Below are 230300 nucleotides of genomic sequence, written 5' to 3'. Positions count from 1 at the left end.
CACTACTTCTCTTCCTCCTGTGTTTGGGGGATTGGAGTGGCATAAGGCAAAATGATTGACCAATACATCTTAGTTAGTTTTCCTGCATTTTGAATTTCCCTCCTATTCACAAACCAGGTATCTATATTTGCTAGCCAGCAGCCTCACCTTACAAGCAGACTATTTCTAGCCAAGTACATGTTTGCTTTAGTCTGCCCCAACAATGTCATAAATAGGCCATTTCCAGAAAACAACACTTTGTTTAAGGTTGAAAAAAATAAGGGACATTTGACAAAATATGCAGGATCATGGTTCTTTTTCCTATTAATTTTTTGCTATTCATTCCAAACCCATTAGTGTATTCCATTATGGGTTATCTACAATGGAATTTTCTCAGAGTCGTCTTGGGTGTATGGAAGTTTCATTAATGTTAAAGCAGATTTCCTAAGCATTTCAAAATGTGCTAATTCCTTTTGCATAGATGTCTCGCTTCATAAATAGGAGCTGTTGAGATAATAAGCCTGATGAGCTGTAATGTAAATATTTTAATATTATTGCTGGTAGCTTTTAGTGAAATGATGTGATCACTGCTAGCAAAATGTGTTAGAATTGTTGTGAATCAATATGAATAATCTTCATAGGCAAATTCGTTCTTTTAGATAGTTGAAATTTTAGTTTTCATAGTCTTATCTGTAAAAGAACTAGTAGCTATAATATCAAACGTTATGAATTATCATTCTTTTCCTCCCTAATTTTTAACTTATCTTTTCTCCCCAGTAAAAAAAAACAAGTTATAATCAGTTTAATGTTCTCTGGATCTTCTGAAAAAATCATGTACACAAAAAAAAGACTTTATTATTTACTTCTCCTTTTGATTTTGTTACATTATTGAATCCTCTCCCCAACCCAGTAGTAGTCCATTGTATTTTTTAAGCACTGTTACGTTCTGCTACCACTTAATTTCAGTTTTAAAATCTGAAGAATATTTTGTTTGAAATGGGACTGTAACCTGAAGGTGCTATAAAAGCAACTTGACTAAAAGGCAAATTACAATATCTGAATTTTGTGTTGTCACACTTTTAATAACACTGGGAATGAAAAGTAAATTACTTGAAACACTAAACAAAACATTCCATGTCTGTCATAGAGTTGTAATAGCTGTGATGGTCTAAGGAAAATGGAAACAAAACAAGATTGGTATTTATTACGTTGAGGATATAGCTGGGGAACACACTAACAAGCTTTTAGTTGTATAAGCCTGGATCCTTCCTGTCAATTAGAGATTCAATGGAAACTGAAGATCTTTAAAAAAATGCGTGCTGTTTCTCCTGCTTCAACTGGTGATCAAAACCAAGCAAAACTTCAGAATGCCTGTCTCTAGTATGTGGGAACACACACAAACTAGACAATTGTTTAGAAATTCTGATATGCGAGCAACTCTCCCAATGCCCATGTTTATATTTAACGCTTCTATTTATAGAACAGCCAGTAGTTTTACTTTTGCCCAAATTCGACTTCCGAATTGGAATTTCTGAAGACTAACAGGTGCTAGATCAAGAGGAGTGCAATGCATGCAAAAGCAAATCTGCACTATGACCCAAGGATGTGGAGTGAGACACTTGAATCCTTTGAATTTATGCTGCATATAGGTAGCTAGACCATATCTCTGCGAAACCTGTTCCTTCTGTCAATGGGCTGTATCTTTACTTTGTGAAAATAAGTGGCAATTTGTGAGATTTTTTTTCCCCCAGTTAGGTCTTTCTGCTACTTTTTCAGTAAAAATCAGTCATGGCTGCAGCTTTCCAAGGTGTCTATAAGTTTGTGGAGTTGGTATGTCACATATGTGTGATGTAGTGCTTGATTAAGATACACAGTATCATTGGAATTGTTTCAGCCAGTGTTTTTATTCTTGCCAAATGTTGGAAATGCATTTATTTTCTCAAAACATAGGGCGTAATCTCTGTCCCTTTCTCTGCCTCTGTTTTTTGACGAAGGCACGAGGGTGTGCTGCGTCTGGAGCACGGTGTACAAGCTCTGCCGGCTACTGAGAACCCTGTGTGAGCACGGAAAACGGGAAAGCGCCATTGGATAGACTAAAACCCCTCGGGTGACCGCGGGTGAATGGTTTCAAGGTGGGCGAAGAGGTGACCAGAGACGGGCAGGAACTGATTTTGCGGAAGGGGGGAGTGTAGCAGGGTGGGCGGTGTGTGGCCAAGGCGCCCCTGAGGAGGAACAGAACCGGCCGAACGCGCCCGCCCCGCCGCACGCTTGAGGGGCTGAGGGGCAGCTCCGCCGGAGCCCGCGCCAGCGGCCCGCTACCGGCGGCACTTCAGCGGCGCGGCGGCCGCAATAGGAACTCGTTGTCTCCCTGTCCCCGCTGCTGTCGCTCCCCTCCCGCGGCTCCCGGCCGCGCTGTCCGGCCCCGGGAGCGCCCCTCAGCCCGGGCCGCGCTCCCGCCAGGCCCGGCCGCTGGCCCCGCCCCGCCCGCGCCGCCGCCAGGGGGCGCTGCTCCCGGCGCTCCGGGGCCGCCAGCGCGGCGCGGCCGCGGCTCTCGAGTTCCGCCGCTCCCGGGGCCGCCGCCGCCCGTCCCCGCCTCCCCCTGCCCGCCGCCCCGGCCCCTTCCCGCGCCGGGGCCCCTCGGCCCGACCATGGCCACCAGGAAGGCGGGCTCGCGGCTGGAGACGGAGATCGAGCGGTGCCGCTCGGAGTGCCAGTGGGAGCGGATTCCCGAGCTCGTCAAGCAGCTCTCGGCCAAGCTCATCGCGAACGGTGCGGCGCGGGGCGGGCGGCGGCGGGGGCCCGGCAGGTGCGGCCGGGCGGGCCGGCGAGAGGGGCCTGCGGAGCCCGGGGAGGCGGCGGGGCCGCAGCGGGAGCGGCGCGGAGGGAGGCGGGAGCCGCCGCGGGCCCGGCCCGGCCGGGGGCGCCGCGCTCATCGCCCGCGGGGCCGGGGCCGGGGCCGGGGCCGGGGCCGGGGCGCTGCCCGCCCGCCGAGCCCCGCGGAGCCGGGGCCGCGCTCTGTCCGGCCGGCGCAGCGCGGCCCTGCGCGGTGGCGCCCCGGAGCGCCGAGCCGCCCGGTGTTTATCACGAGCGCACATGCTGACAGTGAGCATAAAGCCCGAAATGTCCTTCTGTGACTGCCGGGGGGTCTGTGCACAGCGTGTCGTATGAACGCTTCCGTCCTTTCTCTTAATAGCACACCTCAGCAATATAGTGCAGCTTCATTCATTTTGTTGTAAAAACGATAAATATTTTGCTTGTTCTCTTAATTCGTATGTCACAAACTTCTATGTGTTTAACTGAGGGAGGTGAAAAGCAGTGCCTTCATTCTGAGGCATGAACGTATGTAATGAGCGAGATAACTGGGAAATTCTCTTTGCCATGGATGCCTTAATTCTGTGTGAGAAAAAATATGTAGATAGTGTGTGCCTTGCTGGGCTCATTCATCTGCTTGAGGAGGACCTGGAGGTATTTTCAGAGAGCAGTCAAGTCTGTGAAGACAGAATTTGGGGTGAATTCAGAGGTGATAAGTTAACAGAGAGGATGAGGCATAACATTGACATCACTGGAAGTTTGTTGTGAAACCAGTGATAGCTTTGCATGTTCAGATGGGGAAGAAAACTGCATGATTCAGCTCTACAGAAATACAAATAGAAGGGGAAAAACCTGGCTCAAAGAGGAGAAAAGAATTTAAGAGTAAGTGGGTATTAGGTAACATTTATATGTGTTTGCCTTAAGAACAACTGAGTGATGTTCCTGACACTGGTATTATGCTAACTAAAAATAAGCATGAATGAAAAGATAGAAGGTATGTTTAGTTTCAGGACATGCATCACTGAGTGATAGACTATAAGCTAGTTAGAGATCACTTCAAGCAAAGGCAAATATGTTTTTGCTATCCCGTTGGGAAGCACAATCTTCATAGTTTTAAGATGTACTTAGGTATTTCAGACAGGCAGGGAGAACTATGCAGGAGATGTTATTGACAGCTCCTGTCAATTTCTCTAACCTGTGTACATTTTACCTAGCTGAAACATATCAGAGAAGATTATGCAATCTGCATAACTTTACACTTCAGTGGTTTTCCTATGAAGGCATCTTCTAGATTGTGTACCAGTCAAAATACAAATTATTGAAGCATTTCCTGATCTTTAAAACATGGAAAAGTATCATATGCAGATTTTATCTCTTTATGACAGCACATGAAGTATTAAGTCAATGTGCATGGCTTCTAAGTCTGGCTGAGAACATAAATAGGAAATTAGGTGATCATATGGGTCTCTTCTTCTGTATTAGAGTAACACAGGAGACGAGTAATTTATTTAATGCCTTCACCTGCTGTTGAGAGTAGAAAACTGGAAGTTTGTCTTCCAGATCCAGGGGTACTTAACAAGTTGCAGGCCATGGATATCAGCTAGTGAGACTGCCAAGGAGAGGCAGTGCCTCTGTTCCACCCATGAAGAGAGATGTGAACTGAAAGGCACTCTGGTGCATATCCCTGTTTTTACTTATCTGAAGCAGCTAACTTAAAAGTTCAGTACCCTAAACTTTACTACATCCTTCTGTACTGATTGATGTTCAGTTTTGACTAGGGAATGGTTAGCAAAAATCTGGAAATCTGGTTTTTGGCTTAATGTGTAACAATATGTCATAGGAATGATTTAAAAGCATGGAGAAGAGGGAAGGGGAAGAGCATCTTCATTCTGACTGTGTATTGGTATGTAGGGAACTGACTTCAACTCTTGAATGTTGGAGCACTTTAACAGAGGATATCAACATTGCTAGGAATAGTGTTTATTGCTTTTTGAGCACAGATGGGAATGAATCCTTTGGGGAAGTTCTCTTGTAATTTCTTCAATCTTGCATTATTGCAAAATAATAGAGTTATTTTACTAGGACACAGTTACAGCTCTTTTTTGGAATTAGGGATTAGATAACTTGATTAAAAGTTTAATGGTCCAAGTTATTATTTGGGCTGGTTTGCATTAGCAAATTCTCATCTCTTGAAGCCTGAAACCTAAACAAAATGAACGAAGAAACAGCAATGACAGCTCCCAGGACAAAGGTCTGTGTGGATACACAAGGCACTAGTATGTACTTCTGATGAAATGCAGCACTTGAGAAGTGTATTGTATTGTTTATTCTGTTTAGTTCTGCTGATGAATCCTGTCTACTCCCTAACAGAAGTCTGTGTATAAAACCTGGCAGTGGTTCAAATATTAATTACAGTTTAGGTAGGATTTTGGATACATAGAAATGACCCTGGAACAAATTTTTGTGCCTTATGGATTGCATTTGAAAGGCTTTCTGAGCTTTAAGAAAAAGAGAGAGGGAAATATGAATTAGTAACTATTTTTGCTATTCTGTATGTAAATGTCACAGTTTGGATCACAAAATTGTATTTTCTATGTCAAGCCTGTGATTTACATTGCTTTTTGAAATGGATAAATAGATAGATAGATGAAAAAAGGGTCTTTAATCTGACTCAGATTTTGTTAGCCACTTATCCTGTTTGTATTGTATTTCTCTCCTTCAGAGCCAGGACTCAGCAGCAGTAATGAGATTCGTGCCATGTAACACAAATCTTGGTTTGAGCTCTTGCTTCATCTGCATTCTGCTCAAAGATTGGGTTAAAACTGTTATGTTCAGGGTGCTGAGTTAGCCTTGGCTAACACCACGTGCCCACCCAGCTGCTCAGTCTCTCCCCTTCCTTACAGGGGCTGGAGCAAAAGGTAGGATAAGATTGTAGCTTCAAATAAAGACAGGGATATCACTTATGAGTTACTGTGCTGGGTGAGATAGGCTTCATTTGGAATAACTGAATTTAATTTGTTGCCAGTTAAAATATAGTGAGATACTAAGACAGAAAAACAGACATGAAAGTAACATTTTTTCTCTCACCTTTCCCAGGCTGAACTTCACTCCTGTGCCCCTGCCTATGTGGTGAGGAGGGGGCAAAGGGGTCATGGTGCAAGATAGTTTCTTTCTGCTGCTCCTTCCATCCCCCGTTTTTCCTCTGCTCTGGCATAAGCTCCCCACTGACAGCAGTCCTGCTTTGGAACAGGCTCTCCATGTGGTACAATTCCTTCAGGGCATATCCACCTGGCTTGGATCCTCCCTTGAGTCCCTTTTCTGGCACCGTGGAGCACCTCTGTCCCTCTCCTCCTCTGATCTTGATGTTGTGGGTTTTTTGCTGCTTCTCTTTTATTTTTGTTCTGTGGCATTTTCTACCCTTAAATACACTTTCCCAGAGGTGGTGTCAGCTGTGCTGAGAGGCTCAGCTGTGTCTGGCTTGTACTGTTGGAACCAGCTGGGCCTGGAGCAGGGCAACCCCTGACTGGCCCTTTCCCACCAGAGCTACTCCTGCAGCCCCTCTGCTGCCAGCACCTTGCAGGTTATAACCAGTACAGCAGGATTTTCAACAGCTGTAGCAGCTGGCAAAGAAGTCATGTGCTGCTCTAAAGGTCACAAAGATGCAGTCCTTGGATAGTCTGTAGCCTGGTCCAAGTGGTCAGTGTTCACATCTTGAGTATCACCTCTTGAATGGAACTGAGGAAAACCCCAAGTTGTTAGAAATAAAATTTTAGAGCAGTTTTCACTAATGAAACTTTGTGAGGATTCCCAGTTGGTTTAACTAACTTTAAAAAGTTCCTTCTAAGAAAGTGAACTGAAGAGATTTTCATGGCTGGTTGAATTTTATCTAACATTGCAAATGAACAGCATGATGGTGAAGCATGGTCATGACAGTTAGTGGATACTTTGAGTACATAATTGCTTGCTCACATAATATTGGAAGATGTTAAAATACTAAATGCTGAATATCTGAAACTAATCTGAATGGATTTTAAAGCGCTCCTAAAACTGAGAAACACAATTGGAAACTCACATTGCAAACCTGGTGGCAAGGCCATTATGTATTTTTGATGAAAGAGAAGAGTCTCATAGGACGTGTCTACGATGAACTTCAGTATGAAGGTTGTATCTGCTTAGGGCATTTTCAGGACATCAGTATTCTCATGTTTTCTTTCCTCCTTTGGAAACAAAATGAGGAAGCCTTAGGTTTGTTCAGTAGCCAGCTGTATGGATAGAATAAAGGATCCATGAATTTCCGTGGGTGTTTCCGGCCATTCATTGTTGCTGTAATTGGAATGTGACCTTGCTCAAGTTCAGTGAGATGTATGGCTCTGTCTGGAAAACCACTGAGGAAGCGAATTTTTATAGTTTAAATGAGGTAGAATGATGTAGTTCTGTAGAAACCATAGGCAGTGTGAAGTATTGCATTGCTGTGGAGAGAGAATGCATGCCCAGGAAGTTCATGAATCTATATGCTACCAAGAGCATTGTGACATTGCCATGAAAATAGAACATTACCTATAGGTATCAAGTTTGCTGGTGGAAATACACCAACATTGTAACACAATGGTTTTTTTACCTAGTGAATTGCTTGCTACTTTTGTTATCCAATTTCTGTTTGATTTGTCTTGTCTGGGATCTCTTCTCTGACTGCCTTTCCTCTCAACACCTTGTTTCTATTGTCTCCTATTAGACCTATCCTCACATTTAGCCTGGCAGAGTAATGGAACAGAGAGGAGTTAGGAGCAGAGTGGCAAATGCAAAGGGTTGTGAATTATTTTACATGTCTAATTTTGTTGTCACCTTTTATGCTGCTCCCTTATCTTGATATAAGTAGAACCTAAAAATAGAAACACCTTATCAGTTTTCATCTGTTTTTCAGCCTTGTGAAATACAAGACCTCAAATGTATGGTTAAAGCTTATCCTCAGAGTAAACAAGAGATTTCTAAATCTCTTAGGACTCATGCCCTACTTAGAAGGTGTTTACCAAATTTATTTGTTTTTATACATACAGTTGGTAGTGTGGTTTGTATATGCAAAGCTTTCCTGAGAGATTGACATCTCTACCAGAAAAGTTTGCAGACCATGTGATATGCCTTTTTGCATGTCTGCAGAAGTAGACGTGGAGGACTCACTTCATTTGTTATCTTGTTTTCCTCCTATTGCATTCATTGTCACATTTACAGAACAAGCTTACTAAGTACAGACATTTTTCTGAATGAAGAGCAAAGGTGGTGACAGTACTTAGATGTGTTGTCTTATTTTTGACTGACAGCTTTGTTTCTTCAGATAGCCAGGGGTGTCTCAGCAGTGTAAGTGATGATGTGGATCATCTGCTTGTACTCACACTGTGTGTTCATCTGGAATAAAAAAGGCTAGGGTGTGATTTCACAAGTAACCAAGCTGGTCTAGTGCCTCACTGCTATTATGCAGAGTAGTGTTTTCTTCCTGCTTTTAATCTAGCTGCTAATTCTCTGCTCAGCTTCTTCTGGTTATGTGTTCCTTGCTTCTTCCTTGTGTTGATGAACACCAGAGGTGGGAATTACTGTGCTTGGCCAGCAAAAAGCTCTGTGCTTCTTGTTCTGGGGCCTGCTGAGTCTGCTGGCTTGCCAAGTTCATTTGCCTCCCATATGGGTCTGAGTAGTTTAACAGCTGGTGAAAAATGAACAGTAGCAGCAGCCAGTGGAGGGCAAAGGTGAGGGGAACTCTGAGGAAGCATGTAGTTGTCTTTGTGGAATGAACTAAGTATTTTGGATATTTGAGGCTTATAAGTGTTTAAATTTATAAGGATATTTCTATATATTATTAATTTAGAAATTGGATGTCTCATGTAGTAATGTTGGGTTGATTGCACTTTTGCCTTGTTTAAAAGTTACAAGAAATGATAGCCAGATTTATCCATGAATGGATGCTGGTATATATCTGTATTATATCTGCTGTCAGTTCCTTTAAACTACCTTTAAGGGTTAAAGGTTAGGATTAACTTTTCTATAGGGAAATAAATGAATTAGCATAAACTCAGGATTGTTGATACCACTTCTGTTTGGGTTTGATTTGCATGGTGGTAAAGAAGGGGGCAGAAGGTCCTTAGCTGTACCAAGTATGAGCCCTTCTCCTTCCCTGCCAAATCTGGGCCATTCTTCCTCCCCACAAATCAGTCTGTTTGAGAATAAAATATTAGAATTTAATGGTTCAATTCTTTACAGTTTTCTCTGCACTGAATGCTGTTTAATTTGAGCTGGTAAGGTGTGACTGAAGATAACTTTGTAAAAAGTAAAGTAGCAGAATGCTGAGATAAATTGGAGGAAGGAGGTCTGGCTGATAGTGTGAGGTGGGTAGCCAGACCTTTAATAATTGGAGAGCATTTGATCTCTACTCCAGGCTGTGGAGGGAGATGCTGAATCTGCTGTTAGCAAAATCTGGAGGGAGATGCTGAATCTCTGGTGTTAGCAAATGTGTGGCAGAATGCATGGTGGCAGTTTTTAGTAGTTGCTCTAATCAGCAATGTTATCAGTTGCTCAGGAGTTACTTCAGGAAGTGTTGCATGAGTTTCTGCAAGTTCCCACCCCATTGATGACTTATGTGTGAGATTGGTATGATATATATAAGGTGAAATCCTTTACTCTAGTCTCATATTATCTAGAGTTATAAACTGTGCTGATTAAAAAAAAGTGGGTGGGAAATCCCTTTTATTTCTAAATAAAAGCTCACCTGAGACCAATAACTTGGTTTATCTCCATAAAACTTTTGCAAAGGCAGCAAAGATATGAGAACACCAAGAGCTTACAGGCCCTCCCATATTTTTCTTCAGTTAATTATATGAGCAAGTTGTAGCTCATCTTTTAAGTGTGCCTTATCTCAAAGTCAGATTTGTGTGGGCTTAGCTTGCAGCTACACTTCTGTTTTTCTTTTTACTATCTAATTGCAGTCTATCTACCTTAATGGGAAGAAAATGGTGTGCATTAATCAAGGCTTTAATGGGGACTGCATTAGAGCTGGGCTTAAGGAGAGGCAGAATAGGGACCTGTTGTTTTTAGAACTGCTGGTAGAATAAAAGCAAAACAAAACAAACAAAAACCCACAAAAAATGAACCCCACCAAAATACCAATCAAGCAAGTTGCCAAAAGATACTTTCTGTCTTTACACTGGTAGTTATGTACCTATAGATGTAGGGTACTATCTTTCAGCAATTTACTTGAGGCTCCCCAAGTGGCCCTGAAAAGCTGGGAGAAGATTGGAAATGATAAAGAACTGCAAGATTTTGCCTTCTGGGGAGCAGAGGCTCATCTAGTGCTTTCATCTGAGCTTTGGGTCACCCAAAGATGACAAATGTCCCTCCTCTGACCTTGCAATTAATTAGTGATTTCATTTTCTGTCAGTCGTTTTCTTTATCTTTTTGTGACAACAAAAGTTGGATTCCATTGTTATAATCTCTCAAATTTGCACTGTGCTGCAGTATAGGTGTTTGGTAGAGAATGGATGAGAGCCCCTGTCCTTATGGCATGGCTTGGTTTTTGCCTTACATCTAATAGTCTCTACTATTTTGTTGTTGTTTGTAGCAACAGGACAACTGTTTTGTCCTTTGAGAAATAAATCATAGCAAGAAGCAAGATTGGAACGAATTCCTAGCTATCAGAGCATGTGCTTTTCCTGTTCTCCCAGACACTCTTTGATCTTTGTAACCTAAACAAAACATAGATGGGAAGAAGCTAAATTTTGATCATTCTTCCTCAGTGTGGTTGATAGAACTGTTTCCAGTTAAGCACTCAAAGATGATGGTGATCCTGTTTCCCACAGTTGTGTTTCCCAGTCTTGGGTATGACACACATTCTTGTTTCTTGGTTTTACATGGCATTTGACTGCATGAGGCAAGTTTTATTAGATTGTAAGCCTATCAATATTCTAGATGATACATTGTGACTGCCCTGGCTTGATTATTTACTGTTCTGATGGCCTTAACATTTCACAAAATTTGGTGAGCTTGAATATAAAAAATTAGCTGGAAACAGTTTTCTATTATTAGTATGTGTCATCATAAAATAAATTTCAGTAGTAGTGATACTTAGAGAGTAAATTTGCCTATGCATAAATAGGTTGGAAAGCCTATAATATTTTCCTTCAAAGCAAGTTTTGGCTGTCATGCAGGAAAATTGTGTAGATACTATATAGCTGCACAGTAAAAAGTAGCCATGCCCACTGTGTACTTAAGAGGCAGAGAAATGAATGACTGTAGATAATTAAAGTTGTTAGTGACTAAAATTAAATTTCTTTGAACAGCTGACTCTGTATTTTCTGCTTCTGGTTTTACATGTGTGACATCTGCATCAGTGTGCAACCTTTCTACCAGTAGTGCTTGTTGGGCTGCACTTAATCTCTGGATACTTTTCTGCTGTCTCCAGAGACCTGGCTGGACAAGATGCTGGGCAACCTGCTCTAGTTGGTCTTGCTTGGATAGGGGTGTTGGACTAGATGATCTCCAGAGGTCCCTTCCAACCTCAACCATCCTCTGATGCTGTGAATTCTTGCTACTAAGTAGACAGTGATGGAATCATAAGTGACATCTGTATATATGTGTATTATTTTTCTTGTTTTTAATGTCAACCTTGTTGTAGAAATCTAAGAATAGTTTTAGCATTCATTTTAATTTACATAGCTCCTGCTCCAGATTTGCTCAATGCTGAGCACAAAGTTGTATGAGTTCTTGGAGACTTGTTCTGATGTTCCTCTTCAAGGCAATGCTCTTACTGATAGATTGTGAACAAAGCAAATGTCTGCTTTAAGTGCACAGTCAACTTGTTCCTATGTAAAAAACACGTGTTTCGTGCTTTTTCTGCCAGGTGAATATGAAATCAGTTCTAGATCCAGGATTTCCAGATCTTCCTCTGGAAGAGATCTCAATTTTTAAATGGCCTTCTTAATAAATGTTCTGTGGGAGGCTGCAAGATTTTTCTTGTTTTCAGCTGTTTTACATAAACCTCATTCTGAAATCTTTGTCTAGTTACTATATAGAGTAATTGACCCCTTTAGGATGCTTCTTGATGCATGCATACCACTCCTAGATAAAATTCCTTAGGTGTTTTTTTTTGTTTGTTTGTTTGTTTGTTAGTTTTCTGTGTATGTGTGGTTTGGCTGTTATTTTTTTTTTAACTTGGGCACCATGATATTCCAAAATGTTATTGGATGTCTGAGGGAAAAATCACCATAAAATACTGCAACATGCAGCCCTTCAGGTACTGTGAGCCTTCAGTTTTACCTTTAGAGAGAGTAGGAGTTTTAGGGATTGAGTAGGAATAGTTTCTTTTCTCAGTCCCAAGCTAGTTTCCCTCTGGGAAGGCTTGAAGCACCACAAGGGAGTTTACAAAGCAAATCTCAACTTCCTGGAATTTTGCACATCAATGTATGGTCCCTTTGGGATCCTGAAAATCTCATACTTGTCCTCTTTACCTCTTGCCCCTTTCCTACAATGATTTTTGATTTTTTATTTTTTATATTAGTCCCAAGTTAAGACTTAAGTTTTTTATTTTTTTTTTCTTTCTGGACTCTAGGACAGAGCAGTTGAAGCAGCAGTATCATATTTTTTTACAGCTCCATGCTTCATCTAACTAATCTTGCCTCATGCAGTGTCTTCATTTGAGACTAATGATAACCATGATCTTTAGACTTCAATGCATTTGGACTGTTGGGCTTTTTAAGAGTCTGAGTTACCTGAAATATTTAAGACTTTGGTGAAAAGTGGGTGAAACAATACATCAGGTAATATAACATGCTTCTAAATTTATCTGGTTGTTTACAATTTGTTTGACTAATCAGATTCTGTAGATTTTTCTCTTTATTTCCTATTCCCAAATATATCCTATTTAAATTCAGATCCCCAGGGCTGAGTCTGAGGTTGAGCCTCTTTGCTTATATCATTGTGGTAGGAGATTTTATCCTAATTATGCACTATTTTTCTTGCAGTTGTGTAATTCAGAGGAAAGGGAAGTGAAATACTAAAAATGTTTCTTTTAATCTATGCCATGTGGCATATAAGGAATAAAGAGTGCTTTTCTCCATGCTCTTTCTTGCTGTAGGTGTTGAGCTGTTGAGGGAGGCTCCATAAATAACCTATAACTATTGTTATTAGCACAGGATCATGTGTATTCTTGCCAGTGTGCCACAGCAGCATGATATGGATGTTTAATTGCAGAGAAACATCTGGTGCATGGAGACTTGATAACTGGAGCAGGGTTGTTGATAGTTGTTGCCATAGTTGTGATAGCTGTTGTTATCCAAGAGGTGTGTTTCCCATATGCCTTCCAAGTATTTCCTTCTGAAAAAAGGAATTATCTGACTCTTAAAAATTTTTCTGCATCAATATTAGGAACACTTGAGAAACCACATATATAGTAGTCATGATCTAGACAAACTTCAGTGTTTTGCTTTGGTTTTTATCTGAACCACCACAGGAAAGGTAGTACCTTACCAAAATATGTAGTTGGTGCTCCACAGAACAACAGGTAGCAAGCAGGTTCCTTAATTCTGTTAAGACTACGTCATCATTCACTGTGGACTTATCTTGGTGTACTCTGGAATTGAATAAACTTTAAAAGCACTTCTTGGAATGAATTCTGAAGTCAAGAGAGAGCTCCTAATCTGTATTCAGCTATGCTTTTTTAAATAGCTCTATGCAATGTTGCCATTCTTTTTTTTTTTCTCCCTCTCCTTACTCTTAATTTTAGAAAGGAATTTAGAGCTAGATATTCCTCTCACCTAGCCTGCTAACAACCTTGGGTTCTTTAACAAGTGCCTGGAGGTTGTGGTACCATTCATCAGAGAGATGACTATTTTCCATTTTAGCATGTGAATCTGTGGATAATTCAAGATAGACAGTGGCTTTAACCCAAGTAAGTGTTAGTGTTATAAGTAATCTTCATCATTCTTGACCAAGGATAAAAAAGAGTAATTCTCTAATTTTTTTCTGTTTTTCTGTGAGTAGCTGCTTCAGATTCTGATACTGTGGTAAAGAATTTGCTTTAAAAAGCAGATATTAAAAATAAAGTAGCAAAGCAGCTTTCATTATGATATTTTTAGAAACTGTTTTACAAAGGCACGTCATTGTGTGCTTTTTCCTATCCTCTATTTATGCTAGCCTGTATTCTATTTTGAAGATGATTCATATTGATCCATATTGCAAAGAGGGATAGCTGTGTCTACACAAGGCACTTCCCAAGCCGTTTTCTACAGATGTCTAAGCTTTCTCTAAGCTGAAAGAAACAGCTTACATGAAGTGTCTGTGTTTCTTGATTTTGCTTTGAATGCTAAGAGAAATGTGCCTTTCACCTGAAGCATCCTTGAGTTTGTCTTGAGGTTCCAAGGTGCTCAGAGCTGTCTTTGATTATAGGCAGAGAACATCCTATTAGCCAGGTGGATTGTTTCAGTGATAGTGTGATGTTGCAGAAACAGATGGGCAAGTTAGGCTGTTTTTGTCTAAAATGGTTCTGCAATGCAGTTGTGATGTAATTCATCAAATACCCCCTAAATCTGCTAAGTAATTGTTGTTGATGAATTCTTCAGTAGGGAAATAGATGAATAAGAGGGAATCTTTCTTTAAATCAAGAATTTTATTCTGAACCAAAATTGTATCAATTTTCTAAAAGTGGGATACTGGTTTTCATGGTACTGAAACTGTTTTTGAACAGTTGTTTTTGTTTTTGTTTTTTCCTGAAATGTCTATTTAGACTGGCTGAAGGAACACTAAACTTCCTATTATCAACTTTACACAGTTTAATTCTGTCTCTGTAAAGCGTCTAATAAAAGAATATAATCTAGATCATGCATTCTGTGCTGGAAGAAAGAGAAAAGCAATTTCTTCTCAAACAGTTCTTACAATTTTTCAGGATGTCTTAAGGGATAGCTATAACTAAAGGAAAACTGAGCTAGAGTTATGGCTTCATAAATGGTTTCCTTCAGAAATGTCCATGTAATTGGAATTTTGTTACAAGCACCATTGAATGTTGTTTCTACTGGCACAGAATGGTTGATATGCATAAAGCCAATGTTAATAAAGTGCTTGCTCAGTAATAATTTGATTTAAAATTTGTTGCAGTATCTGGCCCTGATGGACTGACTTAGCAGACGAGTGGCTCAGTAAATAAGAAAATTCTGCTTTGCAGTGGCTTTTATGGTTTGCAGTCTGTGACCTGTTGTTTCCAAGTGTAGTCATCAGCAGTTGCACCAGTGCAGCACTTCTGTGATGAAAGCCAGTCTGACAGTAACTCTTTCTCTCTCGTGGTGCTGTGTCTCATGGACTACAGCAGTGGCACAGGGAAAGGGTGAGCTGTGCTGTATATGAATGACCTAGAAGAGCTTTTCTTTTGCTGCTCAGTCAGATCTGTATGTAAGTTGCAGCCACTGTTTTCTCCTCTCCCACCTTTACTTTGAAGGAAAGTATAGCAGTACATGTTGCTGCACTGTGACTGTCTCTAGCTGCTGTGTGGGTCATTAGCTTCTCTGACTTGCATCAAGGGTGGGAACAAAATACCTGGGTCCTATAGACTACTTCTACTCTAAAGGTGCCTGGGTAGTTTCAGAGTATATGCCAGCTTAAACTTAAGGCTTTGTTCTTTCTTGTGTCCTCTCTTTAGAAACATCAAATTTCTAAAGTTTTCAAGTCATTATCAGAGAGGTGAAACTTATCTTAGGGTGAAAGGTGGAGGATGAGAGAGGGAAGGGCGAGAGAGGATTAACTAAATTTTCCAGAGGTGGTTTCGTGTTTCTCTCCTTTTCCTTCCCCCAATGCGAGAAATTCTCCTGTGTATAAGAGAGAAATAATCTTACAAGCTTTCTTCAGAGTGCTAGGTCTGTGTCTGTCCTTGTCTTGTTCTGTTGTGGCCCCACAAATGGGTGAGAATTTGGTCTTCTAAACCTGGTCTTCCTCTTTCTGTGGTGCAGCTGATATGGCTACACTTTGTTCTAGGTGTGCCAGTGCTGTTGTTTGGTTACTTTTCCCCATTAGTAATAGAAATTATTTCAGCACTTTGTTTTGCAAATCCTCATGCCTCAAGGTACGTATTTTCGTACCAGGCAGTGAGAGGTTTATTTTCCTTTTATTTGATGCCTGACCTGTTCTTTGTCTCATATGTTGTAAGAATCCAAAAGTTGTTTCACATACTTCCTTGACAATTTTGCAGTTTATATAAACAAAACACATGTGGCAACTGGTGCTGTTGTATAGCTGTTCTTACCTCAACAGTACAGTTGTTCTTACCTCTTTCTCCACAGAGATTGATTTACTGTATTAAACTTAATTAAGGAAGTGCTTGTTACTACAGTGTGGACCAGAACAATTTTTAGGACCTACTTGAAGGGTTGCATATCAGAGGGAAAGACACGTGATACTTTGTTCTTTGGCACTTCTGAAGTTCTGCTATTTGAAGTGTTAAAAAACACTGTTGTCAGTGATAGATATCACTCTTTTCTTTGTAAACAGCCTTGGTGGTATTTCAGCTCCTGAACCAAAGCTGTTGTTTTAGAGTGTCATTTAGTTTCCTGCTATGTTTGACAATCTTGTTTCCTCAACCTTCTTTGGAAATGGAGCTTGCTCAGTGAAACATTGAACTGAATAAAAGGAAAGAAATGTTACTAGATAAATGAAATAATTTGGTTTCAATGAGTAGAGATTAGAGAGAAAGTATCAACTTGTAAATCCATTAAAACATAAAGTAACCAGTTTGACATATTTTCACCCTTTTTTAAAGTTGCCACTTAGCTTTAAAAATACAATTAACAAAATTAATCTTCATTGTTCTTCTCCCAAGTGGGACATTACCATGCTGACCTAAAACATTATTTTCAAGGTCTACTCCTGTTTGTTAATCCCCTTTTTAAAGAGGCTCATAAACAAAAATTGTTTACTCAGAACAGATTCAGGACTTCTCTGAATATTATAAGTAAAATACCTGTTCTGAAAGGACCCCCCAGTGATCAAGTCTTTGAAAGGCAATTAACTACATACAGTGAACTGAAGTTCAGTTTTGTAAGGCTCTGATCTCTGAGAGCCTTTCACACACTGTTAAACTCCTTGAACCAAGATAGCCTGCCTTGAATTGGTGTACAAAATCAGATGTCTTTTCTGTGCATGCAGTTAAAACTCTTTGATTTCCAGAGAAATGGAATAATTACAGAAAGTGCAGTCCTCCAGAGTGTTATGCTAAAGCTGTCTTTTAGCAGGGTAATGTTGGTCATAATATCTGATTTTACTATTTGTTTGTAATAATACTGTGGCTGTGGTAATGAAATGTGGGACTTGGAGTAAGTCTGTTACAAAGGAGATTTGGGCTGAAATACCATGTTTAGATTTGGTCACTTTAATTTCTTGTTTAGTTTGCAGTTTGAAGCTAAAGCTATAGAGGCTGTTGATTTTTATCAATTATGCTATGATTTCTGTTTGAAGGAAAAGAAAGAACATGCAAAAACAGACTGCAACAAAATAATACTGAGTGTCTTTAAAAAAAACATTGTAGCATATTGGGGTTTTTTTGGAGAATTTACTTATCATACAATTGTCTGTACCATTTTTGCTTTTTAATATATGTATCACAGCTTGCATAAAATGTGTTGATATTGATGGAAATAACTCTGTTTGATGGAAAAGTCTCATAAAATGGAGCATTATGCCCTACTGTGTTGTGCAGAGGGGAATGCAAGCCTCTGATAGCCTGATGGGTTGTGTCAGAGTGTGAAAGAGCTGGCCCATTGCATGGGCACTCATCTATTTGAAGGTCCTTGTGATGGCAGGTAGTTCTTGGTGACTGGAAAAAGGTACATGTGGCCGCTTGCAAGAAGGGTCTGGGGACTGGAGTTGATCAGCCTAACCTCAAGCCCTGAGAAGATTAGGAAGTATGCCCTGGTAGAATAAGGAGGTGATTGGGATCAGTTGACATGGGTTTATCAAGGACAAACCAACCAGACAGCTCTTGATGAGAAGTGACTGACTATATGGATGGAGACATGGTCAGATTCAATGGTCAAAAATTGCAAGGGAAATGAGTAGATAACAAGCTCAAAATTTCTACCAGAAGAACAGTCCAATGTTGTGCAATGCCATCTGGAGGGGCTTTGTAATCTGTGGAAATGCTCAAAACTGTGTATAATCCTGTGCCTTCCCTAATGTTGAAGTATGTGTTTTATTTATTTTTCTTCATTTAATACATTGGAATATATTTTAGTTTTCATTTTGTCTGAACAGACTTCAATGAAAAAATGGCAAAACTAGTATAAATTGCTTCAAACAATCCTGTGTGTCTGGGGTGGGGAGCAGTTTGGGATTTCTGGCTTGGGCCCTTTGCTAGGGGATGCAGGTGGCAGTGACTGTTGTGGCTGTTGCTGCCACAAGGCGCTGGAGCAATGGAGGGATGTGGGTGAGGGATTTCAAAGCCTGATGCTGGTCCCTCCAGGTGCTTATGCTGGCAACATCTACTGCCCCTTTCCCTGCTTTTTGCTGTACTCTGATATCATGTGTTGTCCTTGTTTGTTTTCTAAACACAGAAAAGACTCTATGCCATGTTAAGTCATAAATGTTCTCAGTTCTCACAGGCTCACTTGTTCCCTGCTGCAGCAAACAATGTGTTTCTCATGCATTACCAAAATGTTTCTTATTTACTATAGAACCTTCTTATTCTGGTTCTGTTCAGACATTGTTTGCAAGACATGACTTGGTCTTTTCAAGTCCCAGAAGGATGATGACTTTTACAACACTCTTCCATCTAGAGGAAAAACTCAACACATTTCAGTAAAAGAAGTTTAGTGATCCTGGCTAAGGGTGAGGTAGCACATTACCAGTTTTTTAAATTTCAGAAGCATGCTGGGTGCAGAGTTTCTGGGCAGCCTGGTGTTACATTGTACTTTCAGGTCTGAGAAGTGGTGGTAAGCTGTAAAAAATGGGGATAGAGATGAGAAATGGACAATCATACTGAAGACTTGGGATGGCTGGAGCCTTGAAAAGGTCTAAGGGAGATCTACAGAGAATGGTGATCCCAGTCATAATGAGGGTCATGTAACTTCAAATAAATAAATTAATCCAGTATCAGTATTCATATTTGAATCCAGTTTTTTTGGTGAAGTGAGTATCAGAAGTATATCTTGTCCTGTTCAGAGAGCCACATAAAGCTTTGGAATCAAGTGCTACTTTTTTAGGAGGAAGGACAAAATACTGACTTGAGGTTAATGTTTTAATTATTTTTGTCTTAGAACACAGGAGACTTGATTCTACAGTGAATCAGGCAGTGAAAAGATAAATTGAAAAGTAAAACAAATTATCACATGACACATGATAAATCCGAGTACTTAATGTTGTGTTTGCTTTGATTAGTTTGTGTTAAAAATTCAGGCAATGTTAGTGAAATAAAATTATTTTTAATACTTCCTGCATTTTGTTATTTTTACAGATGACATGGCAGAGCTTCTTCTTGGGGAGTCCAAACTAGAACAATTTTTGAAGGATAAGACTCTTAAACACACTGGTAGTCCCCGGGGCCCACAGCCAAAGCTGACTGAGATCAGGAAACATCTCACAGCAGCACTTGATAGAGGAAATCTCAAGGTATGTAAGTTGAAATTGACTGAGGAAAGATTCCTTAAATTATATTTGCAGGTTATGAAAGGGAGATAAATACAAGAGAGCATTTTCTATCAGTACCTTCTAATTTTCATAACCATTCTGGTCCTTTTACTTAACTATTGCTGTAGCTTCTATATCAGCTTACTTCTTCTGTACTCAACGTCCATCTTTTCAGAGATCAAAATAAGCTTATTTTACAGTCATCTGTAACATTTTCCAGTGGCTTTGGGGAGTATTAATTTCTCTATTTTTTTCACTCTTCATTTCTCCATTAGTTTTTTTTTTTTTTTAAGACATTTATTCTGCCCTGATACTTTGAAATGGTGTAAATTAAATATGTAGGCTGTGGAACATAGATCATTAAGTTTTGATGCTATGTTAGTTTCAACTGTGCTTGTGGTGTTAGAAAAAGAAGTCATTGGAGGAGTTGTAATGATAGTCTGCCTTTAAATATTTTTATCACCTGGCAAAGCTGGTTTCCAACTGCATTTCTGTTACACATGTAAGTACGCATGTAAATATCTAAAATGACTGGTAATGCTTTTCAGTAGCTTGCTGAATGAGCTTCTCAAATATTACTACTTCAAGCTTCTCAAATATTACACAAGACAGGATTTTGTTCATTTGTTAGAAGAAATATTCTGGGGGTGACAGGAAACATACCTAATAATTATCAGAAAGAATTAGGTGTATTTTCTCAGGGAAAACCCTTTCTTATTTCTCTTCCTTCTAGCCAGAATTCCTACAGGAAGCTAACCTAATAATGGCCAAATTAAACTATGTGGAAGGTGATTACAAAGAAGCTCTGAACACATATGCCAGAGTTGGTGTTGATGACTTGCAGCTGACTGCAGTGCCACCGTATCGGCTACGGATGATTGCTGAAGCATATTCTACAAAAGGTGAGATTGCTCTTTCTAGTATCAAAATGTGGATTCTACAAAAGGTGAGATTGCTCTTTCCAGTATCAAAATGTGGAAATAGTTTTTTAAAAGTTAATTTACATCTTGTCCGAAGATGAAGAATTTTTTAGTTTGAATGTCATCTACACAGTAGTGAAGTGCAATATTTGTAGATAAAATAAAAAGATAGTTTGGGTCCTTCAAATTGTTCCTAGTTTATGATAGGTTGACAAGAGTTTTGCCTCAATTAATATTCTAACTGTGCTGTCACCTGATAAAATTTTTTGAGTATGTCTATTTGAAAGTCCTTTCTTATATAAATGTCACAGTAACTATGGCTAGTTACTAAAAGTATTGTCACTGTTGCTGAAAGTTAAGAGTTACAAAATGCGGTGCAGTTTTGTGTGGCTGTGGGCAGAATGGAGAACTTTGATTCACAGTGATGCCTTTTACTGAATGTTAAAATGCTCAGCCTAAGCTAGGTTGCATAGCTAAATTACCACTCAATTGAGAAGAGTATTAATAACATGATAACTGACTTAAAGCAATATATCACTTGTGCACTTTTATTTTTAAACTTTTCTAATACAAATATAGTTTTTTTAATTCAGAAAGTGAAGGTGAAAACTATTTTCTTTACGACTCTAGTATAGTGAAAATTGCAATGCTGGCCTTGTGTCTTAAGGTGGCAGTGCCACTTCAGTTTAGAAAACTGTAATAGACTTAGGGCTGGTCAGTCTGTTGGGGAAAATGGTAGTTTGTATGCCAGGGGTTTGTTAGAATTTGCTGAGTGAAGTGTTTGCTTTGGTCTGCTGTGTTTAAGCATGGGTTTGGTTGCATATGTACTTTTTGTTATGACAAGAGGTGTATCAAAGGCAGCAAAAAAATAGTGAGAGACTTCTATAGCTTTAACTGACAATTGATCACGTATTGTTTCTAATATTAGTCTTGAAAGAGTGTGATTGTTTTCTATCAACACAGTCCTCCAGTAAACATTAGACAAGCATGAATCATGTCCTGTAGAGATGTCAAGGAAATAAGGGAGCTAACTAGTACCAGTGACAGAAGGGTGCTTCATAAGTCTGGTCACTCTTTAGATTTAAGTGGGAAGTGGGAGTATAGGGGGAATTCTTGTATATGATGTATATCTGCTCAGTTTTCTCAAACAACATCTCTGTGGGCTTTGGAGCAGTGTCTGCTTTGGGTACACTTCCACTCAGGTTTGTGGATTTTGGCTGTTCTTTTTGTTTTGTTTTTTAAATCTATGAGGATGTCTGTTGAATTTGTCATGTTCTTTCCACAGACTTGATCGACTGTAAGAACCTAAGTTTGCTTTTATCTCCAAGGAATTTAATTGAATCTTTTCCCAGAGCTCAACATTTCTGGCTCTGTTTCATTTGGCCTCATAAGGATATAAAACAGTTGAAACCATAGTGGCATAGATTTTGCACATAAAATTAGTATTATGGATTTTACTTTCTTCAGGCATAATGTATTAGAAAATAGAAAACCAGATACCTTTTCTACTCTAGAATGTAAGCTTAGAATTTAAAAAAAAACCAACCTGAGAACAGAAATCTAGCATATTTTCTGTGTAGATGTGTGGGTTTTTTCTTCTGATTTCAAATTTTATTCTTAAAACACTGAAATCTGTCATGAGGCTGATTTGTCTTGATGGGACTTCATTACTTTTGTCAAGTCTATTGGGTAACTGGCTACCAGTTTACCTGAGCAAACTATTGGTTTTACTGTTGTTTTGTTCATGTTCAGGAGCATCTTTTTTTGCTATTGTGTTTCCAGTTTGAATGACATTTTAAGATGGTTTGGATTGGAAAGGACCTTAAAGATCATCTCATTCTAGTGCCTGCTATGGGCAGAGACACCTTCTTTCCACTACACCAGGTTGCTCAAAGCTCCATCCAACATGGCTGTGAATGCTCCCAGGGATGAGGCATCCACAGCTTCTCTGGACAGCCTGTTTCAGTGCCTCACCATCCTCACAGTAGACAATTTCTTCCTGATAGCTAATATAAACCTGCCCCTTTTCTATTTAAAACCTTTATCCCTTGACCTATCTCTACATGCTCTTGTAAAATGTCCCTTTTCAACTTTCTTGCAGGCCCATTTAGGTACTGAAAGATGATTTAAGGTCTGCCTGGAGCCTTCTCTTCTCCAGCTGAGCTGCCCCAACCCTCTCAGAAGATTAAAAAAAAAAATTGTCTTTCTTCTCATGGTAGAAGATTGCAAGAATATAGTGTTTTGTCTGTTCTAGAATGAGACGGTAATCACTGTGAACTCTTAAATTTAATATTCAAATTCTGGACAGGTTTAGAATAGTTGACAACTAAATAGCATATGTTTCTACCCAATAGTGTGCATTTAATTCTCACTCTCCTCCCTGTTTCTGGTTGATGCTTTTCTTTGTCCTTTTAAGAGTGACTGTAAACTTTGCAGTCTGAATTCAGAATCTCTTCAGAGATGACTGAGGCTTGTAAGTATTATCCAACTAAACACAATTTATTCTTACAGAGATTTTGTGCTTCACTGGAATTAATATTTCTGCTTGTATGTTTTACAAAGATAAAACTTTTCAGAGTATTTAGATTTTTTTTTTGGCAGTTATAGCACCATGTTATTAAGCAGTGAGGGACTGTCCATGCCTGTTTGCAAGCATTGGCCTGGCTGCACCATTTAATGCTGCTCCATGCAGAAGTAGTGAAAGATTCCTGCTGAAATTTCCCCATTTTAGTCCAGCTCCACAGGGTTTGCAGTCTTGTATAGTATTGTGTAGTGGTCAAATATTGATGTTCTTACCACTGAGAAAGGCAGAGACCAGATAACAAGCAGTTTTTTATTCCCTTAATATTTTTTCCATTACTTAAGGTGGGACCACCTCCATGTACTTAGCTTTTCACTGGGAGACTTCATTCTGTAATCTCAGAGGTGACAGATTGAGAGGGATGCATCAGTTGACATGTTTCTTCTTCTACAGTTGTTACAGGATACATAAATGAGCATGTTGCACTGTAACCATAGACAGTTCCACAGCTTACAGCAAACCCTTGGAAATGACCTGCTTTCCAGATGGCTCATCTTACTACTGCACATGGAACATACAAAGTATGTGTCTCTGTTCTTCACAGCAAAGGAAGGGTCTGTGTGTGTGTATGGATGCAACAAAGTATGAAATGGATTCAGGGTCAGCCTCAAGCTGAATTTTGCTGGCGTTTTATCTACTGCCAGCTGAAAAGAAGGGAAGGAGGAACAGCAGTACTGACAGTGGTGGAGAGAAAAAATAGTATTGGAACATGGATGGGAAAACCAGAGAACTAAGCCATCTACTGCCTGTGGTGCACTTATGAAGGGGGTCCTCATATTTTTATTACAGAAATTAGTTAAATGCTTATATACATATCTTTAAAAGAATTCTTTTAATTCTTTATGCTTACAGATTTAGTTGAGGATAGCACATTTAGGAGACTATATATGAGAGACATAATATGGAATGATAGTAAGTCAAGCCCAGGATTCAAAGACTCTCAAACCCAGCAAGGAAGATTAAATTATTGTTATTATTTTCTTGGAAATTTCTAGTTAGTGGAAACTTGCTTCAGCTCTTTCAAAGAAAGTTTTTCGCTAGATTTATCAAAATGCAACATTATAAAATTTCAACAAAATTTTAGGAAAATCCTATCAACTTACCTTTTTAAATGCTTTCTATTTCCATTACATGTGGCTCTTTGCCAGCCTCTGGTGTGCTGGGAATCACAGGCTCTCAGTGCCCAAGAAATGCTAGAAAATGGTTCCTTTCTGTTGCTCCACCTAGAGAAAGTATGCAAAATTGTTAGTGTGGTGGTAATGGCATGGCTGTATTTTATCAGACTGAATAGCTCTGGACAAGTTTTTGGTTTTAAGGGTAGGATCATCTGATGAAAAGGTATCTGCTGCTGTGCCCATTAAAACAAAGAAGAGCAGACTAACCTGTGAATCCATGAGGCAAAGCCTCAGAAACTTGGTAATAATTCCAATATTTTTCTGCCTTTCTTTACTTTTCCTCAAATTCACATGTTAAAAATAGAGTTGTGGAAGAAGATGATTTTTCTTTTATGTGGTTAACTTCATGGACTAGCATATCTTTTTGACCTTATGCACTGATGTTCATGCCCATAGCATGCAGTTCTGATTGCACCAAGTGTTTTCTTTAGGAAAGAGCTAATTTTGATGCTGTGGCTTCTGAGTAATGATTTTGTATGGGTATGTGGAAGGTGTTGTGTGGGATAGAGTGTTAATAAAATTATAGTTTTTGTATTATATGCATTATTTTTTAAAATACAAAGTCTTACTTGAAGACATACAGTGGGATATTTGTAAAATATAGTGTAAAACATAAATTGAAAAGATGGAGGTTTTCGAATCAATAGACCACTTAGTATTTGCAAAAACATGAGAATGCTTACTTGGATCTGTTGGTTAGTTTTTCCCCCATCTGCTTGTAAATTCAATTGACGTACAAGCAGAGAAGAAGCATCCAATAAAATGATTTTCTGCAGCAAAATGCCTATGGTTGGAGTTGCCAGCTTGTTTCAAGAGGGTGTGATGAGGAAGAGAAAAAATAGGCATAAAAGAATGACATTGCTGAGGAGATGGGCAGGTTTGTATGACTGTAGTGGCAGTGTGTTAGCCTGAGAGCAGATGTATGAAATTGCTGGAGCTGGCTCCCTGAAGCTGTTGTCTCTTGGTCAAAGGAGCATGTCATACCTTTAATATGAAATTTTAAAGAGCAGTACAGAAAAAAGCAGATTTTTTTTTTTTTATTCCACCACAAATATAACTTGGAAATCAGTATCAGTTATTAGAGATGTCTTATGTGGATTGAGCAAAGCTAAGAAATGAGGCTGGGCAGGGGGAGGAGGAAGGAAAGACAGACTTGAGATTGTGATGACAAGTCTTGGCTCAGAGTAAAATGTAGAGGTGTTTTGCACATTTCTGGATGTATTAAATACTTTGTATTAAAGTATTCTCATAGGAAAGACTACTTTCTGATAGGTAGAGGAGGTTCCCATGTTCAAAAGGTTAAGTTTGTCTTTTTAGGGTCTATTTGTTTGCTTTCTTCGCTAGATGAATTTAATTGGCCGTGTTTAGTTCTGAGACTGAGGAGTATCTGTAACTCATGAGGAATTGAAATAAGACAAGTTATGAATCCATGAAGAAGTAAAGATTATGTATGTCTCTTTTTTTTCATGTTAAGCTTGTGTAACTCCAACTTTTCCTACTTCCTCCTCTTACAAGGCCAATCAGAAAAAAAAAAGCACTGTTGCCATACAGAAGCATGTACTTATAATCCATTTTAATATTGGCTGAAGCTAATAATCCCCTTGGGTTGTGGCCTCTGGGAGCAGAACAATTAAGTTTCTGCAAGTTTTCAGCAGTATATGAATGAGGTAATATACGGGAAAGCATGCATAGGCATTATTCAAATACTGTGCAGGCAGTATCTCCTATGTTTCTAAGCAATTTTACTTGCTTATGGAAGCAGAGCTGAAATGCATGCACAGTGGGATATTGAGGTCTTATTTTGGGGGGAGCAGCTTCTCAGGAACTCTGAAATGCTAAGTATTTATTTAACTAGGAAATAAGCTTATTGAAATTTTACGTAACAGAATTCTGATACTGCTGCCTAAGTCAAAAGACATAATTGAAAAAACAAATTTATAATATTTGGCATTACAAATTAGTGACCCTTTCTAAAAATGCTGATAGAGGAACATAACGATTTACGGGTCTGACTTTTTTAAAGTCTGTAACTTGGTAAACTTGATTTTAACACAATATATATAGATAGATTCATAGACTACTTCAGGTATCTGTCAAGATGACTGTGTTACAATACAGTAATGAATTCTTGTTAAGTGTGTGAGTGATGTTGTTTTATGAGTTAGATTGTGACATTACAGAATTTTAGCCTTATTGTTGCAGGTCACTTTGCATCTTTATTGCCTACATCTTTATTTGAATAACTGTGCTTGCATTTAGATTATGTATGTTGGGAAAGATGAGGCTGTGTTTAGTGCTGCTGACCCATATTCAAATTTAATGTTGCATTTACCAAGTTAAATGATTGGCTATTAATTAGTTCTGTTTACAGAAACATGGAAATACTCATTAGGTTCAGTGGCAGTGTCAGGTGCATGTGGATTGCTACTTTGCAGTTAGGAAAAGATGCTGCACTTAACTTTAATCATATGCAATTGTAATGGGATCTTGTGCACTGCTAGCCTGTGTCAACAGACACCAAGCAGCTCTTCATGGAAGAATGCTAAATGAAAGCTGGCTTAGTAATTATGCTGGGGATCTCCAGACTCATTAGGCAATGGGTCAAGAACTCAGTTCTCCCTCCCTCCCTCCCTCCCTCCCTCCCTCCCTCCCTCCCTCCCTCCCTCCCTCCCTCCCTCCCTCCCTCCCTCCCTCCCTCCCTCCCTCCCTCCCTCCCCTCCCTCCCTCCCTCCCTCCCTCCCTCCCTCCCTCCCTCCCTCCCTCCCTCCCTCCCTCCCTCCCTCCTTCCCCCCTTCTCTGACTTGCTGTGCAAATGTTGCAGACTGTCAGTGAGCATTTTGCAGACCATGGCTAGGAAGCCATTAAAACTTTCCCCAGACTACATTTATGACATCTGTCCTGCTGGAGCAGGGACTGGGAGGAACCCAGATATTGTCCTACTTTTCTCAGTACTGATTTTAGCTCTCTTATTTGAAAGCTAAACTCTGAGAATACGATGTTTCTAACTAAAATAGAACTCTTTAGGACTTGAGCAGTTTGGTGGTATCTTATTTTCTTCCAAGTCTTTAGAATTTCTTCAGAATCCTTCCTTTGACAGAGTTATATATACTGGTGTGCAGCATTTCTACTTTGGGGGAGTGTTCATCAGAGATATGTTCACTCACCCAAGGATGTGCAACAATAACCAGTCCTTCTTCCAGCTTTTGTCTTTAGTTTGAACTTTTTCGGCCCTGTCACAAGATGCTGGCCTGTTACAGGGCTGTACTGTAATACTGTAGCAAGAATTGGGTGGCACATGGTTATTAAGAAACAAATGCCTGTGCAGGAAAATACCAATCTCTTCTATTTAAAAAATATTGTAAAAGTCTTTCTTAAGAAAATGCAAAGATTGGAATGTATAACATTTACGGGAAAAGTGTGACCAATTGTTTCTCAACAGTTGTCTCAGATGATGTTTAAAGAAATCCCAAAATATTGTTCTGTATTTATTGACTGCTGGGTATTAAATTCAGAAAAAGAAGAGAGTATTTCTGGTTTTTCACCCTTTTGGCCTTTTTCCTGGTGCCTTTTCTGGAAAGCACGTGTATGAAACTAGCCATAAAATAGAAGAACTTGGATTCTGACAGTTGTTGGAGACTTCTTCCCTTGAGTCTTGGCATAATGGGATGGCACTACAAGCTACTTTAAAAATCAGAGAAATTATTTTGTTTCCCTAAATTGTCTAAACCAATAGACAATCCCTACAGTGTATCTGGAGGAACTGTAAAAGATAGTTTATTATAAATGTATCTTCTTAGTCTTTATTCTTTATTTCTCTTTCTCTTTTTAATAATTACTTTGCAAATATCACTAGGGAATTGAAGACAAAAACACCCCCATGCTTTGCTTTCTAAAAAAATTCTCTGCAAGCAAGAAAAATCTTTGATTGAGGCCTTAATTAGTCCTTCCTTTCAGTGGGATTAGCAGTGTGTGTTCTAAGTTCAGAAATAAACTGTGGGAGTTTCTTGATAGCAGTAACAATATGCTAAATATGAATTTTCTTTAGAAGGAGGTGAAAGGGGGCTTTTTGTGTACAGCATTTGGAACACTTACCATGTCATATATCAACACTTTGATATCATGTAGGGAAGACAAAGTGCTGTATACTCAAATACACTTGGGTTTTACATGTCTATGTAAGGAAAACAGGAAGCAAACCCAGAAATCTTTATATCTCTCTCTTGAAAAGCATGTTTATTAACTTAAATATAAAACAGTAGTTTGTAGCTTTTCCTCTGTCGGGTAGTGGTCAGTTTCTGCAAATCTGGTGGTAAGGCTGGGCTGGTCTTCTGTTTGTATAAAATGTTTACTTGGGGTAACCTTGGCTGCTGATTTGAGACTATAGACCATCACTTATTGTAAGTGATAAAACTGTTTCTTATTTGCTTTCTGAATATTTTACAAAATATGGGTAACTTTTTGAAAATTTAAGGAAAACCTTTGCAAGTTATCATATAATTTAAATATCAGGAATATTATTTTGTTGTCCAAATGCTGTTTGTTGCTCTTCTGCTCTTTTGGCAAGCAATTTTAGAGTTACCTTGCAAAACATGTAAACTTAATGGACTCGTATTTGTTTCACTGCTTCTCACTTTCTTTTCCCTCAGGAGTCATCTTGCTTGATATCAGGACTAGATATGTATAAGTGTCTTCAGAAATGAAAACTGACCCAGTTTGTTGGAAGCTTTTATCTGAAGATGATTTTAACTGGAAGGGCTTAAACTTAAAAGCCTTGAATATCAAATTCAGCTTGTCATACCAGTTGTCATTATACTCTTCAATGCAGAATAAAACAAAATAATCAAAAGTTAAATAAGGTGATAGCTATGGCCTTTACAACAAATACAGTGACATTTTGTAGCAATAACCTGTACTTTATTTCCAAATATCTCTAAGCAGTTAAAGAAATGCCTGCCCTTTTGTGGGGAGAGCTGCAGATTCCTGCCTGACAGGTGTGGGAGAAGAATCACAAGGGGGAGAACTGACTTGTCTGATTCTATGAGAAGCCTTCAGCTGATAATTTAGTGTGATATTGTTTTCTTGGACTTCATGTGTTTCTGTATTCTATGTGTTACCATTTGCTTGTTCTTGTTTTGGGGTCCTGATATAATGATCCCTATTTTAATTAACTTCTTATCATCTCTCAGTATTCTTATGAGAAAGTGGGCAGTATACCATATAAGTGTTTTCACTGTGTTGCTGTATATATCTATTTAAAATTAAATAATATTTTTATATACTTTAATACATTATTATTACATTTCATCTGTATTTAAGAAAAAATTAAATAAGTAGTCTGAAGTGACTTGTTTTAATGAAATTATAATTATGAAAAGCATAATTTATTAAAGGTTTCTCCTCTAGTTGATATGTTTTCATTAAATTGCAGTTTTTACTTGTGTCATCAAAACAGATACAGCATGCAAACCATTCTTTTTAGTGGTCATTTCAGAACAGATCTCCAAATAAACTTCCTTCTCCAAAGCATCACATGCTTAAAATGTATTTCCTGGGTTTAATAAACATACCAGAAAAAAAAAAAAAGATGAATACTAGTTATATAGTAGTGTTTCTCTAAGAAGTAATATTCTGTACTTCTTCAAAGAACACTAAAAATTTAGTACGTCCCAACTGCATTGCTTAAAATTTTTGGCTGAACACAGGTCTTTTCATATAATAATGAAAATTCTCAGCTGAAATAAGAAAATGTCCTTATAGTGAGTTTTTCAGATTTAAATATTATAGTTTTGGCCATAAAATGTAAAAATAGAATGAATCTGAGTCAGATCTATAAATAGTCAGTTGAGTAATATGCTTCATGTAGGAAATGGTTACTCAGGGGCATTGGCTGTTCATAGTATGGGAGAGTAGGAATGGGGAGGAGTGATGCACACACAAATTACCTGGTGCTTTCAGTCACTTGATGTGTGTGTTGCACAGCATTTGTTGTATTCTTTAGTCACTTCTGAATGTGACAGTGTTTGTGTAGGACACTGCAAACTTTCTATCCAGTATCAACCTTATATTTAGACCTTTTCATAGGATCTCTTCAAACCTACTGTAGTACAAGGAGACATGACTTTTTTCTGTAGTTAAGTCTTGCTGCTTTGGGGTCTATTACTTATTGGCACTAAAATGTTTCTTGGATGTTTGTAATTTGATTGAAAAAATGAAAAAAAAGCAGGTTAGTTGGTTACTCTAGACTATTTGCAAATATAGTTAACTTATAGAGGTATGCTAGGTGAAAAGTATGACATGTCAGAAACACCCAGGGTCTATTGTACTCAGGTATAGCAGGTTTTTAAGAGACAAACAATTTGTGTGTTTGCTGTGCTTTAGGAATGCATAGTTTTTTTGAAAAGCGTATTGGATATTATTTTGTCTTTAGCAGGGGTCTTTATACTGGATTAAGGATTTTGTGTTAACAGGATATATAGCATATAAAGCTGTAAGATACCTTTTGTTTTTACTGGTAAAAGGGTGGATTGGAGGGTAAAGGTGACCAACAAACTGTGATACAGACTTAAGGCATCTTCTCAAGCCAAAAATCTGGCTAGATTTTTTAAATACATATAAACTACACTTTTACAGAGATTGAAGTTTAATAGATGTTCTGAAATAATGTGGAGGCCACAGATATTTCACAATTCTGAGTTTATCAATAAATAAACTCCAGGTTATGTAGCTGTGTCTTCCCAAGTTGTTTTTTGTAATTGTAATGAAACATACTGTATTGATTGACAGAAATCCTTTGATAAACTGTTCTCCAAACTGGATTTGTACTACTTAGCATTCTATGAACATGTGCCCAATATATAACTAAGTGTTTTGTTGTGTTTTGGCTTTAGTTTCTCCAGCAATGGATTCTCAAAACTTTCAGTGATGAATGGAGAATACAGTAATTTAAATTGTGGATTGTATTAATGTGGGAGCAGTTGAAGTCACTTTAGGACTAGCATTTACTTCTGACAAGCAAGAAGAATGACCCGAAGTAAATCTCTTAACATGTGGAAAGTGTTACCTCAAATGCAATTAATTATTCAAGTAAATATAAGATGAAATAGTTGGCTTGATGGATATGAGCTGATGGTCTGTTGTGGATCATAAATGAAGATATTTTTTACTAATATGTAAGGGAAGGCACCAAAGTTAGCTAATTTTTATTACTTTTTTTAAAGTGTCCCTTATGAAAACCAAGAAGTCTTTAATTTTCTCTGCTCAGTGCTGTTGAGGCCTCCAAGTGAAGTCATGTACCCCATTTTGGCACAGTGACTCAAGGCACAGGTAACCAGTTGGAGATAAAAATTATTAGTTGTCAAGGAAGCATAGGGAGAGAAGTTGATGAGATTTGACTTTTTTGTTGCATGTCTCTCTCTCTAGATGAATCAAAGAATATTTTGAGTTGGAAGGGATCAAGATCCTCCAGAAGTATCATGGAGTCCAGCTTGTACATGAATGGCCCATAGGAGGGTTGAACCCATGACCTTGGCATTATTGGCACCATGCTCTAACTTGCAGAGTTTTGTGAAGAACAGATTAACATCTCTGTGAGGATGAATCAAAGTAATTAATCTAGAGAGGGAGATTTAGCATCTAGGAGAAAATATTATTTGTGAGAATAGTTGAGCTTTATGGTAATTTGCATGTGAAGGCCAGAGCATCCCTATTGTCAGGAGCTTTTAAGAATAGGTTAGACAAGTGTCAGGGGTTGGTTGATTCCTGTATCAGATAAATGGATTTATATTCTCGAGGTCCTTTCCAGCACTTTAATTATCTTGAAAATAACTGTAATAGAAGTGCCTTGTGTAGGAGTTAGTGTTGATTAGTAAGAGTTGTTAGATTTTTATTTGAGACAAGTGAAGGTTTTTCTTTTTTTTTTTTTTTTTTTTTCTTTTTCTTTAAAGCACCACTTAATGTATTTATTGGAAAAGACTTACATGGCCTTGATGAGAGTGAACTACCTCTTCTAAGTTTAAATACAAAAATTGTACTTCCTAACACATTATTTATTTTAAGTGTATTTGTTTCTATAGATGCTTTTGTCTTGCACAGTGACTAGGTTAACATTACCTTGAGTGTCTTTCATCACTGTACTTTGGTTTCTATGATCATTCTGGAAAAGTGAAGACATAGTAATGTAAAACTGGTATAGAAGGACACTATATATTTTTATGATAGGTTCTCATAATGTATTTTACATCCAAATTGCTTTAAGAAATTACTGCTTCTGGACTTATAATTATTAAGGAGGAGTAATTTTTATTTATATATTTATTAGTGTCTGTTTTAGGGGACCATACCTTCATTTCCTTTGTTTCTTCTCCTGGCTAAAGGGGCTTAAACTAGACTATGTCTTAACTCTTAATATTATATGACATTAGTTTTTAATGCTTCGTTTGAATTTTTTTTTGCCTCCCAAGGTCTCTGTCTTGAGAAGCTGCCAATATCTTCCTCAGTGAGCAGTCTCCATGTGGACCGTGAGCAGGAGATTGTTACATGCTATGAGAAGGCTGGGGATATTGCTCTCTTGTACCTTCAGGAGATAGAAAGGGTAAGCTGGGCTGATTTTTTAAATTGAAGATTTAAAGGTTGATATAAATGCCTTTTTAAAAGAAATTTGTGTTACTGTTTATTTCTAGGAGTTATACACTATTGCCTTTTATTTAGATTCTGAGGTGCATTTATATTGCTAAATGCAGTGCACTGGGGGCTCTGTTCTTTGATGAGTGAAGTGAGCTGCAATATCCATCTGATCTGTTTTTCAGACCCATTGCCTGCAAGCCTCAGGCCTGTGCTTGACAGCTGTCTTTGAAGGGATTCTGAGACAGCTGGGTCATGAAAAACAGAAGAAAGGGGAAAGAAAACCAGTGTGATGGGGGAAAAAAGTAATTCAAACTTGTTAAAATACATGCAGGTTTTTATTTTCTGAGGGGTTTTGCTGTTTTATTATTGTCTTGTAGTGGCTGGTAGACTATGTGCACTGCAAGCTGATTACATTTCGGCAGCAGTTTTAATGCTGATGTAATACAATTATTTCTAAATTGTTTTTGGTAATCACTCTGGAGATAGCTTTTAATCTTCTTACTGCTCTCTTCAGTAGCCTTTTCTAACCAAATAGGAGAGTTTTAGGTTTTTGAATATCATCATCTCCTGCTACTGAATAAGGTTGCAAATATGCTTTTTCATATTCTTCTGTTTTGTATACCATTCTTCACAAAAATTCTGAAAAAGTATTATAACATTTTACTTAGCAGTATTTCTACTTGGTAAATAAATTATCTCTAAGGGTATAGCCAAGAGCAAAAAAGTTTGTATTTGGGTGGCAGTGGAGGTAAAGCTAGAAATGGTCTATTAGCCGCCACCTACAAATGGCAAAGATTTTTCCAACATTATATATTAGCTTCCAGGTAAAAGTACACAAACCTTGATTTTAAGTTTTGTTTTTGTTTTTGTTTTTTTTTTTTTTTCCTAAATGTACTTTTCCCCCCCCTTTTATTTTGATCTCTTAGGTAATTAATGCCAACATACAAAACAGAAGCCCTAAGCCAGGGCCCACTGCACATGAACAAGAGCTTGGTTTTTTCCTGGAAACAGGACTTCAAAGAGCACATGTCTTATATTTCAAGAATGGGTGAGATTTGAGTCTTCTTTTATTGTGTTTGCTTTTTTGTTTAGGTTTTGTATTCGTGATTTAACTGGGCATCATTTTTAGCAATTGTGGATTCTGTAATTGTGAGGTCTCCTATTAATAAAGTAGTAACATTTTGATTAAAATAGTAAGGCTGCCCATATTGTATTTTTTTTACATATTGGAAAACTGTTTAGTCAAAATCTAGTAATCAGAAAGCATTTTATAGTTTTGCTTACTAAATGTATAAACTTAAAGTACCTTAGGCTTTAACAATTTGAAATTTACTTTATTATTGAACACTGTTAAAAAGTGATTGTCAACATATTGAAACTCTTGATTTTTATAATTTTGATTTTGTAATTTTTTTCCAAATCTCTTCAGTTATCACTTATTTTAACATTATGCTGCAGGATAAATGTGCATGAAGATCAACAGTATGTATACAAGTATACAATCTTTATTGTACCTGCTCTGTAGATCCCTTTAGATTCTGCATGGGACTTCCTTTATAATTTATTTTAATAAGGCTTTGCTTTAAAGCCTAAAAATAAATTCAGTTACCACACAGAGTGAGAAAAAGAATACAATTCTCCATTTTTAAAAATAAAACTCTGTACAAATGGGTTTTAAGTACATTTCTGACATTTGTTGAAATCACATAGTTTAAAAACTTGTTTCTGGGGCTTCTTATTTCATTAGGAAAACATGATTTTATTGAAATATGGAACTTGATAGGACTACTGTTTCATACCAAAAATATTTCTTGTTTTTTCAAATACATAAACTGGAGATGAATCATGCAGTGTCTGTAATGAGTTCGAGATTTTAAAGTGCTGAAGGTAGGGTAATCCAAGTTTTAAGTTGTTCAGGAATTTCAACATAGAAATGATCACTGCACTTTTGAAATCTCTTAAAGTATTGAAGTAGTGTTGCAATAACATGATCTGAGAGTTACACTTTAGTTATGTTTTCATAATTTAATTGCAGAAGGAATGGAATGTTCTGAAAGCTAACTTTTTTCATTTACCAGAGCTAAAAATAAGTTCTCTGTTTTCATGTCTGCACAAAAAAAAAAAATAAAATACAGTTACTGAAAAAATCCCAATGGCCGTCATGGTTAGGAATAAGGTAAGAAGTCCACATTTGATTGAAGGCCAGGGATGGAAATGGTGCATTTAATCTGACATGTTTTGTGTAAAAGCAACCAGCAGTAGACATAACAGATTGCAATTAATGAAGAAAACAAAAAGCAACTGCATGAAAGAAGTCATGCAGTGGATTGTTAAGGAATATCCAGACAGGAGTGTTTTTCCTAGACCATATCAGCTGGTCTGGTGTGAGCTTTGAAAGGTGATTTTATTGCATGTACATTTTAATTCTTCACAGTGAAGTTGTTGATGATCTTGTTAACTCCTACACAAACTGTTTTTTTTTGTTTATTTGTTTGGTTTTTGTTTTTTTTTTTTTTTTTAGTTTTTAGTACGATGATAAACTCTTGCAGATTACGAGCTAATTACACATTATATATAGAATTTTGAATTTCTTCTTCTAGTTCCATTGGCCGATAGTACCTTTTTTCTCGTATGATACGAGGCAAGGTATTAGGAAAAATAGCTCTGTGACAATTATTATTTTACATATTCCTGCTGTTGCATCCTTTAGTTTCCTTCCTTAATTCGGAGTCAGAATTCTTTCAGTATTTCCTAATATGGTAATTGTTCCAGGCTACTTGTTATGTGGCTGCTTTTAGGATTTGGTTTTTTTTAACTTGGCTTTACCAGAACTGAAGAGAACTTCAACTATATACTTTTTCTAATAGGGATAAATTATAGCTTGCTTTTTAATAAATCTATTTTAAGGATGTTTTGTTCATTTTTAAATGTGTCATCCCTCCCGATGTTAGGTTTATAGAAAGTAGCTTTGAGATCTTTCTAATAAGCTTTGCAACATACTTCAGTTTGAATGTAATCTAAAATCATTTTTGTACATATGTGTCAGGCTCAAACCAGAAAAGAGAGTAAGATAACTTTTATATGAGCTGGAAGACCATAATTTCAACAGTAAGATAGGGACTATTTGCTGCCTACCCATAAAGTTGGTTGATCTACTTCAAATTTCTGTTTCATTTATTAACTGTACAGAGATTTTCTTTTAAGTCAAGTAATCAAGATTTTGTAGAGGATTAAGTGATTATCTTTCAGGTATGCATTATCTTGTATAAAAAACTAAGAAGTTCTTGAAATTTAACTTAGCCTTTCTGCTAAGTGGTGGTATTTTGAAAATACATGGAAATGCAATTAGCAAAAAAAACGTTGAAGTGGAAATAGTCTGAACCAGAAAAGTGCTAATAAGACTCAAAAACTGAAATTAATGGTTTCTTCTGAAGCGTATGGAATTTTATTAAAGAAACAAACTACATATTCTTTTTTCACTTGGGAGATGAGGAACACTTCAGCTTGGAAATGTGTAACAAAGAAGTTGAGGAAGTTATTCTAAAACTTAAAGTAGAGTTTGTGGTTTTTTAAAATCGTTCTGAAACCTGTAACTTTACATGCCTTCAGGCTGATTATGTAACTTGTATAATAGTTGCTTTGTAATTTCTCAGGGAAGGAGTTCAAAGTCTTGATATTTTTCCAAGGAAAGCTGTGAGCACAGGAACTTTGACATTGGTATTTAACATAGCTATTTTGAAAGAATACCCCCGAGAAAGGACAGCTGTTTAGGTACCCAGTGTTTCTTCTATCCTAGTATTTGCTGTGTTGTGAGATTTACAAGTTAATTTTGTCTGATTTATGGTTTTTATTTTTGATGTAGTAATGTTCACAAATATACTGGAAATGTATGATCTTGAAGCAAAATGGCATTCTGGTTGAAGTCTAAAGTCAGGAGGCCATCATGTGAAAAACAGACTTACCTAGCTCTCAGAGCTATTTTTTGGCTTCTCCTTTATTTTACACCCCTTCCAAGGATATTGCTCAGGATCCAGACTGCAGTTTGGTCTAGTCTCCATCATGGTTCACATACTCAGTCAAAACCTAAGGATCCCAGAGATAATCTGTACTCCTTATGGGGCCATTACCTGTGCTGGCACAGTCATAGGGAAGCAAGACATTCCTAGTCTCTTCCAGCAAGTTGTTTCTTATAGAGTGGCTTTTTCTCCATACAAAATTAGCCCTGAAAAAAAGGAATAAAAAAATAAACAAATTTTTTCCAATTTTTTCATACAATTGAGGTAATTGGTTTATATTGACTTTAAATAACCACAATAAAAGCTCTCCTTAGAGTATGGGACTTATCTATGTAGCATTTCTTTTATCTGTTTTTCTCTTTTCACTCTTTCATATAACAGAAATAGCATAAGAATATTGCTCTCTTTCTGGAAAGAGAGGAACAGTGGATAGGATGGGGGGCAGTCTGTAGGTGCTTCTGTTCCACATGTATGTCCATACAGTGGTCAGAGCTAGGAATTTTACAGTAATGAAATTCATGAGAGAAGGAATTATGTAAATGATTGACATAAATGCACATGAAGATCCTGTAAGATCAGCTCTCTGCTGTATTAGAATATAGTGCTAGATGCCCATCACTCTGCATCTCTTGACATCCCGTTGCACATCCTACATCAATCTCAAAACAAGTTGGTTTTTAAGTAAAGAATAGAAAGTAAGATGAGAACATTGAAATCCTACAAAGTATCATGTTTCTTATATGTAAAATATCACTGCTGTGTATTGGAAAGCAAACAAAATCACTTCTCTTGCAGTTTTCAAAACAGCTTTGTTCTCTGTATACCTGCTTTCATATTTGTATGGTAAGGAAGCTAAGGAAAGGGTATAGTAAAGATAGGAACAAAAATAATTTGTCTGTGATTTCTAGCAAAAATAAGTTTTCAAAGGATACTTTATTGTCTGTCATATCAGATGTTTTCCTCATCCTTGTTTCCAATACTGTTCTTACTTGTTAGTTTTCATTGAAAAAACTTTATTTGAACATGAAAGGAAGTTATTATTCCCTCAGATATTCAAGATAAAATCATCCATAATGGATGTTTTTTCTTCCAAACCTTACTGTATGTGTATTGCTCAGAATTGTGTCATAACTTCAAGAGTTTAAAATAAGATTTCATTTTGAAGTTACAGATAGGATACCTGACAGTGCTACATGGGAGACTAAGGTGGATATAAAAATGAAGGGATCACAGATTCAAAACTTAATCAACTTTTGTAATAATTAGTTGTACAAAGAATAGTGAGAGAGTAATTTTAGAATCTGATGTTCAAGACTGATACTCTTAATAATATGTAGTTGGACTTCTGACTCCAGCTCACTTTTTCCAAGACGATACTTAGCATTTTTTAGCCCATGTACTACATGTCTTGCTGACAGTGGCTGTTGATTGTCTTTGCAAGCATCAGATTGAAGGTTTTGGTTTTATGTTCAGTTGTGATGGCTGGCAAACTAAGTGGTCTTGGATTCTCAAACAGGGGAGTTAATATTTCATACACTTGCCCTGCTCCCCTCAAAATGCTCGCTTTACTGTTTTACGTAATACTCTTGCTTTTTTCACTGACAGAGGAGTTACTATTGTCATTTTCCCCAGACCTACTCTCCTCCTTACCCTTCTAGTGTGTGTTTTCCTTGTTTGCCTTTTGCTGGTTCAGGTGCTTTTTTGGTTCTTCTGTGGAGTTGTTTTGTTGTCAAAGAAATCATAGCTCTCTGTCATTCTGAGGAGAAGAATTGATTCACTGGAAGGTGTGATCATGGCTGGTTTGGCTGTCAGAAAAGAGAGGAGCAAGCAAGTGAGAGTAGGAAGATACCAGGAAGGAAGAATGGTGGGAAAAGGGAACAAGCACTAAGAGATGAAAATGGGGAGGATGAAATCTTCAGGTCATGAACCATTAGATGGACTAACTACCAGTGGAACTGCAGTCTAGGCAGCAAGTGTTTTCATTTTAAATGCATGAATGCCAGAATTGCTGCTTGATTGGGCTCTTTCGAATACTTAGGCTTGTGTAGCTCTAATGGCACACTGAAGATATTTTATTTATAAGCTCAAATGTCTGTTAAGAACTTTCAAGCATCAAGCAAACATGATCTTCTGTAGCAAATTTGAGATATCTGGGATTTTTCTTTCTGCATGAGTTAATAATGGATAAAATGAGAGGTATTCCATGATAACTTTTTTAAGTAGACTTTAAAAAAAAAAAGAAAAAATATTCTGGCAGCAAATTAGGGATTTTCTACATTTTATTTGAAAAATAATGCCCAGTTTCAATTAATGTTTTGTGAAAATTATATAGTATTGTGGGTGTGCCGAATGTGTAAGCATGAAAGGAAGAGAGGGAAAACAGATCTGTCTGAAGTTGCAACTATGTTGCCTCCATAGGTAGATATCCAAACGCTTACCAGCATGTTTTTTCTAATTGTGGATTAAGTTATACTTCTCCACTCTCTTAAACCTGATGGAAAACAGACACAGATATTAGTCACAACCACCCAAAGCACCATCCATTGTGCAGAGTGTGTAGTCTTGTCCATTTGGTCATACCTTTAATAAAGTTATGGAAGTGAGCCATAGAATTGCAGTCCTTTTAAATTTTTTTTGTATTTTCATCTTTGTAGGGTTATATAAAGCAGTATGGTAAATGGCATACCTCGGTATTAGGATGTTCTTCTACTGCTGAAGAATTAATCTCTTGATATCTCACATTTCTTCTTTTTGTTTATGAAGTAACTTCTTTTAATGTGATGTTGTTTTGGGCCTTAATGCTGTATAAATGACTCTTAATTGGCTAAAAGTAATTACTTAGAGTGTGTGGATTTTAATAGTTATATTTTTTTGTAATCATGTCAGCTATACTGAAGTTATTGAAATGTTACTGTTCTGATTGGCACGCATGTTAAGTTTCACTTTTATCTTTAAATGATTCCTTTCTTTCCTATCATATTTGAATTTTTGAGAGTAAAAAAACAAACTTTAAAACTTGCAGTGTACCTATGACAACAGACGTTGCATTTCTTTTTCTGTTTATAAATATAGACAGAGAGAGGAAGCACAAGAGAAGATGGAAGTAGCTCAGTTCCAAAAACAACTTCAGTTTCATCACTTTGGTCAAGCTCTGTAGATTTCATTGTTATTGATTTCTCTCCTTTTAAAAGATGAGTATTTTTAAAATTGTTACAGTAAGTCTCAGCAGTGAAGTAATAGGGTAGTGTAAGTAGCTCAGCCCATTCACCAACATGGTTCTAGATATGCATTTCTCTCTTAAATGGGAGAAATATTGAAAATTTAGCCACCAAATTGCAGAGCAGATGAGGTTTGTTATAGCTCAGTATGCAAAAATTTATTTTATTTAAATTTTAATCATTAAAAGGCAGTGGTGGATTAAATATTTGGGGTTTTTGATTGAGAAACATAAAAGAAATCCCTGACAAACAAAGCTCTTCTCACTAATGAAGAAGATATCACCAAAACATGCTGTAACTACAGAATAAATTAATCTTATCAACCTTTCTAAGGTTAATTTTAAAACATTTATTTTTTAGTCTGTTTTGAGTATATAATTACTAGATCTCACTAATTTTGTTATAAGGAATAGTGTTTGGGGTTTTTTATCCTAATATCACTCAGACTGCTTCTTGTTGAGCAGTTTCTTTCGTTCTTTTCTGCTTTTTGTGTGTGTTTAAAAATGAGGAAGATACAATTCAAAGAAGTTGATATGAGCATGTTGTAGCAGGAGGCAGTCGTATAAACACACATATATGTAACTATTAGTGTCCATCTGTGGGCTGTCTTTGTCTTGTCTGAAATCGCTGAAAACGTGTCAGTTCCAAGTGAGTGTTAATGCACCTTAAAATTCCTTGTCCTGTGAGAGGAAGGGATCTCAAAGTCGTTTACAGACACTGTGGGACATTGCTGTCCGAGTTAAAGTGCCTGTTTGCTCTGGCATTCAATGAGCACAGTGTGAACTGCTGACATGAAAGCACACCATAGTGGAAAGCAGGTAAAAGCTGTGTGTGTCCCAGTCTGGTGCCAGAATAGCCACCACTCTTCTCAATGTTACAAACTGTTAACAAATACAGGAAATGTACTTTGCTAAAAGCAGTGTGGTGTGGAGATCTACCATGTTATTCATGGTATATTTTGCTTCATTTCTTGTCTCTAAAAGCATTTAACTGAATTTTAGAGTGATTTAGATTGTAGTTAGAGGTCTGGTTTTAGTAAATTCCATGTAGAAAATGCTTTACAAATCTGTTTTGTGTTTGTGTTGACGTGTGCAGTGGATCACTGTTAAATGCTTTATGAAGCAAAAGCTAATTCAGTATTTTAACTGCTTTGTTTCTTACTGCTTTTTCAATGATACAGTAGAACTTCAGTCACAAGCTTCAATCTCTTGCAGATGCTTAAGAAGTGTAATGGGTAACTAAAAACAACCTGTCATGAAGTGTTCAAGGGCTTGTGAAAATTGCTTGTGTTTTCATTAGGTGTTTTGTTATTGTTCTTGTAACGCATCAAAAGAAAAACTTCATATGGAAAAAATGCCAATTCCTAAAATATAACGGAGTTATTGTGATTTGAAGTTCTACTACATGGTATGTGTTTCATCTGCACTGGCAAATTCAGGTTTCAAACTGACAAGTTCTTGCTCATAACTCTTTTTGAACAGTTTTGCAGGGAGCATTTCATTTTTTTGGCAAGTCTGCTTTGTTTGGTTTGGTTTGGTTTTGTTTGTTTGTTTTTTGTTTTCCTTTGAAAAATCTCTTTATAAGGACACATGTGTGACTTTGCAATACAGTCTTTGAGGGAGAACTCCATTAATGAGAAATACCCACTTAGACCAGAAGACTTAAAGCTGGGATTCCAGTGGACTGGTTTTGGTTCTCTAAAATATTTGGAATGTGCTATTGCTAAATGATATGTATTTTGGTTTTCCAAAGGTTCTGAATGTATCCAGCTTCAAATGAGTTTGGAGGTTTTCTTGAAATCTGGCCTAATGATTTTTGTCTTTCCTTAGTGTATGAAGTTGTTGTAATAGTCATCAGCTATTGAGGCTGCCTGTTTTTTCACACAGTTGTTTCCATGCAGATTTTTGCACAAGATGAATTTTCTTTAGTATGTACTAGCTGGTCACTCTATGATCAAACTCTGCTGTAGCACGTGGGCTTTTTACAAGCAATTTTTATTTTATGTCTGACTGGTGATTGTTTCTTTTTAGCCAACTGATGGCATTCTTTGGCATAACTTTTGGCCATTCAGATGGCTTTTGTTAAATGCTACTTCTTTTTAAATGAGCTTTTAAATAAAAGCTTATATATATTTTAGAAGGTGAACTTGTGCTGATGAAAGATGATGTCTATGCTAGTGAAAGATGTGTGGAAACTAAAGTTTCTGAAGTATCCTGATAATCCTTTATTATGTGAAACAGAACAGAGATGAGTGCTGTCATGTAATCTGAAGAGTAAAATAAATGAGTAGGTCTCTAGGTAAAGTGATAGGAGTTCGACAGTCCTATAGCAAGATATCTTGCATCAAACACTAGTTTCAGGTGCTCTGCAACTGAATTTAAAGAAAGTATCTGAATAAAAATGCTGGCTTTTTTTTTTTTTTTTAATTTGTACAAAGCTGCAGTTCAAAAGTCAATATTTTAAAATATTTTTAAATAAAGACAGCAGACTAAGGAAGGTGGTTTTAACATCTTATTTGTAGTGCAGTGCCACAGTGCTTTTACTTACAGAGAGTTTACACAATATGGAATATTTCTTGTCTCTTTTGCCTCTGTCTTAGGTAAATGTTATGCAACTTATACATAACATCACACCTTAAGGCAACATATGATGTAACAGCAATGATTTGATACAAAATATACTTTTGATCAAATAATTTTGTTTTGTAACTAAAGTTGAAGTAATGAAATGGTTTTCCTATCGATTTTGTTCACGTTGCAGATTTCAGTTGTTAAAAAAGCTAGTGCAGTCCTTCACCAGTTCACCTTGACTCTCTGCAAAAGATGCTTAGGCAGCAGATGTGGAAGAAGTGTAGATGGAGAAAGTTGGGTTGCAGAAGCCACATGAAAAGCCAGTCAGAGTCAAGAACAGAATGCTGATCCCCCAGTCCTGTTCTGGCCACATAGTGGGCCTTAATCTGTTTGTGCTGTTTCCCTTCTGAAAAGGAGTTCAAAATTTTATGGTTTGTATTGCTTTCAGGGTTACAAGATTTACTCATTTTTAATCTCCCTGTTTCAAGGTGTCAAGAGGCAGCTAAAATGGAATTTTTTTTTAAAGTTTATCCTTGTAGCCTAGTATAATTGAAACTGAAATTACTGTAGCAATGAGAACAACTTCATTTTGTCTTTTTTCTTTTTGAGGTGGTTGCTTCTTACCTTTTTTCCTTGCTTTCCCTTGAATTATCTACTGATCAGGAAAGCGTTTATTTTTTCAATAAACTGCCAGGGAATGTTGTTACAGTAACCAGTGGTAAGGTTCCCAAATGAATATATATCTCTATCTGTCTATCTCACAGAAAGGCAGTGAGGCTATGAAAGGGAAAAAAAAGTAACGTGGATTTTAACAATTTCATTGAATAATATTTTAAGGTGTTATTTCATCCAAGTTGGAATGCTGTCAAATTCTATGTTTATATACAGGAACTTGACAAGAGGAGTTGGTCGATTTAGAGAGTTACTAAGAGCTGTTGAAACAAGAACTACACAAAACCTGCGTATGGTAAGTTAAATTAAATCACTTTTTCTATTGTAGCATCTGAATTTTAGTAGGCAGGGAAAGCATAAATATAATGGATGAGTTAGAGACAAATAGCTGAATACATAACATATTGATAAGGACCTGTTATCCAACACTTTGTAAGTGTTACTTTTCCTGACTTAAGGGAATTATTAAAGTAAGGGGGTTTGATACCCAGTCTCCCTCCATTTGTTTTTCTTGTTTGTGGTTACAAATAGAATCTGAATGATCTCCAATTGACCATACTTTCAACTTTAATTGTAATTGCCCTATTTATGAGTCAATGTAGTTTCATGTTTTTGTAAGGTAGTGGGGGTGAGAACAGAGTGCACAGTTCTTGTGTGGTTTCTATTAAGTTGAAGGCTATGAAGTTATAAAGCCTCTTAAACGAAAACCATAAAAGCAGAATCATGAAGATTTGTTACTTATGTTGTCAGAAGCTTGAATCTTTTATATAATAAAAAATAGAAGCTTACATCTTTTACTGTCATGTTATTATTTTCAAAAATATCCTAGATTAATTTCCTAATACTGGGTTTTTAAAACTTCCAAACTGATAGTAAGGAGGATAAGTGATTTCTTAATTAATTCAATAACTGGTTCCTAGTAAATACATTAAAATTATTTAATAACAGACTTTCAATGGAGATAGATAATATTGCAAATTTTAATAGAAAAGATGAAGGGCTTCTTATGATATAGGAGTTAAGGAGGAAGATGCAGATAATGTGGTGCTGTCTGTGACTTAAACATTGCATATCTGGTTTTGGGAAAAATTACTGGAAAATGCTGCCAATTCTGATGCACATTTAGATCTTGCTTTTTTTCTAGTGCCCTGGGAGAAAATCTTTGGTTTTTTTCATCATCGTGATACGTAGTCATGCAGGGTCTATGCTGTGTGTGAAACATTAATGAGGAGATTAACCTGATAGTTATGGATTATAGGATGACTTAAAAGCTTTAAATTAGTATTATTTAGTTAAATAATATTTATGTAAGTATTTCTAGAGTTAAATATATGGTGACAATAATAGTTGGTCAAAATACACTTTTTCATGCTGATTTTCAACCTTGTTTCACTCTTGCTGTGCTTTAGCAGTAGCTAACACCAGCACCTGAGAAGCCCCATTTAGCCCACAGACCATAACTGTCTGTGGTGGGTTGACCTTGTCTGGCTGCCAGATCCTCACCCAGCTGCCCACAAACTCCCCTTCCTTAACACATGGGAAGGAAATAAGCTGCAAAAGGTCTGAGACAGGTCTGAGATAAAGGCAGGGAGTTTGCTTACCACTTACTGTCACAGGCAAAACAGGCTTTTCTTGGAGGAAATTAATTTATTGTCACTTACAAAAGAGTGGGATGGTGAGAAACAAAGACAAACTGAAACACCTTCCTTCCACCCCATTTTCTCAGGTTTAGCTTCAATCTTCTGACTCTTCTACCTCCTCTCCCTCCCCTCCCATTCCCTAAGTGGTGCATGAGAGGTGGAGGGTTGTGGTGTGTTCCTCTCTGCTGCTCCTTACTTCTCACACTTTTCCCCTGCTCCAGCATGGAGTCCCTCCATTGGGCTGCAGTTCCTTCAGGGAATATCACCCTGTTTTTCACCATGGTTTTCTTTGCAGGCTACAGTTTGGACTGCTGCACCACTGTGGTATCTCCCATGCAAATAGCTGCTCTAGGTCTGGAGTGGCAGTAGAGGATATTGAGCATCTTAGGTTATAGATTATCTTAGGAGCAGCAGCTGAAGTCAGAAGTATCTGGACTTAACTGATAAAATTGAAAAATTGTTTGCTATTGCTGTTATTTTTCTTTGTGTTTAGAGAATTGTACTTTTACCTTTAAAACAGCATCATGCCTGCTCTTTGGATGTTGTAGAATAAAAAAATGCATTCTATATAAGTAGTCTTCATTAGAAAAAGTCTGAGCATTTTTTAAGAGTTTGTATCCAGCATTTCTAGGGAAAAAAATTATCTTTTGCTTTTACAGACAATAGCAAGACAACTTGCAGAAATTTTGTTACGGGGTATGTGTGAACAGAGTTACTGGAATCCACTGGAAGATCCTCCTCACCAATCACCCCTTGATGATCCACTTCGGAAAGGTTCAAATACTAAGAACTATGCGCTCAGTAGAAGACCACGGGTATACACTGGAGAAAAGTATGGCTGAGTTTGTATTTCTATTATGACAATTGTTACCCAGCATGCTGGGTAATTTAGCTTACATTTTTGAAAATATAGAAGGAATTTTGGCAGCAGATAGATAGATAGATAGATAGATAGATAGATAGATAGATAGATAGATAGATAGATAGATAGATAGATAGATAGAATTCCTAAAGAACTAAGGAAGAGACATGCTTCTCCAAGTGAATGTCTGCATGATAGACCTTTTGTTCTCAATTGTAGAAATATTTTTTTTTCCCCCTGGTGTATGTGATAGTCTTGATATCTCGTATTATATGTGGGATACAAAAGAAAACATGAACTGGGTAGTAAATCAGATATCATGGATTTTAAAAGTTGTGTGCTGTTTCTAGGCATATATTCTGCTTTACCATAGAAAGGAAAGATTCAACAATATAGAGATTCAAGTTGGTCCAGGAAGCATTATGAAAAAAGAAAACCTATCTAGAAATTTATCTAGCAGTTTCAAAGGTAGTTTATTTCCCAAGACAGCTTTAACTAATCATCTTAGATTAGTTTTGGCATTTCTTTATGATGTCACATTTCTGTACAGTTTTAATCTTTCAATCAGGTAAGTGATACTTTTTGGTTTGATTTTGTCTGGTATATCTCATGGTGAATTCCAGAGTAGCTATGGTATGTTTCTTGCTTCTTGAAGCTGGAACTCTTTTTTTCCAAACTAATTACCATTAGAGTTAGTATTAAATATAGTTAGGTATTTCCTTGAATTTGAATTTTTTCTTAGAAGTTAATATCTTAATTATTGAGGTTGCCTTACGTAATAGAGGGATGTTTTGTTTTAGTGTTCACAGTATCATTATATTGTAACATAAATGCCTGCAATATGACACCTTGGAGTTGTTTAGCTCTATTTGTTGCAGAGTTCAATTAATGAATCTTTTACACTGCAGCAAGCCCACATAATTGTGGTGTCTTTACTATTATTAAGTAGAATGGCTACTTTATCTTCAAAGACTTCTAGCAATTCTCCTTCCTGGATCCAGAATAGTTGCAGCAAATTTCTCAGGCTCCATCTTTCAAACTTAGGTTCTCCATTCTCAACTCATCCTTCACAGCAACATGCTTCCTGCACAAGTGGGACTTTGTTGTTTAGTTCTCTTGTTCTCAGCACATGCAGGTGAGGAGTTCCACTATTTCAGCAGAGCATATAATTGAGTCCTTTCATCATGTCAGGCTGGTTAGTACCACACCACATAAAATATGTCCAGCCAAGTGTCTCATCTCTAGCAGTGACTGAAAGCAAGTGTCAAAGACAATGATATCTAGGAAATTTCTTCCTAGGTGTTCTTATGACCACCAGCTCTGAGTTTGCAATGCACTGTTTTTTTATTAAGTATGTTGCCTGACATTAGATAACTGCATTATGTTCTTATGAGCATTATGGGTGTAATTTGGCTAATAGCATTTATGATTTTTAGATCTCTGTGTTATTGCCTGTTCAGTTTTCTGAAACCAGTTCTTCAACTCAGCATAACTTTCATAGTTTGCCTTTGGTTGATAGCCATTTCATTATTTTGGTTGCCTGTTTTGCTGTGTTACACTGAAATTACTTTATTCATGTGCCTGCATCTACCAGGAGAAACAGAAAATGTCTGAGTTCAGTCAACTTAACTGAGCTTTTTGCTTAGAGAGGTCAAAGAAATTTCTCAGTAATTTCTGCACAGAGATCTTGTTTAAGACAAACATCAGCCTATCTATAAAATATGTTTGAAATTGCAAGAGAAAATAATGTGCTTTTATTTTGATAAGTGACATTTTAGTATTTCTCCTGGGGGCAGCATCCCTTCTTTCTCTGAGAGAGTAATTTCTCCAGCAGCTCTTTCCAGTCATTATTCTGCTTTCTGGGTGCCATTGTCAGTTGGTCAGGTTAAATCTTCTTCCAGGTTGTTAAATTCTGCATAAAGGAGTGGATTGTTAAATAAGGAGCACTCTGATGCTTCCTCATTACTCCTCATTCATTATCGTGGGTGGTTCTTATTCATGACTAACTGTGTTTTGAAATTTCTTTGTTATGTAATAATCAAAATGTGTTCTAAGGTTTTGAATACTCTTAAAAATTTGGTGAGCAGTTGTATTGATTAATAAATAAAAATACAATGACAGAACAGCTGCCCTGGGGTCTTAGCTGTTGTATATTACCGCAATACGTTCACAATGTTGTTTTCAAACTGCCAGGAATTCAGATGTCTTTTAGTTTCTATTTTCTTTCAGGCATTTAATTACTGCTTATATTTCTAGGGCTTTGAATTGACCTGAAAAGGTGTTTTAATGTCAGACAAGTTTTGTTTCCTGTCTATAATATATTGTACTTTAAACACTCTTGTGACCATAGGAATAGATTTTTAACAACAGATTATTTTCTGCATTTAAATAGGTAATTGTGGAAGTAATTGGATTAACAGGAAATAGTACTTGTGCTAATTCAGAAATAGTTTAGATGAAAAAATCTGGAGATTAAACATAGTCACAGATTTGGGGGATTTTTTTGTGTGTATGAGAATGGATGAATGAATTCCTGCCAGTACACAATGCAGATTACTGTTGTCTGTCCACCTGCATAGAAACGTTCAGCTAGCATCCAGTATTCAGAGAAAGCAGTAAAGTCTGGAAACTAGTCCTATGCAACCCTTCAGCATTGTTAGAAGGAAGTGTAGTTCATTACAAGCAAATAATTCTACTACTTGCAACTAAGAGTGGTTATGGCAAACTGGTGGAGATTGTCATGGATCTGTTTAAAAATACTCATGACTATTGAATGCATAATGAAAAAATTCTTAAGCATATCTCATGGAAGGCTGATAGAAGTATATCTCCATATATTGCCTAAAATATAAATGTTCTGTTCTTGTGTGAGAGTTTCCTCTTGCCAGCTCTTGAATCAGTGATGTAGATTCAGCTCAGACAGCCAAAGAGGCTAATTAAATATGGGTTTAGTGTTTACAGTTGTCAAATTATGTTCAATTTTGGGATATTTGAGTTCACTCTGACAGCTGTGGTAGTTTTGTTCTTTTATTGTGTTCAGCCAACTTTTCTGAAATGCAAATATAGAGCATTGCAAAGAAATGCGTTTTAACCAATTGATTTTTCTATGCAGGTTACTTTCTATTTTCTTTTTGGGACATTTTCCAGTTTTTACAATGCTTTTAATATATAACTGTGTGAACTATTCATAAAAGTAATATGTTCTGCGCAAATAATTAAATTCTCATTTTGAACAGCATCTTCTGTCCTCAAGAAAATACAGAAGAAGCCTTACTGTTGCTGCTTATTAGTGAATCTATGGTAGGTAAAATAGAGTGAATGTGCACTTGCTGTATGTGTGTGTTTTCATTGTTTTGTTTTTTCCCCCTTTTTTCTTTCTTTTTTTTTTTAATTCTAAATTAAAACAGGGCTTTTTTTCCCCCATACCTTTGCCTTGTCCTTTGTTTTCTGTTAGGAAAGCAGACAGTCATTTCTGAAACTCAAATTTTTGTTCCTCTGAGCCAGCAAGATGAAGTCTACAAGTGTTAACAGTTTTTCTCCTTTGGACTGGCTGTACCTAGCCTTCTTCCAGCCATAGGCAGGTTAACAAGTCAGGTCCTTCATTTGGCATCACTTACCAGTGTGAACTACCAGTTGGTTGCTATTCAGACAGACAAAAAAGTTATTTTAGTTGTAAAAAACAAATAAAGAACTCTACTAGAAGAGCATGATCAACATGGCCAAAAAGTACTTTCCATTGTGCATTAAACTTCAGTCACTCAAATTTGTAAATGATTTTTGATGATACTGACATCCTGTCTTTTGCTACTGGATTATTTTTTTTAAATGTCTCCATTTCCTCAATAAAATTTTCCTTTCAATGGTCTACTTGTGCCCTTTATCAACCTTCCATATTTTCTGCTAGTCATCAATCAACTGCCGTGTACTGACATTCTCATACCATGTCAGTTTTATGTTCTCAGATAAAATGAAATGCTGGAGCTTTTGCTGTTTTTTTAACTGGAGGGTTGAAACTTCTACAGTGTCAGGCATCATGCAGTTTGTCTCACTGCACATCAATGAGATTTAGTCTTTTAAGTTCTACAGGTGATTCAAGTGCTTGCATGTTTTGGCATAATTTCTGTTTTGTTACAGTTAAATAGGATCAGAACATTTAGTGAACATTGTCTTAGTTTAACTGTTTTAAAATGGCTGATATTTACATTGTAGTGCTACTTTCTTCATTCCTAGTGTTCTGTCTTGCAATATTTATGACAGAATCTAGAAATTCTGTCTAGATTCTGATTCTCATAATACAGAAAATTGAGTGAGCAAACATTTCCACATATCATATGGTGGTTTTGCTGCAGTATATACTTTCCACTGTGTGGTGCTGCCTGTGTCTCTGTAATGTGCCTGAGCAGCAGTGAAGATGTAGAGAATTCTGAAGTGAACTATGATCTTGGTGTAAAATGAAATAGTCTTAGTTCTGCAAGATCTGACTACTGATTGCTGTGTTTGCATGTTCCTTAATATCATCATTAAGAAACCAGAAACCAAATTAAAAGTACTGCCTTGTTAAGTGTCATTTCAGGTTACTTACAGCTTTTCCTTTGTGAATTAGCTCTGCCTAATTATATCAAATGCTGTCACTGTAGAGCTTATACCTTTAACAAACTTTCTTTTTTTTTTTTTTTACAGTAATTATTGCATATTATTTCAGGCAAAAGAGTTTGTTTCGGGGGTGTATAAAATCTTTGACATGATTGACTTACTTTGGCTAAGTCAATTGTTCAAATTAATTTTGGAGGGGGGGGAAAGGGGAAGATTGAGCATAAAAATATTCATCATTACAAACTTACCTTTCTGAGAGTTGAGACTTGCTATTTCAGCTTCAATGCATGTTAACTTTCTAACTGTAGTAGTTGTGAAGTTGTGTGTGATTTGTGATTCTGAAACCCATATTTGGGAAAGAAATAACACTTAGAGAAGACTGAGTAACGGTGTTTTAATATGGTATTGTGTTATTAAAGTACTATGATCCCTTGCTTTCATTGTCTGTGAATTAGAAGAAAACACTTCAATCAAGGCCAGATTGGACAGGGCTCTGAGCAATCTGGTCCAGTGAAAAGTGTCCCCACCCATGATGGGATGATCTTTAGAAGGTCCCTTCCAACCTAAACCATCCTGTGGTTCTATGATCTGACATTTTCATGTTACACTGCATGTATGTGTTGCTGCATATCAGCTGAGTTGTGGTATCAGAATCACAGAATGATTGTTTGGAAGGGACTTCTGGAGGTCGCTTTGTCCGGCACTCTGGCTCATGCAGGGCCATCTGGAGTAGGCCACATCTCTTTCCAGACAACTTTTGAGTACTTCAAAGGAGAGAGATTCCACAGCCTCCCTGAGCAGCTTGTCCCACTGCTCATTAACTCTTACAGCAAAAAACAAGATTCCTGATCCTTAGAAGGGACCTTCAGTGTTTTTAGTTCATGCCCATTGTCTCTAGTCCTGTTACTGGACACCCCTGGAAAGAGCCTGGCTCCCTCTTCCTTGTATCCTCCCTTCAGATATTTCTAACATGCTCCCTTCCTGAGCATTGTCTTTTCCAGGTGAGGAGTCAGCTCTCTCAGCCTTTACTCATGAAAGAGATACTCTGGTGTCTAATATGTTCTGGTGGGCATTTGTTGGACTCTCTCCAGTAGCTCCATGTCTCTTGTACTGGGGACTCCAGAACTGGACCCACTACTGCAGGTGTGGTCTCACCAGTGCTGAACAGAGGGGAAGGATCATTGTCCTTGACCTGCTGACAACTCTCCTGCTGATGCAGCCTGGGCTATCAATAGCCTTTTTTCCAGCTGAGGCACTTTGCTGGCTTCTGCTCACCTTGGGTGTTCACCAGGACCCCCAGATGCTTTCCTGTCAAGCTGCCTTTGAATTGGGGGGTCCCCAGCATGTGTGGTGACTGGATTTGTTCCCTCCCAGGCACACAACTTTGCTGGAGGCTTTGCTGAATTTCCTGCCAGCTCATTCCTCCAGCCTGTTGAGGTCCCTCTGGATGGCAGCACAGCCCTTTGGCATATCAGTTCAGCAAACATGCTTGGGGTACATCCAGATCATGAACGGGATCAGGCCTAGTATCAGTCTCTGGGACACACCGCTAGTTACTGGCCTCCTGCTAGACTTTGTGTCACAGGTCACCCCCTCCTGGGCTCAGCTTTGTGTGACATCCTTAACCAGTGGAAAAGTGGCTGAGCATGTCCTTCTTTCTGCTGAGGCTGCACTGAGTTACACTGCTCAAGTGTGTTACAGGCTTAAAGTGAGTGCGTGTGGCCAGATGACACATTGCAGTTTAACTGTCGCCTTAAAGTGTCTGAGACCATGGCAGTTCTGAAATCCTGAGCACTTAAGTTCCTATGTACTTTCTTTTTTATAATTATCAAGAAAATGATTGTTCAAATACACAAGATATCTGTTATAATTATGAGACATCCTTGTGCTTTGGTGTGGTCAACCACTGTTTCATAAGAAGTGCTGGTTCTCAGCTTGTTCAAAACTTGCAAGGAGCTGTGTCAAATAGTGATTAGAAGTAGAGTTAAAAAGAAGTTCTTGAAGTTGACTAAATATGCAGTGTAAAAAGAAAAAGCCAAAGACTTCTTGAACAAAAGAAAGCAAAATATCAGTTTGGGGGTGTATGTGTGCATGTGTGGGGTTGTTTCAAACCAAGGTGTGGATAATTCAGTAATAATTCCTGAGATGTCTGTGCATTTCACACTCCATGTATATATTTGAAAAATTTTCAATATTTAATTATTCTGATTTTAAAGATGTATTGAGTTTGTTCAGAGCTTAAAATGTTACCCTGTTAAAGTGGAGAAAAAATTTATTATTCCTTATCATGTGTCATTTTTTGCATCTGAAAGAGGGGGAAATAAACTGCCTAGTATTTTTAAGTAAATGTACTTAAGGGGGCCATGCCCTGTGAAATTAAAATTAAAGAGGGGGATGAGGAGAGAGAAGTATCTTTGGCTTCTGATTGCAGACTACCAGATACACTAGCATTTGTACCAATGGGAATATTAAACACCAAGAAAACTAGAAATAGATAGGATAGCAAGATAATGTATTTTCAGAAGCTTGATGGTAAAGTGGGAGAAGCGCCGGGTAGTTCAGTGAGGTAGTAACTACTCTGAGACTTGAATTTCATTCTTTGCTCTTGAACATGATTTCTCTGTGAACATGGTCAATTAATTTAAATCCATTTCTAGCTCAGCTTTTTTCCTTCCCAAAAGGAATACGTTACTTAAGGAATTAGGTTTGCAATGTGCCTTTCAGAAAATAGGTTTGAAAGTACAAATCCTTACTGCAAACATGGCTTGATTCCAAAGCTGTGCCCAGAAATAGGATCAGTTTTCACTTCTCAGTAGTAACTCCTGAAGGTGATTGTGGGTTATCCTGGGCATGTTACCATTCAGAAGTGAGCTGATATTGTCATAATGTTGTGAAGAGAAAAGAAGTTGATTACCTCATTTTATGAATGCTGGAATAGAGGATTTGAAGGTTCTTTTAACATGTTTTACTTGCACACAAAAATTAAAAAGAAATTTTAGTTAATGAATATCCATTGTATTGAAAATATACCTTCTTTTCTTCTGAGAACTCTTCAATAATTTTAGATACATTAGTTAGATTATGGAATTAGAATTAAGTAATTAAACATAGGTCTATGTAGAAACATCAACCTTGCCACTAATATATAAAATTGGTAATTCTTTCTATCTACAAATTAGTATCAAATCTCTTTGTATCCCTTATAACAACTACTGACTGAGGTTGAGTAGAGTGGTAGTTACTTGAGTGAAAATATGTCTTGAATGATAGGATTATAATGGTTGACTTGGTTTCTTTCTGTGTGGTGTGTTTCAGGCTAACCGTGATGCTGTACTGAGCAGGATACCAGAACACAAGAACGATCGCATCATCAGTTTGCAAAGTGCATCTGTAGTCTATGATTTACTTACAATAGCCTTGGGAAGGAGAGGCCAATATGAAATGCTTTCAGAGGTTTGTTGTTTGTAGTGAATATTCATCTATGTCATATACTTCATACAGATATGGAGTATCTCTTCTGAATATGAAAAAAATCATTTTTTGGAGACATGTTACAATAAATACTACTTATTTTAGAATACAGATATTCTAGATACAGAGCTGCAGCAGAATCTTAGCAGGAAATTATTGCAACATCTCATTTAATCTTATCCAAACCACAGTGGAAAACATAGACTTTAAGAAGCTCTTACAGTTTAGTGAGCAGAAGATATCTGCCCTCAAATCCTGCTACTCATAGTCTGTAAATTTTATAATTTGAAATATTATATCAAATACATATTCAGAAATGTTAAAACATTCTGTTCAGTTATATAATAGGCATTTAATTTTTTAGGGCTTCATTGTCTTTGAGCTGATTTTGATTGCTCTAGTGGAGCTGTTGTAGATTAAATCAGAAATTGGGAAATTATTCTAACTGTGGAAATTATGTTCACCCACCAATATCTTAATACTGCCTTCTGGTTTTGCTATAGCTGATAACTTACAGAAGTAGTTGGTTGTTATATAAGAATACTAAATTATCAAAAGTCTGTCTCATTCTTGTTAAACTGTTCTAGTGCCAAGTCACGTTTCTAACTGAAAAGGGCTCGTGTTTTTATTGAATTTATATATAGTGGGCTTTCAATTCCTTAGGGTAGCTTCATCTAGGTGAAGGAATTTATATCATCAATTCTATCCTACACAAAAGCACTCTGGTTGTAATCAAGTTAGTTTTTAAGCTTTGTAGGATGCATGATATTGAGCTTGTAAGTGTTCTACTAAAAGAGATGTCTTCCAGACCAGAAATTTTCCTACATTTTCATAATGTCATCTTTCAGCTCTCTAACTTCAAGCATATACTTTTCAGGAGACCATAGTGATAAACAACCAAATTCAGCAATGTGTTCATGTAGTGATTTGTGGTTATTTACAAGGCAATATCAACAATGGGATTTTCCATAGGAGAGGGATTGTGCTGAATGTGTAGTTAAGTCAGTTGCCAGTATTCTGAACCCTGTCTTAACTTCCAGCCTGCCTGGTGACTGTTGCTTGTTAGATATTTCTTGTTAGAGCCTGTAGGTCTTTGAAATTCCTAGTTGTGACTTTGTTCAGAAGAACAAAGTTTAAGAGATGTTTGTGTTGTTGCAAAGGGCACAAACACATCTATCCATTCATCCCTTACCCTCACAGGTGCTAATGGCCAGTTCTGTCATCTTACAAAGGAAAGAAAAATCATGTAACTTGTCACTCTTCTTACTGAGCAGGACCAATTAAATAGAACTTGAAGTCAAGCAAAAGGAAGGATAGATATATTATTAGTATGTTGAAACTCAAGCCTTTTAGGTTAATCTACTGTTGTGTCCTGTGCCCTTATAATTGCAAAATTATAAAGCCCTGAAGTCTTAATTTCTTAAACCTAATTTTCTGCAGTTAGAATTGGTAATTAATTTTTAATTGAGCAAAACCTAGAAAAGAAATACATTTTTTACAGTACAATGAGCCTTACATATGTACCTCTGTGAAGTATCTAAAATAATAGAAGCAATCACACATAACTTACTTGTTTTTTTCTGTGCTCTTTTTGTTTCCACTTATGAAAACTCCAATGGGAAAATAAATTCTGTCTTGTTTTTTGTAGCAGACATTTAATTAACTTCAATTAATACAATCTGATGATGAACCTTTAACAGCAATATTAGAAAGTATTTCTAAAATCATGTAATACCACAAAGAAAATAATTTCTTTACGGTAATATAATAAAAATTATATTAGGTAGTAGTCCTAAATTGGTCCTATATTGGAAACCTCTTGATACTGGACATTGTGTAGTAGGTTAAATTCTAACATACATTAGTTACATGTAGCAGATAATGCATTTCTGTTCTGTTTCCTCTTCAGTGTTCTTTGCTTTAGATTCTGGTGTAGTGTGGAAACACACTGCACACCTGGTCGTGCTTCCTCTCATGTTAAGGCTGAGTTTGTGTGGGAAAAATAATTCATGTTTTTATGATTTAGCATGATTTCTGCTCTGACACTGTAGCTGTCAGAGCAGAAAGCTGCTTCATGTAATTGGACTCTGCAGACTAGAAATTTAATTCCAAAATCAGTTTATTCCAGATGAGTGTTTCACCTTTCTTCTATATAAAACTGGCCTGATCAGTTAAAATTAACATAGCAAAATGATATAACTCTTATGGACAACAGCAGATATGAAACATTTAAAATTAGCATATAATGCTAATTTCATTATTTAATCAGTGTATTAATAATTAATTTTTTTTTGGCATTCAGTTAGTTCACTTAAATTCTTAGCAGAATATGGAATGTGAAGTTAAAATTGTTACAAATAGAGATAATACTTCAAGGTGAATCTTTATATACCACCCCTCCTTTTAAATGGTACTTCGAAGTGCTTGTGGTACCACTGCTTATTAAGTATTTACAACTTAGGAAGACAGTGTGTGCAATTTTCCTTTTCACTTAAGACTTATCTCCTACTTTTTACAGGTGATGTCTTCACTAAGCTCATATTCATCATTCCTTCTTTCAGACAACCTAATAGAATAAATAGCAGGAGTATTTAAGCAGACATAGTAAATATGAAATCACTTTTCTGTTAAATTATTTTCCATATAGAATCTGGCAGCTATTTTCATGTATTTGAATAATATAATTTTTTTGTTACATGCATGTTGGATAAGTGTCTTTAAAAAAAATCTTTATACTAGTGTGTCTTCTCAATAATTGAAGAACGTGACCTTAAATAATTTCACCCCCATATTTAGTGTTTAGAAAGAGCCATGAAGTTTGCATTTGAAGAGTTTCATCTCTGGTATCAGTTTGCTTTGTCCTTGATGGCAGCAGGAAAAGTAAGTCTAAATTTTTTTCATATAATTCTTGTATTGATGCATTTGAGAACAATGTTTAGCACTTCCATAATTTTCATCAGTAGTGTTTTTGAAAATAATTCTAATCCGCAAATAACCAAGTATGCTGTAGTCCTGAGTTTATTCCCAGTGCTGTACAAAGAATGTTGTTATTTGAATAGTTTCTAACTTAGGTGATGATAACAACTATCTTGCCAATAATCTTAAAATAAACTGATTGAATACAAGCAGTGAATTATACCAGATCTTATTATCCTGTTAAACTTGTTTGAGTGTGCTTTTGATGACTTAATTTATTTTATACTTAGGTACAAATTAATGCTGATTCGTGATGCTGTTCCTTTTTTTCCTTTGGAAATTTCTGACTTTATTTTCTTTATTATTTCTGCCTTTGAGACTGTGTGTTCTGTGCAACTAATGGATTGTTGAAAAAAAATATATAAACTGGGAACTTAAGATTTTATATGCAATTCTCTGTTTTCAGTTCTTTTTGCTTTTTGCTGTCTTGTTAGAGAAAATGCATTCAGTATGTAATACAAGCAACTAATTTTCTAAAAGATCATTCTCAATGGGGATATTTTGCTTATTTTCAGAATGGGGGAAAGGAATATATTTTCCTTAGAAAATATTTTAGTAGCACTTGGGTTCTGAAGAGACATGATTCTTCTTCCAGCCCTATTTACTTTGAGTTATCTTCCAAACTGTGATTGGATGGAGGCAAATTAGTTAAAAAAAAAAAGGAGGAACAGTGCCATTCTATCTTGTATTATCAAACTTATTCTGGTGTTCCACAGAACACCAAAACACTAATTGCTCAAATGCTGTGAGTTTACAGACCTACCAAAGTTTTAAATGCATCTCAGAACTGTTTTCTGAATCTTGTACCACTGGAATTATGTTCTTAGCAGATGTTTCTCTGGAGATGCTTAATTAAACTTCATAGGAGTTAAATAACAATAGCAATGACTAAAGTCTTGTCTTTCACTGGCTTGAGGAGCTTTGATCAATTGTAAACAAAATGTGTAGTAAATTTTCACAAAGGAAAAATAAAGTAAATGGTGGAAATTGGAATCTTCTGTCTGTGAAACATGTTTATGTTTTTAGTAATTTAAATGGAAAATGTTTTAAACAGTCTGCTCGAGCTGTTAAAGTCTTGAAGGAATGCATACGCTTGAAACCAGATGATGCAACTATTCCACTCCTTGCTGCAAAGCTCTGCATGGGATCTCTGCACTGGGTAAGCTTTGCCCTCTATCTTCTCAGCAGTAGCTGTACTAAAATCTTGATTTAGAAATATAGCAAATGCTTTTCCACAGTGACTGCATGCACTTGGGCATATCTAAAAGCACAGCACAGATATGTATATGCACAGGTACAATCCTGTTTGAATGGCTAATTTGAAATACTTGGCATTGGTTATGTTTATCAAGGTATCATATTCTGATACTGGTCTAAGACATAGCTTAAAATATTTGGAAATTGAAACACTGGAAGACAGATCATAAATGCAACTTAGACTTCTGTTATTTTCTGTAAGAGGAAAATAACTTTATGGAAGATAATGAAGAAAATATAATCAAGAGACTCTTCTGGTGGTACCATGTTTGCAGGCAGCTGTTGTTTATGAATTTGTAACAGGGACAGTTGAGTATTTGAGATAAACTTGAAATGGGTATATCTGTACAAAAACATTTTGTTTTCAAGATACTTGTATTTTTTAGAAGAATGAGTATATTTAAAAAAGAAGGAATAGAGAAGGGAAAGGTCACATATAGAAATTGAGAAAGTGGTATAGTAGCACAAACATGACTTGTTGAGGCTGACAAAATACAGCTTTAATTAAGGTAAATGGTAGTTCTGTAAATTGTTCCCTATGGTTTGAGTCCATATGGAGTAGCTTGCTGTACTTAGCATTTACAGTTACTGGAATGGATTCAAATGGGCTTTTTTGCTTTCTAGATTATTAAATAGTGTGCTAGCATGGCAACTAAACCTTGATTCTTTATGTCTTTCTCTGTTTCTGAGTTTGCATCCATTCAGTAATGCAGCATTCAAAGCAGAGTTCTGCATGGATATATTGGTTAATTTTACAGGGTTAGAGCCATAGTTCTTGATTATATCAATAGTGATTGATTTTCCTAAATAAGTGGTTCATGGGTCAAGAACTCTATTTATAATGTACAAAAATGGTAGATGGCATATATGGACCAGAAATACCTTTTCTATTAAAAAAAAAAGAAAAAAAGAAAAAAGAAGAAAACAAAAGCTCAGTAAGTATGCTTTGTGCCAGATTTCTCTCAATCATAAGACTAGGTATTTCAGCTTAAGATCTGTGGTTTTCACTCTGTATTTAGCAAAAAAACTAAGTCTAATGAAAAATGGAATAGTCTTTCAAAGCAGTCATGGCTGAGATTTTAACAGATTCAGTGTGCATAATATACAATCTGAGCATTCTTATCATTATAATGGAAGATTTAGCTTTAGACTTACATGGACATTTTGTAATATTTTCAGTTGGAAGAAGCTGAAAGATTTGCCAAAGCAGTTGTTGATCTCGGGGACAAAACATCAGAGTTCAAAGCAAAAGGCTACTTGGCACTGGGATTGACATACAGTCTGCAGGCTACTGATGGTAAGATAGGAATAAACATTCACATTTGGAAATTCCTATGCTGCCTAAAAAAGGGTACCTGGCAGAATGGTAGACATTAAAGCTTCTGAGTGCAGCCATTTTTTCAGTCAATGTATTAAAGTTTCTTCAATTAGATTGTGGAATAAAATCACATCATCATTTGTATCACTGATTAAATATATCCTTTTTAGCATCTTTGCGAGGGATGCAAGAGGTCTTGCAGAGAAAGGCTCTTCTTGCATTTCAGAGGTGAGTGGGTGTTGATCTTTTCATTTTGTTCTGCTATATGTAGTGCAAAGCTTTTGTTATGTGCTAAAAGGAGAGACTTGTAAAAGATAGTGTAATGACAACTTCACCTCTGGGAATCTCCTGTCATGAGAACAGAATGTATTTCTCCAGCATTTATTGCAATCATTTTCTGCCAGAACTACCTAAATTGATTTCTAAGGATTTCCCTCTATTTAGAGATATTAGTGTTGCTCTCTGGTATAAAATATTTGCTCAAATACTCTGGCCTAGAAGGAAAAACTACACAATGATAAGATTTCAAGTTGTGGTTCAGTGAGAGTGTTTCTAAGAGCTGTCCACTGATCAGATTGTATGGGAGGCCTGTGCAATTATCTCTGCAGAAGCACAGCAATAATTGAGGTTGTGCTGCTGGGGCTGAGGAGTGAAGTGCAGATTCTGAGGTAGTAAGCTAGGGGAAAATGAAAATTTCTGGGAATGTACATTACTGGATGTAACAGTGTAGGCAATGACAGTGCAAATGTCATCATCCAAGTGCATTGGAAGCAGTGGCTTCCAATTCTCATTGACTCTGCAAATAAAAGGACAATAAAATGGCAAATGAGAAAATCTCTACCCTCATTATAGAAGAAACAAATCTTGATGACAAAGCTGACAAAAGTGCTGCAGCATCTAAATATATTTTTTTTGTTTGCATACCCTTGAAAACCCCTCTTTGGTGAGATAAGTCTAAATGTAGGCATACAAATTTGTGCATTAATGTGAAAATGAAGTCCTGGCTTTTTGGTGGTGATTTTGTATCTGAGGGGATAGGGTTGAAAAAGTAGGTGACTTTATTGTGGGTAACTTTAGAGTGAGTCTGGTATGTGTTGGTCCTTCTTTTTTCTATGTTGTCTTAGTAATTCCTCTGTATGTAAATATATTTTAACATATCTTTGCTCTTCTGTTCCTTAGTGGTTTTAATTTGTTTTTTTACTACTTTAGCATTTTTTCTATGTTGAAACTGAACACTGTACCTCCTGGTTTATACCTCAGTTTTTCACCCATCCCTCTTACCACTATTGACTTAATCATCACTGTTGCTAACCAGTTTTCACTGATTCTGTGCATTCACTACTTTTGAGACCCTAATAGTGAATTGATTTCTTTTGAGGGTTCTTTGAAACAGCAAGGGATGAAATGGACCATAGTGCAAAGCTGACCCATTCCAGTTCAGTGTCTGCTGACCCCATTCTCCAGTTCAGAATAGTGGTTCTCAAAATTCTGGAGTGAAATTTTTGGATGCCTCAAAGCCCCCTTCATCCTAACCTCAAACACTGCTGGGGATGGGGCATCCACAACTCTGGACATGTTCCAGTGCCTCACCACCCTCACAGTGAAGGACTTCTAATCTCAAATCTAACCTTTTTCTGTCCATACATACCTTTGTAGAATCCTCCTCTACCCCTTTAGGTACTGGAAGGTGCTGTAACATCTTCCCCAGCCTTCTGTTCTCCAGGCTGAACAATCCCAACTCTCTCAGCTTTTCTCTTTAGCCCTCTGGTCATTTTTGTGGCCCTCCTCTGGACTTATTCCAACAGGTCCACATCCTCCCTGTGCTGGGGACTTTATACCTGGACATAACACTCCAGGTGGGGGTCTCATGAGTGTGGAGTGGAAGGGGAAAATCATCTCCCTTGTCCTGTGGTCAGACTTCTTTTGATGCAGCCCAGCACATGGTTGACTTTCTGGCAGTAAAAGCACATTACCAGGTCAGGTCAACATTCAGCTTTTTACCACTGTGAGATTACTCTTTCTCAATCTCTGTTCAATTTTGTTGCTGGGTTGCATATTAAGTTGTCTTTCACACAGCATAGTCATGCCTACTTTCTCTTACCACATCTGAAAAATAAAAGTTTTCCAGGAGGTGGGAGTTCCCTGTCTTCTACCAGTTTATACAGCAAGCAGCCTCTACTGGACATGGTATTTTAATGTGCCTTTTTTGTTTTTTTAATAATTTTTTGTTGTTGTTTTTTTAAAATCACCTACCTAAAGGGCTAATTCCTGAAGAAATAGAGGTCCTGAAGAAATACAGTTACATTTTGGACTCTTGCCTCAGCCAGATTTCAAGGCTTACCTATTTGTGATGGTGGCCATTCAAGAAAGTTTCTCTCTTCACGCACTACTGAGGGGGTGTTTGTTTCACTAACTACTTTTTTTTTTTTTTTTTTTTTAAATTTTGGAAGACTTTCAGTGCTTGTCCTATGATTGGTGTGAATTGAAGTTTCACAGAATGCACCAAATGGTAGATTGAGGGTAACAGCTTTATTCTTTCACTATCTGAAGCTTGGGTGACTGAAGAAGTACTGTCCGAGTGAAAATCTCTTGTTCTTGTTTAGTATTGTTTAATTTGTGAACTTAAATTTTAAAAAGGACTGATCCTGGACCCTGTTAGGTTTTACCTGTGCATCTCCAATTTACAGGTGAATTTAACAAAATATGAAACTGATCCTTAGAACTTAGAACTTATTTGAAGCATGTTGGGTGTAGTTACTAAACTAATGGACCTGTACAGCTGTTTGGACTTGAGAAGACAGAATTGCACAGGTCAGAAACAGAAGGTTCTCTGAGTTTTTAGTGGTTTAAAGGTCAGTTTTGATGCTTCCTCCCAATGGAAGCAGCTCACTTAGATGGTCCACAGCTGATTATTGCACATTATAGTTATGAATCAAACTTCATTAGAAGAATGCAACAAATGTAAATAAAAAAATAGCTCCAAGTTTGCTGCCCAATACTTACTACACATAATTTTGAGGTATGGCCATAATTTTTTTTGTTCTTATGCTCAAGCATCTCCCGGCTAAAAAGCTCTTATTTTGCAGAAGAAAGATGTTATTACAGGGAGAAATAGTAGAGTGTATTACAAGAACAATTTCCATAGAATAGTAAAATGACTAAGATTCAGAGGGTGCATTTGACCAAAATATTGAAAAGAGAAGAACAAACATAAATTTTTTAAAAGGTGGAAAAAAAGATGATGTAATTATTCTATTCAAAGGCATGGTGTTTTGGGGAATTAATGTTTGGATTTTTTCCCCTTTCTTCTGTTAAGAAACTTCATTTAAGGATTTTTTCTTACAAATATTCTAAGTAATGACATCTAGTGTTTGTTTAGGTGTATAATTTATTTGAAGAATCATTTTGTATTAGAGATTTCTTTTTTAAGATTTAAGTGGAAATAACGTAATTATTTTCTATTAAAAATGGCTTTTCATTTCCCAAGGTGCTTCCTTTAAATCAAGGGTGATTGAGAAGCATAAGAAAAGTTGCTGAATATATCAAAATATGAGTATATATGTACTGAAGAGATCTGAATATGAATAAATATATGAATATTTTATTAATATATTTATTAATATATTATTAATATATATTAATATATATGCATTTATGGATATGTCTAACCTGTCTGAATGGGGGGAAATTAACTTTTTTTTTTGTTTCTTTGTTTTTAAGGGCTCATGGTTTGTCTCCAACAGATCACTTGGCAGCATTTTACTTGGCACTGCAGCTTGCCATATCCAGACAGGTTAGTTATGCTTTGAAAGTAGAACATCATGCTGTCATCCAAAGATTGCAATCTGTAGCTGTTGATGAATAGAGATGAAGATTTCTTCAATAAAAACCTGATTTTCCTTGTGCATATATTCATATATATGGAAAAAACCCTGAAGTGCTCTCTCCAAATACCTTCAATCCTATGCAGTTCTCCTGAGTTCTGCCAATATTTCCTGCTCTGTGATGAGAAATAAGACAGAAGCAATTCCACTTACTTCAGCATTTATGTTGCTAGATGGAGAGAAAAAAATTCAGTTTTTAAGGTGTTTTTAGCTATTATGTGTAATCTCTGCTCGGATCCTAGAGAGGAGTGCTCTTGAATCTAGTCTTTAATGATCTTTACTGTGCTTAAATCTCAAGTACCTGCTAATATCTATGCCCATCCTGAATACCTGTGTGAGGCTTGGTCATTGTGTACAAAATTGCAAAAAAGTGTTTAAGAAAACTGGAAAATATTTTCTCGCTATATGAGAGATCAGAGCTTCAGTTGTAACAGCTTGTACAGCTGTTGCATTTAAGACATTCTACCATACATCACATAAATTTGGATAATGTGGAACTGCTTCCTGTATATCATGGTAATCCTCTTCCTATGTCATGTTTATTTCACAAAGTAGCCCTGAGCACAGTTGTTTACATTTTCTAGTGACTACTTTTCATTGCTAATGAGTAGCACAGAACTTGGACTGTGTCATGTTATACTGGAAGGGATTGTCACTTTACTAGCACAAAATATTTTTGATGAGGAGGCTATGACTCTATGTTCTGAATTCCAAAATTCCTGTGTTGCCTAATTAAATTTCTTGGTTTTAATACTTCCTGTTCTTACTTTGAACAAAAACACAGGCAACTGAAGAGATAATAAAATTCTTCATAAAGAAAAGTTACTGTTGCTTTATGTACCTTTCAGTTAGGCATTACAATTAAAATATTTTCAAATTAATATAGAAATACAGCTAGGACTAGAAAGAGATTATTTCAAGGGGCTGAAGGTAACTGTTTTAAAAACATGCATCTTACTTTCAGGGTTAATATATTACTTAATTTTCAGTGTTCACTGTAATGCAGCAGGTCCATTTTAAAATTCTGACCAGTGTCTTACAGGAATGTACAGAATTCTACATGTTACCTGGGTGAGCATTTTGAAAAATTTATGGGTGGCAATCAAGTAAAAGGCAGTGCTTCTAATAGTGGTGCTTTCTTTTTCTGCCTTTTTTTTTTTTTTAATGTTTTTCAAATCAGATACCAGAAGCTTTGGGTTATGTTCGTCAGGCTCTACAACTACAAGGAGATGATGCCAACTCTCTTCATCTCCTTGCACTCTTGCTATCAGCCCAGAAACACTATCATGATGCTTTGAATATCATTGATATGGCCTTGAGTGAATATCCAGAAAATTTTATGTGAGTGAATGTCATGTTTCATTTCTATGCTTTCTCTTGTATTTATTTTTCCTAGATTCTTATCTCAGTCATTTCAAGATGGGATGGATTTGAAGATAGGTCTATTTTTTTTTCCCAGCAGTCTCCTTTCCTGCCCATTTATTGCAAGTCTGCTTATTAAAGGCTTGTTAAACAGTGATAAAGGATTTCTTTTGGAGAGGAGTTTAAAACTGGATAGTTGATCTTACTTTGTTTCTTTCTACACCATCCATGTGGATAAATTCTCCCTGTTGCCTGCTTTGTAGTATGGTGGTATTTTCTATTTTTATGCATTACTACAAGAAGGATAAATTAGGTAGGATAGATTCATCCCATCCTATAGATAACTCTATGGATATTGCATGGAATCTATTTTTTAAAATATGCCATAAAACAGGGGATCTCCTCATTTGTTTACGTAATAACACTTACCTGAATTTGGCTGATGGACAATTAAATAAGTGAACAGGAAAGAAACATGCTTGCTAAATGTTCTCTTGTTTAAGAAAGATACTGTTCTTTCTGCTTATTTTTCATGTTAAGTACATCTTAACATATATTTGGATTTTGTACTTTTGTAAGGGGTTTTGTTTTGTTGGGGTTTTTTGTTTTTTGTTCATTTTGTTTTGGTGGTTTTTGTGGTTTTTTTTTTATTTTTTGTTTTGTTTTGGGTTTCTTTGTGTTTTTTCTTTTTTCTGTTGGTTGGTTGGTTTTTTTAAAATTCATTTTCTTATGAAAATCTAATAAAATTCTTTATAGGGCAATATCTCAGGGACAGCTTCCATTAACTTCCAGTCTTGCACTTTCATGTTTACCAGCTGCCACTAAGGTTGCAATCCATAATTTACACATATTCTACATGCTTATTTGGACAATTTTTAGAATTGCCTCATTCTTAATTTTTAAATGACTGACCTATATCATAAATTGTTTTTATATCAGCCTACCAAATAAACATGATTTCTTTAAGTATTATTCATTTGAAAATAGTAACTATAGTGGTTTGCCTTCCTGTTCCTTGACATTTCATGTCTTCATTTGACTGTCTCTATAAGGTACTGTTGCCTTTTTCCTCACAAATCTGACCACGACTTCTGTTGATATCACCTCTGGTCAGAGCTTCTGTGGCTTGCAGCCAGTTCTGTGGACTGGCTTTTGTTGCCCTTTGCTGTATCTCACTTCCTGGTTTATCTACACACCTATGACTTGTTTCGATTCTTATCACATGTTTCACAATTTCAGAACTATATATCTGTTTCCCTTTTAAATCTGTGTCTCCTTTCCTCAGGACAGAGGGATTTGTCAGTAAGTGAAGGTTTGAGAGGCAATTGAAACATCAGCTTCTAATTGTGTACCCTATTATTGTTAAAGACAAATCTGTTCAAAGGACTTTGACTGTCATCTTCTGTCCATTCTCATTTCATCTTCTGCCACTTAGTGGCAATATAAATAACATAGCTGCAAGTGCTATGTGTCTCAGAGTTATAATAGTTCAGAAGTTTTTCAGAAACTGTAGTTTCAGAACTCCCTATTGTTGTAACTGAACTCTCTATTATATTAATCCCTGTTTTAATGAGAGAACAAGGGTTCATTCAGTAAAATGTTTTAAAATACTCTTGTGAGCATTCAAAAGGTATTTATGGGCTTTTCAAATGTGCTTCGTGGCTTTTCCAGAGTAGTTTATACTGTAACTTTGGTTAAACATGTTGTCTGAATTGTTCCTTACAGTACTGATCTTTGCATTAATGTTTGTACATATATTAATAATACAGGTCATAATAGTGGTTCTAAATTGTTGGTCCTGTTGTATAATACAGACTCTGTGTACTGTGTATAGTGTACTGGTACAAATCAGGGAATTTCAGAGATATATCTTGGCAGTAGGAATCACCATCAGATGCAGCAACAACTGCTGAAGAATCCAAGGTGAAAGAGTTAAATGTATCTGTAGAAAGTCTTTCAAGTCTCATTTTTAGTACTGTCAATTTTCCAGAGAAGTTGAAAATATGATTGAGATTTCTTGTTTGCTCTCTGCAATTGATACTGACAGCCAGACAGGCACATCTGGTCAATAATATAAATTTGGATTGATTCTATCATATAACTGGGTTATTTTTGCAAGGATTTATCAGCTTTTGAAAACTCTATGTGGTGCTCTTGAGGTGGTTGACAATGTGTACGTGCATATGTATAAAGTACAAAGCACAGCTGCTCAGTATATTGCTGAATCCATGTTCTTATTTTGCAACTTCTATAAACAAGATAATCTCATGGTATTTCCTAATAGATTGGAAACAGATCCTCTTGTGTTCCTCTACAGCTTGCTAATTTTTAGATGCACTGAAACATTTCATTATTCACCTGTGGTACTTTATTGGATTTTGTAAACACTTCAGATGTCTTAATGCTTTGTCTTTCACTTATGTCTGCAGTCTAGTAAGCTAAATGCTACAAGAGTTCTCTTGGTATTCTCTGTGTTTCTGTCAGAATCCTTTACTCCAGCCTTATGCAAGTTGATACTGTGATGGTTTTGCAGAGTAATAAATCTCTATACTTGGAAATATTAAAGCATAGTGCTTTTGATTTATGTTATTCCTTATTTCTTTAATTTCTCTATATGCTGTAATTGCATTGCTGTACTGAGTGCTATTCTTACTCTCTTCGCAGCTGTATGTTCTTTTTGTTTTGCATTTCTTTAAAAAGAATCTACATTTTCACAAGTTTAATACTGCATCTTTGTATAATGCCAGACGTTGCAAGGAACTCAGAGGATACACCATGAATCATGCAGAGAAGTGGCTACTTTTCATTACTCTTCTGTTGTAATCAATTAGTAAATATGTTGTCTGTCAATTTTTGACATTTGAAAGCTTGGGGCATTCCTGGAGTTTGCGTTCAATATTTGAAGTGTATAGCAAGCATACCTTTGGATCTGCAATTAATATTAGCCTTCCTGCAGTAGAAAGCTAGAGAGTTGGCCATTCAGATCATGATTTTGCTCTGGGCATCTTAGGTCAATAAGTAGAAAGAAATTCCTCAGAGCCAAAGAATTCAGTCCCATCATTATCTAAAGGAATGGAAGGAATGAGCAAACCCCCATGGCTGTTAGCAGCAAGGTATAGCTTTTTCTTTGAATAGAGTTGATTGTTCCTCCTGTATTCATTATATTGGCAGCATAAATGTACAGTTTGCTCTGAGATCTGAATAGGTATTGGGAAAACTGTTGGCAAAAATCTGAGAAATATGTGAAAGTGAATTTTTTTTCAAAGATAATAAAAAGAAAGTTATTTGCTGAATATTTATAGCACTATTTTTTTAAACTTTTTGTTAAACTGCTTAAATTGTTAGATTGTAGCTACTCTACTTATAAAAAAATCAGCTGTGTGAATACAATCAATCTCCTTTTAAGTGCTGGTTTATCTTTGAAGCCTCCTGCAATCTGAGCATTCTTTAATCTAGGCACAAAAAGATCTCTAGACAAAAGACTACTGAACAGGTTAAGATTCTGAAAAGATCATGAACTGTACTCAGTATCAATACTGAGGTGGGTTGGAATAAGGTGCCAGCACTAATAAACCTGAATAGGTAATCCCAATCAGGTGCTGCTGTGTTTGAATTCATTGAAAGTTAAGGGTTTTCTCCTTTCATTAAAGAGCTTATCCCAGTAGTAGAAAGGTGAAGTTCAGTTCTTCTCCAGCTTGGCAGGATTTTAACCCACAAATGATGCAACTCAGAGTCTTAACCATCAAACTATGTGGGAAGCTGAGTGAGATGATCCCTTTCTCCTCCTGAAATAGAAGCAAAGATGTGCTGCCCTGAATGTGAGACTAGGCAGGAAGGAGCCACAATATATTGCTAAAGTACTTAGCCATGAGTGGGGCTTCAGGTCTGAGTTGCTTGGGTTTTCCTTGAATTTTATTTCTATTAATCCAGTGATTTCCCACTCTGAATGTGTAAGCAGTCCCAGAGATGTGCATTACAATCTGAGAGTGTCTTCAGGGTGATGCTAGATAGTGGTGGTTGTATTGCATTTGTTCATACCAGCCTTGTGTTTCTTGTATGATATATATAATACATGTGCAATTACCTGAGCAGCTTTGTTTACAATATTCCCTGGTTTTTAATTTTCTTGTTACAAGGAATTTATATCTTAGTGGTGTATGGAATGATATGAAATCTTGAAACAACACTTCTGTCTGTTTTTAATTCATAATTAGTCAAAAGTAGATTCTCAGTCAAGGGAGATACAGTCAAGTTTCTTAGTGAAGTACTTAAGGTATTATTTTCTTAATCTTAACTGTTTGGAGTTCCCTTATTATTTCAAATGCTGGGGCACTTAATGACGAATATAATGCCTACAATTAGTATAATCAGGCAAAATAAATAGTAAATTGCTAATTTTGTACTGAAAATTGGAACTGAAATGGATAGCAGCTGACAAGCTTTTAAAGTAGTAGAAGTAGGGAACAGCAGATGGGTTATTTGAGGAGTGCAAGCATGTTATTTTAATGTTAAGTACACTCAAAAAGGAAAGGCATATGGTAACAGGTTTGAAGACAGTTTGAAGACTTAGTTCACAGATTAAACATTTACATTTCTTGAAGTGTGATGGAATTTTTTTTTTCTTCCAAGAATATTTCACAGAAGCATCAGGCCAATATGTCATTTCTCTGAAAACCATTAAATCTTTTCCTTCCTGACTCTCAAGGCCTCTTTTGAGCTACATTAGATTTCCCAGAATCACAGGGCCTTTTAACATTCCTCTCAGTTCAGTGAGTGACAAACTTGTTTCCTTCTTGGAGATGTCCAGGTGGGCATAAAAAGACAACTGGTTGGTACAGGCACTGTAGGATTATAGATATACACTAGTGTTTTGTGGGATAGGAAGATATTTATCAACTGAAGGAAAAAGACTACCCTATTCTGCTTTCCCAAGGTCAGTTGTAGTTGCACTGCAATGTGTGTTGCTGGTAAAACTTACTTGAGCTTTTGTGGAGTTTTTTCCTTGATAGAAGAGCACTAGGAATTATTTGAGGAAAGGATGATAATATAAGATTGGACAAGAAGAATTGATGTGTTGTGCTTGCCATAATCATATCTTTCAGGTTTGTGTATGCATTCTTGTCAATATTTGACAACATGAATTTTCAAATCGATTCCATTTTGATTGTGTTTATATTGGGAGTTAAATGAATTAGTTCTCAGGAATTATTTTTCTCTAAGTCACGAGACACAGTATCATGTGCTTGTGTTTTTTCTTTTTATTCTTCTACCCCATTCCCCCATCTCTCTTCCCCTTTGGTTGTTGTTATATGCTTTTACTGAATGGTCCATTAAAAAGCATTGTTGATCAGTAGATATTGCTTTATATAACAAATTGGTCATTGGCCTCAGGGTCTTACCTCTGAATTATGTTTTCTAGGCTGTAGATTCTTTGAAACTTGATTGAAAGAGTCCCAGTTTGGGTCATGAACTGGCTGCTGCAGGGAATTCAAGGCAGGGAAACAAAAAGTTTTCAAGTATAACTAATTTGTTCTGGCTTTAGTCAGAAGCTATCTTCATTATAGTTTAGAGATCTACATTTTCTTAAGGACATTGAGTTCATAATATGGAATACGGTATACACAGACTGCACCAAAAATCACAGGTCTGACTGTTTTGAGAGCAAATATATGGGGAATAATAGGGTGCAAGGAAGGCTATCCAATGAATACCAGATATACCTATTAATGATTTCCACAAAATTGTTTTATTTTTGGGGCTTGAGAGCTGGTTTTATTGCTTCTTTTGCTTTATTGAGAGTCATGCTTCAAATAGCAATCTGAATAGCCTTTTTTTAGTTCATCTGTGTTTCTGTGTGTATATGGGCTTCCCAGTACTTGGGATCTGTGTGGTTAATGCTGAAGGTTTGGTGATTGATTGAGAAACAGTTTAGGGCATTTGTTTTTTATTAAGTTAAATGCTTTTCTGAAATTATTACAAAAACTTTGGTTGCTTGCCCTCCTGTTGCCAGTGTTGGGCATTTAGTGATTTCAAGGTACCTACAAATGATGGTTTTTCATGTTTTATAATGAACTCTTTATATTTATGTCTTTCCTGAGTACAGAACTGTCCTTGAATACTCAAAATGGAGTAGACTGACTGTGCAGCAATTCACTTTGCAATTGCAGCAGACACCTCTTTAAGTTTCTTTATGTACTTTGATTATTATGGTTGCATCTAAGATCACTGAATGTGTAAATACATCCTTTATAAAACGATATGTCTTTCATAGTCTGTCCAGTTTCATGTTGTCATTCTGCCTGTAGGTTAAATTTTTTTAATTGTGTCATTTTATATTTTGGTGATGAACCAGGTATTTGGGAGTTGGGTAATGTGAAGTTAGCTGTAAGCTTTCTAGAGCAAGTGTGAAAGAGACAATTGTCAAAATTGGATGCTTGAATTAGTAGTTTGAAGCTGGGGTGATCAAATCTTAAACCCCCTGCCTGTCTATATGTTAGAAGTTCCTAAATTCACTTTACTTTTTATATTAATATACGTTTAACTGAAGTATACCTTCTAGAGAATTTCAGTCTTGATAAGAACACATGAGAACTTGGAGAAACCATTGTAGCATGTGATAGCTTGTTTCAGTATTGGAATTGCGCTATTCTGGAGTTGCATTTTTGTTTTTAATCTGAAACCCTTACTGGTTTCTTTCCAGCCATTGATTTTTCTATCATGGTTTGCTAAGCCCTCTGCAATCCTGGTGGCTTCATTCTCTTGATGGTAGCTTCTGTAATAAGGCCACATCCTAATGTCCTTTCTGATAAGAATGTGGTACTTGCTGTCAGTAAGGGCATGTTCTCCAGCCTTTCAGTTATTCCTTGCACTGTAGCCAGTTTTCATCACATATGAGCCAGAACTGCACAAAATATTTCAATAACACTAATGACATCATTAAACAGACAAGTACCTGCATCACATCTCTTGGAAAGGATTGTGTTAATTATTTTGAGCATAATTGTTTCACTGGGGACTTTTATTCAACTACCTGTTTGCTGGCATTCTTATTTGCCTCTTGGTTAGTTATTTTTATGATGTGTTCCCACATACAGATTGTAAAGGCTGTGTTTGTTCCAATAGCCATATATTTCATTTTTAAAAAGAAATTTGGCCTGACACCTTTTAAGCTGTGCTGCTGCACAGTTTCTAAGTGAAGTTTCCCACTGTGTTTTATAAGGATCTTTTCACTAGGGGGATATATTACATGTAAATTAGAGTCCTGTTGGATTCAATTGAAATTCTGAAGTCAAGGATTTTAAGGCAGTCAGCCCTACCTTCTTCTAAAAGAAGCTGTCAACTTGCAGACAGTAAAATATTGTTAAAATCTGGATTGTGAATGAGATAAACACTGGCAACTTCAGGATTTTCTTCTAATATTAGCTTTTTTCTTCTAAACTATTTATTTATGAATAAGTACAAGATTTTTAGAAGAGTGCTTACAGTACATACTAACATAGAGAAAACTGACCATGCCAAGGTTTGGCTTCCTGCCTACTTCCTCACTTCTTATGTTTCCTGTCCATCATCAGAAGTTTTCCTATGTACGTAATTGTTGAGTGCAAGGAGCCACTTCCTAACACTTTATCTGGAAAGGTCAATAAGTTTAGATTCTTGCAAATAATCAATTTTGAATGATATTTGTTCCATCTTAATTTTGTGCATTCTGTGTAATGCTTTCCCACTTCAGTTATTCTGTGGGGTCTCATAGTTAACCTGATTTAATTTGCACAAGCAGTTGACACTATCACAGTTTGTTACAGAAATGACAGCAAACTGTATGAAGTATGCATGTGAATGTAAGCTCTACATCACCACATTTATTTTTCCCCTTAAATTCAGATCATCTGAAATGAGTCCACATTGTCTGTTAAAAAAGAGTTTATTTTCAGAGTCCAATATCTTTATTGTTACATTCTACATATTCCTTTTTGTGATTTTTTTTTTTTTTTTAGTGCAGAATTATTGTCAAAAGCATCACAAGTTAATCTAAGATTTTGCAAGTCTTATGATTAGACTTGGTGAGGGGTTTTTTGGGGGTGGGTGTGTTGTTTTGTGGGGGTTGGTTTTTTAATATAGTGCTTGGTTTTAAAACCAGAACAACTTATTTTGAATTTTTCTGGTATTTGAGGATTTGAAGTTGTGGGATATATCAAATAAGCATTTAAAATTGAAAAATGAAATATTATATAACTTCACACAGAACTGGTATTTGTCACCTTTTTTTATGCTCTCAAAATTAACAGGCTATATATCAGAATAGATTATATATAAAGTTTATTATTCTATTAAGCTATTGTAGAAAATTATATGGTTTTCTGGAAGATCAGGCTGTTGTCTGATACTTTGTGTGGCTTATTTGCTGCTTGTACTTATGCTGTATTTATGGGACTCCCAGTATATTAATTATTTCCTAACATTTTTAATAATTGATTGTCATGTAAAAAATACTGTTAGCTGAAGTTACTCTTAGCAAAGTCTTAAATTATTTTAAAAGGTTCTCTTAAAACTTAGTAAGTTTACCCCAAGTACTTTAAACATAAATCAAAGTAGTAGCATTTTTATTCCCAGATTCTAAGCAAGCAGATTTGATGCATCCTTTTAAATTTTGTTTTCCCAGGGTGGTTCTTAGCTTTCTCAGCAAGGCTTTTTGGTGCTTTACACTATAATTTTCAATGCACATACTTTTAAATGTTTTATATGTAGCTCTTCCTTATTTTCTTCAAGCCCTGAACAATATAGATTATTTGTATAATAAGAGATTAATAATGAAGTTGCTTCCAACACTAACTGAATATAGAGCATTCTGATCAGTTTTGGTCAGGACCCTTCAGAAGAAGTCTAGTGGAACTATGAGTTTCCTGTAGGATGTTGCTTAGTCTGAGGGACTTTAGGGAGATTCCTAATTACTGCTGCATGGAGTGGCAGTGCTGTAGCAGACAGGTCTGAGGGAAGTGTGTCATGTAGCTAGATTTGAAGAAAGGATCACAGGATGTAAGGCAGGTCTCAGTGTATGAAATACAGATATCCAGCTATGGCTGATCCAAGCCACTGTGCTCGCACAGTGCACAGTGGAAATTGCTGACTTGCTCCCAATAGCAAAACAGCTGGTTTTAAAGTGATGCTTGAGGTGAGCAATACCTGTTCACTGTAAGAACTAAGAGTTCTCAGTATTAGTAGTGTTTCTTGTCACATAGCAGAGCTCAGGCTTCCATGCTTCAAATTTTTGCTTCATACAACAGGTTAGAAATACCTTCAATATCTTAAGCCAGTATTATCTCCTGACATTATAAGAGAGTTGCTATGGAAAAAAATTGGTGGTTGAAGCATCTTAAAAAAGTGAAACAGGCTGAATGAGAATTAGAATAACAATTGTATTTTGCAGATTCCTAAATTCTTTGCTACAAATTACAGTGGCTGGTAGAGAAAGCTTCAGATCGTGGATTAATAGATTAGTTTGCACTGATTAGGAAATAAAGCAGGAGAAGAACCTTGGATGGCACAAGGGCCCATTATTATACTTGTCCTATCTGTAATACTTCTCATAAATTTATCAGTTGTATTTTAAGAAGTTAGAGTATTGACTCCACCTCTTCTGTGATCTATCCAAAACAAACTGTGAAAAAGCAATCTTTTTTACTACCTAATTATAATTAGGAGACCTAATTCACACTCTTAGTGTTTTAATAGTAGAAATACTCTTGTTTTTGGGGAAACAATTTCCTCTAGATAAATTGTTCTTTCCCTTCCTGCTGCTTGTCTCATCTGTATTTATAGAAAGAATTTGTACCTCTTCTTGGCTTTTTTTTTTTTTTTTTTTTTTTTGTAGACTGACTAAATTAAGTATTTTTTTGTACTCTGTAGTTTCCAATCAATGGATCACCCTTAGAGCCTTTCTCTACAGCAGCTCCAATGTGAAATTCCTGAAATGTGGGGGTTTTTTAGCTTTTACAGTGAGAATTACATATAGCATTCCAGATGTGGTCTCACTGGGATAATGTACTGTGTCTTTCTCCTCTTCCAGTGAGTAGTCCCTGAATTGCATCTGGCCTCTTCACAGTCTTACCTTGATGAGCCCAGCTGTTAGGCAGGTCTGGTTTGGAATAATGGTTACACAGATTGTTTGATACAATTTTTTTATTAAACTTGAACAATGACCCTTTTATTCATTAATGGTGTTATCTAATGCTCCTTCCCTCCTGACAAAAACATTGGCAGTATAGATGCTGTTCCCCAGTCATTCCACAAGTGATATTTTCTTTCAAGTTTTTACTTTAGAAAGGACAATCCTATGTGTCACTGTTTCCATAATTCTGAGAAATTGATTGTTTTTGACTGCCTTAACTTTAGTCATTCTTAAAGTATTCCTATTCTCCATTTGTCATAGTCTCCATATCTCAGACAACATAGGTATAGATTATGGTGAAGGTCAGGGGTTCATTCTTGAATATTCTTGCTTTTCATCCCTCTTTGGTAAACACATTTTCTCTTCTTTCCTACTTTGATACAAAAAAGCCTTAAAATCTATAATTTTAGTGTATAATAATCTGTTCAGATGTAGTTTAGCTTTGCTTTTTACTAATGTACATATGATGCAGCTTTTTGTGTTATTCTTTTGTCCCCTGCCTGTCCCCTGCTGTTCTTGATAGGATCTCTGCACATTTTTTGATGTCTTACTTGCCCAGTCTAATCAATGTTTGGCTTGTCCCACGTTGAGTTTTACCCATTCAACTTGAGTCACAGATTATTAAATGTTTGAGCATTCTTGTGTTAAACACCAGGCTTCTGCTGCAACTTGGCTGTCTTTGCTAACATTCTCTATCAAGTTATTTGTCACTCACATTCAAAGACCTAGTTATAAACCTGTTTTTGGAATCTTTCATTCTTTATTTAAATAAAAATCCAGTAATAGATGGATTAGGTTATGAGCAGCTGTTTTATAATGTCCTCATTAGTTAGTGAGAACAGTCTCAAATAATGGAGTCATTTGCTGCTTCAGTAGCTATTTCATAAATTTATCAGCTATTAGCTCCAAGAATAACTAAGTCTTTCCACCTAAGAGTTTAATTTGTTCTTCATTTTGTGCCTGGGTGATTAGTCTCCTAAAATGATACAATTTATTTTTAGCAATGTTAAAGATCTGCATCCATAGAAAACACTGATGCTGAAACAAATGCCCTGTTAGTCTGTCTTTGAAAGAACCAGTGTTCCCTCCTCCTCTTCCCCAAAGGATTTGACCCAAACAGATTTCTGTTCTTACCTTGTATTTATTCCACATCTCTGACATACATTGTTCTACTCTTAATTTCTTTTTTGAATATTGTCTTTTCCTCAGTACTTCTATTCCTAATAGAATGCTGTTCTACCATGTTAAGGTTACTCTGGCACCATGTGCCAGTAATTTAAACTTCTGACTGTCAAACAGACACAAACAAATAATTAATTATGTTTATAAAATATACAGCTTAATTTTCATCATTTTATTACTTGGTAGTTTTTATCTATTATTCATAATTTTAGTAGTGTATCAAAACTTCTTGTAAGGTTTAAAATTCTCAGTGTCTGTATTGCAAGCTGCACTCCAGAAGAGTTGTTTTCTCAGATGCTTGAAGTTGACCTTTCAGAAAATCTTTTTTCAGATAACCTACCTCTTGGTTTCAAAAACCTTCCTGGTAATACTTGTCCTTGAGCTGCTTATACCTCCTGCCATTTTTCAAGGAAACTTGATAAAATAAAGTTAATATGAGAGACCTATTTGTCACATGGTTTTCCTCCTTTCTGTTGCCTCCTTCCTCTTCTCTTTGTCTCCCATTTATCAGGTATGTGTAGTTGGCAGGTTTTCATTTATTATTAACATCACATTTCAGTTCTCTGAGGTGTCTTAGTTCTTTTAAGACTTATAGCCCAAATATTTCTTAGAACCAGGGAAACTGCTCTATGTAGCTTTATAAATGCAACCTTTTCTACTCATAAGATTATTTTTGCTTTAGTGTGAATAATCCCACACCAGTGTACTTCATTTATTAGATATAATTTACTAGCCTTTCTTTATTAGAATTGTGAATATTTTTCCATCATGTATCTTGTTTTGGAAAATGTGTGAACACCCAGTCCTGTTGGCTGCCATAATGCACAAGAAGCAGGAATGATGTTGCAACATGTACTAAGTGCATCCAAAAGCACCAAACTGATGTGTTGCTTTCATTCTTACATTCTTCTTCTGCTGTCTTGACTTTGAATCCTACACTTTTCTTGCACTGACTCCAGTTATATTGTACATGTGGTTTTAAGTAATTTCTTAATAACCAAATCCCCTCCCTTTCTTTTCCCTGCTCCATTTTTCCTTTTAAATTTTGCTTGCTGAATCTTAGCATTTTTCTGACCCTGTGCCTTCCCTCTCCTACAAAATCCCTAAAACTCTTAAATGTTTGAATACTGTTAATGGAAATTCAATCTATCTGTAAACTGTACATAATAAGGTATATCCTATGATTATTGACTCTAGAATGACTTGCAAATTCAGTGCTTCAGAATTGATTATGTTCTGTAACTTATGTAAAATGCTTTATGATCACAAATTTTAAGACATTGAACTTCTAAGGACTCTTCAAATATATTATCTTACATACAGAGAAGCAGAAAAGGGATTGTATGAGATAGATTCCTGTGATTTTGGTTTCAAGTTTTGATGCCTATGTCTTGCTTTTTGGGTGAGGCCTGTGTTAAGGGTAGACTAGATGAGGGGAGTTTGAAGGAAGGAGGATGTTATTTGTCATATTTCCTTCTCTCTTCAGTAAGATTATGAACAGACCTGGATATGTTTTTCTTGCAGTGATAGTCACTATTACATGAGTATCTAGAGAGGACATCTCTGTCAAATGAAATACAACTTTAAATTATCCATATAGTTCCCTGTATACTCAAACCCAATTTACTGATAGGAAGAAAGCTAAACTAGTATAACTGCTCTGCATTACAAAGTGATTACTCTGCTCTACATTCTGACAAGATATCAAGTGAGACTTCATATGACCTTATGTACCTGCCAGGTGCACAGTTTCTTAAACTAATGCAGCAAACTGCCTTTTGTTTCTTCCTCAGTCCCAGGATGCACACGTTGTACACTTAAGGTTGTGTGATTCATTTTTAGATTTACATGCTGTGTAGTTTCTGCTGAGGGTGTTCAGTGCAATGCTGAAAATTTAACTACTGTCACTTGATGTGATTTCTTATTCTTGAGAAAACTCTGCACTTTTCAGTTACTATTAGCAGCCTCCAAGTTTGTCTTTGGGATAAGAACTTCTGAGCTTTCACACATACCCCCCCTTTACAGCCTTCTCAGTCTTCCCACGCAAACCATATGAGCAATCATATAAATTTTTCACTTAGTATGATGGAGGTTGCAGTGGAATAAAATGCCAAGGTGCACCTGGGTTTTAAAAAAGGAAGTAGGCTAATAGTTTTATATGCATGCTCTCCTCCTTTGTGCTCTTTAATCTGTGATTTTACCAAAAAATTACTTTTAAATTAGTATTTTTCTAGTGTATTATCTGTTCCTAGGTGCTGTGATTCCTATAAATGTACTTACCAATGGACTAACTCCTTTATTGTCACATTGTATTTATATTCTTTAAATTTCTGTGGAATACTGTGGTGTGCTAATTTCAATAAGCTACATTGTCTTATAACTTTTTTTTTTTTTTTAATTCTATTAACTGTTGCTTCTGTGCAGTTGGAAAAGACATCTTGTAAAAAGTCCTGTTACTTTAATGGCATTAGGTATTTATTTGAATTACATAATTAAACTTAAATTATTACTGTATTTGAAGTTATGTTTTCTCCAGTTTGGTGTGATGCTGTCTTTAAAAATGTTTTTCTTGAATCTCTTTTAACTTCTCTTTCCTTTTCACTAGATTACTGTTTACAAAAGTGAAATTAGAGTCCTTGTGCAGAGGCCCAGATGAAGCACTCCTTACCTGTAAACACATGCTCCAGATTTGGAAATCCTGCTACAACCTAACTAACCCAAGGTAAGATGCTGTGGAGTGCTGGGCTGCTCACTACCTTGCTCAATAGCTTTTCAGGGCAACATTATGTCAGCAGTCCTGCACTTGTTTTGGTATTTCATGTAAACAAACTAATCCTCTGGAAATCTGGAGACTGATGTTCAAAGACACCAGTTGATGGTCATGGGGAACTAGCCAGGATTCTATGGAGTAAGGAATGCCAAAGCTACTAAATTTTGCAATGATAAAGACTGGTTACACAGATTGGGTGACTCAAATGACTTACCTGGCTCTCAGTGTACTGGTATGGTCTTGTTTTGTTTCCTGATCAGGGTTTAAATCTTTTATGTTGGCTAGTGGAGAGGTTGCTGTAGTAGGAATTTAGTTCAAGGGCTTTCACTAAATAATATGAAAGAGGACAAGACATTTATTAGAGCCATAGAAGCATCAGGGATCACATGGATAGAAATTATGTACTTGCATAGTCAGCATGGCTGTTTTTTTAAGGGGAGGTTTTGCTTATGAACCTATTTAGGTTCTTCAAAGGCATTAACAAACATATACATTTGTTATAGTCATTTGGGTTTCCAAAATGCTTTTGTGAAGGTCCTTTGCCATATATATTTAGATAAGCTGTGAAACAAATGAGAAGACTACTTAGCAGAAATCTATGCTGCTAGTATTCAACATGTTTATCAAATACCTGGAGAAGGAGACTAGCAGAATTTCCTGCTCTCTGGTTGTGTGAAGCATTGGCAGCTTCTGGAAAAGGGATGATACAGCAGAAGAGCTTTGTGCCAAGTGGCATCAGATACCTGTGTAGCAGTATGGTGGGCATTCAATTTTTGCTATACTTTGATTCCAGCCACATAAACCCATGCATCTCTAAGAAGATTGAAAGAGTTGACCTAATGACAGGAGAGGGAGAACTGCTTCTCTGCTTAGGCAGCTAGTGAGCATTCAGAGCAGCAAAGTTTGGAGGTTGTGGCAGGAAAAGCCTGGGGGGCACCTGAGTCAGTCACAGCATATTGAGAGACCCTGGAACTGCATTGTGGAGCAGGAAGCATCACTCAGGTTACAGAAACCAAGTGTGTTGGCAACCAGAATGGTTTAAACTGAATCTTTTCAATTCAAAGTCACTGAATGAGGAGTAGGGGTCAGGGAGAAAATTTCTCTTCTAACACAGTGGGTGGTGTTTTATTTTAGTTAGCTGGTTGTGTGTGTGGGCAGGCAGGGTTAAGAGTTCAGTATCAGAATGCTGCATTTTGCAGAATAGCTACAGTTTCTGTGCAAGCCTAATTTCAGACTGGCTTTGCATGTACTCCAACACAACTTTTCACCTTCTGTCTCTGCTGTTATATCCTTTACAAGTATCAGGGCTCTAATCATAACTTGTCATTACTAAGTTGTTGTTTTTGTGCTAAGAGCTGCTGTGCCATGTTAAACACACATTAATGCCTCCTTCAGACATCAGCAAGGACTGTGAGAAGTTACTCTTGGCTGTGTCAGCTTCAAACAGCAGTGGTTGATAACTCTCCTTGGCACCATTCTCCTTCAAGAGCATCTAAGTGGAAAAATTAGGGAGGACTACTTTTCATCTGATTTTTTTTTTAGTACTGGTTTTTTAAATCTTGACATCTAAGTCTTTTATTGAAGTTGTGGTGGTGCATTAAGATCAAATCCAGAATGAAATACACAGGAACTGTGGCTAAGTGTCATGAGGGAAGGATGCAGGTTTCCCAAATCACATTCAGAGCTACATCAAGCAATGAATAAGGAGTTAGAGTCTTTCTTAGGCTGGTCTGTGTGAAATATAAGGACTGAGAGCTATATATTGTATCATGGTAGTCCAGATCCATCCAACTCTTATCCAGGAATACCTGTTATCACTGAGACCTGAAATGTGACTGGAAGTTCTATTCACCCAGCTGCACTCCTCTTGTACCAAAGAATGATGATGTAACATTTTGTGAAAACTTTAATTTTTAAGCCTTTGTAGTTATAACATGCTTCATTTTGTTGCAAAGCACCATTTGAAAATTATGTCTCCCACTAGAAATATTTGAAGCTTTTTAAAAATTATTTCTTTACTCCAGTAATAAAAGGTCTTTTAATGATTTTAAACTTTTTTATAATGTTATTTTTCAAAAATTTAAATATCTTTTATACTAAAATATATTTTTCTATTATGATTTAGACTGAAAATTAATTTGGTGTATTTTTTTCACAATAAGATAAGAATTTACTTTTTTGATGAGCTGTGGTTTATATTAAATATTTCTTCTGCAATTAATCAGATTTTGTGGGAACGTGGGTTCAGTGTCCTCAATAATATTTTAATAATAAAAATAAATCACAAATACCCAGTGATAACTTAGGGCCAAATGCAGTACTGTGAATTACCTTTGTTCAGCCAATATGGAACTTTTGTCTTGACGTACAAACTTTTTTCTCATGAGATGGTTAATATGAATTTTAAAATTATTTTGTGGTGCAAGGCTTGGAAGGTTTAAATGTTTGCCTACTGCTTAAAATGCATTAGAAAATAGTTGAATTCTTTTCTACTTCATGGTTTGCAATTGGAAAAGGAACAAACCACAGTGCCAGTGCTGTGCTTAGAAGATACTGAGGGTAGGTCCGGCTCTACTTGTCAGTAACATTTGGCATGTGGTTGCATGTGGATTGAGGAAGTGATTACCACAGAAAATTTACACCAAGTGATGTAACAAGTATGGCTGATGGTGCATAGCCCAGAAAGTTCCCTTCTGTTTCCTATGGATTTCTAGATTGGTGTAGTTTTATAAGGAAATAATGCAGTAATGTCAGGGTAATGCAAAATTTTAATTCTACCGTTTTAGTAACAGCTCTAAAAAGAGGAAATGTTGTTTTGCTGACTTTTGCAACTATTAAGAACTGTTGGGAGACTTTTTGCCCTTTGTTCAATCTAAATTCAGAAGGAGGCAGTTGTAAAAATAAGGCAAATGGAGAGATGAGCTGAATTCCAGGCTTCTAGTTTAGATTAAAGTTTCTCAGGCTTTGCTTAAAAGTGGAATTTTCCTACAGTTATTCTCTTCAGGGAGAATCAGACAAAAGATTGCACTCTCCTAAGTTGGGCTAACACTTCAACTGTTTTAAAGCTTAATTACTTTTAAGTTTGTGGAGTGGTTTTCTTTTTTAATGAGGTTTTAAAGAAAATATTTATTGGTAATGAATAGTACTAGACTTAACAATCCTAAAAATGAAATCACTGTATTAACCATAAAATGTTAAAGAAGGAATGCCCATATGTGCTTCCTTACACTTTGCTGACAAGGTGTCTCAATGCTTGCCTCATCTTAGGAGAAAAACCACTTAGTTCTTCAGTCCCTGTTCTTCTGCAGAATCTTTAATATTAGTGCAAGGAGCGCATTAGTTTTCCAACAAGCATTTAAGAAGCAGCCTGAGGGGCAGATACTGATTTACTGCTGAAGTAGAAGTTAAGTGCATTTGCCCACAGGTGCAATTAGTAAAAATCACTGCTACTGCTTAGGCTCCTGAGATGCTAGAAGTGTTCAAAATGTTTCTGCTATGCTGTTAGAATCAAATTGAACATTAGGCAGTTAATATGTATATGTGCATATATTTAAAAAAAAAAAAAAAAAAAGCAAAACACAAAACCAATATAGCCGTTTATAATATCTTTAACTAAAATTAGCTGTCCTGGCTTTAGTGTTTCTAAAGAGTCTGGAGAAAGTGTGGATTTTCAAATTTACACTTGCCTTCTCAGCTTTCTGTGAAACCTGCACCCGATATCATATAAATATTCAAGGTACAATAGATTCTTTCTGTAGAGGTGTTAGTTATGAATTGAATTAAAGGCCACTATTCCCTTTTTGGTTGTATTAATTATGAAAACAGGATTGCTGAAGTAAATAAGGATTTAATTTTGTTCAGCTTAATTCTGTTTTAATGCAACTCGCTTAATGCACTGTGAGTGGTTAGTGGTGCTTGGTACTAAATTTGGTCATAGCAGTAATTTTTATAGCAAGAACCTTTGTGGGAGTAGGGCAGCATGGAACTTGTGTATCAGTATATAATTTTGTATTTTAATAGCTTACAATTTCTGTACTTCATTACAGTGATTCTGGACGTGGGAGCAGCTTGTTAGACAGAGCTATTGCTGATAGACGACAGCTTAATACAATTACTTTACCAGATTTCAGTGATCCTGAAACAGGTAAGAATTGCATGTGAACAACAAAACAGGTTAAATGATCTGGCCATAGCTAGATTTTGAATTAGTTGTTTTTTTTGATTTTGCAAAATGATGTTATATTTTCATTGTTGTCATGTAAATAGAAATAGAGATTGTGATATAAGATTTCTTTTTCTTCTTTTTAATTTATGAAGTACTTGCTGACCATGTTCTCTGTAAATTTAAATATTTATCATATGGATCTTGATGAGTTTAGTGGTATTTCCTTATGCAAGGGCTAAAAATTAGTGTGCTGAATTAGCCTACTTGCCAAAGTTCTGTGCTTTTTCGTTTGTTTGGTTGCACATTTTTGTTTAAAAATAAATTTTAAAAATTCAGAGAAATTTTAAACTCAAAAAAATAGAAGACTTTAGTTTTAGTTAATTAAAATCTCAAATATATGTTAAAATATAATTACATGAGTGGCTAGGCTTACTGTGGACATACTTTGATGTTAAGCAAAATTTATTTGTTGTAAATCATACATACTGTGACATTTTTATATACATGTAAAAAATTGTGGTGCACAGGTATGCTGCATAAAAGCTAAAATTGTTACATGTCAGTAAATACTGACAATATATAATTTGCCTGTGTTAATATATTCAGTTATCCCAATGCAAACTAATATACCTTAAAAGCTATGCAATCTAAAGGACATGAGCTATGCATTCTGCAGACATTGTAGAAGGCATTAAAATGATGCTGCTAATTAAAAAAACTTTTACTGTATCTTACTTGTGTTCTAAGTATTGAGAGTTTTCTTTTTTCTGGGTTTTAAAATGACAGAATGTTTTTTCCTGGGACTTTTCGAGGGTGTATTTCTGCTCAATCACTGTTTGACACAAACAGCTTATGGGAAAATTTGCCAGCCTATGAATTTGAGTACACTTGACCCATAAATTAAGACACATTGAAGTGTGTACTATATGTCTAATATCAGAATATTGCAGTAGAGAAAAATCTAATTTAGCTATTTAACTTCTGTGTATCGAATTCACTCAATTTTGAATTTAAAGTAGTGTTCTATGCTTGCTATAGTGCAAGCAGCTTTGATTGCAAAGATCAGGTCACTTGATTTCAAAGAATAACAATATGATATGGCATAATTAACATGGAATCTTCTGTCTTTTTGTATTTCTATAATTAAAAGGGATAAGATAGCATTATATCATGCTGTAGTGATCATTCTATATTCTAGTCTAGCTGATTGTTTCATTTTTAAGAACATAACTACTTTTTATAGGTTTCCTATGCCTATGGATAGACATGGCTATAGATAAAATTTTACGCCTTCAAAAAAGTTCTTGTTGGGGATGGGTGTTGTGAAAGGTTTTTTGTGGTTAGTGATGGTTTTTTGTTTGTTTCTTTTCCAGTGGGTTCATACAGCTCTTGATTTACAGCTTCAGGGTGTCCTATTTTATATCTGCCATACTTGAGAGCACAGTGAATGGTGCACTTTAAAGACTGCATATTCCTCAATGCTTTTAAGTAGTGATGAACCCTCATTCAAAACAGTGAGCTTTTCAAGAAGCTTGCCCCAGATTCAAATCCTGCAGCCAATATCCTGATCCAAATAGAATCTCTGCATACATTCTGATTTTTCTAGCAGGTCCAAATTGTATTTTTTTCTGAATCTCAGCTATATTGACAGAATTTATTGTCAAGGAGAACAAGATGGAAAATTAAAAATATGGGATCCATTTTTGATTATTTATCCTGTAAAAGGTAATTGTGGAGGATCAGTGGGTAGATGTCCCTTATGTTTTCTTTTTTTTTAATTGGGAGTTGGAGTTGATTTTGTTTGTTGATGGGGGTTTTTTAATTGTTAATTGATAATTTTAGCAGAAGAAACCTTGTTGCAATACCTCTACTCAGTTTCTGGCAAGGAGTAGAACTTTGTTATCTACTGAATTTATGTAATTGTGTATATAAAAAAGCTCCACATTCACTATTTGTCCAGAATTCTTCATCAGAATATTATGTAAACATTTTGCAGGATTTAAAAGATTATGGTACTACAAGAATGAAAGCAGTCAAGCTTATCATAGTGTTTGAGAAAGCTTAAGCAGACTGTTAATGAAATATTATTCACAACAGGTAGATGATAGAAACAATAGATGGTCAAGATGCCTGACCTTTGTAGGGCTGAAAGGGCTCACCTGAAATCCACAGTGTTTAGAAATGCAGAAGAAATTTGGCAAATAAGTAAACAAATTTTAAAATTCAAGAAAGTTTTGAAAATGCCAAAAAGCTGAAAATCCTCTCAGGATAGAAAGTTGATCCCCTCCTCTTTAAACTACCTCATGTAATGCTACTTTGTGAATACATTTTTGTGTCTGGATACATGTGAACATTTGGAAACCTTCCCCTTCATAACTTTACTTGCCATCTATGATAATGATCCACTTTGCCTGTCTAGTCTGAATTCAGTCATCTGGGTACCAAGAAATGAGAGCTAAATTTCAATTTGAAGTTTATGTAAAATCCTTAAAAAAAATCAGGTGCAATGGGTGTAATTCTTCTTCTTTTTAAATGTATCCATTAAGCAGAAGCTGACCTTTAAAAAAAAAAAAAAGGTTGAAAACTTGCTTTAGGTGGAGCTGTTACCAATCCTACAATAATTAAGTGATTCAAATTTAAATTTGTGTAACCTTTAAAGTATCAAATGAGTGTATTGAGGATTTCTTACAAGGCAAGACTGTTGATACTAATGTCCTGATCAATAAGTATGTCAAATTTACTTTAAGGTTGTCTCTGTTTCAGTTGCCTTGACATGACTGACATGCAGTCATATTTGTATATATTGATGAAGGAAATAAATGTAGAGGGGGGAAAAAATAAGCTTTAATGAATCAGTGAATCTCACAGGGAGATGGATACATTTCATATCCAAAGACAGACAAAAATATGCAAATCTCTACAGACTCATTGACTATTTGCTTAAGAAAAATTGTGATCAATCTTTTTTAAAACTTTTCTGTTCAGTTTGGTTGCTGTCCACTAAGTTTTTCATAGGAAGAAACAATATGACCTGAAACAATATGATTTTGGCCTTTATTTTCCCTTAAATATATTTTCTTAATTTACACATTGGAACATTGGGAAAAAAATTATTTGCTTTTTAAATCTAATTTAGTGTGATAGGAGAGCAGATAAAGGGGTATTTTTTTTGTTGCTTTCAGAAGTGATATTTATTTTATGTAGGAGCCATTTTGATCTTACTGAATAGTGAAACAAATGCTTTGCATTTTGGGCATCCATGAGTCCATTAAACCCTGTTGGATCTTTTTTCTCTCCTGTCCCCCCCCCACACCCCCTTACCATTCTCTTTGTTTCGCTTTTTAGCCTCTGATACTTCCTCATCTTCTCTCTCAAGAACAGAGTCTCCTCTCCAACTGTTTGTATCTTCTCATCTTCCTCATCCTCATCCTAAACCAGATACCTTTGTCTGGCCCCATGCAGCCTCTCCATACTGTGACCAAGTTCCTGAGCCCTGTTCACCTACTCACTGTAAATTGGCTTTCTATTCCTGATGAGCGTGTTTGTGCTGTATTTTTCTGATAATCTTCATAGCTGATAAACCATGGTTGAGTAGATTATGTTTCAACAGTGTCAGTGAAATCTGGCCTTTCAGCTGCTTTTCATTAAACACTGCAAGGATTTGAAGAGTTTCATCAGAGAAGACTGTTTTATTCATCCCAAAAGATGTAAAGCTACAGACATATTTAATACTCTGTTCTCATGAGTGTTACAGAGAATTATAGGTGTTCAGTGAAGGCTGCTTTGATGCATTTACTGATGTAAATTATTTCCAGTGCTGGCATCTTTTGCCTAACAAGGCTATCCCTGCCCCAGAATATCCTTTTATCTGGACAGTTTTTAATAACTTAATTTCAGAAAGCCTTTAACTTACTACATTGAAAACATTTCCTGAAAATTCACATGAAGGAAACCATTGCCTGCATATCAGTGTGTATCATGATGGAGCTAGGGCATATTGAAATGGTTTGGAGGAGGCATAAGAGCAGTGAAAATCAGCATTCTGCTGCTTCTAGAGCCTTTCTGTTAACTGAAATGATGCTACTTTAAATCAGCTGTAAAATCAGTCTCCATGCTGTTTGAATGCAAAATGTGCACTGATGCTGTCAGAGTAGTTCAGGTAACAGGATAAAATCAAAAAAGTTTTTCAGACATTTCCTTTTAACTCTTTTTAATTTCTCTTTAATTGTCCTTCACTTGCACTTTATATATAGCACTGGTTTTGTCACTGAATTTACTATAATCTTAATAAATTAATTTTGACACCTAGTCTTTAGACTGATTTCATGTTAAACATATTTATTCCAAGCAAAACTTAGAAAATAAATCCATGTGTATTAGTGAAATTCACCTGTTAAATAGCTGACATAAGACCAGGGTATTGAAAACACTAGCTCATATGTAACTGGAAGTGTCAGAAAACCTGTGTCCAACCAGGTGATGAAGTCTGACTTTATTGAAGTGTTTGAATAGGGTGTCACAGAATTGAACTTCTTCAGACCTATTCTGTGAACATCCCAGTTAACATTAAACTACTTGTTCTTTGCAAAGCTGTAATTCAGTAAGAACCTACTCAAGAATGGAGGCAAACTGAAAGAATGATGAAGCCAAAGCACAGATTCCATTATGGGAAGCCCAAGTTTTCCATTTCCAAGCTACTGTATCCTCAGGGAAAGGAGCTTCTACCATGTGCATGGGAAGAAGCAGAACCATAAAAGAATAAAAAAGATATTGGAGTCCTTTGTATGGTGTCAATAATTAATGAAAGTTAAAGCTGTTTGAGTAAGGAGCAGTTTCCCTAGATGCCTGTAGTATGTTAATATAATTTCAGGGGCTGAAAAATCTCATATTCTGTATCTTTCTCAATTCAATTTTTTTTCTAGTGGAAGAAGCCAAGGACATTTTGTGTTATTGACTTGACTTCCAATGTCTGTGGAACAGGAATGTGATTTTAGAGGTGTAGCATCTTATTTAATTTTTTTATCTTTTGAAATCCAGTACACCTGATTTACAGTTTGAAGGTTATCAGAAATCCTTTGGCTTTCTTAGAATTTTTGGCTTTTATATATCTCTATAACATTCTTTTTCTTCTTACTTCGGATTTTAATTTGTGGTTTGATCTGTCCAAAGGCAATCCATCAGATGCTTACTTTCATGGGGTTTACTCCCTTTTTTCAGTTTGTAAGTAGTATTCACTATGCAGTTCTGTTAATTCCTGAAGGACTAAAATCACCTTTCCTTTCCCACAAGAAGCTTGATAGTATGTAAAGCAAGGCTGATGCTCTTTGCCCATTCAGTCACCCTAAGGGCTGTAATCTTACGAGACCTGAATGCACTCAACTAACACTTGCATTTAATAATTAAAGAGGCAGTATTCATTTCTAGAGGACTGCAAATAAAGATATATTAGGCAGGTCTTGTGTAACACACTGGCCATCTGCCAGTACACTGTATTATACCACTGCTGTTCCTAAGGATGTACCCTGATCCAGAGTAAAATATTGCAACTACTGGCATGACTCATAATTAGCTATTGCTTTCTTTTGTGGTACAAGTTTTGCTTGTAAAATAAATGAAGAATACACTTTGAAATAATGAAATTATGAAAGCAAGCTAAATAAGAAAGAATGAAGAACATATATCAATAAAAAGAAATACTTTTTTAATCTGGGCATTAAATAATATTCTATTTCTCTAACCAGTTACCTTATAAGGCTCATAGAATTTAATTGTATTTTTTTCCCATTGATTACCTTTCTATAGATTTTTTGGGGGCAGTGCAGGAGATCAATTTGGTGAAGGAAAGAAAAGTAAGAAGATACATAAGCCAACACATTTGACAGTGACTAAGCACAGAAAATCTTTGAAAAAGAGCTAAGAGGATGCTTCATGAATGATGCTATCCTTACCTGACTACTATCATCTCCATGCACAGCTTTGTAGTAAAAGATAAGATAGCTTGGTAATTTGTGATTGTGAAAGGTTATCTCAGACTCTTAATGAAATTTAAATGAGAAAAATTGTGAATTTTGGCTAAATCTGCCAATCTGCCAATCTGTTTTATCAGATGCATCACTTCAGGGACATATTAGTCCTGCAGAAGGTGCTGCCTCTTTGTATTATGTAATTGCTTTTCTAAGAGTTTTCTGTGTGTGAAACCACTAATGTTCTTACTTCCAGCTCTTTGTGTGCATGTAAAGTTGAGTCATGGAGGTTTTCCTCTTCTCCTGCATGACCATTGCAGTTAAAGCATTTTTTTCTTTATGTAAATATTGAAATGTTTAAAATGGGATAACATTCTCTTTTATGGTATAAAAAGAAATCCTGTCATAGTGGTTTTGTGAGTTGATATGACCATGTTCCATGAAGGGTGACAGTCCATTCTATTACTCATTTGCAGAAGGGAATTCAATGTACATAGCAAAGTGATTTTGTTTTTCTCCAAGATGTCATACCATCTAGGTCCTGATAAACTAATATGTGGAGTCTATGTCCATTACACTGCATTGTGAAGTATTTATGTGGAAATGACCAAGGAAAAAACTGAAGAAGACATAACACACTCTTTTACATAGGGTGTATGATATTTATAAATGGTATTAATGGATGAGTTCATGTCTACTCTTCTGTAACATTTAAGAAAAGCCTGAAGAGAATAAACTGAATTCTTTATTCACAAAAGTTTAATTGTAGGTGTGACTTGGAAAAGAAAGGTTTCTGTGAGATGAACTTCTTAGGCAAATTGTCTTTGTTCAAGGCTCTTGGCAGGTTTTCTATTTGTGATTTAATTGAAACATTCAATCTACAACATGGTTGTTGCAGATAGGATGCTAGTATGATAAGTAGAAACTAGATTCTGGGCAAGTGCCAATAGGAAACTTGAGTGGGTTATACCTTTTTGCTTTAGGAACATTTTGTCATGGTTAAGACCTTCTGTCACACTTTGCAATGTGATTGTAATTCCAGATGTTAATCAATTTAAGTAGTGACTTCTAGGTTCTTGCAAAGACAGTCCCTGTTTCACACTTGACCTTTTTAGTATAAACAAACTTTAGAACAAAGCTAAACAAATGAGAGTAAGTAGCCAGGGTCTGAATTGGTGATATATTCATTTTCCAGGCCTCATGATTTGCATTTCAAAATAAATACACTTTGCTGCTTGTGGTATTTGGAGGGAATTTTTTCTTGAGTTGTAAGTGTCATGCTATAACAGCAGGTAAAGAACAAAGGTATTTTTGTGTGTGAAAGATACAGTAATATTTTAAATGAGAAATTGCTGCAACTCTATTTGAGCCTATGAAGGAAGCTACAACACAGTAAGTTGTAAGTGAAAGTGAGGATGTGTTTGTGTTTGTCTGTGGGTCCTAACCTCAGACCAAAGAAAGGCAAATGCAAATAAGACCAAGATGAGAGAGCAGAGCTGGTAACAAAACCAACAGGGAACCTCCAAATAAACTGGCTACATAGGATCTGTAAAACCTCAAGGAGACACTAAGACCTACTTGTTACCCTCAGTTTCTCACAAGCCACTTTGTATCTTTACCAGTTGTAGTTGAAATTACTGCATGTTTCAGAATTGTGTTGTGAATAATAAAGATCTGAACCTGTTAGGACAAAGGTACAGATAAGTTAATTCTAATATGAAAATACTTGATTAAAATTTGAAGGAAGGTAAGAAAAACTTTTTAGTATGCAAGATATTAAGTGATTTTTAGTTTATGAAATGAAAAGTTTACTAAATGTGTTTTAACAGAAAGAGGCAGAAATTAGCAAGATAACAGCTAATGGTGGCAGTAGTAAAGAAGTATTTAGGGGTTTTTAGATTAGAATATGGGTTAGTAGCATGAGTGCAATGTCCCTGAGAGATGGCTGAGTGACCATTGCTTTGTATATGTCTGTGTGTTCTGCAGTGAATTGCTGCAATATGGTAAGGGATACCTTTTTGCTAAAGAGGAAATGTAAACAATTTGAATAATATAATTTCAAAGAAAAATTTTAGAAATGCTTTAATTTTTTTTCTTTTTATGCTGCTCTTTACCTCTCCAGGGTAAGAAGCACTCAGTATTCACTCTGTTTAATTTTAATACAGATGGAACAGAAATTTGTAAGAATCTTATTGCAGTATACTTTTTTTATAAATAAATTTATTTTTTAAAAGTTTTAATAATATATTATCATATGTGCTTTATGGTTAGGTACTGAGGCTTAAAATCTAACAGTACATTTTCTATATGAAATTACTTTTGGCCTGGCTAGGAGCTAGAATTCTTGCTTTAAAAAATAGAAATATAGGCCCTGTTTAATACTAAATTGCATACTTGTTTTTCTGAAGGAAGGGGTTATATGATCTCCTTTGTGGCAGTGAATTGCACCTTTTCTTTACAAATTATTCTGGAGAGAAGGTGATTTCACTGTTAGTCCCTGGAAGGCTAAAAAGTGCCAGGCTGCAGTGATGTGCTTTAAGAAAAGTCTGTCAGACAAGAAGAGGGTTACTCATGACTAGTGGTTTTTTTGGTACACTTGCTAGTATTTTTCTTATAATACCCACCACATGCTTCTTGCTTAGACTTCCCTTTTAAATTTCTTCAGAATTTAAGCTTTAAAATAAGAAAGACATAAACTATAGTGAATGTTCAGCTGTGCAGGCTGGACTTTGGGTTGTTTCATCAGCCAGTAAAAAGGAAGCCAAACCCTACTTCCAGCCACTTTTCAGATCTTCAGGGCAATTCCTTGTTTCTAATGACATGAAATGCTGTTTATGTCCTGTGCTGCTTTTCCTTTGTTTCTTTCAATTAAGGGAACTATGATGGATACTTCAGTCTAATTTCCTCTTCCTACTGATCTGTATACTAGGAATTTCTGGTGCTTTCTGGTTTGCTGATTAATCTTGTCACACTTAAAAATGTGTTATTTCATGTGACAGATCTCTTCTCGTTAAAATTCTTAGAAAACCTGCAATATTGAGAGTGAAGGTTTTGTTTATTTCTTAACTTGTAATGATGAGGACGAGCTTTTGGGGTGCAGTTCAACTTGTCCAGGTTTCAATACTTTCTTTTGTAATATCTGCCATTGTTGATCATTATGGATGTGGTGATGGAATTAGACAATTTTTCATCTTATCCATTATGGAATATTTTACTGCCTTTATTTTTTAATCAGGCCTAATCAGTATATGATTTTGTAATTTGTAATTATAAAACAACTAGAGATCCGCTGAGGCTTAGATGACAAGAAGGAGTGTAGTTTAAAATATTCATGGTCTTGATTTAAAAAAAAAATCATGACTAAATATGCTGGCAGTAATTGACTATCCAAAGTACAGTTGCCATTAGGTATTCTCTAGTCATAGAAGCTTTTTTGATTCCAGTACGTTGAAAAGAGTATCATTTGCCAATGAGATTCTTATCTGACTTGGAAATTATACATTTTGTGAGAATTATCCTTAGTATGCTCTGGGAACTTTTTTTATGCAAAAAAACTTTGTGGACTTTTTTTGCCACAAGCCTTCATGATTAGGCAAGTTTTGCATTCAGTGCATTTTAACAGTGTATTTGTGATAGTGTATGTCATGATTGCTGTGTGTATTTCAGCTCTCTTTTTGTGTTCTGTTATTAGTTGTAAAATAACCCTCTAATTGCACTCTGTGGAAAAACATAGCTAATACTAACATTGAAGTGAATGCAGCAACCTGAAGGTATATAATACCATCACAAATCTTTTTTGGATTGCACATTGCCAGAAAAGAGGTGTCAAGTTTAATAGAGAGTATTCATAGCAGCAGCCCAAAAAAATGTCAGGCACAATTACCAAAGTTTAGTGTGTGTTTTATATAGGCTTTCAACCAATATGGAAGCTTTCATAAAAAAATGTATCTGGCATAAAAAAAAAAATTATCCAAAATGGTAAATGTAAATTAAATATTAGGTTTGGGATAAAGCCTCTTATGAAACGGGTTGCAATTAAATGTTTTATGCAATATAGCCTTCATTATTTCTGTGCTGGTAAATTCTTTTTATTACTTCTACAGGTTCAGTCCATGCCACATCAATAGCAGCTTCCAGAGTGGAGCAAGCATTGTCTGAGGTTGCTTCTTCTCTGCAAAGCAGTGCCCCTAAACAAGGTCCCCTGCATCCTTGGATGACTCTGGCTCAAATATGGCTTCATGCAGGTATTGTGATAGTAAAATTTATTTTTCTGTGCCCTCTCCTTTATTGCTTACCAAAATCTGCTTGTTTCATTCAGAATCTGTTGCCACTTTTCAGATATTTTATGCATGTGTGTGGCATTGAAACAAGCCAAGAAATAAAAAGCACACTGGAGTTGCTGTGTAAGATCATTTATGAAAGAAAAGGCAGTAGTTTTAGAATGTAGCTGTTACCAGTGGAGTCATGTCTTCTTTAGAACAAATGCAGCACACTCTCCCATATCCCTGAAGAATTTAGTTTCTGAAGTATCTGGAGTATCTTCCTACTTAGAAATCTAGGTGTCCTTGCAGAGTCACAGAAGATTCTGATTTGGAAGGCACTCACAAGGTTCATGAAAGCCAACTCTTACGTGAATAATCCATGAGGAGATGGAACCTGTGACCTTGGCATTACTAGCACCAAGCTCCAACCAACTGTGCTAATCCCAGGTCACTGATTCCATTGAATGGAAAAAGATGTTTGTAAGATTTGTATAGAGTTCCTGTAACTACAGAATGTTGTAATAGAAAATAAATAGCTCTGCATATGCAGAGAAAGAAACAGTAGTACTGTCGAGCAACCTGTCCCTTGCAGCTGTGATAACGAGCCTGAATTCTGATCTTTTCCTTCTGGTTTCATTAATGTAAAAGACTCAGGGTTGTTTATATACATGTGGAGTCATCTTTAGTAGATTTAGTATTGTTATGATGTTTCAAGCCTCAAGCTAACTGCAATATCAAAAGTGACCGTTACATAAAATTTTAACCAGAAAATGACAATCCAGTGTATTTTTGTACAGTTAAAAATGTAAAACATGCAATTGTTTTTATTGATAGCTGGATCAGAAAGATGTAATTTAGAAATCAGCCAGCAATTGTTATGATTTGTTCTGCTTTTAGAGCATTTTTCAGTGACATAATTTTTATTTCATTCAAGTTTTCAACAAGACAATGCTTTATTTAGCATTTATATAGCATTTTAATTTACCTATTTACATCTACATCTTTATGGTGTAAGAGTCATTGCAGGGTGATGACAGTTGTAAATGTTTTGGTGGTTTAGAGGAAAAGATTGGAAAGAAAGCAATTACAGTGATTAATAATAGTGATCTCATTTGAGCTATTCAAAAGCAACATAGATTAGAATAGGGCAAGGTCCAACAGGGTGTAGTGCAGTTACCTGCTCTGCATTGTGGCATCATTGACTTCAAATACTTATAAACTGTCACAGATGACCATCTATAGTAACTTTTAGCATCTACAATGCTGATAATTTCTCAGCCTTCTGTGGCAGCTTGTTCCACTACTTATTTTCTATTTGGTGGGGTTCTTTTTGATTTTTTTAAAAAATTTTTTGGGTCATTTGCTGCTGCTGGTTATTCAGTTCATGCAAGTGACTGCTACTATTTTGTCCACAAAGGAGGAATCTGGACACACTTTACTGATCCCTTATTAGTTCACAATTTAGTCAGATTTCCATGCACACTGGTGGTCTGCTGCTATAATCTGCTACTCAGGCCACTTTCTGCTCTTAAAAATATCTTTAAAATATTCTGACATGGGAAGAACACAGAGATAAAGCTGTTGAATGCCATTTTTCATAAGCAACTCCTTTAAAGGCACTCAAATATCAGTTTGATTCAGAGTTTTAGGCATAATCCCAAATCCACTGGGATAGTGGGACTTGCTGATCTGAGAGCCTTTAATTCCAAAGATGGGTGGCCTGTATAACACACTGAGAAGCATCTCTTGAGCAGTGGCAGATCACTTTGCTATTTTGATGCAGTTTGATTTAAACCTTAATCTATAAACCTCTTTTACAGGGTCACACAAGAAAATGCAGTCATACAATTACTTAGAGTCTCTTTTTATTTGGTCTATACCAACACAAAGGAAAAGATCACCCAATCCAGAACCTTAACAGCTTTTTCCTGCATTTAGTATCTCTTTATTCCTCTCTTTTTCCATCTTTCAGCAAGAGATTAGGATGAACCAGCATGGTGGTGAAATAGCATAGTTGAAGAATGTAAGAGTGTTATAAGAGCTCCCTAAGCCAAATACTTCTATTGTTAGTTGTTAATTACCCACTGAATGAAAATTTTGCCTGCTGTAGTCAATCAGATATATGTAAGTGTGTGTCAAGCTACTCAAGTGATTTAAAGAGTCCTGCAATACTCACATGCTCACATCTTAGAAATAAAATGAAAATGAAAAAATCCAAGACTTAAGAAAAAATAGCAAACTAGAAAGAGTATTCTGAAGTTTCAAATAGCCTTTTATAAGTTGTAACTCCTGATACACTTAGAAAAGCAATTTTCCTGAAAGAGTAATTAATTTAAAATAATTTAGGCAATAATTTTCTCTTTTAAGATGCAAAATATTTTTAGAAAATAGTCTTTATCTAAAATAAAACTATTTCCAAATACAGCACATGGGACAACATCTAGTCATGGTATAATGAAGAAAAAATCATTAATTGGTCCTAACATTCCTTCCACAGCTGAAGTCTACATAGGAATTGGGAAGCCTGCTGAGGCCACAGCATGTACCCAGGAAGCAGCTAATCTCTTTCCCATGTCACATTATGTTCTCTACATGAGGGGTCAGGTGGCTGAACTCCGTGGAAATCTTGATGAAGCCAAACGCTGGTATGAAGAGGCCTTATCCATTAGTCCTACCCACGTGAAAAGCATGCAGAGGCTGGTAAGTCTTGAGCCCATGTTCATAAGCAGTGTCCTCTCAACTGGTGATACTGTACTGTGAAGTCTTGACTTGGTGTGGGTAACCTGTAACTTGTGAGTTTGGGGTTTATATTCTTATTATGAAATGCATTGGAAACAGTCTTTCCTGGCATTTATTTTGTCTTTTGTGTGTTGGGATATGAAAGGGATTTGCAGGCCATAAGACTACTTAAATCCTAATAGAAACTATAAAAGAAGAAGCAATTTGCATCAGCCTAATATTCGTGCCATTGGGTAATACAGGTGTCCAAGAGAAGAGTTGGAGACTGTAGTTGGATACAGTACAGGAAAGAACAGTCATTTTGGTATTCTGAAGTAAAAGTTAACTTCATAAAATCATAGAATATTCTAAATTGGAAGAGATGTACAAGGATCATCAAGTTCAACTCCTGGCTCTGCACAGGACACCCCAACAGTCACACCATGTGCCTGAGAGCATTGTCCAAACACTTCTTGAACACTTTCAGGCTGGTGCTGTGACCACTTCCCTGGGGAAGCTATCCCAGTGGCCAGCCACCTCTGGGTTTTCCTAATATCCAACCCAAACCTCTCCTGACACATCTTCAGTCCATTCCCTGAGTCCTGTCACTGGTCACAAGAGAGAGATCAGTGTACCCTGTACCCTCACAGGAAGCTGTAACTGCAGTGAGGTCTCCCCTCAGTCTCCTTCAGGCTGAACAGACCAAGTGACCTCAGCTGCTCTTCCCATGGCTTCCCCTCAAGGTCCTTCACCATCCTCATGGCTCTCCTTTGGATGCCTTCCAGTATCTTTATATCCTTCTTACATTGTGGTGCCCAAAACTGTACTGACTTGAGGCCACACCAGAGCAGAGTACAGCTGCTTTCTGCATTCTGCATGTTCATTGATTACCTTTGTGCTATGTGATTTGTTGGGTTTTTGAAAGGTAGAGAATCAGTCCTGCCCTCAAATGAATGTGTATCTTTAAGCACCTTCCTCAGTATACAAGTATGTTTGTTTATGTACTTCATAGATACATGCATGTATATATTGTGTGCTTACTATGTTAGGAACATTATTTTCTTTTAATCCAGTTTTCTTCCAGATAGAGCAGAATAGAACAGCTGAAATCAGCTTCCTATCCAATCTTTTTGTTCAGAAGTAGAAGCTGGTTTCTGCCTGGGTACTTATGAATTATTCAGAGAAATTTCGTGTGCATCCCTGAGGGAAACATATGAGACAAAAGATCAGATAGGAAGGCAGCACAGGGAAAGTTTTTTGTTTCACCTTTTCAGCATTTCAGGATATTTGAGCCTGCTGACAAATGCCAAAAGGTTCTCTTTCCTGAAGAAGCAGGCAGTCAATCTAAAGCAGTGCAACTCAGTGAAAATGAAAGCTCATGTTTGCTGGGTGTCTTTTTGCCCCTCCTCTGAGTGCTCCTTGAATAAATAGTCTGTAAGTACACAGTGCTCTTCAGAATGACTGAGAAATTAGCTGTGTAAGAGGCACGTGAGATGAAAATTACTGGGTTTCCAATCCAGGTTTCCTTTTTATGAGATTTTCTGTTTGAGTCCTAGCTTGAAGGTAACTGTTCATTTCATTGGATTGGATTGAACAGTCCTTTTTAAGGATTCTTATAATTTAAAATAATATTTCTAAGGGATTTTTCTACTTTTCTGCACTAGGATGTTGTTTTGAGTAGATTTTGAGAGATTTATGCTGCATAAATACAAATATTCAAGACATATGCTATAAAAATACTTGTCTATGTAATTATAGAAGAAAGTACAAGACTCTTTACCCTTCTTGACCTTTTGACTATTGTGGAAAGTATTTTAATGAGGAAGCTTGCAATGTTTACTCTTGTGTATGTGTATAGATGAATATCTGTACATCCCAACACTTTGTGTATATTTTCCTATTCATTATAAAGAGATATGATCTCAGTGGCAGGGCAGCTATAGCAACAGAATGTGGAGGTACCAGCCTCTATGACAACAGCTGAAACATTAACTTCTAATATTTGAATTCACAATTGTAATCTGATAGTTGGTTTATGAATGAAAGTTCTGTCCAAAAAGCCCTTATTTTCTGTGATTATTTTGATATTTAAAAAATATTTGATATGGTTTTCTAGCAATACTTAGAAAGTAATATCAAAGGCAACTGTTACCTAATAAAAGTTACATTAGAGCCTATATTCTTTTAATAAGTTTTGGTGAATTTCCTTCTGAGGACAAATACTGAGTATAGATCATAGTAACTTTATGTAAAAAATGCAACAGGAATCAACTAAGATTTAAGGATGGCATGACTTCTGGCATGTAGCATCTGTATCCAGGCCTGTTTCTCCAAGTGAAATTACTTCTAATAGTTGAAGCTGAAATCAGTTTGGAAGGACTTTTGGTTTGTTTTATTAAAATTTTAGAATGAGTGACATCTGACACTCAGTAAAATTTCCTGATGCTTATAGTTTGGAGATTTGTATCTTTGATTTGTGAGAGTCTTTGTAGTTGTCCATAAAATAAAAAAAAGCTAAACAAAAAGTTGGCCTCAATTTGTATGAACAACAATAGCATATTGGAAATAGGAGTTTTCTCCTTTTATAATCCATCCTCTTAATGGTGTTACATCACTCTGGTAAGAAGGATGAAAAGCTAAACTTTAAAAAATTTACTATTTTTCATATAAAACTTCATACAATAATTTTGCCGTAAGTCTCTGTAAGTACCTATTCTTGGTTATGATCTACTGTTTAGCCTTGTTAATTTAAATTACTGGGGAAATGTGTGAGTAAAGACCTAAGAGGTTAGGTTTGTGAAAGTGTTTGTAGGTTTGTAAGTGTTGTACTTCTTCTTGAGTCACAGCATGTTGGAGTTTCTGCAAAAAGACTTTTGCATTTGTCTCTCATGCAGGCTCCACATTCTGTTAGCATGACCATGAAGACTCTGCAGAAGTCTAGTGTATTATCTGAATGAAATTAATTTTTATTGGCTGGCATCATAATTTTGGCAAAATTGCCATTTTTTAGGAAACAATTTCTTACTCATTTTGCTGCTTTCTCTAAGGTCTGCACAGATTTACTCCTGTTGCAATAGATTTACTAAAATGAAAACTGGGAGGTCTTGATGCTGGGAGGTCTTGAAAATTGGAGCAGTTAAGAGTAATGGAAGAGATCTGTTTGCCAAAAAAATTATAATCATAAATGTGAGGATTTGACAGGGAAGGTTTTTACCTTACTAATGAAATGCCTAAGACAACATAACACCAAATTTTGGGGACTTGATCTGTGAATAAATGAAAAATGGTTTATCTGTATTCTGCTCAACTCAACTTGGGAAATGGAACTGCTTGGGTCACACTGTTGCATTGCCTAAGATGGGAGCTATTTCCCCAGAGAGCTGGCTGCAGGGGCAGCATGTTTTTGTGTTCCTGCTCACTGCTATTTTTGCCCCTTCTAAGATTAATTAAATCAGCCAAACAACAAAACTATTTTTTTTCAAAGAGAAATGCTGTTTAAATTCTCTGCAGTTTCTTGTGGAGCTAAGTTATTATTCCCTGCGCAGTTAATGTTTTAATCCATAAATTCGTTCACTTTATTTTGTTGAGCAATGCTCATTTTAAGCTCTGCCTTGTTTTCAGGTGCTATTTTTTACTGTTTGTCACTAACTGAAATTTTCTTCAAGCCAGAGGTTATACCAGCTTGCTATTTGGCTAGCTCTGACTGTTCAAGATGTCAAGAGGGAAGCAATAACATGTCAGTGTTAATTAGGTGTACTTTACAGAATGCAGCAGCAATTCTTTTGAACAAATGCAGTATCCTTCTTTTTAAGGTTTGTATGGTTCACTCAGAAAAAACAATGTGAACTTGTGTTCTAAAGGTTTGAAATGCTTTGGTTTCTTTTCTGTATTTAAAATAATTTTTTCTCACACCTAATGAAATTTAAAATTTTCTTTAATTACTTAATTTTGAAAAGATGATTTACGCTTCAGTGTCGTATACCTATGGTTATCACCTGCCTGATTTTGGCCAGAATGGATTTATTTATACAACTTTCTCCTTCTCCCTACCCTTTATCACCACTTCCAGATTTCTGCATTACTGCTGCCTTCCTGCTTTTGTCATTGTTTTCCTCCCCTGTGAAAAAAAAGAATAAACATTATTTTATCTTCTGCAGTCAGAGTGCTGTTGTGGAAAGTAGCCCTTACTGCTGACGTCTGAAAAGTCCTGAAACAGGCCATCATTCAGTAATGCCTGAAATGGCAATGAGTATTTCAATCCATTGTCCAGGAAACAAATCTGTGTATTCTCTCTGAGAGAGAAAATTTCCTACTTAAATGTAGCTTTGAGAGGAAATAGGTATGCAGCATTTGAATGCTGTTATCATCCCAGAAGAGTGTAGTATTTTCTGAATATCATTTAATTTATCATAACACTTGCCAGTTAATGCTATTAGTAACTTCGGTTCTAAGGACAGAAAACTAAAACAGAAAAGGAGAAATTACTTAAGCAATTTACTCATGTAGAAATTAGTTTTTAAAAAGTAATATTTTAGGGAGTTACATTCCCTACTTCCCACTGTTAGATACCTGCTAGTTTCTTATAATTATGCATAACTAAACCAAATCTCTAATGGATTAGATTAACTGTGTATGCTTTATCTCTCAGTTATAGATATACTGGGTTTTATTTTTTACTGTACTATATTGACTTCTTATATTTTTTTTCAACCCAAAGACACTGCCAGAACAAAGTCTGGCAGTATTTATGGTCCCTGTGTACTTATGAGCCTGTCACTGATGTTGATTTCACTGAAAGAAAGGAAAAACGGAGAAGACTTTAAAACATTAATTCAGGCCCTGTTTGAAGGGGTCATAGGAGTTAAGGATGAGAAACTCTAAACACAGTCACCCAACCAGCTTTTTTCTTTCAATAATTCAGTGTTCTCGTCTGGAGAACATTCAGTAATTCATTTGATTTCATCCTCAGGCCCCTGCATGGTAAAATTGTTGGTTTAGGCCACATAGGTTTGTCCTAAGCAATTGTGCTGGTTCTCATGGGTGGTTTGGGTTGTAGCTGCTTACCAGAGAGCTAAATGCTGGTGCCAAATCTCAGTGCTCATTTGACTCACTCCCTAAGTGCATCCTTCCGCACAGGGTGGTTGAAGAAGAATGGAAAAATAAAGGTCATTGGTTTTGTTAGATTTGTTAGTAAAATGTTGTAGATTTGCCCTTCAGAAACTTCAAGATCATTTCACAAAAAATAGAGAAAGCAAAATACATGTTTGACTGAAAACTCACTGCTCTTTACAGAAGGCATTTGACCACATCTAAACATCTAAATATTTCAAGTGATTGCATTCTGTACCCTGAAAAAACAGTAACCATTCTGCTTGCATTTAAACCTGGTAACCATTGAGTTCAAGTGACTCAAGGACCATTTCAATACATATTAAATACTTCATCTTCTGTGAGGCACTCAAAGGCTATATTCTTTTCTGTCATGAAAATATTATTTCCCCTTTCAGCCTTACAAGAGAAAACCATCAGTGCTTGGTGCAGTAAAAGATTGCATAAAATCAACTTGCATGGTCATTAACACTTGAAGTATAATACAGTGGAAATCAAAAGTGAAAAATTAGGGAAGTTTTTTTCCCTCTTTGATTCAAAGTTACCTTATTTTATTTTTAATGTTTTTGAGATCAAATACAGCAGTTAACCACTTCATACTGACTTGGAGAAAGATTAGTAGAATTTCTTAATTCCTAAATGCGTTATTTGAATTTCACAGTACTCTTTTAAAGCAGATCTATATATGTTCAGTATTTGACAATAAATGCTACAAATTTGAGTTTAAACTAGAACCTAGTTGCCCTTTTGGAAACAGAAAATTATTGTAGGAATTTGCAGCACTAGTTTTGTTTACAGCTTGGAGCAGTGAGCTCCCATTTACTCAGGCAAGATTGTGTTGATTCCCTGTTGTTCTGTAAGTGGAATTATGGGGCTGATGGGTATTACAGGTCCTGCTTCATAACAAACTTTCTTTTCACATTACTCTGTATTTACTCCAAATGGCTTAAAGCAGCTGTGACAGGAGCAGGCCTTTCAAACAAGAAAATGCCTCCATTCTTGGATGCTTTTCACCCTTCAACTCATTGGTGCTGTCCTCAGCTGTCAGCCATTACAAGAGGAATTCTGCAGCTTGCTTAAATGGTGGTTTGGTTTGGACACTCTTGAGTTGCTGAAGATGCAAAAGGCAATCTGATTTTGTGCAGCATGCACAGTGGCTGCATTGAATGCAACTGCACTCATATGGAGAAAGCTTTTGAGGTGTACTGTTTATTGAGACTCTAGTAGCAATGGTTAAAGGCAGCTTTCTGAATACAGAGAGAAACTCTCAAATAGAAATCCCAGGAATGTTAATTTAAAAGTAGACAAAAAAAAAAAAACCTACCTAAAACACTTAAAGACTCAGAAAGCTGGGGTGGGTATTTTTTTAACTTTGGGGGGGTGTTTGTTTGAGGTTTTCTGGGGTTTTTTGATTGTTGGGTTTTTTTAGCATGAGGATTTTTGCCTGCAATCTCAGCTTTAAATTTCTGTTTTCATGTTATCTGTGTGATAGATTTTTCCACAGTTTATCTGTTCAGGAACAGCTTGCCAGAAACCATTTTATCACTTCTGTTTGTTCCCATTTAAAAAAGTGGAAAATTAATTAGTGGCAGATGCTGGCAGAAGGAAGGGATGCTTTGGCTAGAGTTACTGCTCTTTATTTGGCAGGTCACGAATCATTCCACTGTTTTTATTGTATTGTGTGGAACTGATAAAATTTCACCCATCCCATAATTCATGACGATTCGCTGTTGAAGCAGGTCAGTATTACTCCAAAGTTCCTTCTCTTTGCTTGGAAGATTTAAGAATCTTTGTCTTCAGTTTTTGAAATACAAGTAGTTTTCATCTTAGGCTTTGATTCACATTTATAGGATAAAGTCTTTGACTTGGGTTCTGATACCAAAACTGAGCTATTAGTAATGCACTTAATGTACAACAACTATGGATCAAATATTGTAATTTAGAAAGTAGCAACCAAGTATAGTTTCATGTTAAGAGAAAAATCTAAGGATCACAATGGCCCAGTCTGGAATAGGGAATCATAACAAAGCATCTGAGGCAGGATTGTCTCTCCCACACTGTTCCAATTAATTGACAGGAACAGGAGCATGTTGAGATAGCATTTGTGTAGTGGTAACAGTATTTTAGATGCACATGTAAGAAGCATCCACCTGCCAAGAGTTTGTGGGGGTCTCACATCCTTGGAGATGCTCAAAATCTGACAGCTCTTGACAACCCACTGTAGGTAACTATACTTCAAGTTTGGCTGTAGGGAATCTTAAGTTCCCTTCCTACTTCTGTCTTCCTGCAACTCTAGGAATGCAAGCAAGGCAAGCTTTGTAGATGAGGTAATGATTTGTGTTAGGAAGCATGATGGGAACACTTGTCTGTGGACCAAGTCTTGTTACATTTTCCTGTTATGCAAGACTCACTTTATTTTTACCAGTGGTAAAAATCTATAAAGCACAGATTTTTTCTTTCTTCTCTTGTTTCCATGGTACATTACCCATAGCAATCATGGAAGGAAGGTGCAAGAGATTGCTACCTTTCTGAACTGACATCACTCATCTTAACTATGTGCATATAAAATATGTGTGTATATATACATGTATGTATCTATACATATGTTCTGTCCTAAAAATCTGCCTTAATATTTTGGTTACATCTTAGTGTCTGCATACAGAAGTGCCAGTGGCAAAACAGTGCAACTGAAAAGCCTCAGCTGGGATCTCCAGAAATTAGGTTTTTGGGCTTCTGTCTCTCGTGATGGTTTTCTTAAAGGTTCAAGTGTATCTTAATGATCTGCACTGAGGCTTCTATAGACACAACATATTATTTAAAGGAAGCAAAACATTTATTACTCTTTACTGTTGTTTACATGGGAAATATCTCTTCTGTAGTACTAAATAGAGATGATGAAGAGCCATCAAGATTGTACAAGCATCCTCTGATCACAGCATAATGAAAAATTTCCTTTTCCAGGCTTTTTTTGGTAGGTTTTAGAAAGGATAATTCCTATTAAAAGTCTTTCCAGAGTCTTTCCATCTTCTTATGCCTTTTACCCTCTAAAGGGCTGACTGCATTAAAGTCATTGACAATTGGGTTTTGTTGACATCCCTTTTCCTCTGTGCCTTTTCCGGGTAACTGGCTGCCTAAAATAGAATGTAAAACATACAAATTTATACTAATAAAAAAATTATTAACAAGGATGACTAATTTAACAGAAGGAAAATGTCAGCAGTCTTAGTAATTCAGGAAATGGTCAGGAGGCTTTGGGTAAGTAAAGTGATAATAGTTGTTCTTGATATTTAACTTCTCCTTATTTTAAAAAAACAAAAAGGAAAAGAGAGTAGGCATGGAAAAAGTTGAAAATGTGTGCTCTTCCCTCTATCCTCTGTAGTCTCTTATATGAATACCTGCTGGTGCTTTTTTGCAAGGATCACTAAAGTTCTATATTTATTTTGCTCTGTGTAATTGCCTTTCAATATGAGAATTGCTTTGCAAAACACTTTTTAAATTAGGTCATTCTGCTGAAGTATGCACTGAGCTAATTATGATTATTTTGCTTCCCTGGCCATTTTTGTGCTCATTGAATTTATTAAAGTATATCTGGGGCTGAGAACATACACAGCAATAAAAGCTATGTAGCACCTGGTATGCTTTGCTTGTAGGTAACATCTAGTATCTAATCACTTACAATTGAATTTCATGTAATTAATAAAGAAATATTTTATTTATTTATTTATTATTAATATTTATTTTAAGGATTGGGAGAGGGATAAATATAAAGAATAAGAGAAAAGCTTTGAGAGAGTAGCCATCCTCAGCTTTAAATGAACAAGAGAGATTTTTTTTCCCTTCTCCTGAGAAAGGTTCTGTTGTAGAATTCTGTATGTGAGAACGCAACTACAGGACATTTGAAGCCTGCAATCATCTACACATCTTTTTATTTTCTTTTCTTGTGCTGCATAACTTTGCAAATTGGTGAACTATAACTAAGTGCTACCATCAACAGCAATCTGAATGAGATAAACCAGTCCATGTGGCTTAGTTGAGATGGTGAGTAAATGTGTATGAGAAACTTGCAGCATCATCACCAAGTGTCTGAGCCCTGACTCTTTCTCAGTCTCTCTAAGAATAACCAATTATTATAAAATGGTACAGGAGTTAACAGTACATGTATTTTGCTACAAATCTCATAGAGTTTTCAGGTGCATTTTTATGCACTGGTTAAATGATCTTTTGCTTTTGGCTTTATGTCACAGAGAGCTTTACTTGCTTTGGCAGAAGCTATTTCCTGAGAAAACAGACTGCTCTTGAGAGGACCAGAAGTTACCTAATCAATTATAATTTTTTTTTCTGACTAGGAACTATAAACAACTTGTTCTTAAAAACTGTGCTTTATCTTATCCTTATCAAGCAGAAAGTAGCCTACCTTAATGCAAAACTAGAGATCTGGAAGCAAATGTCCCCCAGGAAATAATTTTAGTGCTCGCTTTTGCAGGGCTATGTCAAACAGCTGTATTCCCCAGATAAGTTGTCTACTCTGGTTCAGAGTTTTTTCTGCAAATCCCCAGTCTGGACTAGTCTTCTTATGTTTCTCTCTCCCTCCTCAGCTCATCTCATTTTAAATTTTATTTGAAGACCTCTTTCCCATTTGCTGAAGCTTAGCTTCTCTGCTAGCCAGTTTTATACTTAGCAGTAATTCCCCTGTTCATGAGTCTGCTGTTTAAAGATGAGTTGCACCTTGCACTTTGGAAGAATTCAACCAACTTACTGTGTCTGAATAGCATAATATATTTTCTCCAAGATAAGATTTCTTTAAAGATAGACTCTGTTTTCTGGTAGCAAATTTGTGTTAGATGGAGTTAGAGAATTGGCCTTTAAGGTTAGTCCTGGGCTATATTTCATGACAAGTTATTTTTTTAATCTAGATGAACAAATTAATAACACAGAAAGCAGTTGTTTCAGTGAGCTTTAATTTGTGGGAAAATCTAAAGTGGGTTTTGTGCATCTCTGAAAACTGTTTATTTTGAAGGTGTGATGGTTATTTTTCCATTAGTATTCCTATTAGAGTATATTCTCTTCAAAAACTAGCAACAAATGGCATGAAGAAAATTATGTGGTGATATTATTCAGAAAGCTGCCATCTCTTGATTTCTCAGTGGGAGAGAGGAGACATGTTCTCTGGTCAGTTTGTGTACTTCATCACACTGGAAAAGGCCAGTGTCTCCTCTGAATAAAACTGACTGCAGATTTAGGGTTGTTATTGGCTTTAATGCTATTTCTATCAATGTAAACAACCTGGTTAAGCTGAAATGGGTGGAAAAATACATCATGAATGAGACTAAGTAATGATAAACTTGAAAACAGAAAGCTGTTCTGGGCTTTCATCACTTTTTCAGTCAGCAGTACAGTGTTGATCTGCACCTTTTAAATTTTGATACTAATATGTGTGGACTTTAGGACTTTATAAAGAGCCAAGAGGTAAGAGCTCTTTAGCTTCACCAGTTAATCTGTATGTTATTCTGTATGTTTTGTTAAAACACTCACTTTGTGAACAACTCTTGGCATTTGAAAAAAATGCCATTAATTATAGTTATTATATTTTTAGGCATGAATATTTAAGCATCTGAGGAAATTTGGAAGAATAAAAAGTAACTAGCTAAGCTAAGCATCTTCAAGGGTTATGGCAACTAAGAGTTGGTATGTCAGAGAGCAAGACAATAACTCAAATATTTTTTACTCTAATAACTCAAATATTTTTTACTCTTTTTCTAAATAAAAAAATTAGATATTTTAAAAGGTTATGGTATTTTTTTCATAATAATTTTGAGTGCTGAACATATTAAGTTTCAGATATGTTTGGCCCTGAAGCATGTATTCCCTGTAAGAAATGGGAAACGGAAGTGTAGGTGCTGACAAATATAAATATAAATATATTTAAATATAGTACAAGCCTCCTGATTTCTCATTCTGAGCATCACATTCATGGGACTCACGTTTAATTCCTGTGATTATTCTTTCCAATGCCTTTGTACTGTGAAAGAAATAATTTTCCCCATAGGCATCTCCAAAGTCAATCTTGGTAGGACAGCAGTATCAGTATTCCCACTGCCTGCTGAAAGGAGCCTGTGGAGTGTCTTTTGTGGGTTTTGACTTGCAAATGATTGGCAGACTTTAGAAGGACTTTCCCTTCTGATATTTAAATTTAGTACTGTTACTGATGGACCTCCTATTAAAATATAGATTATTAAATCAGTTCTATTGTTTATCAGTGAAAATTATATACTTGATAGTTCTTGCCTTTGCATGCATTTTAAGTGCAGGGATCTGTGGCAGCTCCTTGATAGCCATTCAGCTCAGCCCTGTAAAATGAGGTCCTTGTATCATTCACTTTCAATACTCTTTAATAATATATCACTTCACTTACCTACATCTCTCTTGCTCCCAGTTCCCTTCCTTTATGGAAGATTTGTCAGTGTTGCCTTGGATTTGCTCAATGAATATATTATTTCCCAAGTCATTGCAGCTGAGGTGCTTGGTGCAGGAGATGTCTGTTTGGATAGCAGACTGGTTCAGAAGTAGCTGAGGCATCAATATGTTGTTTGTGTGACTACTTTTTGTTTTGGTTTTGAGAGCTCAGTTAAACATTGCACTGTTTTTTAGTAACATACTTTTATGAATGATAAACTACTTCTATAAATCTCTGTTTCTTATCTTACATTTTTAGTTGGTAGTAAGATAAATTTCAAGAAAAGTTAACTTCAAACCAGAAGTAAATATGAAGTACATGGATGTAGAAATCTAAAGGAAAAATGATTACTCTTTTATTATACAGTGTGTGGTTAGTTTTTCTTAGGTGTTCTGTTCAGGTCTATGCTTTGGTGCATCTTCCTACAAGTGAGAATCATACCTGGGTTTGAACAAAAAAGAATTAAGTCTTATTTTATGTCCTTGGGAAAATTGAAGACTATTATAGTCCCTAACTTGAATTGGTGAGCACAAATGTAATTCTGGAATGTTTATTTGTCTGTAACCAAAGTCAGTTTTGGAGAACTAATGTCATAAATCTTCTTTCACTGTTATGTTGTTTGTGTGATTATGTAATCACCATTATATGCAATAAATACTGTTTTGAGTAAGGCTTCTTAGGCCAGCTTTTCCCTGTAGAGGGATAATACCCTCTGGGGAAGATCAGTTTGGTAAGAAATGGCAAAACATAACTCTGTGCTCCTGTTCTGTGATTAGTGGGAGGTAAACAAAAGAGGGCTGCTAATACCTTGAAGTGAGTCACAATGGTTGTAAGTATATATTGCTGTCCAGATGTTGAGCCTGAATGTAGTTTTGTACTGAGACACTTATCACAAGTCTTGGGAGCTTGAGAAAACTTTCTGCATTACAGCTTCTTTCTGATAATCTCTGATGTGTAGTTTATACGGGTGGCTTTTTCACACTAATCTGAGAAATCCTGTGTTGTGGTAGATGCTGGTATGATGCTTCAAGAAAGCTGGCTTTCAAGAAATAGCCCTTAAATTAGATTTGAAGTTGATTTTAGGAATAGCTTTTCTTTCATAAGAGCTCGTATAGAATTGAAGGAAAAGAAATACTAGAAAAACACTGAGTTAAAATGGAGTGCTCATATTCAAGAGCCACATATCTATATTTAAAGCATTTGACCTGGAAGAAATCTTCAGTCTTTTAGTACTGCTCAGATGAACAAGGCAAAGCAATTCATTAGCAAAGCACTTACTTGGCAGAAATATGAAAGCATGATCATTGTTCACACTGTTGAAAGCTAAGCCCTGCAAGGAAAGACACTACCCAAAACCACTTGGGCAATATAGTGTGCTTTAGTAGGCCCATTAGGATGCAGACATTTGATTATTTCTATTTTTTTTTTCTAAATATTTTGATGAAAAATCCCAAAGTTTTAAAATGCTTTCCTATTATTCCAGGAACTAAACTTTGTAAGTGAATTTACAAATGCTTCCTTTATGGATGTATCTGAAATTCACATGAAAGTTCCATTTTTTTTCTGGGTTCTAATTAATTAGTCTTTAATCAGTGATGCTGGTGAAATGATTTGTTGCAACTCAGGTGTGTTCAATCTTCCTCAGCCATTACTAATACTGTATTTATATCTCACACATTGAACTTACTCCTTAAGGCCAATATCCTTAGGAAATCAGGCATACAAAGTCATTCTTTAATACCTTTGTTTCATCTGGACAGAAGAGGGAAGGAGGAAAAAAAAAAGGGCTTGTGCAAATATTACAAAGATATAGGCAGGAGGAAAGACTACCAAGGCTTTTTCATTATTTCAGATTTTTATTAGGTATCAGCAAATGTACAAGAGTGAGCATTTGTAAATTCTCTGCTGCAGCAATGTACGACACAGTCATTAGAAAACCAAACCAGACTTCACTGCAGTCAGTGCTGTTATAAGTTGACTGTTAAAATTATTCTAGAACATAACATGATGTATTGTGCTACATTAGCTTAGTTAGCTGTATTCCTGCATAGCATAATATGTTCAGATGAAATAGTGAATTGTGAATGATATAAAGACCTTATCTGTAAATGGCTATAGAAATAACAAAAAAAATCATGTGGATTCAAAATTTCTTCTGTACAATATACAGTGAAAATGGTTTCAAATCTCTAAATCTTCATGGACAAAGGTGGTGTTAGGTAGCATTTTGGAATACTTGCCATCTATCAGAAGTGATCTGACCTACTAAAAGGATTTTGCCCTGGCTTTGGAATTAAAATGTCTCTGGTGGTAAGTGGGCTTTGTTACCTTAAAATAAGTATTTTAAAATAAAGACACAGTTTTAAAAGTACATCCTCTCATTAAAAAAACAAACAAACAAACAAACAAAAACCCAACACCTTTTTTTTCCTAAATGAGTGCAAGTAATAAATTAAGGAAGATATTGTCATGTGTGTACAAATGTTCAAGGGATGAGCAGGTGAACCTCTATCAGCTACAAAGCCATTTCAATTACCATTTTTCCATGGTCCTTGTTACAGCTTGTCCTGGCACCTGACAGTAGCTGCTTTGGAATTCTGTCTGGTTTTTAATTTATGTCCATTTGAAAAAGTGATAGCCACACTAGCATTAGAACAGGTGGCACTGTGAGGGTCAGGGACCCAAAGATTTACCAGAGGGCTATGAAATGCTATGACACAAATGCAGTCTGTGATAATGCTTTGTCATATTAATTGAATGCCTAGCCACAAGTTGGTAGGTTACAGTTGCCAGAAATAACTGGCTCTGATATAAATTATAAAACAGTAAGAAATTCTGTCAGATCTATTAAAGTAATTGACACATCAAACTTAATTTCCTTTAAAAATGTGATATGATAGTATGAACAGCTGGTGATCTCTGAAAAATAAATGAGGTAGCTTAACTTGGCCATCCAAACTCAACTCATTTGCTGCAGAATCAATGTCCAAGCTTCAAAAATTTAGGGATGTGATATGAGTCTTTCTGCCATGTAGATTGCATTTGATTTAATATAAGATTTATATCTGAGTATTTTTGTGAAGCTAAATCAATGGATATTTAACACAATAGCTGGTAGGAAATGTTTATATCTCACCTCAGACTCAGCAGCTCACTTAAGTTCCAGAATTCCCAGCAAACCCATGCTGTTGCTGTAGTACCTATGCCATAAAAATCCCTTCCTTGAAAAGTGGAAGCTGTTCTTCTGCATTTCAGCTCTATACTCAGAGAGCATTAACTTCCCAGTTTGCTTACTCTGATCAAATCCTAGCTTTGTGGGGGAGTGCCTTTTCTGTCATTCTTGTTCTTCCTGCCAACTGTGCTCCACTGAACTAGAAAAGTGACTCAAATGGACAAGGCTCTTACTCTCAGGGAAGCAGGGCTCTGGTTTATTCCAGCTGCCTGTCAGCTGACAATAGTAAACCAAAGGAGAGGACTGAGGGAGAAACAGCACATGGAATTACATTTTCTCTGCAGATTCCAACCTTGTGCAGTAATTTATTATACAGTTTGAAAAATGTATGTCAAGAGCCATAAACCAACCACAGAATATGATTTAACATGCAGTGTCAATCAGAGCAGTGATGGATATCACTTACAAAAAGTCCATAACTGCAAGTCATATTTTGCCTCAATCTTCAACAGGAATGTGATATTCATCATGGCAAATATGTGATATTCATGCATCATGGATGGCAAAGTCAAATTAGCAGTGGAAATAAAAGTATGGAAATGATGGCAAGTACTTGCTGTTGGAAGAGTATGGAGGAGTGGACCAGAATTCTGGAACAGCTAGCTGATGAGCTTCACTAAATGTTACTGGATTTGTTAACAGAAAATTTTAGAATGGTTCATGCAGTACCTCTACTCAGTGTGAAGAGTTGCATGGCAAAGGCAAAGTATGATTAAAAGTGAGACTTGGAAACCCTTCAGTGAAAGAAATAAAATCATTTTCAGAAATGCAAGAGCAAGACTGAGTACAGAAATTACTGGAGAGAACCAAGGGGTGGGGTGTTACTTGATCAGAGCTGAGTTGGCCAGGCACAACATGAGACATCATCTTGTCAAAAGTGTCAAAAGTGGTTTTGTAAGCCTGCAGATTCTCCTTCCCTTGTGGAATGGTGGTGTTTGTGCTCCACTGGTTGCTTTATGTGCCCAGAACAGAGGCTGCCAGGCCCAGTGAAACTAGCTGGGGCTGGTCACTCAGTGTGCACTAAAGCAGAGGTTTCACTTGGGTTCCTCATAGGCTGGGGCTGTGATTCTCTTGTAATCCAGAGTAATGATGGCAAACCTGGCCTGTGGCTTACACCCAGTCAGTGCTGAGGTGACTGCACAGCAGTGTGGCACTGGAATCTCTGCTGTGTTTCCTGGGAGGAGTAGAAACTTTAATAATAATATATGATCCTTGTAAACATGAGTGGAGTATGCATCATCCAAATAAGGCTAAGTGGCATTGGCATTGAAGCAAATGAAAACAAACTAGCTAGGGAAATATTTGGGAAGATGATGTGGAGAGGATTCTTAGCACTTACAGGCTAAACATTGTGGAGCAAGAAATCTTGTCATAAGGTTGTCCATAACACCTTATGTGCTATGAGTGACCTAAGAGGACACTTCTGATCTGATGTTGATTAAATGGAAAATTCCTTCCTTCTGCAAGTTTTAGATGAAAAATTAACAATTAATCCACAAAAAAAAAAAAAAAAAAAAAAAAAAAAAAAAAAAAAAAAAAAAAGCGAGAAAATGTGATAGGCTTATATGGAATTTAATTATAAAACTTAGTTGATGCTTCAGTTATATTAATCTGTTTGCTATCAGATCAGTACTAGCAAAAACGGATTGTTGAGGTATATTGATGTTATTCTTAGCTCTTTAATAATTTTTACCCAAAATACTGCTGCTTGGGCTTCTTTGTTTAGTTGTCAGGAGCTTTTTTCTGTAGTTTTCAGTATGTTCAACTTCTTCCAATTTTGTGCAGAGTAAGTCAGTATATAGGGAAGTGTTTGTTTTATTTTTCTGAAAGCACTCGGGGCCCCTTCTTAGCCAATGGCTAGGCTCTGGCTCTTGTGACCTGTGCCTGATGGTGCACAGATGGGAGGGTGTGGGCCCTCCCTTCACACTGAAAATAGCTGTCCCTTAAAGAATCTGCTGGCAGCTGTCCTGGCAGACTGGCAGGTTAACAGCTACCTACAGCTTCTGCCCTGCCTTTCAGAATGCAGGGAGAGGGGAGTGCATTCCCTCTCCTGCCAGGAGGATTTGCACACTGCCATGAGGATGGCCCTTCCAGGGCAGAGTGCTGAGCCCCAGCAGCAGATGGCAGTTCACATCTGCTTTGTGGGGGAGGAAGTGGTCTGTTTCCTGGGGATGCTATAAAAATATATATTTATTAATGCTGTATTAAAAATAACCTCTTTTTCTTAGAGGTTACTGCAGTGCCAATATAGTAAGTGCTGCTGTGGTGTCATAACACTTTTGAAACAGTGACATTAGTCGTAGTTATAAGATATGTATGTACATATTTTTATATGCAGAAGTCTCTTTGGCGAAGGGCAAAAGGAATAAAAAAGTGAATAATGTGCTTTAATCTATGAGTTTCTGTTTTATTTTAGTAATGAAAAGATTGGTTATCTTTTATCTAATACTGCAGTTCTGACTTTGAATATTTAATACAGCATTTTTCAGAATATTTGACAGAAATGCACATGCATAAATGCAAAAAGGTACTTCAGAAGAATATAATTCACTTCTGATTCCCTTTTCATGGTCTCAAAAGTTTAGACTTCAGACTTCAGAAAAGCAAGTGCTAGTTTCTGTAGTACTGAGTGTGTACAAGCATGGACTACAAGTGCTGGCTTTCAATACAGCAGCAATTTTGCTAAAGATCTCCAAAGCTCAATTTGAACTCTGACAGTTCTATTAATTATACATTTTATTCACAGAGCCTAGTACTGGATCTGCAACTCTGGTTTTGCTTTGATACAGAAACTATTCCCCTGACTTCAGATTGGTTAAAACATTTGATCAATTTTTCTAATTACTATTTCCAGAACCCACATACAACTAGTATGTTCAATGTGCTTGTATAGAACTGTCATTAATGAAAAATGGCTTCTTTAAAAGTCATTGCTTGGTATTTCTGATTATTTATTCTTTAATTCTATCTGTAATTGACTGATGGACAGGAAAACATTAATTTCATGACATTTTAATAGTTTTTCATGGAGCACGAGCTTTCAATACCAGGAACCTTCAGGTGTTCTAGACTGGAACCTAGTTTTAGACAGTGGAGTAAGTACCCTGAATTCCTGGTATCCTCAGTTATTGTGGAAAGTCCAGCTTTTTCTCACATAATTGAGTATTGACTCAGTGGGCTGACTTTGAGGCTCCTCATTTCAAAAAACTTGGTCTGAGATTTTCTGTTTATCATTGTATAATTTTTGGAGGATTTGGGGGGTTTTTTTTCCCCCTTTTGGATATTGAAACTTCTATGTTTCTCCTAGGTTTTGAATAACAGAAATATGGTTTGATTCACTTCTGACCCTTTGACTCAATACTGGAAAAATAATGGCAACAATAACAAACAGTGCTTTGGAGCCTCTGTATGGAGCACAGTCATCCAGTGGAAAACTTGGCCTTGCTTTGAACCCAGGCAGTGTTGAATTGCAGCTACAGATTAGACTGATAAAGTGGCAGGATTTCTGTAGGGAAGGCACTGTGATGTGTTTATATCTATGAACTGTCTACATAGGGGAAGGAAGGGGTTAGGGTATAAATCACAAAACACAAGAACGTACCAAATTACAAAAATTACTATGGGCCCATTTCATAAACAGCATTGTGAGAAGCTGTGATCTCCTGCACCCATTTTCATCATAGGTGTATGTATTTTATACATCTGGGAAATCCTCATTTCTGATTTGTTGGAAAAAATGAGAAGACAATGATGTAGCTTCAATGCTGGGAGGGAGGGAGGGAAAGATGCAGTGGTGCCAAGCTTCCAGACAGAGGGAGGTGATCCAGAGCCCTACATACACTTCAGCATCACCTCATGGTGCCACACCTGGGGCAAATGTAAAAGATTTGCACCAGATGACAAGTATTCCAAGTTTAGGACTGACCATAATCTGAGGACTAAGGCTATACTTAATTGTTCCCTGATGCCAGTGGTGATGCAGTATTTGCTAGAGCTGTAGCCATCTGACTCCTAAGGGAGGACCATTGTGGGGTTACTGTGTTGGAAGCCACAGCGTACAATGTCATTTTCAGATGGAGCTAAAAAGTTAAATAAGATCTGGAGTCACTAGCTGCTTCACTTTATCATAAGGTCTTTTATTGTTTTCAGTGTGGTTGCTATATTCAAATTAGTTCTTTCTGGTACATTTTTAAAAATTTTAAAAATTTTTTTTTAAAAGCTTGTGGATGTTCACATAAGGTGTAAATCAAAATTACAGCAGATTATTGCAAGAATATGTTGTCTTAACAGGAAAAGAAGTCCCCCAAGGGCTTCCATCTCAGTGGAAGGCTACAGTCAGCAGCTTTTAAAAAACAACCTTCAAATTCTGAACCTTTCTGCATTCTGGGCCATGAGCAGTAAGGATCTAAAAGGCAAGCACATCCTTGTGGGTAGGGTCAGTCATTTCCAAGGGAATTATAAGTACACAGATGTTCTCCCGACCACACAGGTTCATTATTTCGTGCTGGTGATGTGAAGTTCAGTGAGTAACAAAGCCAAAGTAGTTGTTTAAAAATTCTGTTGCCAAGCAGTAGGTTTTCTCCTAGCAACAAGTGTTTTTCAGCAGTGGAAGCAATTGGATACCTTAGGGGGTATGTTAGCACTGGGGGAAGGGCAGAGGAATAACAACCTGGGGCTCCAGAGGGGCCACAGAGCACAGGGAGGGTGGCTGGGCATGGGAGGGGGCGAGGCAGGAGGGATGTGGCACAGGCAGTGATCTGGGATAGGCTCTGAGCAGAACTGTGGGATCAAGGCACAGGTCTGTATTTGTTCATCAGCTGCTTTGTTTGGTTTAGGGAGTGATCAAATGTAGTATTATTAGCTGGTTGTTCTCATTTAAAAAAGAAAATCCATACTGAGCTGCTAGGAAGTTTTATATAGCCCATATTCGAAGAAATATGCTTTTTATTTTTCAAAAAAATTGCCTTGTTTGAGAAAATAAGTGGCTTTTATTCTGCCACTGTTTTGGAAAACAAAATTATGTACATGTTGCAGTTAATTTTCCAACTAAAAAAAATGTATTTATTATCACCTTTGTAGAGTGTGGTGTGGTCAATCCAGTCGGTTTTAAACCTTATAATGTGACTACCCTTCAAAATCCCTGCATTAAAATGCAACCTGTGTCTGCAGATACAGAACTATGTTCATCATTTTTATTCGTCATGGCTTATTTCTAACTGATGTGCTATGTCACAATCTTTTTGTACTTGCAGAAATAGTTACACACAATGACTCAACATGCATGTGCCTTTGAAAGGAGTTTATAAATGATTTCTGATGCAAAGTCATACTTTGACTAGATGGACATGTTTCAGCACAAAGTCATCAGCTAAAATAGGAGAGCACAGTGTATAAATAATGTTCTGTTTCACTCTATGTAAGTGTAAAATATTGATTATAGACTACATTTAAAACAAGTATTTTTATCACGGAGGTTGAAAAGTATCAGCTGTAGAATTCTACTTATTTTTCCATGTATCATGGCAAATTCTCATTTTTGCCTCACTAACACTTCTGTTTCATTATTATAGCATAGTACTGTCAAGTCTCTGGTAAACCTTCAAGTTTGATAGATCTGTTTAAAAATAGCAGCCACCTTAGCACTTGCAAAATAGGCTGAAAAAGCAGCATGTAACAAGGGGCAGTTTTGCGATGCTAAAATTACACTGCGTATGGATTTGCAATGCATACATTGCACTCTGAATTTTGTAACTATTTATGGTCATAATCCCTGATTTTTAAGTTTTTAGACAGGATGGGGATGTTTCTAGCATGTCCTTCTGATATCACAGCTTAAAGTTGATTATCTCTTAGGATGGGGATGTTTCTAGCATGTCCTTTGATAACACAGCTTAAAGTTGATTATCTCTTAGGCTGGGACCCACTTAAAAACAGTAAGATAGTGAACTGGGAAAATTACTGTGAGGTTGGATGTAGTGAGTTCTTTAAATCTTCTCTAGCTTTTAAAAATTGTTGTTTTCCACATCTGAATGGCTCTGTCTGCATATACATTATCAGCTGATAGCTTACTGGGCTTCAGCAGGTCATCATCTAAACAGGCCACTGTTCTCCTGTCTCCCTGCTCTTATCATTAAAAGCAAAATCAGTCCATTTTAAATTTTCATATGCTTATAATATTTTCTTATAGCTGTTTGTTTTTGCAAGGCAAGCTTTTAGCTCTGAGGGTTATTTTTTATCTACATAAGATCTTTGTCATACAAATACAGAAGCTTTTTAGCAAACAAGTCATGTAACAGACTTGCCAGGAATAAATTAATATGGATATCATATCTGGGTACTACTCAAATCTCCATAATTGAGACTTTTGCCGGTCAACAGACTGCATTTCTTAAACATGGTGAGACTCTCTGGTACTTTTTTGTGAGCTAAGTCAGCCACATTTCTTGCTCCTGTTCTGTCCATTTCTCCCTTTTCCCAGGTTCCTTCTCTGCAGAGCAAGTTCAGCACCCCCCCTGAAAAAAACAAGAATGCAAATGGACTCATGGTCACAGTTCCCCTTTTCTTTCACTTTTAAATGAATTACATTGTTTTTGAGAACGTCTCCCACTTCTAGTCTATATTTTTCTCAGAGAAAATGAAGATATTCCTCTTGATATCAAGTGAATAAAGGTAAAAATCTCAAGTGGTGCTTCTGTTGAGACTGAGAACTGTTTATTTTCAGGCACAGTGGAGAAGTAGTCAGACAGTTAAACCTTAGGAAACCTCCAGCTCTCTTGAGACAAAATTTTTAATTACACTGAAGAAATCAGTGATCTTTGTAGTGTTACCTTTCTACCCTTTTTTTTTTTTTTCAGTGAATCCAAATATAGTTTAGCACTTTATGATAAAGCTCTGGTTTGATGAGACATATGATGAGCAATAATAATGACTGTAATTTTTTCAAAGGTAGTTCCACAGAAAAAAATCTAATGTCAGATTCTCATTTGCCTAGGAGCAAATAAAAAAGTAACCTTACTACACTGCTCTAAATGTCTGGTGCTAATAATTTTTTAAATAGCTGTTTTTCCAAATGAAAAATTAGATATTTACAGGATCTTAGTCCTGTGTTTATTTGTCTAGATATGTGTTTTGTATTGACTGTTTGGTTAATCATTATGACAGGTTAATTTGCAAAGAGAGAAAGTCTGTTTGCAGAAAAAAGATACCTTTGCAGTAAAGATTACACAACATGCTTATTTAAGCAATTATGGGTTTATACCATTGCTTATTACATGATGTTGTTCAGGTTCTGAGTCATGATATTTTATTAATAAATGATAGTGCATTTTCTAACTGAAAATTTTATTTGAAGACTGTAATGCTCCATTTGAAGATCCAAATTCATTTGAATGTTTTTCTTTTAAAAGATGCTTACATTTTTTCTAATGAACAAATGGGCCCTGTTTGAGTGAGCATTGTAAAAACACTCCTTGGAGAGATGTTTGGGTGAAATAAGCAAAGAATAGCAGTTTTGTGGGGCAATGTAAAATGAAGTGTAAAGGGAATGACTGAGGGAGGAAACGCATGTAAAATCATTGCCCAAAGAGAGGGAGACTTTGTGACTCTAAGTTGAGTAAGGAAAGAATTGGCAAGATCTTGAAAATAACCTGTGGCAAAAGTTGGAAGCACTTTCCTCCCCATTTTGATGAATTCCTCAAGAGTTTTGTTGTGTTAGGGTGTGAAGTTTGTGTAGAAGCTGTCTGTAGTGACAGCAGTACCTCCCTGTCCAGCACACAGTGTTACAGGGCTGCTCTTTTAGAAAGCTGCTTTGGAGAGCTGCTGGAAGCTCTGGGAATTGCAAAATCCCTTCTACTCTGGGCACTGTAAAGGGCTGTTGACCTTTCCTTGAGCAGAGAGCACCTGAACTCCACAGATCTTTGAGTACTGTTGATTATTCAAAGTGACTGGTATAAATATCAGTGGGCTGGAGACATGAAGCACTGGTTTCACTGGTTGTGGTGATGGCACCAGAAAGTCTCTCTGTTTCTTCAGAGATTCTCTTCACTTTCTGCCTGTGCCATTTCTCATTAGAGTTCTCTCTTGGAGTGTTTTGAGTTACTAAATCAACCTCTACAATGTAGGATTGGCTAAAAGAAAAGTAAGGTTTGCCTGGAGAGTTTACAACATACAGACATCCTAACCAGAGAGAAAATGAAAGCCTTAACACACCTAGGGAAGATCAGTGATTTGACAGGGAAAAACAATCAACCTCAAAGGAACCCTAAAATTCTCAGCAAACTAAACATGGGTGAAGTAATTAGCCACATTTGTACCAAGCTGCAAAATGAAGAAGTCTGCATTAGAGGTTTTTATAACTCTGTTAGGAGCAAATGTCATACATTTATTGTTCTTTCATGTGAAAGAGATGCAATAGCATGAAAGATCCTGCTTTCTCCTGCAGATGCCAACACTTGTCTTAAACACTGCTGTTAAGTACTGCAGCATTCTAAAACGTACTAAGAACAAATAAGTTGCCTTAGATTTCTGTAATTCCTTTGGAACATACTGGTTTTATTATATTTTGTTGAATGGATGTTTTCCTACTGACACTTCTTGTTATTTACAGAAATTATTATATAGCACCTTTTCTAATTGATCCAAATTCCAAAATCCCTGACGTATTTTATATTTTTAAAATTTATAGAGGGAATATACAAGAAAGGGATTCTGCTCAGCTTTTAAGGTAACATGGCAAGTCTTAAGGTGTGAAGTATAAGGTATATCACTTCCCCCTCTGTGTTTCTCCAGCCATAAAGCAAGAGATGTAACACTATTCTGCAGAGAAATGTTGTCTGTACATCTGCTGCTAAATGGGTGAAAGCCAGAACTGGTGACTTCAAGATTTTGTTTCCAGTTAGAAAGCAGAGGAATATCCACAGTGAAGGACTGGGATAATTTGTTCTCATTTCTGGGAAGTCTGAGAGAAGTTTTGGTTTGGGATGGGGGTTAAGTGGGTGGGTTTTGTTGTTGTTGTTGTTGTTGGTTTCAGTGGTTTAGGTTTTTTTTCTGAGGAGTTAATACAGAAAGCAAGCATATGCTGACAGCTGGTGAACTGAAGTTAGTTTCCTTGGATGAGTGTTGGTGTGAGATCACCAAAGGATTTTGCTGCATGATAGACATGCCTGCTCCTTCTGCCTGTGGTGTGCAATGCTTAACAGAGCAAAGTCAGGCAAGGGCTGCAAACAATTTGAAATGTTCTGTGCCTCAGAATTGTAACAAGTCATCTGAGAAGGGGATTTACAAACTGGACACTTAGAGTGCGTGATATCTGACCATCATTCTGAGAGTTAGTGAATCAGAGGGTGTTTTGTGTTCTTTCTCTAGATCACTTGAGTTCAGCCCACAGCTACAGTGATCAAATGTCACTATCCTTTTAATGCTCTGCATGAAGCAAATCTAATTTTCTATTGGTTCTTTGGAAGCAAAGCTTGCTGTCCAGGGCTACCACCTACTCCTGAGGCAGGAGTCTTCTTATCATCCCAGGCTAAGGCACCAGTGACAGACTGACTTTCAGGAGGCACTCCCTTGAGAAAGCTGTGTCCCCAAAACATGAGGGGACAGGATGTAACCTCATTGTCCATGCAACAGTGGTTCCTTCACTACTGCTAAATGCTAATTTCAACACTAATGCTTGTATTAGGAAAGTATAACAGCAGGCAAACTGCCAGTATTTGCTCTAGTTCTATCACTGGAAAAATCTCAGCTATGCTTTTTGCCATACAGAATAGGGCAGGTGTGACGTAATGTGCGTCTCTTCCTATGAGCAGGCTTATATCTGCAAAATTTGGTTTTTCTTGTGTCCTTAGCAAGCAGGAAAAATGGTCTGGCATATTTAAGAAAAAAAGTATTAGCAATATTCAAATAATTTGCATGTTTAATTAGTATAAAATATACATGTTTCCACCTCCAAAAAAGCAAGGCTTATGAAAATAGAGACTCTTATCTTGAAAAATAAGAACACTTAAATTTTATTAAGATTAGGTGCACTGCAGTGACACCAGCTTTGTATATTCCATCTCCTTGCTTCATTTTTTTTGTAGTTTCACATCTGATACCTGCCAGTCACTGACAATCAATTCACTGCAGAGAAAAAAACACACTGATCCCTGAGAGTTATCCAGTTTTTGTATTGGAAGCACTGTTCACTTGCTCTGAAAATGCTGACTCAATTGACAGCTCAAAAAAAGTCCAAATCCAGAAAAGCCCTCTAGCACCTTTTTGTTAGAACATCTGCCAGGCAGATGGAAATTAGCCTGCATTGCATTTATTTATTCACTTGCCAATACTATACAGCACTCTTTATATTGTTCTACAGAGCAGGGTGTGCTCAGTTGTTGTTCTATAGGATGGAGTTAACAGCCCTCCCAAGCTGAAAGTCAGCCAGGTGGCCACAATTCCAGAAATGTTTGGTGGATAATTCAAGGGCTGCATAGAATGTCAGTACTTTCTAATCATCAGTGCTTAGGTTAATAAGGATTTGAGCAACAGATGTAGAGAGAGATAAAAGAAATTGTGGTCCAAGGAGTGGGGGCTGGGAGGGCAGAAGTCACAAGGCCTCTGTAAGCATGTAATTGGGACAAAGATTTGTGGTCCATATGTGTTTTACAATACAGAATCACAATGTAAAAATGCATAATATTGTAAGGATTATTATAATCCCAAAATAAAGCTCACTTACTGGGTCATTCCATGACTTTTCCAGCACAGTAACATAGCTGAATGTGGTGGATGGAGATTTCCATGGCCTCATTCAGCCCATAACCTAGTGGGTTTGGACATGCTCTGGATCATGTAGTGTTGAATTAGATCCCATTTCACAGAGGAAGATGGAGGATCTGTAACAAGGATGCTTATGAAGAATTTCTGTGCCTGCTGATCCTTTGTGCATCCCTGTTCCTGTTCCACAGATTAAATCAAGCACTGTGGTTGTTGCCCCCTGAGCTGAACTCAGTCTTCAGCAATCCCCAAGTGCTGCTGGTACTGTGTTATAGGACATGAGCTGGGTGCTGAGATGCACAGGGAGGATGTGAAAATTTAAGGGTACACACCTTAGGATTTCAGATAACAGGAGCTTATGCAAAAGCCCAAAAATCTTCCTGCTTCTTGGCAAATAGGTGGAGTTTTTGTTATTTAGTCTTTGTTTCCTGTCCAAAGCCACTTGACTTTGTTGGTGTGGAGTAGCTTGCTACAGTCCTCCATCAGGTAATTTCTTTTCTTAAATTTAAAAAATAAATAAAAATTACATAGTCTAACACTTTGATCCCAAGAGCTGCCTACCCTTATTTCACTGCAGTGACCGTGTTTGAGTTTCAGGGAAGCACTACTGGCCAATCTCATCTCCCATTTTCCTTTTGTTTTCTTGCAGGCTCTGATACTTCATCAGCTTGGGCGCTATAGCTTGGCAGAGAAGATTCTCAGAGATGCTGTCCAGGTGAACTCCACAGCTCACGAGGTCTGGAACAGCCTGGGAGAGGTGCTGCAGGCTCAAGGCAATGATGATGCTGCCACTGAGTGCTTCCTGACAGCACTGGAGCTGGAAGCCAGCAGTCCCGTGGTCCCTTTTACCATCATTCCCAGAGTCCTGTGAGAGGGCATCTCCATCAACAGATTTTTGGTCTTGACTTCTGGGTGAGCAAACCCAGTGTATGAGACTGCCTGGTAACTGGTTACTGAGAAACTCTAGAGCTACAGGTAACAAACTCCACTCTTCTGTGGGAAAGTGGCCAAAGCAGGGAGGTGCCACCATGTTAATGTCAGACTGAAAGGACAGAGTGCTGAGCCAGAGCCAAATCACTCATATAGCCTGCAGTTTTGCCCTGGTAGTTTTAAAACATCGTTATATCCATGGATGATGTGCCATATTTTGTTAGTGAAACTTGAGTGTTACATAAAATTATTATGGAATCAACTACCAATTGTAGAATAAGTTAAGTGGCAGAGCTGACTATTTTTAACAAGGCTGTTAATAAAACTGTTCTCTTCCTGCCTCTCAACCTCTTTTGGCCCAAAGTCAAAATGTGAATTTTCTGTTTCCATCTCTATTTTAGTCCAGGCCAGAAATCAGTTGAGTTCTTGGTTTTAGTTGTTAATAACTGTGATGTGTGGCTAACTGTTATCTAGAGCAAAGGCTGAGTACAAGAATATTTATATTTTACCAATGTATGCCTGTTACAAAAAATATATTAGTTATTTAAGTTTAACTTTTTTATGTGAATTCAGAGTTTATTTATCAATGGAAATATGTAAAAAGAAGCCTCAAATGGAATATTTACCGACATTCCTTATACATGAACCCACACTTGGCTAAATGGGAAGATTATGTTAATAATAAAATGATTTTTAAATGGAACTTTCCTGTGTCCTAATTAAAAATCTGGGGGAAATAGATGGCTTGTGAACACATTTTTATGAGGTGGCTGGCCAGCCTTGAAGATGAACAACACCAAATTTAAATCTTCTGAGGCTGGTCTAAAAAAAAGAAGCTGCTGTACTCTTTGTCAATGGTGCTGTTATCTTAGATTTCAGGTTTCCTTGAATCTTCACAATTCCCTTTTTATTGCTTCCACTCCAGCTCTTGATGAAGCCAGATTACACTGCCTCTACATAGTGCATAGATATTTAAATACACCTTGGCAGTGCTTGGGAAAAGCATGTTAAATATTTATACAATATTCTTTGGGGTTTTTACTATCTTCATAGTTCTTTCTCAACATCTCCTACCCTTTGTGTCCCTTGAAAGGCTGGTTTAGTAGACAGATACTTGCCAGAGAGGGTCTCTGGGATGTGTGGAGAGGAGTCATGTTTGCAGTGACTACTCAGGGTGTGTGAGCTGGGGTAGAGGTGTTTGCTCATTTACAGTGCTGGGCACATTTGGAGCCTGGGAAGTGTTCCAGGTTCCCCATTAGACTGGGTGCTCCTTGATACTTGGCTGGTTTGCCACAAAAAGTGATTTTAAAGTGCTTAGCACAGGATTGCAGATGATTCAGGAAAATAACAGCAGATGTTGTTCTTTGTCCCTCACCAGAGCTTACATGATTCAAACACGTGGAGGATCCTCACTGTGGCAGTGTGGGCCCCCAGTGAGCATCTTCAAATGGCAGAAGACTTAAACCTGGGGAGCTCTTCTGTTTTCTCCCCTGGCATTTCAAATGCCTGTTAGGCTGAGGCTGCTTTGAAATTGTATCTGCTTGGTATTTGGACCATATGTTCTCTGTAAAATGGACCAAAACCCTGTAATAGGTAGTGTTTTTCAAATCTATTTTAAAGGCAATAGAAATTGTGTCATCTTGCTCACTGCGGAAAACATCAGTTTTGTTTCCCCATTTAAAGTCCCTGTTTGGCATTTTTTCTTCCTACTGTCCTTGGCTTTCTTTTCCTCTTTTCTATTTGCCAACTGTTCTCTTTTCTAGTCCCTGTTCATAATTTGTGTTCTGGTCCTGCTGTCTTTTGGCACCCATTACATATTACCAAAAAATAGTGCAAAACCTTTATTTGTTTAATACAGTTCCTCCTGAGAGCTTTTCCTGTCCCAGTTCCATTAGTTAATTTGTGATTCCTTTCACAGGGGTGCTCCTTCATAATATTGACTCCCCTTTTGCTATAATCTCAAAGCTTTCTTTTTTTATCAAAGCTTTTCTATCAAGGCAATTTGCACCTAAATCTGAGGCAGGTGGTCTTTCTCAACAGAGTGTCAGACAAAAGTAGAGAATATGAGAATTCTGTAACAGAATTCAGTTTTGATTCTTCTCATTCCATTTCAAGTCCTGGCCTCTTTTGATAAACTCCCAATGTGGAAAGGTTAGCAATCTAATTGTGTCATGTCTTTTATTAGTGGAGAAGTTGTCACTGGTGTTGTGCATATCAGGTGAACCTGAATATCTGTTTCCTTTTTCTTGCACTGGAATCAGTTTCACTGTAAATCCACAAGCTTCTACCTCTTGGGAATAGCCTCAGCTACCTATTTTTAAAAATGGATTATCTCTGTAAGGCTGTACATTTAGGAATTTCCAGGCAGAAGTGGAAATCCTTGCAGCATATGAATTAAACAGAACTGCTTGTTTAAACATAGTTTTCAAGTTAAAACAAGAAGTTCCTGGGTTTTACAGCTGCATTCTTTTTTCTTTTTTTTTTTTTTTTTTCTAATTGAGTAAGAAGGACAAGATATTTTTGTATCTGTTTTAGTTGCTAAACAGAGATCTTTTGCAGTCTGCTCTCAGACCACTATAGCTTCTCGGTCACTGGTGTGAAGGAAGCAATGTCCATGTGCACAGCCAGTCCCAGGGAAGTGTTCCCTTGGTGCCTGTAGGTTGGTGTCACCCTCATGAGGGCTGCTCCTGGACTTTGTGGCTGGCAAAATCTCCATATGGGCACACAGTCTGTGTATGCTCTTGCTCCTCCAGCCTGTGGCAGGAATAAGAGCTGTTCAAATGACTAGTGAGGTAAGGCAGGGCTGTAAACCACGCCAACCCCTTGCTCCCTTGTCTCAAGGTTTTACTAACCTTTGGGTGGGTGCCAAGTAAAGTAAAATGGTTATTAAAGTGTGCTGTCGAGCACTCCTATCAATGTAGGGACAGGTTGCACAAGCCTGAGATCTCCAGCCTTTCTACAGGGATGGCATACACTTCTCTTAAATTCCAGTCTTAAAAACAGGAATAGTGGGTTTCAGAGGAGACTCCCCCTACTCTGCACTGTGCTGGTGCTACTCAAAATGATTAACATTTGGTTTAGTAAGCATATGCAACAATCTCTGTTGCACTTGATAGGTCTGACTGCAATGCCTGCAATAAGGAAATTTATCAATCAAGTAATTGGTAAAAGGTCATCTCTAATTTAGGTGCAGATAACCATTTTTACTCTGTGATTTAGTTAATTTCTACTTTGGTTTCATGATTGATATAGAATCACAGGGACAAGAGAAACAATCCAAGCAGAACTAATCCAACTGTATCTTTGAAAACTTTTGTCATTAATTATATGCATTTTAAACATCAAAGCTATTTTTAAAATTGCTTTAATTTTCCTTGAAAATCTAGTTTTTCCTGAGTAGACTGTTTTACTCTGGAATGATAGTAGAAACTTGGATATATTGCAGTTCCAGATTTACCTTGCTAATTCTTTGTTTGCTCAGTTGTAATTTGTAATGGTATTTTTCCTACAATCATCCTTTCTCTCCTCTAGCATCAAGTTTAAAAGCTTATATGCTAAAATATGCTTTGAGCAAGTGCACTTCTTCAGCATTTCATCTATTTAACATCATCACTTCCAGACTACCTTTCCTGATCTCACTGATGGGCTGTGCTGGAGTATTACACTCCCACATACATCCACATTATCACAAAGACTAGCTGGTAAGGATTCTACTCATGTACAACAGGAAAGATGAAGAGTATTCACCTTTTGTCCTGTGTGGCTGTCATTGCTAATTGTGTGAAATTTGCTGGGAGCCTCTCAAACTTGCAAGGCCAGCAAGCAGACTCAAAGAAATGGGACAGTGAAGTTAAACCAAAGGAAAATCACAAAGCTTTTTTGGGAAAGAGGAATGTGTGTGGGGTGAGTGTTGGTCAGATTAACTCTTCCCTATTGCAGGGACACATGGTACTGGTATGCTGGTTTGTCACCACCTTTGTCACCTGGCCTTTCCAGTTTTCAATTTAAAGCACCTTTTTAGCCCAGATGTGTTGTCCCTTCAGTTACTATTTCTAAGAGAGAAAACTGTACCTGTTAATTTCTAATTCCCTTGAAAAGATATTCTGTCTGGCTCCTGTTCCCTGCCCAGTCATGGGACAGAGAAGCACCAGGCACCACCACCCTGTGGCATTCCCAGAGTGCAGCAGCTGCCAGGTGTGCTCCTCTGGATGTGTCCCTAAAGCACTGCAGGGGCACACAGCAAAGCTCCTGAAGTGGGGAGAGGACTTTGGCCTTTCTAAATATGCCTTCACTTAGAAAACTTCGTTGGAGGGACTGAGTGTAAAAGCTTATTTTAGACATTAAGGGGTTGATGAAATGTGTCATTGCTGTGCTGAATTCTTTTCCTTTGTGTCCTTACATGAGGCAGGGATCTCTGTAGGAGAGATGACCCTTGTCTGCTTCATCCAGGTGTGAATCTCTACAGCCTGCTCTCTTATCCTCACTGGGAGTGGCATGACTGGCCCTTGGCTGCCTCTCTGCCTCTAGAATTGTCTCCCCAAGGATGTAATGCTCTTCACTATGAAATTACTGAAGGTGCCCTGTCTATCTGGCTTGAAAAAATTAATCGATCAACAGTTAAATAAGGTCATTTCTTGCTTATTAACACAGTGGCATGGCTTCAAAAGCATGCAGGGTTAGTGCTTTCCTGGGCCCCCTCCTCTGTGAGGACAGTAAAGCTGGAAGTCCCTCTGGTAGGTACAGCTGAGGAATAAACATCTGATCAGTGCATGGGCCCCTGGGCTGGCTCCCAAAGAGAAAAATGGACCTGCTTAGCAATTTTAAAATGGATTCTTTTTCTACACACATGCATGCACATGCTCACAGTTACAGAGAGCCATGCAGGTGCATCTTATACCTGTGGCAGAGTTTTGAGAGGAAGTTCCTGTACAAGTTCACTTGTAGCTCCTGTACAGCTGTCCTCTATAAACAGGCTTTGGTTTTGTTGACAGATAGTTGGTTGTTCCAGAAAAGGAAATTCTGACCCCAATTTTCACTTCCAGCGCATATCAGATGTATATCAAATGATGAGCCTGAGACATTGTTATTATTAGTGCAGGCTTTCCTAAGATTGTTGTTTTCCAAACAGCACCAACTACTAATGTAGGACTGGAGGGGGCAACAGAGGCCATAAAACATGCCAAGTTGCTTTCCTTTTGACTGTTGTGCAAAAATAGCTCTTTATTGGGAGTAAAACAGCAATCTTGTGACTGAAAAATTAGTTTCTTTTAGGGTCCCTTGGGGAAATTGGGGTTTTGTCTTTCTTCTTTTTAATACTGCAGTCTTTTAGGATAAATAACTACTGTGAGCTGGAACAAGAACCCTGCAACCTTCAGGGCATGTCCTGTGGCCAAAGGACCCAGCAAGTGCCTTCGTTGACACAGGACCTACACACTCTTAGGCTAAGGTCACTCTTCCCAGGTGTCCTTCAGGAATTTGTCCCTCTTGCCTGATGATCCCATTGCCCCACTTCTGCAGTGGTTGCCCATGCTGGTGGCCAGCCTGCAGGAAGCCCTGTTTTTAGGAGAGGTGCTCCTGGCCACCACCCTGCCTCACCTCACAGGGGTGCATGGGCTGGCACCACACAGAGCAGTAAATCACAATACGCTGGTTTGGAAGCAGTTGTTTCATGGAGTGTGCTGTCAGCCACATTGCATTGGAGAGACTAAAAACAAAAAGTAAAATAAGTAGGCACAAGCTTCTCTGGTTGATGAGAAGCTCCCACCAGCAGATGCAAACAATCTTTGTACAGCTTCCATCTTGTGCTCACCAGAGAACTCTGGCATGATCTTTGTTTGTTTTAGGTTAGAGGCTTCATGTGGAAAAGAACACACTGCAAGGCTGAGCTTCAGCAACAGCAAGGGTTAATCAAAGCATATTTAGGATGCCAGGTTATGGTGCAACTTCATCTCATGCCTGACCCAAACCAGGCAGCTGCTGTTGAACAGGAGACCTCATCCCTGTGTTTGCTTTGCTCCTGTTATGTCAGGTTAGTGTGAGGCTGCAGGGTGAGCAGACCAGCCCACCATGCTCATGGCCTTTACTCTGGTTTGTTTTTTCACTGCAGAGGAGGCAGTGGAAGTGGGGAGGCAATGTGAGCCCATTTCAGAAAAAGATAGCAGTTAGGTGGGTTGGATTATGCCTATTGAGAACCTGCACTATTGTTTCTCCCACTTTTTTCATCAAAACAAAGGCTGAAGTAGGGTGGCAGTTCCCAGATGGGTGAACACCACACTTGCCCTAAGAAACACAATAGGAAAAGGCATGGGAGGTTTCTGTTCCCAGCAGAGATGCCTTTGCTGTGAGTAGTAGCTTGATGTATTATGCTAATGATGTCTCTTGTTACATTACAGTTTGAAAAATAGAGACTGGATGATAGTGGAGATGGTCAGGAAAGTTAAAATGCATTCATTACAACTGTGCTGCTAATAATCTGTAAGATAAAAATATACTACATGCTTATGTGGATGTTTCTTGTTCAGAAATAATGTGGACTTTGCTCACTGTAGCTTACAAATGCACTATGAGGATTTGTAAATTGATGCCTAAGAGTAGCTAAGACTCATAGCTCCCAGTCTTGCTAGAAGGGCCAGAGGAAAGGAGGCTCAGCTCATACAGGTCACAACTGAGAAGACTCAAAACAACTCCCATGGCTAACATACCTCAGGGCATATCAGCCTCACCCTGTGTTTCTTATCTAGTATTCTTATCAGACCTTGATTCTCTCTCTGTAGAGGATTTGAATGGAAGTGATGCTATTGCACAACTATTTCCTTTCCTGGCCCCAGAATGGACTTAAGTTGTAATTCTTGGCCATTATCACCACCAAACATTCAGTGCTGTGTATAGTAGGTTGCAGTTTTTGAATCATTCTCTTGCCATAGGCCCAAATTAGGCCAGTGTTAGCACAGGGCTCTGGCACACGAAGGAGGGGCTGTCCCATCAGTCTGGCCATGCTTGTGAGACAGCTCTGTCACCATCCAGCCTTCACACACTTCCAAATAGGATTTTCACTAGGAGTGATATTCTGTGATATTGGCAATTCAGCCTTAGCTGCATTTTACCTCCCAGTGTGCTGATATTGGTGTTATTCTCATGTTCTGATGCTTCAGCCTCCTTTCTGTGCAAAGCCCACTGTGGATCACTGACAAGAGCTGCCTCCATCCTGCTCCCTACCCTCGATTTCCCTGGGAAATCACTGGGACATGCTGAACAATACACTCCAGCAGCTTTGTGTCCTGATTCCTAGAAGAAAGCATCCTCTGGAGAGCAGCTCACTCGGCCTGAGACGCTCAGGCACAGCGACAGCTGCAGCCTACATGAAGCAGGGCTGGTATAAATAGCTTGCAAGAAGAGAGGCAGGAAAAATTACATGGTGTGGCACTATGGCCAGAGCTGCAGTATTCAGGTTCAGCCTGGTTTTGCAATAAGCTTTGCCTGAGCCAGCATCAGAGTTATGCTGGGTGGGGGGGGGGACCTAAAATTTCCATTTGGTAAAATTAATGGGTTTTAGTAGTTTGCAGAAATTTTACTGTGGTACCAGTGACTGTGAGTGTTTGAGCTGTATTTTAGAGACTGACTTAGAAAAGGAAAAAAGCCTATATATTCTGCAGGTTAAAAACCCTGGGCTTGCCCAGCTTCACTCTTTAGGCTCTGGCAAGGGCTTTACTCCATATGCCATGTAGCTTTTGGGAACCCTTCTTCCTTTTACAGGACAGCTTCAGCAGGGAGGTTTCTCCCCAGCTCCCCTCCTTACCCTGCTGACTGAGTGCCTGTCTTTGTGCTGAGGGAGCTGTAAGTCCAAACAGCCCAGAGGAGACAAGACAAGACCTGAACTATCTTATCAGCTGGGGGGAGGCTGTGATTTCTTGCAGCTTAGCTGGCATGAGCTGGGCACATTTGCACACCAAGCCTGAGATGACTGCAGCAAAATAGTGCTGAAGTTTTTGGAACAGGAATTAAGTGTCTAACAGACTCAACGTGAGCATGTCTAGCTGTATGTGGTGCCTGGTTTATAGGACACACAAACTCCCCTACTGACCAGGAGATGCTCAGTGATTTTTAGTGCTTCAAGCCTAATAATAATTCTCTGAAGTACAGGTTGCACTCATAAATAGTCACCTACATTTGCTGGGTTTTGCAGGTGGATTCAGCTTGGTACCACTGATGCCTGCAGATTACCATCCAGGAGAATATTTATTAACTAAGGCCTAAACCTTGGGCAGGGAGTGGAAGTGGCCCTGAATTTCACAGTTTGCATGAAACAAATCCACAGACTGACAGACTTGAGAGGTTTCATATGTTGATGCTTGGATGTGAACAGTAGTAACCCTCACCCATAACCTCAGTGTGGAAATAGCACAAATGCTTGACTGAGGCCTCCCTTGTGCCCCCAAAGGGAGGGACCTGCCAGGCAGAGCCACCTCACTCACCACACCCAGCTCAGTGCTCCACAGCCAGGGGCAGACAGGCTGCTGAAGGGTTGCAACCCTCTGGTAGCCACAGCTGGTGACAACTTGTGGCTGTCACTGCTCTGCACAGGTCAGAGAGACACTCAGCTTTTGCAGCCAAACCTATGCTGGGGCCAGCCCTTAGCAACAAAGCTCTTACAGTATTTTACTGCAATGGCTGGAGATTGGGCACCTTCTGTACCAGCAGAGCTGCACAGTGTGCATGACAAAGCTGTGCCACAGAGGGTACCTGCAGCAAGGCACTGCACCAGGAATGCTGCTGAATGTGAGCTGACCCTGCTGTTGTGAAAGACCTTCCTGGATGTCACTCTGTACATACACTTATCCTTGAATAATGTTCTACAAGACACATCTATGTCCTTCTTGGTTGGCATGGCTTGGCTGCTGGCTGACTGCTGCCTTGGAAATACAAGTTTGATATCTTAAGCTGAATCTTAAGAAGCATCCAACAGAAACCAGTGTGACACAGCAAAGCCCATCCACCAACTAGACCTAAGGAATTAAATACCCATAAATGAATATAATCTCAGGCAGGAATAAACAGCTCAGCTGTTGCCCAGATTTTAGCTGAAAGCCTCAGCAACACTGGCAAACTGTGTGAAGGCCATGTTAAGATGGTTCCAGTAACAGTCTTCTGATAGTTTTAGATGTGCTCAAGTCTGGAGTAGCCTTGATTACCACCACAATAATTCTAGTAACTACATGGCATGGCACTATGGCCAGAGCTCCTGAGAGGAGCAGACTGAGAAAGTCTTCATGGTACCAGCATCTAGATTTATCTACTGACAACATACATACTCCAGTTTGCTTAGCACTGTTTACTGCAACATCACAGGCCTCCACCACATGGTGAAACACAAGCCAGGAAGCCTGAAGAAATTTTTAAAATTACAACTATGGTACTTCAACTATATCAAGTGCTCCTTGTGCACACACAAAGTCCTGTTTCACTGCTCTCAGCACAGCACTTAGGCCTTCATATGCTAGGTATTTACAGTTTTCATTCTCTAACTAGCAACTTTATAGGAAAAGATGGAAGACACTGACAACCACCTTTGACCACATTTGTATATCCATGGTGCAAAGAATCCAGACTAATATCCCCATGTGCTGGCTGTCTGTGGGTAGAGGATTACCTGGAATCACTGAACAAGGAACATGCAAGAAGTGAATTAAGCCATCTTCTAGGAAAAAAGCTTAAGTTTCATTAGCCCTGTAGGGTGCAAGTGTGCCACACCTGGCACACTGTAAACTCTCCATCTAGCTTGGTAGTGAAAAGTGTATCTGAGTGGAGATCAGAGCAATCAGCCTGCCTAATAAATGGAGTGAGATTCCATAGGGCTGCAAGGGGGGAGCTTCCCACTGGTACAGCGTGTGCTGAGGTGCATTATCATCCCTGCCCAGCATTTCAAACAGCTTTCTGCAATGGCTGCCATTACAGGAGGCCCTCAACAGCACGTTGCCCTCCCTGCTGACAGCTGAGTATCCAAAGTAGTGAAATGCAGAACATCTGCCAAAGGAGCAAGTCCTCCCGAATAAATTAGCATCCACCTGGGATATGGGCTTGGACCACTTAACTGGCTGAGATCAGCTAAGGGAGCAGCAGGAGCATCCACACCTCAGTTTGCAGGAGGGAGGGAGGGAGGGAGGGAGGGAGGATTCCAGGAAGGATTCCAGGAAGGAAGGAAGAAAGAGCTTAGCAACTCCTTCTGGTGGCACAGGTGACCAGCAGTAGCCCTTATTATGCACACAATGAAGGAGTTGTTTCTGGAGAGTACAGGCAGGATCAGCAGAGATGTAGCTGCCTCTTTTCCAGCCTGCCCTCTCTTGAGGCTGGGAGTCTGCAGTACCCTCGGGGTATTGCATCCCTTTTGTCCATTGTGGGGCAGCACTGCCTTTCCTTGCTGAGATGATGCAGTGGGGTCCTCTGAGCAACAAGCTCTGCAGACCTTTCAAGGAAAACACTCCTTCCCACAGGTTTGCATCTTCCTTTGCAGAATTCACGCTCAGGCTCGGTTCAGATCATGGCCATGGCCAGTGGCTGCTTCCACTGGCTCAGTGGGAATGCTCTCTGCCAGGGAGAGCTGAATTTTGATCACGTTTTGGCTGCCAGTGCCATGGCCAGGAAAATACTTGTTTATGTGATCAGAAACAAAATGTGTTACATATATATGTATGGTCTCATCAGCAATTAGTACCTGAGTATGGCAGATAAGAACCTCCTGGATGAACAGAACACAAATCTCTTGGTTATGACCTCCTGGAGTGCCTTTACCTCTAGGATCCTGATGTTCCCAGAGGTTGCAGGAGGGAATGGCATCTCAGCCTTGTTCCTGATGTACTGGAGAGCTTACCAGCCCTTGGCAGTAAATGCAGCTGTGAGGAAGAGAGCCTGTGTGCACCAGGAATAGCTGTGTTTGGGAAGGAGAATTTTGTGTATTCATCATGAGCAACCCAGTGGGAGTCAGCAAGCCACAGTGGTTTCACAGGAAAGTGAAACTGAATTCTTCGTATCTGCAATAAGTGAGAGAAAAGGAACTCCAGACTCAGCCACAAGCTGGGGTTAAATTTCTGTTCTCTTTCAAGGATGCCAGACCTCAAATGAAGGTGGGAGCTCAGTGAAAGCTTCAGGATTGCTCTCTGAGGAGCTCAGACTGCAGCTCTTTGATGGGTGAGGCCAGAGAACAGAGTGCTGCTTAATGGGCTCAGGAAAGGAGCTGGTCCTGGGCAATGTTTCTACCTGGCTCTGTAACATGGGCAAACCATCAGTGGCCAGACCCCTGCTGTCAAATGCTCACCAGATCTATGGGGATCCTTGCAAAGCTGACAGGGTAACCTCCCTCATATGGGAGAGTTTGGAAATGCTAAACACCAGTACAGCTATGGCCCAATTCAATAATTTCTGAGAGCTACACAACCTGTGACCTCATCTGCAGGACCCCAAGTACTGGGTCTCTGTCCCGCTCTCTGTGTCTCTCTTTAACATTCAGGAGCTTTTACAAGACAAATCTTATTGCAGCCATCTAAAACCAACCTCCTTTAACAACCCTGCCTGTTTAAGTATCTTTTGGAGCTCATCATTGTCACAAGAGATGCAGTACATTTGGGTTTTTCTACTGCAAGAACTGGCAACGCACTCTGCTTCCCAAATCTTCCAAAATAAGTTGCATGCATTCCAGATAACTTGCAGAAAAGCTAAAAATAGGAAAAGCTAACCTCTGAATTTAATTTTTTCCTTTTCGCTTTTCTTCTTGGATGTGCTCCCTGTTTTGAGCAGTTGTACTTCCTGTTAGATCAGGCACTGGACAATAGTTTTCCAAGAGCCTGGAGATTAGAGGAACTCATAAAACAATTCCACATCCAGCAGCACAGAACTGCTGGCACTCACTGAAAGGTCTGCCCTGGAAGTGGCCTGGGTTGTCTCTCTCTTGTCTGCCTTCTTTACACTGATATTTCTCTTCCAAAAAAATCTTCCAAGCTGTCTGCTTTTATCTGCTCCTGCTACTTACTGAGCCTCCCTGGTTTTCTCAGGCTGTGCATCCCTCAGTGTCTTGCTCCCACTCACTGCTGAGATTAATGCTGCATAATATTTCAGAGCTATCACATTCTGGTACTTGGAGCTCATTTTGTTCTCTCTCAAATTCCAGTTTAACTTAAATTTTAAAAGCTCCATGCAATTGAAAGCCTGTGTGTCTAAGTGGATACACAGATCTGGGAGCAAATAGTGGCTGGGGGTAAGAAGGGGAGGCCATGTCAGATGAAATGGGTGGTCCTTTGGATGTGAAGAAGGTTCTTCAATTTATTTAGGTGTAGGTATGCAACTTGTGTGAGTCAGCATTCCCTAGCATGCAGTGAAAATCCTGCCTAATCCTGCCTAGTTTAGAGCACCCAGGAGCTTTGGATTGTCCTCTGCAGGTTTCCTGACCAGGTGAGCAGCAGAGCAGGGACTATTCCAGCCCAGAGTCTGAAGGATGTCAGGAGGTGGATTGAAGAAGCCATCCTGCTGCACTGACTGTGGCAAGGAGCTGAGGGCAAGCCTGGCTGCAGGACAGTGGCACTGTGATTCACCCCCTCAGGCTGGGAGCCAGCTAGGAAACAGTCAGGAAATCAGATTTTCACACTTCTCAGGACACAGGCAGGAGGTGTGGGAACCCGGGCAAATCTCAGCAGTACAAGTCAACTGCAGAGTCTCTCACCCATCTGTCTCAGTGCTGGCAGAGCTGTGCTGGAAAATGGGCACCCTGCTCGTGTCTGTCTGCAAAGGGGCTGGCTCTGCCCTTCTGTGCCCCACAAATGGACTGGAGCATTCACCTCCCTCTGCCCAAGCCAAGGGCCAGCTCCAGAGCAAGCAGCTGGCTTTGCCACACGTGGATAGAGGAGGCATTTTCTACCCACTCTTGCACTTCCCTTTGAAACCAATGTTGGTCCTTTGCCTTCCAGTGGAATAAATGCCATGAAGCACTACAATGGTAGTTAAAAATGTACTCACATACTATGTCATGGAGGAGTGGGCTAATAATGTAATGATGACTAACTCCAGTGTTTCAAGGGAGGAACTGAGTTCCCTGAAAGAGTAAATGAGGTGGCCTGTTGCTACTGGAAGCTCCTACATCAGCCTGCTTGGGTCTGTGGCAGACAGCTCTCCTGGCCTACAGAGAAAATGCAGATTTATGTGCACAATGAGGTTTTTCCTCCTAGGAAGAGCAATTTCTGTGAGCTGACCTGATTAAATCTGCTCTGCTTCATACCTTTTGTGGGCTGTGCTTGCCTGGACAAAGCCTCACTTCTGTGCCCTTCTGGAAAAGGAATCAGCCACCTTATTCCTGCATGTACTGAACTCAGCTGCCAGCTGCTTTCAGTTTGTTGCAATAAACTCTGGCTGGAGTAAAGTCCAACAGACGAGGTCAAAAAGGAGAGAAGCATTCTGAGCCTTGAAGAGAGCTGGGATATTTGCCAAGATCAAGCATAGTTTTTTCTCTAGCCAGTCAAGGGACACAGAAGCTTTTCCAGATGCTGTTGACCAATTCAGAGTAGTCTGGCCAAAAGCTATATTCTGGAGGAATCCACTCAGGGCTGAATTTGGACATTATTTTTAGACAAACATTGTGTCCTTCTTTGCAAGGAGAAAACCACCCTACCATCTATGTTCAGGCACTCACAAAAGAAAGTGCTTTGAGATGTACTGGAGTATGAGCAGCCCCACCACTGATTCTCCTTCATGGTGGAGTACTGTCATGGTGCCTTCCATTGACTTTATGGTGTCCAAGCCATCCCAGGCTACAGAAACATCAATATCCTGTTGGGGGCTCACCCCACAGTGTTCCTTCCCCAACCCCAGCTGCTGCAGGAGGTCTTTTCTGTGCCACCAGGGCTTTGGGTCAAGGGAAGGCAGCAACAAGCAGTGTGCCTTGCCCTTTGCTGTGCATGTTCAGAACCCCAGCCTGGACCTTTGGCTCCAGGTTCTCTGCACAAACACCTCCTGCTTGTCATGGTGAGAAGTTTGGCAGTAAAGCCCCACCACTCATTATACACTGCAGTCATTTCTGCTGCATGCTTCTGATTAACTTCTCCATAGTGGTGAAAACAATGAATGGCTCAGAGAAACAGAAGAGGAAACCAGAAACACTTCTCAGTTTTCTGTGTGAAGTCTTCTGGGTCATGTCACATCATCCTAATAAAGTCTACAAACCCAGGACACTCTGGTGGCCAAGGATTTACAGCAATGCAACAGCACATCCTGCACTGATCCTGCCCCATTTCCACCTGCATCCACAAATTCTGTCCCTCTTCTTCCTCCCTGCTGCCCTACTCAAGACACTGTTAGGAAAATCATCTGCTGGCTGTCAGCACTGCCTGACTGCCCAAGGCTGCCCTGAAACACTGGTGTTTTAGGCCATCTCAGTGTCATTTGGCAAAATAATGAGGTCTCCTCAGAAATGTATTTCAAAAGATTACCTGGGCTCGCAGATGAGCTGCCCTCTGGTCACAAACTAATCCTGCTTAGACAAAATTGAGCACAACAGCAGCAAGAAGGGATATTTCTGATTAAAACTACAGTAAAACCTGGTTTGAGAATTGTCTCTTACACCTTTTCTAGATACTAGCTTGCTAATTGCTTACTGATTATGGAAGACCCTATCAACTTAGAGAATGACAAAATAAAGGTTTCAGAAGAAGGACTGCAAGTGTCCCCTGGATTTTAAATTTCCTTCAAAATAAGAATTTACAGCCTCCTCTCCTAATAACACATTCACCACACATATAGACTTTTGCAGACAACAATAGTGTTTCTACTTTCCTTTTGCAATGCAATAGAATAATAGAAAGGTTTAGCTAGGAGGAGAGTTGACTTCTCCATGTAAAAGCTGTTGCAGTGAAAATAAAAATGAATCCAGCAAACAGCACAACTAAACCAACCCACACTGCCTCCATTGCAGTGGGATGAGTTGCTTCACTTGGGCACCAGTGCCTCTGTGCAGGCACACTGTGGGGAGCAGCCACGAGCCCAGAGGATGTGCTGCTGCCATGGGCACAGCAAGGGGCTGCCAGCATTTGCCCAGAGCCACCCCATTTCCCACAGCTGTCTGCTGTCCTTGCTGTGCCTGGGTGGCTGCAGTACCAGGGCTGTCAGCTCACCATGTGTGGGGCTCAGCAGGACAGGAGGAACACAAAGTCACCTGTAACTAAGAAAGAATGAAGATCTGCAGCTAGTCTTACCAAAACTCCCTGTTAGCCTTGGGTAAATATGTCCTGCAACACAAGAAGGAAAATCCAGTTTTGTTGCCTTCTCACATCAGTTTAGAGAGCCAGTGGTGTTTTAGTGTGTAAAAAATTAACATGTTTTAAATTTACAGATATATATATAATCATATGAAATTCATTCCTTATTATCTACACACTTCTGGAAGGCAGCAGTTCACCAGTTTAACCAAGGAATGCAGACAGCTTTGGGAACCTTGTATGAAGGGCAACACACAAGGAATTCAGTCTGATAACCAAAAAACTCTGTCAGGGGCACTGCCACATTCAAGGGAATGAAGACACACATTTACAGAGTGGGGTGTGCAGGTGTCCTCTAATCAACCAGAAAGCTCCACCTCCTGTCTTTCCACCCCACCTGGACTGGGTAGGGCAGGTCCAGCAGTGGCTTTGCTGTTACCATTGCAGCTGAGCCCTTTCTCCTCATTCAGGGTCTCTCCTTAGCCAGACACAACATCCAAGCTCCAAACCCTCTCTCTGCTGGCTCAGTGGCAATCACCACTGGCAACTGCCTTGGCACAGCTCCTGGCCCCACTCTGGTGACACGTGTGGAGTCACATCCTCCCTGCAGCTCCTGCCAGCTCTGCCTTCCACCCTGTGTTAACACCACAGCTTCTTTCCTCTGTGCTGAGGAGAGGAAGCACCATCCCCAGAGCTGTTGATGAAGCCTGCACACATCCAGCTGTGCTAGGATGAATGGATCATCAGCCTTTTCCTTCTGGGTAACCCAGAATTAGCACAGAAAATTTCTCTGCCACAACCCTCAGTGGTGTCACTTACAGGAACAGCCCTAAACTTTTCCCATTTGCAAAATGGAACTAAATCATAGTTCCTTGTGTTATGCATCAATTTATTAAGCAGTAAACAATCAACTTGCAGCAAACCAAATTAAAGGTGGTCAAGTGGCCATTGCTCAGGCGTGGTGGCCCAGTAGGAAGAGATGGCAATGGCAGGGCAGAGCTCTGGAGCCCCACACCACCTCTCAGCCCAGCCTCCCACAGCTGGGGGCACTTTATTTCACTCCTCTCCAGGAACCATGACACACAGAGAAAGGATGGGATAAGGCTGAGTAGCCAAGATTTCACAAAAAATCTTAGTGATACCCTGTATCTTCACCAAAAGATGCAGCTAGTGGGGGTTTGGGAAAGGCCATTTTAGGGAGTGTTTCACAGGATCCCAAGGAAGCTGAGGCAGGTTTCAGTCCCCAGAGCAGCTCAGTGACAAAAAGACTGGAGGAGATGATTACTGAACACTTCTGGAAAGAGGAAGGAAGGAAGGAAGTGGGAGTGGGAAGGGAGAACTTCCTACTCAGGACAGTGAGATTTGACCCCAGTTCAATTTTCCTATGATTCAAATGGTATTTCTTAAAGCAGCCCTCCTTCCAATGACTTAAAAATAGCAACTGCTGAAGCACAGGAGACTGCTGACTAATGCTGTACTAGAGGATGTATCTTTCTCTGGAGAATGAGTTGGTACAAGTACCAGTTTTTGGATGAGCTAAGCAGGACTGCCAGGGTTGTTCTGTGACAGCTGACCTACTGTTCCCATGCACACCATCTTCTAACATACAGAAAGGATGACTGAACAGGTCAACTTCAATAAAGCAACTTCAGTAACAGCTATATTACTATCTACATAAATGACATTTCTAAGGGATCTACATTTTCAGTGGCAAAAATGTATGGAGTTCTCAGATGAAAAGGACATGAAAGCTACCACTAGAGAGACCAGAGGCTTTCCTCAAATCAACTGCACCTGAACATGGGCACAGCCTTTGGGAAAACACCTTACTGTGATGTTGTGTGCCCAGTGACCACAGCTTTTGGCAAGTCATAGCAAGGAGAGTTCCCTGGCTGTGGAAAACCTGGACTGTATTTCCAGGCTGAATTTGCTGAGATGGACCCTCCCTGCTGTAGCTGTTCCTGTGCTCTCAGCTGCCAGACTGAGAGCCCTACAATGCTGTGTTCCTGATGGGAGCCCCTGGGAGAGAATTTGATTTAAGCAGAGGCAAAGCTCCCACAGTGGGCCAGGGTTTCCAGTGCATTCCCCAAGCAGAGGTTTCCTGTTGTGCTCATCCTTCCAAGCAGTCTTAGATGCACTGTATCAGTAAGCAAACATCCTCCTCCTTCACTAGGTTCCAACTTTCATATTGCCTGCAGGTGTGATCAGCACAGGGGTCATGTTGATGCCCTTCAGACTATTGATAAAAGCCATTAAAGATGTGGGATCAAGGAACAGCCCCTCTAGACAGAGGCAAACCCACCAGAGAAAGATACATGCACATACATACACACAAATACACACATGCAGAGCACATGCACAGCTGATGCAGGAGATGAGGCAAGATTCCTCCTCCTGCAGATGACCCAGCTGAAACAGGCCTGCCAGATCAACAGTTCCCTGTTATAATTTCACAGGAGCTCTGTGAGTCACTTTCCAACCCACTGAACATGCTCCACTTTGAATTATGTATAATTTTTGGTTTTTTAATCAAAACACTGTGTTTTCTCAAAGAAAACCCCCGGCTCAAAACTGAATTTAAACAAACAAGTATTTTTACCTTTAAGCAGCAAACATTATCTCAGCAAAGAAAGGGACTCCAGTTACTTTGACAATGTTTGGTGTTTATTAACCCCTCTGCTTCATTTTTAATAAATAATTCCATTCAGGTCTTCCATTACTTTGCCTGGACCCAAAAGTCATGAAAGGACATCTCATTTATATATTTTAAATATTAATACATCACCTTTCCTCTACTTTTCTGTCAGATTCCTAGTGCTCCTAGCAACACTGCAAATCAACACTTTCAGTAATCTTCTCTCAAAAGGCTTTTGGATGACTTTTACAGACACAAAAAAAATTCCTTGTCACCATGCAACATTTGCATCTTCATCTAGCTTTCTCTACAGTCCTTGCCCTGAGTATTGGGCTAGTACAGTGATGTACCTAGTTTTGTCTTGAATTTTTTTTATTTTTTTTTTTTAAATGCCTTATTTTTCTGTACTTAGGTCTTACAGAATCACAGAATCATTTCAATTGGAAAAGGTCCTTAAGGTCATTGAGTCCAACAGTTAGCCTAACACTACCAAGACCACCAATAAATCATGTCCCTAAGTGCCACACCTTGATCTCTTAAATACTTCCAGGGATGGCAACTCTACCACTTTCCTGGGCAACCAGTTCCAGTGCTTCGCAACTTTTTCTGGGAAGAAATTTGTCCTAATACCCAATGTAAATTTCCCCTGGCACAACTTGAGGCCATTTCCTCTTATCCTGTCTCTTGTTACTTGGGAGAAGAGACCAACCCCCACCTGACCACAACCTCCTTTCAGGTGGTTGTAGAGAACAATAAGGTTTCCCCTCAGCATTCTTTGTGCCAGGCTAATAGAACAATAAAATTAAGGTTCAGACAATTTTCTCCCTTTTGAGTTTCCTTTTGTGCTGTTACAGGATGCATCTATTTGTCACATTTCAGGTGTTGCAGGAGACTCCTAGATGCCATCCATGCATTGGTTTCTTTCCCAAGCAGTGCCCATACAGAACTTCAGATATCAACAGGCAAGGGGATGTCTGCACTGGGATCTTGCCAGGAAAGGGAGAAGCCCAGGGTAAGAAAGAGTCAGGCTGAGTCAGCATTCCTCTGTGGAAAAACACCCTTCTGGTTAAAAATAAGCAGATCCCCCTCGGGAGACAAATTAGCAACCCATATCTGACACTGTTTGTCTTTCTTCTGATGGATGAGCCATTTTTTCTTCTCTTTCAGAGTAATACTTGGCTGTACTTTTCTCTTAATGAGCTGTTGGACCAAAGCCCAAAATGGATCAAAGCCACTGGAGGGAGAGGCGGGGAAACCCATGACCCAAACCTTTGCCTTTTCTCTCTTTTTCTTTACAAACAGAAGTTGCACCTTTCACAATTGAGGTTAATGTCAACAAAGGGGATTGGTGCTTTGGTTCTGGAGCAGTAGGTGACCCATCTGCCACATTACCACTGATGGACATCAAGCAGGAGGCTGTTGCTGCCTCCCCATGGGGACAGCTCTCCAGAGAGGGGCAGAGACTGTTCACTGCCAATAGGCAGCACTTGCCTTTCTGAGCAAATGCATCCCTGCCTGAGCAAACACAGCAGCTCCTGGGGGAAAAACAGAAGGAGGATTAATGGATGATTTTCTATTCTTTGTGTGACATGAGGGCTCTAGTCTCAAGGTGGTGAGAAATTGCAGCTGTTGGGAGAGACAGGAGCAAGGCAGGAGATCATGTCACGTCTCTCTTCTTCCTTCCCTGTGTCCCTGGAGTGTGATTAGTGAGAGTCTATGACTCTCAGCAGACAACTTTGAGATCACTGGGTGGAAAGCACCCCCAATGCCAGGAGCTGTTGTTACTCTGACAGCCCAGTAAAGAGCCCAAAAATGGGAGAAAAATATCACTGCATGGTTACAGCTTTCAGGGCTTGGCTGCACTTTTGGAGCCATTTTTTGACCTTTCCCAATAGAGAGCTTTTTCAGGAGTCAGGAAATTTGCACATGCCTACACATGACTGCCATAAAAGAGAGCTGAGAACAATTAGGATGCTGATGAAGCTAGGAAAGGACAGGAGAGACAAACCCCACGCTACCCAGCAGAAGCACAAACAGCAATAGCTGTAAAGAACCTGCACATGACCCCTACCTCCCACCAAAAGCCTTGTGGCTGCTGAAGGGTGGAAAAACAATGTGGGCCCCCTGATGCCTGGATGAGGGGCATGGCCCCCCTCATTCCACAGAGGTGGGGGAGCACCATGGGGCTCTCAGATGAGCTGCTGGGGCTCTGCCAGAGGCCCTTGGCCAGCACCTGGGGTGACAGGAGTGCCAGGATGCTGCTGTGAAATGAGCAGTGGACAGAGGCTGTGTGTGATGGGGAGCATGTGCACTGTGGGGTGGGTAACAGCTGCCACATGGCCTTTGCCTGGCCTTCACTCCTAGCACAGTGAGGACCAAGCATCCTCTCACTGGATTTCAGCATTTTTTGCCTCTTGTTGCTCTTTCTCCTGCTCTCTGAAAGGCTCCCAGGCACGGGATGCTGGTGGTGCCCCAGGCAGTTTTCTGTGGAGCATGCCACTCCACAGTGTGAGGGAAATACTGCTGATACAACTCAGGCTTTTATCTGCAGGAGACCTGTCCAAAAGGGCAGCTGGCCTTCCCTGGGTAGATTTAGTGTGTTGGGCTCCAGGTGTGACTGAGCCAGAGCAGCCCGTGGCTGCTGTCTCAGTGCAGCACCTCTGCTGCACAGGCTGCTCCAGATGGCAGCTCAGGACACAGGGATGAGCTGCATGGAGACCCTCCTGCACACAGGGGAGATGCTGCCAGCCTTGTCTGTGAGTGATTGTGTGCAGAGCTCTGGGACATGCTTTGCTCTCCCTGTGTCCTACCTTGGCCTTGCCTCTTCCCAGCAGAAGACAGCCTCCGTGCCGTGTTTGTTTTCAGTGCCACACACACTCACGTACATAATTCTCTTCCTCTTCATTTAGTTTTCTTTTTCTTAGGGCAAAATAAGAGCCACTTGAGGTGGAAGCATAGAGCTGCTTCTCATTTGCAAATCTCCTCCCTCTACTCCAAAACATAGCAATGTAAGGAATTTTTTAAAATGTTAAAACCTTGAATCTCTCCTCTTCAAATATTAGCTATGCCCAGCATCTAAATAGAAAAGAAACATAATGAGGTTCCATAGGATCCAGAATGTGAAGCACACCCAAGAGAACCCATCACACACTAATGGACATTCCCCAGAGTTTCTGACTGGTGGATGTGTTTGGCACTATTTCTGTAGGGTGAGCAGCAAGAAGGGGAAGACAGCCACTAGCAGAGGTGTCTGCAAGCTGACTGCAGGAGTCAGTAATGCCAGAAGACTGGAGAGTGGCTAATGAAGCATCTCATTTCAGGAACGACAAGGGGAGGCTTCAGGGAAGTGCAGTAGTGACCTATATAGAGCAGAAGGATACAATAGAAAGGCCTGGAGAGGTGAGGACAGCCAGGAGGAGGCAGAGGAATTATCAGGGCAACATAGGAAGATTGTATAAAATAGGATGTCATGAAGCAAAGGCAACTATTGTTTCTACTGTGAAATAAACAAGTAATATGCACTGTGAGAAGTGCTAATAACTGATGCTTTGATTCTTTTACATTAAAAAAAATAATAAAATTGAATCTATGTTGGGAATTCAGGTCAATCACAATCAAATAACACAGACATTTTGTGCTATCAAAAATGTGGGGGAATTTCTTTTATCAATTCAAAGAAGCAGAAAAATGACCCAGAATGTTTTGTTTGAACCTACAAAACAGTAAGGAAAATTTCTAAATAAAATATTGCTGCTAATTAAAAGAAAATTTGAAAGCATCTCAACAAAACACTTTTGTGATTTCTCATAGAAGAAATTCAGTAAAATTAAGATTCAGTTACAAAATGTGCTGTTTTACCTTACTCTACATATTCCAGAGGAGAGGGGAATGAAAAAAATTAATTCAGCTGCAGCCAACAGCTGTTTCTAGAACTGACATTGCCTATTGTAGTTCCCTAAGCAAAACAAACATATCTTGTCTCTGTTGAGTTAATTACAGTGAGAAACAAAACCAAAAAAGCTACTTATTTCTCAGCAAAGACCACATCTACATATGTGTACTTTCCTGATGAGCACAGAAGATGGAAGGGAGATCTTGTGGCAGACCAAGCACCTGTTCTGTGGCAGGGACAGGAGTGGCCCTGTGTCTGTGTGAGCACTGACTCAGCTTTCAGAGATGGGGGAATGAGGAGCAAGTCACTTAAGGTGGGAGCCACTATGGAATGGCAAGTCTCAAAAAAAGAGGGAGCTGCAGATGGTAAAGTCTTAAACTGCCACAGCAGTGCCTGCAGTCCCTGCAGATTCACAGCAGGTCACAGCTGCCCTGCCCCACTGCTGAGCCTCCTGACAGGGAGGGAGAGGAGGTGGCTGAAAACAGTTGATATGGCTCTAGACAGGCAGACTGATTTGCAAATTCAGAGCACAGGAAAGACTGAGAGCTATTGCACTGGATTACAAATGAGCTTGGGAACACGGGCGTGAGGCTCGAGCAGGAACGTGGCTGGAGCTGAGTGGAGAAACAGCCTGGAGAGCTTTCCATCCTCGCTGCCCCTTTGCCTTACCTTTCCCTTTGCCAAGCAGAGTTCTCCTTCCTGACAACCCTATCAGTCTGGCATGAATGGAGCTGTGAGGCCAGAACTGAGAGAACTGCTGAAGGAGAGGGCTCAGCTCTAACAACCAGTGAAGGGAAGCGTGGGTGGATAGGCCAGCAGCAAAAGGGAATGCAAGAGAACTGTCTTTACACTGGCTGGAAATCCTTGCAGTACTGTTACAAAACACAACAGTGGAGAGAAATCGCTGTGAAATGTGACCCACGTGGTTTAGCTGTGACACTGTGGAGAAAACACAGCATGATCTTTGTTTCAGTGGCAAAATATGAATCACATGCATGTTTGGCTTCAACTTCATGCTGTTGTTGCCATGAATTTCTGTCCTGTCAGGACTGCAACACCGATAGACACACTCAGCATTGTGGGTGGCAGACCCAGACATAGCTATAGATAGTTCCATAGACTGGGGGTCCATCTACCATCCATCCCTTACAGACCCCAGCAGCTGTCAGGAGAGGATGCTCAGCAAGGAGCAGAATGAGGTGAGGACAGAGCCACCCCTGTGCAGCAGCAGCCTCCAGTCCTCAGTGGGGAGCAGGTTGGAAACTTCTTGAGCTTCAGGCTGCTGCTAGGGTTTGATATCTGATAGGCCCTGACAGACCTACCCTTCCTGAAGTTGTCTTATCACTTTCTGAACTTTTGCCCTCCACAACTGTTTATAGCAATGTGTCTCATGGTTTTGATATTGGAACTCTTGTGTGGGGAAACAGACTTCATGTTGTTTGTTTTGTATTGACCAAGAGGTAACACCATTAGCTAACTTGTGTTGCAAGGGCTAGTGAATAATCATTTCCCACTCACTGTCTCCAAAACACCTGTGACCATATTAAATCTGTCAACTCTACCCCAGACACCTCTGTTGTAAAACAGTGAAGCAGAAGTTGTTTGATTCTGTTTTTCATGTATCATCAGCCCAGTTACCCCTGTTAGTGTGGCTCTGGATCCTATCATTCCCCTTGCCAGGCTGAAGGACCACAGCTGAGAGTAGATGCTACTCCAGACATCAGCACCTCTGAATTTATGCAAAAGCTATTGAGGTGGAGTTTTAAGAGAAATAACAAGTGTGACCCAAAGATCCCTTTTCATGTCCTAACTCCATATCAAAATACAGTTTAGGCTGATGGCTGAAAGGCATCACTGTTGGTTGTGAAATTACTTGCTATTTTCAGTCCACTTCAAAATTCCCATTAGTCCAGCTAAGGCTGTGCCAAAGTCCTCAAAAAACCAAGAACTAGGCTGGCAGGGAGAAGAAATTGTCCTTGCTATGTTAAGATTAAATCTCTGAATAAAGAAACTTTGAGGATGGGTTGCAGCATGCATGCTGCAGCTGCTGTTTTTGTGGCTAATGGGACAATACCCTCTAATTCCTACACCTTTTCATAGGTGACTTATCCACTAAAACTCATGAAGAGTTCAGTTGAGGTCCCTGAGTATCATACAGTTGCTCCTAAACCCCAGCAACCCTTTTTTTTTTTTTTTTTTTTTTTTTTTTCACAAAGCTATGGACTGCTTCAAAAACTTTTTCTTTGAAAAATCAAGCCATCATCTTCCTAGGTATTAATATAAGCTCACATTTTCCTCTCAGCTTCTATCCCAGCAGAAATGACATAATCTTCATTGGTTTGTAAGTTGCAAACAGTTCTCCTGCACCTACTCGAGCTTCTCAGCTCTGCTTTTCATACTGAAACTCTTGTGGGGAAGGGATGGCAGGGGAGGCTTGTTTCCCTTGAAGGAAAATAAGAAAATGTTTGCATGATAAAGCTGATGTCTGTTGCCTGGTGGTTTAAACAAAAGAACCCTACTGTGGACATTTTCTTCTGTAGTGCAGAGCACTTTGGAAAGCTGTATAATGTGTCTTGACAGCGGTACAAATCACTAAAGGTCAAGGGCTTGGGGATTAACCACATCCCCATATAATAGGCTGATACAGAAAGGGCAGGACCATAAGGGTTCAGATTTGGAATGAAAGGTTTTGAATACAGCTGATGAGAAAAGATTTGTGGAAAGGGGGGACTACTCACACCCTTCCAGCCTTCAGGTATGCTAATAAAATCACAGTGTGGAGGCAAATATGGTGCTGTCCCCATTCTTTACAAATGCAGTCAACATCTGGATATGGGCACTGCATATCCACTGAGATATCCTTTTCCTTTCTCTTCAAATTTTGTTTAGCTGCTGATGCCCATCAGTCCAATCACTCTGCTCAAGATGGGTCAGCTGCTGTAGGTTGTTCAGGACTGCATCCATTAAAGTTTTGAGTATCTCCCCTGATGAACAACCCACAACCTCTCTGAGCAATCTGTGCCAGTGCTTGACCACTCTCACAATAAAAAAACTGTATTCTTGTGTTTTGAAATCTTATGCATTCCCATTTGTGCCCGCTGCTTCTTCAACTGTCAAGAAAAGATTCTTCATTCCTTTGCCTGAGGAATCTATCTATACATGCTAGTAAGACTCCCATAAACCTTCTTTAAGGTTAAACATGAGTTTAAGGAAGTCTTTATATTTTAAAATCTGATTTAAGTTAAGCTGTTGGACTGGAAAACTCATCACTTCAGACACTAGATGTGAGAGGTAAACTAAAGAGTGCTTCCATAGCCACATTAATATTTAGGAGGGGAAGTTTTGAAAGGGAGTGTTTTTAGCTCTTTTACTTCAGCTTTGTGATTGTGACATGTGTCAACTGCATCGTCTGAGTTTTCTCCGGTGTGCGTGCAGAGCGGTCCCAATACACCACAGCTCGAGCCTTCCCACTTCTACATGAAAACACCAGAGGTTGTCTCCTGTATTAGAGATCAACTGAAAAGAGTTTGCACCAGAAAAACCTATTGAAATGACTGTTCCCCTCCCACTGATAGAAGTATTTTTCCCTGGAATCAGCAGTGATGACATTATTGAGCATCATCGGAGCGTGGAAAGGACAATGAAGCTTTCAGAGGACACTCTTTTTAAAGCTGTACTCACTGGATAATGAATAAGTTAGTGTTCTTTGCCAAAGGGCAGAACAATTTTTGCAGCTCTCATTTCAGTAATTCTGCCATGATACTTATACTCTTAAAAAAAAAAAAAAAAAGAAAAAAATAAAAAGCAAGACAAGTAAAATACTATAGGCTACATAAGCCTGATGAGGAAAAATGACAGGAAAGATGTCACTGAATGCCACTATTTATTAGCACCATGGCTCCGTGGAAGAATTATTGTGTAGTATTTTTGTTCACTAATTATGTGCTAAATTACATTAAATTATCGCAGTAGTGCCTCATAATTACAGTTATTATGACAAACACCAAACAAATGAGTAAAGGAGTGACCTCTTTCATTTGAAAACAGCAACAGAAGTCTCTCACAAATGCCAGTTTTCTGAATATGCAGCATTAGTGTCAATTTTCATTTGTGATTTGCAATTGGAAGGACTTTCTGATTAGCTCTTAAAAGCTCACTGCTCACTGAAGGTCTCCCCTGTTCAGCTTAGACAGGAATGGATAAAACTGTTCCCACTGGCTGTCAGACATTTTTCCCTTCATCTTCCAAGGCCTCCTGCTTCCAATATGTCCAAGGTGCAGCATTCCACAAGAATCTGAAATGTAAAATCCATATTAAAGTTCATATTATACACTCACACACAGACACACACACAGACACACACACATACATACACACACACACATTTTAAAATACTTATTTATATTTGCTATTAAGTATAAAGAAAATACTCAGTTGTGTCCAAAATGTAAAGGTAGGACCTCTGTGGATTTTTAATTAAATAACTTCCTACTGCACATCCAGATTAGAATTAAACTCCCATTTTCTTACAGTGCCTTTCTATCTTCTTCACCTCTATACAAACTGCCTGAAACATGCATTTGTCAAAAATAGCATGGTAACTTAGAAGGACTGAAAATATAATCTGTTTTGTTAATTTCCAGCTTCCTCTGTTCCTTTAAAATGTGTCAGCAAGGTTCTTTCATTCCATACCTCATTCACAAAAAAGTTGACAAGTCACACTTATAAAAAATCAAGGAGGAACTAATCATCACTTCTGTGCAACTCCCAACATGGCCTTGCTGGACACACACAAAGCACTTTTCATTTCCCTTCCACTGAATGACTGTTACCAACACATAGCACAGTTTACTGGCAGATTTATTTCAGGAGTTGTGAAATTCCAGTGAGTAGAATAAGTATTAGTTCTTTCAAACACCCAAACAGGCACAATGAAATGGCAGTTCTTACATATTCATTCTGTGCAGGCACAGAATTGCTATTGTTTGATTGACCATTACTAACAAGCACTTTCCACTTCAGCTGTCCAGGCAGCCATCACTGGTTGACTAAGAATATTACCTGGAGAAATACACTCAGCACATGCTAGCAAAGAGGTGACCTAAACTCATCAGATGACATTTCTTAGGAGGCATTTTGCAGAAAGAATCAACTAGGTAGAAAAATAGCCAGATTGACTGATATACTTGGAAATAATATATACAACACATGGCAGGTCTATTTTGTGTATCAGCTGGGTTTTTTCTGAGAATCAAAATTGGGATATCCTCTTATGGCTCCTTTGGGATTTGGAGATCACTAGGTAGGTGATACTGTTCCTAGCATGGAAGTTTTACTATCTATTATTTATTAGTCTGTCTCAGCTATTTATTTTAGCTGTTTATTTTATCATCCTCACTCAATCCCAGTGGCTACACATTAAAAGTATATTTCTATGGCAGAAAGGTATTTTGCTCTTTTAAGGGCAAAGGCAAGGGTATCAGACTCATGAATAACAGCTCAATCCAAAAGCACACTTCAGGTATATTGTAAGGTAGTGGATATTAATTCTTAGGTACCTGTACATAGTTTTTAGCTTATGGGTAGTGCCTCAATGCTCTGAACTTGGCACACCAAACCACTTCTCCTTCCAGAAAAGTCACCCTAATTTCCTATTCAAGTAATAGATTTAAAGAGATGGTATTCTTGTAATGAAAGATGCTACTGGAAACACACCTGATATTTCATTATCATAATCGTGTTATGACCCAGTCATAACCCCACTAAACTCCACCTGACTCATCACTTTAGTAACTGGTTTCATCTAGTCCAGATCTATCACCAACAACATTTTATGAGGCGTGGGTCAGAGCTGCCATGTCTCTCAACACTGTATTGCTACAGTATCCTCATCTGAACATGAAGAGGTTCATCCTCCATGGCCTCATCCATCCATGTGGTTATTTTCAGGTCATAATCAGATTACTCCAACATACTGTATTGCATAACTTCTTCCAGACTGGGGTCCTGGGCAACTGCTCTGCTAACAGTCACTTGGAACAGCTTTATACAGGGCTTATTCTCAAGGATTTATCATTTGCAATTCCAGGTTAGTAGAATATTATGAGCTGGAAAACTTCCTCCAAACCTGTATTTTTTCAGCTTGCTGCTGCCTACATCAATTTATCTGCTCAACTTGTGGAAATAAGAAGCTCCAAAGCCTTTTTGAGCAGTTCCTTTTCTACATCCTCTGGGGTTTTTGTTGTTTTTTTTTTTCCTGGCAGTCTGCCTTAGTTCATGCCGTTTGCTAGCAGATATTTTCTAAATTCCTCCTTTTGGCCTCATACTTCCATCACAGGTAAGGATAGCATGTACTGCATTTATCCACATGGTAACTTGTCAAATTACATTGTAATATTGTCAAGTATTTATTTGCTAGGAATCACCCATCACAACTACCATAAAGGAAGTGGTTTGTTGTTGGAAACATGGCTAGGAATTGAATTTTGATAATCCATTTTGCAAAGCCCCCAAAAGACACAACAGCAGCCAAGAGGCAGATCCACTGCTACTTGGAGGCTGCAGGAACTCACCAAGGGGAAATCATCTGTCTCATGCAGCAGAGGCAGCCCCATGAAGTGACCCCACAGGCTGAGGAGGGAACCTGGGAGCACCACCAGGCAGGTTTGCTAACACTGTCAAGGTCTGCAGTGCTCTGGTTACTGCTCAAGCCCAGAGATTGTTCACTGCAGGGAGAGCTGACACACACCCCACAGATGAGCAGGGGGAACTCACAGGTGTCCTGCTGCCCTGTACTGCTGCTGCACAGCCCCTTTCTGTCATTTGCTATCTTTCACAAGAGCTGCCTGCTCTTGTTTCTTAGCCACTAGCCACACCAGCAGATATTTTAGGATAAAAAAAAAACTCATTTGAGCTTATTGGAGAAAGACAAACTTCTATGCACTAGGAATCATCAAAGCAAAGATGTAGAATAGAGATAGTCAATTTCCAGTGATTTTAAAAGAAACATGCAAGTACTAATATATACATATGACTTTTATCCTTAACTGTGCAGTCAAGACCAACTGGAAGCTCAAAAAGCAAAAAATTGAGGGCATTGTCTGAAAGTAGTGCACTGACAGCTTGTCAGCTGAAACATGCTAATGTGTCTGTGCTTGTGGACTGACTGATGTTTTCATAGCAGAAATAACTGGCAGAAGTTGTCCACAGCTTCAGGTCTCCCAACAGCAGCATCTGTTCCAATAGCTTAACTAGGCTGTTAAAATCCCTCTCTCTGTTTCATTGAGTGAGACATAAACATGCATTTAGCTAGCAGGTTTTAGGCTATTGTTGTGCTATATTCAGGGTTGTTTGGGCTTTTAAAAATCGAGCCCAAAATTCCATGTCTTGGAAATTCTCTTGTCATAAATAATGTCAATGGATGAAGTAAGAAAACATCATTAAAGAAAAAAGAATTTAAAAACCCTTGAGAACTAGACTGTTGGATAGACACTTAATTTCCACTTTCCTGCTAAAAGTCCAAAGCAGGTTGAAGGTAATTTCCCTACCCACAGACAAATGGCAGATGAATTACACAGTAATTAGATGTATTTAAGGTTTGGAGACTATTTGTTCTGGAACATCTCTGTGGACAGCAAAACACACAAAAAATTACTCTTGCAGTTTAGGATAGGAAAATATAATAGAGAAAAAAGCTTTCTTCCAAGTAAAACTGGTAAGGAGGATAGTCAGGAAACAAACTAAAGCCACTCTTCAATTGCCTGGAACATGAGACCTATTGATTTTGTAGCTGTGAACGTGCAAAATCAGAACCTTAGCAGGTACAAGCAGTCACCCCTCTGTGCATGTGTGAGTGCACTCACTATTGTCAGTATCACATCCCAAAGACAGTGGAGTCCTGCAGTGTGAGCCCCTACAAACTCCACAGCCATGGAGGGCAAGCTCAAAGCATGGCTGCTAAGGATCTCAACATTGCCCTTCTTCCTTCCAGCCCTGCTCTCACATCCCCCTCCGCCTTTACCCTTGGATTTTCATTTGTAATTGTGCAAACTGGAGGTTAAAAACTCACACACACTGCAGGAGAGATTGATAATCCTTCACCATAAGTGGCAGCAGGGGTGCTAAGTCAAGGAGCTGGCAACTCATGTGGCCATGAGCAGGTCAGCTGGTGAATTGGAAACATTCTGCCTTGCTGAGGGCTTGGGGAGGGAGAGGCTTGCTTCAGCAGGAGGAGATTTGGACTCGTTTTGTGCAGCCCCTCCCGATTTCATTTCTTGTTACAAAGATCAGTTCACCTTTGGTCTTGCACAGAATGCCAGGGCAGCCATAGAGGAATGTAAAGGACAAAGAGGGACACCAAGCCCTTGCCCATCCTGACTGGCCTGTGGGGGAAGCAGGGGACTGCTTCTCATATATTAATAGTATTTCTCACTGGGTCTCATTCTGCAGATCTCTTTCCTCCTGTGTTCTGTAGCTTATTCTCACTCTGTTGGACTGATTCCCAAGGAGTGGCCTTTCTGCAGAGTTGTTACAGCTCTGAAATATTAGCCACCATTTTATCAGGGTTAAAACATTCTCAAGACAATCCTTTTAAGAGAACTGTCACTCACACACTCTCTAGTAATTGTCTCCATTGCAACAAGTCAGAAGAATAAATAAGACCTTCCATTCACGTTACTTATCTCACCTTGTTCTGTACCCTTGGAGTGAGTCTGAGGGAACATGCCCCAGTTGTAAGGTGTTTTTGTTTACATTGCACAGTTCAGTAAATCTGTTCAACTTCCTGTAAGAAGCACCTTTGTTTGTGGTTCTTTTACAACTCTCTGATTAATGCTTAAAGTACTCTGCAGAGACATATCTGAAAGACTCAGTTCTGATTTAAGTGATGCTATTGTAAATCAGGAATAGCTCCACTCAGTTGGTTTTATGTAAGATCTACATCATATTTGCATACAGTAGTGATAGGAGCCTTATGAGTATTTATAAAGAGGAATTAAAACACAGGGAAACTCCAATACAAATATGATCATTAATTTATTGGAGATGCTGATGCCCAAGCTATCTTGACTAAACTGAGTAGTCCAGGTTAGATTCTGGCTCCTTGAAATCTCTACAGATATTGCCATCAATACAACAAACTCTGGATTTCACAGCATATATATTTACTAGGGATTGCTTGCTAAGAGAATTCACATGTGTTTTAAATCATTCTGCAGTGGTGAATAATTAATACCCAGAAAAGGTTCAGCATTTCTTTCTAAAAGGAAGCTGTCAGAAGCCTACTGGACTTGAGGATGCTGCTCACATATGAATAATTGCCTGTTGCAGCACCATTTCCTACACCTGCAGCAGCAGAATCCACACTCCCTCTTTCCTTCCTTGCTTTTGTGGCATCCATATTGTGGAAAAGATTTTAATAATGCCACTAATGATGGGAGTTGCAGATTCCATATCTTTCTCTACCAGGGGCTTTCAGAGTGGAAGGGGGAGACAGAAAGGATGTGATGAGATCCTGCACTGCCCCACAGAATACAGATGCCAAGAGGGAATTTTTGTCTGGGACAGTTCTTCAAAGAGAGAGGCATGGGGAATGAGAAAGGCAAAGAATAGCAACACTTGAGAGAGACTGAAAAATATATTAAATTCCAGGAAATCTCCAGTAAACACTTTGCATTTATAAATGTTTTTACCTCTAGCTGCTTTGTCTGCCCTAGAGATACTCTGTGTGTAAGAGAAGAGCTAAACTGCATGACTGTGAGCAGTGGCAAGCCAAAATATTGGCAGTTCAGATGAGCTTTGTCTTCTGAAGCTGAGTAGGGGACCCTTCCTTCAATGAGGAATATTTTTTTAATTTAAATGCCCCTCTCTTTCACACTTTTGGCAGCTTAACTTCAATTCTTCAGGTACAGAAGTAATGTCTAAAGCTTCATGTTGCTCTGCAAAGTTAAATACACACTGAAAACACGGTAAAAACTCCAGAAGAGTAAAAATCATTGGCTGACTTTTCATAATACCAAAGAGTCCATTTGTAGAGAGCCAATATGAGATCCAAGGAGACTGCCATGCTGTCTTTTAACTAGGGATGCCTCACCAGGGTCTTATCCTGTAAGGAAGCAGCTTTTAATTGATATCTGTGTCTTGTTGAAGGTGTTGCCTTTCTGATATGCTGTACAATACACAGCAATGTGATAGTCCTTCTGGAACAGTTCATTGATTTGAAATTTATGCTTTTTTGCTTCTACTTGTGACTCAAACAGAACACCAACTTGAATATTTTTAAAAAGCAAACATTTTTTTGTTTGTGTTTAATGACATGGGAAACTAATAGCATGTGAGAAGACAGAAATGACAGCCTGTCATGAGAATCTCTTCACAGCTATTGAAAATGGCAGTGCAGCACAAAATATTATAAACTTTCAGTATGACAGTTCAATAGTAGATAAATGGTCATGAATGTGCCAGAGCTGGCTCACCCTGATAAACTAGACTGTTTGGATACTGAGTTAGGTGAGTGACTGAGGTATGTGTTTGTGGGAAGGAAGCTTTCCAGTTGCAGCAAGAATATAAACCAGTTTGAATAGCAACAAGAAAAATAGGGAATTAAATAATCTATTAATTTAATGGGATATTGTGATTGTAAAATTAACAAAATATTTTTGTCTGTCAAACCACAAGATATAAGACTATTAAAATAGTGTTCACACAGAGGTATCATATATTGTCCTTTAAATACCTTTGATCAGAATCACTAGATTTAAACATCCAATTTACTTTGAATGCTTTTAGATCATAAATTCTACAGGACACAAGTTTGCATATGTTTTATAGTGACCTTAACAAACTTAGCTATATATATTCCTTGCCTACTTGCTTTTATCTGTTTTTGTTATGCCTAAACCACAAAACTAGACTGCTCCCTTCCACTTCCTTGCTCTCATTTGTTACTGTGCAGTTGTTGTTAGACCTGACAATACTCTAGACATTAAAAATTCCACAAAACCAGATTTGATCATTGTCCATCTAGATGGAAACTGGGGACTGCCTGAAGTGTTTGATGTCACTCTTGCCTTGTATGCCTTGGATTACCTTGCAGGTCCAGGACAGTTTGCTGAGACAGGGCTTTGGGACACAGTGAGCTGCTCTCTTGGTGCTACAAGCAGTGTGAGTGGCAATGAACAAGCCTTCAAGCATGGGAATGTTCATTTGGTTTGCAACTTAAAGAATATTAGTAAGAACGGAATGATTAAAGCATTCCCACCCTCCCTATGGTACATATTTCACAATAAAAAAACCTGGATCAAAGCAAAATTGGAAACCTAGAAAAGAAAGAGACAAAGTGAATCAATGAAGGAGTTTAGTTTATGTGCTTCACAGCTTTAAACTAAAGTTAAAACTCTGCAGGGAACAGTAACTAACAGAACTATATTTTTTAATTATTAGATGCACTGACATTCTGACTTCATAAGTCTCAAGTGCACCCAGCTTGCCCTGGCTGTTTGAAGTTCACTGCTACCTAACTTGCAGATTCAGTGAGAAAAATGAGGTGTTTCTTTCTGAAGCAGGTGATAAAGCTGTAGTAAATTTAGATCTTTCTGTACATAAGGTGAGAGCAAACTCTAAGATAAAAGGAGCAAAGCATAATGTTAAATTTGGTCAAGCTCTGCAATGGGAACTCTGCACAACGATACAGAAGCATATTTTGCCCCAGGTAAATAACAGTCAGTGGTTAAAAAATTTAAAAGCTATGATTCAGTCCCAAGTAATGACTGCCTCCAAAATCACTACAGTTATGCTAGTTCTATGTGACTACATTTTGGGCAGGATTTGTCTTCTGAATGCTTTGCCTAGACCCTTTGTGCCCTTAACTCTCTGTCAGTCAAGTAATTTAGCAGGTATCAACTTCCAGCCCTGTAAATCCCTCGGATCTCCAGTCATTCCTGCCCAGACCTCAGCTCTTGCTCTGTTCCACTCTCTGCCTCTCCAGCAAGAAACCCTGAAGGCTTTTTCACTGTGTTGTGCAGCAAGTAAGGGCTCACTGTGCACACACATCCATGGCATCCTTCCCTAGCAAGGGGGATATATGGCACAGGGAACCTGGAATCACAGGAATGCCTGTCAAACAACTCAAACATTTGGGGTGAGGCACTGCTAGAAAGGCAGTGCTGTGCATGCTGAGGTTCACTGCTCAAGCTTACCAGACAAACATCACTTCAGAAGCAGCACTAATGCCCTTGGGGAAATGGGGCAGAACATGAAAGGGAACACACATTGTCCTATTTCTTGTCAATTCTTCTGCAGAAGCCAAATCCTCACCAGATCCTACATAGAAGCAGGACAGAAAGTGAAGTGACAAATGTTCCTCAGGTAGTTGGAAAAAAATAACTGATGATTAGTGCAAATGATCACAAGGGCATGCAAAATGAATTTTAGTTGTTATTTAAATATGAACTGACATATTTGCATGGTATTTCAGACACTCCCAGGAAGAGACTCTGACAATTATAATGCTAAGAAAACATCCATGATAGAGTTAAACCAAGGATGCTCAAATATGAGGCCAAACCAGTGGGGTCTGAGTGACCCAAATTCAATTTGCTCTAAAGGGGATTCCATGAACACAGTATCTCCTACTGTTCTGAGATATCAGCAACATCTGAGAAGAATAATGCAGTGAGTTAGGCCAAAGCAGTTAATTCTTTTCTTTAATTTCCTTTTTTTCTTAATTTGCCAAATTCTTCACTTATACTGCCACCCAACTTTGCTGAAATTTTGGTTAAATTCTGGTTGAGAAATTCTCTTTTGTGTTTTTGATTTCTTCTAGAAACTGAAAAAGCTGCAGATTTCTACTAAGTAGAGACCTACAGTACTGAGAATGTATCTCAGAGGTGTTGTAAGAAAATTACATTTGTAAAGACCACAAACATAAGGGAAAAAAATTTACAGTGTTTACAGTTTCTTTTTTATTAAGCTTAAACGTATCTCGCTTTTGTGGTCTTGATTACTGTTGTCATAACACCAGCTACTTTATTTCCTACATTAAGGTGTGATTTTAGTGGCTTTCAAACCTCTAAGTAGTCCAAATCCTATGTTAGTTTACTTGGAACTGGTCTACTGAGACACATTAAATGACAAAAAATTATGACCTACGTCAAAGGTGAATGTTATCAAATAGAATTGCAAGGCTTGGTATTGATTTTGGGACCAGAAAGTCTAGAGAGCTTTATATCAGTAAAACTCTGGCAAGTTCAACAGGATGCTCTTGATTTATGCTGGAATAAATGGAAAATTATTCACATCTCCAATTTATCACCTGAACAAAGGCAAAATAAACCATCTTAGAATTCACAATTCACTGTATTCTGGATCAGAGAAATCCTTGGAGCAATCCAGTCTACAGCAAAGCTGAACAGCACAGAATTACAAAAGGGAAAATATCCCTACACTACAGACCAGCTGTTACTCCAGGGTCTCCTTCCTGCTGAAGCACAACTTACTTTGCTATTGCAGGGTCACTTGTATATGTGACTGCTGATATATAGAGATCCTTCAGGAAAAGAATCAACAAGAAAAACTACAAGATCTCAGTATATTAATTCTCCAAAAGCAAGTTAAAGGGATGCATAAGTCACAACCATGAATAGTTTATGTGCAGTTGCCTGTAGCCAATGTTGGAGAAAGTCACTGTTAGTGCTTTGACCTCACTGTGGTGAGATGTGTCTCCTTTTGACAGCTGAAATCTCCCTGGTCCTGTGAGCATCGCAAGGCCAAGCACAAGGGATCACTGGCATGTCAAGGTGTCCTGCACTTCACCTAAAGAGCCCCTCTTGTTTGCAGAGGGTCCTTTCCTGCACATGGCTAAGGAGTGCAGGGAGCTCCCTGGGGACCCTTTCAGCCTGGGGCTGCCTTCCCACTGCCACTGTGCTGCTGGGAATTGGGATTCTTCCATGCTTGCTGCACAGCTGGCAGCATTGGAAAGAACTAAATGCTGCCTTGTATTGAATGGTGAATGTTGGAGTGGGTGTTTTTTTTTTCCAAAATTAGGATTTCCCCGACACAAGCTGCCTTCTTGATTTTCTGGTTCATATCAATCGTTAACTTACTTCCTCGAGCAGGTTCTGTAAGGGCTTTCTAGCAAAAAAAAAAAAGAGTGTATATATGTATTTATATACACACACATACATATATACATATATATATATACACACACAGCTACAGGATTATAGTGAGGGTGTGTGGAGCAGGGCTGACATTCACCCACGCATTGGCCGCTCCCTTCAGACGCTGCTGCCAAGAGCCTGAAACGGTGCCTGTTTCCCATCGCCATGGAAACCTTGAGTGGGAAGCAGCATTTCCTACAAGGCATTGCACTGAGCCTGGGTGAGATGCTGCCAGGCTGTGGGTGACCCTGGGCCAGGAGCAGAGTGCTCCATGTGCTGGCAGCACCCTCACCCCCGCAGTTGTCCTGCTGCCAGGACCTCTCCAGGCTCCCGGGCTCTGGCCCTGGCAGGTGCCCCAGGCACAGAGATCTGCCTGGTGGGGCTGGTGGAGAGCGTGGCAGCTGCCTCTGGAGGCTGCTGGGGATGGAGGGGCTGGAGGGAACAGCTGCTGCCTCCTACCTTCACCCTGACTTTATGATATGGGGAGCAGTACGTGAAAAAACTCCAAGTCAATATAAAAACTCAAATCATGCCAAGCTTTTGACCCCACATTCCCAAGCTGATCAAGACCAGATTTTCTCTGAAATAATTGGTTTCCTTGGTGCAGCTCTGGTTTCCTTGCTAATTTAAGGGTAAGCCATACCTGATGAGTCTGGTGGACATTTATGGAGTGACTCCAATAGTCAGCAAGGGAAGACTGGCCCATGTCATCAACCCTGACTTCTGTAAGGCTTTGAAACATTCCCACATGGCATAATTATCTCCTAATTGGGAAGATAAGGATTTGATAGCTGGAGTATTCAGTGGATAAGGAGTTGGTGGGATGGATGCAGATAGAGTTGTGGTCAATGGCTCTGTGTCCAAGTGGAGGCTGATGAAGAGTGGTGTCTCTCTGAGCACCAGTCTTGGAACTGGTGCTCTAATATCTTTATCAATATCATAGTCAGTGAGATTGGGCACACTCTTAACAAGTTTGCAGATGACATGAAGCTGAGCCATGTGGATGACACAGCAGGAGGATGGCATGGCATCCAGGAGGACCTGGATAATTCTCAGATAATCCTGGACCCACAAGAATCTCAGGATGTTCTAAGTGCAAGATGCACCTGGTCAGAGAATGCCAGACATGAGCACAGACTGGGAGATGAGCTCATTGAGAGCAATCATGCAGAAAAGATTTTGGGGCTCCTGGGAGATGAGAAGCTGGACACAGCCCAGCAATGTGCATTGCCACTTGAGAAAATCACCCTCGTCCTGGACTGCATCCAGAGAAACTGAACAGCAGGGCAAGGGAGGTGATTCTGCTCCTCTACTCTGCTTCTGTGAGAACCCACCAGTGCTGCATCCAGCCCCGGGGTCCCCAAGATAAGAAGGGTGTGGACTTGTTGAAGTGAATCCAGAAGAGGGCCACAGAGATGATGAGAGGGCTTAGCCTGCAGAAGAAAAGGCTCCATGGAGACCTTAGGGCACATTCCAGCACCTGAAGAGGATCTATAAAATCTGGAGAGGGACTCTCTACACAGACAGATAGTGATAGGACAAGGGGGGATGGTTTTAAACTAAGGAGGGGGGGTTTACATTAGATATTAGGAAGAAATTCTTTACTCTGTAAGAGTGATGAGGCCCTGGAACAAGTTGCCCAGAGAAGTTGTGGATGCCCCATCCTTGAAGTGCTCAAGGCCAGCTGGGATTAGGCCCTGGGCAGCCTGGTCTAGTGGAAGGTAGTCTTGTCCATGGCAGAGGAATTGGAACTAGATGATCTTTAAGGTCCCTTCCAACCCAAAGAATTCTATGATTTTGTGATGCTATGATAATGCATTTTAAACAGTATGTAGGTTTATTGAAGTTATTTTTTACTTCCTCCTCTTACTTCTCATTAACATCTAACCACAGTAATGGAAATATAAAACCTTATATTTGCTATGAAGCACATGCACAGGTCTAAAATCTGGGTAAACAATTTTTAAAAGCTCATCTACTCCCTATTATACCAACCCACATCTGTAGCGTTGAGAGTCTGATGATTACTGCATAAGTTTGAAATTCAGTGTGACTAGGTATAAATACATTTTTTAAAATTTAGATATTTCTTGCTTGTGTGATTATGTCTCTGTGTGAAGGATCTGGTATTAGTGGGCAAAATGAGTGGTGAAGTAAGAAAATGCATTCTCACAGCTACCAAGGCACCATTGTAGAGAAAGCCTGCATAATGTAAATTGTGGTCTGCAGAAAAGTGTCCAAGCCATCCAGTGACTCAATACAAGTTAACTGCTCAAAGAAAACCAACACCAGTGCACTACCTGTTCCTATCAATCCCCTTCTAAACCTTGTTAGTTTTCCCACAGAGGAATGCTGAAACTGCAGCTCAGCCCTTATTCAAACACAGTGAATCCACCCAGGAAAGAGATGCTGTGAATTCCCAGCTGCTGGAAAAAATGCTAGTTATTAGGTTGTACTGGAAAACTGGCATGAGGGAATTCATCTGCAGAACACAGATTGAAAGGATTTCATTAACTCTATCACTGGGCAGAATATTTTGTTTCTTTCCTCAGACCTCTGTACTCATTCCTTATTTCATAAAAGTGACGACCTCAATTTCTTGCCTCTCCTTCTCCATACTCTCCCATCTCTTTTTGGCAAGAGCCTTCAGCATGGTCCTGACACCCCTGCAGACCAGGCTCTCATCTCCCCTGGGGTTCTTGCCAGTGGAACATCATGCTCTATTTGCACCAGCAGTTACTTTCTCCTCAAACACAACTTTGCAAACATTATCTGGAACAACTCAGATAGAGGAGAACACTACTGTGATCTTTGCTTTACTGCTTTAAACTAAGAGGAATTCTAGAACACAAAAACTGAGGAAAAAAATCCTAGGCATTCGTGACTTATGGCTGGTGTAACTCCTGACTAATAGGTACAAATTCTGAGCAAAACTCTGATTGCAGGAAATTCATGGTTGCTTTTTCCTGTGTGAATTCTCTGGTGTATAAAATTGGGGGTTTCACAATGCATTCCTTCTTCTGAGTGGAGACATTACCAGTATCTCTCCCCACTATTTGTATGACAAATCACATAAAGAATTAATTATATTTAAATTCAATGTCAACCATGTCATACTGACTTCAGTTAGATGTGGATTAAAAAGCTAGACAAAGTGAATAAAAGACAGACACCTACCTGTCTCAACCTTCTTTTAGGTAGGAAATCCAACTGATATCTAAGTTTGTCATCTTGCCTAATGCATCCTATAATAGCAAACCCAAAACTTACTGGTGGTTATAAAGGGGTTGGAGTAATGGTACTCTTGTGTTAAATTTCACTGATGCCAGAATTGTTAACCTCCCACCAAAATTAAGCCATATTGTTCCCAACTATTACAATATTCCTTAGAAAGAGATACAAAAGGGTGATTTACAATAGAGCAAAGGGCACCAAAATCATCACAATAATTGTCTGGTCACAATGGTCAACATTCAATTCCTCATGCTATATTTTTATTGGGTTTGCATGGCCAGGTTTGGGCAGCAGGCAGAGCTACAGGAGTGGCTTCTGGGAGAAGGTGCTGCAGCTTCCCCCCCATCTGACAGAGCCAATGCCAGCCAGCTCCAGGATGGACCCACCAGCAGCCAAGGCTGGGCCAATCTGAATGGTGGAAACACCACTGTGGTAACATATTTGAGATGGAAAAAACAGTGAACTTCAAAAGGGGAGAGAGGAACAAGAACTGGGCTCACAATTCATCTCAAAGTCATGAAATTCAACGAATAATACCAATATTTCTATATTATTTCCTAGGTTCTGAGAATTCAGCTTTTAGCCTGATTTTTTCATACTTTCCTCTATAATTCTGAAAATTATTAAATTATAATTATTAAATATTTGTCCTAAAAAAGAGAAAAAATCACCAATATTTAATTCCCAAGAACTTCATAGATGGTTTTGCTGTTACGTATGAAAAAGTCATCTTCTTAGAAGTCTAGATACAGCAGAAGGCTCAAGAATCAGAAAGGGATTTGCTGATCAAAGATGCTTCAGCCATTTCTGAAAACAAACATTTTATAAACTATTCTTTGGCAACCAAATTATCTTTCAACTTCTATCTCAAGCTGGGCAGAAAGCTAAGAACTGACTTTTAGTCATTTTAAGAAACCTAAGTTTTAAATTTTTCATCTTTGTCTTGCTATCAGAGAAGATTTGGTCTCACAAATCAGATTTTGGCTTCAGTGAGTCCTAATCATCCCCTGCTGTTGCCACTTCACAGACATATTTCCATTTTTTGGGAAATGGAAAATGCAGTCCTCTTTGGAGGACTCTTTTTCATTGTATATTTAAGTCCATTTCATGTCTTTCCCAAATAGGGAAGTTCAGGATGAACAGAGTCTGAGTAACTCTTTCATTGAGGTTTTTGCACCTTTTGTTTTGGGTGTAAAATACAATGGAAGCTAAATAAGAATCACTGATAACCATATTTCAACAAGGTATCTATGATGTAAATACCAAATCTATACATAAAGATTTTTTCCTTAAACTGAGAATTTCTTACATCTTTTTTTTTAAAAACCTTAAAACTTCAAAATTATAGACCCCAATTCTTGGCACTAGAAGAAAGTTTAATACAGTTAACTGTTTATCATGTCTTAACAACAGCCAAACCACAACTACTTCAGTGAATAGTGCCTATTTCCTGATTTCTAGCCCAGTCCATCATATTTTAATTATTTTCATGGGAGAACAAAAAAGACTAAGCAGAATATTTAAAGGCAGGGTACTGTCTGGTAGTGGCTGCTGGCTCCTTCTCAGGCAGAAGAGCAACCCTGGCATGCAGTTAGGCACTCATTTGCCTGTCATGACTTATACAAGACTCATCACAGAAACCACACTTAGAAGGAATCCAAACATTCCTAAAGGCCAATGAGATTATTAGAGCTATTTAAACTTGTCTCCTGACCAGCACAGATGATGAAATTCCATCCAGGTAGCAGTCAGATTAGTATTGATGCTGTCTACATGATGTTGAAAACACATCAGGTTATCATCTACCATCTCTGGTTATTTCCTGATTCTTCTCAAAAATCAGATTCCAACCTGAGTTCTTGTCTGATGCCACAGCCAGAATAAATTTCCCTGCTGTTCAGATTGCTCTCTTTGTGTACTGTGGTTAGGCTTTTTCTTTATGCTCTTTGTAGGAAACCACATTTGTTTGGGTATCAGTGATGACTCCCAAGGGCTATTTAATAACCAGAGGTCAGGTGTCAATCCTTCTTTTTCTAGTCAAGGCAAAAGACACAGGAGCAGTTGCCTGCTCACATCTTTAGATGTTGAGGAATTAAGAGTAATCCTCTGCACCCCAGAAAAAGTCCACATTTGTCTAACACACAAAACAAATCAGTTATATCTGTTAGAAGCCTTTGCTTGTATAAACAGGCTTTTTATCTTCCTCAGTGCAATATTCAGAAGCATGGATAAGGTAACAGTAGTTAGAATAATACAGACCAATGAAAAAAGTATCAGAAATTTACTTGATTTTGTTGGTTTAGTGCAAGAGCACTAAACAGGTTTCACTGTAAGTCATCAAGTTGTCATCCCACTTTCAAGTAACTGTATCCTTTCAATGTCACAGTGAAAAGAATCCATATTTAAAGGAGAGAACTGCTGTAAAAGGGATTTGCTATAAAAGGGATTGTGCAAGCAGGCCAGTCCAGCAGGTCCAACAAGGGAAACAAAACTAACAAATAGGGCCCAACTCGTAGAATTGACTAAAGATGACTTAAAGCAACCACTGGTGACAGAAGAGCCACCACTGTGGCATTGCAGTATTCCAGCAGCCATGGCTCATGTGGCACCCCTAGGGACAGCTGGGCTGGCACAGTGACCTGCTCCAACAGCTTCAGTCTGTGCTGTGCTCTGGGCACAAACAAGCAAAGCTGGTACCACTGAAGTTTCACTCCCTTTCTCCTTCCTCTCCTCTGCTGCTGAGCTCTGATAAGCAGGACCCAGGCCAAAGGAAAGTCATCTGTATTCAGCAGTAACAAGGACAAACCTTGTCTCCTTTTGCTGACAGAGTGTGACCAAGAACAGCAGTGTGCTAAAGAAAAATCCCCATGAAAGCTGCAGAGATTCAAGCAGAAAAATGAAGAGTATTTTTCATCCAGCATGCATTCAGCTCCTTTAAGAGCATAACACCACACTGATGTGTTGTCAAGAGAGTGGCAGCTTCTCTGTAGAGATACTTGAGTAAGCTGAATCAGTAAATTTTATTTAACTGTCAGCCCTTCCTTACAGCACTGTATCAAAGTCAAGAAACGAGGCTTCATCCTCATCTGACTCTCACAAAACACTGGCTGCTGGGGTACTTTGGGCAGGCAGAACCTGAGCCAGGGTTTGGAGGAGCACAAACAAAATTAGTAGCAGATCAATGACATCTGATTTTCAGCAAGAGCTGAGAACATCCTAAGAAACTAAAGCCCTGCCATGGAGCTGGGCAGGAACAATCGATGGCAGCAACTTTTGGAGTTTTTCACTCTGGAAGTTTGCATACTGTCAAGTGAATTTTCAATATTTGAATTTGGTCTTTGAGACCAAAATATGAAATCACATCAGTTTACTCAGTCTAAACTTGCTTTCTGAGCAACCCATGGAGACTGTCTGCTTCAAAACAAAACAGGACAGTGATAGTACTCCATATCCTCAGCAGGTTATCCTGCTGAGAGGTAGAAAAACAGACTGCACACTTGCACCAGCACTTCAATCTATTTCTGGTGATTTATTTATAAAGGTAGGGAAAAAAGGTAGGAAAAAAAAGGTAGAAAAACTGTACTCTTAGCTCCATTCAAAAATACCAATTCAAAAAGTTCCTAGCTTTCCATCAGGAGTTTTTTTCCCTCCTCCCAACTGCTTGCAGTTAGTGCTATCTTGTACTGTCCCTCTCTAGATGTACTCATTGGAAGTTTATGTTGTCAACAATAAAGGAAACAAACACTCTGACAGGCTGTTCTTCAGCCCTTTTATCTATTAGGGGGGAAATGCTGGTTATAGCTGGGTTAATTATTGCAGTGTTATCCTTTGGGGAGGCAATGATAGGTTACTACCAAAATTGGTAATATTTTGGTACTACAAATGCCAAGTATTTGGTAGTACCAAGATACTACCAATATCAGGTACACCTGGTATTGGTAGTTTCTTGCAGGTAAACCTTTAGGGCTCTTCCACTTTCCCTCCAGACAGGAGGCCCAGAGTGGCTCCCTCCTGAGCAGACTTTCTGGAGAATTTTGCAGACGTAAATCTCTTCATTTTGGTGAAATCCTCTTTTTGCTGGACAGGAAAGTTTTTAATTTGCCTCAGTTTGTTTTCTGTGTTTAGTTGTTTTATGCCTCTGAATTGATGGTTTGCAGCACCCAGTGCCATTTTTGAGAGTGGACTTGCATGACACCTTGCAAAACACAAAGTTTTCTTCTGAAAATTGTTCCTGCTCCCATGTTATTTCTCTTCAGCCAAAAATTAAAGTAATTCATCCCACAAATATGCAATTTTTTATATACTTGAGACACAGAGTTAATTTTGGCATGTTTCAGCATCTGGATATGAATAACTTCTCTACCTCAAAGGTTTCTTGAGGTAGAGCAAATCATACATATTACCAACATTAAAATCCATTTTAACTTGTATTGTCTCCAGTCCATTCAAACAGCTTATTATCATAACTAAACCATTCATGGGGAGTAATTTCTTGCCTTCTGCTCCAGCTTTGTAAGTAATCTCTGGGAGATGGCATTGGAGAAGAAGGAAAACTAAGAATTTAAATCAATTTTAAGTGTCTATATATTGATCTGGCACAGGTTTTGTAGAATTTTCCTTATGACTGACCCAGAAATATGTGATTATATAAAGAATAATTTATTAATAACAATCAAATGGGTTTTTTTAGGCTTACCTCAAGCAGGTATTGGGCATATGTGCAGCAGGTGTTGAGGCTCCCATGCCAGGGTGCCACACCATTCTGCAGCCAGGTCCAGACTCAGCAAACTTTTTTTCACTAGACCAGAAAATGCTTTTTCTCCTTCCTCCATTTGCTGTTTCAGCCCAGGCAGTAGCTCAGCCCACAGGGCAGACAGCCCCTCCAAAGCCATGGCTATGACCTCCCACTTCAGCCTCTCGTGTCTTGACATAACTCCTGTCATCTTTTTTAATCCTTTTTTTTTTTAGATGTATCAGCTATATATCAGCAATTTAACACCTACCTGTGTTTTTTGGCAAGAACTATCATGCCTTTTTTTTTGTGTGTTGTCCATGGAAACTGAGTTTTACAGATCCCTGTTTGGTTAAAAAAGATTTCCACAAAATCCACCATCACAGTACATTTTAATAAAAGATCAGTTTTCTCAGTTTTCTTGCACAAACAGCTCCTGCATGGTCCTGGCTTTCTGCCATAGGTAACCATTAATTCGAGTTTTCCTGTATACAGTGGATACACTGGCTCACACAAATCAAATACTCAGTCATGCTTTCCCCTTAGCCACTGCTTTGGGCAATTGCATTCAGTTACTTAAACAATTTTGCTCAACAAGGGGGCTTTGATGACAAAAATTTGGCAAGAACACAGAAGATGATATTGTAAAAAAAACCCTTAGGTTCTTGTGGATATGCAACAGCATCAAGCAGAATTCAAAGAGACAATGATTAGATAGGAACCTTACTTCTCCATGTAGAAAGCTCAAGCACATTGGTGGGACACAGAGGTCCTGTGGAAGGTTTTTCTACCCTGTTAGACTAGAAAATATTAAAGAAAGGTTTCTGATGGGATTTTGACAGTTGTGAATAGGAAATTCACTTCTGTTAATAAGCTGTGTAATTTAATTAAAGTAAGCTATTTTTGTGAAAGTTTTTGTCCATGAACCTTTTTCTTGAATATTCATTGACGATGGGAGTGAACAGAATTTATGAGAATTAATTTAAAATCTGAATTACTATGCTTGAGAATTTTTAATTATATTCATTATCTATTTGTTATATATTTTTATTTCTAATGCTGGTCTGAATACCTAAAGATAGAAACAGATGTGCAGTCCCTTGCACAGTGTGACAATTGTTCAGTTATTGGTGTAAATAATTATTCATGTTGGAGTATGAAATCCCTCTAGATTTTTTCCTATGGTGAGTTTGTACCATTGATCTAAAACTAATCGGAAATCCAGCTGAACAGGGGCAGATTCTGCCCTGGGTCTGGTTCTGGTGTACATTTCTAAAGGCAAATGTGGACCAGAGCTGAGTGACTAAGAGACAAGAACAATCCCTGCTGTGCCTGCAATACTGATGCCTTATGAGGTCTAGAAAACATGGCAGTGATGAAAGGAAAAGCACCAAGAGCAGAAAATATTGTGTAGCATATGCTGCTCTGGAGGCTGTGGGCTGATTTAGGCTGTGGAAGCTACTCTGGTGTATGCCAGTAGCTTTTCTGGTCCCTGATATAGCTTGAAATCCTAAGGCACAATGATACCTTGAGCATCCCCCAAATCCCTAGGCAGTGAAATGATTACTCTAAAGGTTCTTTGCCTCTGGAGATGAAGCATGGTCCCAGCTCATGGTCTCTGCTTCCCTTATAGCACTGGAAAAATGCTAAAAAGAAGTAAGCAAAGGTCCCACGGCATTTGAACATATCCTAGAGGACTCAGACATCAAGTTAGGACAAAGACAAAGCTTTCTGATTTTCTCATTCTATCAAACTGCACTGTTTCAGAGTCTGAAATAGAGCAATGCCTAAGGGTATCATGGTGAGGCCTCTACTGGTATCACAATGCATCAGTTATTTCAATATTTCTAAAAATATTTAAAAGAAAACCAATCTCATCACATCTTGGTGGAGGGGGGGAGAATAGAAAGAGGAAACATTTATATCTGTGCTATATTTCTATATTGAATTTATCATTACACATATTGTCTGTTTTTCACTTGTTTCATTATCTGATGACAAGATTATTTAGGTCTGGTTACATGAGTCTTAGATCTGGATTTATATGAAACATAGACCAAGGGTACTGCTGTGAGGACGTGAGTGCTGAGACACTTCTCACATGGCATTAGCAACAGCAGTAGCCAAAGGGAGCTCTTTGCTCATTTACTTAATTTCCAGAAAAGACTCTTCCTAGAGAATGAGAATTCAATACAAAACTAATAAACCACAGCAAAATGCAGGACTTGATGGGGACTTCACCTGAGAATATCTGTCTCATTGGACCTCTGTCTGTTGGTTTCTTTACCATGTAAGGTACAGCAGCATCAGCTCTCCCAGCGCTGGGGAGGTGGCCAAAGCCATGAGAGACTGGGAGAGGTCCTGGCAGGGTGAGGTGTGCTGCAGCCTGCTCCTGGCCTGCTAGCTCAGTGCCAGGCTGTACACATGGGCTGGGAAAGGACCAGGAGCCTGGACCTGTGCATTTATCATTGTGCAATTCCCTTCTGGATTCTGCCACTCCTGATCCCATTCCCATGCCATGAGTAGTTGTCCCTCCCTGCAGCAAGCAGTCATGCAGGCTTTATTCTCTAGTTTCTCAGGGTGGAAAGAAAAGAACACACCACAGCAAGAATGAGCAGTTGAACACAGGGCAATGCCCCACATTTTCTGAAGGACAGGCAGTGGCATTAACTGTAATGCCAGAAGCAGAATTTCATCCAGAAAGGACAGAGAAGATGAATTACATTGTGATATGAATGACAAAAATATCCATGATTCTACTAGACAAGATTAAAAATGTTTGAAAGGGCAATTTCTTCCCAGATTTTTAGTCTAGGCTTAATGTTAAGTACAGAAAAAACCTCCATGAATAGCAGATTTTTCCATAGCCTTTCAACACATATTCCTATGGCTTGCCCTGAGGGAAGTGAGTTTTCAATGGGACAAATCCCAGAAGCAGGGTACTGGCTAGCACCAGCTCTGCTGGAGAGTGAAAATCTTTATTCACAAAATCCCAAAGAGGGGGTCTCATTACTTATCTACTATTTCTCTCTGTCTTGTTCTATTCATAAGTCAAACCACCCAGTTCATCATGCTGGTGGCCACGTGGTCACATGGGTTCATTGGTCACTTCATTAAGACCTCCAGTTCCCAGGGATGAACTGAACATGTTTAATAAGATTAATTGGACTGACTGCTGTTGGTCTGTCTCTAACACATTACAGGATTGCAAAAAATGCAGAACTCATATTTTTTTTGTATTCTAGCACCCTATATATATAAATATATATATGTACTCCCAGGCTTACTAGAGCTTCTACCAGATGGAAGCATACGGGAAGCAACACACAGGAATATGGAGCAGCCTTGCACAGTTCCTGCTTTGCACATCTGCAGCTCTAGGGACAAAAGAGACTGAACTCTGAGCCTGTTTCTGGGTCTGCACCTCTGCTCTCCTGTGCCTGCAGCCTTTGACAGGAACATACTGAGGGAGCACCTCAGAGCTTTCTAGAAATTGAAGCTTCCAAGCTGCATAGTCACTTTAAAAAATCCTGGCAGGGAAGGAACCAGAAATGCAGAAACTCATAAAAGCAAAAAAGAATAGATACTATGAGATCCAGCTGCTGTACAGAAAGTGCCTGGTTCTGAACTGCAAGGTCAGTTGCTGTCAAGATCCTCTCCAAAGCAGCTCTAGTTAGGACAACTTTGTGTATTCTCAATAAAGTTATGCAGATCACTTTTAATCAGCTCCCTGATTACTTCAGTGTTTGTATGATTAAGCAAACCAAAGTCACCCAAGACCTGTGCTTTATCAATATAAAAATATCTGTCTTAAACAGGTATTGTCCATTGTATCACACTGAGTAGTTTGCAATCTTTCATATTCTTATTCAAACATAAGGGGAAAATGTCTTTTAGTAATGTAGAGTGGTTAAGTAACATATCCAAGGTCACCCAGCTTCATAGCTGGCCAGGAGCATTTTGGGCATCCAAGTTAGTGTTAATCAATGAGCAGTTTGTGCAAAAAAAGCTTATAGAGTCCTAAGCTGTGCAAAATCAGATTTTCAAGATGCAATAATCTGCAAATGTCTCCAGTTGCTGTTTTCTGCCACCAGTAATGAAAGTAGGTAAAGCAGATGTAGAGTCCCCACAACCAACTTTCCACAAAATCTGTTCCAGGATAAAGAAGAGCTGTCCAAAGGAAAATGAGACCTATGCAGCTTCTAGGAGCTTCTGGAAGCTATGATTTTATGTTTATATTATGTGTTGCTGCAGTAAGGCTCCTTTCCTATTCAAATTCACTCCTTTGCTGAGATCAACAGCACAATAATGTTCTTTTTGAATACTAACCCTTTGTCTTTCCGTTTTAGAAATAATCAGGTTATCCTATGCCAGATGTACTTGTCACTGTACTAAGGACATACTGAAGGAAAAGGTCAGCTAATTTCCTCACAAACATGGCATTTAGAAACCAGGGAATTTTAGGAAGAGGAGGCAACACCCAGTGATCACCAGGCACATTCTGGCTCATTCTACCCAGCCAGTCCTTTGGGGTGATTTCCATTTCTAGGCAACACAACCTGTATCCTGCTACCCAGATGCAATCATGGACACTCCAAACCTCCATAGCTGCCTGGCACAGCCAGCATCCTTACTCATCCTGCTTGCACAATGCAGGGCTGCAGTGCTGTCATTGAGCTCTGTAATAAATGCAGAAACAGCCTCTGCTTTGCTGAGTTGCTCTGAGGAAAGAAGTTGTCTCCCCAGGCCAGCATGGAGCCATGTGTAGTCAGATCCTCTGACTGCAGGATTTCCACTATGACTTTGATCCTGTTGCAGGCGCTTATTTTATGTTTTTTTATTTTAATTAGCTCCTGCCTGAGGTCTGTGTTTGGCTTTATGGCCTTTTGACTGAGGGCTATCACTGCTTGGGAGTATTATCCAGGCACAGTGCTCTCCTCCCTTCCTGGTGTGCACTTCTCAGTGTGGTGAGAAGTGCTGCTGGGCTCAGTGCTGATGTGTGTCCTTGTGTGGTGGAGGGGGGAATACTCCACAAAAGGATCTTATAAATTCTGCATAATTCTGGTGAGGAAAAACCACATCATTCCCAAAATAAGCTGCCCCTGGTGGGTAAATATGTAAGTTAAAATACTGAGATTGGCTCAGAAAAGAAAATGCTACTTTCAAGAAGTATGGGATAATTAGTAACTGGCAGCTTATAGAGCTCGTTTACCTTCTATCTGAAACATCCTAACCTTTTGTGTTCCTTCTGTCTGTGGATAGGTTTAGCCTGGATGTGTCATGAACAGCTTGTATCAACAGAAGCCTAGCACAGAGTGCTAAGAGAAGTATTTCTATCACTGAGTGCACTGTGCACAAGCTGCCATGCCCTTTGAAGTGTTGTGTTAGCTGCAGGATGCATCGTGTCCTTTCCCTGCTTCTGAAACACTGCAGGGCACTTGGATCCTAAGGATTACATTATTAATGTTCTTGGATTTTCTTCTGTGGGATATCCAGTGTTCCCACTAATCCTGTCGTTGGCAAAAAGCTGCAAATATAGGGCTTGTTTTCCCATGGAGACCCCAGGAGGAAATGGCTGCTGCCAGGCCATCACCAAACTGGTCATTCCTTGGTGCTGCTTGATCTCAGAGCTTCCAGCCCTTGGGAGCTCACAGATGGGGTCAAGACCCAGAAAACCACATCTTCTCCAAATTAAGGTTATTTACATGTTTCTGTTCACCACTAATACTTCCTTAACACATTGTCTGCGGGACATTGGTATATCTGCCCACTGTGTCACTGTAACTTCTATACTGAAGAGCAGGATTTTTTTTTTTGTCAGTGATGAGCATGTCATACTGTGGGTTGGGACAGAATGTAACAGTGGAGATGAGTAAAACTGCTGCAGGTAGATTATTACCAATTTGAAATGTGACCTGTACACCAAACCCAATTTCTAGACTGGTAAAACTGCATTGGATATTTAATATCCTTGGGTGGTCATGACCTCTGTTGTGCATTTCATAGCCTATAAGGTATTACTGCTGCCCAAATGTTCCTCACAGCTTTGGGTACTTGATGGTAACTTTAAGTTCAGACTCCACCTACAACTCAGTCTTTCAAGCCACTATTCACAGTGAATCACATACAGCAAAGCACACCTTCAACTTCAGGAAGGTGAGTAAGAATTAGAGGATCTAGCGTTACCGTGTTGTACTTAAGTCAATGGAATTGCTCATGTATGGTATGCAAGAATGACATGGATTTATTATTAGTTTTAGTGGCTATTTAGAGGCTTATTTAGAACCTCATTAGCCTCTTTTTTGGAGCTTCTTCCTACAAACCATTTACCTTGTGATCCTGCCTGTTGTAAAGGATGAAGTCCAGATAGCACAATCTAATATTTCAGAATATTTTATGTTTAAAAATCCAAGTTTTTTGCAAAGACAGTTGGCTAAATTAAAATGAAAGAATAAAATACTGTCACTCCCCCTTAATAACTGGGTATGTCCCTTTCAACATATTTCTTTCTACTTGTCAGCTAGAAAGGATAAAATATGGCAGGTTTTTCCATTTGATGCACAATAAGCTCTGAGTGACTTGTTATGTAAATTACATTTCATTGAAGTTCAACTTTGGAGTAAAGACTAAGTAACTATCTAAATGAAGAAGGAAATTTTCAGGCTTGTGGGAAATACTATTCAATGAACAAGCCCCTAGTAGCAGGGACAATGCAGTATGGTGCAGGGGCTGATCCAGAAATCTGACCAGAAATTCAATCTGTGTCATGTATTTTTAATAGAAAAGCACCAAACTTGGAGTACAGCAAGGGGAAAAAGTCTCCTTTCAAAAAATAAAGTTTCAGATCCCACAGTCCAAGCACAATAAAATAAGCTGCCATCTTTAGAAATATATCTGAGTCTTTCATAAGGCTGTGTTACTAATAGGTTGTTGAGACAAGCTTTTTCTGAAAAATATTTCATGAACCTGCTGCACAAGCCCTTTTCAAATAAAAAGTCTACTTCCCTGAGGACATAGGCATTAGACAGCACTGCAAAACTGCACATTTTGCTCAGCATTATCCACAGCCCACCAACACGTTCCTTCCCCCTTCCTACTTGCCTGTTTAACACTTCCCAGGATGTCCATGCTGACAGTGGGGGATAAGGGGAGGCAGGCAGAGGCAGGGGGCAGTGTATGCTCCAAATTTACCGTGATTTGTTGCAATTCCCACCAAATTTCTCAGTGTTTATTGTTCAGGTGGTGCTGTGTGTGTGAGGCTTTACCAGGTAGAGTGGACAAGGCTACCATCAGAGCTTCTTGCAGAGATTTAGTACCTTTTATCATAACTCATTGATGCCAATGGTGAGATTCCTTCTGACCTCAGTGGAGCCAAGATTTCAGTCCAGACAGTCTAAGTCTGACCAAAGCAATTCTACATGAGACAATGCCTGAATTATCAGCAGAAACTAGTTATGGTTCCATCTTGAACAGATGAAAGAAATAGTGAAAATATTTGAATAATGCCTGCAAAGGCAAGGGTATGGCCTTGTACTCTGCAAACTGGGAATTCAGGGATTTCCACTCAATCCTGCTAAAATAATCACTGAGTAGCATTCAGTAGATTATTTAACCTCCATCTAATACAAGTTTTCCACCAATGAAGTGGGAATTGTGGAATCTGAGCACATAATTTACAACTCTGAGGACTAACAACAGGCCTTGAGCCAGGCTTGGTGTAGGGGAAGGGCTACATGGGATTTCTGCAAGCCATGTCTTTAGTCAGTACCATGCTGTTGAGATGCACATCTTGCAGAAGATACATAAATACCTGTACATTTCAATTTGTAGAGAAAGCAGCTCTGCCACATACCCAATATTGGAACAGAATTCAGCCACCATTACGTTAGCATCACTACCTAAACTGGTTTTCATTTTGCAGTTAATAAAAAGTTATGTTGGAAAGCTCCACTTTTGCTACCATTTCCTTTCAGACTCTTTTTGGTTCATTTTTACAGCATAGTCTAAATGTTTGAGATTATGTATGCAGAAAGGAATTGCAGCTGAGAAAATTATTAAAAACACCTTGACAAGCCTTGATTTTTTTTTTTTTTTTTTTTTTTTTTTCCCACAAAACTGTAAAAATAAAAAATACTAGAAGTTAAAGTTATGGTTTTAAACCTCAGTTTCAGTCTTTATAGACATTCCAGGTACAGATTTTTGCAATGGTCCATGAGCCACTGAAATGAAAAACTTCATGTGGTTCAGCTAAAGCCCTAAACTATGTATATTCCATGCTTTGCAGTGTACACTTAGAGCTCAATGCCAGACAGCACTCTTGTTTTCCCAAGCAGTTTTATTTAACAAAAACACCCTCCCCTGATAGTTTAGGAATGACTGCAAATCCCACATTCGTTTTCCTTGCAATTTGTCTTTTGGTCTGAAATAGGCATTTAATCTGGTATAAAATAGATAGACTCAGTTGCTCCCAGTTACTTACTAGTATAAATTCTCCATATCTCACTGAAGTCCAGGGCCTGTGTTTTCCTGTAATTACAACAGTGTGATTTTACTGATGTAAGTGGAAAGCTGCATCGGGATCACCAGCAGCCCTGCAATTGTGGAAAAGGGTTTCTCACTGATCTAAATCAAATGCAGAGCCAGATTAACACCACTGACAACAACTAGGTTATACATGCATAATGACACCCCTGTCAGTCACTCTGATCTACACCCTATACATAACAATACATCTCAGTCAATTATATTTCTGTAATGTATTATTAAAATACTTTCTGTAGTGTATAAAGCAGGAATGAAAACAGTACGCAGTGCAAGGGAATAAAGCTTAGAGATTTTAATTAGCTGAATATTATAATGAATAATCTTGATCCTAGAAAATTATTGAAAAATCCCTTCTTTTCCCCTCAGAGCTTTAAGCCCTCCATCTTACTCCTCTTTTGTCAACAGCAGTGAGTGAATACCCAGAAGTAGGTCAGGATTGCTAATATCCAAGGATACCATGTTTCTGTGGTTACCTTGGCGCTCCCTCCCTCCCTGGAACCACAGCACAGCCCCCATCCCGTCACTGCACACCAGGGCTGCAGCACCCACTGCAGAGCTGCTGGATTGCACCCACAGCTCCAGCCTCCCGCCCAAGCCTGGGGTGCTGAGGAAGGCCTGTGAGCTGCAGGGTGCTGAGGCCAGGTGCCTGTGTCTGTCAGGCTGTCTGTCTGTCTGTCCTCTGCATCAGCACCTTCCCCGGGTGATGGACAGGAGGCAGTGCCAGAGATTGGTACCCTGGGATCCATGGCCCAGCTGCCCCTGATGGGGTGCTGGATGGGGATAGCCAGACTGGCAAGTACAAGGATACCCAATCACCCCACAACTCCACCCAGAGCCAGCCAGAGAAATTTAGTGTGATTCTTCTGTGTCCCTGCAGCCCTGGATGCCCTCACGCGTGACTGAAGGGGATGTTTATCTTCCAGGCATTCCAGATAGGATGACATAAAATAGACTGGGGCTGTGGACATGGAAACAGAGAGGCAAAGCTTAAGGCATAAACACAAAGCAAATCAAACTGTGGCAGCTGTGTACAAAATGGGCCAGCTCTGCATTGGAAGGCGTGAGAAAGGAGCAAGCAGGCTGTGCTCAGAAAGACAGGCTTGTGAGATGTGACAACTTCAGTCCTGATTCATCATGGGGTGAATTTGCCAAAAGTGGGACTAGGCTATGGGAGCTTAAGGGCTCTGCATTGATTCATGTTTGGGCAGGCTTTGTACCAGGCTTTTGTTGGACTGGGATGTTCTTTCCCAGTTTTTTCACAGGACTCATGGAGTAGTAGAAGTAAGACAAGCAGCCTGGCAGCTGTGGTTCATTTTCAGCAGTCCTCTGAAGTACTGTGTCTATTAAACTTGCTGGCTCTGAATTTGGGACATATTTGCCCTTATTGACTGTTGACACCAAGGTTCATGCCAGCCATCTCTCTTATCAGTCTATTCAGGGGGCACCCTCAGAAATGGGAGACACTCTGGGCCAAACAAACACATTTGCAGGGTTTGGATTAGAGCTCCTGCTGGTGCATACCTGATGTTTTGGAACTATATAACTTGAGGCAACAGAGTTACTGAATCCAGTCCTGACTGCAGAAGTCATGTAATACTTGTTTAATCCAGAAGGGTCAGCATCTGCTCTCCACCAAGTGGTTCCCAGCACTATAGCCATGCTCTGGGAGTACTTGCCAAGAGCCATGTGTCAATTTTAACCATTTTAGGTACCTGCTGAGTGCCAGGTTTAAGGAACATTCCACTTTGACAAATTAACACCTCTCTCCTGTGCAATTTTCCCTCAACTCAAATAACCTTTGTATCTGCCTTCCTGATGTTGTCAGCTCAAGAGAACACCCTTGGAAGTTAGTCTTGATTGAAACTGAGGCTGTAAGCACTTGAAATTTTAATTACAGCTATTCAAGGGAAGATCTCCAGGATTTGGACTAACTGCTCTGCAAATGTGTAGAGATCCATCAGCTTTCTATCTATGAACTGATAACAAAGTATGTAATCAGATGAAATGAGTGGAATACAAAGCTTTTAGCTCTGGTGGATACATAAACTGTTCTAGGAATTCTAGGCAACAAAACACCACCAAATTATAACAAACCATCAACTCTCACCCAATACCATCTGCAGTGAATCAGAAATTTTGTGTTTGACGGAACCTTTATGAAAGGAGTTTAATCATCATCTGACAAACAGAGAGGTGAACTAGAATTTCATTTTGCTCTTAAAAAGATAATTATTTTTAGTTTCTCTTTTAAATTTTTCTGGTCAGATTAATCTTTTAAGTATTGTTTCTTCTTATGCTTTTCTCCACCAAATTAAAGAATTCTTTATTATCTGTGAAGTTACATACACCATAATCAGAACACTTCTCAATTTTCTTTTTGATGAGCGTAACAGATTAAGTATTCCAAGTTTTTTAATGGAAAGTATAATATCAAATTATAATCCTATTTTCTCAAAATCTTTTTGGAACTCCTTTCTGCAACTTCATCATTTTTTCAATATTCTGTTGAAAATGTGGACACTTGAACATTATCCAGCAACCTACTTGAAGTATCATCAATGCCATTTGCAAAGGAAAAATATGCACTTTATTATTCCTCTCTCTACTCATCCAAGAATCACATTCAGACCTCCTTTTATATTAAGGTCTGTTATCTAATAAGTTGCCAAGCTAATTCTATATCAAATTTTATCTATAAATTGTCCAGATACACTGATTTAAATTGGTAGTCAAATGACATAGATCATTTGGCATCTCCAGCTCCTGAAAGTCCAGTAGTCAGTTCAAGAGCTCATTTTTCCATCCATATGCCCATAACATACAGAAATGCAATTGTACATGCCTGCCTGTCTGTCCTCTTTCAGCTCATTCAGTCCATATTCCCCTCCATGCCCCAGAACATTCTGTATCTCTGTTTTCCAAATCTGTACATACAATCTGTAGTGCTAATGCAGCTTTTCAGTTTGCATGGGTCTGGCATTACACACAGTCTCTGTGATTCAGCCAAGATTTCCAGAGAGGACGTTCTAGACTGCCCATACACAGAATGTGGGATAATCCTCTGAGCCCGAGAGGACACAGTGAGCAGGGAAGGAGGCAGCTTCAGACAGAGAAACACTGTGGGAAAACTGGACACAGGGCAAAAATATGTAGCAGTAGCAGAAAAAATGGGCAGGGGACAGGCAGCCAGGGAGAATTTGCTGTGCTGGTTGCCTTTTTGCATAAACTTGTCTTTATTCTCCACCATCAACCTCTGTTCTTCAGCTTGTCACTTACTGTATTACCTTTCCCTCCACCCTATTTTCCCCTACAACGTCCTTTCTCCTGCTGCCTTTTATTCCCAGTTGACTCATTCTGACTTAGACTCACCCTCCCCTGCCAAAGCTCTTCATGGAAACAGCATTCCTCCTGCTGCTTTCACACTCCTCTTTCAGGTCCTATGTGTCACCCCCTCATCCCCAGTCCTCCTCCTTCAGGGGGTTAAAATCTCTCTGGGGCAGGGACTATCTGGAGCTGTGTTCACCCAGTCCCTTGTGGAACTGGGCCCCTGTGCTTGTTAATTTTATTTTAGCTGCTCTCCTAATAAATGTTACTAATCACAATAGCACTATGATGTCTAGTAGGAGAGACTGATGAAATAATTGTGTAGTGGGGTTGAAGCAGCTAGGCTGATGGTGAGGCAGAGCAGGCATTAGCTGTACCAACCTTACATAACATTGCAGGCTGAGTGAGAAGCACCCAGAAGGAACTCACTTCTTATCTTACCCCTCCCTTCCTCCCCCTTTTTAATGAAAAAGAAAAAAGGAAAAAAAAAAATAGTTAGATTTCCTTTACTTAGTTAGATTTCCTTACTGCCACTTGCCTGGGTGCAGGTCCCTGGGCTGGCAGTGGGGCAGCAGGGACAGCTGCAACTCCGTGCCAGCTCAGGACTCACTTCAGCTCTGATCTCACATCATTTGCTGGGCACAGAGTTGGGTGTCACTGTTAATTTTTATTTTTTTTTCCATCTTGCAATGGATATGAAATATAATTTGAGTTTCCATATATAGCTATTGGGGGGAGTGGGGCTCTCTTCTCTTGTTAATTAGTCATAACCCTTGCCTGTACTGATGCTTGTGTTGCTCTAGATGGCTGATATCTGCTAACCACCTTCCAGAAAGTTTACAAAGATCCATGGCAATGAGAAGGGGAGATGGACGGATGGATGGACGGATGAGGGATGCCTCTGTCACAAGGAACGAGCACAGAAAGCTTGGATTAGGGTGAACAGCTGGTGCGGATTCAATAATCAACTGCTCTGAAAGAAAAGCCTGTTTTTTCTCATCTCATGGTATTAGAGAACAGGATACCAGAGCTGCCAACCTTACAATTGAAATCTGCCCACACAGAATTGCAAATTCCCCTTGGCTTGCATTTAAATGCTCCTGGCTCAATTATAACTCCATACAATGTTTAATACATACATGTGGTCTGCATATTATCCTGCAAACAGAGCACTGCACTGCTTCTCTCAGCATGTCTCTGCCTTCATTTTAACACATTTAAAGGGAGGGACAGGGCAGGGGGGGAGAAAGGAGGACAGAGAGCTTATCCAGTTTACAGCTGCTGCTGAGAATATTGGTTTGATTTTCACTGCTGCTCAGGATTCTTTCCACAACAGGCAGCAGGTTGGGTTGGTGAGTGTTGGTTTAGCAGACTGAGGAGGTAACTCTTCAGGACAGCCCTGTGGGAGCAGCACCCCCTCCAAGGAGCCATCCTGGTGAGCTGTGGCACGAGCAGGGGCTTTGACACTTACAGCTCTTGGAATCCAGATGGGAACAGCAGAGCTGGAAAAGTCTCCATATGAAAAACGAGGAGGTTTGCTGCCTGTTGATTTTCCTGGGTATTTTCTCTGACCCTATTGTCAGCAGCAGTAGCCACAATGCAGTCTTCCTTCCCTTCATCCCAGACCAGCAGCCAGCCCTGGGAGGCCAACACAGAGCCCCTGGCTTTGTTTCCACAGCACCTGAGCCCTGTCCTGCAGCTGCACACCTGCCCAGCTGTGATCTGGAGAGTACACAGCCACCTGGCTGGGATGGTGACAAATGGGGCACCTAACAGCTGCCAGGTGGGGCCATCTTTCTCTTCATTCTGTCAGATGTGAATAAGAAGTCAACAGCTCAATACATCACACTTGATCCCATCAGCCAGTCTCTTTTCAGAAAAGTGAAGGAAATACACTGATTTTAATACCCTCTTTATTTTGAAAGATCAGGATAACAGCAGTGTCCAGAACTCTTGTTATCTCATACTTTTGATCCATAACAGGATAATGAATATTTGAGGGGAGAGAACCCAAAAGCTTGGGCTGCAGGTTTGCAGCCAACCCTATTAATAGCCACATCAAATTCCTGTTTATTCAGTGGCCTTTTTTTGAAGGGAAAACACAGCTCATCTCTGCTGCCCCAAATGCAAAGAGAACTGGAAGGGGCTGCATGAAAATGTGTCAGCCTGGGTGCCTCCTGTGCTTCTTGCAGAAAGGAAAGGAAGATATTAATGCAGATGATTTTGTTACATAAATGCATGTTGTATCAGGGCCATTTTTAGAGTTTGTGGGGGTGTGAAGAACTTCTTCAAGCTGCGTATCTATTTCATAGGATTCAGCTGAACTGAGGAAAAGGACAGAGAGTTTTAAGGTAAACTATCAAGATACATTTATTTAAGCCCACACAATTCTGTGCAGAGCTCCACATGACAGAAACAATATTTCACTAGCATGTCTCTGGCCTCAGTAGTGCTTTTTAATGCTTTGTAACTCAAAGACCTCTTAATATAATTGGATAAAATCAAGGAAAATTTGTCATCAAATTTCAAATATTGTGTCTGCCATTTGTCTTCAGAGAGTTTCAGTTTCTTTAAATTCCAAAGGGCTGCAACACTTAATTCAAATGAAATTTTAAAATCCAGAAATCTAATTTTTAATTTAATCTCGAAGTAATTAAACCTTCAAACAGATAATTTTCTTGTCAGGAAGGAGATCATTTTTGAAAAAAAATAAAATCTGGGGGTAATTTCACAAATCAAGTTCATCAAATACAGAACTCCTCTGGATTTCTGAGCAGTTTTCTATCATCCCTTCTACTTCAGCTCCATGTCCCATTTGTCCCTGAGAGGTGCATGGGGCTCAGTTCTCCCTTCCTGATGTGTTCAACCCTACAGAGGGCAGAGAGTAAACTATGTCCCTCAGCAGAGCTGTGCCATCTGGGAACATTTTATACCTAAAAGTATTTTTTATATATTTATCTATTTTTTATATTTTTATATATTTATATATATTTTATATTTATATAAAATATTTTATAGCCTGAAAATGGGCACAAGTTTAACTGTGGCTGGAGCCGGCATGGGCAAAACCAGATTTTTTTCCTTCCTTCCACACTGGAATTGTCCAGCTACCAAATCAGCAAGGAGATTCTCTGAGGGGCTTTGGGGCAAATGTTTCCAAAAAGAATTTTCTCATATTATCTCAGTGGCCATCTGAGAACAATTTCCTTCTGGAATGCAGTTTTAAGGACTGTGTTTTACTTACAGGAAGGGGAAATTTTCATGAGCTTAACTAATGCTACATTTTTGTTTTTCATGCTCCAAAAGGATCTGGTTGCTTTTTAAAAGATTTTTTTTTTTTTAAGGCCATAAAAAGATAACATTTATAAATCATCTGATCTGGGTAATCTGGTTAAATTCCACACAGTGCCTACACTGTGCTTCTCAGAGCTCTGCAATCCACGTGGCAGATCCCAGACTGGCCCCAGTTAGCTGCAAGGTGCTCAAAAAGAGAAGAAGGTTAAGGAGGAGAAAGGTTACCTAAATGAGTCTAGTTTAATATATTGCACAACCATGCCAGCCTTGATCCAGAGTATTTTAAAAACATGGTAAAGAATGTCTTATTTAATAAAATCAGGCAGAGAGAGGAGTCCATATTTTGGGCACTTCACCATTTTGGAACTCAACTTTTCTGTCATAGGGGTCAAGTTCTCAAACCAGCATTTTAAATTCATCCTGAATCTGCTGCCACCTGTGAATTACTGCTCTGAAAGATGAATTTAAAAGATGAATCACTACTCTGAACTGGTGGTTTAAGTGGAAAAGAAGTCTTGAATTAATTTCACTGGTTACAATAGTTCTTTTTGGTGATATAATGACAGGGAAGACTCAAACCCCCACTGGGCCCTATATTTGCTCCTCAATGCTCCATTCACTCATTCTGTTGATGACTTTATCTCAAATTTATTTTGAAGACACTAAACTCCAGATGAAAATCTATCCTGCTGGGAAGGGAAGAAAGGTTTAACATTATTGCTCAGCATTCATCAAAGAAGACAAGATAAATGCAATACATCATAATGATAAGGATTTCTGGGTGACCCCTTAGACTCTAGTGCACAACATTGGTAACAGTGTAGGAGGAGATTCTGGAATTCAGAAAGACTTCAGAGAGGTCATATTCTGTGGGGGACAATAAAACTGCTAAAACTGTCCTTTACACAGACTGACTGCCTAAAGCCACGGACTTTGTTTCTGGAGCAGGAAATAAAAACATTTGGGATAGCATCTTGAGCAAAGAGCCAAATTCATTTGCAGGAATAATGCCTTCAACATGAAAGAAATAAAACAATTGAAGTCTCATCATTAGGAACACTTGAATCTGGTTCAAAATGAGCTACACACTGGAAAGAGGTATCCAGTACCAGCTACAAGGACAGCTGAATGGAGAAAATAATACAGAGACAGAAACATTTTGTTTCCATTAGAAACACAGAGTATCTCCAAAATGTTTGCTTACTCCAACAGCTTGCCACACAATAATACCACAAAAACACTTTTCAGTGCAGGACAGCTGAGAGTTGAGAAGTTGCAAAACCCCAACTTCACAGAACTACTCATTGGGGCAAGTAGGTTAAAAATTAACAAGACCTGTAAACAATAAAATAAATGAAATCATCCTCTTAGACTGACACTCTGCATTACAAAAGAGAAAGTAAGGAAAATAAAGAATGGAAGGAAAATGCAGTTCAGTGTCTGCAGCATGTGGCTGGGAAGCAGGAATAGATGAACCTGTGATTTTGTGAAGATTTCACTGGGTTCAGTATCTGTAGCAGCTCAGACACAAAGCTCTGGGACTGCTGGGAGCCACCACTGTGGTATCACCAGTGCATCAGGCACCTCACCAAAGCATCCTTCTGCAGTCACAGCAGTAGTGGGCATTCTGAAGGTCAATGAACACAAAAAAAAATCTGTATATGACTACATGTAAGTGTACAAGACTGTTCTCTTCCACCTAAGTTAGAGCCTTTGATGCTTTTGTACCCCTCTCTAAGTAAGAAAGAGAAGCAGAATACTTCAGGAGGTGCTTTGGCTTTGTTTCCAAGGGGCAATTTTGCTGTTATCTAAAGCAATGTAATCTTCACCTCCCCTTCTCCCCACCATCAGCACAGGTAGATAGTTGACAGTGGAGCAGTGTTGTGAAATGGGTTACAAGAAAACTCAAAAAACACCAACCAGCCAACTAACACACCAACCAAATAAACCCCACGTAAATTAGATAAGCCTACAGTACAGTGGGTTAAACAAGAAGTGACCTGATCATGAGACCATCTGTTCTCCAGAGACATGTTCATCCTCATAGGTTTAAGAATGCAGAATCAAATTGAGAATACAGATGGGCACAACAAGTACTGAACACATTCTACAGTGCCTTTCTTCAGGAAACATGAAAGTTTGAATGATTGCATGAACAGATACAAAAGGGGAACACTAAGAACAGGTAAATTCCAAATTCAAAGTAAATTTATGCAAAGTAGAATGTCCTACATTCATCTTCCTTCATCTCTCATCCTTACAAGGAGAAAGGAATCAAATTGTTGATTTTACTAGGTTATGTTAGCTCTTTGTCAGAGACACAGTGAACAGTATTTTGTTCCTGTAAAGATACTTCCAGCAAAGGTTATATTTTTACTAATGTGCTGCCTTGTTCACAGCATTGTACAAGAAGTTACATTATGAGGACACAGACACAGTATTTATTCTATCACTGTAATACATTATATTCCTACTCAGTGATATTTTAATATACTCACAAAGGAGTTTAGAACTGAAAGTTTCCTTAGATAAGTGTCTTCACATTTTTCTTTCCTCATGTAGCTATAGTAGACCAATACCCTAAACAATAATATATGTATGTATGTATGTATAAATATGTATTATGCTTTTTTCTAGTTCTGTACGTGGTTGCACGCACACATCTTTGCCTGCTCAGATAGGACCTGCAGCCTAGCTGTATTTGTTAAATCTTGCCTAACTCTATTTGATAAATGCTCCCTTTAAAATCTTTCCTCTGTAACATGAAAAGTCAATGCCCTAATTTTAAGTCGCCCTTTGAAAGGGAGCCAGTATTCAGATGGATATTGACTCTGGGCCTGCTGGTTGTTCTACAGCAGTGTTTGGAAGGCTGCTGTTCTAATGAATGTGCTAACATTTGATACACACACTAAGAAAATCAATAGCACTATTTTTAAAAAGGCATGCAGCTTTACTAAGTACACTGTCACTACCCCGTTGTGCAAAATTTACTAGAAACCTCCCTATATGACTAAATTGCTGCATCTGGTTCATTTCTCTACTTGCCTGCCAGAATGCATTATACCAGACTTCAAGGACATCCAAAGTCAGCGTCTGAAGCAGAAAAAATATGGTTATTTAAGTTTGAAGTGTATGTGGCAGTCAGTACCTGAAACTCTCACACAAGTGTCAGTTTTTCCTCATTTCTGCCCTGCTGTTTGCACATAAGACACCTAAGGGACCCAATGGTTTTCACATCAGAAATTCCTGCTTCTGTGGTTTCTGAATGAATTGGTTAACTATGAGCAGAGAATAAAATGTTTTTATAATCACTTCTGAATAAATTAGTCCCTGCTCTTTAGCTCCTTGTCTTCACTAGGCAAATGCACTGCAAAGCTCTTGAATCTCAGCCTAAGATCTGCTCCAGCCCATCTAAATCACCCTGTTTTCCAAATATCCAGTCCATGTGAGTGGATAAACTAAAAACCTGTAAGGGAAAGGAATATTTGTAAGAAGCAAACTCAGATGAAATCCAAATGCAGTATATATTCAAGGACTTCTAGTCACACTGACTTAATTCTAGATTTGGAAATGCATCTTCTCCTTAAGGAACTGATTCAAGGCTATAGTATGTAGGCATGTACTTGAACCAGAGACTAAATATAACACCAAAGAAGCCAACAGTTAAAACAAGATAGAAGATCAAACAGGTAAAAATCTGGTAGCACATTCACCTGTATCTTCAGCCTCTTAAAAGTTTCAAAATGTAGGAATATAAAAGTATGTGAATCAACCAAACCTAGTTACTTTCATCATTTGACTCTTCAGGGCTAGTTAATTGCCAAAACATGGCACCAGCCTCATCAGAAGGAACAGAGATTTCTTCACTTGCATTTGACATAGGTTAAGTGAGAAAGGAGCCAAGCAGCTTCACCAGAAGAAAAATTCAGATTTTTCACGCAGTCCACATGTGCCAAAAGATGAGCTGGTGACCTTGCTCTAGACCTTTGGCTGGAACTCGGGAAAAAAAAGGAGAATCTCTGATTTTAAGTAGAAAAGGTTTCTTTTTTCTTCTAGTTAGACCAAGCAATGATCATGATAGAAAATATATTACTTATTTTAAAAAAATACCGTAAATAATCTCAACACTAGGGCTGAAAAAAAATTTTATTCTCATAAAATACAGAAATATTCATATAGCATATGGTATCCTTCTGAAGTCCTGTAGAACTGATACAGAAAAGATAGAACATACTTAGCAGAGATTCAGAGGATACTCATCAAATTGAATGTTTGGTAATTCAAAGAATATTTTTCCCCATAATGAATAATTAGACAGGGAAAGTCATTGTCACAGACTGTTATCCATGTGGAGAATAGAACCAAAGTGCAGATTCAAGAATAAGCACTTTAGTGGGTTAAAAGTACCTCATAAGCACAAACTCAAATATAAATCATGTTCCATGCAATATTTCACCATAGGGGATTAGGAATAAGATTTTCTTGATGGTAGATTACTACTGTTGCCCTTCTGTGTTTCTTCTTGCTTTGTCCTCCTGGTTGCCTGGTGGGTGTCCTTACCAGACAAAATACCAGTCTATCTAGGTCATGGACACCAGGTGGTTCCAGCAGCTCTACCTCTTCAAAACGTTCCTCTCTTTTGAGAAAGGGATAAAAGACAGCACAGGAAGTTTTACCAAGTGGTTCTTGTTTGTCTTACAGGAGCTCTGAGATGCTCTGGGCTGTTCTGCAGGCTGCCCACAGCACCCCAGAAACGAGCACAGCACTGAGCAAGGCTGGCACAGCCCTGCACACAGCCTGCAGCTGCCAGCACAGCCAGGCTTCAGCCCTATGGGCATCTCAAAAAGCACCAGAGAGAATGAAATCTGTCCTGCTACAAGTGCTAGTGAGTTAGAGCTGTGATGGCCATGCCCACTGCTGCAGCATCAGCTCTGGCCTGCTGTGATCCTACCTACCTAAATGTCATTATCCCCAGCTTCAAAAGACACCTAGGATAAAAAGGGAAATGAACCCAATTACCCAATTTAGCTGTATATTAGGTGAAGAATTGATCCCAGTGTTCTTAGGCCCCAATGGACTGCTTTAGTTCCACTTTCCTTCCTACAGAGACACTATAAAATTAGACTAAAGTGGCCTCCATGCATTTATAAATGTCTTATACTGGGAATACAGAGAGGAAAAAGACTATTCTGCCCTTCATGGATAAGCAGAACCATGTAAACAGGAAAGAGTGGGAAGGCAATCTCTACTACAGGCCTTTCTAATGATAATGTACTTGTGGAACTATAATCCAACAAGGAACAAGGAGGAGAGAACAGGAAACCTTCTGTAGACCCATGGCTTATTCTGAACACATATTATTCAAACTAAAACAGTAACCTTATCAAGAAGTCCAGAGGCTGGTGACTGAAAAGGCAGCAGACACTTCTGCCATGTGAGCAATGGTCAGTGAGGTGGGGGAAGCATGTGGAGGCAGAGCATCCAATTAATCCTGTCAGGATGGAGCAGCAATGAGGTCTACAGAAAAATATATCTATAGCTCACTCAGCTACCACAAACATTGGCTGAATTCTTCCCCACACTCTTCTGTCTCATAATATTTAATCTTCCTCACTAAATAAAGTCCTTCACCAGAAATTCAAGCTATTACAGATTGTTCTGTGGTCTGGGCATCACACAGGGGTATCCAGCACACAGATACTATGTTACCTTCTAGGCAGGTATTCATCAGGTCTAACCTGATAGAACACCAGCTGTTTTTTCTCTCCTGCTGGCATGCCTTTCCACATATGAGAGATGTAAATCCCTCATTTCTGCCAGACCAGTAGGTAGTATCACTTAGCACCCAGAACATGGGCTCCTCTGACTCTTGAGCTCCTTCTGCTCCTGAGGCAGTTTGTTCAATCATGATTCATTTGAAGCAGATGATTTCCACCAGGCTGGACAATTTCTTCTTTTTTTATTAAATGATCCCTCCAACTACAGGGAATGTTTTGGCACCATGCAAAATTTCATTATGTGCATGGATACATCCTGCAGGTTGTAACTATCCCTCTGGATTTATGATAACCAAGGATGTTCCAGAAAGGGAAGAACTTCATTATTTATAGGCTCAGATTTTTATGAGCAGTACATTACTGCTGATAAGTATTTCTCTAAGATCTGATACTTTACCCATTGCTGCAAGAGAACTAATGATACTGGAAGGCATTGATCTGTCTAACTCAAAATCATTCTGATTAAAGCACTAGGAAAATGTCCTTGAGGCTCAGTTAAGACCCTTTGCAGAGTGAAACACCTAATAAACTGTACCTAAAGGAGGCCTACATGAAAGGTGTGGAGAGAATTTTTGCAAATGCATGTCACGATAGGACAAGGGGAAATCGTTTTTAAAATAAAAAAATGAGAGGTTTAGATTTAATTTTAGGAGGAAATTCTTTACAGTGAGGGTGGTGAAACACTAGCAAAAGTTGCCCAGAGAAGCTGTGGATGCTCCATCCCTGGGAGTGTTCAAGGCCAGGTTGGATGGGGCTCTGAGCAGTCTGATCTAGTGGCAGGTGTCCCTACCCATGGCAGGAGGGTTGGAACTATTCTATAATTCTGTGGTATGAGATAAAAGAAACAGCCATCCAATGCAGTGGGTCAGCCCCTGGGCCCAGTGATGAGTTGAGCAGAGACATTCTTTGGTCAAAACTGACACAAGTTAGATGTGTGTCTTTGTGAGGGAAAAACAGTAAAAACTGCCCAAACAACAAAGAGCCATGTTGCAAGAACATCCCCAAGGGGTCAGCAGGGAGGTCTATGACCACAGAATACAGGGGGATTGGGGCTGTGAAAATGGCTTGGGTGTTTTTGTCTTTACTACAATAAGACAAACAAGAATCTGAGGTCATTAGCTGTAAAGAAAATGCCTTTTTTTTTTTTTTTTTAAGATTAAATATCATCAGAAACTTGCTAACGGGAAAAAACCCAAAACAACAACAACACAAAAAAACCACCAAAAATTTAAAGGCACTGAATATTGCTTAGCCACTCAGAGGGTTTATGGTGCCAAAAGGACACCTGGTCACATCCTCTTGCTTGTGTTAGAGATACTTCTAGCTGGCAGCCCTTCCCCTGGGCACCTGATGGTGAAACAGCTGCCAGTGTAGGATACCAACCTGTTGTTAGGTCCTGTGGGATTACCTGAGCATGGTCTGCATCAGAGTGAGCAGGATGACAGTGCACATCTTGTTCCACAGGCTGGTTGTGGAATACAAAATCTACAGGAAGAAAAGAAAGGCCCTGGGTTTGCTGTATGTGAGATGTTTCAATTTGCACAAATGCAACTGACAGACACTTTGGAAGCTTCCACATTGTATTCTGCTTTCATATTAATTAGTATTAACTTACTCTTACAACAAGGGAAAACCCACAGAACATTGATCAAGAGAAGAAAACTGCAATAGTTCTAATAGTCCCCTTCACTCAGCTGTTAATACTGTACTTAGAATACTGTTTGTTGTGGCATATCATCTCTAATGATCAGGTTTCACAGAAAGAAGTTAAATTCAATGTTGTAGCAATTAAGAAAAGCTACAGCAGGATCACACACAAGGTGAATTAAGCCATTAGATGCTTTAAATCTGTTCCCCATAAATCGTGAGTAACACATTGATGCTGGTTCTTCATCAGCCTGAGCCCATCTAACTGCAAATCCTCAGACTTGGGTGTTCTCTGACCAGCTGTGAATTTGACATTCCCTTTTGGCCTGTTAAAATTGAATGTGAATATCTTTCTGCTTGTTAGGCATGCTGAAATGCCAGGGCACTGCAGCTGGTTAGTGCTGGAGCTGTTTAAAGAAGGAGGCAGAGTCCCATGGCCAGGGATGTAAGGAAGAGCATGACCATGGCAACTAGCTGATACATAGCAGAGGTGCTTGTCAAATTACAGCCTAAACAGTGAAAAACAAGTTTTCTTTCTATGGAATGAAGATGCTGATTCCAACTAACAAACAGAGCTGTGGCAACTTCTCAGGTGACCATGACCCAAACATCTGCTGCAATAGCATGGTAGAAGAAAAAAGTGACTTGGTTTGACTAGCATCTAAATTACTTTTGCATTAACTGGCCAAACCTCTTGTAAGACATGCTCACTTTTTTCAGAAAAACGTAGTGAAAAACAAGCAACTCTTTTGCAAGCTGCAAAATACAGTCACTACAAGTGGGCACAAGTGCAGATGGAGCAGCCAGTGCCAGGAAGCATTATACCCCTGTCCAGGAGTCCTTCTTGTATTTATTAGATGCTAAAACAAGTTGCTCTCTGCAAGCTCCATTTCAGAGTCTAGAGGTAGGTGCAGAATTGATTGGCATACTGTGACAGTGCCAGTGGTATGGTGCAGGAATCCTGACACTGTTGTTTTGCCTAACTCCAGCCCTGCAGAGCATGGGAGGACTGGATTTCAAAAATGATGGGCACTCACAGCTAGTGCCAATTGCAGGTCAAGGGGCAGCTGCCCTGCAGATCCTGGCACTGGGACCTGAGGGCATCTCCTTCCTCCCCCCAGCAAGTGCAATCTGGTCAGCCTCTCCATTTCCAATTAAGCAGAATATTATGTTTACAGTGATGTTCACTACAGCTGTACCTGTATTTTGGACCTTTCTGCTCCACAGAAACATGACAGACATTGCCTAAATAAACTGAACTCCTCAACAGAGTTCTTGGACAGATACAGTGTCATCAGCTTTCCCAAGCAGAAAGCAAGTACTCTGAAAGTGGATGTCCTGCCAAGGCATGAGTGTGTCTGTGGCACAGAGCAAGGGGAACAAGCCATGCAGCAGGAGGACAAGGACTCTGCTGTGTCACTTGGGCATCACAGCTTCCTACAGCCTCTGCTCCTGTGGCCCAAGGGTCAGCCACACACTGGCTCTGCCTGCAGACTTCACTAAGCCTATGGGATGTACCAGAATGGGATTTGCCTTTGCTTTGTTCTACTAAATGCATGTAACAGCAACAGAAAAAATGCACAGAGAGGATTTTCCAGCCTGTCATCCAAGTAGAAAAGGAACAGGATAAAAAGAGAAGGAGAAAGTAGTGTAACAGAAAGAGTCAAAATGAAAGCAAGCAGGGAAGATAGGGTGGAAATATACCTCCGAATCTTTGGCCCACATCCCTCAATATTTCAGCAAATGCATCATGTAAATCTCAATCTCAGACTTGTTTGACTGCTTCTGAACCCTTCTACTCTCATTGGAAAGTATTTTGGGATTTCACTCCTCTCATGGCTAGAATCCTTTTAATTTCCAGACTAATTTTATTCATAAATGTGTGTCCACATCTTCCTGTAGAACTTAAGCTATAATCTTAACTATAGCTCAAGTAGTTGTCTCTGGATGTTAACTTCACATTTCTGGTTTTATGCTTAGTTTAAGCTGTCTCTGTCTGACCTGCTGCCAAACACCTGATAGCAAATATATGTCCAGATGTGACATTCCCTGGTCAGAAAGGCCCCTCTGCCTAGCAGCTGAATCACACAAACCTTCTCACAGCTCTGATTAAGGACTCTAATCCCAAGAACTAGAAGATAGGGCTGTCTTCTGCCAAAGCTTCCTCTGGATCACATCCATCACACCTTAACAACACAATCACTTCCTTCCTTCCCACTCACAACCTGCCTGGTGCAGAGAAGGGTGTGTAAATGTTGTGAGAGCTGTTTTACAAGACCCAAACTCCTTGTGTATGCTGTGACATCTGGCCTGGAGAGATAAATACAGCAAGGGCACAGCCCAGCCACACACCTGAGCCCCATGTGTGTGATGAGTCTCACACAAGGAACAATCCAGCTACATGTTCACATGCAGCAAAGCTGCTGGTTCTGTCTGCAAATCCCAGGGAATCTTCTGAGGTTTCTGGGCATCCCACTCTGGATGGAAAAAGAGGGGTTTTCCCATGGAATATGAAAAATCTTCCTCTTAGACTACATTTGCTTAGTTGCAGAAATAAGTATTTCATGAGCAAAAATCAGGAAGCAAGTAGGAAAGAGATAATATTGTTTTAGAAAACCCTGAAAATATGAAAATTACCTAATCCTTAGATTCAAGCTATATTAAGGGACTAGAAGGATATAAAAGTGCTCTGCTGCCTGGATTATCTGATGGAGTAACACTCAGAAGTACTGCTTGCCAGCTGCATACATAACCCTGGTTTATCGCATTCCCAACAAAGCAGATTATGTTTTTGTGGTGCCCTTATCCACATGTTCAATCAACAGGACTGCATTACCTTCCTCAGTGACCTTCATACTGCTCTTCCAAATTAAACAGCCATGCATTAGCCTCTAGCTGAGGTACTGGCTGCAGCGCCAGTGGTGTGACCTGGGGAGGAGCTTCACGGTGACATCAAGGTCAATTATCTCAGAAGAGAGAAGAAAAGCCCAGCAGAAGAGACCTTCACCTTGAACCTGCCATGCATGACCAGGAAGGCTCAGCCACACAAAGAGCTTTGTGCTGCTACAAGTGGCATCAGGCACCAGAGAGAGAGGGAAAACAAAGAGCAGTGTTTCCCCAGTGCTGCTCTAATTAAGCAGTTAATTAGGTGTGAGCTGAGATGGATGTGTTGCTGCAGTGTGTGGGTTTGAGGTCCTAGTCCTAGTCAGAGCAAGGGCAAGGGTGCACATTTTGGCTCAGTTGAAATGAAGCTGGAAACTTATGATTTAATCTGGTGAGACTTCTTCAGTGCTGAAGGACTTTACCTGTTTCACAGGTAATATGAACCTGTGTTTTAGCAACCCATCTCCTTGTTCTCATTAGTCATTTCAAACAATGCCAAGTCTGAGTCAACACTGTCTTCTGTGTTTTAATCCACCTGTCTTTAGCAGCCTGTGGTTTCCCCAGGACAGACTTGGACTTCCTGGACAGCCCCATTCAGAGACCCTTCCTGCTTACCTGAGTCCTCAAGAAACGCCAAGGGGAGAATGTTCTCTATTTTAAAGTATTTTACAATGCATTAAATAAAGAGGTATATAATTTAAGTAAGCCAAAAATATTTAATGTTTAAGTTTGCAATTATTGATAACTATCTTAAGACAGAAATCCCTAGATATTTTAAAACTCTAACCATATTGTCCCAGCTGTGTTATCCATAGAGAATATGATACAGCTATGTAAAGCTGTAAATGACTGCTAAGTGTATTCAATTATCTCTGCTAGTTTTGTCCCCCCTCCCACACTCTCCATTCATTTCAGTGTTCACTAAATATTTTAAGCTTGTTAAGTGAGTTCATGCATGCATTACAAACAAGCACTTTGGGAAAAATTTATGGCTATTTTACCCATCTCAATAAACGGGCATGAGCATACCACTAATCTGCCCAGAGCTGTGAGACACTGTCCCTTTTCCCTTTACCCTCCCCCTTCGGGAAAGAGAAACCCTAAACTTTGGAAAACGGGTCATGCGAACGCAGGGATTTCTATAGGGAGCCCGTGGAACAATGCCTGCATTCCCAGGCATAGTGGGCTCCCATTGTCTGGTCTTTCAGCACATTATAGAGGCTTTGCCAGTGGGGAGGCTAAATGGGGAACAAATGGATGGACAGCAAAGATGATGTCGGCAGAAAGCGCAAGAACCTCCTTCTGCTTCTGTTTCTTTCAAAGGCTTGGAAGTGTTAGTGTGCATAGTAATTCCTCTCCATTGTGGTGAATGTAACGTTTATATTCATGCTATGCTCGCTAAAGAAATGCTGGCTGTGGTCAGCAGAGACCTGTACACATGCCTTTATCCCAGCAGCCTCCTGGAGTTCAAACAGTATGGCATCCATGTGTGGGGAGCAAAACACCACCTCTTATGTTAATGGAGATTACAGTGAAGAATGGAGGGAGGAAAGCCCGGCTGCTCACCACTGACAGCGACTTTTTCCTTACAGCAAAAGTACCCAACTCTAGTTAAGTTGCATCAAAACTTTCTTTACCATCCATTTCAGAGGTTTCACAACTGGGCTGGAAAATTTGCATGGAGATAAATTCTTCAGTCAGGCCTGAAGCAAATGTAAAAATGGCTGTTATCTTTTTGTGAAAGCCCCAGAGATGGAACTACTAAAGCCGTGCAAATACACATATGATAGTCTACCTATTTAGAGACGGTACACATACAGAATTGCACAGAATTCAGAGAGTTAATTTATCCCAGCTGATAAGTTAGATTGTGGAAATGAACATATCTTCTATCTTCAAGCACTTTAAAGCCACATTATATAAATTTGAAGTGAAAGAATTATTTTCTGCTAAATTCTGTGAGATGACTCAAGAAGTCTGTAGAGAGATGATCAGTTCCCATTCACTTTCAGAAGACCCTTCCCCCAAAGATTCGAAGTGACAATCAGCAGCAATAGCAGTTCTTCCATCCCTTCCTCCCTCAGTCTCCTCCACAAACTTCAGGTGTAAGATTTTAAACACTGCTATTGCTATAAGTGAAGAAATAAAAAATGTTACTGAGTTATCACTTTTCAGACCATTCATCACTTCTCAGTATATTTTTGGTCTGGGAAAAAAGCCCACCTATATGAAATCCTTTTTTCCCCTGACCTTTTGTTTCCAAAATGCTTGATAACAACATCCATTCCAAGATCCATCTCAAAAATCTCTTTAAACCTGTAAAAATAATCTTCCTGTATCTAAAGCTGGGCACTAGCAAGAAAATTGAGTGTTTTCAACTTGTGTATCCTCACTGGCTCCCCCCTGGGCTAACAGTGGTCTCTGGGGATGCCATGGTTGCTCTGCATAGAGCAGGCTTGCAGCCTTCCCCTGTGTCCTAGGTTATGATGTAAAGATGTGCCCAAAGGTATGTATTCTATCACCATCTGCTGAAACCAGGTGGGGCAGTGATTCTTATCTCTGTGGGAGATATCCTCTGCCAATGGGCCATCTGTTAAAACCAGATGAGCAATGTTCTTTATCTTTCCCATGACCCACCCTTCCTCCAGGAAGATATCTTCTGCTAATGGGCCATTGAGTCCCACTGCATGACTGATAAAATTACATCATCCCACTGGGAGATGCTCCACCCAGGGGAGGAGGCAAACATTTCCTACCTAGACAAAAACTGAGATTTGGAACACCAAAGCTGCCTTTACCCACTGGTTTCCAGGGGACAAGAGCTACCAGACCTTTCTACAAGATCACTACAACAAGACCACTGCATCTGGACTGCTACGACTACGCTAATTAGCAGGGTGCCAGGTTGTATTCTGACTCTGTCAGTGGTTTTAATTTTGTTCTACTGAATGTATTTTATTTTTTCCTTTTTTTTCCTATCAAATTGTACCTCTGACTTGTAGTCACTCACTGGTTTTGATTTCAAAACCATTACAACCTATAAAGCCATGGATCTGAAACCTGGTTTCACCATGGAGAAACCAAAGGTTAAAGAGGGGCTGGGATATCTCTTTCCTCACTCCAGCTGTCCCCTCTAAGGAAAAAAGGTAGCCCATGGAGAAACTGACAGAACTGCCAACATGCTACCTAATGTGAGCATTAAACCTGTCTTAAACAGAGGAAATTAATATCAAGCACCTCATTTGAATGGCATCTCGTTTGGGAGAAAGCCAGGAAATATAAAGGTTGGTTTGCTCTGCTCATCACTCACATGACTGTGCCTTTTGTTTTTCAGCCTGATGAGAGGCAAGGATAGAAAATCAGCCCCAGCTCTGAATTTCCTGGCTTTTGTCAGTTGATGTTACACCCATAACATTATTCAAACGGGGGGTTTTGTGTGTAACAGATAAATGTCGACAAAGCCCTGTCTAATGCCTTTTAGGTTGCTAGGAAACCTGGCTCTGTAGCCACCACAGAAATATCTCTGGCTAGGGGATTAGATAAGCTCTGACTTGTTTTGATTAGGTGAGCTTTATTGCAAAAAAGACAGTGGCATGCTTGACATCGTAAAAATATGACCCGCTTACAAACCCGGGGCACAAAGATAATTTATTGCTCATGATAGCATCCATGGGAGGACACTTAGAATGCTTTTCTAGACTGTCAAATCACTTCTCCCCAGAAAAAGCCACACCTCCCAATTAAGGTCTCCTCTGGTCCCCTAGGACTTGAGGCTGCTGCTGCTAACACCTCTGTGTTAGATCATTCTGAGGTGAAAAGTCTTTTTCAGCCTGGCTTAATTTCACCTGTCAGGAGAATGGGCGTATTTGTGGTCTAGTGGGATAGCTAAGAACTACATTAGCTGCCCTCTGCTCTCAGCTCTGCAATTTAAGGATTGTGCTTTGAAAATAAATTTGAAGGAGTTTTACCTGTGGCAGATATTTATGCGACCCCATTAGTGGAGGAGCTGGAGGGAGTGAGCCTCTCTGCTGTTGCTTGTGGTGACCCAATATCTTCTCTGGGGTGCTGAGTCTCTTCCCCTTTCTGATCCTGCCTGTCTCAGCCTGGTTATTCTGGTCTGTGTCCTGCCCTTGCCAATGGCACGCTCAACAGGCATTTGGGGAAATGATGGAAGCTCTTGCCCTCCTCGTAAGTGGTTTCCATCCCTTACCTCTTTTTTAACAAGAAGTTTTTGCCTCTTTCTACCATACTGCAATTCAAGAACCTTGCTTCTTGTTTTGTTCACAGCATATGAAACAAACAGGTTATCCCACCCTCTCTGCAGTGCCTTTTACACATTTGAAAACAATTCTTTCTTCCTCAGTCAACTTTTCTTTGAACAAAACAACCTAAAATTTCTCCATCTATTCTCACAAAGTATATTTTCCCTAAGCTCTTTAACTCCATGGCACATTATCTGTGGAAGCAGGGCAGATATTCTGCAATCTATAAATTAAGCCAACAGTACTGAGGTGAAAGCACCAGTCTGACCACAGGCTCAGTCATGCTGTACCTGTGAGCTATGAAGCTTCTGTCCAGGTTGCTGGCAGTAGTTTGGGATCATATTGTCAGCTCAGGCATTGAGAGGGGAATCTAGAACAGTCAAAATTATGTGACAGAGACCCTGGGTTCATGCTGAGGTGTTAAGTACAGCTCAGGAGGTTCAATTTGGTCTAAGTTCATGATTATATATTCAAATTTAGTATAGTACACAGCTCAGCGATATACTCTTGTACGACAGACATGCATTGTATCAGTCAGAAGAGACAACCAGCAGCATTACTAATGAAGTTTAAAAAGGCTCTCAATTCACACCCAATTACATGAGGAGTTTCATTCAGAGAATGTGTAATCTGTCCATAATCATACCATTTTAAAAGAAATTTCTACTCATCAATCTATCTCAGGTAAAGCAGGAGCTAAAATATGATTGAAAGGGTGAAAACAATCAGGCTCCTTTCAGCTAACTGGGAAAGCAAGTCTCAGAATAATGAATTCTGTGCTGAGAACTCTGCAGTTGAATGTTTCAGTTGGGAGAGCTCAGTACAAACAGGTACTTTCCAAACCATTCAGTATATAGGTTAATATTAACATCAGCATTGCACATTTAACTGAACAGTCTGAGAAGCATGGTGTGCTCCCCTGCACTGAGCCTTGGGTTTGTACTGTGTGCAAACACACCAGTACATCCTGTGACGCTGCCACGAAGGAGACAAAAGCCCTGTTTACACTGTCTTTGCAGCTCACACCTGGAGCAAGCCCTGGTTCCCTGGCAGCCTGTACAGCATGGCCTGTGTCCCTCAGGAACACACAAACCATGAGCACACTGCAGGGCTCTGGGAACAAACATGGCATCTTACCAGCCTCCACTGCTGTCTGCAGCTGGAGGTGAGCGTCTCCTCACTCTCCCAACACTGATGTCAGAATGCACTTGCCCCAGGCACAGCAGACGACCACACCAGCATCCTCCTCATAAACTGACCAAGACAAATAAAGAAGTGCGGAGGCTGCTACAAAAACACACTGCTTGCTTCTGCTCTGACTGTGTCTGCTGCCATTGCTTCCTCAGTACACAATGTCAGTCCCACCACAGAAAACCTCATGCATTGGGGTGCTGACAAAGCCAGCTCAAACCAGGACTATGGATGGCTACACACAGATGCCTGTTAGAGCCAGTCTTGGCCAGATGGTGTTTGTTGCCCCAATTACATTCCTGGCTCTTAACTGTCAGCCAAGCTGTGACATAGCAAGTTGTTATATGGAAGTGCTTGCAGGGCCTGGATGTCACTGTTGGCAAACAAGGGCAGGAGGCTGCTGTTGGAAAAGGCTGTTTGTGTGTGTAAATGTTATTAGTACCAAAAAGCACAGGGTGAGGTGAGTGTCTTGTCCTGACCCCTGAGCTGCCCACGTCTGCTGGAGAATGACTGAATCACACAGAGCATCTTTCCTAAGCACAGCTGTACCTAAATACTCCTACTGCTCTCATCTCTTCTGTAAATATAACTCAAACAAGACACCTACCAGAGCCACAGGCAATGCAGAAGCACACTTTCATGCCCAGGGCCCCTCCACTTATCCTGAGCATGGCAGTGAAGATGGAATGGGTGACCTCAGAGAGTCTCATCTGTTGCAAGGCTTGTTACAGTCCCAGACCTCCCAGACCCAGCAAGATGCTCAAGTCCTGGTGACAAAGCACCACGGAGCTTGCTGTTGTGGCACATCAGTCCCAGGCTGGTAGTCCATGACAGATGGAGTCATGTCTGCCAAGCTGCTCCAGCATAATCACTGGCATCACAGCTCTCTACATGCACAGCCTTTGTTTTCATGAATTTGAAGTCAAAGTACTTACTGCCACAGGCCAAACCCACAGGATGAGCTAGCCTCAGTTATGTGGTGTGTGGAGGTGCTGCAAGTGCTGAATATGGCAGCCTTGAAATACTTTTTGCACCCGAAAAGCTTTTCAATTTTTTTATTCACAAAGTTCACTAAAAATCCCAAGCAGTCAAATAATAAAAGGGTTGATATAGAGCTCCCCAGGTTTTTGGACCAACTGGAAGCTGAGTGAGATTTGTGTGCATAAGTCTAGGGGCACTGGAGAGCATTTTTGGGAGGATGGAATGAACATATCCTGGTCTAACATAACCAACTGACTATACTCTCTGACATATATCAACCTCCAAGAAAATGCAAACTCCTTGGATTCACAGACACAGAAGTTCAGTGTTGCCTGTGCACTGTCAATGTGTTACCCCTCTTGAGACCCACCCAAATGAGATGCCAATCACTTGCTTCCCCATTTTCCCTCCTACTTCCTGCTCCAGGGATGAAGTTGAGAATTATGTGAAAAATTGAAAAATCATGGGTTGAAATAAGAACAATTTAGTGGAAATAACAATGAGATAAGAAAATAAACAGTAACAAAACAATTTTAAAAGGCTAAAAAAAAAAAAAAAAAAAAAAAAAAAAGGGTGATTTACATGCAAAATGCTCACTGAGCCAAACCTAACATGACCACAGCCAGTGGCAGCCCAGCACAACTTCTCCATCTGACACACTTTTTCCCATCTGGAAACCACACCTCTTCTTCTCAGAAGTCCCTCTCAGGGAGTCCTTTTCCCCAGCCCATGACATAAGATGGTATCAAATAACACAGTGTTTTGGCCCTACCCTCCCATTGATCTGGGCTAGAACCAGGACAGTTTCCCAGACTTTTTGAATCATGTTACCTAAAGAGCTCAGGCAGCAGAGAGATTAGTTGTCAAGAAGATCACAGCGTTAAGAGAGGATGTCCCATGCCCACTGCTCAGCTCTTCCTTCCCAGTACTGAGCACATAAACATGACTCACTAACAGACCACATACCTTCCACACAGCTTTCACAGGTCTTAAAGGTGGCATCTGACACAGAGTAAATGGCTGAAGTTCAGCTGGAGTCAGTGAAAAGTCTGCCCAATTTAGAAATGGAGTTCTCTTCAGGGACACCAGCCAGACCTGTTCCCATTTGTGAAAGCATATCTAATTTGCACGCTTGTAGTGTGTCTGCTATTACTTTTGCCATGAGGCTGAAGTTTTTAATGAGATTAATGATCCATGGGTCACTGTGACCAGTGATTGATGAGGTTCTCAGCAAAATCAATTTACTGCTTCTTTCCACCAAGGGCTGCTGTCACCCTTCTACATCCCAAAATGGGTCACAATTAAGACAATGTAGTTTGATCTGGCTTTTCCTGACCAAACACTTCAATTCAGTGCCTGCAGTTTGTTGACTACAGTTTTCCAATCAGCTCAAGGGAGCCTAATGGTAGCAGTGCCTTAACCCACCAATGCCAATGAGCAGTATTGGGTATCAGGATATGCAAATGAATTAAATTAGATCTTGTTTTCAAAGGGTATCATAAGCTGTCCCTTGAGCTTTATGTGCTTTTGGACATAATTTGATACATTAACATTTAATTTCTGCCAGGTGGGGCTCACCTTCCTCTGAGGTAAAGAGCTTACAGAGTAACACAGATCTCATACCTCCCTCCTTCCTCTGCTAATAAGAAATACAAGATCTGGTTTCTCTCTCCCTTCCCCCCCTGCTTTCCTCACACAATGTTTTAAAAATCTGACAATAATGCAAAAAAGATAGTTTTATGTGGCTCTATTTTCCCTCAGTGACTCCCAGATTATGTTTGCTACCTTGATGTGCCAGTGCAGTTGGGGCTGAGAAGTGAGGCTGGTTTTACTGCTCTGGGACAGCTGCTTTACCTCCATCCAAATGTGAGAACAACTAAGAGGAGATTTTTGCCCAGTCATGGACTTCTGCTGATCCCATCACCTGCTGGAATGGGATTTGGGGATACTACCCAGCCCAGTGTGAACATTTGCCTGCAGGCCCTCAGATCAGCTCATAGCTTTGCAGCTTACCACACAGTTTGATTAATGAAGTTGCAAGTGACAGGGCATATAACAACTGCCTGTATTTAAGATCACAGGTTTTAAAGGTCAGTAGGCACCACTAGCCTTCATTATACTAGAAGCCAAAAAAATTAATCCAGTAAATCCTGCTTCAAATTCCTGTTGTCAAGATGGAGCATATATTTTCAGGACCTGCTCCAAACTCAGTCTACAGATTTTATTTTAAGGAGGTATCCCACTGTGCCCCTGTGCTCCTCCTTGTGAGCAGGACCATGTGAGACACACACCTCCATTCTTACAGTTGAATTTTACTTAAAACATGGCTGGTTTTGGTCAGAGCAGCATTATTTGCTGAGGGTTGCCAGTGTGTTCTGTCTTGCTTAAGTCATGGTTTTATGATGTAAATTAGACAGATAATACTGTCTGTAAACCATACTGCGTGATCAGATGGCAGACTAAGCTTAGTGAGATAGAGATTTCCTTTTTAATTAAAACTGCAACGCTTCTGTGTGGTGGATTAACACTGAAAGGGTCACTGGAAGAAGCAAATTAAAGTGGGATCTGAACAATGAGGAAAAATTGCTCAAAAATGGCCACTAACAGCATAACAACTATGTCACTTACCAATGTCTTCCTTGAAGGAAGGTTATGTTAACTCTTACCATTCCTCAAAGGTAGTCAAATATCATCCTTGTTTTATTCATATGAAAATTCTGCTGTGGAAGGTTAAAATAATAATGAAATCATATCTGGGTTCTTCTGTCATAGCCTTCATCTTGACAATGAGACTCTGCTTTTGGAAGCACCTGGAAGCCAGGACTCCCACCAGTTCCTGTGGGAGTCAAGAGACTTTTTTCAACAGCTCCAGAGCTCCAGGCTCAGTAGATCTTTTTATGTAAATCACATTTTCCTGCAGAACGTGTGCACTCAGCAGTGAAGCTGCCATACGAACACCGAGCTTTAATTCTCACAATACCCAGCCCTTCTGGCCAGCTCGTCCCAGAGGACTGTCAGTCTGCAGGCAGTGCTGCAACAGATGTCACACTTACACTGATACATCCTGGCTTCTCGGTGCAAAGAAAATTCCCTTTTCCCTAAACTCTACCAAGCTACAGGTTCTTGCTTCAGACTGATGCAAACCCACATTCACATAGGCCTGAAGATGAACTTCTTATTAGACTATCTTTGCTGTTCAGATAACATCTTCTAACAAGGCTGAGTATAATAGATGGTTAACTCCAAATCTAAACTTGCACTTGAATTATTTTGCTAAATACTCTGCAATTAGACATAAGCTGAGTAAGGCAGAGACTGCAGTACTGTATCACCAGGAAACATGTAATGAGAAGAAATCTGATGGTTGTTTCACAAAAAGAGAAAAAAAAGAAAGAAAATAAAAAGCAGCTGACATAGATACCTGAAAAATACAAGGGGAGCTAAGAAATCCTGAATCAGCTGGTCACAAAGAACAAAATTATTATAATCAAATTTCCACATGCATATTTGCAGATTAGAAATACAATGCCTAACAATTCTTTAGCAAATACCAGCTTTCTTCCAGAAAAAATTGTCTGTTAAAAACAACAAATCCAATGTGGTTACAGATGTTACAAAACAGAGCAGCTATTTGGTATGAAACATCAAGAAATAATCAAATATTTCTGTGCTGTTGCAAAATAAATAAAAGGAAAAAGCATAACAGGGTGGGGGGAGGATAGAAGAGGGGGGAACAAAGGAAATGAACTGAATTAATCACCTACAATTTCCTCCAAAAGTGACTTAATCCTGCTCAACCTTCTATATGAGTCAATCTATAGGAAAACTAAAAAGCCTCTAATACTCAAGCTGTCAGGTTCTTGAAAGGAGGCTGAATTTAATTTGAATACTTCAACAGCATCTTCAGCCTTCAAGAAGGCCTCCAGGCAGAGGCAAGGTTAGTTTATAACAACGATAAATAAAATTATGCTTACCCCTTCAAGTATCTCAAAGGAAATTAATTTTTAGGTTTTTAGAGTAACCGTGAACAAAAACCACATTAAGCAGTATAGACTTCATTTGAAACCAGTACAAGCAACACAGCTATCCAGATATTGAGGAATTGGAGAGAGAAGCCTAAAAAGCATGTTTTGCTGGCAGCTCCCCTTACAGAAATCCAGGAGATTGCAGATGCAGGCGGGCTGAGGGAGGACCGAGGCTCCACCTGCGATTACCTACCCCGTCACTCTGTGCCAGCAAAGCCTGCAATGCAGCAGCCAGGGCTCTGCACTTGGGGAAGGGTTTGCTTGTCTCTCGGTCTGTGCCAGTGAACGTGTGCAGGCAGCAGGGAGTTTTAATAAAGCAAACTCTGCAGCAGACTGCAGAGCAGGCTGATTAGCAGTTTGGTGGTACTGGGGAGCGTGGCAGAGCACTCTGCCTCCCCTCCTCCAGCCAGCCTTAGACCTGGGAGATCAAAGCTCTGGCCAACATCAGGTGGTTAAAACACAGTTCATTAGCTCGTGGTGCTTTCTGCTTGCTCACCCTAGAATGGCTGCAGGAGTGCTTAGGATGATCACAGACCAAATGTGTTTACTGGAGTTCAAAACAGCTTGTCTCCTTCGTGCCAAGCCCACCCTTAAAAATGATATTAATTAGGAAAGCAGATTTAATGCAACAGGCAAACGGCATGTAATCAGTGATTATAGCAGCAGGCAAGGACATGATTTACCAGAGATCCAGTGAGATGGGGACAAATGCAGGATCTTGTCATCCCTACACACACAGCATCACTGGGGCTTTGACCTGCCCCACTCCCCCTCCCTACTCTGCAGGTCCCACAGGCATCTGCTTCACACTGATGTCTATGAGGGACATCTGAGTTAGGGAGAGAAAAGCAGTTTTCTTCTTCTACAACAAGTCAGTTGGGGTATGACATGTGCTTAACCAGCCCAGTTCCCAGACCAAGGGAAAGAAGGATGATGCAGCAACACAAGGGTGCAGAGTCACAGTCACCCCATCCATCCCCATGGGCCAAAGCAGGGGAGCTGGTTGGGATCAGCACTCGAGGGGGGAGCAAGCTCTGACAGGCTGGAGGTGCTGGGTGCAGGAGGACAGCAAGGGGCAGCCTGCAGCATGGAGCAGGACCAAGGACCTAGTGCAGGAAACACCCAGCAGGCAGAGAGTGATCCACAAGCAATTCACTCAGCTGTAGGTTGTTGATGAGAATGAGATGGAAACCAAATTAATAAATTGTCCCAACTGCTGTCCCCACACTCCCACTCAGTGTGTTTGCTTTTCTCCCTTCTGTCTTTGCTCCTGCCCTCCCACATGAAAAAATAGTTATTTGGTTATATTCCTTGCAGTCCTTTATAATGCCTTATAAAACCACTACCCAGGTTTCTGGGCCAAAACCCCATTTTGCAGCTGTAGAAAATGCAGCTTGGAGAGGCAGAGTGACTCAGCTGGGACTTTATAGCCAGCCCACATCAGAACCAGTTTCCAGGACTCATCTCCTTTAGCTCCTAAAATGAACCTGCTTCCACCAGCAGGCGAGCTTTCCACTGTAGCTAAAGTTACCCATCTGAATTTGCTATCTTTAGTCCCTCAGTCGGGATTTGTTTCTTTGTTCTTCAGAGCCCTGGATGTTGCAGGATGTAAAGCTGAGTGTGTACTATTGTTCACTTTGGCTTTGTGTTGATGAAAGAACAAGCACAAAGGAAGGAGAGAAGAGGAGAAAAGGGGGCACCTTCTTGTATAAAAGGCTCTGAAATCCCATATGGAAAAACTCTATAGAAGTGAATAAATGTGATTCTAAAAGCCTATTGAATTTAGGAGAGAATGATCTCCTTCCCACATGATTTTCAAACACCATATAGACTGGTGCAGTCTTTGAGAATCTAGGGAAAAGAGATCAGACTCTTTTCAATGCTATGGATTTATCTATATAAAACTACTGCTTTAATTTCTACTAGGTACCTTATGGAAAAGGCCTAGGAAAAGGGATAAAAAAAGAATTAGGAAAGTGATTTTAGTTGATTTGTTTTGAATTTTGAAGTGGTTGCAGAACAGAAAGCATTACTATTGCTTTCTTCTGTTTCTCAGTGATGTTGCATTTGTTTACTCAGTTTATAGTTTGGGATTTTTTTTGTGGCAATTGCTACTATAGTGTTGAGGAGGGAGTTTTTTAAATACTGTGAATACTTTCCTAGATGTTTTTTGAGATGAGTGGCTTGTCTAAATCTTTATCTTCACTACATGAAGGAGGCTGTGGTCAGGTGAAGGCAAAATTGATCTTCATAATAATTTTTCCACTGGATGAAAAAGGAGCAACTGAAACAATGGCATAGATTATATGATCTAAAGACTCTTAGGGGAGGGAGAGGGCTGCAAAAAAAGGCAGTATTACAAACAGAAGGACTTTTCCATGTAGCTATTGTGGGAAGCACAGGCTGTCAGTCTGCCAGAGAGAGCCACAGCTGTGCCAGATGTGTGGTGATATGAACACAATGAAATTCAACATGGCATTCAGGTAGATTAATTTTTCCACTCAGAATTCAGGGAAACTATTCCCAAATCCTCCTGTGCATATGTGCATGTGTGTATGTATGTTACATAAAAGCAGTGTTTATACTGGATGCCCAGAGGAAACATTAAATGATTGTGTGCACTGTTCATGATGGACACTAGAGAGCCCAAAGGCAACTTTTCTACCATAAATTTATGTCAGTTTTTATATGCTACAACATCTGGGTCCAAAACTGGAGCTAGCAATCTAATAAGACAGCTTGGTTATGAGCAGTCACTCCAATGTCTTGACCCTGATCATCTCCCTTTTTTAGATGATGAAAAGCTTGGCTCACTCACTTACAGACCACTCATTTCAGCCACCCCCAAGTCATGCCATCTTTCTGGTAGGGCCAAAGTCAGCCTTGAAAATGCTGGGTGCAAATTCTTGCCCACAAAATAATTCCCTGCTGGTGCCAAGCAAATGATCTGTCAGGTGGCATGTGCTGTTTTCTCTGTCCTTTTGAGTGGTCCCTTTGCTCCAGCATGGTGTGGTGAAACACAAAATCCCATCCCTCTGGGGAAGTTCCCTTGTGTGACAGTAACAGACACACTAGAACTCCCAGGTTCTTTCCTGGTGGGACAGCTGGGGTAGGAAAGGCCATGCAAGAGGAAAGAGGAGGTTTTACAGCCCCTGCCTCTTCCCTTGCCATTCAGACAAGGCAGGGAGGAACCAGCCTTCCATCTTCCCAGGACTTTGTTTATCCATACATAAATTATGGGTTAAAATCACCTTCCAGAGGGATTGGGAAGCTTTGTTTGACAATACTAATATAAGCCATGACTGAAAGGCAGGGTAGTAGAGCAATGTTTTAATAAATTATTTTTGGTCCTTTAAATGTGTGGAGGGATAGGGCTGCTGCAGGAAGCATAGTGGCATCTTGGTAGCTTACAGGACTGTCCTGGGCTGGTTTGCACCCATGTACACCAGAAAACCTTTGTTTTCATTGTATGATGGGAAAACTGTTCCCATACATTTTGTCACTGCATGGCAGCCTGCACTCAGCAGGAAACTGCTGAGTCAGACAACCTACTGAATCATTTGGAGTTTCTCACCATTTGGATGGCATTTTTCCACATGTTTGTGAGCTGTTTCCATCTTATTCCAGGTCTCTGCATTAGAGAGACCCAGGTTGCTGGACTGAGCTTAGTCCTGCCCCAAACTGCGGGGCCAGGCTGTCATCACAGGTGTATATGGCACTGTGGGTCCTGCATCATGGGCCACCTCGAGAGACACAGCCAGAAAGGAGAGAAGTGATGGTAATAACACCGTAACACAAGTTAGAACAACTTTTGTTTTACATATGGGGCTCTTTCTACAGATATCTCTGGGTTTTGGTCAGCTCCCAAGTGCAGCTCCTGCTGTCAGGCTGCCCCAGCTTTCCCCATGGCTTCCAGATCTCTTACAGGCAGCAGGGGCAAACACACCAGTGGGAAGCATTCCCATTCCAGTCCCATTCCTATGCCACAGAGGCTGCACAGATCAACAGCACATTCAATTAGGTCGTTAGGGCTCTGTCTCAAGCATCATCCACACTGTGAATGCCAATATCCTTAGACTTCAATGAGCCAGTGCTGGTTTTTAATTAATGATGGATTTCTAAGGTTATTAATTAACCCTGTTAATTTTGCTGTTTTGTTTCTTAGACAGGAAATCTGAATGAAAGTCTCTGGACCTTTTCCTGTCTGCAGCAACAAACAGCTGTGCCCCTGTGGGGTGGAGTCAAGGGTTTGTGCTCTGGCTCTTATCAAGGCAAGCACTCTGATATCCATTGCTTTGATATTCACTTCTTTTCTTACCTTGACAGGTTTTATGAAGGGCACTGATGAAGCGTTCACCAGCTCCTTTCATGCACTGTGACAGAGCCACTGTGTGTCACAGTGTGAGCTTGTCTTCCCACCTCTTTGCCCCTCTGATGTTTTGCTGTCTCCTTTCAAAGGCAAGGGTTTTATTCTGAGTGTGCATATTACTGTCTCACTCTTGGTAAACTCCAAAGGACGTCTGTGTATCTCATCATGCTACCTGACACAATGTCCTTTCCAGATACTGTTGTGTCTCATTAATATGTTTCTCACTACTGCCAGTGCCCAATAGGAGTTGTAGGAACAGTGGCCAGAGAGTGCAAAAGGCAGTAATTAGATTTATTTTATGTGTGACTTCATAATATTGAAGAGCTTTATGTATCACCTCTCTCTATCATTTCCTCTCAGGCTGCTGCTGGTTGAACATGTTCTGTCTGACTCCTGCATCAGCCACACTGTGTCTTGATTTCCACTTTAATCAGTTTACCACTTCAACCCTGGCAGCCTTTGAAATCAGGAGGCCACTGGAACAATAGGCAGAATTTATACTGCAGTTTTCATCTTCACAGCAATTTTCAAACATGAATGAATCAATCTTTAATGGTCCCTTATGTGGGACATGACAAAAGACTGCAAGCCTGATTTTACAGACTGGGCTCAGAAAACCTGAGGGATTTGCTGAAAGCCACAGAAAAAATATGGCCCAGAACTGTGAAAGAACAAATGAGTTTGTACTACCAATTTTTTATATCCACATCGTGTTCTCAGACCTTTAAACTGCAAGGCACTTTATTTTCTGGGTCCTGTATAACATTACTAACAGCAGAACCAGGACATTTACTGCCACCTCACTGTGTCAATGATATTCACTGATGTAACATAGTCTTCCCATGGAAAGGGAAATTAATTATTGGAAGTTACAGGGCATATGATGACCCAGTGCCTGGCCATGTGGAGTGCCTTGGTGGAGTACAGGATGTACTCGAGGCAGTAGGCTGGGAAAGGTCTTTGTGTGGAAAATGATGCCTCAGGCATTGGAAACACACTCTCTTCCTCCCCCACCATTACAAAATTCTACCAAGTGGTTTCTCGTGGTGCTGAACCTGCTGCTGCTCGCTCCTCTGTCTCTCTCCTTCTGTTAACTCAGCTGAATAAATTGTGGTTTCAACGCTGAACTACAACACATCGAGATTCCAGTCTAATATTAGTGTTAATATTAGACTAATATTAGCTTTCTCATTCTGCATATCATGGGACATATGCACCATAGAGATTACTCTGGAGTAATGTCCACATAATTTCCTCACCAATAGGGCTATCAAGCATTGGAGCAGGCTGCCCAGAGAGGTGATGGAGTCACCATCCCTGGAGTTATTTATAAGACAGCTAGATGTGGCACCTAGGAACATGGTTTAATGGTGGACTTGGTAGAACTGAGTTAATGGTTGGACTTGATGATCCTAGAAGTCCTTTCCAACCCAAAGTATTCCATGAATTTGTGATATTTGATATAACTGAGATGCATCTATTGTATTATGACATTGAGCAGTGAAAATTTGGCTACACTAGTAATGTGGTAATACAAGAAATCAGACTGATAAAAATGGCTAATAAATGTGAAGGACTGTTGGAAGTTCTGGAAGGTAAATATGGTTTAAATTCCAGGAAGATACTGAGGGAGCTTACTAACTGCAATTCCAGCTTGAACAAGTTGAGTGTGGATGAAGGAGTTGTTATGTTTTGCTGTAATAAGCTTCTGAAAAATTAGTTAATTTTTCTATGGTTCAAAGGTGGGTTATGAAATGAAATTACTAACCATGTAGAATATCCTTACCCTGTAAAATGAAAAGCAGATGATAAAAAATAAAAAAAGTCAGCTTTCAGGTCATTGAGAATTCCTACAGAAGCGAAAACATCCCCCAATGGAACCAGAGCAGGCAGAGGTTCGTAACACAGTTTCTGCTTTATCTTGCACTTGGAGTCAAACTGGACTCCTACAGAATAATGCAGTGGCCTTTTCCTAACCCCCTGTTTCCTGAATACTCCCAAAAGATGAGGGTCCAGGAAGAACAAACAACATTGAGAAACAGCAGGTTCATCATGTTCTGGAATAAGTGGAAATAGTCTGGAAAGGGCTCTGTCAATACAGTTTTCCCCCAACAGATGTGACCCCATATTTTCATTTGGGCAAAGGAAATCATTCCAGAGAAAGACTGGGAATTCAACAAATACTTCAGGACAAAATCACATAATTTGCTAGGCACTAATGAGTAGCATACATCATGTTTCCTTTTCATTCTTTTTATTGGTGCCCACACCCATGATCCACCTCACTTCAGTAAAGATCAGAGACACTGTTTAACCTTCAGGCATATGAGAAAGACCCAAAACTGACAGCAAATCCTAAAAGAAATATGCTGCTTTTCTCCATTTAAATGTTTTAATTTGCTTTTCCTGTTTTTCCTATTTTCCATCAAAACTGTGGGAGGCAGTGATGCCTTTGGACTATTGCTCTATATCTTTTCATTCCAAATTTGACTTTCTTTTCTGGCCCATTTTGAAACAGGAAAACAATGTGGGTGGCAGAAGGGCAGCTTCCACCACTTCATTAAAAGGGCATTTGTCTTTTTTAATTGAAATGTCTTGTGGTGTCTCTCATTATAGCTATTAATGTATGACCTAACATCATTCTTAACAGAATTTGGATATTATTATTTTAGATTCAAATCTATGCACTTTTGATTTAATATGTTAAACTCTTCTAATTCCCATATATATATATTTCTGCTAGCCAGTCAGTAGCTGAGTAATATATGTCTACATCTATGATGTTTTAATGATGCATTGTTCTAATATATCACCAAAAAGATAGTGCTCACATGATAGATTAGTGCTATACATCACTCCAGTGAGGGATTTTTTATGACACATTGCCCAAACAATGTCACTGGAAAGGAAGAAGAGACACAAAAGAAATAATAGGTTTTAATTTACTAGTTTTAAAAACACTCCTAATATTCTTAACACAATAATAGCTGACCTAGTCTGAAGTGGAAGACACATGATACTGAAAAAGAGGTCTGAAGCAGAAATCTGAAGTGGGTCAGAAGGTATCACACTGATTCTTTAGTTAAGTCATGTATCTATGCATGCAAACAGAAAGAAAGTGGAATAAGAGGAGAGCCCAATTTTTTTTGTTTTCAAAATGGTTATACATCTGATTAGAGAGGTGGGGCCTCTTTGGCTTCAGGCAGGATGCCTTAGTGGCACAAAGTCCAGCAGATTTCAGCTGTGTGGAGCCATGAAACATTCTCTCACTGGAGCAGCAGGTGAAAGGAGGCAACATTTTAAATGGGGCATTTATTTTATTTTTTCCTAGTCAAGTAATGCTGATCCACCAGAAAAGAAAAAAAGTTCAACAGAAATATGACTGTGCTGATGAGATACAAGCTCAGGCTAAATGTTGGCTTATTTAAAAAGGGTGGTATTTGGAGGTAAGTGGGCAAAACACTGGATCAAGTGGGCTTGATCCAACTCTCCTGCTGTTTGGCTTGGTGTGACCAGCTCTGCCCTGATACACTGCCTGCTGGTGGATGTGGGGCTTCCAGCTATTTGCCTTCTTCAGCTCACAGCTGGGATGCAAGACTCAGAGCTGTGGTCTGCAGAATGGAGCAGTGTTTTAACCTTTGCTGGAGCAGACATTTGACTGCAAACTGCCCCTGTGTGTGCTGCTGCAGACACTGGCCAGCTGCAGGGTGCACAGCCCTGTCTGGACCAGCTCCCACCACCAGCAGGGAGTGGGATCTCAGGGTGAGGCAGCAGCTTCCAGGAGGAAGGTATTTCAGCATGAATGCTGGAGGCTCTGATAAGTAGTCATATATAGCAAGAAAGTGCATTGGGACAGCATAAAGATAAAGAAAAAGGTGAAAGAAGAAACAAATATGAGAGCTGAGCATCAAGGTGACACAGACAGAGGTGGAGTGAGCCAGGCTGGATGGGGCTCTTGAGCAACCTGGTCCAGTGAAATGTCTTCCTGCCCACAGCAGAGATGATTTTTAGGTCTCTTGAAACCTAAGCCAGTCTATGATTTTGTGATTCTATATGCTCAGTAGGACTTTTGAAATCTGCCCTTACCAAAACATTCCTTTCATCCTAGAGCTTTCTATACCTTAGTGCACCAAATGAAGATGTTGCAAGAAAAGAAATCCCATAAGCTACCTAAAAACTAGAGCTGTTGTGTAAAAATAATTTGTTTCCTCTAGAAAAACACTGCTGCATGTGAAACATAAAGTGCATTGAGTTGGCATCAGCTGCAACAGTGAGTGAATAATAAGGAAAAAATTGAATTATTTGTATTAAAGAACAAAATCCCTGTTCACTATTAATATTGAGTTATGTAGTTAACTTGAATCTATTGCAGGAAAAAAAAAAAAGGACTAAACAGATACTGTACTCCAGGAAAAAATATTAGATTTTGATTAAATGTAGTAAACATATCATTAAATGTCTGATTTTACAGACACTAATGAACATTATTGCCAAAGGGGCAACAGAAATAAGACAATTAATATGATAAAATGTGTTCCTTTACAATTTTGCATAGTAAATCTTTCCCGTGATCTAACAAGGCACAATAAGAAATCCTAGTATATTAAAATACCTCTAAGGATGGAAGAAAACTCATCTCTGATCAGCTCAGCTAGAAATTGAACCACACATTTCCCTTGCTTTTTTAAAAAACTCCTACTTTGATTATAATGCACCATTGGAGAAGAGAGCATTATTTATTTTAGGATATTTCACACCAGGAGAATTCTCAAGGAAACCTTGAAAAAGGTATGGACCTCTAAGCAATAAAGACCTCAGTTTTAGATGTTTTCTTTAACTTCTGCTGGCTCTTTTCAGACAGAGTAGCACACCTTTATTCCTATGTCTTCTCACAGGTTGCATGGTGAGATTTGTACTCATCATATCCCTTTTGACCTGTGAAATTCAGGGCACAAAGTATTCTTGCCAGAGTCTGCCTGATACAGAGCTGAGCCTTTCAAGGTGCTGTGTTTTCCCATAGATTGTGGGATGAGCTTATCCCTACTCATATCTGGTATCTCCACCAATTTTGAGAAGGGCTTTGCTCCCCACCCAGGCTCTCTCCTGTCTCTTCCTCCTTTCCCAGTTTCCCACCCTTCCGGCTGTCCTGACATGCCATCAGATGAGGAAGCTCCCTGCAGCTGCCCAGTGCAAAGCACAGGTCTGAACTGGAGCAGGGCTCTTTCACAGCTGCTGGTACCTTTTCTCCTGCCCTGCTTTCACCTTTATTTTGCTCCTTAGTTTTAGAGAACATGAGTTTTGTTCTGCATATTTTCCCCACATCATACCCATCTGCTGGTGATTTGAGAGTTTCCAAGGAGTCTGTGCCCTCTTTGCAAGCCTGAGGAGCTGCATTTATCCTGCCCTGCTGCAGACAGCCTCCTTTCCTCTCCTCTCCTCTCCTCTCCTCTCCTCTCCTCTCCTCTCCTCTCCTCTCCTCTCCTCTCCTCTCCTCTCCTCTCCTCTCCTCTCCTCTCCTCTCCTCTCCTCTCCTCTCCTCTCCTCTCCTCTCCTCTCCTCTCTCCTCTCCTCTCCTCTCCTCTCCTCTCCTCTCCTCTCCTCTCCCTCTCCTCTCCTCTCCTCTCCTCTCCTCTCCTCTCCTCTCCTCTCCTCTTCCTCTCCTCTCCTCTCTCTCCTCTCCTCTCCTCTCCTCTCCCTCCCTCTCCTCTCCCTCTCTCCTCTCCTCTCCTCTCCTCTCCTCTCCTCCATCTCCTCTCATCTCCTCTCCTCTCCTCTCCTCTCCTCCTCCTCTCCTCTCCTCTCCTCTCCCTCCTCTCCTCCTCCTCCTCTACCTCTCCCTCTCCTCTCCTCTCCTCTCCTCTCCTCTCCTCTCCTCTCCCTGGCAGCACCACCAGTTTCAGCCCTGGGTTTTGACCAGCTGTAATATTCTGTACAGGAGGAGGCACAGCTTTGTACACAAATTTTGCATTGCTCATCCAGAGGAGCCTGCCTGTGTGGTCAGTGGTTATTCACAGGAGACTCTGTGTTCTCCCAGTGCTGCTTTTCTCTGAGGTGTTGGCCACAAGGCGTTGCTGGAGGCGAGATGCCCAGTGTGGGTGACCTTACCCTCCTCACTTCTGCCTTGGAAATCAAGATCATTTGTGGCTTATGGTCCTGTGAGCCAGATGGTTAGCAGGGCTGTTGAATTCATTTCTTGGTGTTTCTATACATAAATCTAACAAAATGGTTTTACTTTCCTACAGCTGGCACACGTGCCTAACAATTTGATCTTTTGCATTTTAAATATTTATTCAGTATTTAACTTACACCCCTGAGACTAATCCTGGTGCTTTAACTTAACTCTCAACTAGTTTCACTGAATCATCTCTATGACAATTCAGTGATCTTCAAAAAATTGGCTTTGTATATTAGCAGGGTCCCATATTTTCTTTATTGGTATTTTGGGGGCATTTTGGGAAGAGCTGCTGGTGATTTTTTTAAAGTATTACAAGGCATTAAATTGTTGTTTCTGTCTTTGAAATTATAGATGGTCTCCATAGAGACACTGAAGTTCTACATTGCTCTCTTGGATTGCCTGAAGAAGTGGCACTTAGAATTTCATCGAAACAATGCTAATTAGCAAATGCTGAATTTTAAACAAGTTTCACGGCAAGGTTTTTGTTTGACAGAAGCAGCAAACCAGCAATCGACTGACCAAACTGTCAAAGCTGAACTACAGACAACATGCTACTTAATTATTCATTAGACATTTTACAGGGTGAACTACAATAGGCACCATTCCCTTTTTGAGGAATCACCAAGCCAAGTGTAAGTGCCTTAGAAATCCAGCATAATAAATAGTCAGAAAAAAATCAGCAAAATGAAATCTGCTTCCCAAATTGTAGATGTATTGAGGAGGGGACAGGCATGAACAAACCTCTGCAGCCATTTGATGAGAGTGACCCAGCATACGCACAGAATGGAAATAACTTGTCAGGAGCCCAATCCTGTGGACAAAGCGACCATGAGAGGGTTTGGATGGAGGACAAAACAGATGTTCTCAGACTGGGATTAGGCCTGTGTGGTGTAATGTTGCTGTTGGGCTAGCATGCAGTGAAAAAATAAAACAACATGACTTCCTTCAGAGGCAGAAGAAAAGCAAAAGACCTTTATTAAAGAAGCAACTAGATCATAGAGCTGAGGATAGAAGTAATTTCATTGGTGCAAGGAAGGTAGCGCCTCTTGTAAAAATGCTTTTACCAAAATATCACATAGCTCATCAAACAGCAGGTGCTAATCTCTGTTGTTAATTATTTCCCTTCTGTTTTCCTTTTAATAGCTTGGGAAAATTCACCTTGCTCTTTTTCCCTAGCTCTCACAGTATCCACAGTGTAAGGTGAAGGAAGATGGGGCAGAGCTCCCCACAGAGCCCTCAGTCTCCCCTTTCTGCCCAGAACCACAGGTGTCTCTGACTCACATCTGTGTGTGTGTAGGGCATATGCCCCACAGGGGTGCTGGGGGCCCTTCAAGGGCTGCCTGGGAAGTAAAACTGGACGGGTATTTTGGTCACAGCACAGGTTGGAAACTGGCAGTAGCTGGACATGAAGCCAGATGTTGATAGAACTCATTAACCTAGCAAGGTGCAAGTAGGGACAAAAAAATACTTTGGAGAGGCCTTTTATATTAACTAAAATCTTGTCACTTGCAGAATAAGCCATAGTCAAAGAAAATAATTTCAAGAAAGGGGAAGATTTGTGGGTCCATGCAGAAGCCACAGTGTTGGGGAACATTTTGGACAGACAGTGATCTAGACTCAGATACACTTAGAAAAATGGAGACTGGAAATACATGTTTATTCCACTATTTGGTTTTGATCTGTGTTTTTCTCATGTTAGCTAAAGCAAGGTCCACATCTGCTGCAACAAAGTCAGTGAATGAGGATGATGTTCTGCCTCTTCCAAGCCAAAGGAAACTGAAGAGGAGACACTGCTCATTGTGAGCAGTACTACCAGCACTACCCCAGGTGTTGATTCAGGTGGCTGTAGGTATCTGCAATTAGATCATTACGGACCAGGTAAATAATTCTGGGCCACACTTTTTGCCAAGGTTTATACTTGGAAGAGGATGGGAGGACTGCTGGCATGCTGTGTTGTTTCTTTGGAAGGCAGGACAGCAGGAATTGCTGGCATCACAGGCAGGAAGTTCAGACAGCATGGCTGTAAGTGTACATCAGTGTAACTGATGATTTCAGAGAGCACTGATCCTTAAACTGAAAAGTATTTGCAAAGAGTACCAATATGGTAGCTCAGTTTCAGTAGTAATGTAGTGCAATTCACTTACCATCCCGTTTCACTCTCTGTTGTGATTTTATTACTTAAGTGGGAAACAGTGAGAGAATGACCATCTGGGATTGTCTCTGATGGTCTTGATTTGTGGAGCTAAACCTTCTTCCCTTAAAGGCTTCAATGTTTCTGTAATGCTTTCAAATGCATCTAATGCATCAGGCAAGGCACCACTGTTAATGAAGGATCCAGAAATGGAGAAATGAGCAAATCAGCACACCAGACTTCACCTCACAAACACGTCTGTCAGCCATCCATGCATACATTCAGCATTGCAACAGGCATCTACCAACCACCTGCTCTGTGTGCAGAGAAACACAAGCACAAAACAGGACAACTTCAAAACAGTTCTGCTCCTTCAGCTGGCATGGTGCTTTTTATCAGGTATTTGTATTAGAGGACTATATTTTCTGAGATGAGACAAATGAGTGAGTAGGATGAAATCTCCTATCTAATCAAATGGAATAAAATGTGACTGGTAATGCCATTCCCAGCTATGGTTATACTTCATCCTACTTATTATAGCTACCTACATATGGGCTAAAACCCAGCATAAACCCAGCATAATAAAATCTTTCTATCTAAAGTGGTTCACAGTCTGTAGTCAGTTGTTTTCCTGCTACCACTTTGTCATATCAGCAGTAACTGCACTTGCCACGAGCATTTGAATGATCTGTCATAGGAGAGTCTTACCCTGCAAACAGTCTCTGTACTCTGCAGTCCTGTTAAATAATGCCTGTACTGAACCTGACTACAAGAATGATCTCACCCTGTGTATTGTTTTCTGTGAAGTGTCCACCATTATTAAGACTTCATGTCCTAGATCCCAGAGAAAGGCTCATGTAAGGAAACAATTATTTCCCTTTTCTTTTCAGCATGCATATTTTATTCCTGCTAGTTTTGTCAGCAGCATACAAAAGCTGGGTGCTGAAGCCTGCAGATTTCTTGTTCTCTCCTGACACTGAGTCCCACACATATCTCAGTCAGGGAGCAATTGGTCTCCTTTCATGTGTCCACTGTAGGAGTATACATAAGGGAAAGCCTGAAATAGGACCTTTTAATTTGACAAATGGGAAATACAAAGATGCTAGGTTACCACTGTTGCTGGCTAAGACAGCCCCTCTCAGCAGTATCTGGGCTGAGTTCAGCACATTTATATAGGTTTGAGTGAGCATGCAGCTTCTCCTAGTCACCAAAAGGTTCACAGACGATCATGTAAAGAGCTGAAAAAAGGAACACGGTGTGTTTAACTGTACCTTTCTCTCTCCATTGTTTGATGACAGCTATGTAAATATCAGCTTCTCCATGATGTGACTGCTATCTAATCTAGAGTAAGGTCCTGCCTCAGGAATAGCATCCCCTTGCTTGCATGAAAATATAGTCAGACACTGTAATTGCCCCAAGTCCCCAGACTCTCAATTTATTTTACATGGAGAAAAGGAAAAGGCCATGTGGAGGAAGAATTGGAATGCTGGTCTGGGACTACTTGCTGAGCCTGTGTTGTGCTCATATTAAAGCAGCCCTGGCCGGGGCTGTGTTGCCTTGTCAAAGACACCAGCAAAGCAGCCCTGGCCCACAGGAGCAGGGGAAGGGCAGGGAATGGAGGAAGGGGTCCCAGGAGGCTGAGAGCAAGCACAGGTGGGGTCTGCACAGCCAGGGTCAAGGACTCTCAAGCTCTGAGGATTTTAAGGATGTAAAACCCCAGAGAGACTCAGCTCCTTCCTGCAGTATTTCCCAAGCTAGTGGAGGGACATGGAGTTGGACCACTTGGCTGAGTGACATGAATAGAAATGAGAATGAAACGTTTATCGAATACTTGTATTCACTTTAATGTGTTTTCCTGTTACCTAGAAACAAATCAGCAATTACTTCAGATCTGATACCGAAGAATGCACCTCTGAACTGATCTGACTGCATGAATTCTGGCTGCACCTTGGTCTGCATGTGGGTTTGAGAAGTTTGGTCTGCATCCAAAAGCAATCTGAATCCCAACAGTGCTTGTTGTTTTATAAGAGTGACTCTAATTGCTGAATTAAATAGAAATAAGAAAAAAAAAAAAGCATTCAAAGAATTTTTAACTGTAATAAAGTCTGTTTGATATTTCCATGTTTAGTATTGAAGTGACCCACCATTTGGATTTGTCATTTCAATCTACTTTGGTCCACAATCTGTGAAGAAACAATACTTTTCAACAGAAGCTGTACTACAGTACATTAACAACGAGCTCACTCAGAGCTGAAGATGTCTCCTTGGACTAATGTTCATCTCCTGTATTTTCTGGCTTTTGGTTGATTTATCCATGCAGCCATAATATCATTTTATGTTTCATTTCCTAGCTTTCTAAAGGAAACAAGAAAAATAAAAATGCAATTTAATGCACTCCACAATGACTTTTTAAGCATTACATCATCAGAAAGGCTGTCACTAGCTAGTAAGTGGTCCCCATGATAAGACAGCATTACCTAGCAACTGCAGAGAAGTTATTAACCCTTTTGTGACTACTATATCCACCACTGAAGCTGGAAATAGTTTGCAGCAAATAAATGCATATACCCAAATTCCTGCAAAAAACACTCAAAGCCCCTTTCATCTTGTGATTATGGTGTGAACATTTTTCTGTGTAATTCTGAAAAGATGCCCAGTTCAGTTCTGCAAAAGGACATGTGAGGACCACACGGCAGTGCAGGCAGTTTCTGAGGAAGAAGGGAAGTGTGATGAATCACTGTAGTGCTACGTGTGCAGACATAGGGTGATACAGGGATTTCTCACTAGCCTGAAGAAGGATGAGTGGTTAAAAAATTACCAGGACTCTCAGGAGGTTTACAGTTATTATTTGAACAGGTCATGAGTCTTTGCAGCCCTCCTGAACATCATTCAATGTTTTAGAGAGCACATTATGTTCATCCTATATGCTGCAAAGCAGAAAGAAGCAGTCAGCTGGAAGCCTTAAGTAAAATTTAAGTGAGGAAAGCAAAATTAAACCTAAACGCTGGTATGATTTACATGGGAATGGGCAGATCCTGAGGGATGAAGCACCTGGGGGGTTACCTACAGGCTCACATCCTCTCCTGATGAATACTACCAGTCCCTGAGTTCATGCAGCTTCCAGAGAAGTCCTGGACTGGCTTTTACTGCAGGACTGAAATGTGAAATCCACACTGGGAAACAGAACAAGGACCTCCACTGCAGCTGCAGTAAAACTGCATGCCAGGAAACCAACAGCAGAAGCAAGTGCTGCAGACAGGGAGAATGTGGGAGAGGCACTAAGAGCCAGGTCTGCACACTAAGGACTGGACAGGCTCCCAGCAGGACAGCATCCCTGTGGGCTCTTATCTTCTTAAGATTCAGGAGCATGCCATCTTTTTCTGTGTGGTCTTGCACAAATGTTCCTGTCCAGGAAGTTGCCAGACACAAAGAGAGCTCAAACCCTGATGTTTTCTGTGTGAATAAAGAGCGGAGAAAAAAGTGTGTGCCATCCTATTTCTGTGCCTCATTTGACAGGGTTCCAGGTCCTCAGAAACACCTCTATGGTGATGTCAGCAGACTCTCTCTTTCTTCAAATACTGCCTTTTTTTCTTTTTTGCTTGAATATATATGCATAGTAAGAAAAAAAAAACAACAGCCCAAGTTGCAGGTCTTTTCTTAAATTGCATGGCTTGCAGTAGCCATGAACCAAGCAAGCCAGGAGATTAAGCAAGAGTGAGGAGAGCAAGAAAAATCCAGAAAAGAACAGCAAGGAGAGCACAGAAATTGCTTTTCAAGTCCCTCAAAGATGGTCTGAACAAACATCAGTCTAATTGGAGCAATTCTTCAGTATTTTATTCCAAATAAATAAGCCGTCCAACTCTATTACATATGACGTTGTGTATTTGTTCCAATGATCTTTAACTGGGTAATGGGACTGCACTGCTTTGTGTGTTTTCATTCCAAATTACTAAAACAAGCTTTGTAAAATCTCCCCAGAAAACACAATGTCCCGTTAAATCACTACTCCAATATGATTATAAAAAACCCTGACTCTTATTACTCTGTTAGTTTGTCATAAGCTGTAATAAAGCAGAGCAATAACTAGCCAGCACGAAAGAGTGAGCATTTCCAGCTGAAGTGCAGAGAAGTAGATAGGACCTAATTTGTGTTCTGCAAAGCCTCAAGCAAGCCAGAGGCTGACAGTCTCCCTCTCACTGACTTCACTAGAAATCTCTCAGCACCTCATAGGATTGCAGAGCACCTGGTAATATTGACCTCATCAGTGCAGCTCCAAGTACTCAGTGTTCACATCAGCTATTAACATAAATTATAGTTGAGGGGATACAGTATTTGTAAGAGCTAATCCAGACACTAGTGAACACCTTCACTACTTCACTGGGTCAAAAAGGGTGCAGGCACTCAGCCATCCATGAAGGTATCATATCACAGCCATGTGGATCAAACCCTGTAAAATGATTTTACAGTATTTCCATATTATAAAATATGTACATACATTCAATCCACTGATCTTATTGCCTATAAATACTGCTGATGCCTAGGAATTTACTAAGCCATCCACAGAGCTTTTTGAATTGTCCTTAGGACTTGAGCCTTCTTTGATGCTAGGATCACTTTTCTAGCACCCAATTACAGTTGTTTCTCTTCTTTTATTTTACCAATTTCTTAATAGGAACAAGATACTCGTTAGACACACCTGCATTTCACTGTGAGGAGATTAGATTATTGCAGTATATTTTTAAAGTTCATTTGGTCTGTGACCTTTCATCCTCTAACATCATCCAAGTGGGCACTGGATTTACAGAAAAGCAATGCATTGAAAAGAGACTGAATATTTTTCCAAAAGAGTTGTCATTCTGCAGTTTCTGTTCTCTTTTCAACAGGGATATTACTGACTTTGAAAACCTGGTCCCTGGTCCTGGATAGTTGGCAAGGTATGAGTTAAATGAGAGAAAATATTTTATATAACTTTATATTAACCCTAGCATTGCACAATGAGGTGATTAGAAACTTCTCTTCGACATATTCTGGAACTTGTCCACTTGAACACTTTGCATTAAACTTCTTTGTTAATTTTCTTTTTAAAGAAACAAAAAAACAGACACTCATGGGTGAATACCTAAAGGTGATAGTCAAACTCCTCCATAATATTAATCTTGGAGAGTCACCAACCCAAATATATTTGCTCCAAAATTGATGTTTCTCTTTTCATTTTATTTTCTAAGCTAGCAAGGGGTGACAAAAGGAGATAGTAATGGAAGCTGGGTTTCATTCTTGACCACAGCAGGTACTGAGAAGATCTCACAATGATTTATGTGCATATATCTTATATTTAATTTCCTCATCCTTTTAAATGGGTTGTGAATAATTCAGGCAATGACTGTTTGGATAACAGAGTTTGTGACCCCCTGAAGATTGGAATCTTCTAATTACCCCATAACAGATACAGCTTGGAACTGGTAACACCAGGTTTCCTTATCCCACCTACCCACAGCCCAGGGCTCATCCCTATGCATGAGCCCTTTGCTATCCAGCTCCCAATTAGGTCTCAGCTCGTCCTTGAAGCCTTCCAACGAGGCTGACAGTGAAGATAGCATCCATAAGAGGCCACTTGCCCTGGGGGAAGTCAACTGTCACTATCAAACTTGTTCCAGCAAAAAAATTAAATATTTGGCATAAGATAATAGCCTACCTGTCACTATTGCCTCAGATCAGCCTTCAACCTCACCAGACAGAGGGTCATAAATACTTATTGGGCTCTTCTTTTTATTTCCTAGTAAGTCCTTCTTTTTTGAGCATTAGCTCTTGAGCTTATTGACCTGAGTACACACTTAAGAAACTCTGCTAGTTATCTAAAAAAAGACAAAATGAAGACAGGCAGAAGCTGAGTTAATCACTTGGACATATGGAAATAATGTGACAGTGCTGTTTATAAGCAGGCAGGCAGTTCCCCAGTAGCATCACTGCAAAACACTCAGGGTTTAAATGGGAAAAAAAAAGCCCAAAACAAAACAAGGGAGCTGCATAAGACAGCCAGAATTTGATGGATTTGATTGAAAGCCCTTCTTCTGCTTAGCTTGCTTTGGGCATATTGAGCATGATCTGTAATTGCTACACAACATTTAAAATCTACAGCCAAATTCAAGCCAAAAAAATGAGACAACTTTTCAGTTAGGAAAGGGAGTCTGGTTGAACAAAGGGAAACAGATTTTGCCATAAAACTCTTACTGAAATACACTATAATAGACAGACCTGGCTACTCAACTTCTCTTCAAGTGCCATAATGGAGATGATACATAGGCTTGGTTTTGGTGTTTGGATCCAGGTCACATAGTCTACTCCATTTGGTAATTGAGCAAAATTTAGCCTTTTTTTTTTCTCCTGTGGTGATTCACAGACAGGTGGCTCCAGAGCTGTGTTCTTCCAATGCCAGGAAAACTTTCATTTCGTGGTTTACCCTGGGACCCTCCTACACATTTGTCCTTCTAGAATTAGCCCTTGATTTAAATTACCATTCTTTTCTGGCATTTGTTTTCCTGATAATTTTTATATAGACCAATCATAAAAGCACAAAAGATATTTCTGTTGATCTAGAAAGGAAAAAAAACAGGAACCGCGTGACTGACATGATATAAACAGCTGGGGGTGCAGAGGTTTAAAGCTGTAAAATTTTAAAATTTCCCTCAGCATAAGAATTATCAAATATGTTGTATTTGAGTCTCAGAGGGAGATAGAGGTCTTTCATTTGATTAACAAGAGAGAGGCCACTAATGAAGTTTAAACCTGAAGCTGCCAGTTGTTTTTGATGGTTCAGCTGCCAATGTTTCATTCACAAAGTTTGTACAGACAGTATCCAGCTGTAAGCTGTTTCCTTCCCTGTGTTTATATCCCAGGCTGCAGCACTGGGAGCTGCTGAGCACAGACCAGTTCCCTCCAGTCCCTCCCACCTGCCAACATGCAAATGTCCTGTCCCATTTCCCTGGGCTGGGCCCTTGGGTGCATGTGCCAGTGAGCTGCAAGTGCTGGGCTGGGGGCAGCAATCAGATGGCCACAGGATCCAGCCCAGGGGCTGCTCTGCTCCTGTGGGCACAGGGAAATTTTGGCTGGGCAGGAAGGAACCGGCTCCACGGCCGACTTCCTTGTGAAGGACAATAAAAGCAGTGAGTGGGGACCTCACAGCAGAGTGTTTGCTTGAATAATGATATCAACAATAACAACAAATCCCTTTTCCAGCCCAGTCCTGTGGGGCAGCCAGAATGGACTTTAGGTAATTCCCAGCAGCAGAAGCATTGTGTAGGGCTCTCGTGGCTGGTTTAGGCTGGGCTCATCAGCTGCCATGGCAGCAGCAGAGTGCTTGGCACTGGCTGCAAAACCTGCCCAGGAAGGAATGATGCCCAGCAGGTACCTGACCCATCTCCAGCAGGCCAGCAGGTGTGTGACCACAGCAGTGAGTCCCTGCCCCTCCTAAAGGGTGACAATCAGGACACTGGGCCAAACCTTGCTGCTGGAGAAGCTCCTGGTCACACTGCAACACATGGAGCCTTGGGCTCTGTCTGCAGGGTGGCCTGCAGAGCTATGCTGTTAAAAGCCACTGCTGTGTGTCCTCAGCCTGCTGAGAACAAGGACATCTCTTTAGCAACTGGAGTACCTCCAGACTGGAGACAGTAGCATAGCAACACCTGGGAAAGGGAAATAGGCAACCATAGGTAAGGGAACATTACAAGGAGGTCTTTTCTGCAGACTGAGAACAGACATTTGCTGGCAGTAACAACTTGCAAGTCACATCTGAACTGATGGACTTGGGCTGGATGTCTCAGCACCATATTCCTTTCTCTAGACCATTTCCTAAATTATTCAAAATGAGGAAAGTGCTTGCATTTGATTTTGCCACTAAATGTTAATTTGGGACCTGATTTATCTTCTTTGTAGTCTCTGTTTCACTGGTTTTAAAACTGGTGAGATGATATAGAAAAATAGGGCTAGAGGTTAAAAAGGAATTGGAAAATATAGTTATGTCTTTTAAACCACTCATAACTGTTCCATATATGATTTAAGCTCTCATCTGACAGTTTTCAATCAACTAGCTCATATTCAAGCTTAGTCCCTTGTAAGATTTCGGTCCTAAACTGTGGTCTGCTAATATTTTAAAAAATTAGGAGAACTGCATGTGGGGAATAACTGGATATAGAGAAAACACCCTAAAAAATAGTACCCAGCTTGGAAACATGGATTGCAGCACAGGAGACATAGTCAGCTTTGAAGACTAGGCAGAAAGCCAAGCCATCCCTAGTCATGGCTGGAACTGGAAACACAAAGGATTGCAACCCACTCCTCCCAAGTCACTGTTCCCTAAACCCTTGCTCAGCTTAATGCAGGCTGTGGCAGCTTTTCCTCTGCAGCAGGGCTGCTATCATTTGTAGTAGGTTGCATTCCCAAGGCCATTTGCATGTTTCACATTTTTTATCTATTTTAGATCTTCCCTCACACACTTCTGCCCCCACTTGCCTCTATTCTCTGCAGGGATTCTCCCAGAGCTGGCTCTGCAGAAATCTCTCATCATCCTTAGCAGAGCTCTTCTGTGTGAGTGCTTTGCCAAACACACTCATCTTTTATTCCTCCCTAAGTCCATCAGTCAGGCTTTTCTACCTTTATTTATGCCAGTAACATTTTTGCCTTTTAAACCTTTCTTCTCTTTTTATAGAGGGTATAATAAAAAAGCAAGTTAAACCCCAAAGCCTCATTTTGTAAAACTTTGTCTGACCTAGATCACCAGAATCAAAGAAATTCTGAGCTAATGATGAATCTGCCTTGTTCAGCTAATCATACCTAATTGCCAGAGTTTCATGGGCACTGAGCTGTCAGTGCAGGAACAGAACAAAATGATCACAGAGTGGTGCTTTCACTGGTTTGTGCTGAAAAGAGTGATGAAGTTTTCTTATTTGGAAACATAAAATTAAGATAAAATTTGCTGGAAGGTGATAAATTTACAAAATGGGTCAAATCCCAGACTGAAATATTTAACAGCAACCTATTCACTCAGCAAGAAGTATACCAAATTCATTAGAAAAGCTGCAGGTAAGAGGACTTTGCCAATCTAATAGAGTAAAACTGAAGAGATGAAATAAATTCCCAAACTAGCAGTCAACAGTGTGCAGGCAGCAATAGCCCTAAAAAAAGTTCCATTTTCCCACCAATTCAGCTCTGTGACCTAATGCTGGTTGCAATTGTTATTGTATTAACTGTTCGTATAAGTTAATCTTGAATTTGAACAAGACAATACCTGGAATGTTGTAAATCAGTAAAAAATACCTACATTGCCATGCAAGTGGATTATATGTCTTCTGGGTAATATCTTAGGAACTAAAGCTGCATGTGAGGTTCAGTATTGTTCTAGTAATTAACAATCTGCAAACAGACAGCTTCATCCTTGAACTAATAACACTATTTGACTGGTGATGTGAAGTAGCTTGTATGTGATGGACATTAATTGTAAACAAGAATCTGAATTCTTTCCAATCCTATTAAAAAGAGAAGCACTAAATTACATTCCATTATTTCATAGCAAGCAACATACTGCAAAATCTGAAGAAGGTACCTAGCTATATATATTTTATTATATACAACCTTTTCATTTATACATACTCACCACTGCTATGAAAAAGCTTTTTGGCACATCAGAGAAGGAAGTAATTTTCCCCCAAATAGCAACTACCTACTATATGGAATCAGGCTAAGGTGTTTAAATACAGAGTGCTAAAATGACATTATTATAAATATTGCTTCATAAGACTTCAAACTACTACAATAATTTAATATCAGTGCAATCAAACTTGATGCGACTTTTTGTGTAGGCATACTTTTGCAATTGAGAGCTAATTGTACTTTTTCAGTGTGGATACTCCTGCAGTAGTTTAGCAAATAGTAGCTGATGTCCTAATCTAAAGCTGGCTATTAACAGAGTTAAGTTCAGTGAGGTGGACTTTGTAAAACAGGTAAAGTGTGTCATGACATATAAGAAGAGATGGAGATTAGGTAAGAAGGGAAGGCAAAGGGAGAGGAGGAGAGTTGGTAGGAGAAGAGGGGCAGGAGGGATCTCTGTGTCAGTCCCTGGTATCACTTTCCTCCCTGTCTCAGACTTATTCTGCACATTACTGACCTAAGCCCAAAGTGTAGAGCATTGATGTCTGCTGGGAGCAGCCCATGTGCACAGACTGTCTCTTACAAACCTGCCCCGTTTTAGGTTCGAGATGGCTGAATATCAGTGGTGGATGAAGTGACTGCTTAAGCTTACAACTAGTATGATGCTGCTCAGAAATGGACAGCAAAGCTCTTCTGGAATGCAAGAAGTTATGAGAGTGGTGCAGAAGACATGAGTGGTGCACTCCACGTTTACAAAAGCAGCAACTCTTCTGAGACAAAAGCAGCGTTTCAGGAAAGTGGTGAGGCAGAGCAGTGGCCCTCACAGACAGCACTCATGACCAAGGTCGACTTCCTTCCAACAGCTGCCTCACCCTAGGCTAAGGATCTCCACTAAGTATCTCCAGCTTGAAGCTTGGGGCAGCCTGTGCTGCACCTTGCATTTTTTGCAACCACAGCTTTCTGCTGCTGCGAGTCAGGCAAGGCTCGGATCCACACCTGCAGCCTGGGCCTGAGCAGAGCACAGGAAAACTTTCATCTGTGCCCCAGCCTGAGTGACCACCCTGTTTCAGACAACATAGAGAATAAAGTTGTTCGGTGAGAAATCAACTAATCAGGACCAAAAATTGTGAGAATAGAGATGTGGAAGAAGATACATCATTGGCAGCCCTGATTATTGGGAGAAATAGATGGACTGATGTACTGGTTAGGGCTGGGGTAGAGTTCATTTTCTTCATAGTTGCTCATATGGTGCTCAGTTTTGGATTCGTGACACAAAAAAATGTTGATAACAAGGGAATGTTTTAGCTATCACTGAGCTTTGCTTGCACAACATCAGGATTTTTTTGGCCTCTCACCCCACCCCACCAGCCAGCAGGCTGGGGAAGCACAGAGACTGTGAGGAAGGGCAGCCAGCAGAGCCAGCTCCAACTGTGCAAAGGGAACTGCCCAGAAAAACTGTGGATGCCCCATCCTTGGCAGTATTCAAGGCCAGGCTGGATGGGAACACTGAGCAACCCAGTCTAGTAGAAGAACTGTTGGAACTAGATGATCTTTTAGATCTCTTCCAACCCAAACCATCCCATGATATTCCATGCCATATGGTAACATGCTCAGCAATAAAGTCTGGGGAAAGAAGAGGGAAGTGGGGGATGTTGTTAGAGTTATTTTGTTTGTTTTCTCAAATAAACATTATGTGGGATGGAGCCCTGCCTTTCTAGGGATGCCTGCCCAAGGGGATTAGTGAAATAATTCCTTGTTTTGCTTTACTTTTGCACATGTATGATCTTTCTTGACCAAATTCTCTATCTCACAACCCATGAATTTTCTCACTTTCATTCTTCTGATTCTCTCCCCCATCCCACTGAGGAGGAAAACAAGCCAGGGGCTGGTGGGGCTGAATTCCCAACTGGGGTTAACCCATGTGTGCAGAAATGAAAAAGGAGCACAGACTGTGGGACAAAGAAACCTAGAGAAGTCTGAGAGGTACAAGCTGGGCCTAACATGGGTAGAGAATAAAATGGAGAGGAAGGGAGCAGGTAGGCCAGGAAGAGAACAGGAGGTATGGGGTCATGGTTACAGGGGATGGGTGGAAAAGCTTAGGACAATTAAAGCACAGCCTCCTGCAGAGCCCTGAGCTGCTCCACAGTCCTGAATCCACATCTCTGCAAATCTGTGGGCAAAGAGCTCTGTCCCCATGCTGGGCTGGCTGAGGAAGTGGAAGAGCTTTTCTTGCTGCTCCTCTGCTACCTCAGGGTCACAGAGCTCTGTGTGGAACCCAGTGGCAGCAGCTCAGATGATGGCTCACTGGGGTGTCACCACGATGCCACACAACTGAGTTTCCTGTGCTGGGGACATAGTTCTGTTTTCCCTTTTGTGGTAATAAATAACAGGATTGAAACAGCAATGAAAGTACAAGGTTATGCAGGAAAGCACAAAGTGCTGCAATTGAGGGGGTTTGCCACTTTTATTCCCCTACTCTCCTTTCACAAACCATCACCACCACCAGCACCCCCTATTTTGTGGTCCTAGCATGAAACCATCCTGTTTTCTTCAGTTTGTTCTCTTCCCTGCTGCTCTGGGCATGAATTGGTGTGATGCAATGAAAGAAATGCTGCCTAGTTGATGTATTTTCTTCTTTTGCATGAACAAGGCAACACACAGCAAGTGATATGGGGGCTGAAACAAAGAAGCTGACCTGCCAGGCAATGACTGCCCTGGAAAACAAGAGCTCTTGGTCTCTGCATGGAGCACTGTGTGGGGTGGGATCAACCACTCAGACTCAGCTGTCTACAGGCAGTCACTTCTTCCAGGAGCATTGGACAACAATGGCCTGACCCAGAGGCTCAGACTGGTTTTCAGACCTGAAGGATGCCCTTACTGACAAGGTGTCTTTGTACAACACATCAGGCATGATTCTGATTCTGACAAATGAAAATGCCTCAGATTGAACTCAGAAATACTGCTTTGGACTTCTGTGCACTTTGGATCCTTTTGTTTGGTGAGGATAAAGGATGTCCTCAATTCACTGTGTGTTCTTAAAAGCACATAGGATTAGTGAAGCACTCAGACACCTAAGTGTCATAGGAAAATGGTAATTCTGGCTTTGAAGAAAGAGCTGGGTAGTGGGTATGGACAGAACGGTGCAGTCAAAAGGAAAGTAGCAATGAAATGTTTAATACAGTGCTGGAAGGATGCTGAGGGCAGTCTAGAATGAGGTAAGACAGTGTCATGATTTTTGCAATCATATTTGCAATAGGCCATTCTCAAGTTTCATGGATAACCTTAATTTTTTTTTTTTTTAATTTTGAGTATAGTTTTGCTAGCCCTAAGACCAATTTTCTCTGATTGTATTTCCCATGTGTGCAAGTGTTTAATACAGAAAAGAATAACCTGAGCTACTTAAGAAATTACCTTCCTCTATAAATTAATTTGATGGAAAAATAAATCAGCAAGGCTATTTCACAATTTAACTATGTATTTGTAACTATACCATAGTGCAAGATATCTTCTTTGACACTAAAAATCTGTTTTACTTACTGACTTAATTTACTGATTCAATCTACTTGTCTTTAATTCAGCTATGTAAGGTGGACAGCATCATGCACACTGATTGTCAGGGCATCTGGTATATTTGTGTAGGAATTTTTATTTATTAATATCTAAAGAAATGAATGAGCTATTAGGAAATATCCATTAAAATTTATGTCAAAACCCTTGAGAAACTAGTCTTGTTGATGTTGCCCAGAGATTCCTAGACAGCTAAATACTCTGGACTAAAATTTCAATTCACAAGATAGTCAGTAAAACCCTTATGAAAATGTGGTCGTTTTTTGTCTCCTAACAGAATGTCTGGAGGAAATTATTCTTTTAAATATTTTTTTTTTAAGCTGAGAATAAGCAGAGCACATTTGGCAACTTCTGAACAACAGCAGGCTGACAGCTTTTCAAGGTTGTATATTTTCAAGTAAATGTGAAGTTAGCATGGAGCAGGGAGGAGCTATGGGGAGCCAGGAAAACTGGACAATCAGAGTAACAGCCCAGGGAACCCACAATTAAATATTTACAGCCTCATGGACAACAAATACTTGGCAGAACAGAAGTACAAAACATCCCATGCACAGATATTCTTTTTATTCTCCCTCCATCCATTTCTTTCACTATACCCTTTTTCAGAATTTTAGCATTGACAATATTTTTGGCAAGCCCACTGCCAACTAGTAAAGTGGGGAATGCTTTTTAATGACTATTTATGGATTTCTCAGTCAATTCAGTTGGTTCCTATTCAAATATTGTGTTCATTTTAAATGCTGCAAATTTTAGGGCAAGCATGACATTTGTTGAAGAATCTGTTTCTGAAACAGATCATATTTAGAGATCTAGAAATAAATAATATTCAGAAATAACTTTGGTTAATTTTCAGATGATTAGAACAGTTTTCATATTGTACTTCAACCACAATTTTAGGAGTTGTTTTTGTCAGGAAAAGTTGCTCTGTGAATAATTCTTTCAGTATTTCTGTGGATGCTGACTTTTAAGGCAAGTGAAACGAAAGCAGCTCTTCAGAGATCTGTGCAAGATTTCCCAGTCAATGAAACTTCTATGAAAGATCAAAACAAGAAGACACCACAAAGAAAGCTGTAGTACCCACTGCCAGGCTTTGTCCCTCACGTACAGGGATGCTGGAAAGGACAACCTGCAATCTGTTTTAGAGGTTCCCTGGTGGCAATGCTGGGAGACCTGCATCTCAACTTTGTAGCATTGCTACAGGGTGCTGGTCTCCACAGGAGTGTGGGACAAATTTAACCACATGCTACAACATTATTTTTTGTGTTAAATGTTTGTGGGGTTTTATCCTGGAGTTTAACAGTTTGAGAGCCAGAAGGGCTGTGCTGTGCTCTGAAGTGTGCTCTGCTCCTGGTTACAGTCATCAGTCGGATAGACAGCAACACACTCATCTACTGCTACATAACAACTGTGCCTAATCATCTATGAGACTGGAAGAGGTTTTCTTGGTATCTACCTAATCAGCAGATCTGCCATTTATTGGGATACTTGTTCACTTCAGTTCAAAACCCAATTTATTACTATTAAAGAAATTACCAACTGTTTCAAATATCCTCTGACTTCTACCCTAAGGGTTCTTAGAAAATAAGATCTGCTAAGTACTTGAGCCTTCATGCATGTTTCTATAGCCAGCAACATCAAGCATCTTTGGAACCCCAGCTCTTTACACATTTCATCATGTAATTCATCACTTCACAATCTAAATAATTTGGAATTGCAATGCTGTTAGGAAAAAATCTCTACACAACTTGGTATGTTTGTCTTGCTGGCTGATTTTAAAGATCCACCCACTCTACTTTAAAATAAAATATTTGGTTTTCTAAATGTCAATCAGGAGAACCAGGGCATCAGCCTTCCCTGCCTATGTTCACTTTGACAGTTTTATGTCGGTATATCAGAAGAACATGCTGTGGTTTTACCACAGTCCTATGTCGCATTTCATTTAGTAAATGGAAAAAAAAAAAAATCCTAAACAATAAAACACCATAACCCAAAACAAGCAAACCCTCCCCCCCCCACCCCCATTTGTTTGTTTGGAATAAACAAACCAACCAAAAAAAACCCCCCAAAACTATGAAATAAAAAGAACCCAAACTCTAACTGGATTACAGCAAAACAAGTGTTTCAGTGAGTTTCATGGCAGGGGAAAAGCAAACTGTAACTGGTATTTCTAAACCCCAAGAGTGTGGGTTTAGTCTAGGATGTTGTCATCTGGGACCAGGAATCTGCATTCCCATCACACGAGCTGCATTCCAGGGCCCGGGACACAGGGACACAGCCTTACCCAGCTGCACACTGCCCTGGGCAGGCACAGGACATTGCACTGCCCACTGATCAGCCCCACC

General features: G+C 39.2%; 1 protein-coding gene across 7 annotated transcripts; it reads left to right on the top strand.

Annotated features, from left to right (window-relative positions):
- Positions 1–2496: 2496 nt before the first annotated feature.
- Positions 2497–122973, top strand: TTC7B (tetratricopeptide repeat domain 7B). Of its 7 annotated transcripts, none has more exons than XM_079309264.1 (22): positions 2497–2748; positions 19256–19410; positions 20162–20330; positions 32564–32694; positions 33653–33774; positions 43419–43497; positions 45502–45674; positions 48941–49004; positions 53613–53750; positions 56565–56648; positions 57799–57903; positions 59181–59298; positions 59490–59547; positions 63040–63112; positions 64384–64544; positions 78518–78634; positions 82729–82826; positions 86193–86357; positions 88017–88067; positions 92914–93054; positions 95570–95772; positions 121990–122973. In XM_079309264.1, the coding sequence occupies exons 1-22, from the start codon at positions 2628–2630 to the stop codon at positions 122209–122211; spliced, it is 2748 nt and encodes a 915-aa protein (XP_079165390.1). In that variant the 5' UTR covers positions 2497–2627; the 3' UTR covers positions 122212–122973. The 7 variants fall into 7 exon arrangements, with proteins under 7 accessions (XP_079165390.1, XP_079165392.1, XP_079165394.1 ...); XM_079309267.1 differs by having other exon boundaries at positions 2654–2785; XM_079309266.1 differs by lacking the exon at positions 57799–57903.
- The last annotated feature ends 107327 nt before the right edge of the window (positions 122974–230300 follow it).

Source organism: Erithacus rubecula, assembly GCF_903797595.1.
Source record: "Erithacus rubecula genome assembly, chromosome: 6".
Taxonomy (NCBI): Eukaryota; Metazoa; Chordata; class Aves; order Passeriformes; family Muscicapidae; genus Erithacus; species Erithacus rubecula.
The sequence above is the reverse complement of the archived record's forward strand: the minus strand, read 5'-3'. Positions and strand labels throughout refer to the sequence as shown.

Excerpts from the sequence above, each read along its gene's own strand:
- TTC7B (XM_079309264.1), top strand. The coding sequence starts at position 2,628 with ATGGCCACCAGGAAGGCGGGCTCGCGGCTGGAGACGGAGATCGAGCGG. Across the intron at positions 82,827-86,192 it reads TTTCAGTGATCCTGAAACAG|CCTCTGATACTTCCTCATCT; the intron begins GTAAGAATTGCA and ends TTCGCTTTTTAG. Across the intron at positions 93,055-95,569 it reads TCAAATATGGCTTCATGCAG|CTGAAGTCTACATAGGAATT; the intron begins GTATTGTGATAG and ends TTCCTTCCACAG.